This window comes from Phyllostomus discolor, chromosome 2 (genome assembly GCF_004126475.2).
Source record: "Phyllostomus discolor isolate MPI-MPIP mPhyDis1 chromosome 2, mPhyDis1.pri.v3, whole genome shotgun sequence".
NCBI classification, from domain to species: domain Eukaryota; kingdom Metazoa; phylum Chordata; class Mammalia; order Chiroptera; family Phyllostomidae; genus Phyllostomus; species Phyllostomus discolor.
In genome coordinates this window covers 45,910,738-46,199,095 of record NC_040904.2, presented here as the reverse complement: position 1 = coordinate 46,199,095, position 288,358 = coordinate 45,910,738, and the positions used below count along the sequence as shown (strand labels likewise).

General features: G+C 43.8%; 1 protein-coding gene, 1 long non-coding RNA gene and 1 pseudogene across 9 annotated transcripts; 2 read left to right on the top strand and 1 right to left on the bottom strand.

The window, feature by feature from the left end:
- The first annotated feature begins 83,660 nt into the window (after positions 1–83,660).
- On the top strand, positions 83,661–275,529 carry DGKG (diacylglycerol kinase gamma). 8 transcript variants are annotated; one of them, XR_004901301.1, is made up of 27 exons: positions 83,723–84,011; positions 118,849–119,160; positions 132,294–132,370; positions 140,118–140,283; positions 140,837–140,899; positions 143,902–144,072; positions 147,725–147,774; positions 151,289–151,363; positions 152,038–152,160; positions 155,129–155,246; positions 156,684–156,772; positions 159,843–159,959; positions 161,015–161,107; positions 162,637–162,696; positions 165,330–165,409; positions 166,587–166,661; positions 169,117–169,202; positions 173,668–173,757; positions 176,003–176,163; positions 183,374–183,438; positions 211,787–211,877; positions 228,734–228,911; positions 250,625–250,745; positions 252,986–253,046; positions 262,316–264,643; positions 274,308–274,449; positions 274,549–275,529. XR_004901301.1 is itself a non-coding variant. In XM_036017811.1 (25 exons), the coding sequence occupies exons 2-25, from the start codon at positions 119,094–119,096 to the stop codon at positions 262,412–262,414; spliced, it is 2,376 nt and encodes a 791-aa protein (XP_035873704.1). In that variant the 5' UTR covers positions 83,723–84,011; positions 118,849–119,093; the 3' UTR covers positions 262,415–265,283. The 8 variants fall into 8 exon arrangements, 2 of the variants coding, with proteins under 2 accessions (XP_028360688.1, XP_035873704.1); XR_004901302.1 differs by having other exon boundaries at positions 83,708–84,011; positions 152,098–152,160; positions 274,308–275,529; XR_004901300.1 differs by having other exon boundaries at positions 274,308–275,529.
- On the top strand, positions 94,488–94,563 carry LOC114491289 (annotated as a pseudogene).
- LOC118498829 lies at positions 256,982–262,304 on the bottom strand. The gene is made up of 3 exons (XR_004901306.1): positions 261,795–262,304; positions 261,622–261,677; positions 256,982–258,170 (listed from the first exon to the last, which is right to left on the bottom strand). It is a non-coding gene; the product is annotated as an uncharacterized LOC118498829 (long non-coding RNA).
- Positions 275,530–288,358: the final 12,829 nt, after the last annotated feature.

Sequence of the window (288,358 nt, the reverse complement as noted above, 5' to 3'; positions counted from 1 at the left end):
AACAAATCCTCCTAGAGGAAGGGATGGGGTGAGTGCCTGTGTGTTTGTTGGGGCAGGGGGTAGAGTGTGGGGGTGGGGGAGGGAAAGTACTGGGTCCTTAGTCTTGAGGGGTTTTACCTGGAAATCTCAAGGGAGGATCTCAAGAGAATATTCATCAGCTTTTTAAGTTTGTCCCCTTGGTCTCCACTGACTGGTCAGCACCAGGGCAGAGATCATTAGCCAGCACAGCTGGTCCGGATGTCAGCCAAGGCACCAGTTGTCTGGTTTTGCTGCTTTTCTAGGCCTGGAGCTGCAACACAACTGAGGCCTAGATGTATATGAAGCAGGTCAGAACCTCATTGCCCTGGGAGCTTAATGCTTAAGGGCTGTTCTATGGCCCCATTGTTCGTCTTTCTTCTAAGGGGGTCTAACGCACATGACCAGCAACGTGCTAGGGAAGAAAAGCTCAGGGGAGGATCTGAACTGCATGACCAGCAATATGAAAGGTCAGAGTGTTACCATCAGTAATTAACTAATTATTAATAAAAAAGGGAGTAGTAATGGGACTTAGACATTGAGCTTAATAAAATGGGGAGCATGAACCTGCTTGATTAACCAGGAAAGTACAACTTCACATTCCAGGGGACCATAGCTTTGCTACACCAGGGGGATTAATAATCCTCCCTTCTCCACTCTGGTACTGGATTGTAGCAGGGCACAGAGGGAGGTGCTGGACTATAGAGGCCTGTCAGTCTAAGGGGTTAGACCCATCCAAAGCCCATGAGAACCTGGGAAATTGATTGGTCAATTTTAAAAATCGTCTCATCTTCTCCAAACCCAAGCTAATATAATCCCAGGGGAACAAAGAAGCCCCCTCTCTCTCTCCCCAGCCTGGTAACACACTTGCCCTCTGTGCTCTCTCTCCATAGCTGTGTGGCCTTAGCAGCCAAATGGCTGGAGCCACGTGGACTCTGACACCGGAGCAGCTGGGAACAAGCTGAGCTTACTTGTATGGGGACTGAGATCACTTAGCAGCCACCTGTGGGTTCCAACAGGACTACCCTTTCTCTCTCTCTCTCTTGCCTGGGACCCCACACTCACCCCATGCACTTGTGCATCCTCTCTCCATAACCATGTGACCTCAGGAGCCACGTGGCCCATAGCCATGCAGACTCCACATGCAGGTTCTAGGAGGAAGCCTGAGTACCCCAGCACAGCAATGAAGTGCATCTGGAAACACATGCTGAGCTAGCAGGATGCTGGACTGCAGAGAAACTCTGGCTTTTGTCTTGGCCTTGCTGAGGACACAGTTGGACCTTTTCTGTAGTGAGATGGACAAAGATGGGAGATTGGGAAATCAAGAGGGGAACCTTCTTGATTTTATATCATCAATAAAGCTTAGCATGGAACTCCATCCTCCCGTGCAGGCCTCAGGAAATTCTTTTGCTCACGACACAGCAAGAACTCGTTTCCCACTGATAAAAAGGGAGACTAAACTGCATGATCAGAGAGAAGTATGCTAGGGGAGGGAAGGTAACCCTGGGGGTGACGTCTCAGCCCAGTTTTGCCCATTTCTAGGCACCTGGGGCTTTCCACCTTGGTGACCTTCCATGCCCAGACTATTGTCCTTGCTCTGCTCATGCCTGTTTAACTGTCTGCTACAGGTCCTTTGCTTCTGGTGCTCCCCACCCCGCTCCTGTTCCCCTTAACCTAAATACACATGCTTCCTCTCCAAAGTGTTGTCTTTGATCATCTTCCCCCTATTAGACATTCCACTAAGGATGCTTGTACTCAGAAATAGCTCTGGGTAAAATGATAAAGTGTGCCAAGCTCTCTGTCTTTTTGCTTCCCTTGTTTTAAACCTTCAAACTCAGGGCAGGCAGAAGAGGCTGCTGTGTCTGCTGCTCCTCATTGTTGGAAGTGGCTTGGGCCTTCTCTATAGTGGGGTACCACTTACAAAATCTGCAGCAAAAGGAAAGAAAAAAGGCAAGTCAAATGCTGGGGTCCTTGGGATTTAATTTCCCTCCTGGGAGAACTTTCTTCAATCCGATAATGTGCAGAAGACAAGGCTTTGGAAAGATCATCTTATCTCCCTTATTGGATCCCTAACAAGTTGGCTATGTACCTCATTCAGGTAACAAGAGTTGCAGAAAGATAAGAGTGTGGGACTATAGATAGACAGGGAAGCAACAGAGAGTAAGATTTAATTTCCTGTTCTTTTGGATATTATGCCACCACCCCTTCCAAATATAAACCATCATATGAGAGTCCTTGTCTGTAGCCTGACCTCTGGTTCTACCATCCAGATGAGAGATTTCATACTTCTGAGGTGGGGTTCGCCTATTCCACATCTAAAGGGCCTGGGGTTCCTTGGCCAGAGCGGATGACCCCTTCAGTTTCCACATTACCTGTAACTCCAGTTTCTGATTCTATGCCTGATGGAAGCCTCAGAACCCATGAACCTCCACTTCCTTACAGACCTCAGCACCACAGCTTTGCTTTATTCTTAGCTTTCCATGGACCCCCTGGTTCTTACCTGCCTGTCTGATTCCTGGATCATGACCCTGTCTAGATTTAAGCCTCATCTCCATTGCAGCACAGGCTGGCCTCAGTTGTCCTGGTCCATCTCTCTCATCTTCCATCACCTTTGATGCTGGTGTGACAATACAGCTCTTGTTTCTTCCTCATTGTTTTACTTACAAGCTGGTTATAGTTGTAAACTGCCAGGACAATCGCTGGAAAATAGCCTCTTCTAAGAATTTCAGGAAAGGTCCTCCCCTGAGTCAATCAGACATTCCCCCTCCATTCTTATATGATCTTCTTCCATTTTTTTGTGAACAAACCAAAGCACTTGGTTTTTACAACCATTGTGTATTGTGAACAGACGGGCTTTTGTAAACCAGACCCTATTATAGATGATCCAGATCTCTTTATCAAAAAGAATCCTGAGAATAATCTTACAAATTTAAAAAAGAACAAACTTGCCTTCATGACTTTAACTGTTTCCCAAAGCTGAATTTTCATTTATGGACTGTCCTTTGAGTGGTACATGGGTTCTCTGCCACCTGACTGCTCCATTCTCTGCTCTGTAAGACTCTTTTTGCAGTATGCTCACTGTAATGGACCTCATCCAAGCCGCATGCCTTATCTACCTCATTTACATACTTAGGGAAAACCAGTGTTTTGGATGCTACATTTAAAGGGTTGGCACCCCTAGAAATCCCTCCTAGTTCCCTGAGGCCATGGGAATTTGCCACAGCTGGGGAAAGTTATCCCTCCTACCCTGGCATACAGCAGAGCCCGAGTCCTGGCTCTATATGTGTCGTAAACTGACTTAAATTTTTCTCTCTCACTCTTTTTAGTCTTCTGCTTTTCTTAAATTCCTGGTGGGAATAGAATTGTGGTAGGTTTTAGGTAACAACTTCACAGATTTAATTTTATTTATCTGACAAGTTTGACTCTGGGAATACCAGCTATAAGTTTATGCAAAATAGCCTAGAAATTATTAACTTTTCAATCAAGAGTTCTGCTAGCCTCATACCAGGACCGCAGGGCTGATTATAACAATGCTGTCCTCAAGTTCTTCGGAAGCAACAAACAAACAAACCTCGTGCGAGCCTTGCACAAGTGACCGCAAGCAAAACTATGAACTTTAGACAAAATTTCCCAGAGAAGTTTTCTCCACTGGCTTTGTAGCCCTATCCATGCTCCCTAAAGCTGTCAGCAAGCCAGCTCAGGAGCAAACACACAATAGTGTAGCTCTGCTGTTCATTAGACTTTCTACTCTCTCCTCTGGGAATGGCAAACATGGATCAGATCAGGAGAAGCAACTGGAGACTAATAAAGAAAGTAAAATTAAAAATAAAGATAAGAAGAAAAGAATAAAAATAGAAAGATTAGTGAGCCTATTATGAATAGCATAATTAACATCACAGGATGTTAAAGGAGGTTGGGCTTGAGATTCTCTGATACAGATTGGGCAAGGAGGGAAGGTGAACCAAGTGCCATGGGAAGGTGGGAGGGCATCAAGAGAGAGAAGCCAGGCTGGTGGGACCAGGGATTCAGAGAATGTGAGGCTTGGTAAGGGAGGTGGGGTGCAACAAATTTGAAACATCAGGAGGACCTGATAAAAAGTGGTAGGTGTCCCAACAGGTAAAAGAAAGGGTAGAGTCCCACGTTAGGTATTCTCAGAGGAGTCAGGGCACAGGAAAAGGAAGAGACAAAAACAAGACAAATTCAAAGCTAGAGACACCAGGCAGGTTCCCACAATAACTCAGCTTTCCAGAATGAGGTCCTTGGCCTAGAGCCTGGGGCCCAGGCTGAGCTTGCAGGAGGAGGAGGCAGGCAGGCTATGGAACTGGTTTGGAATGTAGGGCCTTCAGGCCTGTCACCTGGCATAATCTGAAGACTTTGGGTGCAAATCTGCTACTGCTTAGCACAGCGGTTGTCAGCCATCGTCAAACTTTATAATCACCTGGGAAGTTCTTCAATATACTAACACCTAGGCAATCCCTTTCTCACACCCCAGCCTACTCCATACCCATTAAATGAGAACATATGATTATCTGGTGATTCCCATGCCAAGGCTGAAAACCACCAATGCACAGACAAGAGTCACACTATCAGTGACTACAGATGTGCTGTGCAACATAGCAGCTGTGATCAGCATGTATAAGGAACACATGAGACGAGGCTGGTTTGAATGGAGATGTGCTGGATTTTGAAGTCTAAAAAAGTAAAATATTTCACTAATAGGGAAATATTGTTGAAGTAATATTTTGGTTAAACAAGATATATTATTAAAATTAATTTCATTTTTTGTTTTCACTTGCCTTAATGTGGCTACTAGAAAATTTATACTTGCATATGTGGTTTGCATCATATTTCTTTTGAGATGTGCTGCTCAAAAGTTCCAATTCACCAACCACACAATTGAAATTGCTTTTCCAATATTGCTGCTCCAGATGGTAATGGACTTTGGAAAAAAGGGCACTTATCCCAGTTTGTAATTATTTGTGTGTATACTTGTTTAGTGTGTGATATCCTCAGTGGACCGTTGGTTTACCTATTTCAGCATCTAGTGAGTATCTGGGACATAGTAGCAGTTCAACAAATATTGGTTAAGTGACTGGATGGAGGAATAAATGAAAGAACGAACAAACATATGAATAAAATAGATCTCTTTCCTATTTCCACATTCCCTTGACATAGGGGTTCATCAGCAAGTCTCCTGCTTAAGCTTTCACTGTAAAAGAAAAAAAAAGACTGTTTTGCATAGAAGGGAAGGGCCAAAGCAGAGGGGAAGTGCAAGGGCTCTGAAGGACCTGGGCTCAAATCCAGACTCAGCAACTCTGTTAGCCTCCTGGGCTCTGGTTTCTTCTACCTGTGAAATTGAGATAAGATTATCTCAAAGGATTATTGTGTTATGAAAGATTCAGCAGTGCCTAGCACATTGTAAGGAAGAGTTGGTTTCCAAAGAAAAGAGAACAGGATTAGACTTTGAGATGCAATCTCTTCTCCACAGGAGGTTGTGGCAGTTCTTTGACTCCTGAGGGGCAAACCTGCTGTCCCGACCTGAGTTGGGTACTCTCAATTCTTCAAAGTCTGACACTCGCTGTGCCTTTGGGCAGTTTATGACATTGGAGGGATTAAACTTCTAGTGTCTTTGTGCTACACAAGAAGAATTTTGTTTAGCTGATGGCACAGCCATGGCCATTACTCTCAGACTGCATCTTTGTTACCTTCATCAGCAGAGCACTTTTGGATGAGCTCCCAAATTCAGGTCAGAACCTCTAGAGATAAGCTTTGGTGTGGGGGGCATCTTTTGTGCCCATATTTTGACACAAAAGGAGTTGCCTCCTTACCTTGCTCACCATAGCCCATGACACAACCCATGGGAACAAAGAAGAAATGTTGGGAAACATGAGGCTTGACCAGTATGCTCCCAAATGTTCTAGTCTGGCCAAACAGAGCTCCCTTGTTTATCAGGTCCACGGCTGAAGAGGGAGTAAGGATGGCTGTCAGGAAAAAGGAAGTAAGTGTATTCTCTCCTTTGGGAGCGATTTGAAATTAATTTTCAAGCTAAATTTATCCAGATAAAGAAAATGTTATCTTAGGGACACGTTTAGTAATTTATGTGTCTCTTCAAGATGGGTGAAAGCATATCCACATGCCAAGGCTGATAGAGAGGTGATCAGCAAGATTTCTACAAAACCCTCATTCCCAGATTTGGAATACTCGACAGCTACAGGGACATACATGCGACAGGTCAGGGCTTGAAGTTGTAAAGACTACAGAATCACTAGTGCTGTCAATGCCCACAGTGTCTGCAGTCAGCAGAGGGGACAGAATATCAAAATGGGATTAAAACAATAAACTGGCCAAGATTTGTGCAGAAGCTGGGTGGAAGAAGCCAGATGCACTGCCTGTGGCTCTTAAGTTGATTAGGTCTACAACATACAAATTGCCAAGACTTGACTCATGAAATATTAATGAGTGAGACCCTGGTTTCTAACTTAGCAGCTAAGATGAACAGAACATTGCCGAGCGAGATAACATTGTATTATATTGCAGGGCATTAACAAGGGTGTCAAGGAACTATTCACAGGCTCAGGAAATGCTATTACCCACCTGGACAGACAGGGCCATGATGTAAAGCCTGATGCCTGGTTAAGTTTCATCAGCAAAAACCATTAGATAGCCTCTTTGGAAAGGGCTTCAAGTTCTGTTGTCTATGCACTGTCTCGTGTCAAGGTCTTTGTCTTGGATCCCTGCCTCCTACTGAACGAAAACATGGAACACAAAGAATTATTAATCTTTATTTTTATCATCAACACAGGCATTGACTCACTTCCCACTTGAGTCCAGACCCGTCTGGATTACCCACAAGAAGCCCTTGGCAGTGACCTAAAACCACATGGACAGCTGGCCAACCAATTCTAACTATGACCTGATGACTAGCAATTCATCCTCAAGTTCCAGACTCGTCCAGCAACCACTGCAAGTAACTCAAAGTGAATTCCATCCTGCAAATCTCAGTCAGGTCCAGGAAAAGCTCCAATGAGACAGCACTCAACCTCTTTGACTCCATTTCTCTCTTTCTTGCTCGATTCTAATTTCTCTCCCATAAGCTCTCACCTACATTTACCTCATAAATTAAGGTTTGGCCTGGGCCACCTCTAAACTAGACCCAAATACTATAAAAATTTAAAGGCAGAAGTATCGTACTGATTCAGCATCAATCAGAATGGGTTCAATTATACTGCAGTAACAACAATCAGTACCTCTCAATGACTGAAAACAGCAAAGTTTACTTCTTGTTTACCCTATATGTCCCTGTAGGGTTGGTAGGAGGCCTGCTTCACATCCTCCGCCCTCATCCATAGTAGTTGGGGCCATTTGGTGTAGGGCAAACATTCCTATTCCTACATGTTAAAAGCATGTAGAAAATTCTGGAGTCTTGAGTCAAAATCCTGAGAAACAGACTGTAGCAGACATTTGTGTGCGGGGTGATTGATGAGCAGACAGAAGAGTTGAAACGTGACGCAGTTGCAACAGAGTGGATGCAATCCACTGTTTGCACTGGTCAAATCCACTAGCTTTGTACAGTAAATTCAATCTATCTGGGAAACAACTTTTCTGGGGTTCTGGTTGATTTCCTTTAACACTGACCAGAGAAATGATCTGTAATCTAGGTGGCTGCAGTTGGCTACAGTACCCATTTTACATTGCTTTCACTGTTGACTTTGCCAGTCAAGGTGTTTATTGTGGTAGAATAACCCAAATTATCACCCCCTGAGCTCTGAGCTCTGAGGTCAGAATTCTACTCTCCGGCCACAACTATTGCACTTGTCCATTTACTATCAGAAGATGTGGGAGTGTACTGAGAAAAGCCCCAGTATATCAACCAGTGTCGCTGTGCAACAGCAGCCCTACTTCCCCCTGACAGTCAGGGTCAATTACTCCCACTAGTATGGGGGATCCATTTCTCACTTCCTTCTTTTGGCAGAAGGAGCTTAATATGACTATGTGGTAGATGATACTTAAAGTTTATGTGGCACTTACTATGTTCCCTGGTGCAAATATTCCCTCTGGAGATCAGGACCTTCAGAGTGTCATGCTGCAGCAATGAGAAGCATTAACTGACCCTGAAAAAGAAAGTATGTGGGGCCTTTCCTACTTTTATCCCTTGGTTTCTGGACCCATGTATTCTACCAACTAGAGATATCAAATCATATAATGGTCTTTGGTTGAGGGTGTTAACTGCATCCTCTCCTCTATAGATGGCATGGCTTTGCTGCAGAACCATAGAGGTCTACATTGTGATTCTCCTCTTGGAGCATCCTAAAGGCTACACATAAGGCTACACAGTTTTTCTACTACAGATAAATCTAATGTCAATAGGGTCTGTACAAACATTTGGCCCACGTAGTATGGCTTTTGCATTGCATCTTACGCTTGCTGTGACTCAAAGCTGACAGTCTTTCATGCCACCTGGTAAATGGGTCAGAGTAATACCACTAAGTGGCCTCCAGATCCTAAAGAGGCCTACCAGACACTGAGCTTCTTTATTAGTGGTAGGAAGTGTGAATTGCAATAATTTGTCCTTTATCCAAGAGATGTTCCTGCATGCCCCAAGCCACTGGACCCCTAGAGTACACTGGTGTGACAGTGACATGTTCTTCTCGGGTTGTACCTGATGCTGTTGTGTCTCATTTCTGATGTTAACTTTGACCTTTGGTTGAGGTGGTGTCTGACAAGTGTCTCCTCTGTAAACTTAGATATTTCCCCCCAGTAATTAGTATCTGATGAGGAGATAGTTTGATACTATGCAAATATCCTATTTATCATCACAATTTACCCACTGATTTTAGTATCCATTGATGATTCTTGCCCGCCAAAATTATTACTGTGATATTTGCCAAATAGCGATTTTCTATTTTTCATCTTCCCTTCTACATGTATTAATTAGAAATCTTAAGGAAAGATCTGTCCCTTCTTCCTTTAAAAATCAATTATTTTATTTGTATCACCATGAACTCATAGATATTCACTTTTTTATAAGTTACAATCCATTATTATCATTACTTATTTTATTGTTCAAATTCTTCCATATTTGGTCACTGGGAGTTTCTTCAAGTGAAGTACTCCCTTAAAAATAACACTTTTATTGCAATTAGTTAAGACCATTGTCTCATTCCACTGCAGCCTCTTCTCTGCTATCCCCCACCCGCACCCCATGCCAGATAGTGTCGTAAGGCCCAGGGGCACTTGGGGGTTTTGGCTAAGGAGAAATTGAGTTGGTGACATATTTAATTTAGTTATTCTATTTATTGGGATGTAATTACATGGTTTGAAATCATATAATTCATAATTATATGGCTGTCTGGTGTAGGAATGGTTTCCCAGGAATGTTTCTATCATCCAAAATGTGCACAACAGGAGGTTTCATTGCAATGTGACCATGTCCTTCAGTACCCAGCACTGGAATTATGTAGATAAGGCTTGGTCTGCTATTATAAACCTGCTCATCTTGCAACAAGGATACAACAACCTTTAAAAGACTGAAATACATTTTGAAAGACTCGGATGAAAAACTCAAATACAAATAAGAAACAAATGTTTACTTAAAAATCCATAAAGCTCAATATGCCATTATAATTCATTTTGGAAAGACATTTTGCAGCATTTCAATAAAAGAAATAAGAGTATAGACTTCCAATTTTGTTATATATTATGAGTATGTTCTTTTGTCATCTTTAAATACATTTATTCAAGAACCGAGAGAAATTTCAGGGAAAAGGTTAATGAAGAAAAGAAAAGCAGTGAAATAAATAGAAATTATTCTGACAGCAAGGATAGAACTATAACCAAAAAATTTAATCATATTAAAAGCAGTATTTCAGTAAGAAGAAGAGATAACTTTCCAATGGGATAATAATGGATAGACTTTGGATTGTTTAGTGATCCAGTTAATGAAGAGGAATGAATCATGTGAACACACTGGGGAAAGATTTGCCTTTCTTGCTGATACCTGTGAGGTAACTAACACCTGTGAGGATAACCTACAACTCACGATCCGCCTCTACAATAAGGACATGGGTGACTAACTAACTGATTCATGAGCCAGTGAGTAATTCTCAAATCAAGGAGTGTTTAAGATTAGTCACTGCTGGAGAGAACTTGAAATGCTCTGAAGTCTTGCAATTATATAGGAAAGAAACTTTGTTGGAGTTTTCCCCAAATTGACAAATCAGTTCCAAACATTGTATGACATTTCCCATAATAAATTGTGAAGCAGAAAAGAACTTCTTGAAACCAGTACAAAACAATTCTGAGTAAGCTTGCTAGGGATAAGACGGACTTGTCTCCTCCAGGCAGAACTATCAGCAAACTGTTGCCATGAAGAAGTGATCCGAAGAGTACCAAGCTCCCCCAAAATAGGAAAAAATATTTTGGTCGTCTGTTAGGCAGGGGAGAAAATATTGCACCATTTTTCTGGATTTGGTGGTGTTTTTGTCAACATTTTTTAGATTTGAAATTCTCTATGATTTCTTTTCTCATTCTACTATAAATAAATACAGACTTTCAAATCTCACCTTGTATTCATAACTTGGTATTCTTTTTTTCTTTAAGAGAGCCCCTGAACTGTATGAGCTTCAGGCCTCACAAATCTAAATCTGCCTTTTTCCTGAGATCTCAAACAGGGAAGGTTTCTGAAAGCAGGCCCCACCACCATGGAGGGGGCTTTTCCTAACCTGGGAACCAGCACCCTGACTTTGCCCAGTGCATACAGACGCCTCACATGCAGGAAGTGGGGGCAGGGCCTTACCCACTGCTGCCAGGCCCACAGGAGAGGGAATCCACGTGAAAGCAGCTCTCAAGCTCCTGCCATGCAGTCTGGACACCTGCACCCCATTCATGAGGTGTGAAATGGTTGCCATGCGTGTGTATGAGTGTTTATCCAACAGGTCTGCAAGAAGTGTGAATCTTGGATTTCCGCCACTTTTATTCTCCAAATAGAAACTGGTGGTGGTGGTTGGGGGTGGGGTGGGGGTTGGTGATGACAGGAAACCAGGCGGAAGGGTTTATTAATATCAATATTTCTCACCATGATTAATGAGTGTCCTGGGGGCCCCGAGGATCTGACAGTTTCTATTTCCTGCAAATAAGACCTCAGCCTTCACAAAGCTTGGGATGGATTCGCAACAACCAAGCAAATGGCAGCCTCAAGATCATGGGTCCTTCTAAAATCACATGGTGGATATGGGATGACACTAAAAATGCCCTCAGTACATTTCCATGTGTACATTCCTTGTCCTGTCTTCAGTTAGAGCATAGCTTGATTATCCTCTGGTGCTGCCTATCTTTCTAGAAGGCCTTGCTTCCATCTCTTTCTTCCCCAATGGTAGCATCCTTCAAGAACCAGCTCAAATGCTGCCTATTGGAGAAGCCAACTCAAGTCCCGCCCACACCCTCATCTCTCTCTTTGTCTGTGTCTCATTGCTCTATCTCTTCTTCACCAAGACAGCAATTCTTAACTGTTGCCTGTATGTATATGTTTTATGTACCACGTTTATACGTCCAGGACTAAAAACTTCTTGAGAGCAAAACCTAAGTCTGAGTCACTGTTTTGTCTCCAGAAGGGCCAGCAAGGGTCTGTGCTTGATAAATAAATGTTTAATGAATCATTCCATTAACAGTGAGCATTACCTTTTCTAGTGCATGCGAAGCGCTCAAGCCAGGTCCTGACACATAGCAGACACTCCATAAATGATAGCTCTTATTATTTCTGTTTCCATACAAGCTTTTATTGTGACTCTGAAATGAGTAGGCCCAGCGGAGAAGGCAGTAGTGAGTTGACACTAGGAATATGTCATCTGAAGCCAGGCTTCCTGGATTTAAATCCTGCTCTGCCACTTACTGGCTGTGGGACCCCAGGCAAGTTGATACTTTTTTGCACCATAGTTTCTTCGTCTGTGAAATGGACCGACGAAAATGAGCTGTTGCGAGGATTAAATGATTTAACACATAGAACATAACCTGGCACACAGTAAGTGCTATGTTAGTGGTAATTATTATTATTATTATTATTAGTGTTACTGCTGTTGTCGTTATCAAGTGATTCAGACTAGTGCCACTCATTTCCAGAGGCCTCTCAGAATCCAGTCCCTCTTAGATTGATGAGTGAAAGCTTTGGGCCTAATTCCAGACTGTGCCTCATTTCCTGGGCCCCTCAAAATGTACTGCCTCCCTTCCTTATTCCTTTGGCCAGTGTGGCAGGACACAGGGATGGGCATAATCACTGACTTCGTGTATCTGTAGGGCAGTCGCATGAAAGAGGAGAGGATTCACTTTGGCTTCACTGGGCACACCTTGAACCAGGAATGGAAGTTATGGGAAAGCCAAAACCAGCTCAGTGAGAGCAGCACTTGATGACACTCAGAATGGTCAGGCCACGCACGGGGCTGCCCTGGTAGGAAGAAAGCTTTCTGTCAATGAGTGTTCGAGCCAAGTCCGGTTTACCTTTTGATATAGTTCATTCAATCACCGCTGCTATGGAAAAAAATTAGAAGCCTGGAATTAGTTATCTATGGCTATGTAACAAAATACCACACAAATTAGTAGTTTAAAAAACACGTTTTTCTTACCTTGCAATGTCTGTGGGTCAGGGACTCAGAGGCAGCTTAGCCAGGTGGCTCTGGCTTGGGATCTTTCATGAGGCTGTGCCTAAATGTTGGCTGGGGCTACTGTGGTCATCTGTTGGCTTGACTGGGACTGGAGCACCTGCTTCCAGGATGACTCACTCACACACTGTGGGGAAGAGGATGCAGTGCCTTGTTTCCTCTCAAGGCTGCTTGAGTGCCCTCATGACATGGCAGCTGACTTCCTGCAGAGCACATGATCCTAAAGAGAGAGCCAAGCAAAAGTGCTATGTCTTTTATAGGTACCCTTGGAAGTCATGTTCCATCATTTCAGCCTATATACTTTTAATCAATAGAGAGCAATTAGGCTGCTTCAAAGGCAGGAGATTCAAAGAATTTGTGGAGTTATTTTAAAACCACCATAAGCCCCTAAGTGCTGAGTTATTGTGATTGCTTTATGCATTCCTAGACCAAATGTTTTTAATGAGCAGCGTTGCTAAGCTCCTTTGCTAAAGTTACCCACACACACAGCAGTCACTGCCTTGCTCCACCTCCAGTGGTTAGCTTAAGAATCTGTATCTGGATTGTCCAGAACAATACAGCCCCATCAGCCACTCTGTCTGCCTCTAGATCCTGGCTGGCCTAACTCCAAACAGCTTCTTTGCTTCTCCTTCTCTCATAACGTCAGGAGAGCCCACCCTCTTCTGGAGGCCAAGGCCCTGGTGAGTTGGGTGACAATGGAAGGATGGAGAAGTGAGATCCTTCGAGGTGTTCCAGAGGTCCTAGTCCCCTGGGACCAGCCTGCCCTACAGAGGGAAGGTGCTGGCAGGTAGCTGAAGCTTAATAAATGACATTCCAAGTGAAAAGATGAACTGTGCACTACTTGAGGTCTTAAGCATGGTTATAAGCCACTATGTTATGGTTATCAATATTCATAAGCAGGTTTGTAACAAGTTCTTCCTCCTTCACAGTAGTGCCACCAAACTCCCAAAACACTGGGTGGTTTCTAGGTTTGCAAAGAAGGTGACTAAATTACTGTTATGTAGAAATCAGGTTTAAAAATTGTTTAAATGTTGATTTTTGTGTGTATTTTGGGGCAAGGAAAATGGTTAACACATTCCTTAGCAAAAGTGCCAGGCTTTCCTATGTAGATTTTAGAGTAATGCTCATAACAACTATACGAAGTGGGTGTTATTGTTATTGTTATTAAAAGCTCCCAATGATTAAACTCTAAGGATGAGCTTAAAATAAACAAAGTACTTTGCAAATAATTATCAAGTCAATAAGCAGAGGCATTCTTTTCCTGTCTTACTTGTAAATTCCTCATTTGTATTGCTGAGAGGGTTGTAAGTGGACAAAAAGGTGGGAGCTTTCAAAGACCTGGAAGGTGGCAGCACAATGCAGACAAAAAGCAAGACTGTTAATCAGCCAAGAAAGCCTCAGCTTTCCTCCTAGTTTGGCACTAACGGCATGACAGAGAGCACATTGATGTCCCTCTCTGAGTCACCTGCGAAAGGAGGGTGTGTGTGCAAGGGGGTGAGGTTGCTGAGCACAGGAATGAGCACTGGGGAGCTTTATAAACATACAAATTGCCCACCTGGGGTCTGCCTCTTGAATCAGAATTTCAAAAGGAAGGCACCTGTTCAGTTAAACCAACTCTCCAGGGGTTTTACTCACAGTCCTTGGCACAAGCCAGTGTTTGGGAACCATAGACCTGATGATCTCTAAGGTCCGTCTGAGTTCCAGAATTTATTTCCATTTTAGGACAGGGAAGAAGGAAGAAGCTGTGAGAAGTTGGAACAGTTTGGGGAGCACTAATCCAGTAAAGGCAACTCTGCTCGCCCTCACCCTCTGGCAAACTGCCTAAACTTTCCACTTCATTTGCTCTTAAGACCATTTGCTCTTAAGATCTTACTTATACTATTTGGAGACATATTTGAATGGAAAAATCCACCTCTTTTAAAAATCAAATAATCTAACCAACTTTAAGGGATTCTAATCGGTCAATCTGAGCCAATGTGGACATCAGAATAAATAATGATACTAATTTATTACAACCTATTGAATATAATAGGAACTCATGAGTCTATGTTTATATAAATAAACAGATGGATGGAAGAGAAAGAAAAGAAGTTCTTCCCTATAGTAGAAATCCAACTAATAGATATAGAAGACATGACAAAGTTAGATAATCTCCCCTTGGTAGGCATCATAGTAACCATGGATTCATGCAAGGATCATCAGTGGATGCTGGAACAAATGGGTGAGAATGTGCTGAGGAACAGAATGTTTGTTCTCAAAGTATATTCCCACAGAATTCTTACTAATTACTAACAAAATGCTTATTAACTTGACTCAGAAACCTGGAAGAAATCATCTTAACCAAGGGATAGAAGTTAACAGCACTATTAATGGGGCAAGTGGACCCTGTGCAACACCTGTTAGGACGCACCGAGAGCACAATGCTGCCTCAGTGGTTTTCCCACCAAAGGTGTGTAACCTGCCCTGGCCAGTGTGACTCAGTTGTTTGGGCATTGTCCTGCAAATCGAAGGACAGGTTTGATTCCCAGTCAGGGTACATGCCTGGGTTGTGGGTTCAGTGCCCAGTTGGGGTGCATGCAAGAGGCAACCGATCAGTGCTTCTTTCTCACATTGATATTTCTCTCCCTCTCTTTCTCCCTCACTCCCTCATTTCCTCTCTCTCTAGAATCAATAAAAGAAAAAAAAATAAGAAAAAAGTATAATCTGAGTCTGATCATGAAGAAACATCAGACAAACCCAAATTAAGGAATATTCTGCAAAACAATTGGCCTATTCTCTTAAAAAATGTCAAGATTGTGGAAAGCAAGTGAAGACTGGGGAAAGGTACCAGATTGAAGGAGATTAAAGAGGCATAACAATTGAATGCAAGGCATGATCATGTATTACATCTGGAGCCAGAGGAAAGGGAGTTAAGAAAAGATGTTCTTGCTATTGTTGTCATTGTCTTTCTGTAATAAGCATTATTGGGCTAATCAACAAAGTGGAGTAGAGTGTGTAGATTAGAGCATATACGGTATAGTGTTAATGTACTAATTTCTGGTGAGCATATATTCTTCCCATACAGAAAGTTTTCCTAGATTTTCTAATGTCCTCACTCTGACATAAAAGGCCTCCTGTTGTCTAACCCCAACCAGCCTTATTTCCTCCATGAGCTCCCTGCTACATAATCCCATACCACTCTCTTCTTTAAAGTTAAACATTCATGATTTTAACTGTCTTTAGTGACATTGTATTGTCTCCACAATACAACTCTCCACAACAAGCATGTACTGTCTCCTGCCTCTGTACCAACATTTGTCTTGCTGTACCAAACAGTCCTCCCCCTGGCTTCTAATCTTAGACCACTGAAATCCTCTCATTCCTCAAGACTCATGTCAAAGGGTGCTTCCTTCATGAAGTTCCCCAGATCACCCCAATTGGACCTAATATTCTTCTCTGTCATTTTTGTACCTCCTATTATAGCACACAATTATAGTTGGCTTCATTTTATTGCTACTTCTTACAAGATGGTTTTCATCCATTAAAATATACCTTTAGTTACCCAAGGGTAAAGGAAGAGCCTAGAATATGGAAAAGCATGTGCTTTGGAAGCTGCCAAATCCTAGTTGGCCTTTGTGGTGGGTTTAATAATATGTCCACAAATTTTTTATATTCCTTCAAGAGGTACAGCTTAATTCCACTCCCCTTGATTGTGGGATGGACTTAGTAACTCGCTTCTAACAAATGAATGAGACAGTTGACAGCGTGACCTGGAGACTAGGTCATAAAAAGCACTGGGACTTCCTCCCTGTTCTCTTTCTCTTTTGGATGATTGGATGTAGGCAAATCCAGCTGCCATGTTATGAGGAGACTCACTTTTTATGGAGAGACCCAGGGTTCCAACAGCCAGGGAGGAGCTGTCACCACACACAGGACTGAACCATCTGGCAGTGGATCCTTTAGTTTCAGGTTGGAACCTGAGAACCAGGTTCAGGCCAGTTTTCCTGGGAACACTTTATAAGCATTGGCCCCCTTAAGTTCTATTAAGTGAGCATCATTCTCAATATGATGTTTCAGGTAAGGCTTTAGTTGCATAATTGCTTTTTTAATTTTATTCTGGTTTTAAAAAATCAGATTTTTAGTAACTGCCTATGCTAATAACTATATTGCCATGATAAGTAAGGAGACTTAATAAAAGTTTCTGATTTTAGGAGGAACAGTGAGAATCCAATATAATTTTTATATGTTAATTTCAGTACATAAAAGCAGAGTCTACTAAATTGTTATGGATTATAGAGAGTTTAAGGAGAAAAAGTGCTTGCTTTTATATTTGGAAAATTGAACATTTAACATCCACAGTATTCCAAACAAATAACCACAATAAAATTTTTCTCATCAGTTTATTCTGTCCTATATAATTACTTCCTGTTCAACTGAATCTTGAATAGCAGTCTCATGATACCATATATGTTCAAATGGAAAAGAGTTCTGGAAATCCTCACTCAACACACTGGTATGGCCTGAAAGCTGTCTAAGAGATGCATCAGAAGCCTGTACCCAAGAGTCTGTTCTCTGAAGTGTCAATAGTTTGTAGTACTTAGTACAGTCCTTGTCCGTGGGGCTCCGTGTTGGTCCTTTGTTTAAGACAAAGTCAGTTCTAGCTGATAACAGAGCCTTCACAAGCATCAGCAGAAATCAAAACTATCTTAGGCCACAGAGAAAATGGCTGTGGTTGACTTATTACTGATAATTTTCCAATGTAAAGGTCTAATGAGACTTCATAATAAGAATAATGTAACTGGCAAGGAAATCTGATTGCTTCAGTGACATGCATAACAAGATGATAAAACCATTCCAAAACCAGCTTTAGACAGCATGTCTCTAAGACTAATGATAAAACCTCTGTTCAGAGAAGTCAGAGAGTATCTGCTTATAAAAATGGATAAACATAATCTTATAGAAGAGAAACATTGAAATATAGCACAATAATCATAAGACAATATATAAAATAAACCAAGATTATACCAAGCATATAATTTAAAGAGATTCAGTAAATCTGGCATAGGTCCTACACATTTGTATTTTTATAAATCTCCATAGGTCAGTCTGATGTACATCCCTGGTTGAAAACAAGTGACAAGAAGATACTAGATTCAAATGGAAGAGAAGTGTGACAAAGTTAACATTCTAAATTATAATTGAAATTATGATTAACACTATATTATTGTCTAATACAAGGCCAGGCCCTACTAGGATTATGACAAATATTAAAAACTCAACAGAGTTTTGGTCAATGTTTCCTCTGAAGTTAAAATATACTATGAGAAGTGAGGACACTGACAAATATCCAGGGACTTCCCATGAATCATATAATTTCTGAAATCTTTACATAAGTAATATTTTACCCATCCAGATTTAACCTAGGGAAGTCTGAGTGTCTCTTTTGATTTGACTTTTCCCATGAAACTTTACAATGGTAGCATTTTTTTAAAAACCTAATTATTTCTGACATCTGTCTTTTTAAAAGGTAAAAGAACAAATCTTTGTGATTTTTCCAAGGACGCTCTGGGAAATCTCAAAATAGATTTCAGTATAAAAGATATCCTGAAACATTCCTTTTTCTTTATTTCTATATTTGGATCTGATTTGGGAAAGATAAAAATACAAAAGTTGTTTGAGGAGAATTGGACATTTGATTAAGATGGGAATCATAGGTGCCTGAAAACAACACTTAATTATCTACTTAGTCAAAATAACAATAAAATATTTTTTGACATAGAAAGTGACATGATTGTAAAGAACATGTAGGTTTTTTCATAACTGAGATTTTCCCCTAAATTATCAGGAATATGAGGTCTGTCTGGAAAAAGTCCAGCCATTGTTAATATGACAAGAACACTTTGAGTGACATTGATGTAACCTGGCAGCCAAAGAGAGTGGACTGGAATGCACATGTGTGAACACTGATGACTTCACTGTAGTCAGTGGGGGCAGTAGACGCCATTGAGTGAGCATTGGTACTGTGTGACATCACATTCAAAATGACTGAGCAAGTAGAGCAATGAATCTGCATCAAATTTTGCAGTAATGCTTGGACATTCCTCCATGGAAACTATTTGGATGATTCAGAAGGCTGCAGTGATGGTCAACTGGTGATTGGCAGTTTCATCATGACAATGTGCCTGCTCATCCATCATGTCTCATGCAGAGATTTTTGGCAAAACATCAAATCACCCAGGTGCCTCAGCCCCTCTACAGCTCAGATTTGACACCCTGCAACTTCTGGCTTTTCCCAGAACTAAAATGGGCTTTGACAGGGAAGAGATTTCAGACCACCAATGAGGTTCAGAAAAATATGACAGGGAAGCCTGTGCAAAGTGGGGAACTGTGTAAGATCCCAAGATGCCTACTTTGAACAGGACTGAGGCATCATTGTCCTATGTACATTGTTTCTGGTATATTGTGTGTATCTTCTATGTTCTTCAATAAATGTCTCTATTTTTCATATTACATGGTTGGATACCTGCTGGACAGACCTCATATAACAAACTTAACATAAAGGATTTTTGCTATGTAGGTAGATTACACAGAAATGAAGAATGACCCTTTATATTGTTGGCAAAGCCATTAATCAGTAAATCAAGGAGGAAAGCCCATTAAAGTGGACAAACTTTACTACAATTTTAACATATTTCATAAGTTTCTTAATTCAAGTATTATAAACAAAGACAAGTAAAACTCACTTACCAAGTCTTGTTTTTTATCATGTTCCTTCACTTTAGGATGGGCCTCAGGTTTCCATAAGATAAAAGTAATTCTTTTATTTTTTATTTCTTTTTTAAAGATTTTTATTGTTATTCTATTACTAAAAGTAATTTTATAATAATTACTCTAAGATGTTCTTTCTCTTAATGTGGAATGGATTCTTCCCTGCTATTTTCAAATGAAAAGAAGTATTTCAAAATATTCTGAGTTTTAAATTTTAATATAATATTGATAATTATCACCCACATAAAAAAAGCTCTTTGGGGTTCTCAATAATTTTTAGAGAGTAAAAGAGTCCTGAGACTAAAACTTTGAGAGCTGCTGCTCTAACTCAGCTGCTGTGATGTGGCGCTGTGTCCTCAGGAAGTAGAATACGAGGGACAGAATTAGGGCTTGCCACACCCACTGTCACTCTTAGTGACCCATTTGTGGAATCTGTTTCTCATCCTCGTAACTGAGCTCTGTGGGTTCAGAGGTTCTGTTTTTCAGAGAGCAAATGTTTCCAGCAGGGGTCCCAGCAAGATTCCCATTAAACTTTTAACTAGGGCTTTCAGGGGGCCACTTTTGACTTGTGCTAGGAGAACAGTAGACACGGAAAGGAAAGGAGACACCATCCTGGCAGAGGTCACTGGCTCCACTATAAGGAGGAGGTAGGGCTGCTATAACCCTACAAAGGCAGGTAGAAAATGCTCAGCATCCAATGTTGATAATAAATGGATGTGCAGCTGTGACAGCCATGAGGCTCAGACCCTCAGGGATATAAATCTGGTCACCACACCAGGTAAGCCACCTAGACCTAGACAGACAGAGTGGCCAGCTGTGGTTGAGGGGAATCTGGAAAGCTAGTCAAAGATGATGAGTATCAGTTGCAACCTTTATAGGCGCTGCATCATGAGGCTACTATCATTCTTGCAAGTTTCCCCATGTAAAATGACCAACAAGGAATCTAGAGGAGCTGTTCCCAGGACTCACTGGACAAAACGCCAGGCTCCAAGCGGCACGGAGTAAGCTGTGATGGATGCTCCTGTGCTCCCTCCAGTTGCTATGGCCTCTCTAGGAACTGGCGACTGCAGCTTCATCCTTCTCCAAGAATTCTTCTCAATGGAAGAGTGATGCCTAACCCAGGATCATGCCCGCTATTATGCAGACAGTCTAGTAATGAAGGGTATGAGCCTCTTGCCTTGAGGTGAGACAACTTTGAGGGGCCATCCCAGCTTCAAACAGCCCCTGTGACAGTGTGAGGCCTTTGTTATGACTACAACACAGTTCAAATTCTCCCTCTGACTAGTGCTAGGCCGTAAGTCCCCACCTGTGTTCATCCCGAGTACACAACCCAGTAAACTTCCACACACTAGTCCTTATCTCAGAATGTGCTTCCTGAGGGCCTGATTTAAGGCAAGGGCATATACATGACCCTGTTCCATTTCAGTCCTACACATTTCTCAAAATCATACATCTGACCTAAAATTTACATATGTCAATTTACCTTAAATTAGAAGCTGGGGAGCATGAGGCAAAATCAAAAATGTTTCTGTGTTCAGGTAAATTTGGGAAATAGTTAAATAAAATAACATATTTCTTTACAATGAAACTTCTCAGGGCTTCAAATATGCTGATTTGGAGAAAACCTCTCCAAGAGGAGGCCCCTGTAGTAAACAAATTCTTCCCAACATTTTCTGAGCATGGATTTAAATATTTACATTTCTTTTATTCATTTTTAGACTTAATTTTTGCTGCATATCTATTAACATTTCTTGCAGCAGTTTCATGCAGGGTACAGTTTGGGAAACACTGGTCCATATTTATAGACACTTAATTAATCATTCCGCTTGGCGTCTTTAAAAGTTAACATGGCTCTGGGGGTGCTATTTATAAGTCACTTGCAAAAACTGTCAAGGAAGTTAGAGCTAATTTGTTCTCAATCAATTGCTCAGTAACAGAGATATTGAAAAATCAATTCACTGAACATATAAGCTGCCTCAAAGTTGGAGTCATTATTTTGAAGTTAGCCTCACCAGGATTTTAGCTATAAGTGTTTACAAAAATGTCCCCTGAAAATAACCATTCTGAACTGGTTGAGGGGACTCATTCATAATTCACTAAGTCTCTGTGCATGTCTGGCCAACAGGTACCCTGTGGCAAAAGGGATGTGAAGAGGCTCCTTCTTGTATCATTTGCTATGGTGCTTGCCAAGTGAACTGAGTAGCACAGTCCTGATGACTTCACCCCAAATGACGGGCCCATTGATTGACTGAATATAAAAAAGGCTAAACGCTATGGGAGTGTTGGCATAAATTAACTCCCGAGAGAGGCACTCCATTTGGATGGTGGCCACCTGATTCAGTCAAACTCTCTATTTTAGGAAGTATAAATGCTGGGCAGATCTCTAAAACTAAGGTCATTACCCAGACAACCCTGAGCTTTTTTTGTTCTGGTTCCTCATTAAGTTTGTTGCACTTTTCACTCTTAGCAGCATGTGGATCCAGAGGGCCTAGGCAGCTAGAGAGATGGCTTCCCTTGTTACTTCACTAATCCTGTGATCTTTGTATACATTCCCCATACCAAAGGGAATCTTTGCAATCGCATAGAAACCTAACTGATACAGAAATTAGTACAAAGAGTAGAGTTGCAAGAGGCCCTCAGTGGAGACATGAATCAGATTGAAATGCCACTGAGTGGAGAACAGTGGGAATAACCCCATCTTGGGTGGAAAGCTGGTGGGTCCGTGGTTCCCCGCAGTGAAACAGTTGATTATGCTCTCATATTTTGGTCTCAGGATCCAAGTGAGGTACTCACCAAAGATGAGGTTTGGGGCAATCACGGATGCCATTACACAGGCTATGAAGTTTCCGGTTAAGAATAGATAAACCACTTCTAATAGCTCAGAGTAATTTCATCTGGGAAAGGAACTGACTCTGTCTCCAGATTGGACTGCTCCAGGCAGACAAAGAAACTGACCCTATTCAGGAAGTACTGTTTCTTTGTGCTTTGCCTTCTCGTAGAGAGCTGCAGAATGAGATCAGAAACTGATTCGATTCAGAACTTAAGCGGAAGCTCAGTTCCTAGACAACAGTGTCTATGGTAAATGTTATATTGTCCTAACTGGCAAAAACAGGAATTGTGAAAAATGGAGTGATACCTGGAAAGTATTGAGTAACCCAATGATTAGAAGATTTCCAACCCAGCTGGAATTACTTCAGATAACACCTCACCATCCCTGCCATTTCCCTTGGGTGAAACAATTCATTCCCATAGCAGCAGTAACTTGTGACTATCAAGTCACATAGATTCATCATAGATGCATCTATGTAAATCCCAGACCATGGAAGAGAAAAAGCAATTCAGAATTCACTGTAGGCCAAATTCTAGGGAGGATATGGGGACCTGGGCATTAAGGTCATTTGCTCAAGATAGAGTGACTGTGTAGCAGGGTTAGCTGATTTTAAAGCTGTGACGCTGGCAGCAAATGCTGACTAAATGCTTGCTTGACTGGCCAGAGTTTTTGTTCATGGGCATTATATCTATTGACATTTCACATAGTTTTAACCTGGTGGACCCCAGTAACAGGTCTCAGGGACCCCAAGGGATCTATACAACATGCTCTGAGAACCACCTACCTAAGGACACCATGGGGTTTCCTGAGATAACCTCGAGGATTTATAAGTTTCATGTATTCACTTTTATGATGAACTAGAATATGTGTATATAAACACACACTGGGTCTTTGGGGGGGTCACCTCACAGCTGGAACAGAGCCATGCACCTCAGGGCCCACACTTACATTGTATCCAGCTATGTTGGCAGCACATTTTGAAGGAGTTCAAAGAGGTACGTGAGACAGGAGAGGGCAGGAAAGTACAGGGGGCTGCATGGACAAGAGGGGGCCCCCGGCCATCAGGACCATCTTCGTGACAAAGAGGGGATTTACCGTGTGGACCTCAGTTTATTAGCAGTAAAGACATTTAAAAATAGTCAATGGAAAAATTTCCATCTCCAAGTTCAGAAGTCTAATGGAATTAGATGCCCATTTTCAGTACCAATAATACTGCAATGGGCCCCTTCCTACACAGAGCCAGAGAGCTAATGAAGTCAGCACTCAAGGGCAAAGTTTGGCTAAATATAAGTCCTGATTCTCTTCAAATAAGAAATAAAGGTTATTTTTAATATGATTTTGCATATTAAAAGTAATTCAGGGCATTCTCTGAATTATTAAATTTAAAATACAGAAACAAAATAGATTTAAAAACTGACACTAAAATATAACTTTTATGCTAAATTCAACAAGAGTTTCCATTAAACATTATCACATTAAACTAATTTTGCAGTTTTGTTTAGATTCAATCTAGAAAGTTTATTTGAGCTTCATAGTTGAATAAGTACCATAGGCATAAGGAGTTTATTTTTTTACTTGTACATATTTATGCGAGATCATAATAAAAATAATTAACTCAATGCTGTGAGTCCATGAGAATTATTCACCCTGTAGGAATGGGTGCACACAGACTCAGGCAATGTAGAAAAGAGAGTTGAAAGGTTTCTAGAGGAAGGTATGGTGGCTTGCAACTATTTTGTGGGTCAGGATGCTCCTTGAAAATGATCCAAGAGTTTTTACTTTGACTGACAGACAGTACTAGGTAGATGGAAAGGGCACCTGCAGGATTGGAAGTGCAGCTCATAGTCAACAATAGATTTTAGAGGAGCTGGAGATAAGCGGGCACAGCTGGTGGCTGTTAGTAGGAGAAGTCAGTGGGGTGGTACTCCAGGAGCCTGACAGTAGTGACCAGTGGGTGGTTTTGCTACTTTTACGGGGGTACAACTAGGGTCTGGGAAGACCCAGACCTAAAATTTGAAAAAGCTAGGGCAAGCATTAAATCAAAGGCCTATATATCTATTATATGCCTACATTTAAAAGTGATAAATCACAGTTGAACAACACACTTTCTATCCTCCCTTAACAAATATATCTTTATAATGGTAAACAGAAAAAAATATGTAAAGTTGAAGGTTTCCAATTAACAAAATACCAAAGGTAACTGAACATAATTATTACCAAAGATACTAGAAGTTCTGTTGATGGGACTGTGACATCCAAGTAATAAGTAAGACATTCAGAATTCATAAATTATTTTCAATAACATTTTTTTTTGCTTTTATGCTAGCAGGGTCACTGATTAGGTAATCGTACTCAAGATTTTCATTCAGTTTGTGTTCTAGGGAAAGAATGACCAAAAGCTTCATTGTCCAATATGATAAAAACTAGCTAAATGTGGTTATGAAATTTAAATTATTTAAAATTATATAAAAGTAAAAATTAAGTTTCTCAGTTGCACCAGCCATATTTCAGGCGCTCAGCAGTGCTTACCCTGCTGTGTAGCACAAACACAGAACATTCCCGTCGCTGTGAAGTTCTATCAGACTGCACTGATCTAAGGAGTTAAATCTTAAGATGTAATTGTATTAAAATGATCCAAAATTGATTATATTTGATAAAATATAATTAAAATGTGAGTTGGGGAGTGGGTGGAGGGATCAAGCAAAAAAAGGAAAGAAGAGAAAGAACTCATGGACACGGACAACAGCGTGGTGATTACAGAGGGGCGAGGAGGGAGGCAGGTGGAGGTGGAAGGAGGAATGCGGCATAAATGATGATGGGAAAAATGACTTTTTTAAAAAAGAAAGTGTCAAAAATAAAAAATTAAATTATTCAAAATTACTTAAAATACAAAATACAGATTATAATAAATAGAATATATTTTAACATGTAATCAAATATATTTTAAATACTTATTAAAATATTTACATAAAGCTTAAGCTTAACTTTTATTTTATTTTTAAATTTTAATTAAATATTATTAACTTTTTATACAAATAAAACTATTTGCAATTCCAGGGTTCAATGTACATTTAGTTGCCAATGTAAAGAATCATTATCAAGCTTTATACATATAATGTGCAGACACATACACATACACACAGACATTTAACAATGATATGGAATAAAGAAATAAAGATATCCAGATTGGGAAAGGAAAACTGACACTGTTTTTATTTGCAAATAAAATGATCATCCATGTAGAAATGATGGGATCTACATAAAAGCTAATCTAACTAATAAGGGAGTTTAGCAATGTTACAGGATTCCAGATTAATACACAAAAAATCAATTTTATTGCTATATTCTAGCAATGAACATCAGAAATTGAAAATTTTAAATATCATTTACAATAGCATCACAGTCTATGAAACACTTAGAAAAGACATGCAAGACCTTTACGCTGAAAACCACAAAACAATACATCATCAGAAATACAGTCAGTAATATTGCAATAACTATGTATGGTGCCAGGTGGGTACTAGATTTTTGGGATGATCACTTCATAAGTTATATAAATGTCTAATCACTGGGTTGTATACCTAAAACTAATATAGTGTTATATTTCAACTGTAAATGAAACACAAAAAAATTATTTAAAAATAAAACAAACCATGAAACATTGCTGGGAGAAACCAAAGACCTTCATAAGTGAGAGCACCTCCCCAGGGAAGTGCAGCCTGACTCTGCTGGGAGGAGCGAGTGCGTCCTGGCCTCCAAGAGCATGCGTAAATGGCCAGATCTAAAGTCAGTCTGTCATAAACCAGGGGAAGTGGGCAGACCAAGTCTTGGGAAATGAGCTGAGGCTGATGTTTCTCCCCTTTGTATTGCAGATTATATAAAATGATAGATAATACCAAGAGTGTGGGTTTTGCGGTCAGGCACACTTAAATCTCAATTGCTGTGACTTTAGCTGCTTGACCTTTGAGTGTTATTAACCTCTGAGCCTCACATTCTTATTGGTAAAGGGGTGATGACACCATGTTAGCAGAAACTGGCTGGATACTCACTAATCTCTTCCTGGCATCAAAGAAGACTACATTTCTCAGTCTTCTTTGCAGTTAGGTTGGGGTCACATGACTACTTCTGGTCAATATAAATGGGTGGATGTGTTGAATATCAATTTCAGGCCTGGCCACGCAGCCCCAGTGTAAAGTCATGTTGTTTCTCCCCCGATCCCATGGCTAGAACTGAAGGCTGCTGAGATCATAGAGCCTGGATCTCTGAGTCAGCAGAGCATCTTGTCTCGCAGTGGACTGTGGCATGAGCAAAAATTAAACCTTAATTGCATTGAAGTTCCTGAGGCTTCAGGTTTATTTGCTACAGCAGTGAACATAATGATTACCTTACCTTGGAAGGGATAGCATTAGGATTGTTTGTGGTATATCTATCTTGTGGGTCATTTTCCTCTGCTTTTTAATGAGGTCTAGCACAGAATAGATGCTCATGTGACAATGAATATTATTTCTACCAGTTTCCATGAGAGTTCCCTTCTTTTCCCCAACCTGCTGCTGCCTCCCTAAGATACTGCTAAATACCAGCATTACAGGTAAATTGACTACTTAAACCTGTTTGACACCACTTAGGGAGATAAAGTTGAAAACGACAGTGTAGAGAGGTAAGAGCCAATATAGAGATGACTTTTGCATGCCCTCTAATGAACAGATAAATGGACAACCATAAAAGCTGGAACTGCCACTTGGAAATTTCTCCTAATAGCCTATGACCTCTTTCTCCCCACTACAGCAGGTTCTGCTATAAGTAGCTCAAGATATTTTCTCCGGGAGGCACTCAGCCTTGCCATGAAAGCAAATCATTGCCCTAGGCTGTTTTAACAAAGACATCTGATTTTTAAATAGGGTGACCATAAATACCAGTGTTCCTGGGACAGTTCCAATTTGTGCCTGTAGTCCCCAGGTCCTATCTAGTTAGTACCCCCTTCTCCCTCTCCTAAGTGTTCTGGTTTGGATGATAACTTATATGGCTACCCTATTTCTAAATAAAGTAATACATTATTTAATGTAATGTATTACTGTAAATAATGTAATACATTATTTTCCTCAAATCACTTACTTTAATTGATTATTCTTGACTTACCCTGTGATCCACTTATCTTACCTTACAGTACATTTTCCCTTTGACCAGAGATAGAGTCCTCAGAGGAACAGAATTATTAAAGGAGTGGAGAATTGAGGATAAATAGGCTCTGCTGAAAGTGAAGATAAGGAGTTGATGAGTAGACCCTAACTTCTTACCACCTCCCTCCCCCATATCTCTAGAAATTGCCATCTCTGTATTTTTTGGCAGCTCGTCAAACCCGTGGTGTAAGTAAACAGCATGAGGATTCTGTCTTTGCATGGTTGGCACATAAAAAATAAGCTCTTGTGTTTTGAACTGTCAAAAGTGATATGTGAGGCAAGCCCAAAATCCCTTTTCTGTCTCCAAGGAGATAACTGCCAAGACCTCTCCTGAGAAGCTGGGCTAAGCTAACCTCCTTCGGTTAGAGATAGGGCTAGAAATAAGGTTTCACGAGAGGAGGGCCAGTGGTGGCTACTGAGGAAGGAGAGAGGTTCATGTAGGAACACAGGAAACCCCCCAAAACAGGCATCGATTGACTTTGCCTGACAAACCTTTCATTTAGATAGCTAGAAACAATATAATAACTGCAATGGACAAACATTTATTGAGGACCTCCGTGTGTTCTTACTTAGCTAAGCTTTATAGAGGATACAAAGGTGATCTCTAACCCTAAAGAGCTTTTATTTTATCAGAAGTTCCAAACTGAGATGCTTACAAGGGCCACATGGGTAGCATGAATGAATGAAGAAGACCGGATGTAAGAAAAAATGATGTGGAAACTACCATTCAGCCTCAGAGTCCTGGAGACTGTGGGAAATGATGAGGACTGTAGGCACCGGAAGAGACAACTTCTACTTCAAAAGGGGCAGCCACCCCCCGGCGTGCAGCCAGCTACTGTGAGAGCCCAGGGCTGCCAGGTTTTATCGTTTTCCAGGAGAATCCAAAAATACAGATGTTTATTCAGAATGTGCCTATTTTTAAGTATTGATGTGACTTTTTTTTCTTTTTGAGTTCTGTGCCCTTATGACACTGTGGGCCCAAACAAACCATCCCTGTGGACTGGAGGAAGTCCTTGGGCCTCCAGTGTGCTCCTGGCCCCTAGACTTGTGTGTGCGGTAATTCATACCGTGTCAAAGATCCGAGGGCAAATGGGGTTTGGGCACATTGTAAACACTGCAGAAACAATAGTATACCTCCAAACAACTCTTGTCAAACCCTAGAGCTGGAAGGAGGCTTAGAGTTCATCAAGGTTAACTCCTCATTTTACGGAAGAAGGAGCTGAAGTCCTGGCACAGAGCGGAGGCACTAAGGCCCCGCCCAAGGTGAGATTTGTCAGCCCAGTCAGAGTCACCAGACATAATTGGAAACCATACGAGGCAACAAAGCATTCAAATGGCAGTCTTCCTCCATGCCCCACCTCAATGAGGCCGTGCCCCAGTGCCCTGCAGGTGGTGTCTGTACCAGGGCTGCATCTAGGTGGGTGCCTGGCTGTGGGGCTCTGCTCATCCCTGAGCCCACTAGGAATATCTTTCAGGCCATTGTGGAGGGGTTTGGGTTCAATGTGAGAAAGAACCTTTTGATTGACGACAATGCCAGACCTTGGAGAGGGTTCTGAATAGCTTCCTTCGAAAAGATTTGGGGCAAGTTAGCATGCAGTAACGATTTTAAGTTAGGAGCTGGGATGGTCATCTAGTCCATCCTTCTGCCTCCAAGGAGCCTTGCCTTCACTTTACAATCTCTGGGAGTTCCTAAGGCGAGAGAAAGCCGCTTCTGCTGCCACGCTACTATTCTGCCTTCATGGGGATGTGTCTAAGGGTTAAATGTCTGAGGGAGGAACACACAACCTTCACCTTGGTAACATGCATTCTTTAAAAATCATATTAGAATTTTTCATGTATCCCTTGGAGAAAATATGGAACATAAAGAACAGCAAGAAGCAAACTGAACATAAGAGACTTCTCACTCTAGATGAAGCCGAGGCAGGTTTCACTATCAATAGTTTTCCTGCAAAAGGCTACTTATCTTCATTCTCTCCCTGCACCCCCTTCCCTGGCTGAAGAAGCTATTTTTAAATCACCCTGGCAACCAGAGGACACAAGCTGGTCGTCCTGTGATGTTGCAGTCACCAGAGACTGGAAGGAGGGTGGTGGAAGAATCTGTCTTTCCCCTCCTGCCAGAAGTGATGCCCTTGTGGTACATAAGGATCCAAGATCCCTGCCCTACCTCCGCCTCCTTTCTTAACTTGGCCATCATCAATTTATTCTGAGAAAACTTCTCAGACTTCAGGTTTCATAGACAACTGTGACAGGTGTTCAGGAACTCAGGCACAGCTGCACCCTGTGGTGCCGCGGTGAGCTGGGCAGGGGGTGGTAGTGCTAGCTGTGGGAGCGGCCCCACCCATGCCATAAATAAAGGCACACATTGTCTGCAGAGAGCAAAAAATTAGTGATGAACCAACTTAAAGCTGATCTGCATTTTACTGTTATTATGGGCCAGCAATTCTCTTGTGAATGATAAATACTCCTCGATGTTCCCCCCTCTCTCTCAAACTGTTGCTTTGCTGGCCCCACTCCCACTGGTGCGCCCCCTTGCTTCATGCTCCACAATGACCCAGCTCATGGTGTTAATGCCCAGGAAACTGAGACATTCCTCAGTTCTAATTCTATCAAGTCCTGCTATGGACTGAGTGTTTGTATCCCCCTCAAACTCTGTATGTTGAAGGTCTGACGTCCAGTGTGGTGATATTTAGGGAAGAGGAGGCCTCTGGGAGGTGATCAGGTTTAGGTGCAGTCACAAGAGTGGGAGAGTGCCCTGGTCAGATGAGCCTGGAGTTCTTGCTCTCTGTCTTTCCACCACGTGAGGACACAAGAAGTCACCATCTCAACCAGCAAGAAGGCCCTCACCAAGAACCCAGCTCAGACTTCCAGCCAACAGAGCTGTGTGAAGTAAATGTTTGTCATTTAAACCATCCGTTTATGGTATGTTTGTTAGAGCAGCCTGAACTGATTAAGGCAAATCTGTCATGCTGGTGCTTGGCGATGAGAAACAGAGACGTCTTGGCTGCACGAACAGCCGTGCCCCTGAAATGTAAAGTACCCGCTGGTTCAGGGACCTTTCCTGCCAAGACCAGGGAACATGAATTACAGTGAGCCAAACACCCAAAGAGCCCCCTCTCACCCATCATAATACTGCTCAAAAGCCTACTGGTAGGGATTCACTCTTCTGAGCCTGAATGGAATGTGAAGGTCAAAATTCCTCTGTAATAGGGATTGCCATTTAAACAAAAAACACTTGTCCCTCAGAAGGACTTAGACTGACCACAGGGGAGTGAAGAGTGCAGGAAATGGGCCCTGGACAGGTGGTTCAGTTGGTTGGAGCATCGTGTCGTACACCAAAAGGTTGCAGGTTTGATTCCCTTGTTGGAGCACATACAGGAGGCAACCAATTGATCCCTCTCTCTCCCTCTCTCTCCCTCTCTCTCCCTGTCTCTCCCTCTCTCTCTCTCTCTCTCTCTCTCTCTCTCTCTCTCTCTCTCAAAGCAATGAGAAAAACATCCTCGGATGAGGATAAAAACAAGAGAGTGGAGGAAATGGGTATGGATGGAATAAGCAATGATAATAAATAAAGCATTTGCTTGAAAGTTTTGCAAGAAGCCTACTCATGCAGCTTTCTGTTCTAATTGAGACAAATTAGTAAACACAATAAACATATTCTGAATGAACAAAATCTTATTGTGTGGCCAAACTTTATACCACACGCCAAGGGCCATGTGTGAGTGCGGTGAGTCCTGACAGCACAAGTGCGCATGCTGACTGGGGCTCTGGCAGCATTTACTCTCTGGAGGAATTGCACGTTCTTTGGGCACTTTGACACTACGCCGTCCAGAACTGTTCCCCTAACCTTCTTTCTGTGTCCCTCAGTTGGGCTAAATTCCCTCTTATTTTGGTAAGAATGCCATTCACATTGAAGTGCGTCAGAAGCAGGTCTTCAGGACCTTGGCAGGCTGAAAATACACTGGTGGTTTGGATTCATTTTCTCTTCCTATTTTTAATCCTCTTGCATATTTACATAGGACCATCCTCCTCTGGGGCTCCTATTGCTTCTCGGCTGTGATGTGTTCTTCCCAACATCGCCTAGAGGCAGCAGCAGCGGCACTGCTCTACCACTCAGGACCAAGGAGAACCCTTCCCACAGTCCGCCCAAGGCCCCTCGGGTCTAGGAGCCCCTCACTCACCATCACCAAGCAACCTGGAGGTAGTCTCTTCACCCATCTCTACCCATCTCCCTTGTCATCTTGCACTAGGTCACTTTTTAATAACTGCCCAGTTGGGTCACCAGTGTCAATTACAACTAATGTCTGGGAACAGACAGGGTAACTGAAATATTTAACAGTGGGTAGAAAGTGAACACTGCAGTACTAGAGCACAGGTCCTTCAGAGCTAAGCATTCACCCTTCGGTTGCTGGGGTGGGCAGAGGTCTGTGGGTCCCAGTGGAGCAGCCAGGACAAATAAGGTAGCTGGCTGCGCTCAACATGGTTCAGGCAGCAGTTCGCTTCCAAAGAGCACAAAAATATTTTTAATGTGTTTAACAACTGGGGCAGCTTTGCTTGTGTGTTGGCTGGATATCAGCCCTGCTAAAGAATCAACCCTGGAATTCTTAGTGGATACCCCTCAAGTGAGAACAAAGGTAATTTACTCCGTTGGTTTGCTGGGTTTAAGCAAGTCATGAGCAAATTGAAAGGAATCTTACATAAGTTTCCCCTTCAAAGACCCTCACAGCGGCTCTTTGAACCCTCTGTGCAGCTGGCCCCAAAAGTCATGTCAACCCTCCTTGTATCTCCTCCAGCTGAGCTCAGGTGGTATTTGCACAACACTCCCCGACCCGCCACCATACCACTGCCTGTCTTTTCTTTTTTCTGGAAACACGAGTAGCGTACTCGGGCTTAGAATTAGAATTGGAATACTATGGTAAGGTCAGGCCTGATGTGTTACTCTTTATGTACTCCATGCCCTTAGCAAAGGTCAAGATGAAGACACACTGGAGAAACACATGCTGTTTCAGAAATCTCATCGAGATTTTAGAGAAAGCAATCACATCGAGACGGCTCTCAGGACAGCTGTGTGTTCAGTTGTGCCATGACAGAAAACCACCTCCTTTGCAGCCGCGTCCACCACTGGCCGTACTGCCTATCCACCAGTTCCTTCAGCCCTTCTGGGGCCATCAGGGTTCTTTCTTTAAAGGATTCCAAAGAAGGATGATTTTGAACACATAACTCATTTAGTGAATCAAATTACGTGACTCACAATTACCTTGCAATAGCCTAAATATGTATTGGATTATCTTTGTTGTAAGTTTTAAGTGATTATACCACCAAACTGTTTGCATCTGGTGTCACCTGTTCAAGTAGGCTTGAAATTAATGCACTGTACTTTTCAAAGTGAAATTTCAAATTTTACTTTTACTGTATCATATTATTTTAGAATCTGAGTGAGACTGTAAAAATTCCCTTGGTTGCTCATTATAACTATCTAAATATTTCAGTGGGGTCAAGAGAATGATTAACGCAGGAATGGACAGCTAATGAATAGGCCACTTAAGACTTCCTTTCCCTGGTTAGACAGCCACAGCCAACCCTGCGAGGGGAGGGCCTCACGTTGGAAGCTGCTGGTTTGGCCTGGGAAAGTAAACCTGCAGAAGCCATTCCCTTCAAATGTAAATTTGTAGCCTTGACAAACTATAGCTGCTGACAGCATGAGATTCCTCTGAGTGCAAAGTAAAAGTTAGTACTTTTTATGATCTCATAGGAAGTGAAGGAAATTTTGTTTGGTTATTGGCTTCCTGGTATCAAGATGGCAAGCAGCCTTTCCATGATATCATCCTGAAAGTATTAGATTCCTTGGAATCAATGAACAATTGAATCTGAAAGGTTATTAGCTAATTCTTGTGTGAAATTGTTGAAATGATCATTTTTGGGTTTCTCTTGCGGTAACGAGATTCATAGCTTCAGGGTCTATTATGTATGCACTTTAAGCTTCGCTGAGCCTTCCTCTTCATTCTGGTATTTTGCAACAAATATTAGTGTATTCTCTCCAGAATGTTAATACTCTTATAGCAGATCATATTCTATGTCAGGTCTTAATATTTCTAAATTGAGCCTCTTTTTCTTTCTTTTTTTTTTCCATCTGGCCTCATGTGGCAGCATTTCCATTCACTATATAATCCTTCAGCTCAGTTTCGTCTTCCTTAACATTCAACAACCAGGATTTGATTCACTCAAGGTTTCCTAGTCTGGAGACACCCCACTGCATTACGATGACAGGATGTTTCTAACCTGCATTCAGTTGGGAGGTGATCTGCATTCCATCACAGGTAATGCTTCCAGCCTCTTTCACTAATTTTGACATTGCAGACCCTTAGAGTGTAGAAATTACCATCTTTGGGAATGATCAAAGTCACTGTCCTTTTCTTAACTAGTCCCTTGGCTGTCCATGATATTATAAATAGAATTTGGCTTACCTAAAACTTCCAGATTTATAAGATTACACAGGAGTTTGTTCCCATTGGATTGACATTCACAAATCAGAGATGTTTAATATCAGTTTCACTCTTTTCCATGTGAAGCATAAAATATTAACTGAGGCCAATATCTTACTCGGATTGCTCCTCTTTCTAGTTCACCACCCAGAAAAGTGTTGGTTTTTACTGTGTCTCATACTTCCTGTCTCTTAAACATACCCCTAGACATAATGGAGGGACTGAGGTATCATAATATGGGAAAAACACTCTAATAAACTTTGCACAAAATCTTGTTACAGGCTATTGAAAATATCAGTAATGTCCACTAATTTATTTTCTCAGGAATTCTCTTTACCTCTCTATAAATATGGTGTATAAATCTGTCTTAATTTTAGCATGAGAAATATTTTTTTATCCTCTTACCACCCATATATTATATTTGCCTGTGGGTTTGATGATTAGGTCCTTTATTCTATCACCTATCCCCTCACCTGGTATGGTAGTAACCTTCAGTGTGTCAGTACTATAGCACCACACCGGACAGTTTTTGCATTTATTTTCCTGAAAGAGGTACATAGAATATCTAGTCCAAGTCCCTCACTTTAAAGATGTGGAAACTGAGGCCCTGAATGCTGAAGTGATTTGATTAAAGCTGCAAAATGAGTTATCTCAAGATCAAGATTCTAACTAGTTCTCCAGCATTTTAATATAGTATTCCCATTTAGATATTCAGGTCCCTGTCATTTATAAGGAAGCATTCAAACATTCCGACTTGGCATTTCTGCCATGTCCTTCATGGGCCAGTTGTCCAAAGAGATGGGTCAGTTACTCAGTCATCTCCATTCTTAGCCTGTCATAGCTTCTTCCTGAATAACTGAGTAGGCTTTTGACATGAATTATGATATTGTTACGGAACAAAGAGGCCAAGGGGGATGAAGACAATATATTATTACTGAAAGGACCCCCCCACCCCCACCCCCGGTTCATTATGTCTGCCACCTTATAGGAAAGACATCTTTTCAATGCCAGAGATTTGTGAAAAGGAAAGGAAATGTTTATTTAAAGCTATACAGACTTAAAGTAGTGACCTAGTGTCTTCATTAAAATATCAAAGTCCTTTAGGATACCCACAGACACCCACAGTGCTTCCTTCTCCCCCTGCCCTAATTCAGGATACTGTAACCCAGGAAAAGAAGCAAAAGTCCAGGAACCAGGCTCCTGGTACCATCAGCTGTGTCACTGTCCAGGTAGGATTTCCAATTCATTCAAAGCCATGTGACACCTTCTCATGGCCTACTGGCAAGAGTTCTTTCACCCTTCTTCCAGGCAAAGTCTCTCCTGCTTCCCAGGCCATGCGGCCAAAAGGAGCACCCCAAAACCATGTGGTCCTCTTCTACCAAAGCTGCAGGGGTCCCCACTCTGGCAAAGCCACGTGGCTCCTCTCTCCACTAAAGCTGTAGGGGTCTTCACTCTGGCAAAACCTCATGGATCTCCCCAAAGCTGTGGGGAGGAGGGGTTGCCACTCTGCCAAAGCCAAGTGTTGATTCTCTGCTAAAGCTGCATGGTGGTTCCCCTTACTAAAGCTGGGGGAGTCCCCACTCTGGCGGAAGCGTGTGGCTCTCTCCTCAATGGCTGCCAAGTCTAGGTTTTAATCTCCTCACCAGTCTTCCTCTGTGCCTCCATTTCTGACTCCTCCTACAATTAGTTACACCTGCCAGCATTCCTGTATTATCCCAGGTTTACTGGGCTGCCATCAGGAGTCTGGGCAGGTGTGGCCCCATGTCATGGAGCCAATCTTCTCCAAGTTCACATGCAGGCTCTGTAGCTCGGGGGACATGCCCCGCAGTTACATCTTGGGGGGAAGTTCCTTCCATCCCCTTGGCTCAGAGCATGGCCACAGCTATTGAACATATCTAAGCAACCAGCCAAAGGCTATAAATATGTTAAATGTGGCTGCACAAAACAGCTCTGCATGTTCCTGCTCCATGTGTCACTTCCCCCAGCTTACACCTGTGGGGGAAGAGGTGAGGACATCCTAATATTTCCTGGACACCTTGAGTTCTGGACCCCATTCCAAATCCCTTCTTGGGGGCCCCCTTTTGGCTATACCCTCTATCAATATGATTCAAATGTCATGTTTGGGCAGATGATATGTAGCTGCTTTCTCTATGCATCATTTTACAGTCCTTAGGACACGTTTCTCTTACACTGGATAGTAAACACCTTGAGGGCAGTGGTTAATATCATGGATTATAGCAGTTACTGGAGAAATGCTTGACTAACTGGATAATTACAGGACTAACTGAGGACACATAGGCAAACACAATTACAATAGGTAATTAACCATATGTATACTTAACTGTCTGGTAAACCCACGTTACAGGTCACTCAAAGGTGATTTTGGCAATTAGGCAGGCAAATGTAAAAAAGAGAACCTTGATCCATGCCAGGTATCATACATTAAAAAAAAAACAACCTAAATATGGATCATAGACCTAAATATAAAACCAAAACCATAACACTTCCAGAAAAATAAAACATAGGAGAAAGCCTTTGTGGCCTTAGGTTAGATGAAGATTTCTCAGATACAACACAAAAAGTAAGATTCACAAAAGAAAGCAATGATTAAATAGGACCTTATAAAAATTAAAATACCTGCTCTTCAAAAGACGCTAGAGCCCTGGCTGATGTAGCTCAGTAGATTGAGTGCGGGCCTGTGAAGCAAAGGGTCACTAGGTTGCAGGCCAGGTCCCCAGTAGGGTACACATGAGAGACAACCACACATTGATGTTCCACTCCCTCTCTTTCTCCCTCCCTTCCCCTCTCTAAAAAATAAATAAAATATTTAAGAAAAAAAAAGATACTAGAGAGAAAAAAAGACAAGCCAAGAATGAGAGAAAATATTGGCAAAATACGTATCTGACAAAGCCTTTGGTTCTGAAATATAGAAAGAACTCTCCAAGTGATAACAAGAAAGCAAACAACCCAATGTTGTAAATTGGCAGAAGATTTTAGCATACTTTTCAGCAAAGATATATGGATAGGAGATAAGAACCTAAAAACATTTTCAACAACATTAGGTACCAGGGATATACAAATGAAATGTGTCTGAATCACCATGAGCCTGGTGTATAAGCCTATTAGAATGGCAAAAAAAAAAAAAAAAGAACAAATACTTGCAAAGACATTGAGCAACTGTATCTCTCATACATTCCGCCATGGGAATTTTTGACAACTATTTTAGAGCGTCCTTTTGTTAAGTAAAGTTAAACATATACTAACCACATGATTTAGCAATCTCATTCCTGAGTATGAAACAAAGAAAATATTCACACAATAACCTGTACTGAAATGTTTGCAATAGCTTTATTTATAATTCCCCCAAACCGGAAACAATGTTCTTTAAATGTTCTTCAACCAGTGAACAGACAGACAAACTGTGGGACCTCTACACAATGCATACTAACCACCAGTACAAAGTATTGACACACACAGCAAAATGGGTGAAGCTCAAGTGGATTCTGGAAAGTAAAAGCATTCAAACGCAAGAGGCTACACCGTAAATTACACGTGACAGTAAGGAGAGGTGAAACTTCAGAGAGAACACTCATCAGCAGTTGACAAGGGCAGGGAGGAGCAGGAGGGGTTGCCTACAAAGAGGCTCAAAGGTATTTTTGAAACTATTTGACAGTTTTTAAAAAAAATAAAGTTAAACATCCAGTTTTTGTGCTCCTATTTTAATAACACCTCAATGAGCTTTCAGAGTTTTACAGTTTTAGGTTTTATACTTTATGATTCATTTTGAGATTTTTGTTTTTTCATGTGTGAAAATGGTCTATCTTCACCATTTGACAATTGTGTGCATTTGTTAAAACTTACAGAACTGCATACTAAACAGGTCAATTTTACTATATATAAATTATTTCTCAATATACTCGATGTTAAAAACAGATTTTTGGTTTTTCCTTTGTGTCAAGTTCCTCAATTTTGAAAAGTTCACTGAGGCATTATTAAAATAGGAGCCCCAGAACTGGGTGGATGCCCCTCCCCCACCAGCTGACTACCTGTCTTTTGGACTTTGGCAAGATTCTTCACCAGGTTCATGGCTATTCAAATATCTGTTAAATAATTAGTACAAAAACTGCTTATGGTTTGGATCAAGCCAGGTAGCCTAGCCTTTACCAGGAATATAAATTATTTTTTTAAATGTGTGTTTTGGTGGCACAAGAGCCTAAAACAGTTCACACCACACAGCAAGTCGGTTAACAAAGATGAACCTGTTAAACCTACTGCCTGGCACTGGTTGTGAACAAAAAATGTAGCAAAGATACAGATGTCCCCTATTTGCCTAAATTTTTTAAATAGAGTATGAATTATGTTACTATAGGTGTAAAAAATAATATAAGCAACATTAAAAATGTGAACATTTATGTCAAAGTGGTGGAATTATCTATGCTTTTTAAATTTATAAAAACTTGAGACATACATAAAAGAATAGAAAATTGTATAAGGAACTGCTGAAACCACAATGGTTTTTGTTTGTTTTGGCGCCTCTTATTACTTTCCATTTTTAAAAGCATATGTGTTTTTATCTATTTCCAAAAACCATACACACTGGCCACCAAAAATATCTGAAAGTACTGAAAAGCCATATATGTGGGCAATCATATGTACTAGTAAATAAATATCACCACTTGAAACATTTGTTGCCTGGGTTCCACTCTTTTTTTTAAAATTCGTAGTATGCAAATAGTTTTCACATGCATTCACAAACATGGACTCCCTCTACTTTATAACAAGCTCTTTTCACTTAATGGTATTTCATTATCCCAGATCCCTCCTGGTCTGCCCCCACTGCAATGGCCTAGCAGCGAGAGACTAATGTCTACTGCTGAGCCTGATTCGATAAGCAGCCTGCTCTCTAGGCAGACTGTCTTCTTCCAGTTTTCCAAGCTAATGCAGGAAAAATGTGTAATTGAGATAAATGCGTGCCCAGTGTTTTCCCAGAATGTCACTATACTTCCCTGAGGCTCCTTTGTGCCTGTGTTCAAGGGCAGGAAGAGGCTCTTTGCAGCACCTGACTTCACTGCCCCTGCTTTGTTGGTTGTGAAACCCCAGGAGCTGAGGCTTCAAGGCATTGGGGAACTACCTGGGGAAGCTCCCTCCCTTAAGTGGTCTGAGGTGAGTTCCCATCTAGAGCCATAACTCACCACTGGGGCCCTGGAGTGATGACCAAGAGGAGTTATGCTAAAGCTGCCACCCTGCAAGGGTAACCCAGGCCACGGGGCTTCCTGTTCTTCAGAGCTAGCTCTGTCCCAGCTGTAAGCACCAGCGAGCTACTGTGCAGAACAACTGCTTGGGTAGGGGCTGGCTTGAGCAGCTACAAGGTCTGAACTATGCTGTAACAAAGCAGCTGTGTGCAAGACACAATGGAGCCAAGAGGACTTGGAGGAAGGGCACCCTTTGCAGCCACAGGAACAGTCCTATTATAAGTTTACCACAGTGGAGGCTTGAGGAGGGAAAGGAAGGGGCCAGTGGGAGAGATTTCCTTTCCTTTATGGTTTTTGTATTATTAAAAATATAATGCATGTTCATTCACTGGAGAAAACATATAAAAGCAAAAATGGAAAAGAAAAATTACTCATAACTTCATTACTCGGACATAATAACCTTGTTAGTAGGTATGGGGTCTTCCCATGTGGGAAAGTGGATCATGCTGTACACACTGGGTACAGTACATCAGGTTATAACCTGCCTTTGCTTACTCAATCACGGGGAGAACCTCCTTCTCTGTCATTAAATGTTCTACGTTGCTGAGGATGAGCAAAATGAACAAGTGAGGACTGCAGCTCTTCCATATCTCTCTACTCTGTCTGGGTCTTCCTCTCCAGGGTTCCACACTCAGGGTCAACTCATCTCTGATAAAGTATTACTCTGCCCAGGACTATTTGACTTTTACAAGAAACTCTAAAAAGCAGAATAATCTCTACACACCTCAAATTAGTCACTAATGACAGAATATCTGGGCAGGGAGATGTGTTGGGTTCTTCAAACGGTCTCCAGTGTCCGTTCTCTGGTTGAGAAGGAATATGGAGAATGGGAGCAGCTCGTGCTTTTGGCGGGATGGGTGTAGAGATGTCTAAATTTCTCCTAGAGCCTGACGGGATGGTATAAACTAACACACTGATGCATTAAGATTTGATGATTATGGAAGAACAGCACGGGGGAAGGACTCACCCACAGCCTGGGGTAACAGTAACAGCATGGGGTTTGAAGTCACACCGTTATGGGTTAAAACTCTGGCTCTGTAAATTTCTAGCTGTGTCGCCCAGGGCAAGTTATTAGCAACTCCATGTCCATCTCCTCACCTATAAAGGGAGGTGGCAGTGTCTCTACAGAGTTGTTATAAGTAAAATGGGATAATATATGTAAAGTACCTAGCTGATGCTGAGCCCTCAATGGTAGAAATTAATTATAACAAAAATAGCAACATACAATTTCTAAGGAATTTTGGCCAGCACAGAAGTATATAGAAAATCAAGAAAAATTGATACACAAACATCTGAACTTGCATAACAAAGTAAAGCCTGATTATTTATATCATAAAGAATGATTTGCTTTGCAAAGATTTAATCAATTAGTCACCAAATATTTAACGGGTGGGTATACTATGTTCCAAGCACAGTAGTAGGTCTTGGGTACATAGAGATAAATAAGTCAGTCTCTGCCCTCGAGCTCCTTACATTTTGATGAGGAAGATAGATAATTAAGTCATATTTTCATATTTTCAACCATAGATACACATAGACATAAACATAGATGCGGGCATAGACATCCATATAAACAGACACAGGCACAGACATAGGGACAGGCACAGTCCTGGACAGATACATAGATGATATAGATACAGAGGCATATGCGTTGACACAGACATGGGTACAAACATGCACAAACACACAGTCATAGTCACAGATACAGGTGTCTATCAGGCATAGGCATGGACATACACGTTGACATGGACATAGACATTTTCCCCTTTGTGAGAGGTACTATGAAGAAAAGAAAATAGGCGAATATAATAAAGACTAATGGGCTGTTGACGATGCTTTGGCTAGAATAATAACCTCCGAGGAGGTGATATATGAGCCAAGATTTAAATGATGAGGAATTAGCCATGTGAAGATCTGGGGAGAGAGCAAACCTAGCAAAAACCTCAAGTGCAAAGATGCTACTATGGGAGGGCCAAGCATGGGCAAGGGAGAAAAAGCTGGCCGGGGTGTCTAGCACGTTGTGAAAGGCAGGGAATAAAGGGAGAGGCGGTGGGAGAGGTAGGCAGGAGCCAGGTCATTTAGAGCAGGGGGAAGACAAACATTTTTTATAAAGTGCCACACAATTTCTGTTGGGACTCCTTGACTCTGCCCTTGTGATGGCAAAGCAGCCATAGGTGATTTGTATATAAACAGGTGTGGGTGTGTCCAATTAAATTCTCTTTACAAAAACAGGTGGGAGGTGGAGGGGTTGTTTATTTGACCCAAGAGCATTGGTATGTCAGCTCTTGATTTAGATTCCTGAAGGCCTTGGTGAGGAGCCTGGACTTTATTCCAAGTGTGGGTTTTAAGCAGGGGAGTGGTAGAATTTGAGTTACACTTTCAAAGGCTTGCTCTGCCCTGTGGAGGATGGACCGGGAGGCAAGAGTGCAAGCAGGGACCTCGGAAGGAGGCTGTGTGGACAGCCCAGGGAGAGGCGATGGCTGTGCAAAACCAGAGCTGCAGAGGTGTTGAGAGGGGGCCAGATTCTGATTACATATTGGATTAGAACCAATAAGATTATGGAGTCCTGGATGATTCTGGGTTTTGGCCTCAGCAACTCGGTTGATGATGCTCCATACACTAAGATGGGGCATCTAGGGGAAACACGTATTTTGAAGTGAAAAGAATAATAGTTTTGTTTTGCCCGCCACCCCCTGCCCCTGGCCCGTTAAGTTTGAGATGCCTTCAGATATGTGAATGAGTTACTAGCTGGCAGTGGTGTTTGTCCATCTGGAACTCACAGGAGATCCAGCGAGTTCTGCTCATGGGGAGCAGAATACGCCTCCCCAAATGTGCCCCTTTGACATGTGGATTATTTTGAGCTGAAGGCAATCAAGACCCAGCAGATTTCAGGAAAACCTTCACCTCTTCCTTAATTGCCTAAAAGGATTTAGTCAGGGGACGTGGCCCAAACAGAGAAGTCTTACCTGTTTGACAGGCAAACATCTCATTACCGAAGACCTGCTCTTCTGTCTTCCTGTGAATCACTCTCCTCCCCTTTGAAGCCCCAGGCCCCGTCCCATTCCCTAGCTCAGGATGGCATGTCAGTCTCAACTGTCTGACTGCCATTGGGTCTCACATTTTTATGAGGCTCCCATGTACACAAAATTAAATTTGTTTGTCTCCTGTTAGCGTGATGTATGTCAATTTAATTACTAGACCAGCCAAAGAACCTAGAAGAGTAGAAGAAAACATTTTCCACCTTGACACCAGCTATAGATAAAAACTGGGGATTCAGCAGAATGCAGGGGATGGGCACCCTTCAGATTATCTAGGAAGAGGGAAGTGAAGACAGGGGGACCAAAGGTAGAACCCTGGGTCCCTCTAGTACTTCGAGGTCTGGCAGAGGCAGGAGACAGCGGAGGACACTGAGAAGCACAGCCAGTGACCTGGGAGGACAGTCAGGTGAGTGTGGGGGCCAGAGAGTCACAACTGTCTCACGAAGACCACAGACAACTGCATCCAAGGCTGCCAAGGGGCTAGATTCGGAGTTTTCTCTAGAGGATTCACTAGCGAGTCTATGGCTGTTCAGCTCTCCAGGGTGTTTAAAATATGATTCAGTCTACAAAAATACAAAACCTCAATTTATCCACAACTTCTTGGTTACAAATCAACATGCATCGAGTTATTACCATGACTTACTTATTTGCTAAGAAATCATGAGAACAAAGGTAATTTCACAAAGTGTCTTAAATTAAGCAGCCTATGCTTAGAGGGAGGGAAAGCCAGACAATCATTTTCCCTTACTTCCAGAATAGGAGAGGGAAAAAAAAAAAAGCTATGTATGGATTATGTGTGCTAGTCAGAAACAGAGCAGGGATAACAAAACCCATCAGTAATTCACAAAATCCGTAGGTGATCTCTTTTTAGGAGGTGGTTTTCACCTCTCCCACCATTTAGATTTTAAACTAGAGATGATGAGGAGAGAGCTGCCTTAGTTTGAATTGCTTCCTTTCTTTTTCCCTTACCACTTTTGGGAAGGGATGATAATTAAGAAACAAAAAGACCTCAGGGCTCCGGGAAAGGAAGGAAAAGCAGGGGGCTTCTAGATCGTCATCACTTGGTTCTCAAGGCTGGCAGGAGGTAAGGTCTCTCCCATGGGCCCTGCAGGGCTGGGAAGGCGCCCACCACCCACCGGGCAAGCACCTGGCCCTGTGAAGGCAGTTAGTCACACATCCTGGTTTGCATTCAAAAGTCTGCTCTTTCTGACCCAATTTGGCCATTGGCACGGGCTTCCCTGCCTCTTGCCATGGCTCAGTTCTCATGTTTGTGCGCTCCCTTCCCTGACTCTGATTGTGTCCTTCCTGCTCTGTGAGAAGTTCAGTCCGAGAGACCGGTAAGTACCTGGTGAAGGCAGTACTGTACCTGCTCGGATGCAAAGAATTACAGAGCTTTCCCCAGCTTTCACCTCAAACCAGTGAGCCCTGCAGGCCCCCCCTAGGGATCAATGAGCTAAAAATAGCCGAGGCTTGTAAATGAGCTGGAATCCTTTCTGCCTGCCTTCTTAGTCCTTCACAGTCGGGGGCACAGGGGAGGCGTACGACTCCAGCGCTGTTTATTTTTCCTGCCGTTCCTGGTGGAGGCCAGGGCTGCCACCCCCCTGCGGCTTGTGGATTAATGATGGCATTTCCACCCTCCAGCTTCCCAGTCTCCCGTGAAGGTACAACTTGTCCTGCTCTGGGACGCCGCTTGGCACTGCTCCCGGAGGAAGTGGATTTTGAGTTGCATTTGAAAAGAAATGTAATGCCACACGGATGTGCTCTAAATCAGCCGGCTCCTGTTCTGTCAGATTACGTCCCATCCCCCACCGCTCCTGCTCTTCTCCCTGAAAATTCTCCTTGCCTGGCATGGTGCACCAGCAAACAGGGTGTCCATCCATCTTATCCTTTAATATTTTCGAATGCCTGCTAGGTACTATATACTATGTCAGATACCGCTGGATACTATGCCAGATGCTCTGAACTCACAGATGAATAAATGTGGGTCATTTGTAATTTCTCACTTGCCCTGGGAGATAAAAAGCAAGGGAAGGGTGTTTCCGGGGTCTCTTGGTTTTGTTCCTACAGCCCAGGAGCCGGTAAGATGAAGAGCGCAATGAGGAGGAGGCAGCCATGAGCACCTCCAGGGGCTAGGAATGGGAAGGGTATTTTCTTTGGGTTTCAAAGCTCTTGTGATGGCCTTGGTGGCTTCAGTGTCTGCTGCATTTTTGCAACCAGTCAGCACTCAACAAATGGTAAGAGAGTGACTAAGAGTGTGGGTTTTTCAGTTCAGACAGAGGGGTTCACACCCAGACTTAGGCCACTTCCAGGTGACACCTCTGAGGCCTACGTTTCCTCATCTGTAAAACAGGGTCAGTGGTAGAATTTTCCGGGTGCCACATCCATTCCCACCCCCTGAGTGCTCTGGGGGCTGCCAATGGTCTTCGAATTCTAGGATGTATAAAAATTACCTGGGGACTTAGTTCTAAAACAGATTCCTGGGACACTCTATCCTTAAACTCTAATTTATCAAGTCGAATTTAGGGTTTAGAAATGTACATTTTTAATAAGACCTCCCCAGGACCTTGAGGCAACGGCTCACATGCAGACCAGTCTCCCAGGGAAACTGTCACTCAAATGCCACCTCTGCGCCCTGGTTCTCAGTCTCCTGCCAACAGGCCTGGGGTGGCCCTCAGGATCTACAGGCCAGACTCACCAGGCCAGTTAAAATTGTGGGCAACAGCTTTGTGGGTGATGGCATTCTGCATACTGGTCTGGTGTTTAATTACCTTATATTTAAGAGTTTCTATGGGAAAATGAGCTCCTGTTTCATTACAAGGTAACTTGGAAAACAAAACCCGCTCTTAAGGAGAAACTGTCCCAGGGGTGTCCAGGCTGGGACCTTCAGGATACGTGTAGTCTCGCATGGCTGCGAATGCGGCCCAACACAAAATCGTAAATTTACTTAAAACATTATGAATTATTTTGTGATTACATGTCACGATGTGTTTAATGTGTGGCCCAAAACAACTCTTCTTCTCCCAGTGTGGCCCAGAAATGCCAAAAGGTTGGACGCCCCTGGCTACTGCTGGGCAAGGTGTAATTGTTGGACCCCAGTGTGAGGCTTTCCTCCCGAACCTGAAATAAGAGGGCCTCTGAGTGGTCACTCCAAAAGCAGCCCATGACCGACGATCTTATGAGTCATAGGCAACCCACCTTTAAGAGACAGTCCAGCACTTGGGTCTGGAAGGTTTAACGGATCCCCAACTGGGTATATTCATTCACTGTCTCCCACTATCCTGTCTCATCTTCTCAAGTCTTGAAATATTTGCTACTCTCTGTACCATTTCTATGTAATATTTCCTTTTAACCTGATCCCCCCATACTTTTCTAAAATTTAAAATACTGAAGGGATCTCTTGTTTAAGGGGGAAATATGTGTATGAAAATTAGGGCAGATCTTGGCCCCAGAAAGAAGGTGCCCCCCAGAGTGAGAGGGCAGGGGTCATAAGGGCCAAGAGTAGGGAGGGCCTGCAGTTGGTGGAGGAAGGCAGGTGGCGGATGGGGCAGTGCAGGGGGTAGAGGGTGGTCAGTAAGGCCTGGAGAGAATGAGAATTCCATCAGGGGAGGGAACACCACTCCCTGGGAGGTCAGGGAGAAAGAAGGTGTGGGGACAAGATCTGATAGAGGAAGGGTTCTGTCAGCAAGGCTGCACCTGGGAGAGGATCCCTCGGGACAGGGAGAAGTGTGGGGCTCAGGGAGGGGGAGCAGGGGCGGAGCTGAGATTCCAGGAGGCTTGGGGTTTGCGGGAGAGGATAAAATGGAGTACATGGTAGGGAGGATATTAAGAAAAAGGAGACTGAGGTGGGGGTGGGGGCGATGCAGAGATGAGGAGCTGAGGAGGGGCCACAGCAGGGTGATGTGGGCAGGTGAAATGTTAGGAACAGGGGAGGGTATGTGTCCCCGCAACACCAGGCTGTAGGGTTATGTTCCTGAGTTTGGGCTGCAGCAAGGCAGTGCAGCCAGCAGCTGGGGAAGAGATGCCATGTTAGTGACTGCATTTTACCCAGAGGGAAATCCTACTTTAACATCCCCCAAAGAAACACCTGTGTCTCCAGAAAGAGGGCTGCTGGCATCAGCAAGAGTGAGGGGTAAGCATCAGTCCTGTCCACTCCCAGCACCCTTGGTTGGAGGCAGGGAGAGAGCTTGCCCTGTTTAGCCCTAGAAAGTAAGGTCTGGGAGGGGAGGAGTCAGCCTGTCTTATTTCCTGCCATAACCCTGTGCCAGAGCAGCACCAGCACATAGGGGTTCAGAAAGCATTTGGGAATGAATGAATGTGTGAGCACATAGGTGAATGGCAGCAGCTCTCTACACTGTGAAGATGGCTGAGTCAGACTTGGCCCAATGTCATTAACCTGGGGGTTGTGACAAGGAGCGCATGATCGGCTGCCAAGCCCACAAGATCCTTTGGACCTACCTGCCTTGGTGGATCAAAGCCCCCTTGGACAGAACACAGACTCCAATCTGTAGCCAGGGTCACACTTAACCTTGGAAAGTGCACAACCATCTTCTGACTCAAAATATCAATCTTGGAGACAAGATTTTTTCTTGGTATTTTGGCAAAACCAGACTTCTGAGTCTGCCAACATGACATTAGGCTCTGGACCATGAACATTATGAAAATAATAGTAATAAAGTAACTAAAATTATTGAGCATTTATTTTATACCAGGCTTAACACATACTATCTGATTTAGTCCTGACCACATGTGAGGTGCACCCAGTGATTACTCCATCGGAGGGGCTGAATTCTTGCCCAAGGCCACACACTGCTAAGGGGCAACACTCCAATGCTAGCAGTAGGACACAGACTCGCACATGCCAGTGTCGCCTCCTGTCTGTCACCATCTATACTGAATCCCACCAGCCACATCCCATCTGCAATCTGGCCCCTCTCCCCTCCACGACACCCCCCCAACCCCACCCCACAAAGAAACTTCTGCAAGGTAGGGAAGGAGCATAGATGGGGAGACAGGATCTGCACTTGACCTTTCTAAAATTCACTGACTGTATATATAGCTTTGGGCAGGTCACACATCTTCTTCAAGCCTCGGTTCATTCAACTGTAAAATAGTTGAAGCAATTTTTGCTCAATGAATGAATGAACCTTCCTCCTAACCCCCTCTGCAGCTGTGAAAGAAATCAAATAGATAGTGTAGACGGCAGCACTTTACAAAATATAAAGCACAGTCTGAACTCACACCATTATAATCACACAGCTTTACATTGTCCTTGGGTTGGTCTGGTTCTAAGGGAGTAGCACTGCCTCCGTCTGTGATGCCGAGGCCTGACCTAGGGCTTGTCTTCCACAGGAGTGCCCAGGGTGGAGGCCCCCTCTCAGGGAGGACTCCACCACGAGGGGTCTGAGTCAGGCTGCCCCACAGAGCTCAGGGCTTCGGGAGGCCAGGGTCAGGGAAGCAAACAGGGACACAGCCATCTTCCGCCTGTGGCAAGGGCAGAGAAATCCAGAACAGAGGAGTGAATTCCCTAAGTATTTTTAAGCAGTTGACCTACTGTGCAGAGCCTCTCCCTCACCTGACCTTAGCTCCAGATAAACCCACTTCCCTGGGTTAGGGCTGTTTGTGCAAGTGACAATGGGCCATCCTGACTCTGACCTGCTTGCTGGTTGAATAAGAGATCTGGGCTGCTGCTTCCCAAACACTTCAAAATTGTCACTAGGTTTCCTGAAATGCTGGGCCCAGGGCTGGATCTCAGAGACCTTCCCCCAAGCTGGAAGCCTGTCCACCCTCCAGTGCTGGGCTTCCCGTCCAGTCTCTGGTTAGCTTCTTTACACACCCACAGGGCCAAGGGTGTCTGTGCTGCCCCCTGAAAACCCCCAGGCCCTGGCTCGTCTCTTCTGGGAAGTGGCTGCACATGGGAGTGGATGTGGCCATTGCCCCAGATTGACACCTCATGTGTCTGGGCAGAAACTTCAGGCTTCTTAGAAGCTTAACTTCAGCCCTTGACCTCCCTGTTTTCCTTTTTCCACTTAAAAGGCAAAAAAAAAAAAAAGAAAAGAAGAAAAAAATCTGTCACCAGGCTATTTTAGGTGAACTCACTGAAAAAAAAAAAAAGAAAAAGAAAAAGAAAAACAGAAAGAAAACCAACGTTGGGACGTCACAGCTATTTTTAGCTGGATCTCTCTCCCTCCAGGACTCAGGCTCTATTTGGGAGCCCAGGGCCTTGGTGGGCAGCCAACCTTGTGCTTTTTCACAGAGTAATCCCCTGGCATATGGCAAAGCCTGCTGGTCCTCCTCACTGTTTTTATGAAGAGGAGTTTATTGGTGACAGCCTAACCTTTGTTCTGGTTCATTGCTCACAGGCCCGGCCTCCAGAAGCTCAGCATCTTTTATACTTTGCAAAGCACTTTGCAGTCAGGACCACTGTTCTGCTTCCCCAGGCTTCAGATACATCAGAACAGAGCGACTTTTAGCAAATTAATGAGTTTGTTTCCAGGTCACATGTTGTTATTGAAAATTGTTCATCCCTGTTAGCATAAGACTCTTCATTAACCTATGAACTGAATGTCTGATCTGGGACCCTTGTTCCCAAATACAAACTCAGAAAGTCACATGTATTTTTTAATTCAATTTATTGGGGTGAGGTTAATAAAATTATATAGGTTTCACATGTACAGTTCTATAACATATCATTTGTATATTGTATTGTGTTTATCATTCCAAGTCAAGTCTCCCTCCATCACCATTTATCCCCTTTACCCACTTCTACCTCCCCTTCCCCTCTTTCCCTCTGGGAATCACCATACTGTTGTCTGTGTCTATGAGGTTTGGGTTTTTTTTTTCATATCCAGTCACCTTTTTCATCCAGCCCCGCAACTCCCCACCCCTCTGACAGCTATCTATCTGTTCTCTGTATCTATGAGTCTTTCTCTATTTTGTATGTTAGCTGATTTTGTTATTCAAATTCCACATATAAGTGAAATCATATGGTACTTGTCTTCCTCTGACTGGCTTATTTCACTTAGCATAATACTCCCCAGGTCCATCCGTGCTGTTGCAAAAGCTAAGATTTCCTTCTTTTTTCATCCACCGATGGACACTTGGGCTGCTTCCAAACCTTTGCTATTGTAAATAACATTGCAATGAACACAGAGGTGCATATATTCTTTTGAATTAGTGTTTTGGGTTTCTTTGGATAGATTCCCAGAAGTGGTATTGCTGGGTCATAAGGCAGTTCCATTTTTAATTTTTTGAGGAAATTCCCTACTGTTTTCCACAGTGGCTGCACCAGTCTGCATTCTCACCAACAGTGCATTAGGGTTCCCTTTTCTCCACAACCTCTCCAACACTTGTTTTTTTGTTGATTTATTGATGATAGCCATTCTGACAAGTGTAAGGTGGTATCTCATTGTGGTTTTAATTTGCATTTCTGTGATGATTAGTAGCATTGCACATCTTTTCAAATGTCCACTGACCATCTGTATGTCCTCTTTGGAGAAATGTCTATTCAGGTCCTTTGCCCATTTTTCAATTGGATTGTTTGTTTTTCTGGTGTTGAGTTTTGTAACTTCTTTATAAATTTTGGATATCAACTCCTTATCAGATGTATCATTGGCAAATATGTTTTCCCATTCAATGGGTTGTCTTTTTACTTTGCTGATGATTTCCTTTGCTGTGTAAAAATTTTCTTCACACATCTTCATTGGTTGGAATTCGCTCTAAAAAAGTTTATCTGCTACTGTTTTTGCTCTCTGGGAGATAAAATAGAAAGCAAATTATGAATGTGTCAGATGCCATGGTTTCTCAAACTGCAGGTCACATCTTTTCAGGTATCATAAAATCAGTTTTTTGGGTTGTGACCAGCATTTTAAAAGATGAAATAGGATAGAATAGAAATCTTAGAGTGGATACACATAATGAGTATTGTTTCTCGATATTTTTGTTCCTATTATATTACATACAGAGATTGAACTATATGAAATTATCATTAATTAGGTTAAAACAGTCAAATATACACTTTAATACAGCTCACCCTAACAGAATATGTGTGTATTTGACCATAATGTAAAAATTTCTTTCTGTGAATCATAATTTTTAAAAAGTTTGAAAAAGACTATTGAATTTGGAGTCAGACAATGTGCATTTGGATTCCGGCAGAGCTCTTGACTAGCTGTGCACTCTTGCAGCCTCATTCCTTTCTCTGTACAGTGGGAACGATCAGCAAGTTGATGGGGCTGATGTCGAGAACTGTGGGAGAGAATACATGTGCTGGAACAAAGTAGGTACCTGCTTAGCATCAGTTAAATCTGGGGAGAACAGTAGATACCAAGTGCACGTTGTTCAGAACTCATTAGCTGCAAATCTTCTCAACACAGAGCAGCAAAAGCAAAAAATAAAAGTCTAGGAGTAAGGTGGCCACAGGTATAACTGGATGCGGGGACTCAAATGACGTCACCAGATCTCTCTGTCTCTGTACCCCTTGACTCTACCTGCCTTTAAGGACAGGGTTCCCTTAGCAGGAGGGAAGGAGAGAATTGTTACCTACAGTCCTGTTCTACATCACCCCACTAATGACCTCATAGGTGCGCCCAGGTGAAGACTGACCCAAACTGGCACATGTGCTTTCCTCATGAGCATACCTCCGGAGATGGCATAAAACTGCCTGAGGGACTCACCCTTCCCTGCAGCCAGAGGGGTAAATGTTGCCAATTGTTGGTTCCAACAGAGAAATGAGAAGATGGTGAAGCTGGGGATGAGGGCAGTTCCCAAAGGAAGAAAAGGTTGTTATCTCCAGAAGCAAAAAAGAAAAGGAACACGGTCCCTCAAAGCAACAGATGTCCACCAAACAAGAGGAGTAAGGGACTCCGAGGTGCCTGCATGGGGCACCCAAAATAATATTTCTCATTACAGATATCCAAAACATTCATTCACAAAATATAGTGCAGGGATGGTGAACAAAATGAAGCAAGTTATCCAAAGGGCAGCCCACATGCTCTGGTATGTCTCTCTGTGTCAGACTGTTATGGGTCTCAAGGCTGACAACTGAAGGATAGAAGCCATTCATAGAAGACATACCCATTACCAAAAGGCCAGAGCACAGAGAAGAGTCAAAAAGATTTAGGGCTTCCAGAAAATGCACAATGCTCCCAAGAGTAGCACCAGACAAAGGAGCAAGTGAGAAAACCCAAGAGAGGAACAGATGTAGTAGAACGTGGCCTGAGAGAGGAAACAGAGGATGCGTTTCTGATACAGATCATAAAACTGCCCCGGGGAGAATACAGTAAGCTACTCACACTATTCAGATCTGTGAAAACATCGCTTGGTGAAAAGCAGAGCATCTGACACATTCATTGCTTTTTTGTTTTATCTCTGAGGGAGTAAAGAAAGTAGCAGATAAACTTCTCTAGAGCAAATTCCAACCAATGAGGAAGCTGTGGTGGAAATGTGGAGGGTGGGGGGCAGGTTGTGAAGACCTTTGAGGAAAAAATTGTTCAAGTAGTCTCACAGTTAGTTCACGATAATGGGGGTGGGGCAGACAGCTGGACGTAGCCAAAGATCCACCCTGGAAACGGGACAGGCAGCTATCAGAGACTTTGCAAAAATAGGTCGATACCTATTTTTCATGGCCAGGTTCATGGCCAGAGGGCAGCTGGAGAGGATAGACAAGCTCTCAAAAACACAGTTCCGATGGTGTATGAACAAAAGATCCTAATCAGGAGAAAAGATGGTGTTATCTTAGGAAAACAGAAATAGGAGAAAATTCACATAAAACAAATTAATTTTCCATTTACAGTGGAACCAGGTGTTTTTTGTAGGTATATTTTTTTATTACCATTTATCCCCCTTATCCCCTCTTCTACCTCCATCCACCCCCTACTCCCACAATCACCACACTGTTGTCCATGTCTACGAATCCATTTTCCTTTTTATTTGAGTCCTCCACCCCCTACACCCCTGGAGCTCTGAGCCTGCTCTCTCTCTATGAGTCTATCTTTATTTTGCTTGTTAGTTCAGTTTGTTCATTAGATCGCACATTTGAGTGAAATCATATGGTCCTTGTCTTTCTCTGACTGGCTTATTTTACTTAGCATAATGTTCTCCAGGTCCATACATGCTGTCTCAAAGGGTAAAATTTTCTTCTTTTTCGTGGCTGAATAGTATTCCATTGTGTAAATGTACCATAGTTGTTTTTATCCACTCATCTGTTGATGGACATTTGGGCTGCTTCCATATCTTGGCAATTATAAGTAACATTGCATAGAGGTGTGTATATTCTTTCAAATTAGTGTTTTGGGTTTTTTCAGATAAATTCCCAGAAGTAGAATCACTGGGTCATAAGGCAGTTCCATTTTTAGTTTTTTAAGGTAACTCCATACAGCTTTCTACAGTGGCTGCACCAATCTGTATTCCCACCAACAAAGCAAAATGTTTCCCTGTTTTTCACATTCTTACCAACACAAGAACAAAGTTGGAGGAATCATGCTACCTAATATCAAACTATACTATAAGACTGTAGTAATCAAAACAGCATGGCACTGGCATAAAACAGATACATAGATCAGTGGAACAGAATAGACAGCCTAGAAATAAACCCATGCCTTTATAGTCAACTAATATTTGACAGAGGAAGCAAGCACATACTATTGGATAAAGATGTTTTACTTAATAAATGGTGTTGGAAAAATGAAACTAGACCACCTTCTTATGCCACACACAAGAATAAAATCAAAATGGATTAAAGGCTTAAATTTTAGACCCAAAACCATAAAAATCCTAGGAGAAAACATAGGCAGTAAAATCTTGGACATGGCTCATAGTAACATTTTTTTCTGATATATTTCCTCAGGAAAGGGAAACAAAAGAAGAAATAAACAAATAGGACTACATCAAACTGAAAAGTTTTTGCACAGCAAAAGAAACCATCAACAAAATAAAAAGACAACCCACTGAATGGGAGAACATATTTGCAATGATATATCTGTTAAGGAGTAAATTCTAAAATTCATAAAGAAATTATAAAATTTAAAAAAAAAAAAAAACAATCCAATCAAAAAATGGGCAAAGGACCTGAATAGACACTTCTCCAAAGAGGACATACAGATGGTCAGTGAACATTTGAAAAGATGCTCAATGCCACTAATCATCAGAGAAATGCAAATTAAAACCATGATGAGATACCATCTCACACTTGTCAGAATGGCTATCATCAATAAACCGACAAACAAATGCTGGAACCAAGTTTCTTAAATAACATTTTCATCTTCTTGTGAATTCCCCAAGTATCTGTCTTCAACCAGTGACAGTGCTGACGATTTAATCTCTCTCTCTCCCTCCCTCTTTCTGTTTCATTCCCCAGCATCTGGAGTTCCCTATTCTTTAACTTTCTATTTTTCTACTATTGACAGGAAACTTGGGCAGTCATTAGTTTTGTTGTCATCTTAGGGTGGCCATGCAAAATTTTTTAACATATTTACACTAAAAAAATTGTTTATCTGTAATTCACATTTAACAGGTGGTTGTGAGGTGGTTTCTTTGGGGAGGGTGAAGGGGGGCTGTGCTAAATCTGCAACCCTACCCCACCCTTACCTCCAGCCCCTCCTTCTAGGAAGCTGCTGTAATGGAGAAGATAGTTAGTGGGTGGGGCAAGGGGCTGAGAACTACCACCAGCTGTGCAGGTCCCCAGACTCCCAGAAGGGGGCACCACAGCTTTCACCCTCTGTTGCATTCCGCCTGGCAGTCTTTCCCCTCACTCTAGGCACAGTCACGCACTGCAGAGGGGGTGTCCCTCCATGCTTCTCTTTAGCTGCACCTCTCCCAGTAGAATGGTTTATTTTCCTGTTCACAAACGAACACTGTGAGGAGGCAGTGATTTTGTTCTGCTCACAGAGCAGGGGGGAGCTGCTACATCTCCCACCTGGAGCTTTCTTCTCTGGGACCTCTGCCACTCCCATGACATACAGCCTCTCAGGATTCTCCAAGTCAGGCCATCTTTGCCTGGTTAAAGTGAGTGTTGCCCCTACCCCTCCTACCATACTTCCTCCAGGTGCTTAACATGGAGCCCTTCTTTTAACTGTCCCTTTCTTTTAGGCTTTCTTTGTAGCCCTTCCAATGGTTGTTGTAGCTCCCCTTTGAACACACTCCAATGTGCTATGGTTTTTTTCAGAAGTGAGCTGTGCTCTACTGGACCCAGTGTTCTAAGCAGGACCCTGGGGTAGGGGCGAGGGTGGGGGGAATAAGGGAAATTGGGGGACGGTGGGGCGTGGCCTCCAGGCCTACCCAGTCAAGCCTACTGTTGAGAGTGTTGGGGACCTTCCCAAAAGACAAAATACCTCCCTGGCCCTTGGTTTTGGCTTCCTCATCCCTCCAAATCCCCCTTTCACTGAATATATCTACAGACTATTAATTATTTTGTTTAAATTACCTCTCTTCCCTTCTTCTCCCAATTAAATATCCCTTTGTTCAAGGTGATGGATATGACCATATTTCCTGGGTATCTATGGAATTCACACACACAAGTGCCATATTTGCATACATAGTTTTAAAGTTTCTTCTTAAAACAGGTTTCTCTTATTCAGAACTAAATAAGAAAGAATTTATCCCATGAAAAACAAAGCAAGGAGATTTTATTATAGACCAGTTTAACAAAATTGAGAAGGTCATGTACTCTCAGGTAAAGCACTTCATGTGTCTGGAAGAAATGCTTCGGTGATGATAACCAAGGTCAGTGGGAATGGGAAGGTAGTTTTTTGTAAGGTCTATTCAAGTATCAAATGACTGTCACAATTCCTTTCTAGAGAAGGTGATCCAAGTGTTCAGAGACTGTTTTTTCTGAATCTCAGGATGAATGTAAGTCTGTGAAGCTAGAAACTCTTATAGTAATTACAAAAATATGGCCAGGGTGGGGGAGGGATACCTAGGAAGAAGGAAAGAAGAACCAGGAAAAACAAAAAAAAAGTCCTGCTGGTGCTGCAGCCACATAGGGGCTTAACATAAATCAGAAGTGGTTAAGGGCTGTGTTTATTAAAGTTGTTTGCTTTAGGATATGCAATATAGAGTCTTCTCTCTTTCCTATGAAATTGTCAGTAAAAGTCAACATTACTCATTGCTCATTGTTACTTTGGAATGAACTAATTTTTCTTAGAGAGCTGAAACATGCTGAGTTCTTCTGCAAATGAATGTACAGGGAACAAAGAAAATAAGGTGAAGTTGGAACACTGAGGGAAAGCCAACTCTGGGTCACACCTATTAATCAGTATTAATATTAGATTGAAGAATATTATGCAGCCACTAAAAATAATATTAACAGAGGTTTTTTGATATGAGAAATGGTTTATACTAAATATTACATTTAGCAAGCATGGTTTAAATTTTATATACTTTATCATTTCAATTACCTAAAAATTATAGGAAAATGACTAAAAGGAAATTTACCAGAATGTTAACAGTGATTAGCCTTGGATGGTGGAATTATGATGACTTTTTCTGATACTTTATGTTTTTATGTACTCTCCAAGCTCTATACAGTGAGCATGTATTACTGTTAACAACCAGTGCAAAAGAAAGAAAGTCAGGTTTCTCAAAAGTTCTACTTAATCTATAGGAATTTTTGGTCCTCCTTTCTCTCCCAGATATGTCTCCAACGAAGTAGTCTAGGGAACCACACTGGGAGTCTAGCAGCCAGGGTGAAAGAATAAGACCCAGCGAAATGGAAGTCAGAAGACCCTAACTTTGCTGCTGCTGGCCTGAGGCACAGATGGACATAAAACAGAATATAGGACAGAGGATGCATCTTTGGAAACCAGAGCTCTCTGCTGCTGCTCTCACTGGGCCCAGCATAGTGGCTTGAAACCCACATGGACTGTGACTACAGATAACCAGTTAATTTAGGGGAGGATCATACACAGTGCTTGCTGGTATTGGAATTGACTGTCTGGTGGGAACTTGCAAGCATTTGTCCTAGCCAAGTGCTGACCACAGACCCAGGGAGACAGTGTGAGGCAGGGAGCTGAGGCTGAAACCCAGTTGTAATGCTAGGGATTATATTGGAAGATAGGAGAAGGTTGTAACTTGGAGGTTTTGTAGATGTTTCTCTTCTTTTTTTTCTTCTTTCTTTCTCTCATATATCCATCCATTCCTTTATTCATCCAGTAAAAATTTATTGCGTCTTCTTGCTAGGCATTGGAGACACTAAGCAAATAAGGCATTATCCACCACTTATCAGGCTCATGCCAGGTCCTTTCACCTCGGTGGTGCTAAGGTCATGAACACACCTAGGATTTTTATGGTCTTTTCCAATCTGTGAATAAAGCAGAACAGTGACTCCAGGTTAGTGGGGCTGGGAAAAGGTTTGCATCCATACATCCTCCCTAGGATCAATTACACCTTGTCCCACTGCTTCCTGTCACACAGAGTCAGAGAAAACAAAGCACTGGGAAATATCAAGGGCCATAGAAGATTCTCCCAATCTGACTCTTATTTGTACGTCACTAGGGAGCAGCCCAGGATTGTGCCCAGAGAGCAGGATTTAGTGAAAAACAGTAAGTGTACACAGAGCTTTAAAGGTGATAAACTGACTTTAAGTCTATTATGTTTTGTTGTCCTAACATGATGGCAGTAAGCTAGTCAGAGGTTACCATTCCCATTTCACAGATGAGAAGGCAGGTTTGCAGAGGTTAAGTCCTGTGTTTTCAAGTAGGCAATAAACTGGATATCCAGTTCAGGTCCTCTCCGTACTTCCTAGTTCATGGCTTTTTTATCACAACCCATCCAGAGAGTGTAGATGGCCCCATCACTCTAAGAAAAACAGCAGGCTCTTGGCACACTCAGAATGCAGGGCGTGTGTGCAGAATGTGTCAGGGGCAGGATAAGGCCGGCTGTATTCATTCTCTATGGTTGCTGTAACAAATTACCACAAATTCAGTGCCTTAAAAAAAAAGAAATTTATTCTCTCACAGTTTTGGAGGCCAGAAGTCTAAAACCGGTATAACTGGACAGAAATCAATGTGTCATAGGGCTGCATTTCCTCTGTAGGCTCTGGGAGAGAATCTATTTCCCTCTTCCAGCTCTGGTGGCTACTGGCATTCCTTAGCTGTGGTTGTATCAAGTCACTCCAATTGTCAAAGCCAGCATCTTCAAATGGCCTTCTCCTCTGTCTGTCAAATCTCCCCCAGCCTCTCACTTATAAAGATATGTGGTACTGCATTTAGGGCACACCTGGATCATCCAGGGTAATCGCTTTATCTCAAAATCTTTAACTTAGTCACACCTGCAAAGCTCCTTTTTCCAAATAAGGTAACGTGTATAGTTCCAGGGGTTTGGACCTGGTATCTTTAAAAGACATTATTCAGCCTTTTACCCTGGGCTAGGGGTTGCACATTGGTGATGTATTCTGCCCACGGGTAACGGCTCAGTAAAAACTGAGTCTACTTGGGGAAAGGGAACTATGATGACTGACAAAGGAATTTTGTGAAAACTATGTGGATGAGAGGGTAGAGCTAAGAAGATTCCTTAAGTAGCAGTTTGTTTATTGATTCTCTTAAATCTGCTGCCTCTTCCCATGGTCCTGCAGAGCTGGCTGAAGTCCCCAGGCTCTTAGCTTCCTCTCTCTTCCACTGAACCCAGCAAAGATGGACAGGCTCTGAAATCCTGGAAAGTCAGAGCTGGAAAGGTCACTTGGGCTGATTCCCACTCCCCTCCTTTACTGAGGGGAGAGCCTGAGGTCTAAGTGAAACCAGGCCTGCCGAGTCCCTTCCTCAAAAATCAGTAGTTCCAGTACCAGAGGCTATATTTTTAAGTATTCAGCACAGTATCCCCTGAAGAGGCTTCAGGTCTGGGACGCAAGGGTCTAGGCAATAGTAACCAAGATTGACTGAATATATGGAAATCACCTTTTTATGCCCCTTTTGAGCCCGGCTATATTATACTTCCTGCTCATTCTCCCTAGGTGGCTCAGGTATCTCCTTTTCACTCTCCATATCTGCTTCTCCCCACGAGATTAATCTCTGCCTCCACACTCACCCTGTCTTCTCATCCCTTAGCCCTAGGCCCCCATAGCTCTGCAGGACTGCCCCCTGTTCCCCTTTGCCCCCTACTCCCCACTGCTGTCCCTCCCTTCTCAGTCTACCTGATTCTAGCATCCTTAGCAGTAGGCTCTTTGTCCATTTCAAGGCCAACATGATGAAATAGTGGCATAATGACTTCTGGAGGCAACAATCTTTTTTTAGTCAAGTTTAAAGCTTCTGAGGGAGATAACTAGGAGAGATAATGAGGAAGGAAGTGGAAATGAGGGAGGGGGTTTACCTTAGCTTCTCAGTTTGCAGGCTTTACTTGCATGAATTTTTCCTGTCATCAGAATGATGAGTTGATGTCTGGGTATCTACTTACATAATTACTTGTTTGAAGTTTGTGTGCATGAGCAAAATAGATCCCCTAAGTTAGGATGTCTGTTACTTGGATGGTCAAATTGATGCTTCTAATTGTGCCAATGTTCTAGTATCACTAATGAGCCACGTGACCTTTGAACTTATGTTTCCTCATCTTTTGAAGAGCACAGAGATAATAATAACAACTTCACAGGGTTTTTGTGAATCCTCTAGCACCGAAATTAGTGCCAGCTCACAGTAAGTATTTGTGAAACTCATATCTTGGTCACTTCCACTGGGAAGGTTTTTCTGACCTCCAACTCCCAGGGGAACTGACCCCACTTTCCTTAGTGTGCTGTCTTTATCCCATTTAGAACCCTGTCTTGAAACCTATAATACTTTATTACTCTACTTGGCCCCCAGCAGCCACACCCCCTCATCTCTCCTCTCTGGCTCTAAGCCTCTCCAGGACAAAGACAGAGTTTACTCATCTTTGTAATCCCAGTGCCTAGGACAGTGGCAGGCTCATGGGAGATGCCCTGTAAATATTGGCTGACTTGATTTGAAATGGTGAGGGTTTCTGAACATAAGCCTTTCAGGACAGGATTGTTTTGGATTTATTATGCCAGTTGCTGCCTCCTTGTATTTATTAAGATTGATGGCAAAACCCGTTGAAAGGCATCTGGCTCCAGTAGCCCCAGGAGATTCTGTGGGCTCTGGTCCACCCTAGGCAGACGGGCCTTGTTTAGAGAGATCAAACTGTTTACTATGCTGGCAGTGCCCAACTTGCTTCCCTCCCAAGCTGGCACAGTTCGCCATTCAATGCCGTCATCTCATTGAAATGGTAAACGCTCAAGTGAAAGCCATGTACCTCTCCAGTATTTTTAAGGGTGCTGCCTTACAGGGTCATTTTCCCTGGACAGAACAGTCTTGTCTGGCTGCAACCAGAGTCTTTAAAAGCCTTCAGGGTTGGGATGGATGGGAGGATAGCCCGAGTAGCCACATCTAGACAGAAAGAGTCCTTGGGCCTGGAGGTGCCCACGGTCATTCTCCAAAAATGTCTGTGGGATATTGTCAGGATAGTGTACCACCCGTACTGTGACTTGGGAAAGAATACACTGTGTGCCAGATCTGAGGATAATGGGAGGCCCCACAGAAGAAGGAGCTGCAAGACACAGTGGGGAGTTTCTGAAATAGGTCACAGAAGGAAGCAGGAGATGGGCTGAATGGTTACTGATAATTAAAACTAATTACCATGTATTTGGAAGCTGCTAATGTGACAGACAGTTTTTCTTTTGAACCCTCATGACAACCTATGTAGTAGGGTTATGCAAAAAAGAAACTGAGACTCTAAGGACTGAGTGATTTGCTGAAGTTCACGCAACAAGCAAGTGACAGAAATAGAGTGAAACCCAGGCTATGGGCCCCAGTCTTCTGCTCCTGCCACGCTTCACTACTATGGGAATGGAAGGAATGTATTGTGATGTCCCTCCCAGTATTCTGCCTGGGCTGTACAGGCATGAGCCCAGCTGATTTTGGGGGTCATGCTAGGTGGAAAGGCATGACCCCTTGCATTTCTTGTAAAAAAAAATAATCCTCTTGTCCCCCTTAGAGCCCATTTCTTGTTATTGTATCAGTGTGCATGTCATTGTACTGTGTTGAGATGGGGTTTCCTGAGTCAATCACTGCAATAAGAGGCACGACCTGACACAGAAAACTAAGTAGGAGGGAATGAAGATTCCTGTTCCTGTTGAGGTCTCCCTCACTGCCAGACTAGAGGTCAGAAAGCATGGATTTCTAAGGCATGACTCTTAGGTGCTAGACGGCACCCAGCATATAAAGACTGAATGAAACCCAAAGCCACAATCTGAAGACGACCAAGCCATATCTTGAAAACCAGGCTACTTAGTTGCAAATTACTCCCTACACTTATTTTCCTGCTAGTATCCCTGAACATTTGGGTGCAGAATTATTTAAATAACTCAGCCTGACCTCTGTTCTACAAGGAACTCTCTTTTTAAAGTATATTTTATTGATTATGCTGTTATAGTTGTCACAATTTTTTTCTCCCCATTATCCCCCTCCACCCCCACCCTCCAGCATTCCCTACCCACCTTAGTTCATGTCCATGGGTTGTACATATGAGTTCTTTGTCTTCTCTATTTCCTATACTATTCTTAACCTCCCCCTGTCAATTTTTACCTACCGATTATGCTTCTTATTTCCTGCACCTTTTCCCCCATTCTCCCCCTTCCCCTCCCCACTGATAACCACCATGTGATCTCCATTTCTGTGATTCTGTTCCTGTTCTAGTTGTTTTCTTAGTTTTTGTTTGTGTTTTTTAGTTTCAGTTGTTGATAGTTGTAAGTTTGTTGTCATTTTACTGTTCATAGTTTTTGATCTCCTATTTCTTAGATAAGTCCCTCTAACATTTCATATAATAAGGGCTTGGTGACGATGAACTCCTTTAACTTGACCTTATCTGGGAAGCACTTTATCTGCCCTTCCATTCTAAATGATAGCTTTGCTGGATAGAGTAATCTTGGATGTAGTTCCTTGCTTTTCATCATTTTGAATACTTCTTTCTAGCCCCTTCTTGCCTATAAGTTTTCTTTTTAGCCAGTAGCCTTATGGGAACTTCTTTGTAGGTAGCTGTCTCCTTTCCTTTTATTGCTTTTAAGATTCTCTCCTATCTTTAATCTTGGGTAACTTAATTATGATGTGCCTTGGTGTGTTTCTTCTTGGATCCAATTTCTTTGGGCCTCTCTGACCCTCCTGGATTTTCTGGAAGTCTATTTTCTTTGCCAGATTGGGGAAATTTTCCTTCATTATTTGTTCAAATAAGTTTTCAATTTCTTGCTCTTCCCCTTCTCCTTCTTGCAGCCTATGATTTGGATATTGGAGCATTAAAGTTGTCCCAGAGGTTCCTCAGCCTCTCCTCATTATTTTGAATTCTTGTTTCTTTTTTTTTTTTTAATTTATTCACTTTTAGAGAGAGAGAGAGAGAGGGAGGGAGGGAGGGAGAGAGAGAAACAGAGAAACATCAATGTGCAGTTGCTGGGGGTTATGGCGTGCAACCCAAGCATGTACCCTGGCTGGGAATCCAACCTGCGACACTGGTTCGAAGCCCGCGCTCAATCCACTGAGCTACGCCAGCCAGGGCTGAATTCTTGTTTTTTCATTCTGTTCTGGCTGGATGTTTATTTCTTCCTTTTGGTCCAAATCCTTCATTTGAGTCCCGGTTTCCTTCCCATCACTCTTGGTTCCCTGTACATTTTCCTTCATTTCACTTTACATAGCCTTCACTTCTTCCTTCATTTTGTGAATGAACTCAGTCATTTGTGTGAGCATCCTGATTACCAGTGTTTTGAACTCTGCCTCTGATAGGTTGTCTATCTCCTTGTTACTTAGTACTCTCTCTCTCTGAAGTTTTGATCCATTCTTTCATTTGGGCTATATTTCTTTGTCTCAGCATACCTGTTAGGTTGTAAGGGAGAGGAACCTTAGTTATTTGCCAGAGCAGGGCACCCCTCTTTGCTGCATTGCAGCTCTGTCTGTTGGGGAGGGCCAGAGGGGAAACAATGACCCTTACTTGGCTCTTGCCCCACTTTCCATCACTTCTACAGGGTAACTTTTAAGGAAAGATTGAGGTTAGGACATTTAAGAGGAGTAGCAAACTCTGAGATCATCATGGAAGGTGAATCTTTGGAAATAAGAGTTGGGCTGTGTTGTTTTTCTGAGTCTATGCACATGGAAAGTCTTTCTTCTGGGCCAACCTGCACAGCACATATCCCTTAAGATCCTTTGGGCTACAAGAAATGGAACATGTTGCATCTAACTGATATAATAAGTAAATTTGACGTAACAGGAGCCCAAGGTTAGGGCGGGCAGGCCCTGGGCACCATACAATCTGTGCATCAATGATGGGATCAAATACACAAGTCCTTTCTGCCATTCCACTCAGTGGTCCTCAGTGTCAGCTTCCACCCAGAGCTGGTTTCCCTTGTGGCTTTAAGAGGGCTGCTAATGACTATCAGGGCTACATGGGACCTGGGCATTGAGGAAGTATGATGCTTCCTCAAGCACAGACTATAATTCCTTAGTCTGAATGAAACACTTTCCATGCTCTCACACCAGGACCAGTGAAAGATGCCAGTGAAATGCTATAGTTGACAATTGGTGGGTGCCTGAGTAAAATCAGGATTCACTGGAGAAGTTCAGTTGGCAGCCAACAGAATCTGATACAGAGAGGCTGGGTATAATTTTATCAAGGAAAGAGACAATTTCCTTAAATCCGGCCTTTGCTTCTGCAGTTGGCTAGAATTTGGGGGCCCCTTCTTGCCTGTAGGCTGAGAGCCAAGTAGGATGGCAGAGATACACAGTGCCAGGTACACACCGTGCCTAAGATTTGTTGACTTCTTCTTTATAGTCAATGTCTGAGTCACTGTCCAGAGTTGCAAGGGGTTGTAGCTGCCAAGGTCTGACCCTGTGCTCATTGAGGCAACCGGAGATGGAAGAAATCCTTAAAGTTGGGTCTCTGGAGAACTGCCAGGTACCAACATGTGCCATTGTCCTGTGCAAGCCTTTCTAGGTAGAGATTTGCCTGGTGACCATGTTCATAGCCCATGGGTCAAGGAGGTTGCCTTTGTGGGCTGGCAGCACTGAGTCAGACCCTCTGCTTCCTGGAGGCTCTGTTGAAACTTCGAGTTGACCCTTTCCATGCATTGCAGTTAACGTGGCCTTGAAAAAACTGTGAAAACATCTGTGTCCCTTCACTGAACATTAATTTTCTAAGCACCTCCCAAGAAGCAGGCACCAAGAAGTGATACTAACATGCTCTTCTACCTTCTTGCTTCAGAGATTATTACCCCCCTCACCTGAGAAAGTAAAGGATCATCTTAAAGGCAGACACTTGAGTGAATCAGTGATTGTGTGGTACTGCTGGGGGGATCGGGGGATGACAGATGGAGGAGTGTATGCAGAATGAATTGTACATGCTTCTGTGGGGAAGAGATACTGTGGAGCATAATAAACAGCAGAAGTCATTATAGGGTCAAGTCTATACTAAACCAACCTTGGAAATAGCTAATTACCAAGGGAAGGCAGTAAGTCACGCTAGCTAATATAGATAATACAGAATGGTAGTTCCCTCATCAGGTGTATCATATGTCACTCCTGACAGATGAGAGAGCTGCTAAAGCTAAACAGAAGGCCTCTTTTCCCTGATATATCTCTTCAGACAAGTGAAATAAAAGAAGAAAAAATGGGACTACATCAAACTGAAAGGCTTTTGCACAGCAAAAACAAACAAACAAAAAACCATCAACCAAATGGAAAGACAGCCTACTGAATGTGAGAAGATATTTGCCCATGATATATCTAATAAGGGTTAATAGCCAAAATCTGTAAAGAACTCAGACCACTGAACACCAAAGTGACAAACAATTCAATCCAATTAAAAAGTAGGCAGAAGACCTGACTAGACGCTTCTCCATAGAGAACATACAGATGGCCATACATATGAAAAGATGCTCAACATCACTAATCATCAGAGAAATGCAAATTAAAACCACAATGAGGTATCACTTCACACCTGTCAGAATGGCTATCATCAATAAATCACCAAACAAGTGTTGGCAAGGATGTGAAGAAAGGGAGCCCTCAATCACTGTTGGGAATGTGTGAGGACTGGTGCAGCCACTGTGGAAAAGAGTATGGAAGTTTCTCAAAAAATTAAGAATGGAACTATCTATCATGACCCAGGGATTCCACTTCTGGGTATATAATCAAAGAAATTTAAAACATAATTTAAAAGGATATATGCACCCCTATGTTTTTTGCAGCATTATTTACAATAGCCAAGATTTGGAAGCAACCCAAGTGCCCCCCAATAGACAACTGGATAAAGAAAAAGTGGTACATATGTACAATGGAATATTACTTGGCCATAAAAAAGAATGAAATCTTACCATTTGCAACTGTAGGGACCTAGAGGGTAATATGCTAAGTGAAATAAATCAGAAAGAGAAAGGGCAAATATGTAATTTCACTTATATATGGAATCTAAAGAACAAAATAAATGAACAAACAAAATTGAAACAGGCTCATAGATACAAAGAATAGACTGTTGGTTGCCAGAGGGGAGAAGAGTTGCAGGAGGGGGTGAAAAGGTGAAGGGATTAAGAAGTACAAATTTGCAGTTACAGAATAGTCACAAGGATGCCAAGTACAGCATGGGGAGTATGGTCAATAACATCGTAATAACTAGGTGTTGTGCCAGGTGGGCACCTGAAATATCAGAGAGATCATTATGTAGAGTATATGACTGGCCACTGTGCTGCACATCTGCAACTAATACAAAATAATGTTAAATGTAAACTGTGATTGAAAAATAAAATAAAATAAAAACTAAACAGAAGGTAAGCCTGGTATCAACAGGAGGACTGTCCATAGCTGCTGTCAAGGCCACTCTTTGACTCCTCATCTGGCATGCTCTCATTTCAGACAGGCAAACAGCATACTGATTTTCTTCACTAGTGGCGTCTCAGCGACTGAGTCAGTGGCAGAGCTGCCAGCACTATGTACCCCGCCTGGATCAGGGTGGTGGAGGCGGGCCAGTGGCACATCAAGCACACACTCCAGTCTATGCATAATGGATTTTAAAGGCAAATAGCATGAGCTTCTGCAGAAGCCATGTGTGACTGTGCACAGGTGTTAGAGTGTATCAGGTGTGTATGAGTGCACCCACTATCAGAGGAAATGCTTTTGAATATGTGGATTTATGTTTCCACCATAAGTGTTCCCACAGAAGCTTTGAAAATTCTGCCAGGCCACAAGGACCTGTCTTCATGCCACCTGGGAATGGAAGACACTGGCTGTGTCCAGCAGGATTCCAACCTGGGTGGCCACTAGGGCCAACTAGCACCCTGAGCTGGACAGGCCAGGAGAACTATAATCATCTCATTTTCCTCACGGCAATGAGGTACCTTGGAGCAATATGGGCAGTTGTTCAGTGTTCTGGGAAAGACCTTACCTGCCGCCATTACTGGGCCTGCACCTTTCTGTGTGTACACTGGCTCCTCAGATTTTGGTGAGTTTAGCTCACCCTAAATCTTAGAGGGTAAAACACCATTCCCTCCAAGACCACTGCCACCACTTTCATCTTTTTCTCCACCTCCTCCTCTAGTATCACCTCCCCCTTCCTCTCTAGTCACCAACACTACCACAGCCAACACATTATCACCTCCACCTCCCCAAACACCACCACCTTCATACCATCACCACCACTTTTACCATCATTGGCCATCATCACCTCCTCTGCCAGACATCACTCTGACTCCCAGTCTTACTGCTGCCACCTCCATGGCCACCATCACCACCACCTCCACTTCCTCTGCCACCACCAACATCATTATCCCCACATCCGTGTCTACCATCATACCACCACCTCCTTCACTACTGTTGTCATCCTTATCATCTTCATCGTGACTTCTACCACCACACAGTCTGGGTATTTACAGTATAAGCCTGTGCATTGTTGGGGTCACACCTCATTTGTTGCTATTTCTTACAACAATTCCTCCCCTTGTAAAAATTCTTACAGTCTATCCAGGTACAAACTGGAAGACTATTTAGTTTAGCTGCTGGAACTATCATTCATAAATAAGGGACTTAGATTAAATGGCCTACAAATTCTATTCCAGCTCCAAGAGTCTTTGACAGGTGTGTGTGTGTCTGTCTGTCTGTCTGATTTTGTGTGTACACATCCATGCCTATGTGCATGCAGGTGGCCGGTTCAATCTGGTATTCATCTTCTTTCCATGAGAATTTCTGACAGAACCTAAATTCAGAGTGAGTACAAGGGACAAGAAACAATGATCCACTGTGCATGTGTAAGCTCCTCCATGCTCACACCATTCAGCTTATCCTTATGAGCTAGTGATGTGCCCCAGGATCTCTGGCTTGTGACAAAAGTTTGGGCTGCATAACATAAGGAAGAATCACCACAGTGTATTAGAAAGAACTGGTGTTAAATTTTTTTTAGGCCTCTTACTCACTGAATGGCCTTAAGTGATTCACTTTTATCTCTCTTAGCTTAATTTCCTCACCCATTAAGTGGGGACATTTTTGCCCACTTCCTAGTATTACTGAGGGGATCAAAAGAAAAGATAATGTGTGACAATATCTGATTCCAGGCCTAGAATACAAAGGGTGTTGGTTCTTTCCCTCCTCTCCCCGACTACGCTGAGATCCTGCAGCCTTTAGTTGGTTGGGGAGCCCCATTCTTGATCCCATCCTCTGAGACAGTGGGCTTCCTGTTCTCAGCTCTATCTCAAATGGCTCTGAAGAAAGAACACAGTGATCCTGTAAAATGTCACTGAATCAGAAGCTCTGCAGCTTTGCCAAGAATCTGGGGGAGAGGACTCCAGAGCAACTACAGGGAAAGTGACAGGACACAGTTGTGGTCTTGAGCTCACCTATGGGGATGGATTCTAGGGCTTCCATTTTTTCTGCCTCTATAATAGGAAACACCACACACACACACACACACACACACACACTGGCTGATCCTATTATTGATGCAGAGGACAAGGAGAAGCAGAGAATGGGATCAGAGCCCTCCCCCCCCGCCCCAGAAACCCAGAACTGCCGCCCATGAGGTTTGATTGATTCAGTGCCCACATCCAAGTGACTCTGCCAAGATAGTGCCTTCTGCAGCAGCCCTCACCCCTGGCGCATACAGATGAATGAGCTGGTGGCCACCCTCCTAGCTCCACTCAGCAGGTTTCCTTGTTCTGCTTCTCTCCTTTCTGACTGGGTGAGTCTCTCACCTGCCTTTCACCCAGGTCTCTCTCTCCATCTCCTTGGCTTCACCAAGGCTGGTAAAGCATCCAGAATGGGACTGGTTGGCCAGGGGGCTATAGAAACACAGGTTGAGGCTGGAGAATCATTGAGAGACAATGGCTTAGTGACAACGACCTCACCTCTGTCCCAGCAGCTAGCACTGTCAAAAACCCAAGGTCAACTTTGGGAATCAGAGCCAGGGAGCCAATTGGGTCTGTCTATTCAGTAGTCATGTGCTTCCTCAAAGGTGTCTCCATATTTCCTTTCTAGCTCACAAAACTACTTATGGAAATAAATTCCCACCAAACCTCAGGATTCATGTGTTGGCATCCACTGGAGGTGGAGACTACACTGATACCCTGAGCCCTGGATTTGATCCCAGTTCTACTACATACTGGCTAGATGACTTTGGGCAAGTGACTTATCTTCTTTCTTTATGCCTTGCTATCTGAATCTTTAAAAATAGGAATAAATAATGACATCTGTTTAAGAGACTTGTGAATTTAAATGAGATTATTTCAGTGAGAGTCATCTTCTGCTCTTGAAGAATTTCTGATGTTCTGCAAATGTTAGTTAATGCTGCTCTTACTACAACTACTCGCACCACTACAACCATTATTGTCATTATCAGCAAAGCTTATTAGAAGAGTTAACCTCAAACCTCAAAGTTAGAATCAACTTTACTTATCACCTAATGAGCACTTACTATATGAACACTCTGAAGGGTATTTTTGTCAGCATTAACTGGTCTAGCCTGCATAATTAGCCTGTACAGTAAGTCATATAATTTCCTACCCATTTATAGACCTCAACAGTAACAGGGGGGTTTCCCACGTCCCAAGAAAAAAGGAGGTAAGGAAGGGAACTTAGCATGTTTTTGACCTAGGCATTTATCTAGTTATGTATGCCTTGCTTCATTCAAAAAAAAAAAGAGTTGAGGGCATCTACAAGTCATCCATGTGCCAGGCAGTGGAGTGCCCTCAAAAGTACAAAAGCAACAAAATTGATAAGGTGGAATCCCAGCTCCATCACTTACTCACCAAGTTACTCTGTGAGTTTCAGTTTCTACCTCCCATGGATCAGCTATGCAAACTGAGAGACAGTCATTAGATCCCCACTTTTATGATGAGCATGTGAAGATTCAGAGATGTTGACACTTTACAAAGTTTACAAAACTATTAGGTAAGTAATTAACAGGTTGATCAGATTTTAAATTCTAAAGCTCTTCTCATTATTCTAAGCTATCTAAATGGCACCCTGGGAAGGGCAAAACCAGGATTCAAACATAGCACAGCACTTCCTATTACATCATGATGCTCTCTTTTTTTCTGGGGGCATTGTACTTAGTAGGGGAAAACCCAGATATTCTGATTCCCTTATTTACACTCGTCCCCTTCCAAATGACTAAGTATCTACAGGCCTTCTGTCAAGGATAATTAAAAATAATACTGCCTTCAAAGTGAGGAGAGGATGGGCTCGTGGGAAGTGGGGCAGCCCAGATTGCAACTGGAGTTTCTGATGCTTTTTCTTCATCCCTTATTGCGTGGAGCACTACAGTCTGGCATGTGTCTCTACACACCGTGTGAAAACCCTCTCCTACGGTTATCAAAGATCTGGTGCTCAGTCACATGGGTCTTTAAAAAATTGCCATCATCTAGTACCAACTATATACTAATTATATGTTACACAAAGATACTGTGGTTGGTGATTCAACATTCATGGGGGGTGTCAGGCCTCAAACAGATTATAGTCTCTAGAGGGGAGTGACAAAAAGAGATATACCCAGAATGCAAGGCAGAGGTATAGAGGCACGGGGAGCTTGAGTGTTATCCTCTGCTGTCACCTCTTCCATCTCTTTCTCTTCCTCATCCTACCATTCTTTCTGTGCAATCTTCCCACAACCATGAATGAAGCTACATCCCCAGCCACCAATCCCCATTCAGTATCTCCAGTCCAGGTGGCTCTCCCTAATCAAGCTGTAATCACTAGTTGCCACTATGATGGCCGTCAAAACCAATGAGTTCAAAGCTATATTCACTATCTTTCTGCCACCAGCAACACCTCCCTAGGGAAAGGTATCATTGTTTAATCTCAAACCTTTTTTTTCCTCATCCCCTAAATTTAATCAGCCTCTTGAAACCTTTCAAATCTTCCCCCTGGATAGTCCTTGAACATATCTGCTTTTCTCATCTCTATAGTCACCCAGTTTAATACTATTATCTCTCGCCTAGATTGTTCAGCTGATCTCCTTGACTCTTTCTGCTGTTCTCTCACCTGCTATTTGCACCATATCAGAGTGATCTTTTTAAAAGCTAAATCTGATCTTGTACTTTGACATTTAAAATCTCCTTTTCCTTCAGCATAAAATCAAAATTCTTTACCCTGAACCACAAGGCTCAGCAAGGGCTGACCCCAGTCTTCTCTCTTCTCCCTTCCTTTCTCTCATTCCACATACCATTAGGGTGATTGAATAATTTTCATCCAAATAGAAATTTAGGAGAGTTAAAGGAGACTCCCATAATTTTACTGGGATAAACTAGGACTCTTCAGAACAAACTGAAACCTATGATCATTCAATCCATAATAGCCATTCCAGACCCTAAATCTATAAAAGTTTTTCTCTTCTTTCCCAAAGCTGTTAACTTCTCTCTGCGTCTCTCAGCTCCCACTTTCAGAGATAGAGAATTCATTTGTCACAGCTGATCAGTTCAACACAAGCCCAAGTTATAGCTCCTGGCCAGCCTCCAGATTGGTCAACTGCCTTTATATCAGGTGACCAGGATGGACCAATGTGTGGTGTCCATGTGGACTGTCTCATGGCACGGTACATGGACACTCACATGTTCATGACCAGTCACTAAAAGGTAGGGAGAGAGAGAGAAGAGGAAAGGGAGGAGAACGGGAGAGGGTGAGAGGAGGAGAAAGAGGAGGAGGAGGAGAGGAGAGAAGAGAGGCTTAGACCTAGGGGCATTCAGTCCCTGGTCCCAGTTGCTTATGAGGGCCATCCATTTCTCTGCTCTCTCTGCAGTTTAGTGATTCAGAGGTTTGGTTTTTTTGTGTGCTTTTTGTTTTTTGGTGTTTTTATAGTTTTTTGCTATTTCTTAATAAAGTCTTGACTAAAATGGGACCACAGTGAATGGTCAGGACCCCCATCAAATGATTGAAGACAGCTCTTGGGGTCCACAACTCCTGGTCCTGCTCTGTCATCTGTTTAGGTTCAAAGGAGCCTCATTAGGGGCCATGTAGAGCCAAATATCACAAATTCTTTGTATTAATATTAAGCTTATCTATAAGGCTAAGTTTGAACAAAGGATTTTGTGGTTAAAATGTATTTGAAAACAATTGCCCTTGATTTTTTGAGTCAGAGCCAATATTGGGTTTATTGCTATCTCTTTGGTGTTTAGAATAGGCCATGGCACACAGCGGTATCAACCAATGTTAGATGAATGGGTGCATGATTGGATTTACTTTTCTTTACCACCCTGGCTGCTTTCCTCTGAAGGCACAGGCTTCTAAATCACCTGGAACTTTCTTCTACACTTTAAAAACTTCCTTCCTTTCTTGGGGATATTTACCGAGAGGTTATAGACCTCCCCTGGACACTCTGCTCCACCTCTCCCAGCACAGCCAACCCATCAGCTGGCTAACTTGAAGGATGTTTTTTTTTCTTCCCAGCTGAATTTTCTTCCCTCTCCCTTTCAAATCCTGCTGTGCTGTTACTCAGTAATGGAAAGAGCAGAAATCACTTTAGAAAGGAAGCCAGCTGGTTCATTAGTCTGATTAAACTCAAGCAATGGAATCTGAGCACAGTTCACATGATGAATGGTGTGCCTTCTCCTTGGCCACAGTGAAATTTGCAGTGATTATTAATCTTGGGGCTCAGTCACCCCTCACATCTGCGATATCATGTGGCTCAGAGAGAAAGGACAGAGCGACAGCAAGATAATGACAGGACTTTCTGAATAGAGGTTGTTCATTCCCCAACGTCTCCCCCATTGCAGACCTGTTAAATTTCACAAAGTATGCCAGGCTCTCCTAGTCTGTTGGAAAGAACCTGTTCTTCAGAAAAAGTAAGATTTGTCTTTAAAATCAGATTTTGCCATTTATCAGCTGTGTAATTTGAGGTTCAGAATTTTTACCTGAAAAAAGGGTATAAAATATGTTGTATAGGGGAGTCTCAAAGACTAATAACTGGTGCTGGCTGGTGTGACTCAGTAGATTGAGTGAGTGCCAGCTTGTGAACCAAAGGATCACTGGTTCAATTCCCAGTCAGGGCACATGCCTGTGTTGTGGGCCATGTCTCCAGTAGGGGGCACTCAAGAGGCAACCATATTGATGTTTCTCTCCCTCTCTTTCTCCTTCCCTTCCCTCTCTCTAAAATAAATAAAATCTTTAAAAATACATACATACATACATACTACTTAAAGCCCCAAATCCAGTGGTTCAGAATGTCTGAAGTATAAACAAGGGTGGGTAGAGGTGAGAAATGATTCAGAGCAAGGTTAGCAGGGGCCAAGTCACAAATGGTTTTATAGGTTGGACATAGGAGTTAATGATTTTGTACTGAGAATATTGTGCAAATTGTAACAGTCAAAATCATAGGGGCACAATATGATCAGATTTGCATTTTGGGAAGCTTGCTCTGGCTATAGGGCATAGGGTCCATAGGGTCTGGATTGTATTAGTACTAGGCTGCTTGTAGGAATGATGACTAGGACAGTCATCTTGAAAGAGGTGATGGGAGTCTAAATGAAGACAGGGAGTAGAATAATGAAGAACCTGCCTCTCTTCTACCAGATTTATAAACCAACAAGGAAGCAAAATAAATTGCCATTGTGAAGGGACTAAAGATGGAAAGGGTGCTAGAAAGGGGATGTCCCGCTGGTCCTGAGGCTTTCAGCTTGCGTTGCTTTGCAGTTTGGGGGGAGCCAATGTCTATGGAAAGGAACATAAGTGGAGGAGCAAATTCGTTGAAGGTTAGGAAACAAGTTGAGACTAGGACATGTTGAATTGGAGGTAATATTTCAAATGTTCCACTTATTGGTACAGAATCCAGTCTGGTGGAGGCAAACAATTAGATCCTATCTGAAGGTGTCACCTCCCCAAGCCTTATTTCTAGGATGATGAACAGCCCAACTAGTCAAGACCAATTTGATTATTTCTCCAGTATGACAGTTTTCCTGGAAAGTCCTTCTGGAAGCTGTAGTAGCTATGGCCGGGTCTAGAAATGCTTCTAAATTTTCTACCCAGCAATCTCACTCACTTTGCAGAACACCAAAATTTATCATTTCTTATTGTCCTAACCATCCAGGTATGCTCATTGTGACTATACTTTTTCTCCGCTGATTCCAGTTGTGGGAGAGGGAGGGCAGCAGCTTTGATAAGAAGGAACAACAACAACAGGTTAGGGTCCTGAAGAAAGAGGTCAGAGATGACCCCAGATGCTGTTAAAGAGAGGAAAAAAGACACAATATGGGGGAGAATGTCAGGGATAAACTTAAAGATAATTAAAAGCAAAGACAATAAAAAACAACAAAAGATGACAAACAACTCATACACATAAGAATCTTAAACCTGGTCTACAATGGGATAGTAAGAAGAAAATGGACCTTAAATTTGCTTTTAGAAGGTGGCTTCATGGAATAAAAAGAGTGCAGGTTTTAGAGCTCCATATTCTTGGGTTCCAGCCCCAGGTATAAGCCTGGATGTGCAGCATTGGCCAAGTCATGGGAGCTCTCTGGGGTTCAGTTTCTTTATCTATAAAATGTTCAGGATAATACCTCCCTTGCAGGACCAGGGTGAGAATTGGCCCAGCAAGGCATTGAGTGGGGAGGAAGTAATGAGTTAATTTCAGTAGTTGTTACTGCTGTGACTACCTTACAGCTGTTCCTGGCCTGGTTCTCTGTGTTGCACAACCATAGCAGCAATCCTGCACCCCTGAAGGAACCCAGACCTGAGAGGAACACAATCTGGCCAATTGTCCATATCCTAGAAGGACACTGACTGCAGAACATTCCCTGGACACATCTTCACCTGAGGAGTTATGGAGGCCCCTCTTGGTTTGTGAAAAAGTAAGATTTGGCATCAGCTTCCCTTGAGTTTGAAGACATCTGGAGGTCATGAGGAGAAGCAGTGAGGTGGAAAGAGGCTGGGTCTTGGTGTCTGACAGAATTGGTGGCTTTCTGCTACCACCACCCCAACTATGTGATCTTGGGCAACTCGCCTAACTCCCTCCCCTGAGCTTCAGGACCCTGTGTCTTCTTTGAAAGGCTACTATGACACAACCCACAAGAAAGTGCACATAGCAGGCACATGATGTGTGTTCTCCTTCTTACCCTTCCTTCCTTCTCAATAGCATTAAGATTCCAGAGAAGATTAGAAATTAAGTATAAAACTGCATAGGGCTAAATGGCATAAATCAATCTTATAAATGACTGTTAAATGTACTTGTCATTAGAAGAGTACAGAAAAACAAGCATCCATAATTCAACAAAATAAGCTGATGCTGAATTTGTGGACTGATGGCAAACTGGCCAAGTTCCTATTCTTCCTATTTACTTATTTATTTATTTATTTATCGATGTTGCAGAGATGAGGTAACACCAATACCCAAGCTGAGGAAGGAAATGTCCAAGTACATACAGATTTTCAGTTTAATCCTTTCAAATACAAGAAGCAGACAGTCATCTAGAACAAAGTAACCCAATGATGCAACTCAGCTTCTGGAGCTCAGTTTGGAGACTCTTCTCCATCACTGTTGACCACCCAAAAGCAAGAGTGTAAACAACATGTTTCTGCTGTTTATTTCTATATTAAGCTAACATGATAAGATCATGAAGGTGAAGTCCAAATGCATATAAATTTTAATCAAACACAGAGCAATACAGAAATTGAAAGCTTGCAGTAATGTGCTTAAGCTTTGCCTCAAGACCTGAGGAGGAAGTCACAATTTTATGCATCAGTGATAGTGATATTTCCAGGGAGAACATTAGAGAAGAGCTGTGTGGGCAGCAGTATCTACCTTCTTACTGTCATCACCCTTAGGAGAACCACCATCAGAAATCTGACCATTGGTTCTCAACATAGTGGCACACCCCATCAGTCCCAGACACTCAGTTGGGCTTCTGTTGAGAGACCCAATGAGGGCCCCCAGGGAGAGTTTACCCAGGAGCCCGGAGAGGTAAGGGTAGGAAGGTAGGTAGGTGACTTATATGTTAGGACCAGAAACTAAGTTCCACCTCTTCCCTGTCTGTGTGTTAGTTTCTAGCACACATGAGGTATGGGATGGGATGGTAGGGCCAATGATGTGCTAGCACATGTATGACAACCAGTTCCGGCGGAGTAGGGCAGGGGTGCCTGATTTATAGCATTTGTGGATTTCAGTGGTGTAAATACTCCTTCTGCAGCTGATTTCACACCACCAACATGATATCACTGAATGCAGAATTAGGAAGAGATGTACACCATCATGTCCAGCATACCAGTGAGTAGGGGCCTGGGACCACCACTATCCATAGTTGTCAATAGGTCCCAAGTGTCACAGAAGGGCAGATGGAAGGCCTTGACAAGCATTGAAGACACAGATTAGGTATCGTCACCTGCCTTTGAGAAGTCTCCTTTTAACCCCCTTCCACCCACCTACCTCAGCTGGATCCCCTGTGCCTCTCTCTCCCATATCACTTGCGAGGCCATGGTGTCATCATTTGTCCACACGCCAGTCCTCCCATTAAACACAAGGCACATTCTTCATTTCTATACCCCAAGCACCTATGAGAGTGCCTGGGAAAAGTAGGCTGATAAAGATTGTTTGGTAAATAAATGCTTATTGGATGGACACCAGAATTAATGATGAGTGAATGTTTGAAGGAGGAGGGAATGAGGAACACAAAAGCTGCCATCAAGCATCTGCAGAGATGTCATACACAAAAAGGATGCATTTTATACTCGTAAATAAAATGGGCAAAACTAAGACCAACAAAAGGAAGTGGCAAGAAACAGGTTTAGCGTCTCCTTGAGCTCCTAGCCCTTATAAAACATTAGAATGCAGGGTCCTCCTTGCCTTCCGCTTCTCAGTTGCACCTCCTGCCCCTCACCCACTTGAAAAATGTCCCTAGTCCATCTCCCCCTGCCTCCAGCCCTACCCTGTACCCCAGCAGAAGGAAATGATTTTTTGCTATTGTCACAAATATCAAGGGAACATCTGCCATTGTATATGCCTAGCCCAGCAGAGGTTGGGGTCACTGAGTTACCAAGGTCACAGTCCCGAGTACCTACTCCCAGTATATAAATGAATAATAATAACTCCTGGTGGGCACTCAAGGTTCCTTTCATCCTTCCACTAACTGCTTGACTCTCTCCCCTTTAGACCTTAAGCCCACAGCATCTTTCTAACCACTAACTCCTTCCCTGTGTGATCTGTCATTTTGCTCCACCTACTAGACTGTGAGCCTCTTGGGGACAGAGAGGGAGGTTCCTCTCTGAACCCCCAATGCTTAGCACAGCACCTGGTACATCAGAGGTATCCATGATGCATTTGTTAAGTGAACAAATTCACAAGTGAGAAAAAAAGGAGCCCACCTCCTGCATTTCAAATGTGTACGGCAAACTGGCAAAACTCCCAGGAACACCTAGAAACAAGTTGCAGATCAAGTCAGCTTCGAAACCGGCCATGATTCTGTGAGAAGGCCATTTGGGGAAACTCATCCCCCAAGCCACTTTCTCAGAGACAAAGAACTACCACACTTTAAAATATAGACAATTTCCTCCTTAGAAACATGTTGCATGCTGAATGTGTATTTATGAAATCGTTGTTTGAAATTCAGAATACAGTTTCTCATAGAACCATGTTAAGAAGAGTAACTGACAAGGAAGCTCTAACGTGAGACATTTGCAAAGGAAAATAATAGGAAGCCATAAAGATATACTGTGAAAGTGATTTTTTATTTTAAATACCATAAAAGAGACATATGGAATGTGTCAAACTACAGTAGACTTTGGACAAGGAGCACTACCAGGAAGCAATAAAATGAAATTTTAAATGGCTTCTTTTTATTTATTGTGGCTGCCAATAGATGAGAAAAAGCCGGTTGCATCTGGAGCAGTTGCAGTTACAAAGGGTCCCTGACAGGAGCTGAGCACAGGAGGTGGTGCTCAGACCTCAGGGGCCCCATGAGTCACCTGCAGGGCCTGTTTAAAATGCAGAGTTCTGGCCTCTCGTCCCAGGGAGACAGATTAGGTGGGTCTGGGGGAGAGCTCAGGAATATACATTTTAAGAAGCACTCAGGGAAGTCTGGCCCAGGCCATACCTAGTGCTGCTTGTCTGGAGGAGCTAAAGTCTCATCTCCTGAGACTCTCTTTGTAATAGTGACATGCCCCTCTTTTCTCCTCCCATGCCTTCTCAGTGGTGGGAGAAAGTGGCAGTGACTACCTGCAAAAGATATGTGTGGATCAGGAATTAGAGTAAGAGTGCCGGCCAAGGAGATAAAAGAAACTCCATCATTCATTCAACAAACATTGAGAGCTGAGATTCAGCTGATATGCTGGTGATGAAAACAGCAAAAAACTCTGTACCTCTTGGAAAATAGCCTGTGTGCTGAGCATCCCAACACCTAGTACTCCTCTGCCAGTAGCTGCTCCCAATTAAACTCTTGTAGAATGGGATCAATAACACCTTTCTTTTTGTAGAATTAATGTGTATGTTGCTAAAGACATAAGTGCTTAGTAGATGGTTATTTTTATTATTATGTTGCTCTACAACTACTTAGAGAATCAAGACAAAGATGCCAAAAATGCAGCCAGGCAGCAATAAACCAGTTTTATATTGTACAGTCTAATGTGTTCACAAATGCTGTAGAATGAAAATTCAGGCAAGCTCAGTATGGAAGAAACTCTCTTAGAGGAAGTGGAGACGGTGCACTAGGGGGCTTCTGGTTTCTAATACCAACTGGGAGACCTTGAGCAATAACGTCTGTGGAAAGCGAAGCTGACAGTGCCCTACCCACGCGGCTTGGGGGAGAGTTAACATATAGTTCTGCGCAGTGCCTGGCACATGGCAGCGCTCAGTGAGTGGCAGCTCTTGAACAGGTTTGAAAGTGGGAATAAACCTTCCCTCAATGGTAGAACTGAGGCCAAATAGGGATATCCAGTGGCCTTCTTTAAATTCAATCCAATTATTATTCATCCCTACTCCGTGGGTGATAGGAAGACGATTAAGTTGTAGTCTATGGAAGACCAATTGTTGTCCAGGGATGGCAGAGCAGTGGATGTGTAGCAGCGTTTTGTAAGTACGGGAATAAATTGTAAACAGATTTCAGTGGGAGTATAGGAAAGAGGATAATTAACTTCAAAGGGGTGGGTTTAAGAGGTGGCACTATAAAAAGAGCAAGAGAGAGAGAAAAGGCAGTTCTCCTGGCCTTGGGAGCAGCTTGAGGAGGGTGCAGAGGGGGCAGGCACAAGGTGTATTTGGATGATGGAGCCAGTCAACATACGTTCTGAGTCCTTGAAGGGCTTACCGGAAGAAAAAGTGGATGAGTAAGCGGCAACCACTCCCTGGAGGATCTTGAATGCCATTTTAGAGAATATTAACCCTATCCTAAAGCAGTCATAACAATAATCCCATTTACTGAGAAGTTGCTGTGTGCCTGACACTGGGCTAAAGTTTTTTATAAATATTCTTCTAACCCCTGCAAAAACCTGTGCCTGATAAGTGTTACCATGCCCATTTTATGGATAAAAATTTGAGACTTTTATGCAAAGGGAGGGCTCTGGAGTTGATATTTGCAGAAAGTAGTTTTGGCAGCAGCACATGGGAAGAATGGGCGAGAGAAGTGACAGCAGTTAGGGGCTCTCTTAATATTGTGACATTTTGTCTCCCACGTTGGATAAAAAGAGATAAAGAAGTGGCTGATGTTTTTAAAAATGGGCTGATCCTCTCAAAAGTTTTGTGAGCTGGGCAGGTTTCATGGAATGAGAACCTTTTCCTCCTCCCAGTGGTTCTTCCCAGGGGCCCGCATGAAATCTTCCCCTGCAGGAACAACCGTGAAGAATTCCACAGCGTGTCTCCTGACCAGGCAGAGCAGCAAACAGATCCAGAGTAATGTGAGGGCACCAAAATTAGCCTTTTTACAAGCCCATTAAAGCATTAAGTTTAGCTTCCGTTGCCCAAAATATTACAGGAAGGCTTTTCTCTTTCTCTTTCTCCCTATTTACTCATACTTCCCTTGCCTTCTTTCCACCACCCCTTTCCTGACAGGCAGTCATCAAAGCAGAAATTTGGGTGGATATCTGTCTCTTTTGTTTTCAGATAAACCCAGTCAAAGTTCCTGAGCAATCTACTGTGAGCAACTTGAATGGCATTGCAGAATTCTAGGCATGGGGTGGATTTGCAGCCTGTTAGTCAGTACTGAAGTCCACCAGCTCCTGTGGTAAGTTTTCACGTTCAAATATTACTACCCTTAGGAGTGTGGAGACAGTTGCTGACTTGAGTTGTTGCTTCCTAGGAAGCAGGCAAGTGAGTAATACAGTTGGGTTTGTTTGTCTGTTTTTTAACAGACTGACTTGGGGGAACAGACTATCTTTAATAACCTTTGTTTGCATAGTGCTTCCAAATACACAAGCATTTTCATATGCACTCCTTCATTTAATCATCACCCACCCAGTGGTGCAGGTATGACCATCCCCCATTTTGCAGAAGAGGAAACTAAGGCTTCTAGACACAGACCCAGGTCTTCCAACTTTATCTAACTGGTCTGTTTGTAACTCTATTTTTGTCACTTTAGTTTTTTTTATTGAATTCATTGGGATGACGCTGGTTCATTAAAGCACACAGGTTTCAAGTGCACAGCTCAACAAAACATCGTCCGCTCACAGCACGGTGCATCCATCGCCCAAAGTGAAGCTTCTTTCCGTCCCCATTTATCCCCCCTTTGACTGCCTCTCCCTCCACCTCCCTCCACTCCCTTTACCCCTTTCCTTCTGGCTATCACCACACTGTTGTCTGTGCCTTTGTGAGATTTATATCCTTTTTTGTTTAATCCCCTCACCTACTTTCATCCAGCTCCCCAGCCCCCCCCCCCACCCTCTCCTCTGACTAAACCTCAGGGCATCTCTTTTTTCCCAAGTTTATCAGTTTTATTGTGGGGATTTTCCCAGCTTGCCTTGTGGCAGACACCCACTACAGTTGTGGGGCAGTACTTAAAAATTGCTCAGTTGACAGTATTTAGAGTATCAGAGCCAGAAAGGGCTGTTGAGACCGTTTCCAAAAGCCTTATTTACCAATAAGAAAACTGAGGCCCACTGAGGGGCTGACCTGACTACCTTCCCAGGACTGGATGTACGGCTCCTGATCATGGCAAAACTGTGACAAAGAGCAGGTCCTACCTTCACAATCAAAGTAAAGAGGAGAATTAAAGTCATGACTTGGCTAGTATCAGTTGACCATCCTGTATTTGTGTAGTAAAATAGAAGGATCCCATATGAAATAATGAAATATGCGGTAGAAGGCAGCTTGGAGACAATCTGATATAATCCTTTAGTTTTGTACGTGAGAAAAGTGAGGCCCAGAAAGGCAAACTGAGCTCCTGAGCAGGGGCTTGAACCCAGCTCTCCTGGTCCCCCTCCGCTGACCCCAACTCTGTGATCTCAGCCATATACAGTGCCATATGCTCTTCACCCAGCTTGTCAGAGACAGTCCGACATAAAAATTTCCAGACACAGGTGCCTGACTCAGCCCTGGGTTTGCCTTGGCAATGGTGATCAGGCATCTTCTGCCAGCTTGGATGATGTGTTCCCAGAGCGACATGGAGGGTGTCCGCTGCCAACTGCAAAGTCTCAGGGAATGTAAAGGGCCGAGCCAGTTAAACATCCAAAAATGCCCTGTCTCTCAGAAACAACGGTGACTCATCAGAGTGCTTGAGCTATGACTGGGAATGGCATTCGAGTAGCCACGGGTTCTAAAAACCCGGCTCAGAAGCCTCCAGCTCCCCTGCCTCTGGCTCTTTGCTCATGGTTCTCTTCAATCCAGAGCCAACAGGCGCTTCACTCAGAAGCCCAGACCTCCTCCTCCCTGAAGCTTTCCTTGACTGTTCAAGCCCAGAGGAGGTCTTTCCTCTCACATCTTGAGAATCTGCGCTATACAGTTTAGCACTTGATTTATACTGCCTTTTACTGCTCCTTCTAAACTGGTCGGAGTGTTTTATAACCGACACAGGTTGCAAATGCTCTGAGGGGCGTAAGGCAGCTTCTTCCTCTGCACCCTGAGTGCATCTTGGAGTGTCACTGAAGAGCAAGGAGTGCTCAGGCTCACAATTACTCCTGACTTCAAGACTCTTTCCCCTTTACCTTGTATTTGCTCAATAAATGCTTAGTAAATCCTCACTTGTTTCACCGTAGCTGCAGCCTTTTCAAAGACAAAGTCAGCAGCCAGGGCTTCTGTTAGCCTACGTCCAGCCTCTGCAAATTAGAGAAAAGGCACCCCTTCCCCCAGGCAGACATGGCCCTGCCAGGCTGCAAGGCTGGGCTAATGGAGCGTGGGCTGGGCTTCAGCTCCATGCTGTGAAATACTCCCACCACCTGGGCACTGGCTCCTCGTGAGGGCAGCAGAGAGCTCTTCCCCTCAAGCGCCCCCAGCCCCATTCTGACCAGGAAGACGGTCAGGGAGCATCAGAGGCTTCCAAGTTTGTTTTCCAGCCCCTTCCCTGTCAAAACCAAACAAAAACAACACAAATGCACATCTTAAATATTTCCTCAGTACTCAGAGCCTGAAGTCCACCCTGCTGGCAAGGCACTTGGGAGCCCTCTATAATAGTGTCCCAACCTTCCTTCCTTCCACTGAAGGCCCTGAACTCACCATGAGCTACCCTCCTTCTGCACTTGTCTTTCCCTCAGCCTGGAGTGCCCTTGTCCTGCTGATCTTTGCGTCAGGTCCCTACTCCCCTTTCAAACCACACCACAAATGTACCTCCTCCATGATGTCTCAGTTAACATAACTAGTCTGCCTGATGCTTCTTCCCAGCCCCAGCTCTCCCTGCCTTCCACGTTGCTTCCACCTCTGCTACCGTTTCCCCACATGACACTAGCATGTCACTCAGGGGCCCACTGTCTTTAAGCCATCTGTCCATACAGGTTTCTTTGTACTCACCCTGCATCAGCCCACATACTGAACTCAGTCAGCACCATCCTGAGTAGCCCAAAGGAATCTATTCACAAACAAATTGAGGGAAAATAATGCCTTTACAAATGATTTATTTCTGAGGGTTTGGAGAACAGGGACTTCATAGCCCCCACCCCTGTCCCACCAGCAAAATATTTGCCAGTCTTTGTGAGCACTCCCATTCTCTAAATCTTTGCTGGGCAGCCCTGTTCTCAGAGTTTCTCTCTCATTAATCTTCAGTATGCTCCCAACCAAGTCAAGTCTCCGCACCCTGTGTCTGCATGTCTTTTCTATTCCTTGCACCCAACTTCTTTCCTGTTCTAATGGAACAACTCAGTGTTGTCCCAGCCCCTACCTGCAAGCATTCATTTCCAAATCTATCATGATGCTCAGCTAACTATAGGCTCTCTCTCCCTTTCCCCTTCTTTAGAAGGAGTCAAGAATAGACAGAGCAAGAATGTTTTTCTTGTGACATGTACATGAGTGTTTTCCTCCACAGAGAATGCAAGTTTAGAAATTAAGGATTGTGTCTTCTGCATCCACCCCACCTAGTACAGTGAAAATACATCAATTAAGGCTGTGACCAGCCTTCTCCTCTACCGGGGACAGAGACTGTTCTAAGCTCTTTCTCTCTCCCAGTTCTTCTTCTTCCCAAGTAAGGCCCAGGACTAGTCAGGAAAAGTACCTGAAGACAAAGTAGAAGTTTAATAGGTAGCTGTGAAATGAAGAAGTCAGCGAGTGAAAGGGAAATGAGTAAAGATAGAGAACTTGAGAGCCTCCTCACCAGGATTGTTTCAGTCTAGCTACAGGGAGCTTTGAGAACCAGCCCAGGGTGGCAGAACGAGAAGTGAAGAGTGGATGGTAGGATGCAGTGTGGACACGGGGGTCTGGTATCGGCCCTGCCTTCATTGCCATGTGGAGCCTTGGGGAAATCTCTGAGCCTCAGTTCCTTGTCCGTCCCATCAGCCTGCCTGTAGATGACCCAATATGGATACTGCCCAGCAGGGTCCTCAGGGACATTTGACATTCATGTTTGAGGCTTCTTCCCTCAAATGCCCAGACATTCAGGGCCCCTTGGCGCCTCTGCATCTGCAGAAAGCTTTTCTTGGCTGAAGTCCTGACCGGGGACCTTCACTGCCTGCTGGTGGAAAAGAATTCTCAGCTGGGGAAACTGGTAAACTCCACATATTTTACAGATGAGAGTCCAAATTCCTGATGACTCTAAATGTGGTGTGCAATGGACAGAAGTCATCCTGCTGGTGTGACATGCCTGAGGTAGTGTCACCATCACCACTACTGCCCCATGCGGACATGCACGTCATGGAAAGAAAAGAAGCAACAAGTCACTGGTGCCTTGGCCAATGCTGGCCCTCTCATCCCTTACCCCTCACCCCAGAGCCTTTTCTGTACTTGTCTGCATTTTTAAAAGAAGATGTGGCATGTTTGCTGTGCAGGAGAACAGTCCATAATCACCTAAAAGCAATGGAGAAGGAAATTAACAACCCTCAGTCTCTGAGACCTGACGTGGCATTCAGAGCCTAGCTCTGATGGGCCTGTGAAGTTCTCCACCACATCTGAAGAGGGGCAAATCTTTTCAGATCAAACAGCCATCAGGCCCTTGCCACCAAGGTCAGAGATGTCGGAAATGTGCCCCTGAGCAGAGAAGGATTTGGAGGCTACAGACACGCAGTTCCTGGGAGTCTGAGAGAACTTCTTGATGTTTTCTTTCTTATTGGGTCGAGATGTTAAGGCAGCCTGGACTTGTTTGATTTGTGGAAATGCCCAGTAGGTATTTTATTTGTCAAACAGTTGTCCTCCGTCCCCGAGTCAGAAGGCTCTGGTGCCCTGCGGAGCCCCACTGCTGCAACCTCTAGGAACTCCTAAGCTAACTCCTCCTCCCAAACCCAAGCCCTACGAGTGAAAAGTGCCCAAACCATGCCCGCACCCAAGTTGCACCAAAGGTGCGCGGGTTCCCACTGAGCAGATCCACATTCGTGTGTGTGTGTGTGTGCGCGCGCGCGTGGGTGCGCGCGCGCGTTTGTGAGTGGCGTGTGTGTGTGTGTGTGTATGTGTGTGTGTGCGCGCGCTCTCGCGGGTGTGTGGTGGGGGCGGGCTCTACGCCCGGGGGCAGGGCTCGGCGTTGAGAGTGGCAGCGGGACTTACCAAACCGCTAGGGGCAGGGCGCCGCAGTGCTGTAGTAGCCGGCAGCGGAGGAGGACTGCTTCGGAGCCGCGGATAACCGAGCAGGCAGAAGACCCCAGCGCTGCCTTAACCCAGCAGGGCCGCCCGAACTCCGTGGCGCCCTCCGTGGCTGCCATCCCCTCCCGGAGCGGGCTGCGCGGGCTGGAACACGCTCAGACGCCGGCTCCGGTCCCCTTTCTGTCTCTTGGTTCCTCTTTCCTCCCAAGTAAGGGAATAAGCTCCGAGGAAGGAGCGCTCCGGGGAACCGCGCAACCAAGTGTTGCCTGGTGAGAGGTAAGAGTGGCCGGCGCAGCGGAGGGAGGCTTGGGCTTGGGTACGTGGGCTGCAGCAACTTGGAAAAGGAGGGCAAAGAGGGAGCTGGTCCCGTGGCCAGGGGAAGGAGCTGCAACCAAGGCCACAGCGCCCACCCTGACGGTGCCACCTGCTCCAAAGTCTCTTCGGGAGGACATCTCCCGCTGTTAGGATGAAGGCACGGGAGGGGCTCAGGGTGGGGCACAGGCTCCCTCTTGGATTGGGAGAACCTTCCAAACCTCAAAGGTGTGCAGGCGGGAAGCGGCCTTGCTCCAGGCAGTTTGCTGGAGGCTGGACAGGTTTCTCACCTTGGCTGCTTGGTATCCAGTTCGCCCTCCAGGGTGCACGAGGGCGGCAATGAGCGGGGGACACTTTTCCTAACGTTTGACCGTCTCGCAGGGTTTCAGGACTTCGGGCACTCCGCAAAGCTCCTGGGCTAGGAGAGCTTAATGGGAAGCTGAAGAGAACACGGATACGTTCACAAATGCAAGCTAGAGAAGGAGAGAAGGGACAGGGAGAGAATATAAAGCTGACCTGTTTAGTCTCCGAGTCACAAGACGTGTGCCCGTTTGTGCGTGCGTGCGTGCGTGTGTATGTGTCTTGAGGGGCGCACATCTAGCATCACCTGTGGGCTTAAAAACTCCACCAATCTACCTCACCCTGCATATTCTGAGATTTCCTTGCTCTGGAAGCGTGTACTAGAATTTGGGAAGGGAGCTGTGGAGTTCGAAAAGCCCTACAGGTGATTCTGATGCGCCGCCCCCATCCCCGCCATCATTGCAGTGGAAAGCAGGGGGCCGGAACCACGAGGCATCACCCAGATGTGCGCGATCCAGCTGCAGAACTCAAAGTGGCGGGCAAGACCCTTCCCCCCACTTCCCACCCCCGGAGGCAGATGGGTCTGCTGCAGCGCGAGGTTTTGTGGCTGCGCCGCAGTGGCGCGCGGGAGAACTACGAACCACGAACCCGCGGGCGAGCTCGCAGGCAGGCTCCGCGCATTAGTCTCCTCTGACTTCATTAGCATAGGATGACCTCGCCGTCCGGAAGAGGGCCCGGGAGGGCTGTTTGTCATTCTTTCATTTTGGGTGCTCGGGGGAACGCACCTTTTGTCTGGAGGTGTGGACCAGGGGGTGTCACTGATGAAGGGCATCCGTCAAGACACAGGGCCAAGGACTGCTCTCTGGTTCCAGTCCCCGGAACGACTTCGTTATTTCGGTGCCTGAGATTCTATGTCTAAAACACAGCAGACAGAGACTTGCTGGAGCACAGGCTACCCTCTTTGTCAATGAAAGACTTTAGATCTTAGGGAGCGAATGTCCTCACTGTTTGGTCACCCTCTCATTCCAGAGATGTGCCCTAAAGTGGGGAGGGGCCCTGCCGTTTGTGGTGTTAGTAATGGCTGTATTTGCCACAGACTCCCAATATTAACTATACTCATTGAATAAAGCAGCTTCAACTAGACTAACTTTCCTGCTATTCCCTGCTGTGCCCCCGATCTAAGCCTTTTCTTTGCAAATCTCACTTAAAGTTTATGTACAGTGCTGTAGGTGTAGGTGTTATTACAGGTATTTTTATGGGAGGGGTCTGGAGGTAGGGAACAAATAGATGAGTCTTTCCCACCTCACAATTTTATGTTAGTATTTGGTTCAGATTAACTAAGACACGGGGAGGAAGTGATAACATCAGAGCATCTTGGAATCTAGACTCCCAGAGATAGCAGAATGTGCTAAGGACATCTGTTCCCTGTCCCCCACCCCAACTTGAAGAGCACCTTTGACAAGTGGCCCTGGATTCAGCCAGCCCCCACTCCCGAGGTCTGGCCTGTGCCTGTGCCTGTGTGCGCAGCTCTGCCAGGGGAGGAAGCCATAAAGCAGCTCTATTCTCCCCTGCTGATCTCTGGGGCAGAAGGCTGCCTCCAGCTCTTCCCCTGGAAGGGAAGGAGAAAGAGAGAAGTACTGTTTTGTTGTGGTCAAACTCTTTTTTTAATATCTTATTGTGTTGCATAGTTATGATATACTCTTTTAGTATAAAAGTAATTCATATTGAATGTAGGAAATTTGGGAAGTTGAAAAGTGTGCAAAGAATCAAACAAAGCACCCACAATTCAACCAGATGCCATATTGTCAATATATCAGCATATTTCCTTGCCACCTATTTTTATGCCATGAAATCTTACAGTCCACAGACATCCAACATTTATTGGGTACCTAAAACATGTACTTTGCAGGTATTAGGTATTTTTATATTCACTGTGTCATTAATCCTCAGAAGTCCTCCTAAGACAAGTATTATGTATTATCAACCCTACATGGTTCAGGTGGCCTGCACAAGTCACACAGCTGGTAGTAAGTGGCAAAGCCAAGAGTCAAACCCAGTCTGTCTGACTTCTGGGTGGTTGCTTGGCTTCTGTAACTGTTTCTCTGCCTTCTTGTAGAAAAAGTCCCTCATGAACATTATCTTCATAACTGCACATTATCACACTGTTAGTCATTTAAGTTGTTTCCTGTCTTTAGCAACTACAGGTAACTGTGCAGTATCCGGGGCAAAGTCTTTGTTGTACACATTTGCAAATACTTCCTTTGGATAGATTCCCAGAAGTAGAATGACTGAGCCAAAGGACATAAATGTTTTAAGGCCCGTGGTATATATGAAAAGCTGCTTCTCAAAAAGGCTACATCAGTTTACGCCTCCATCCAGCAGAGGCAACTCTGCTGCAGTCAAAGCAGGTACCCTCCGGCATCTCACATAGATCAGGGCCTCACGCAACCAAGCCAGGCTACATGAGCATCTCCCTGGTCTCGTGGGAGGAGGAATCACACAGATAATGTCGCTTCATATGCACAAGTATGATTATGAAAACCATACAATATAAATTAAAGCTGTGCCTATCTTTATGTGAACCTACGTCAGCTGCAGAATTCTTTGGTTTGATGTCCCATATTAATTTTGAACTCTTGTGACTCTTGTGTAAAATATCCCCCTAAGATCCCCCTTCTTCACCCAAGCAATTAGAACAGCCCTTGCTCCTGAGAATGGGCATCACTATCACAGCTGTATTCAGCCAGCCCAACTGATCCGTAGCAGTTCCTTCACAGATTGGCCGTGTTCACAGAGCTGTTTGTTTATAGTAAGTATCTGAATTCCACAGCCAAACCACAGTGGGAGTTGATGTCACTTCATGTGTAACAGAGTTCACTGCCTTCCCCCTCCCCAAATCACTCATAGTTAGTGACTGCTAATAAAAGAATAAAAAATAAGGTTATGTACAGCATCAAAAAATGTCCTCAGGTGACGAAACTGTGGCCATAGAAGAGAAATGGAATCAGATGGTACCAAAAGACAGGGGAAGTTTTCGAAGAAAACAAATTGGCCCCAGCTATGAGTTTTCCCCGGTTTCCCTCATAGCCACCTGTGCTACCAGCTGTGGGCTTAGTGGCCCTGGAATATAATCTGTTGTTGTAAGTGGAATAAGTATCCATTAAACCCCCACTATGAGATCTACTTATTCAAGACTGCTCAGGTCTTAAGAGGTCCTTCGATTGCTCATCTAGGTTACAGACCTTGTCTGGGTTACAGAAATCTCCCTGCTGCACCTGTAGCACCTGTGCATACACTTACCTCTTTATGGTAAAAGGATTTATCTGCATATCCCCCACTCAACAATGAGCTCCTGGAAGGTACAGCCAGCATTGTACCCACAGCACCTGCGGTAGGACTTATGCACAGTAGATAATTAAATGTGATGAATGAACACATAAGAAAATCTTCCCGGCACTATGCAAGTGCTTTATGTGCATTTCTCTTTTGATGCATCTTTATTAGCCAGTCTCAGAAATGTACCTGAAAGGTGTCTAGAGCTGTGCTATTTCCACATGGTACTATTTCCATTTTCATTTAATTCATTAAAATTAAATGAAATTTAAAATTCAGTTCTTCAGTCACATCAGTCACATTTCTAGTGCTTAAATGCCACATGTGGCTGTTGGCTATTACACTGGAGAATACACATGTGGAGTATTTCCATTATTGCAGAAAGTTCAGCTGGATAGTGCTGGTCAGACTATAAGCTTGTGCAGACAGGGAGCACAAATTTTCTTTCTACTGTACTCTCTGAGACAAGCACAGTGCCTGGCCAGCAGAGAAGGAGGACGAGAAATTAAAAAGAGGGATGGTGGTAGTCAGTGTAGTAGTAATATTAGCTACACCGTTTATTGGGCAACTACAATGTGCCCCACATCGTGCTATACTTTGTATATGCATTGTCTCACTCAATATTCACATCATACAGAACCTGGTATCAACTCTATTTCACAAAAAAGGAAAGTGAGTCTCAGAAAATTCAAGTGGTCACAGAGCTAGAAGGACAGGCTGAGTTTTATCTCAGGCGTCTATGATTTCCCAAGGGAAAGAATTGTATAATTTGCAAATGTTAATGGCCTTTCAAGAGTGTAAAATCTTGCTGGGAGACTTAAGAGGCCCTATCTTTTGATGGGTGAGGTAGGAAGAAAGGAACCCACTAATAGTGTGGCCTAACCAGACAGCCAAAACCTCCTCAGCAGAACAGACCAGCCAACTACCACCATCCCTGTTTCTACCCAGGGAGGCCTGTCATCAGCTCCAGAAATACTTGCTTGGTCAGGATCTCACAGCCAATAGCCTGGCTCCCACTCACTGGTCAGTGCCCTTTCCACTGCTCCACCCTGCCGCATAGGCCATTGGTTTCAACATCATTACTGTCATTATCACTCTGGCCCCAGTTTTCTCTAATGTCTTCATTCTTAATGAATCAAATACAAAATCTCAAGGGAGGCCTAATCAACACTAAGTAGAGTAAGAATATTACTTTCCTTTTTCTACATTTTATGTTTCTGTTGAAATCCTGTAAGGTTGAATTAGGAATCTATACTAGTAATACATGTTAAGTTTAATATTAACAACAACAACAACAAAAACCCAGTTCTCTTTTAAACTTGCTCTTGAACTGTGTATCATCTACCCCCTCCCCCACTCCATGCTTGTACAAATGCTGCCTGGGACCCAAATACAGAATCCTTGCATTTACTCCTAATTTTAGCTTGTTCATTTCAGTCTATCTGGCCAGCTTGCCCAGATATTTCTGGCTTTAATTCTGTTAGTTAGTGTCCCTTCTGGTCGGTTCCCTGTCATCCTCAAATCTGATAAGTATGACCTCTTCAACTAAGTCATCAATAAAAATGATGAACTACACCATGCTGAGGCATCCCACTATATGCTCCTGAAATGCAGTCATTAACTCAATAACCAAACAACACTCTTTGAAAATTTATTTCACTATCACTTGGCCCATATTTATTCCTTTCTTTCAAAAGATAATCAGAAGAATCTTATCAAAGGTCTTAATATAGTTCATATACTCTTTATCACTGGTATTTCCCTGACCTGACTACCCAATAACGTTGTCAAAGAAGCCATTTTGTTAGTCTGACAAAAACTATTTTGATGACTTTAGTCCTAACATCTCACTACACATCTTATCCCAGAATGTTTCCTGGGATTAATATCAACCCCACAAGTTAAGAAATTTTTGTGTTATGTTTTCCACTTTAAAAAATAGAACTGTGTATTGCCATGAAAGTGATGGTGGTAGGGGTGGTAGTGATGATGGTAATGACAATGGTGGTAGTGATGGTGATGGTGCTGTTGGTGGTAATGAGGTTATGGTTATTAGTGGTGATGATGGTGGTTGGTGGTGATTGTGGTGATGGTGATAGCATAGTGTGATGGTGGTAGTCATGATGATGGTGGTAGTGGTGATAGTGGTGATGGTGATTGTGTGCTGGTGGTGGCCATAGATCTAGTGAGGGTGGTGGTGGTGGTTGGTGGCAATAATGGTGGTGGTTATTGGTGGTGATGGTGGTGGTGGTGGCTTCCTTACTCTATGATTCTGAACAGACTACAGAGAGCAGTCTAGTCATCTCAGTTGCCTGTTGTCTTAGCACCCTGGGATATTATTCAATTATTCCAAAAGACTTGCATTAATTTGCAGTGGACCTAAGAGTCTCTAGGATCGTTAAAAATGGTGGGAAGGAGTCAAGAGAGCATCTGATTCCTGTTCAAAATGAGGAATCCTCCATCCAGAGGGGAGGTGCCCTGCTTGGGGTCACACAGCCCGGACAGAAGCCCAGGTCTCCCACTTTTCCCCAGGACATAACTCCTTTTCGTCTTTGTTTCTGAAGAAGCCAGAGGATTAGTTTTCTTGTTTTCTGTGACATGTCTATTTTTGTTTCTCTTGGAATAAACCTCTGAAATCCCTGATACCTCAGTACCAATTAAAGATTCTGCCCTGATCATGATTTAAACAGAGAAAGGAAGAAAGCGTTTATTTTCCAAGTGGGAAATGGAGCCCTGTCCATTTCAGGGCAGGAGCACAGAAAGAAACATTTCAAGTAGGAAAGACTGTTGAAATAATTAAAATCATAATGATAATAACTGTCCTTTACAGGTGTACCACACTTAGAAAACAATGTATTCATATCCATCACCCCTCCTGATTCCAGTCATAGGTGTGAGGCAAGCAGCAAGGATGTCACCAGCCTCGTTTCACTGGTGTGATTTTACCAAAGCAATGGCTATGATCTAGAAAAGTCAACTATGGCAAGAAAAGGGATAAAAGGTAAAACTCGGTGGTCACACAGCAGCTGGCAAACCCCGGCCTTGCCTGCCCAGCTAGTCATTTGGGCCCATCACTCCTTTCTGTGTGGTCTGCCCACGTAAGTTTTCTCCTCACTTAAGGCATAAACAGTATCTTCTACATAGGAACTAAGCTTTCATTTTCCCAATGGCTGATCTGGTGTGAAAGTTCCAAGAGGCCAGAGGTCAGCAAGGCCACTTTGACCCTAAAATGTTAAAATGCTTGAAATGTTTGGCCCAAATGTTTTCATTCCTGGCTGCATTTCTCCACCTCTCTGCTCTGGGACAGCAGCCTGTGGCACCTCACCAACTGCCTCAGGCCTCTGCTTGTCAGTTAGAGAAAAAGAACTAGAAAATGTTCTCTCGATCTCCCAGAAGGCCAGAGTGTTCTTTTCAGTATCTTTGAGAGTCACACAAAATGGGTGCTCTCATCCAGTCCCCCACAGTCCCCACGTTAAGGTTTCATCAACAACATGTCCATGATCCCCAGAACCTAGCCAAGAACACTCATCAGTGGAAGTCGGTCTCCTTCTTTTTCTCATGCCAGGATGTCCCGCAGGCTTTGGCTGACCACAAAGTGATCTTTCCCAACAATTAAGAAGCCAGGAGCCATATTTTCCTACAGCTGTGGAAGCCCCCACTGTTCCTAATCCTTAAATCACACAAGTAATGGCAAAGGTACCCCTGAGAAGATTCACTCAATCATTTCACCAACACTAAGTCAGCAAATATACAGGGTAGGGCAAAAGTAGGCTTACAGTTTTGAGTACGCAAAACACAGAAATTTTTGTATTATTATTATTATTAGTTAATTGTATTAATTTCCATATGAACAACTGTAAACCTACTTTTGCCCCACCCTGTGTTTTGAGTACCCACTCTGCACCAGGCATAGGACTAGTTTCTGGGATTTGGACTAACTGGGTTTCCAGGAGCTGGGTGGAACTGTACAGAACAGAGTCAGAATCAGATATCATGTAGCATTATCTCTAGATGAGAGTCAGAGGAGGAAGGTATTGGACCAAAGAGGTCAGGTAATACTCTCTGGATTAGATGAGCTTAAGCTGAAATTTAAAGGATGTATAGAAGTTAAATGAAGAAGTGAGTGTGAGTAATGCATTTCAGGTAGAGGGAACAGCATACACAAAGGCTCAGAGGCAGTCCTTGTCTATAGTTTAGTGTTATGTTGAGAAATGTTGGGAGATGAGTCTGGAAATGCGAGTCAAGGTAAAGAGTGTAGTTATTTTCGCACAGACAGTGGCGGGGATACTGAGAAATTAGGTGGGAACTGACATGGTCAGATTTTAACTTAGAGCAACTCTTCTACTGCAGTGTTGGGAGGGGAGAAGACACGAAGCGGGGAGCAAACTGAGAGGCTGTTTTGGGAATTTAAGTAACATGAAGGCTAAGGTAGTTCAGATGGAGGGAAGTGTAGAATCAGGAAAGAACTGGTAATGAAGTAGGTGCAAGGATAGTGAGGGAGGCAGAGGAACTAAGGATAATTCCCAGTTCTACCTTGTGTGCCTGGGACAGCAGTTGCCCCATTGACCACAAGAAACAGAAGCAAGAATGGGGTTAGATAATGATTCAGTTCAAGGCATGTTACATTTGAGTCGTCAGTGAGAGCTCCAGATGGAGATGTGGTTGATAGATGAGCCATGTAGCTAGAGACCCAGATTATGAAGTGATCAACATAAGTAGTAGGTGAAACCACCAGAGCAGATGAGATCATGGGAGAGTCAATTTTCATTTATCTCGATCCATGTATTGCCAGTATCTGAAAGGTCCGTGTCAAGGAGTTTCATGCTTCTTTAATAAGGGGAGGAAACTACTCACAGCATTTAGAGTCTGGGCTTGGTGGGTGAGCTGTGGCAGTAACCATTTGCTGACTCAGCTGCACCAATATCCACTTCTGCCAGGTGAAAAGTCAGGCATGGCATTTGCTACAGAAATGCTTATATTCCTCTTCCACATGTGAGCTGTACAAATTTGAAAATATGATCTCTTTTTTTCTAGAACAGTGGTCCTCAACTCTGGTTAAACATTAAAATAACCCAGAGAGCTTTGCAAAAATAGCAGTTGTGGTTCTCACGTGGGAAGATGCTGATTTAATTGGTCTGGAGTTGGGGTTTGGGATTGAGTAGTTTTTTAAGGGTCCCCAAGTGATACAGTGTTCAGCAGAGTTAAGAAACATTACTAAACAAGAAACTTCCTCACTACTTTCTCAAATTACAGGGTTTTAATTCCATAGCTCCTCTGGCAAATCTCCTATGAGTGCATTACAATTTCTCTAAAAAACACCCTAAAGTATCAGAACCTATGTTGGGCACTGCACACCAGCCCTGGTCTTGCCTGCACATTATCACCATCTTTGCATCGTACAATATTTCTCCCTCATGCCTGCCAAGAGAACCTTGGGGAAAAGAATCATGGGAAACCTTGTCAAATATTCTGGATACAACTATTATCTACCACATTTCTGAGTTACATAACTTATATACCTGTCAAAAAGATGTTAAGAATCACCTGCTATGACTTCCGTGTGAACCTTGGTTAGTTCCAAGGGTTCACTGCTGTCTCTTCTAAGTGCTCACAAAACAGCACTCAACTCAGCAGTTCTTGAATTTTCACTTATATTAGAATTGGTTGGAGACTCTCCCTCAGAGATTATGATTCAGAGGTGTAGTGTGGGGCCCCAGAATCAACATTTTAAGCAGGAGTCAGGAGGATTTGGGTTCAGGTCTACCACTTTTGAGAAATATGACCTTAAAATGGGAAATGAAGAATACACATTTAGCTTATACCCACTCCCTTAATTTTTTTGAAATAACCAAAATATTGATGCATATGATATTTTAGGACATTTATCACAGTACTGACAACCAGAAGGTTTACCATATAACCCACATGTTAGAAATTTTGACAACATTCCATGATAAAGATAGTACACAAGGGTGAATTGAGAGAAAACCCAACCAACCTATAAGTCACCAGAGTGGAAGGAAAAGTTGGCCTGAAGATAAAAAGGAAGAGACTCCTAGAAAAATTTCACTAGCATCTCTAAATTAAGGTGGCAGGGGCTGCAAAGAATGAGAGAAAACATTTGCAAATCACACATCTGAAAGAGGATTAATATTCAGAACATATAGAGAACTCCTAAAACTCAACAACAATCTGATTCAAAAATGGACAAGAGATTTGAAAGATATTTCTCCAAAGACACACAAATAGCCAATGATCACATGAAAAAATGCTCAATATCACAATTTATTAGAAAAATATAAATCAAAGCCACAATGGTATACTGCTTCATAGCCATAATATAGTTATGATTTTAAAAAAAATAATTGATGAGGATGTGGAGAAATTGAGCACTGTTGATGGGATTGTACATGGTGTAACTACTATAGAAAACAGTATGGAGTTCCTCAAAAAAATTAAAACTAGAACTACTGTATGATCCAGCAATTCCATTTCTGGATATATACCCATAAGAAATGAAAATAGAGATACAAAGAGATATTTCCACATCCATGTTTATAGCGGCATTACTCACAGTAGCCAAAAAGTGGAAGAAACCTAAGTGTCCATTGATGAATAAATGAATTAAAAAAATGTGTTATAGGTACATAACAGAATATTATTTGGCCTTAAAAAGGAATAAAAATCTGACACATGCTACTACGTGGATGAACCTGGAAGATGTTATGCTAAGCGGAACAAACTAATCACAAAAAGACAAATACTATATGATTCCATTTATGTGGGGTATTTAGAATAGTCAAATTTAAGACTATACTTTCAGGGATCATTTCTATAGTTAGTTACTGGAATAGTCAAATTTATAGACAGTAAATAGAATGGTAGTTGCCAAGGGCTGGTGGGAGGGGAGAATGAGGTGTTATCATTAGTCATATAGAGTTTTAGTTTGCAAGATAAAAAAAGTTCTGTAGGTGGATGGGGTGGTGCACAACAACATGAGTGTACTTAATGCCACTGAAGTACGCTTAAAAATGGTTAAAATGGCAAATTTTATGTTATGTATTTTTACCATCATTTTTAAAAAGTAAATATGTATGTACACATATGTGTGTTTATGTATATGTATATATACACATACATACATATATATACACACACATACATATAGGTGATAGGAAACACTTCTCAATCACATTAGTGCCTTCTCAAACATGCCTTGTCCACACACACAGCACAGGACTCACTCTCAGTAAACACTTGGTGAAGTTCATTAAAATAGTCTCTAGCAATTCTAAAGAAGGGAGACATCTAAGAATACAAAAATAATGTCTCCCTATAAAATAGACACTATAATAAGAGAAAAACTTTTTTAAAATCTTCAAGTTATACTTACAGAGATTAAGAAGACATGGCAAAAACTGTCAAAAGGGAGAAGTCTGAGATTAGGAAACTTTCCTCCTTTAAAATGAAAAATATCATGTTGAATTAAAATCACGTAATGGAAGCATGAATATTAGAATAATGCAGAAAACTAAAGATGAGTGTAAATTCTTACAATACTGATATACACATAAATAAATGAAATAATAAGAGAAAAATGGAAGCTACAATTCAACACATTAAGTATAAAAACCAGAATTTTTCAGGGGAAGAGGAAATGGAACATGAGTTATAATAAAAAAACATTAATTTTTTTCTGATTTCAGTTCAAAATAGTTCATGTGTCCCAGGGAATATTAAAAGTATTTTCTAGTGAAAGTTATTAATTTAAACAAATAAAAAATCTATTAGTATACAATCATAAAAATAATGTCTTTTGAAAAGCATGTGTCAGACTTTGTAACACTGAGTGTTAAAGGAAATTGATTTATGGTTATAGAATTTTGAGGTAATAATCTTATGACTCAGAATCCTGTGTTCAGTAATATGTGAGAAAAAAGGAAAGATATTCTCAGAAAAGAAAGATACTCAGAATGTTGACCACTAAAATCCTTTACTGAAAAAAGTATTTACTCAATATATGCTGGTCAAAGGGAAATTAATGAACATTAAAATTTGGGAATGGAGAAGATGTGATTGATATAAAAGACATGAGGTGAACAATGAAACCAGTCAAATATAGACCTAATGTTTAAATGTTGTCAATATGGTTACAAAACAACGCAACTGTCAAGAAAACATTCTTAATGAAAAAGGTACATGAAAAATTTAAAATATTTTGGGGCTAAAAACTCAGATTACTCCAGAAGAAAATTCAAGTGCTAAATTTCTCATCTTGTACTGTGGGAAACATTGATTATTGTTCCATTGTTCATATAGATAAATATAAGTTTAAATATATTTTAAATGAGAAAGAGAACAAATGCACATAAAACTAGAAATTATATGTTTAACTTCAAAATTAAGAGGAATATTTGGAATGTTATAGCCAATATTAAAAAGTAATAAATAGCAAGGGAACATAAAAAAAGAAAGTACAAAATAAGATGCTAGAAGTAAGGTCAAACATATTATCACATTAAGGGTGAATGATTTAATTGTTTCTATTAAAAGACAAAGAGGCGTGTTAGGTTAAAAACTAACTTTAAATATATGTCATTTCAAACAAAATGGGACAGAAAGAAAAAATGGGAAAAAAAAGAAAGTATAGATACAAGGTCTGTCCAGAAAGTATGCACCCATGTAATATGAAGATATTATATAAATATATAATATTTGTGCCTTCATATTACATGAAGATATTTATATAATATCTTCATATTATATCTCTGTAATAGAGATATTTATTGAAGAAGATACAAGAAACAGTGTACATAGGACAATGATGCCTCAGTCCCCTTCAAAGTAAACACCTTGGGACCTCACACTGGCCATCAGCTGCCCTGTCATGTTTTCCTGAATCTCAGCAGTGGTCTGAAATCTCTTCCTTTCAAATGTGATTTTAGTTTTGGGAAAAGCTAGAATCTGCAGGACACCAAATCTGGGCTGTATGGGGGCCGAGTCAGCTGCGTGATTTGATGTTTTGCCAAAAACCTCTGCATGAGGCATGATGAATGAGAAGAGGCTTTGTTGTGATGAAGCTGCCAATCACCAGTTACCCTTAGCTGCAGCCTTCTGAATCATCCAAATATTTTCTGTGGAGGAATGTTCAAGCTTAACACAAAATGTGAAGCAAATTCATTGCTCTAGTGGCTCAGTTATATTGAATGCGATGGCCACACAGTACACATGCTCACTCAGTGATGTCTACCACCCCCACTGACTAGTACAGTGAAGTCATCATTGTTCACACCTGTGCATTCCAGTCTGCTCTCCTTGGCTGCCAGGTTAATTGATGTCGCACAAACCATTCTCATTATATTAACAATAGCTGGACTTTTTCTGGATAGACTTTCTGTGTGAGTGTGTGTGTGTGTGTTTATAATTGTATTCATTATATTACACAATTTTTGTATTTCTATTATTTCTTGTTTGATCACTTGATAAATAAAAGCCTGAGAGTGGCATTTGAAATCTTTCACCATCATTGAGTGTTGTATGCAACATGACCATCTATCAGCACTTGTTGAAGCATATATTCCCATGGCAGTGTGTCTTCACTGTGAACTGGGTTCTTCAGTCACAGCGAACAACCCACATTGTCCTATTTGATCATATTTTTCTTGAATTGCATTTTGTCTTATATTAATATCATGACTTCTGTTTCAGAGTTTGTTGCATCTGGCTTCTATACCTTTTCTCATCACTTTTTCTTTTAATCTTTGCACATCATTTCATTTTAGAAATGATTATGTAAAAAATATATGGTTGGATTTTAGTTTGACCTAATTTGAAGACCTTACTTAAAATAGGTTATTTAGTTCATTTCTCTTAATTTTTATAACTGAAGTTTTTTATTTCATTATTTTCATACTGCTAATTTTTAAAAATATTTCTTTGCTATCTCTTTATTTTGCCATATAGGGTATGTTTTCTTAGACTTCAGTGTATCCAATCTATAGCCCACAGCCTGCATGCAGCTCAGGATGGCTATGAATGCAGACCAACACAAAATCATAAATTTACTTAAAACCTTTTCTTTGTTCATCAGCTTTTGTTAGTGTCTGTGTATTTAATATGTGGCCCAAGACAACTCTTCCTATTCCGGTGTGGCCCAGAGATGCCAAAAGGTTGGGCACCCCTGGTAAGAGATAGATAAATGAAAACAGGAATTATGTAACTATTATTTTCTAAATTTAAATGTCAAAAATTAAATGACTCTCTCATAGTTGAAACAAGCAACTCAGAACAATTGTCATTGTCCCATCCTTTCCTACAGACTCCAGACACCAGTTTATTCAGGCTTTTAAAAATGTAATCTGGGGTTTCATGTTCAGGTTTGTTGTTTCACAACTTTTTGTAACAATGCATATCTTCTCCTTGAATTTTGCTTTTGCATACTGTTTTGAAACTGGGCTTACAGTACTTACCTAGACATAATTTTAAATTGGCTTTAGTACTAATTACCTGTCCTGTATGACATTGCTTCCTCCACATACGTTATTTGATTTTCTATAGAATAAACTCTGCTCATTAGTGCCACCTAATAGATCTTTTTTTTTATATTATTTATTTATTTTTAGAGAGGGAAGGGAGAGAGAGAGAGAGAGAGAGAGAGAGAGAGAGAGAGAGAGAGAGAGAGAGAGAGAGAGAGAGAGAGAGAGAAACATGAATGTGCGGTTGCTGGGGGTTATGGCCTGCAACCCAGGCATGTACCCTGGCTGGGAATCGAACCTGGGACACTTTGGTTCCCAGCCCGCGCTCCATCCACTGAGCTATGCCAGCCAGGGCTGCCACCTAATAGATCTTAATTCTGTTCCTGTGTTCTAGTTTTCTGGCTGCCCTTCCATATCTCATTCATATCTTTGCTGACCATCTTTCATTTTCATCTCAGCTGATTCCGGCTCTCTTCTGGTTTGTAGAGGCCGTGGCTTCTTGCCCTCTTCAGAGAATTCCAGTCTCCTAAAATGTCCTTTGAGGTCCAACTGGAGGAGCTCATTTATTTTCATTCTGTATGCTACTTTTTACTCCCTTATCTTGATTTTCCTTGGCTACTGTTTTGCTCTTTACTCGTTCTTAAAGAAGGAAGTATTCTGTAGACTTGATGCTTGTCAAGTGACGGGTCTTCAGTCATGTTCTCCCTGCAGGCTGAATTGATAGTGGCAGGGGGATGTACACAGACCACATCAAGTTTCTAGAATAAATTATCCCAGAGTAACTCTACTTCAGTTTTATTTTTCTCTTACTGTCAGGACAATTTCTACTTTTTGGAATGTATCAAAGTTTTATTTAAATGTGATGAAAATGATTCAATATTTCATAGGCATTTTAGTAGATATACTTGCATACATGCTGCATAATTGTATTCTAGGTATTATGCAATGTGTGTGTGTGTTTCATACTACCTAAAACACAGAAGATGAAATTTCTTTTCCAGGGCTTACAAAACATTTACAAAAATTAATTCTGTATTAGGTTACAAATAAAACCTCAGCAAGTTCTTCAAAACAGAAATAGTAAAGATCATAGACTTAACCATTATAAATGGCTAATAAAAAATAACTAAAAGGGGAACAAATAATAAATTATTATGGTCCATTTACACAATAAAATATTACACAGCCATGGAAAACAATATTTCATAGAAGAATGTTTAATAACACCAAATAATGGTCACCATGTACTGTTAAGAGAAAAAAAATTTAAAATAAGTTTAACAAAATTGAAATGCATGCATCTATACATGGGAAAATTCTAGAAAGAATTTACAGCAAAATGTTAATTGTGGTTATGGTTGGTGGTAAGATTATATGTGATTTTTGTTTCAGAGCCATTTTATAGTATGGCATGGATTTTTGACTAAGATTAGTCTTCCATTTTTTGAAAATGGAAAATAAGATTATATTTGCTGCTGCTAGCCCTTTGGCTTTTGTTGTTGTTCTACAAAAGTCTTCAAAGATTAATAAAAGTGTTCAGTAACCTCCACTAGAAGTTCTCCTGGTTCTCCTTGTTCCCAAACAGTAGTCCAAACTGTTCTTTGCTCTTCTTGCTCTGAAATTAACCAGTCCACTTCCCAAACTTCCCCTAATCTTTTTTTTTGGCCAATAGTTTTTGTTTGTTTATTCCTCTTACTATTTGCAGACCATTTCGAGCTATTTTTCCAGATATAATTCATATATATTTGTGCTGCCTCCCTATATATTCCTGGATTGTATGTTTCCTCTCTGTATTTCTAAATGTCCTTTTCAGATATAAAACTATGGGTTAGTCCTGCAGGCATTGTGTGTGTGTGTGTGTGTGTGTGTGTGTGTGTGTGTGTGTGTTTTGTTTGAAAGGATCATTTCTTTTCCCTCTTGTCTTAGCCTTAATCTAGAGTTTCTAGCTATTTTTTACAGCCAGGCTTCTCGTTCTTGGCAATCATGACCTTGGAGGTGAAATGGCTTTTTTCTCCTAAAACATCTCTTTTGCTTGCTTCAGCAAACAGGGTCTTTCTGTTGGTCAGAATGAAACGCAGAGGAGTTCATCCAGTAAAGCTTCATGACTCCATGTCAAGAAGGGAAATAACAACATTTGTATGATGCTCTGTTTTTAGTCAAATGAGGCTTTCTGTAAACGTTCAGCCAGTTCAAGTTCTCTTTCACTGCTTCAACTTCCTCTGTGCCGAATGGTAGTGGCTAAGAATGCACCCTGTCTTTCCTCCTTGTAGCCAAGTGGCCTATAGAAAATGCTCACGGCAATATCACATATGTTCCTTGCCCTTTTTTGCTCATGCAACAGATGTTCTAGGTGCTCTAGGTGCTTTAGGATCATAAATTCCCATTATAAACCAATTTTGGGTCCAAAGCCATGTTGCCATGTAGACATATTAGCCCATACATACAGTTTCTAGTACTCTTTATAATCCCATAGACATGTGTGTGCTTGTATGTGTCACCAGTCACCTCCCCTCTTGTGTTTTTCTCTTTTTTTACAAGAAAATCTGCACTTTCTGATAGATTCATGAAATTATTCCACTTCTTTGACCCACCCATACTTACGAGATACAGACCTTTCATTACTAGACATGAGCTCTCCCTTTCAGCATATGATGAATTATGACCCGGGAAGCTGGGTCTAGTATTAACATTGTTTGCTTTCTTTTTAGCCCAGCATCCCAACTGTCAGCAGAAAGAATCCATGACAATTATTATCCCTAGTCCTAAGTTTTTCACTGTCTTGTCCAAAACTAGTGGGAGATTACGTCAGTCTAGATGATAAGGGCCTTGAATTCTTGGAAAAGAAATTAGACACAAATTGATAGTCAATAAGAAGAAATTGTTGGTCCTTGAGAAAAAGAATAATTGAAACTAGTAGCTTTTGTAAAGTGCTCATATGCAGAGCAGACTGAAATGGGGCAAGGAAGTTATAAAGACCGGAGGCAGCTGCTGAGGCTGGGGAGGAAGCTGTTACCTCAAAACTGGAGGTCTGTCACAAGGACAGAGCTGACAGATAATATAAAACAAAACTTGGTAGGTTGGTTTCTGATTTGATATGCAGATTTTAGAGGTGGAAGGAGGTCGGAGGTAAATAATACCAATTATCAAACATACTGAATCTGGAGAATGACATTTCCATTGAAAAATGAGGAAAATATATGTTATTTCATTTTGAAGGTGGATGGAGGTGGGAGGAAGATTAAGTTTGAGAGTAGATCTATTTATATAGTTAAAAGTCACACCTAGTGAACGATTGGAGAACTGTGTAAATGCATGTGATTCCATCAGCAACAGAATGTCTTGCTCACCTAGGAAAACTCGGCATGTGATTTCATGCTCTGATCAAAACAATGTCAATCAAATCAAATGATTTTTTTCTTCTTTAGTGAGGGCTGATTTCTGTTTTCTGTTTTTGTCTAGTTCAAAGTGATTCACTCAGGGAGGTCAATCTCTCCAGTTGGACTATCATTTATTAAACACATTCAGCCACATGACTAACTCTGTGCTCATTTGCCAATCTCTCCAGTATCCTAATCTAGCTCATGCATGCAGCTACTCTTAACACCTGCAAGCAGAAGTCACCACAGGGCTCCAATGGCATAGTTTTCTGCCTTGTTCATTAATTGCTTCTTAGGAGTGAAAGTGAAAATTTACATCATTTCATCTTTTATAACTGGTTCTGAAAAGCCTTTTTTCCCTTCCATCTTCTTCCTTACACTGAGGTCTAAGGTTTTTCATCCCTAAATTCATGCCTTCTTTAATCTTAAACCCCTTTCTCTATCATACGAGGCACTAATGGTACATCTACCTGTGTTTGATAAAGAAGAAAGAAACACAGTTAACGTCTTTGAAACCCTCTATGCCAGGCACTGCTAGGAAATCTGTATTCATTATGTCTCATTCTTCTCTGTAAGATGATATCACTATTCCGATTTTCCAGCTGAGGAAACTTGGACTCAGACAGATTAAGTAAGAATGAGTAATGTGGTTAAGACCACAAATCTAGGAAATGTCATGGATGAGATGCAAACCCAGGTGTATTGGACTCCAGGGTTATACTCTTTCCTGATTTCTGACAGATCTAGATTTCCAAGTGTAGGATCGTGCTGGTGCTTTGTTCTCCTCATCAGACACCAGTAGTACAAAGGAGCAGGGCCTTTTCACTCAGAGGCCCTGGTGTGTAGATCTCTTGACATCTCACCCCATCCTCACCCGCTCCCCACCCATTACACACCCCTGAGTAAATAGGGCTCATGAGTTTGGAAGATTTGGGGGAAGTAAAATGGCACACCCCTAATTAGTACTGAGGAATTCATTAGCTATAATTTTACTGAAATTGAAAATATACGAAATAATCGCACAATAAGAAGAAACTCCTTTAAATTAGACCCAACTGAGGAGTCTTGAAGTCTTGATTTCAGTAGTTGCTCCCTTCAACACAAGCATGTCAGGTACACTTAGTAAACAAGAGTCTTTTCTCACATAGAAAGAGTATTTTACACATACCAAGAGGTGGGTAAATGTACAAGCAAAATTACCTTTTGAACAATATTATTTTAACCAAACTGTACAGGAAAAGATAGCATAAATAGAAGACAGAAAAAGTCCATTATGGTATACAAAATTCTGGTGTAGAAGAACTTCAGGAGTAGGTAATTCCTTTATTTAACCATGATGTATATTTATGCATAGTTCCAAATGCTGAAATTCACATATATGCATATAATACTCACAAGGAACAAAGAGACATATGATGTCCATTGCTCATAATGTAAGCCCACACAGACGACACATTTACATGCAGCACTCATAAGTGTGTGCTCTGCATGATAACTGCTCAGCTATCTATCTTCAATCAACGTGCTACAAGGCTCAATCTCTAACCGATGTAGGTGAACTTTGAGAAGATTGACTTGGTTGTTCCAGTGAAAAAACAGAAACAAACAGACTAAGATGGTGAAAATATGGAATTTTAAAAATATTTTAAGATTCTACAAATAGTAAGTTATCTTTTAAAAAATAATTAAAGCACTACAGACAATGGAACGGCAATTTCTAATTTCTTTGTGTTCCGTGGAGGTGACTACTATGTCTGTGCACCCTTTCATCTCTCTTTGTTTGCAGTTACATGCATACATTTGCACCATTGAAATATTACCTATAATTCTAAGTTTTTAAAAATACCAGTTCCTTCTAAAAGTTCTAATAATTATACTAATTGCATAAGGGAGATTCTGTTATTCTCATTTTACAAATGAGGAAACTAGGTCTCAGCCTAATTAAGACTTTTAAATTATTCTGAGATCACAGAGCTAGTGAGTACCAGAACTAAACTAAGCCTTCCTTTCCGTGGTTAAGATATTTATCCATTGAGTTGGGTTTTCCTTTAGGTCTTTCAGTAAATTTTTATAGATTTCTCCACAAAGGTGTTACACATTTCCTGTTAGATTTATTCCAGGGTACATTTCACTTTTCATTAAAATTTTGAACGAGAGACTTTTCTATTATGCTTTATTCTCTATTTGAATATGGCTTGTATAAAGAAAAGCATTTCATTTTTAATATTGATTTTACATACAGTCACTTTGCTAAAATATAATAGTTTTTGTTATTTTATTCTCTTGGTTTTTCTAGGTATACTGTCAAATCACTTAAAAATTGTGACACTTTCATCTTCTCTGTTCTAATGTGTGCACTTCTTAGTTTTCAGTCTCAGTTGTCTAGGGCCTCTAGTAGATTGCCGAATAGTAGACATCTTAATGTGCATTCTTATTTTGTCCTCAATTTTAATGGTGATGCTTCTAATACTTGCCATTTATTCTCTAAATAAGTGTACATTTATATATTCTTGCCCAGAGTATCTTGTTGCTTTATTTTTTCCAGTTTTATTTAGATATGACATACATGCCACTGTATAAGTTTAAGGTTTACAGCATAATGGTTTCACTTATAGACACTGTGCAATGATTACTGCAATAAGTTTAGCTGACATCTGTCATTTCGTGTAGGTACAAGAACAAGAAAAGAAAAAGGAAAAATATTTTTCCTTATGATGAGAACTCAGAGGATCTACTCTTAACTTATCGCAGTGTAAGCCCTAGTCATCACGTTGTACGTTACATTCCTAGTAATGTTTTGCCACTTAAGTATGAAGTTGCTGTGGAGTTTTGGCAATAGCTGTTATGAAGTAAAGGGTGTTCCATTTGCTTTCTAATGTGTTTTGAGGTGTATATGCTTTTCCGTAACATTTTGATGTGAAATTTTAGAGATTTTTTTTTTACTATATCGAGATGGTCATATGAATTTCTCTTTTATTCTGTTAAAAAGTATATTATATTTATAGGTTTTGTAATCTTGATCCATCCTTGCTTTCCTGGAATAAAGTCTGCGTATTGTTCTTTTAATTCTTTACTGGATTTAGCTATTTTATGGAGTGGGTTGCTTAATTTAGTAAGGCGGTTGGTCTGTAATTTGTTTTTATTTGTGCACTCCCTATTCATTTTCTGTAACCAGGTTATACTGACCTTGTAAAATAAACTGTAACTTAACATCCTTTTCTGTGCTCTGGAACAACTTATGTAAGAGAATTATCTGTTCCTTGACGATTCGTATAACTTTCTCATAATACTGTCTGAATGAGGGAGGTCAGGAAAGGAGACTTTTGAATATTGATTCAATTTCATCAGTTATTATCAGACTAGTCAGGCTTTTCTACTTCCTGAATCACTTTTTAAGAATTAAAGTGTAGTTGACAGATTTTTATATTAGTTGCAGGTGTACAACAGTGATTCACCATTTATATACCTTTCAATGTGATCACAATAAGGTAGTAACCATGTCACCACACAAAGTTATTGCAATATTATTGACTAAATTCCCTTGCTGCATATTAAATATGTGTGACTTATTTATTTTATAAATGGAAGTTTGCATCTCTTATTCCCCTTCACCTTTTTCACCCATCCCCATCCCCTCCCTTTCCACAATTATTACTTTGTTCTCTATATCTGTGAGTCTGTTTCTGTTTTATTTTGTTTGATTTCTTGTTTGCTTTAGATTCCACTTATAAGTTAAATTATAGTATTTGTCTTTCTCTGTCTGATTTGTTTCACTTAGGATAATACCCTCTAAGTTCAATCATGTTAGTGCAAATGGCAAGATTACATTATTTTTTCTTGCTAAGTAATATTTCATTATATATAATGAGAGAAAGAGGATGGGGGAGAGAGAGAGAATTGATATTCCACTTATTTATGCATTCTTTGGTTGTTTCTTGTATGTACCCTGACCAGGGATTGAACAAGCAACCTTGGTGTATAGGAATTAACACTCTAACCAACTGAACTAGCCAGCCAGGGTTCACATTTTCTTTATCCATTTGTCTATTGATAGACACCTCATAGCTTCCATATCTTGGCTATTGCTAGTAATGCTGCAATGGATATAGGGATGCATTTATCCTTTCAAATTAGTCATTTCATTTTCTTTAGATAAATATCCAGAAGTGAATAACTGGGTTGCTGAATTGCTTTTGATAATTTATATTTGCTTAAAAAATTTCATTGCATCTAGACTTTCAAATGTAGTGCTGTAAACTTAAATATTTTATTCTCTCATAATTTGATAAAATTCTTCTTGCATTTATAGTTGTGTCCCCCTTTTTTCCTAATATTTGTGGTTCTCCTCCTCCTGTTCTTCTGCTCCTTTTTCTCCTCTTCTTTCTCTCTCTCCCCCAACAAGGAATTGTCTGTTTTGTTATTTTTTCAACAACAATGAGAAGAAGAGCTATTGGTTTTATTTACTAACTGTTTAGTTGTTTTGTTTTGTGTGCTAGCTCATTACTTTCTGGCTTTGTATTTAGCACTGGCCTCCCCAACTTTATTCAGATTTTTTCTTTTTCTTGGCTTCTGGAGTTGGAGGCTTGGCTCATTTTTTTTTATCTTTCTTGTTTTCTAAGAAATTCATTTAAGGCTAAAAGTATCCTTTAGGCATTGCTATAAGCAAACTGCACATTTACTAGAATTATATGCAATCCTTTCATGTTTTTTCTTTTTTTAAAACAAGGAGTTACTTAAGAATATGTAGGGCTTTTAAATGTTCATACTGTTACAGATCAGATTTTCTGGGAAGCAGATTCTGAGATGGAAATTGCAGTGCAGGACTGCCATTAATTTTAAAGTGCTCTTGGGATCAGCACTTGTGGAAGCGAAGGGACAGAACAGGGTTTGGCAAAGGAAGTTGGACTCGGATGGTCCTGCTGAGTTGTTCCCAGTTGGGGTGAGGGGACCAGACCTCTATACCCCTCCTTTCTGTATCATTCAGCAACTGGATGTAGGTTGCCCAGGAAGGGGACATGACCTTGAGCAAGGCAGCTCTTTGCAGCTAAGGCAACTCCTGAAAAGAGTCAACCACAGAGAGCTGTATGCCAGCAGCACTCCCAAGGAGCTGAGGGAATAAATCATTCTTTCCAGAAGGGTCTGGTTAGCACAGTTCAACTACTACAAAAACATATAGTTTAACATTTTTTAGAATAATATGGGTTTTTTAAAAGATTTTATTTATTTATTTTTAGAGAGAGAATGGAGGGAGAAAGAGAGAGAGAAACATCAATGTGCAGTTGCTGGGGACCATGGCCTGCAACCCAGGCATGTGCCCTGACTGGGAATTGAACCTGCAATGCTTTGGTTCACAGCCTGCGCTCAATCCACTGAGCTATGCCACCAGGTAGTTTAACATTTTAACTAACTTGTGGTTGTTGATGTTTCATCTGTATAAGACATTTTCCCCATGAATTCAAATAATTTTTTTACTGAGTTTCATTGACTTCAGAGTATTTAATTAGATGTACATTCCAAAATGTACTTAACAGTCCTGTATTGTGAGACATTTAAATTGTTTGGGGGTTTTTTGCTATTATATACAGTGCTGCTACAAATATCCTTAGAGTTCAAATCTTGTAGAAGTAGTAGTAGTAGTCACAGAGGTAGTGCTGTTGTTATTGTCCATAGTTACTTTCTTAAGATGAACTTTTAAAATTACATGGAAATGTACATTTTGAAGCTATTGATATAGAGTGCTATTTTGGCTAACTTACTTCCACACCAGCAGTGTTGGAAAGTTTCTGTTTTTGTGCTTTCTAATTGATAAAGATCCTACCTCTATTTTTAACAGTTTGACAAGGTGGTAATAATACCTCACCATTGTTTTTATCCAATGATGTATGATTCAGATGAGTAGAAAAACAAATGACATTTCCCAGCCTAAAATTGTGGCACCAGTTCCTATGTGGCAAGAACAAAGAGTTGATGTCTAACAATTCTGGAAAGAAATCGTATTACTGGTAGAAGGAACCTTAAATACCACTTAGTCCACTTTCTGCAATTACCAAATGAGAAAGGGTGAAAGTGACTTTTTCAAAGTCACCTACCTACTAAATATTAACATTTACCAGAATTAGACCCATGGGCTCTACTCCACACCACTCCACCTTCTCCAATTTACTCGGGAAAGGAATGTGTCTTTCTCACTAGTTTACCAAAACCTCATCAAACTGTGGCATCTCTGAAACAGGAATTGATGAGCCCCTATGAAATAGTTCAGATTTTGTGCCTTATTCAAATCATATTATTTTAAAATCATGATAAATTTCTTGATTATGATAAATTTTCTTGATGACTGACTGTCTTATTCCAGGTTCTGCCATGTGATTACAGTGCCCGTTATCTTTGTGTCACGTGGCATTATGGCGAAGGACACCTCCAAAGGCAGATCATCTGGATCTGAATCCTGAATGCATCAGTTAGTAGTGACATACCCTAGGACAAGTTACTCTGTGCTTCAGTTTACTCATCTTTAAAATGGGCATGATATTTGTATCTACCTCACAGGGCTATTATGAGTAGTCAACCAGATAATTCGTGTAAATTGCTTAGGACAGTATAACATGTTGTGAAGGTTAGCTATTATTAATGAGTGTTTTACAAGCTGGGCCCTAGACACCTCTGGGGCCATCCAGGGGCAGATTGTCTAGGGTCAGAATGGTGTGTAAGTGCCTCTGGGTGCTGTTGTCCATGGTGCTGAATTACTGCATGATTGCCCATTAGGACATCGTTGATTCCGTGGAGTTGGTAGAAGAGGCACATGACTGCCCAGAGCCTTCCACAAACTCAATCCTGGGCTCCCAGCATGAACCATAAAATGAATCCTCGGGCAGTTTACAATCCTCCCAGGTATGAAAACGAGCAGAGACACCAGAGGGAGCATGGGCTTTGCATTCAGGCAGACATGGGTTTGAATGACGGCTCAGCTGCCTGCACAGGGTCTGATCCTAGGTATGTTGGCATAATAATACCTACCTTGAAAGATTACTCTAAGGATTATATTAATGAAGAACAGGTAGCAGGTTCTCAATAAATAGTGGTTATTTTTGTGTTGTTATGGGCAGCAGCAAGTGGAGAAGGGAAAAGAAAAGAAAACTAGAGAATGGGAGATCAGAGGATGTCAGAGAAGGAAGGGCAGGAGAATGAAGCAGAGAATGCTCAAGGGCCAGCTTGTCACAAGGTCTCCTGGCCCACAGGAACTTACCAACCTGAATGTGGTTTCACCCACTGTTCCAAACTTGAACGTTGTCTGTTTGGTGTGGTTTTGTCATGGTTACTGTTAAAACACATACACACAAGAGCACGTGCCACACCACTGTCACCACAGTACCTGGTACATTTCCAGTGCTGTCTTTTCTAGACCTGCCTGAGCCCCACACCATGCCTTGCAGTGTCTCTTCCTGGAAAGTTCTGTTTTGGACATAGAGATGAGCTGTGGTGAGAATAGAGCTGTCATTTTCTCACCACCTCAGATTTTTCTGTTTGTTTGTTTTTGTCCCTTCGCTTTCTGGTAGGAAACTCCTATTATCTGTTCTGTGCCCACATGAGATTATATTCATGGCACAAAATGTCCCAGGAGGAGTGTGAAAACATAGATTGAGATTGTAAAGAAAGGAAAATTCTGCAGGAAATATGCCATAACATGAGAATTTTAGGAGCTAGGCAGGATGACAGGGAATCAGAGGCCCCAGGCTTTTCAATAATGTTTTATTGCCTCAGCAAAGTGGAAATGATTTGGGAGATCCAGAATCCGTCTTCCTTAAGGAGGAGGAATCCCTTCAGGCATTCTAAGCTTCTCTTCTTAGCCCTGTCCTTTACATCAATATAAAGCAACTCTTGCAAAACACTGGCCAGCATCAGAATCTCCACAGCTCCTTAAAACAGATTGCTGGACGCCCCCGAATCTCTGTAGGTCTGGGATGGGTTCCAAGAATTTGCTTTTGTTACATTCCCAGTGATGCCAACACTGCTGGTGTGAGGACCACACTTTAAGAACCACTGATAAGAAATTTTACTTGCTATGACTCTCGTAAACATTATACAAGTAATTCTCATAACAGCCCTGTGAACCATGTATTACTGTTATTATTATCCCCATTTAGAGATGAAGAACAACTTGTTTAACGTCTTGTTACTGTAAGTGGTAGAATCAAAATTTGAATTCTGGTGTCTCATTCCAACACCCGACTTGTGCGTGATGCTGTGGGCAGAAGGCTCGCTCCCTGATGCTGGAGATGAGTCACCTTCCCCTGGTAGTAATTTTGTGAAGGAAATCTCCTCTCACAATCCTCTCCTGACACCAGTTCCTTAGCTGTGGAGTCCAGAATCAGGTCGCAGTGTTGCAATTTACAACTCCACTCCTTTAGCACCTCCACTGTAGCACCCCTAGTGACAAAGCCAAGTGAACATTCTCCCACGTTTTGAGAACAGTGAGAGGTGGCCCCAGGGCAAGAGCAGGTTTTTTTTGAAGTCTCGGGTTTTATCTTACACATCCTGCATATTTTTCAGTCTATTCCATTGTGTTTATGTTTTATATACTGTATGTTTTTCCCTTCAAATACTATTGGCTTTCCAAGAGCATGCCATGGTTTTTCCTCTGGCCTCCAATTTACCTTCAGGTTATAGAATGGGGCTTTCCACAGTTGTCTTATTGATGGTATCAGCACCCAGCACAGGGCCTGGCCCTTATGTACTCAATGCTTATTCATCTGGAGATGGTATGGTGAAAGGAAGGACAGTGGGATTTGGAACTAAACAAACTCGGGTCCAAACATCAGTTCTGTCCCTTATTCATTTTATAGCTATAAAGTGGGCATGAAAAATACATTCCTCACAGGTTTGGTGATTATTGTAGATGCAGTGTGCAAAGCACCAGATGCGCTATAGTCTATAAATGGAAACTGCTGCTCTTATTACCATATAATGATTCATTGCACGGATGAATAAATGAATGAATGACCCACACACAAGCTGCAATGGTCCTGGGCTGTAGACACTCCTCAGCCTGACACTGCCTGCCTGCCCACACCTAAGGCAGCCCCCTCAGGTAGCACATCTCTGCTTCTCCCAGGAACCTGCATGCCTCTCCTGGGTACCACCGCCCCCTCTCCCCGCCCTCCTCAACACACACACGGGCAGCTCTGTTCAGCCTAACATTTTCACAGCTCTCTGAGGGCAAGGATTCTTATGTTCAGGCTGAGACCACTAATGGGATGCAAAGTGCTCAAATATAAATTGTCTCTGAATTCCTATGGGTAGCACATAACCCCAAGACTTTTATTTTTATGTTTGTATAAGGACTATATGCTGGTAAGTTACTAAATGAGGTATTATGGAGTACTCATATTTGCTATTCATAAACTCAAATGAGCTCATTACTAAGTGTCCTGGGGCTCTAATTCAGTTATCTGTGAAGTCAGACTGCCTCTAAATGCTCAGCAACTACTGCCTCCTCATTCGGCCAGGTGGTTAGAATCCTGTGACTGGGGGAAAGTCACATTGTTATCATTGCAATGTCAGACTTGTTTTGAGTTGGTTGTGGTGTTCAGATACTGCTCTTCTTGCTTTCTAATTAGAAATTACAGTTCATTTAACTTCATCATTATCATATTAGTTTGTGGAGGATATTTGGTTAACCCAACAGCATGAAATGATACATAATTGCATCAAAGGTATTTAGGCCTCTAATTTTCCAATTACTAGGTTTTAATACAAGTTCAAGCATGAGTCAAGCATATCCTCTTGCTAAGCAGATACATATGTAATCTGCCCTCAAAAGTGCTTATGTAGTTGCTTTGGTGATTTATGACTGCATACCTAACTACCCTAAAACTTAGTGGCTCCATAGTTATTTTATTATTCTGCATGACTCTGTGCATCAGGACTCAAGTGTGGCTCAGCAGGGACAGGTCGTCTCTCCTCCCCGTCATGTCTACTAAGGCTGTAATATCCAAATGAGCTCCTTGTCTTCCATGCCCAGCACCACAGCTGGGATGGCTTAAGTGACTGAGAGCTGGCTGGAATGGTTTGACTGGGATCTCACATGGGGGAGCTTCAGGTCTCATCATCAGCTGGGTTGTCCTGTTCTCCTCCATGTAAAGTTAAGCCTCTCTCTGTTCACGTGGCCTCTCTGTCATCTCTGCAGCAAAATGGCTGAGGCTCTGCATGACAGTTCAATGTTCAGCTCCCAAGGACGTAAACGTAGAAGTTGTCAGGCCTTCTCAAAGCTTAGGCCTGACACTGTCCCAGTGTCACTTCTACTTCATTCTGCTGGTTAAAGCAAGTCACAGGCACAATGCAGACTCAAGGGGAAGGGACTAAAAAGGGCACAACTATCAGGAGGCATGGTTTCTGGGGCACCAGTAACCCTACTACAGTAGTGACAATTCACTGATGAGGTCAAGCAACTTATGTAACTCCCAACATGTTATAAGGTTAAGCATAATAAAGTGAATGTTATAAGCTCATAGATTATAGTTTATAGTTAATTAATATAGTTATTATCTTAGTAAAATGTGTGCACTGATTCATGTTTTTTATTATAAAATAAGTGACTCATAAATAACATTATCAATAATTTTATGTCAACTTGTGTCTTTTGTTCCTCTCCAATTCTTTCCTATCACCCAGTTCTTTTTCTGCTCGGACATGCAAACAGGTGTGGTAGAATCTTCTGCCGCATACAAATGGTCAGTCCGAAAGGTTCAGAACCACCTTTCTAGTGGTCAAGAAGTGAAGCTTTAGAGATATTGTAGCAGCTAGAGCTACAAAGTGGGCAGGATGCTATTTTCACCCTGAAGAAACTCAGAGTCTCCTAGGGCCATTGCAGTCAGTACCATCATGGAGAAAAGCCCAAGGAGCTATTGGAGAGCAGAGAAGATATGCCCACATACTGTGGACAATTAAAGGGAGCTTCTTAGAGTAGGTGATGCTTGAACTGAACTCCAAAGCCTGCATAAGAGTGACAGAGTTGAAGAAGGATCAGTAGGAGCAAAGGCCCAGAGATGGGGCAGTTATCAAGATGTGACTCCTCACAAGTCTGGCAAGAGTGGGGTTTTTATCTCTCTAGCTTTTAGTCATTCTTATCTTTTAAAAATATGCTCATTATGGTTTTGTTATAAATCATCAGATGCACACAAATAAACTCCCCCAATCTGATGCCATATTCATGAATTAATGTTTTTATGAGAGCAAAGAGGAGATGAAGAGGTGTTTGTTCCTGGATAATTGGCTATGGCTGATTCATTCAAATGAATAGAGACCTGGGGTGCAATTCAATACCCATTGAATTTGCCGTCTTCCTCCTGACTTAAGATTTCCATGCTGACATCTGTTCAGAACAAATAGAGTTTGATCCAGTATATGAAATTGCAGAGCTAAAAAATAAGCCAGAAGCCATTATTCCCACCCCCTCATTTTATAGTCAAGGAAACTGAGGCCCGGGGAGCTGCAAGTATTGTGCAGAGTGGAATAGCTGCAGGGACAGAAAACACTCTTCTTCCATCCAAGCCTGACAATATCTAATCTGAGTGTTATTTAGAAAACGCTATTACATTTTTTTTCTGTCAGAAAAGATGTTCAGGGTGGTAATAAAATGACTGTTCATTCTGTCAAGAGGATCTAAGACAGGAGTGTTAGGGCAGGCTGATGAAAGGGAAATGCAGGTGATGTCAGCAGGAGCAAGCCCTCTTGTATGGTAGCTGTCTTCTCTATCAAAGGCCAGAGAACTGGAGGGGGCCTTCGTGGGAGAGCCTGGTCAGCAGGTACCGTTTACAGAGTCAGGCGGCACTGCAAGCCTCTCACCTTCCCTGACAGAAATAAAGAATGGTGCAGCTCCATTCACCAGGAAGTTGAACACTGAGCTACAGTGGAGCACAAGTGATGATAACATGAACATTTGTTGAGTTAATGCAACATACATCTTTTTATCTTGTTACCCCTCCTCAGTTCCTTCAGGAATCTTTTCCCGCTCCCCTGTGCCTGGTCCAGACACATTAGATGGCCCATTATTCCCAGTGCATAGCTGCGCCACTACTGTTACTGCTTGGGTGCTAATTATTGGGTTGGCCAAAAAGTCTATTTAGTTTTCTCTGTAAAATAAAAGACACATTTTTCATTTTCACCAATAACTTTATTGATTTGGATATTTTTAGTGTGTCGGCTATCTCCCATGTGGTTTAATGTTTATGGTTCTCAATTAACATCTTGATTTGATTGCTATCAACTTCAACTAGTCTATTCAACCATGGAGCATAATCCAGTGAGAAATCTCCAGCATGGGACTTCGCAAACCACTTTTGACACGTTCAGTCACAGCACCTTCTCCATACACTGCACAAATTTTTTTCGTGTGTGTGTTTCAACCTTTCTTGAAATAATAAAACATTATATGCCAAAAGTGCTGCTTATTTTCTTCCATTTTCAATATTAAAATGGCTGCATAAATATTCACCAATTTAGATAGGTTTTTTTAATGCACACTGGTATAACAACTGTCACCATACAATCTAACAAAATTGTTCTGAATGAAGTTAAAGACAACTAAGTGCTACTAAAACACTTTATGGAAAACAACAAATGAAATTTTTGGCCAACCCAATATTTTTGGGGTGTCTGTTTCTAACACAAGACCATCAGCTACCATAATAAATACAGAGGATCTAAGGGAACACAGCTGAGAGAACAACTTAGTTTTCTCAAAGAGTTCAAAAAGCTATAGAAAAAAGTGGAACCAGATATATGAGTAGTGGTTTGTCATGGGAAGGCAGGAGGGTAAGCATCCCAGATAGATTAAAGGCATGATGTGTTTGTTAGTCCATTAACTAATGTTTATGAGATCCTACCATGTGCCATGCACATTGCCACATGCTAAGAGTAGACAGTAGGTTGATTTGGCTGGGATGTGGAGCATGTGGGGCAGGAAGTAATTGGGGTGAGGATGGGGAAATGAGCTTTTCCAGAGATAAAGAATCTTCTCTAACTGGCAAAAGAACCTGCTCTTTATCCTGGAGGCCAAGAGAGTCCTCTGAAGGACTTAAGCAGTTAAGTGTTGGAGTCAAATTTGGCTCTAAATGAAGAAGATATTTATGATTAGTTATGGAGTGTTTCACAGGATACATTGTTAAATGAACAAAACAATGTGTGAAAGACAATCCATACATAATGTGCTATTTTTTGTGTAAGAAAGAAGGAGAAATAAGAAAATACCAATGAATCTGCTCGCTGATGCAAAAATAAACACAGAAAAGCTAAACTGGAAACCAGAAGGAGTGAGGAGGGATAAGGTGGAAAAGGGAATGGAAACAGAGTGAAAGAATGGAGAAAATAAATGCTTCTCTGAGAATAACTTCTTATAAAGTTCTGACTTTTGGAAACATACTGAAAAAGAATTGATGGGAATAAAGAAAAAAACCCTAAAGTGAAATGCCAACAGAAATTAATGGGAGTGGGAAAGAACTAACCCAAATAACTTTAAAAACAGTATTTTGAGAATGTGCTGTTGGCTAAAGACAAAAGAACCATAAAGAAATCTTCTGCTCCATTTTCTTTTCCACAGGGATGTGGCGGCTGCAGTTCTGAAACAACTTCCTGTGTATCTCAGGACTGAGCAAATAAGTACATTGTACATTATGGAAACGATGTTGTTGTTTTTTTTTTTTGAGAAGGCAGTTTAAAAACATGGAACAAGAGGAAGGCTACAATTGACATAGTAGGGTTGGGCTGTACTTGGAAATATGAGTATGAACTTGGGGTTTTTTAACATAGATGGATAGACAGGTAGGTAGGTAGATAGATAGATAGATAGATAATAGATAGCCAGAGATGAGATGTGTGTGTGTGTGTATACACATACTTTCATGTATTTCCTAAATCTGTCCCTGACAGGACTTAGAAGCGATGACCACAACTAGTGCCCACACATTGGTTTCAAATACCATTCTCCACTAAAAGGAATCAGGGCTTGGGAAATGACTGATATTAGGACTAAGACTGAGGAAGGACAAGATAAGCCTGAAACATTTTGTAGTCCCGGAAAATAAAAATATGCTCAAAGAATGATGGAACTATGTCTGGAGAAGAAAGAACCACTTCAAATGAACTTTCACTGATCAAATCTGGGACAACTCAAGAATCAAAACACATAATGATAGTAATGAACTATAACCCATTGAATAACATCAGAAGTCATTAATATAAATAAATGTATACTATCTAAATACAATGTACATTTATACATATTTATAGAAATATTATTTGTATATTTATAAATTACATTTGTATTTTACATATTTATTTATACTGTATATAGTATTTATAGTATAAATTAAAATATTTTTTAAATTGATATAAAAATAAAGAAGAAAAACTCTTCCTAACAGTAGAATCCCAACTAATAAATCTAGAAGGAACAATGGAATTAGGAATTCACTATCATTGTAATAATTAATCCTGGCAAGCACCATCAGTGGATGCTAAACTAGTGGATAAGAGTTTGATGAGCAATCACTAAATTACCACAACCTGGAGCAGGATAAGATCAAGTTCAGAAATCTTTGGCACAACAGAGACTTTGTGTTTACCCAACTGCTTGTCAGCTGGTTGTTTAAGTCATAATGCTGTACTGTGTTTGCAAAAGGATAATAACAATCATTATTTATTGAGTGCCCACAGTGTGATAGGCATTGCGCTAGGTGGGGTTTGGGGATAGGGTTTTTTGCATATATTAACTCAGTTAACTCTAACACTAACTCAGCAAAATTTATTAGTATTTTCACTTTTGAGATAAAGAAGCCAAGGTTTAAGAAACCAAAAAAAGGTCTAAAGTTAAATAGCTACAAGAGTCATAGCCAAGATTCAGGTCTCCTGCCTTCTGGTTTTGAGTTCCATGGTGTTCCATCATGTCGTCTGTCTCTGGGCCCTCTTAGAGCTCTGAGCTTCTGAAAGTATGCAGAACAATATATCAGAGAGGCGTTCTTATACAAAAGCACTGGGGGGCTCCTTCTTTCTCCTCACCGTATCCACTAAGTGCTTTGCCTCATCTTTGTCATCTAAAAATAGGGAAGACAGTGCTACTTTACATGGTTGTTGAGGATTACATGAGATAACATATGTAAAGCATGCAACACAGTGTAAAATAAGTGTTCAGCAGCAGTGGTAATACCAGTTGTGATGTTAAGTTCCCTGGGATGATGGAAAATGTTTTTAAAGGTCACTCCTCAATTTTGGACTGAAACAACAATCAGATCATAAACAGCTCTGTGTACCATGAAAAGATGATTACATTTTATTGTATAGGCAAAGGAAACCACTGAAGAGTTTTATTACCCAAAGAGATATGATCTGGTTGGCAATTTAGAGCCGGGCAAAGGGAGGAGAGCAAAACTCAAGGCAGGGAGACCAAGAGGAGGCTGTTGTCAGAGACCAGGAGAAAAAAGGTGGGGGTCTGAGTTAATGAACCGGCCAGTGTGACGGAGAGGAGGGAACACACAGTGGACAGTCACACTCTGGGGCTGGTGCCAGGGGTTTGGCAGGAAAGAAAGGGGGAGGTGCTCCAGCTGAGTACTGGCTCCTCTCAGGGCACAGCCAGAATGCAGATGAGAAGCAGGTTGTGGGCCTGGGAAAGTGCCGATTTGGAGTGCTTTGGGACATAGGAGTCACCGTGACAGTTGTAAATTCAGATCGGAGTGGAGAAAGAGTGCAGGACCCTAGCAGTATGACAGGAAGTCATTGAATCTGTGGAGGAGGATGAGAGCTTTCAAGGAGGTGATGTAGAGGGAGGAGAAGGCTCAGGATGGTATTCTGGAAACACCTAATATTTAATGGTAGAAAAGAAGAGGCAGAAAGAGATGGAGGAGGAACACTCAGAAAGATGAAAGAGGCTCATGAGGGTTGTTTTCTGCCATGACAATGTTTGCAGAGAGAGCAAATGAAGCAAGGAAGGCCTGCAAGGTGCTATTGGATTTGGCAATTAGGGAGCTGGGGACTTTGGTAAGAGCAAGTGCCAAGAAGCAGAATCCAGCTGGTCAGTGGATTCCGGAGAGAACTGGACTTTTTAAGGACAGAAACTAGAACTTAGATGCTCCGGGGTACACAGGCATCTCACTCCCTTGTCATGCATTCCCACCTACTCTTGGAGAGCTCTGATCGGTGAAAGGTCTTCTTTGCATAGCCCAAATCTCCCTCCAACATCTTCCCTCAGCTGTAGTTTAGCCTTGCAGGTTCACTCCTCCAGAAAACTGCACAAATTGGCCTACAGCCCCTCCACCGTTCCTCATATGCTCCAGGCTCCCCAGACTTGCCTTGAAGTCTGAATCTCCATAATGGGTCCTCTCTTACTGAAACTGGGCTTGTGCTTTGGTAATAACAGTCTTTAATGTGTCCTCCTATTAGGCTGGTGTCTTTTTGACATTTTTTTAACCTCAACTCAGAATAAGAAATACATTTTACATTATGATTATTATACACATGTTTATATAACTGAAAGGAGGTAGACTCTTATTTTCAACTCCATTCCACTTCATTCCATTCTTTCCTCATCTATTTCATGTTATTAAGTGCTGGCCTGGCCCACCACATTAATCTCCCAGCCCACTAAACTGATTCAGTGACTGGCGATAAGAGCCGCAGAGCTAGGAGGGGCTCAAAGAAAAAGATGTTAAGTGTTTGTCTGAATCCCTCCCCCTCTCCTCCCTCAGGATCTTCTGCACTGGTGCCCACAGGCCTGTCCTCTGATTGCTATTTTTTTTTTTTTTTGTAGTACTGAGAGGAAAGAGAACTGCTTCAGTCACTAGGAAGTTAGCCAGCCTTGGGGGGTATTTGAATTTCCAGAGTGACTCATCAGAGGAAGTTCAATGGTGGAATTTAGAAGTCAGTGGAAGAGAGAGTGGCTCACCTTTCAAATCACCCACGTAGGCCACTGTACTTGCACTTTCACATGGGGCACACAGTAGCCTGAGGCATTTTCATGCCTTGAGGATGTCCTTAGTTGTCTCTACTACCACCTTCTGTGGGAGACATTTAAGATTTCCCAGAGCTTAAAAGTATGGCCACCTACTTCCACAGGCCACCCATCCCCACCCTCATCAGCCACTCGTCTGGAGTCCTGCTGGTCTGGTCTGTGTCCACTTCAGACCTCCCTGAGGAAGCACCCTTCCCTTGAGAACCATTACCTCCTAAAACCTTTCAGCAAAGAAAATTTGGAAATTTTTTAAATAAGAAAAGATGGCTATGTGTTCAAACACTCACATTCACCATGTCTTTTCTATTTCTTCCCAGGAAAAGCAAGGATTTCTGAATTCGCCTTGACTGCAGATAGGATGTTCCCTGAGGAATAGCAGAGGCCTTCACTCACCTGCTGGGAGGTGCCCACCGCTGCCGCAGACACTTGGGTCCTCGACGCCTCTCCCGAAGGGCTTGTCCATCACATACCTGCAATGAGCCGGGTCCTGGGCTGGGCCACGGTTTCACCCTGGTGAACAAAACTCCATCCTCAGCCTCAAGTGTTCGTATCCAGCTTCAAGATGAGTGAAGAACGCTGGGTCTCCCTCGCTCCTGAAGAATTTGACCAACTCCAGAAATATTTAGAATGTGAGTAAATTAATTGACCCATCTGGGGTGGGATTTCTTCTTGGTTGGGGAGAACATTTCTGGAGAGCAGAGCAGAAGGCCACAGAGAATAAAGTCACACCTGACAGCTTATATTTTCTTTTCTTCTTATTTTTTATCCTCTCCTGAGGATATATTTATTGATTTTTTTAGAGAGTGGAAGGTAGGGGGAGAAAGGGAGAGAGAGAGGGAGAGAGAGAAACATTGATGTGAGAGAGAAACACCAATCAGTTGCCTCCTGTAGGCATCCCAACCAGGGGTCGAACCCTCAACCTAGGTATGTGCCCTGACCGAGAATTGAACCCACAACCTTTCAGTGTATGGGGGATGCTCCAACCAACTGAGCCACCCATCCATGGCAGCTTATATTTTCTTAAAAACACAGAATTAATGTCTTAAGCATAAAAACAATGATCTTTACAGTTTATGAATGATGCATTCTTAGGTATTTGGAATATACAGGAAAAAAAAAAAAAGAATAAGTTGGAAAAAATCACAGCTAAACTCTGGGCACATTTTAGACACACCCCTTCTGTGTTCATTGCTCCCTGTGGCTGAGTTCCTGAATCTACCTTTTCTTGTAAGCCTGCATTTTCCACCCGACATACTTTGTAAATATTTCCTCAGGTCATTAGAACCTCTTCAGAGCATAATTCTGAAGGACTGCAGGCTGCATGGTCACAATGTTAACCGTGTGCTCTAACATACACTCTGTTTGGACTCATCTTTTTTCAGAGTAAGATACAGAATTCTGATGCATATCTGTTTCTTGACTTTGTTCTGGAAAAGTCTGGGCTTTTGAGTGGGGCTCTTGGTTTCATTCGTTACACCCAGAAATAATTTCAGTGCATCAAGACACAGGGGCGACTACACCCACATTCACAAGCTGGCACCCAGCTGTCTGCCCTCATTGCCCCCCTGCCCCCCAGGCATCTCCTGGCTGGCAACAGGAATTTCCCCTGGCTGTGGCAGAATGCCAACTGACTTCTGCACTCTGCACACACAGAGTGACCATCATGATTGTGCATTGGCATCACTTTTTAACCCTCTGTCTTCAGAGCTCTCACCTGCACTGCTGGTCCTACCCCTTTGTTCTAAATCACCTCTCCCTTCACAATAATTGTGCTTTTGTAAATCACTAGGTCTGCAGCATGCTGACCTGCCCTACAGAGCTTGCCCAGGTCACCTTATGAAGCCCGTTGGGCAACCTGCCCCCCTCCCACAAGGCAGACACCCCAGTCCACATCACTGGTCTGGGAGTCAGAAGATCAGGCTCAGTGTCAGCTCCAGCTCTTGCTTTTTGTGATTTGATAGCTTTAAAAGCTTTAAACCATCTGGGGCCTCAGCATCCTCTTCTGCAAAATGACAGAGTTGGACTAGATGATCTCTCCCTATGGTTCCTGGCCCAAATACTCCCCAGGGTCAATAGGAGTTCTGCAACTTACTGGCCAGTCTCTCTCCTGGTACACTGGAGCCCATGGCCTCTTGTCCAACCTCAATGGATTTAGAGAAACTCAATAATGTACTGACAAGGAGCAAGGTGTTGCCCTCCAGGGTAAACTCCATTTAATTCAGTCTGTTCTGTAGATCAGCAAAGTACCGGGCCCTCTCGAGGATGAAAAAGAAGCACAAAGGAAAGGCTTATCCTTGAGGAATCAGAAGCTTGTCACAGAGTCAGAAGTGTGCTCCCGACACCAGCAGAGAACAGATTTAAGGCAGAGGGCAAGGACTGTAGCTGAGGTGGCTAAACTGAGGGCATGTACGAGGAGGGAATTGAAGCCAGCAAAGATTGGTATGGGAAGGTGTATTCGTTTTCTGGGCTACTGTGACAAAGTACCACAATCTGGGTGGCTTAGAACAACAGAAAGTGTCTCACAGTTCTAGAGGCTAGAAGTCCAAAGTCAAGGTGTGGGCACGATTGGTTCCTTCTGAAGGCTGTGAGGGAGGATCTGCTTTAGGCTCATCTCCTTGGCTGTCTTCTCCTTTTGTCTCTTCACAGGCATTTTCCCTGTATATGTGTCTTAGTATTCAACACCCTGGCTGGTGTGGCTCAATGGATTGAGTGCCAGCCTGCAAACCAAGAGGTCGCCGGTTCAACTCCCAGTCTAGGACACTTGCTTGGGTTGCAGGCCAGGTCCCCAGTAGGGGGAGCACAAGAGGCAACCACACATTGATGTTTTTCTTTCTCACTTCCTCTGTCTAAAAAGAAATAGTCTTCAAAAAAGGAAAATACAAATTTCCCTTTTTATATGAACATAGTCATATTGGAATGGACCCACCCTACCAAAGTGTGACCTCATTTTAACTTTTACATTTGCAATGACACAACTTCCAAATAAAGTCACATTCTAAGGTACTAGGTGTTAGGACTTTGACATATAAATTGTGATGGTGTGGATACAACTTAACCCATAACAGAGGGTTTCGCTGGGTGAATTCTCTGAAGGAAAGACATTTTAAATTTGACTTGTAGATGGTGGGAGGACAGGAAGTAGAAACGATGGAGGCAAAGGTAGAGGGACACAAAGGGAGGCATATGTGGGGGTAGTAAGGAGAACTTCTGGGCTAGATGTAGAAGGGAAGTAGGGGGTGGGGAGGAGGACATAAGAGAGATGGGGAAAGCAGACAGCTTTGGCCCTGCATGGCAAAGCGTGGCCTGTTGACCAAGGTGGCAAAATTGAGAGCCATGAATTTGGTGGCTGTATGCAGAGTGGCCTGGTCGAGGAAGCTGCCAGTTCAGGGAGGTCTGGCAGCAGCCTTTGGATGAAATCTAGTCTAGCTAAGGAACAGAACTAAGATGATGAATGTGGCAATGAACAAATGCTAATTTGTGGAAAATTGCAGTGGAAGTCTCATCAAAACTTATGGAACAAAAGGAAGCCAACAAAGATACCTCAAAGCCTGTGAATCTGTGGGAAATGGCAACATTAGGATGCAGGGGTTGGTGGGGATGGTTTGGTAATGTTGATTTTGAGATGATGATGACAGACGTCCACTTATGCATTCATATCTGTCAGGCTCCAGGGAGCCAGCAATGAATGAGAAAATCCTGCTGTGGAGAGCTCACAGCCCAGTAGGGGGCGACAGACAAGACTCAAACAATGATCAGTGTGATAGGTGCTGAGGAGTGGGGAGCACAAAGGAGGAGATCTAGCCCAGCCAAGGGGGCTGCTTCCAGACTCCAGAATCACTAATAGGAGGGAGGATGGGGAGGACGTTCCAGGCAGAGGACGTGACTTGGGTAAGGTAGCAAGGTGAGAAAGTCATCAAGGTAGCTTTCAAGAACTGCAAGCAGTTCCAAGGCTGGGGACCTATAGAGTCCATGTTGGTGGGTAGCATGGGGGGAGTCAGGGAAAGAAGTGGAAAAGTAAGTAGGACCCTATCCTGAGAGATGCTACTTTCTGAGTGGGAAATCCTGTGGGCCTCAAAAAGGTAGGTGGTAGGGTTGGGTGGGCATGAAGGGTTAGACTACAGCTCTGACTCAGGAATCCTTGTGTGGAGACAGCAAGGAAAGAAAAAAAAGTAAGAATAAAGACACTTCAGAGAACAAGAAAGTGAGGAAAGAACTGAGAGGATGGAGATCTTGATTTAGAATATGCCTACTATTGGGCGTCAGAAAAGGGAAAAGAGTTAGTAGGAGACACAAAGAGAAAACCCAGCAAGACAACTAGTGAACAAGAGTACAGGGTTGAGGGAGCTAGGGGACCGAGGGGTCCAAAGGTGGCAAAGCCGTTGAAGAGGAAGGGGGTAAAAAGAAACCAGAGTATCTGGTAGGAAGTAGCCCCTTTGTGGTTTGGTCTTTGCACCACCAGCTTTGTCCTTCTCTGACCCTTCCTCATTTTGTCCATGTCCTAGGACTAGATGAGGTGTTTTGACACCATTGTTCTAACAGTTCCTGGAAAATGATTAATCTCAGAGGAAACCCTGAAAAAGGCACTTATACCAATTTTAGACACATTCTGGTGTTCAGTCAGATTGCATTGCCATAGCAACTGCTCTTCCATAACCACATGAACAGGAATAACCAAAGTGGACAGCCTGAGAATTGATAACTTTCCCCACAGGGTTTACTAGGTAGGACAGCCCAAAGATTTGAAAACAGGTGTCTCTTGCTGTGTTCTGTTTATATAGCAGAAACACTGTACCTTCTTTGGTGGCCTTTTATTGCAGGAGAAGCCATGTTAAACTGCCCTTGGAGACATACATATTTATTTTATATGTATACATACATACGCACATGTATGTGTATACCTATGTATATAATTGGTGATAAGCTTAATGTGAATCAGTAGTCAAAAAAAATGTGATACTAAGAAATTTTTTGTTACAAAATAAAAACAAGTGTAAAAATTTTGAAAAACCAGAAGATGAAACTTAAAGCTACCTATAATCCTATCTCCAGTGATAACCACTAATATTATATAAAAAGTATATATTTTAGGCTATTTGTATGTTGTTTTCTTCACCCTAACAACATGCTTCAGGCATCTATTCCTGCATCAAAACAACATCAAAACTAAGTGAGTTAAAGCAACCACTGTGTTTTTTCCCGTGCATCTAAACAGGGCACAGGAGGGATGACTAGCCCCTGCTCCACAGTGTTTGGGGCCGGGTGGAGATGCCTCACGTGGTCCAGCAGGGCTCTTCACTCACATCTGGCTCCCCAGTGGTCCCCCAGGGGGGCTTCCCCTGCCGGGGCTTTCTCCTTTCCCAGGACCTCTCCATGTTGGCCTCTCTTCCCACCAGGGTAGCCTGGACTTCTTACATGTGGCTCTGGGCTCCATGGGCGTAAAAGTGGCAGCTGCCAGGCCTTTTTAACACCTCGGCTCAGAGGTTCTCAGTGGAACTCTCTCCACATTACATAGGCCACAGCAGTGCCGGGCCTGGCCCAGATTCAATGTGGTAAAGGAAAGGACTCCGCGTCTTGGGAGAATGACTCACACGGGGAGGGGGAAGGCTGATGACAGCCAGCCTCGGAGACTAGCTAACACACAATATACTGTGTCATGTGTTCCCATACCACGCCGTACTTTTCAGAAATATGGTTTTTAGTGTTTGCAGAGATTTCTTTTGAGTGCATATACATTTTATTTAACCAAACACCTGATTGTGATCTTAGAATGTATTAATATTAATAGATTCGCTGTGCCTAGTAAGGTAAACTGATATCCACATTCTCTCCTGCCCTGATCAGACCTGTCTAGAGAACTGAATTTATTTCTGAGACCACACTTTACCACGGATAGGAACAAACTGTAACTATTGATAGCAGTGCCACCTGAATGGTGAGGAGCCTCACAGCCTGGAATGGCTGAAAATACTATGCATATGTGCTGGAGAAGAGCAGACTCAGGGAAAGGTGAAAGCAGGTTAATTTTATTAAAATAGCTACAGTGCTATTGTGGGGAGGAGGTGTTAAGCTAATTTTAAATCGCTTCAAGAAGCAGCCCTAGGACTAACAAGAGGAAATCATTTAAAGAAAGACTTTAGTTTAAATTAAGAAATACACTGGTTCCTAATGGCCACACCTTCCCAAGATGAAGCAGAATTGACTTCAAAGCAACTGAATTTTTTCCCCTTAGAACTGTGTGGGCAGTGTTGGCGGAGACACTACGGAGGAGATTAGAGCATCAGATGTCTGTTGATTAAATGACCTTCATTAGCCTTTCCAGTATTTAGTTTCTTTTTGCAATCCTTTTTATTCTTTCAATTAGAGTTGACATATAATATTATATGAGTTTCAGGTATACATCCCAGTGATTAGACATCTTATAACTTACTAAGTGATCATCCTGATAAGTCTTATACTCATCTGACACCATACAGTTATTAGAATATTATTGACTGTATTCCCTATGCTGTACTGTACATCCCTGTGACTGTTCTGCATTTTAAGAGGTTGTTTTTCAACCTCAGGGGACATGAGCACATGGGGATTCCTCCTACTGACCCTGCCCCTAACAGCTTCAAACATATAATTGGCTTGTTGTCCTTCTAATCCTGATATTTGGGTGGAGGGGATATATTCCCAGTTTTTTTTAATAATTTATCAAAAACAGGAACTACCAGCTTATTCAGAAAAAGAAAAATGGTAAATCATCAATTTGGATTTTAATTCTCTAAGAAATTAAACCAAAGATGTGCTGCACCTGCTAGTGGTTGCTTAATTTTGTAGATATTTTAAACCTGGGAAACACCTTAGACACTATTAAATCCAACTCCTATCCATTTTACACATGAGAACACTAAGTCCAGAAGACCTCAGTGACTTGCCCAAGGTCACCCAGAATAAGAGTTAGAACCAAAGTTCTCAATTCCAGGTCAGATTCAATTTGCTTTAATTTAGTTTCAACAAATTAAACAAAACAGTACCCATGGGAGCTCAATCTTCAACCATATATGGGTTAAAATATATATATATACACACACACACATCAATTAAATTATAATAAAGCAACATTCTATCATACATTTAAAGAGAATGAATCTGTAAATTGTGCTATTCAGAAATATATTTCATTCAAATCATATCAAGGCAAGGCAAAGTTTCTGACTTTAAAATGTATGTAATTTACAGCTCAAAATTCAGACCTGTCAATGTTAATATGGGCGTCAGCGAAAATGTTTAGGACTGATTTATAGAACAATGGAAGGCTGTAAGTAAGCTTCCTTGAAACCTTGCTACTGAATTTGCAGGAGGGTATGAGTTAGTCAAATGTTCATGGGGTCCTGGGCCCACAAAGGGCTCTGCCCACATCTCTTTCAACGCAACTGGCCTTCTTTCCAGTAGTGATGACTGGACTCTGCCCACAGACTCTGTGCACAGGGAGAGACTTCTACGGAGCAATGGCTGTCACATATGAACATGCCCATGAATCTCCCAGAGACCTTGTTAAAGTACAGTTTCTGAATCAGCAGGTCTGGGGTAGTTCTGAGACTCTACATCTTGAACAAGCTCCCAAGTGATGCTGATGCTGCTGGTCCAAGGACCACACTTTTAGTTGCAAGAAAGTACCAGTTGTCTGATCCATTCCTCCACCTTCATTTGGAATATGATTCATGAGGCCAAATTATTTGGAGAAAGGTGGGAAATTTTACAAACTGACAATACAAATTTTACTCATACAAATAAGCCATACCAGCCATTCAGATCATTTATGGTAAATCAGAAAATCTTAGTATCCCAAAGAGGGTTTTTGGCCCAAATTCCCTCTGCTTCAGTGTGAAGTCTTTTTCTCTTATTCTCCATACAATACTGTGGCAGAGCCAGCACTTCCACAGGTTTCCTGCCAGTCATTAACTCAGTGAGTCTCGGTGGTCCTCAACCTTAAACAGCACATTGGAGATACCTGGGAGGCTTTAAACACTTCTGATGCCCACACCCATACAGCCCTGCACCCTTGCACCATTTTGTCATAACCCATAGGCATCAGACTCTGACATTAGTAGTGTTGAAAGCTCCTCAGGTATTCCAACATGCAGCCAAGGTAGACAACTGCTGGCCTACCTTTTCTCTCTATGCCCCTGGACAAATAGGACAAGCATGGCGAGCCCCATCCCTTTTCTAGCCCTCATTCATTCCATAAATCTTTGTGGAACATCAATTTTATGCCAGGAAGTGGGCTACAGGCTGGGGAGAAACAGTGAACTGGAAAAGAAGTGTAACTGGAAGAATGTACTGATGCCTAGGAAACTGGATCTTCACACACATGCTCCTGATATTCTGCTCTGGGGCCCGATTCAACCTGGCTGAAAAGGTGGGCCTGCTGATGCAGCGCTCCTGGGCCTGGCATCTCCGTTTTTCCAGGGCCCCTGAAAATCCTCCTTCTTGCTTTTGTGCCTCTCACTGTGTTCTTGGCTCCCTGGAATACTTAGAAAACCTATATATCTGAACCTTCATCAGAAAAAGGAAAGTCTAGTCAGTCATTTGTTTCTCCTCATGTGCCAACTTTCCTTCCCCCTCTCTCTGTGTCTTTCCCTCCAGGGGCTGAGAGTCGTTTATGGTCTTCTCAACCTGTAAAATATCTAGCCTCATCATCATGTTTGTTTATTTTTGTATTTTTGTTGGGTTTTTTTCCCATGTTGTCACAGGCCAGCCTTACTAGTCAGCCTCAGATATACAGGAAGGTTACCTAAAGTCTGCTCATCAAAAGTGAGGTCCGTGCACCTATTGGACATAATTGATGTTACCTAGATTCTTATTTGAAGTGCAGAATCTCAGGCCCTGACCCAGACCTACTGAATCAGAATCTGCTTTAAACCTGATCCCAAGGCAATTCAGGTGCATGTTACAGTTGGAGAGACTCTCAGGGAACTTTGAGGAATGGAGAGTTATCCGAGTACCTTAGAATTCCACTCTCATCTGTGGGTTTTCAGATTCACTTTTTGAAAATGTTGATTTATAGTTATTTCAAAGTTTGGTGGTCTGACTAGGGCTCAGATATTCAGTGTTCTTAACTGGAAGATGGTCCATAAACTTTGGTTCTAGTTTAGGCAGCACATAAACTATAGACACTGAAGCTCCTGATTTGTCTGCGTATTCAGACGGAGAGCATCCCTGTCCCACACAAACGAGGCAGCAAAGGTGCTTGTGAGTACGGCCAAATTTTCTCCTTAAAAGGGCTTTGAATTTGCTCGAACACTAAGAACAAGTGCTTGGTTAAGGTCCCAGAATTCTTGGCACATAAAGCATAAAGAGACAATTTTGGATTGAAACTTCCTTGGGTATTTGTTACCACCAGTGACCCTGATCACAGAGAAAAGCCTTTTACACCCCTGAGTTGGGCTAAAACTGCATGCCGATGGTCCTGCCAGTCTGAGCTAATGGAAAACATATCCCCACCTTGCCAAGCATCTGAGTCGGTTGACCTGTTGGGTGGAGTTCTTTGTGTTATCCACCTAAACAACAGGGAATGTCTGCCACTCGTGGTGGTTTTAGATTTAGCAGAGTGAAAAACATTTTTTTCCTTTTACAGAATTATCCACTATGTTCAGCCGCTTAAGGCATTCTTCGTGTCTCCTAATAAAAACCCATCCATCGAACAGCACTTCTGAACCTTGACTGTACATCGGTACCCGCAGGGTGCTTCCAAGTATACTGATTCCTGGGTTCCCCAAAGAGGCTGACTTCATTGGTCTCGGCGAGACCTGGTTTCAGTGTGTTATAACATGCAGCCAGGTTTGAGAGCCACTGTCATAAAGGAAGGGCCTTATTTTTCTCGTTTCCCAGTGTTCGTGTGTCCAGTGAATCCAGGACCCCGCACCTGAATCCAGACAGTGAATCCAGTCACATTGTTAGATACGTTAAAAATCAGTCACCCACTCACTAGCTGTGTGCCCTTCAAAAAAGAGTCATTTAAATTCTACAAACCTCAGTTTCTTCTTCTCTAAATAGGGATATTTATTACATTAGAGAGTCATTGTGGTCATTAAATAAAATATATAAGGTGACTAGGATAATGTCTAACCACTCAACAAAATAGAAATTGTTGCCAAGGATGATGGACATTTAGAAACAGAACTTGATCTCCTCTGAGTGTGGTGGTGGTGTTGTAATACAGGCTTTGACTGGGAGTTCTCTGCTGATCTTGTGCTACTGGGCCCACAGATGGTGCCTGAGGTAAGATCAGGGAATGCTCTGAAGAAGCCCCTCATTAAGACAAAATGAAATGGAGTAGTGCCCACTTACTCCCCAGGAGAGAGAATCCCAACCCAGGAATCTGTTGAGAAGAAAACTCTGAGGCCCTGGCTGGTGGCTCAGTTGATTAGAATGTCATCCTGATACATCGAGGTGGTAGGTTTGATCCCCCATCAGGACACAACCAATCAAGGAGTGCATGGATGGGTGGAACAACAAACCGATGGTTTTCTCTCTCATTCTCTCTCTCTCCCTCTCCCTCTCTCCCCCACCATTCCTCTCTCTCTAAAGATCATTTAAAAAAAATAAAGGCATTTTCTTTTTTAATATTTTATTTATTTATTTTTAGAGGGGGAAAGGGAGGGAGAAAGAGAGTGAGAGAATATCAATGTGTGGTTGCCTCTTGAGCACCACCTATTGGATGATACCTGGCCCGCACCCAGGCATGTCCCCTGACTGGGAATCAAACCAGCGACCTTTGATTCACAGACCGGCACTCAATCCACTCCACACCAGCCACTGCAATAAAGTATCAAAGAACATCTGAGGAGAAAGTAATGGGTGTCATATTTGAGAATTAGATTGTCTCTCTTTTTCAAAAGGAAAAGGCCTTGGTTCTGTGAGCTCATAAAAGCCCATAGAACAAGTAAATGCGGAATGAGGAAGACCCCTCAGGGAAATCTAGGAGCTAGCAATTTCTTGCATTGTGTGCTATTTAATTTTAAGATACAAATCAGAAATTTTAAAATAAGTACTTAGTTTTTCTTTTTAAAACCTATTCACTTGAATGTAAACATATGATGAATATGTGTGTATAATGTGTGTATATATACATATATGCATGTATGTGTTGGGATGTGTATAATCTGTACATATCAATGTATATCTACGTATAGATATATATCTTATGCATTTAAATATAAAGCAAGATTAGATCTATAGTATTGAGAACCAAAGGATTTTTGCTAGGATGAACTGTGGAATCTCAAAAATGTGACAATAATCAAAAGAGTATAAATTCAAATGAAATTACTCTCTTGGTTCTCAATCAGAATGCTGCTCTATACTATTCTTGCAGAAGCCACACCAGGAGGGCTCCTGTTCCAAAATGCACTTTTATTTTTTTCAGTTTGGCCACTCCGGCTGAGCTGAAAATCTCCCACTAAAATAGATTCTAAAAATAAGGGCTTTTAAAAAATAACTAAGCTGCTCATAGAATAATTTGAATATAATTTGTGTATGGCATTAACTGAGCTCTGGCCTAGTTCTAAACTCTTCCATGTGGTTGCCAGAGTGACCTTTAGAAAACAGAGACCCAGTTATGTTATTCCACTACCCAAAATTTTTTAACAATTTCAAATCAATGATCTTAACTTGGCATTCAGATCTGGCCCCCACAAATCTGGCTGCAAACTACTCTCTGGTTTTCACTTTTCTCAAATGTTCTGTGGTACTCATCTCCACATTTGTCCACCCTGTTCCTTCTGAAAATACCCTCTTCACTTTATGCCTGCCTTTCAAAACCTTATGCATTCTTTACAGCCCAGTGATAACTCAGATGATAACGTCTTTATGGAGCAACCCAAGTCTCCACTCCAACACCACTCCCATCCTAATTTGACTTCCTCCCCACTTATTTTACTTCTTCCAGCCCATGCTTCCTAGAGCTTTATATTATCGCTATAGCATTAATTACACTTTTCCTTGTGTTAGCAAGTGTTTGAGAAGTAATAATGAACAGTGCTTAAGGGAAAGTAATATTGGCTTTTTAAAGATTTTTTCATTGTTATTCTATTACAGTTGCCCCAATCTTTCCCCCTTGTCTTCCTCCACCCATCCCACCCCCCACTCCCACAGACAATGCCTTGAAAAGTCACTTATTTTTTTTTAATTTCAGATTTTTCATAAGTAAATTGAAGAAAATATTACCAAATTTTAATGGAATGGTAGGGTATATTATATGAGAATATGTAGTAAAGGTCTCCAATAAAGGGAAGCCATTGTTAATTACCACAGTGGTTCAGGTCATCTCCTCAGCTAATCCATGAACAGTACTCACAGCATCCTATTCTCTATAGTGTTCTGTGAATTGAATGGAAACAGCTCAAACTGATGGCATCTGCTGCCTGGATTTCACTCACAGAACTATTAGTTTTTCAACATCTGTTTTGAATTTCAGAAAGAAATGTCCATTTTTAGGCATCAGCAGCATTTTCCTGTGGCATTTCAATATATCTCAATCTCGAAATGATTATAACTTGTGCTTGATTGAATCCAAGTCAGCAATGCCATGGAGAACAGCCCAGCCCACGAGCATGTGCACCTCACGTGGGCCTAAGAGACCACAGTCCCCTCTACAAAGAACCTAAACACCAAGGAACACTGTGTCAGCTTTTAATGGCATTGCCTTTGCCCACATGTCTAAATGGTGGCATTAATGAAACTTAAAAAGCTCTCAATCATCCAGAATACTATGAAATGGAGAACTCAGAAAGCCTGGTTTTCTTCAATGTCTAGAGTGTTGGTATCAACACCGATGTACTCAGGGTGTCTTTCTAATAAAAATTAGAGATCCTCTTTTCCTGACTCTTAATTGTTTTATAAGCCTGCCCCCCACCAAAGAATCCACTATTTTCTCCAGTAGTTTCTAATTTATTTTCTATGAAAAGCAGAATTTCCTAAACCAATATTTTTCAAGAATCTTCTTAGTCTCTGTTTCAGCACCAAGGACAGAGTCTCACACTGCTTAATGCCCACCCATCCTATTTAACAAAAATTTGAATGTTTTAAGTTTTTTGTTCAGATGTTTCTGGTATCTTAGACAAAGACACTCTAGCTTATTGCAGCTATCAATGTAGAACTAAGCGAGGAGATGGGCAAGGTAGACAAGGTAATAATAGCACTATATGACAAATGTTGTTATGGTTATATACAAGTCACATGAGAACCAAGGAAGGGAATGACTGATTGACTGGTAAAGGAAGACTTTACAGAGAAGGTGGATATTTAAGCTGGGCACTGAGAATTGAGTGAAGTTTGCAAAACAGAAAAAACACCATGAAGAGTACACGATTTATTCAGGGATTTCTGGAAATGTGGTTTGATGTGGCTGAAAAGTGAGGTGATTGGAAGGCTGAGGTCAGAGTTAAGAAATAGACTAGATCAGATTACCAAGTACCTGTATATCAAGATAAGGGGGTTACACTTTATCCTAGAAAAACTGAGAGCCATTGAAGCATTTTGAGCAGGGACATGACCTGAGTAGATTTGTGTTTTAGTAAGATAGTTCATCCAGCAAGAGAGAGAATATACTGAAAAAAGGAAAGGAGAGGGAAGAATAGAAGGGTGACACATATCCATATGATCCTAGGAATGAGGGGCTGTTCCACCACAGCAAAGGTTAGGCGGGGAGAATTTACTTGGCCCATCTCCCATTAGCTCTGCACCAGTGTTTCACATGTGGACTATGTCTCTACAGATTCTCCCAAGAAGATAAAGGACGTCTTGTCTGAATTTAATGAGAGTGGAAGCCTCAAACAATATGAATTACATGAGGTAAGAAAATTTCCATTTCAAGCCTTTAAAAACTCCATGTTCTAGCCTTTCCATAATTTGTTTTTCTCTTGGAAGTTTCCTCACTTGGAAGATCTTGTTTCTCAATGTATTTTCTCCTTTTTCAAATGAACCATTGGTTACCTGACATTATACATTTCCCACGTCCATTCACCCTCTCACTCTCCTAGAAGACTACATCATGCTTTCTCTCCTTTCAAATCTCTCACTCTCCCTCCCCTCCTCATGTTCAGCTGATCACTGTGTTTTTTACTTCACTGGAAACCTGGAAACAGAAGAGATCTGTGAAAACCTGTGAAAACACAAGATTTTCACCCACTCACATACATTTTCTCCTGTAACTAAGAATGAAATCTTCATGCTCTTAATTCTAGTCCCTTCACTTGTGCACTGAATTCCATCTTCTTTTGGTCTCTTGGCAGGTATCGCTTCAGCAACACTTCTATCTATCTATCTATTTCTATTTCAATCACATCAGTTTTCTTCTATATATTTGATTTTTCTAGTCAACATATAGACATTTCTCCAACAATAAAAATTTTCTCCTGTTTCCACTTCCACATCCAGCTACCATCTCATTTCTCTCCTGCCCTTTATAGCAAAGCTGTGTTAAAGATTTGTCTATACTCACTGCCTCCAATTTCTCTTCTCCCCACATTTTTGAAAGCTCTGCAGTCAGCATGTAGCCCCTACCACTCCACTGAAACCATTAGTCTATATAGCCAAGGATCTCCATGTGGCTAAATTCAATAGCCACTTTACTCAACAACATTGGACATGGATGGTCAAATCCTCCTCCACTTTCTTCACTTGGTTTTCAGGCTACCACACTCTCCTGGTTTCCCTCCTGGTTTAAAAATCAAATAAGCATCTCAAACTTAATATGCACTAGGCCGAGCTCCTTGATCTTTCTCGACAAAACCTGGTTTTACTAGCAGTCTTCCCATTTCAGTAAGTGACAACTCCATTTTTCAAGTTATTCAACCTAATACTATGGCATCGTCATTGACTTTTCTCTTTTTCTCACATCCCACATCCAATTGATCAGCAAACCCTGTCATTTCTACCTTTAAAATATATCCAAAATCTAGCTGCATCTCACCACTTGCAGTACTACCACTCTGACCTGAGTCATCACTATATTTTGCCCAGATTATTGCTCTAGTCTCCTAACTGGGCTACCTGTTTCTGCTCTCAATTTTTAAAGTCTAGTCTTCACACTCATCCTGAGCAATTCGTTAAAACTTAAGTCAGATCATTTTACTGCTCTGCTCAACAACCTCTCATGGTTTCCCCCACCACCTGCTCAGAATAAAAGTCAAGGTCATTACAATCTGCACATCCTCCCTATGCTCAGACCCCATCTCTTGCTACTCTCCTTCTCTCATTCCCTTCCAGCCATATTAGCCCCTTGATGTTATCAAACAAGCCAAGGTCCTCAGCACCTTTACACTTGCTTTTGCCTCTTCCTAGAATGTTCCTCCCCCAGACTTCCATATTATTCATTTTCTCAGTTCCTTCAAGTGTTGGCTCAAATTATTTTCTAAGTGAATATCACCTTCTCTATCCCTCAGCTCTGCCTTATTTTCTTCCTAGTACTTCTCACCATCTGTCACACTATATAACTTACTCATTTGTCTATGTCTCCCACTAGAATATTTTTGTTCACTGCTATATCATAAGGGCCCAGGAAAGTATGAGACACATAACAAGCACTCAATAAATAAGTGTTGGATAAATAAATGAATGCAAGACCTCCCCCACCTTCATATTCAAGTCATCTTAAACATCCAGGCACTATGCTGGGCACTACAGAAGATATAAAGATGAGAAAACACAGTTTCTACCCTTTAAAACTTAACTTCCTACTGACAGGGTCAAATTTAAGAGCCATGATCCTGTATTTACATGGTTTTAGGTTAGATTTCTACCTCTGCTGCCAGCCAGTGATGTGGCCCCGAATAGTATTTCACTTGTCTGAGCCTCAATTTTTTTATCTGTGACCTAAAGTTAAGAACAACAACACAAAAGATCTTGAAATTTGCAGATAGTAGATTAAATGATATGATTTTTTACAAAGTGTGTAACAATTAGATAGGACACCTAAAAAATGGTACCAGGCCCTGACTGATGTGGCTCAGTTGGTTGAGCATCAGCCTGTAAGGAGAGGGGTCTCCTATTCAATTCCCCATCAGGGCACATGTCTGGGTTGCAGGTTTGGTCCCCAGTTACAAGGTGAGTAGTCACTGGTTCAATTCTCGTTTGGGACACATGCAATAGGCAACCGATGTATGTTTTTCTCTGATATCAATATTTCTCTCCCTTTCTTTCTCCCTCCCTTCTCCTCTCCCTAAAGAATAACTAAATACTTTTTTTAAAATGTACCCATTATTTACTAGAGAATAGTAAATAATCTCTTTGTGTCCCAGCTCCCCAGAATGTTTTCAACTTCAACCCCCTCTTCCCTGGTCCTGGGTCCTTTTATGAGGGCAAGTTGCAGAAAAGTGACTGATCAACAGGATAAACTTGAGAAAAGGCTGACCGCTTGTTTATTCATATTGCTATCCTTCAAACAAACCCATCATTCAACTTCTCTTTGGGGCACTGGGAAGGAATCAACAGAGCTCATGCCTTCCAGGTACATCTGGGAGGGACTTTGGATAAAAATGCACCAATCGCCAAGAGAAGAGAGCCAGAGGAAGGTTTCTGGAACCTAAGCTAGACTAAGAATATAACCATTTCAAAAACATTCCTAAGGAAGAGCCATGTGGGGAAGATGGCAGAGCCAGCAAAAGAACTCCCTGTCTCCCACTCTCTCCCCCATCCCAGCTCCAAATAGGAACAAAGCCTGGCAGGGGCTGCTAATCAGCCTGTCCGCCCTGAGGCTGATAAGTGGGAGGAGAACAATTTGGTCAGGGCCACCCAGGGTGTGAAGGCCACGGGAGCTTTCAGAAGCAGGGAGCAGCTTGGTTGTTATGAGCACGCTGCCGCCCCCACCTCCATCATGCTGGCCCCCCACTCTTTGTGCTCCTGACACGGCGGTGTCCCAGGGAAGCTTTGCCACTCTGATTTCATTCTCTCTCACAGTGTGGCTGACTTCTAGTAGGTGTAATGTCCCAGCATGGGGTTAGGGAAACAACAGTGTTTAATTTCTCTTGAGCCTGATGGCTTACTGCTGCTAAAATGTCTCATTGAGAAACCAGTTAGCTGTGGGAAGGGGCAGGTTGCTAGGAAAGCGAGGTGGGATTGCGGAGTGGCAGGGCTGCCCACACCAAGCGTGCCCCGGCCCACCAGCACTGTGTGATTTTTTAGAGAGCAGAGTGTAGCTGAAGACAGTCAGGAAGTGAACGAGGGCAGTGGAACAAGGGGGCCACGGTGGTTTGGTGGCACCTGAAACTCAGACACACCTGGGCACAAATCAGCTCTGACACTGCTTTATGACTTTGAACAAGTTATTTATCCTCTCAGAATCTTTTTCATCCACAAATGGCAGTAACAGTCCCACCTCCCACTGTTGTTTTGAGACTTAAGAGAGATGGTGTATGTAAAGTGTCCAACACAAGGTAAACTATCCATCTAGCTCCACCCTCTTTCTTGACCTGTGTAAGAATTAACACATTCTTTTTACACAGCTTGCAGCAACAATTGCCTAACTGGTTCTTGCACAAAAGTTGCAGTTTCTGGAGAAAAAAAAACCAGGCCTGAAGAATGGCACTGGCTATGACATTACTCCAGGGCTCAGAGAATTGCCAATGTGCCTCATAGCAGTTAGTTACCTGGTTTGCACATAGTACCCAGCCACTCCCTACCCATCACAAATTTACCAGCCAGCTACTCTGAGCCTGACCTGTCCTCATAAAGAACTTACTCACTCTTAATTTAGATATCATTGTAACAATGGCACACAGTCATATCTCTTGGCCTACTGAAACTGGGCTGTTTAGAAGATGTGGCGGGGAACATGATGTCAGCACTGGGACCTGTGACAGACACAGTAGCAGGAGCACTGGACTTGGAGTCAGAAGATCCAGCTTCTGGTTTTACTCTGCCACTAGCTGGCAGGGACAAATCACTGAACTTCTAGAGCCTCAGTGACCTGGGGAGATCTAGTCCCCTCTGAGTTCTTCTGATTGAATGCTTTGCGTTTCTGGGCTTATTCTATGCCATTCTGTGCCGCAGGAGGGGGACATAAACAATTGAACATGTGTTCAGTCATTATTGTTTTTTAGGTTCTCAAAACAATGTGTCAGTTTTTTCCTATGGTACTCACCACTATGGAGCTTGTTTTAGAATTATTTCAATACCTTTACCATATATATCTGAGACTCTTGAAGGTATGGACCCATGCTTAATGCTTAATTCATTGGTGTGTTCCCCAGTGGTGTCCCATGCTGTCTTATACTTAGGAGACTCAGTTTATATGTGTTGACTGAATGGACCCCACAATAATTGACAATCAACTGTACCAATTCAAAATCCAACATTCATTAAAGTACCTATCAGGAAACACTGTGATAGGTAGTGTGGGTGATACAGAGATGAAATAAGGCATTTCACTATTTTCCAGGAGTTCTAGATCTAGTCAAGGAACACAGTCAATATCCTGGAAAATTATATATTCATAGAAGGCAGCAGATATGAGGGTCCCAAAATAGGAACCAAGGTGGAAAAGTATAGTAATTCAGGCAGAGGAGATCATCCAAGGCTTTCTGGAAAAGGCGTCATCAGACATTAAAGGATAGCTAGAACTGTAATGAGCAGAGACGGAAGCAGTTCGCGTAAAGTGCATGGAGGGGTGGCCAGGAAAGAACACAGAAATCAGTGTAGACAGAGTGTGAGGGTGTACATAGGCACTAATAGGAGAAAAGACCAGAATGGTCTCAGAGCTTGAAGTAGCTACAAATCTTGGTTGGAGTGGGATTATGGGAAGACTATGAATCCCAGAGGATTTAGGGAATGCACAGGATAACCCACTGGACTCTGGAAACATTACACATTAGACCTTCTATTTATATTGATTTTTATTTAATCTAATTTCTACTTTCTAATTTCCCTTTTGTATATATTTTTAATTATAGTAGAGGACCACAGTAGTACATGTGTATAATTTATAAGTAAAGATAAATGAGAAAGCGTACTTAAAATCTTGTGGAGGGACACATGATTTTAGAAATTTGGAGACAACTGATCTCAAATCTCCTATAAGCAAATTAGAAGCCACGGACATTTTTGAGTAGGGAAGCACTTTGCTTCAGGAAGGTCAACCTGGCAAAGAAGGATAGATGGGAGGATGAGTAGATGGAGGTGAAGACAAGGAAGCATTTGAGACATAGCCATGTGCAGGTAGGATGCATGCAAGAGAAGTCTGAAACCAGGGTCAGTGGCCCCCTTGTCAGAGTGCCGGTAGATGGACAATGGCCACAAATAGAGTTGGATGTGACAGATGTTGCAAAAGCAAAGTAGACATAAGGGAGAGACAAGAACTAGTCTCAGACTACTGGGAGTTCAAAGCTGAGCATGCAATATTGGGAAAATAGTGGTATCATTGACATTAACAGGAACTGCAGGGTCAGAAAGAGGAGCTGATTTAGGGAGGAAGCTAATAGAAGTTTAGAATTTGAGTTCTCCTAGTCCAGCACTCATAATTTGCTGCAAAAGAAACTGAGCTTCAAGAAGGGGGGAACCAGTCATGAGATCTCCTGAGTCTCACAGTGATCTCGTTTGAAGATCTTTCAGCTTTGTTTTTATAAAAGCATTACATTAGACTTTATTTAACTGAAATTTCTGTTCATAAATCACTTAGTACAATCTATTTTCTGGAAATATTTTATGCTAGCAGTTTTCAATTTGAAGCTGACCAAAAAAAAATTAGCAAGACATTTTGGAACTCAAAACTACATTTTAAAACAGTATTTAATTAAAATAGAGCAAAGGAAAAAGCAATGCAAAAAGAGCCTTTAAAATAAATTAATAACAGTGCCATCAGCATTTACTTAGTCAAATCTAAGAAGAAACAACTGAATCTGTGACCTTCAAGAGGGCAGGTTCAGAGGGGATGGATCAGAATCCAAAGTGAATGAAATTAAGAAGGTGAGGAGCCTAATGTGGTCCATTTGGAGAAAAATGAAGGAGGAGGTAAGGACAGGATAGTAGCTCTACCAGCCAGCAATTTCTTTGGAATAGTGACCTTGAACATGCTTGCAGGTAGAAATTCTAGAAGATGCCCTCAGAGGTAGGGAGAGTGGGGTCAAGCGTCATAGTGGGTGGAGAGTAGGAGAAAAAGATTTTGCTCTTGCATACTTGGAAAAAGGAGGAGGATATGTGAGGAAGACACAGTCTGTGCCGATGAGGTTATAGGGATAGAGATGGACAAAAAGAGGATTAAATAGAGACATAGAGACTTAGGTACAGAAAAGAGAGAGACAGAGACAGAGATTGGTAGCTGTCACAGGAAACATGAGTCCACCCTTCGCTTAAAGACCTTTTTATCTAGTAAGAGCCTGCATTAACCTCTCTTGAACCAAAAGAAGCTTCCTCCAATCTGCAAAGGAGATGAACAGCCCAGCCTGGGGCTAAGTAGAAACTGCCTTGGGACTTCCCTATGGGGTCAAGACTTTGTAGCCCAAGCCTGATGGTATACGTGCAAGCCAGCTTCTGGTTCTGGGAAAGTTCCCAGAGCTTCCAGAAGAGACAAGGAGTTAAATGCTATCAACATTTTAGAGGGAGAGCCAAGTAGGCTCCCAACAAGGGATTTTATCTTCGTGGCTGTTATTATTCACAAAAGACTGCACAGCAGATCTTGGAGTAGTGCTTCCTCAAGAGATTTCCAGGAGCATCTGCTGATTTGATGAAGAATGTGATGCCATCAAAGCATGAGCCAGTGATGACTCACCGCAAACTGTTGGGTGTTTGCTGAGTGCCACAGCCCCTTCTGGCTGGTCGCTCCCAGCCTGGGCCCAGAAGCCAGGCAGTACTGGGGGAGATACAGCAGGGAGGCATTCTAGTTTTTGGCATATTTCTTGGTTCTACCTTCTGTCCTTGGCTTCCTGCTCTTCTCCCAGTGCCTAAAACCTTCACAAGGACATGTTTTGAGAGCAGCAGAGCCAGACACCCTCCCCCATTATCTTGAGGTTTGTTCAGGAAGGTGAATTATGAAAGTCATAAAGGATGGAGCCTGTCCTTTTCTCTTCCAGGTTTTTCCTATTTTTCAGGACCTAAATACTCAGGAATTACATTACTCAAAGCACAAGGAGAAAATTGACATATCACAGAAGAGCCATTTCTTTCCATTGTGTTTTCAACTACATGCTTCTTCATCTTAACCAGGATTCCAGGGCACTGAGCTAGTCCTGCTCATTAGAGACAAGTCTCTCACATGGGTCTGGGGCCTCCACTCTCAACGCTCATTCTTCATCACTCCCTTTTCTACCTAAATTTAGGCATGTCTGGTTACGAAAGCCTCCTGTGGTTCCGTGCCCCACTAAGCCCTGACATGCAACCACTGCTGTTTTCTCTTCCTTACATCCTCCTCCCTGTGCCTGCCGTTCTCTGTCACCTCCTGGCCTCTTCCTTCCTGCCCCCACCACTCCACTTCCACTCCACTTCCACTTCCTTCCGCTTCCCTTTCCATTTCCCTTGCCTGCCAGCTCCTGGATTCCTTTTCCTTCTCTCCCTGTTCTCTGTCCTTTGAGTCTCTCCACTGATTTTCCCTCTCTTTGTCTCTTCTCAGACAATTAGCTATGATGTCTTCAAGCTGTTCATGAAGGCATACCTGGAGGTGGACCTTCCCCAGCCACTGAGCACGCACCTCTTCCTGGCCTTCAGCCAGAAGCCCAGACAGGAGATTCCTGAGCACCCAAAGGAAGGGACCAGTAACAGCGAGGCTGGTGCCCCAGGTATATGGACCAACATTCTCCAGCACGGAGGATGATTTTTGCAGCCCTAACCCACTTCCCACAGGCATAGTAACTTACCTGTGGGTTGTGACTGGGGACCAGAGGACCAGGGGACCAGGACTCCTTTCCTCATAATACCTCACAGGAAGCCTTGTCTGATGGATCTCTTAGTAAGAGGAATAAGAAAGGGCATAATTTCTGCCACTCAGAATCATAGGGGAGGCTCGGGGGAGGAGAAGGCACAGACTCCAGTACATCAGGGAGAAGAGAGCCTTTCACAAAGACTGCCAGTCTGTGGGTGGAACACAGTCAGCTTGTGCACCCAGGCATGGGACTGCCAGAGGGAGGGTAAGGTGCAGTGACTGTTTCTGGGAACTTGAGATATAATGGGGGAGAAATAGTCAACCCCAATAAGTAAGCATGAGCCCAGCTGACACCTGATGGGGCTACAGATACAACCCAAGCAATCCAGACCTCGGGGAAGGCCCCCTACATGCCCATCTAAGAAGCTGGAGACATGGGCTGGCCTTTAAATCTTCTCTTTGTTCTTCAGATTCTGATATACAGAATGCAGATAATGCTGCCAAAGCAGATGAGGCCTGTGCCCCTGATACAGGTAAGTCTTTGGAATACAAGATTCAGGGAGGAATGAGGAAGACCTCACTCTTGGGACAGAGAAGGAAAACCTAAGCAGCAGCTTTGTCTCCATGTAATTGTTTGCCCCTGGGCAGATCCCATCTGCCTCCATCTCTGGGGACCCTGCCACACAAATGTGCTGGGATTCTGAGGCTGGGTGACAGTTCTGGGCTAAGGGACAGATGACTCTACCAGTGGATGGCTGGAGGGGGTAGGGCAAGAAGACAAGAGCGTGCCCTGGTTGACGTCCAACAACATTCATGTGCACTGGTTTGAATAAGTTGGGAGGAGGAGCAAGGGAAGCCGGCTAACATTGTTTTGAAGGTCTATTTGCCAGGCACCTCCTTTATTGCATATTTTATTTAGCCTTCACAATCACACCACTTTACACAGTAAGGAACGGAGGCTTTAAAAGTTTGTAAGTCACTATATGACCTGCAGAGCTGGGGATTCAATCCAGAATTGTCCAATCTCAAAGCTCCTGCTCTTTCCTACAAGCCTCTGTGCCACGGTTTCTCCATCTGTATCATGAGATAATAATGTGTTGGCATGGAGGTTAAGTGAGTTATGTGTACAAAATGCTTAGCACAGTGCCTGAAACATAATAAATGTTCAATAAATATTAAAAAATTATTTTTCAGCCCTGGCTGGCGTAGCTCAGTGGATTGAGCGCGGGCTGGGAACCAAAGTGTCCCAGGTTCGATTCCCAGCCAGGGTACATTCCTGGGTTGCAGGCCATAACCCCCAGCAACCGCACATTGATGTCTCTCTCTCTCTCTCTCTCCCCTTCCCTCCCTCCCTCCCTCCCCTCTCTAAAAATAAATAAATAAAATCTTTAAAAAAAAAGTACTTTCAGTATAAAAAAAAAATTATTTTTCGGGCCACTCTCTAGAAATGCATTTTTTTAAATTTTCAGTTGTCTTTCTAATTACAGTTAACATACAATATTATATTAGTTTCAGGTAGGTAAGTACTTTATTCTAAACTCTTCATGGTCTTCCAAGATCTCCTTCAATCTGCACTTTCAGTTTCCAAGTGCATCAGTTGGGCATCCTAGTCCCATGGAAGGGCTCTCGCGGACTCTCTCCCCCCCAGGTTCTCTTGGAAGTTTAAATACAAACAGTCAGAGAGTCAGACCTAATTGCCTACTCATTTTTGTCTATAAAGATTGAATCACATTGGTGAATTCCAAGTCTTGGGATGTGGCTGGGGAATAGAGAATACAGTTTTATTGTGTCTTCAAACATACATAAAGCAGGATAGATGTGAGATAATACAAATAAATCAGAGCTCATTGTAACAGGGAGCTAGGGTGAGAGAATTTCTCCCAGTGGACACTAGATGTAGTTCAAATCTTTTTTTTCTCATCATAACAAAAATGGATCATCAGGCTTTCAATGTTTAACTGAAAGACTGGTGAGATCAGAAACTCAGTATGGATGGAAAGCAGAACATGGCTGGGAATGGAGAGTTGCCTTGGACCATACTGCTTAGACTCTCTTAGTCCAAGCATCATGAACTTCAAAAGGAACCTGAGAGAAGTTACATTTCATTCTCGAGTGAGCACATTGTCTGGCCATAATTTGTTTTATGGCCAAAGTTTCTGACATACCAATAAAAGACTTATTGGGGATGCTGTCATTACACGATATTTGAGAAAAGATAATTGATGACGATAATGGAAGTTGGCTAACTTACTTGACCACCATGCTTCTTGGCAATATCTATATCATTCCGGGTCTGAGAGCAACTTCCTGCTCTTAGAGAAATGATTTTTGTTTGTGTGTGGGGAGTATCAGTGTCCTGAGCTGAATCATGAAAGGCCATTTATCTGGCTGTTGCCCAGGGAGGTACAGAGCCCTTTTTTTCATCTTTTGTGATTCAAGATTTAAAGTAGAAAATCCTTTTCCTGTGAGGCCGTCTTTCATGGATGGATGTCTTAATTAGATGTCTCCATTCATTAGAAGAAAGATCGTAGGGCCAGGCAGACACCACGGAGAGGGACCTATCCCAGCAAGGAAGAGCCACGCTCTGGAATCACCTAAGACAGACCATTGGTTGAACATTCCAACCTTCTTCCTGTTGCCCAAGCAGAAGGAATTCTCATTCACTGTGGCCTTTTTAGTGTTTTCTGTGAGTTGTACCCTCACTGGACACTCAGAGATAGTTTTTAGAGTGCATAGATATAGAGAGACTGGGAGAAGAGAGAGAACACTCAGAGTGCCTCAGAAAAGTATAATTCACACAGTGAAATATAGACGCCTAGTTTTCCAGTCAGTAATAACCTTTTGTTTCTGGCCCAGAAGACAAAGAATGTGAAAGAGACAGAGAGTTTTCCCACCTATGAAAAGGAAAACTTCAGAGGGAAAACTCACTTTATTTCTGTGGTACAGTAAGCCATTTTGTGCATTTTTTAAATTTTTTATTGTATTTTTTTTCCATTACCATTCAGTCCCCTTATACCCTCAACCCCTGCATTTTCTTAATTCAACTAATTCAGCTTGCAGTTAGTTGAAATTCTTTCTAGTTTCTGGAAATTAATTACATGTCAATCCCAGTTTTCTCTTTTGACTAATCATCTTTTTATTTATCATTAAATGTATTTGAGAAGAAAATTGTGAAAAGATATATTGGTAAATGACCAATTGTCTGAATTTTGGAATCCAAGCCAAAATTACCTTTACAAATTGGGGGACTTTGATCTGTTGGCTATTGACATTATGAAAAATTACTGTCATTTTTTCTGAAAACTCACAGAGTATAGGTGAATTTCTTCCAAAGATATAGACATTTAAAATAGTCAGCATGAAGTCCATTCAGGGCATAAACCCCACGAACTGGATTTCTGGTTGCCACTGATCTGATCATATTTATGTAACCAATGTTTTCGAAGACACATATGAACTTCTTGCCTCCACCGTGAAAAAGATTTAATATTCACTATACAGAAGTCCTTGAATGCTTTCCTCTTGCCTATCACAGAATCAAAGATCACCGAGAAGCAGGTGCCAGCTAAGGACCAAGTGGCTGCCACCGCCCTGGGAAACGCTGCTGCCCGGCCCTCAGACTCAGACGGCCCCACCGTGCCCCTGAAGGATGTGGTGTGCTACCTGTCCCTGCTGGAGACGGGCAGGCCTCAGGATAAGCTCGAGTGTAAGTAGTCGGCCTGTCAAGGGCTGCAACTTTTTCCGGGAAGAAGATCTAGTGTTCTGCCCATCACTGGGAACATGCCGGAGATTGTTCTAGGGCCATGGGTAGGGGTCCTGCCTCCTTCGGGGAGATCTTTCTGCCTTGTCTTCAGCAATGTTAGGAACATTTCCTAGAATCCACCCTGGGGCACAACAGCAGAGGCAGAGAGAGTGGGAAGTACATCTGAGACCTTGGCGTGGAGAACCAGGATTTAGAAAGGAACAGATCTCCACAGCACTTCAAGACCCCCCTCCTTTGCCGGCAGGAATTCCTGAGGGCCTAGAACCAGGAAGCTGCTGCCTCCTCTTAGATGTTTCAAGGGAAGATATTCAGCATCTGTTTTCCTTCCCATATTCTGTGCCCAAGAAACTCCATTACTATGAGGAATTTTTTCTTGAGATCTAATCAGCCTCCACCTTGTTAAACCATATTGTCATTTTTTTCGCCCACAATTTGTTGGCCTCTAGAGAAAGAGGGCTAGTGCATTAAGGGAGTTGAGCTTGGTTTCACACTGCTACTAAAGTAGGTTTCAAAAGCGCATGTTCGGGAGGAAAATAATAGCTGGCGACAGAAAGAAAAGCCCACAGTGGCTGAAACAGTCTTGCAGATGATTCACTCCAGGGACGGTCTCACCGGCCTCTGTGAGCTTAAAGGAAAACTTTTTAAAACAGGTGGTGATAGGACCTTGCTAAAAATATGTGTATATTGTTCTGGCTCCTCTTACAACCTTAGCAGACATTAAGGGGAAAACATACACATTATAGCAAAAGTCAAAATTCCAGCAATTAGTAAGACATCAACAAAATTCAAACATCAGCAAGGAAAAGCCTGGCAAAGGTTAACACTTGCCAAGAACAGATGAAATTTTGCTCATTGACTGACCTTAAAATCATTCCTGTAGGTGTGAGGTGTTAACAGTTGCAAGTCTTAAAAACTAATTTGGAAGCAAATGTAGCAGATTTCTGTTCCTTCTGGCTAATGTTAAAAGTGAAATGTCAAATTATTTCCACTATTCAGCTGGATTTTGAGTTGCAGACTCTATATTTGTTCATAACTCCCAGTGAGGGTGTGGCACTCACATTAGTGGCTCTCAGACTCATCTTGTAATGCCAAGGCAAGGACATCATCTGTGGCAAAACTTTATATTATAGAAAATTGCAAATATAGATAAAAGTAGAGAGTCCAATGGACTTAAATGTTCCTATTAGCTATCTTCAACAATTACCAGTTTCCTGTCAGTCATGGCTTATTTCTACCTCCCATGCATTCCCTCTGCCCCAGATTACTTTGAAGCAAAATCTAGACCTCATATAATTTATGATCTGTAAATATTTCAGTATGTACCTCTGAAATATGACTTGTTCTTCAATATAACCACAATACCATTATCACATCTAAAGAAAAGGATTCCTTACTATCATTAAATATTTGGGCCAATATCACATTTTCCCAATTATCTTATATATTTTTAACTTTTTGAGTCAGTAGCCAATATTGTCCGGGCATTGCCATCAATCATTATGTCTCTTCAGTTTCTTTTCATCTTTTGCTTATTTTTTTTCCTTGCAATTTTTTGTTGCAGAAACTTGGTCATTTGTCCTATAAAGTTTTCATCTCTTTTTCTTTTTTATAATTAAACCAAACAAATTTAAATTTTCCCTTGACTTTAATAATTAAAAACAAGTTAAGCTATTCTTTTTAATGACCAAACATGTATCTTTTGGAAATAATTGCCTGAAATCCCACTGGTCACCAATGCAGTAAAACAACAATAACTCTCATCATTGAACACCTTATATGTGCTGAGCACTTTCAGTGGATCATCTCATGTCAACGGCATAATAGCCCTAGAAGGTGGATATAATTATTCTCATTGAAAATGTAAGAAAGCACAGGATGACTTGTCCCAGGCCAGGATGCTAAAAGATAGGATGTTTATTCACACTTTCTGCTTCTACCCTTCACACACAGTAGGACTAAGAGAGCTCTGTGTTAGAGTCTCCCCTACCCAGGGTCCGGGAGCAACATAGTGGGAAATCTGTCCTTCTTTATTTTTTAAACATTGTTGGCACTGTTACAGATGTCCCCCATTTCTCCCCACCTTTGCCCACCTCCACCCAGCCCCTCGGCCCCTCCTCTGGCTATCACCACACCATTGTCTGTGTCCGTGGGCTATGCCTATATGTTGTTTGGCTAATCTCTTCACCTTCTTTTATTCAGTCCCCCTGAAACCCATCCCTCTGAGATATATCAGTCTGTTCCATGTATCCATGCTTCTGGTTCTGTTTTGTCCATCAGTTTATTTTGTTCATTAGATTCCACATATACATGAGATCAATCATATGGCATTTGTCCTTCTGTACATCATTCAACCATCGGTCTGGCAAGTCAGACTTATATGCTGTGTGCCTCTGACCAGGACATTCTGAGGACTCACAAAGAGTCAGAAGCCCATGACCCTACTCTAAACAATTTAACCTCAAACCTGGGACGCCCCACTGAACAAACAAGAACTGCAGAGACATTACAACAGGTAGAAGGATGTGACAGCGCGAGGGCAACTTCACAGGAGTGCTGTGACCCTGCGGGTGCATGCTGAGAGATACAGAGTGGCTGTAGGGGAAGGGTGGGTCAGGGGAGGCTCTCAGAGAAAGCCGCATGAGCAATGGTGCTACAGAAGGGGAGGAAAATGAAGACATACTCGGCTCTGCCCCCACCCTGCTTCCTTCCGAGACCGCAGGCAGGCTCTCCACCTTTCAGGTGAACAGAGTGCAAGTTTCCAGGTCCCATAAATGAACATTTAGTCTTTTGCTCAAATGTCTCTCCCAGATCTTCTTTATCCTATATCACCTCTCTACTATTAGAACATGATAGAGGATGTTTGTGGATACCACATCGACATGCTATTCTTTTAGAAAAAAGAAATACAATAATTTCTATAATAGAAACTACTTCATAGCATTATGAAGGATTAAATAACTGATAATGATAAAGTGACTTGTACCTATTAAATGCCATTTATAAATGTTTATTAATGAAATAAAATAAAAATAAATAACATCTGCTGTGTGCTTTCTACATTCCAAGCACTGTAGATTAGGCATGTAATTTACATTTTATTCCTCACTTTTAAAAATCTAAGGCAAAGAACCCATTATAAGCTCCATCTTACAGATGACAAAACTGAGCCTAAATGACTTAGTTGGCTCCCTAGAGGTGGTAGAGCAGAGTCAAGATTTGAATCAGCCTCACTCCACACCCTTTTGTGTGCAACAGAAGCAATGCTCCATCTATACTTCTGGTGCCCCTGCCCCACCACCAGCTGGCATGCTTTGAGTTGCGTTCCACTGATGCTGAGAGGTCTGGATGCTCTATAGGGAATCACTCTCATGACATGGATCTCGTCAGTCCCAGAAGCCAGGTGGCTTGGTTCTCCTCCCTCTCCCCACTTCTCTTGAAGGAAGTCAGACTGTGCCTTTGGAGGGTGGGAGAGCTGGCTGCAATAGCCTTTGCCCCAGTGATGGTCAGAACTGATCTAAAACTGGCAGCAGCAAAGCTTCAGCCAGTCCCTGGTGCCTGAAGGACGCCTCAAGCCTCACCTCTGTGTTTCTTGCAGTCATGTTCCGTCTCTATGATTCAGATGAGAACGGTCTTCTGGATCAAGCGGTAAGCTCTTCAAATATCCCTTCTGTATCCACGAAAGGCTGGGGAAGAAAGTAACAGATGGAGGAAGAGTCTGAAAATTCTTTGTAAGAGTCCTATCTTTATAAGAATAGCAATGTCTCAACACAGGCTGCAGAAATGAGTAGAGCCCCCACCTTCTATTTCCGAAGAGCCAGCCTGGAGGAGCGTGAACTCCAACTTGCCTTTTGATTCCAAAAGCTCAGGATTATAAAAACCTCAGAATGGGGAGATGCTTTAGTATCTTATCTAGTTTAATTTCCTAATGGGTTCAGAACTTCTTCCTGCAATTTCCTGCTCCAGTCCAGGAGCCGAGGGGAGGAGCTGGGAGAGGCAGCAAGACCAGGGCAGGAGGGCAGGAGGAGGGCAGGTAACTGCAGGTGCGCCCTGGTGTCGCCCTTGCCATCCTTTCACACTCCAGGGCACTATAGGAGTTTGGTTCTGTTTGCTCTGAACACCTGATCTTATCTCATTGCACCTGAAAAAGCCTGAGACTCACCCCTCTTTCCCTCCGGCAGGAATAGGCAGGGATAGGTCAGAGATCGTGGAGTGACAGGAAGGATAGAAAAGGAATAAGGCAGAGAGGGGAGAAGGTGAAAGAGTCATGCAGGCCTTGTCTTCATGGCTGGCACTGTTAAAGAAGGGACTCACTGACAGAAAGGCTCTGAGGTTGGGGTGCATAAGGCCGAGTCAGAACAGAGGTGAGAAGAAAAGGAACAAGTCCACTAGACCAACTAAATCATCCATCCCAGTGCCCTCCAAACCCCCGAGTGTCTTTATGGGAGCCCTACAGCCACAGTGTGATGCTGTGCTTTATGTCATGCAAGGGAACAACCAAAGAATCACAGACTTTCAAGCCTTTGGTCGACATATGCTTATTAACTATCTACTATGTGCTAAACACTGGGGATATAGCAGTGAGCCAACTGACAAAGAGAAAAAGCAGCCCTCATGAAGCGTTCATTCTAGTGCAAACACACACACTGAAAAACATACTAAAATGTGTGCTAGAAGGAAAATAAAGGAGGGAAAGGAAGTGTTGGAGGTCGCTGCACTTTTAGCTAGAGGAGCTAAGGGAGGTCTCCCTGACGGGGGGGCATCTGACAGAGACTTGAAGGAGGTGAGGGACTATAAGTCAGGAGGAGACACTAGGTCTACAGGAAGTGCCTTCCAGGAGAGGCAACAGAGAGTGCAAAGGTCCTAGAATGTTAGCATATTAACTAGGATTCCAGAGTGACTGTAGCAGAGAGTTCAAGGTGAGGTCAGAGTGAGTCAGTAATTGGAGATGAGATCAGAGCAGAAGTAGGATGAAAGGTAGAGAAAGTTTGCAAAGTATTATCAAGCCTTTGAGGTGATTGAAAGGGTTTGCTTTTTACTCTGGATAAGTGGAGAACTATTGGAGATTTTGAGCAAGGGAGTGACATGGTTGACCTGGTTATATAACAGGCTCACTCTAGCCTCTGTGCTGTCTAGACTGCAGGGGTGCAAGCAGGGGTACTAGGTAGGAGGTTATTGAAATCAGCAAGACCAGAAATGATGATAAGTTGCACTAGGGTAGAAGCATTGCGGGTAGTAAGATGAAGTTAAATTTCAGATGTGTTTGGAAGGTAATATTGGTGGATGGAAGCAGTCTCAAAAGAGTTGCCTGATTCAACTTCCCACCGAGAATCCCTGGCAGCTGGATGCCCAGCCTCTTTGTGAACACTCCCAGTACTGGAGAGTTCACCCGCTGCCTCTGAACAGCCACCCAGCTGCTGAGGGCAACTTAGAAAGGCTTCCTTCCTGCACAAAAGGCACCTCTAGACTGCCAGGGAAATTTCAGCATCAAACCTACTTCTTCCCCTTTCCCACCACAGTTGTGAGGCCACAATAAGCCAGCCTTCAACAAATCCCTCCCTACACCCCTTCTGCTCTCTGTGGCTGACCAGGACAGCTGACCAGTGGAAAACCGATTCTACACAATCAGCCTCCAAGTATTTGGAGGTACTACTACGTCTCCTCTGAAATGTCCCCCAAGCTCAAATTTCCCAATTACTACACTGTTTCCCATAAGGCAGGCTTAAACACACACTCTGGTCAAGCTCTGGTTTGTCAACGCCGTTCTTAAAATGTGGCGCAGAACTGAACCCACCGCTCCATGACTCATCAGTCATCCTCACGCGGCCTGACCCGGGTAGACATCAGGCGACCGAGGTCTGCCTGAAACCTGCCCCCTCTGCTTCCTGAAATGCCCATCAGCACTCACAGCTCAAGGCTCTGTCTAATCTTCAGTTCCTGAATCATGTTGTTTTCTCATTGACTCTCACTCCCAACTGGACTCACAAACTCTTTCCATTGTAACTTCTGCAGAACGCTGTCTCCACCTTTCTGCCTACTTCCTTGCCCACATCTACCACCTCATGCGCAGTTTTGCAATGAATGACTTTTTAGTTGAAGTAAAACACAACTTTTTAGAGATTTTGTTTATTTATTTTGAGAGAAAGGAGAAGGGAAGGGAAAAAGAGAGGGAGAGAATCATCGATGTGGGGTTGCCTCTTGCACACCCCCAGCTGGGGACCTGGCCCACAACCCAGGCATGTGCCCTGACTGGGAATCAAAATGGAGGCCCTTTGATTCACAGGCCAGAGCTCAATCCACTGAGCCACACCAGCCAGGGCAAAATATAATTTTTTAAATTCCTTCTCTGACTCAGCATTCTACCTGGTAGAAGTGACACTTTCGAACCTTGCTTCAGTTCACCAGCATGTCTCCCCACATTGACCTTACTATTGCCTTACTGTTACTTAGCTCACACCCAAGGATGCAAATGCCTCCTTGGTCTTGTGCGTCTCAGTGGGACTTGGGGTGCACCCATTCCTTAGTCTCCAACAATGCTGTGTGATTTTAGATAGAGCCTGGCCAGTGAACCTCTCTCGAATTTCCTGTTCACAGAGTCCTGGGTTCAGTGTTGGACATGATACAGTGGAAACGGAGGAGATGCCAAAAGGAATCTAAATCACAGTGCCTGAACTAGAACAACGCAGTGTTCTAGTTCATCCAGCTGACACTGGCCTCTGAAAGGTGTATAGATGGATGCCAAGTTGCTAAAGCTGTGGGAATCCACTAAAGAGGGAGGGAAGAACCAGTTTGGTGTGTAAGCATTTGAGAGAGCGAAGATCACAAAGAAGAAAACAGGAGTGTTTCCTATGCTGAGTCAAATCCCAGACTAGGGGGAGGAAGGTGGGTCCAGGAGGAGGTCAGTGTTCAGAGGACTTTGTGCATACCTCTGGCCTTCTTGTGAGCATCTACTGTGCTTCTTGTGAGCATCTGCTGTCCATGGAGCTTTGTGGTCAAGGCACAAATAAGAGCAGAAACAAGGGGTGAGCTCCCTGTGAAATGCCAGCATATTGCACCAGCTGCTTCTCATGTTCTGCCCTGCCCATCTTCCCACAGGTTTCGATGTTGAGCCTTGGTCTTAAAAATGCATCGTCAGTTGGTTTCTCTTCTTGATGTTTTCTAGGAGATGGATCGTATTGTCAGCCAAATGCTGCACATTGCCCAGTATCTTGAATGGGATCCCACGGAGCTACGGCCTGTGAGTTTCTGGAAGCATGGGGTGACTTCTGAGTGAGTTTCCAAGAGAAAAGTGGGACATACTCAGGAGAGAGTGGGCAGGCTCTTCCAGACTCATCTTCTTATAGGCAGCTTCTCTGGGGTCCTACACCTTGATCTCCCACTTCTCTGATGGGAAAAACCATAGGCAACAGGGGAAAGTGCAGACATAATTCAAATAATAATTCCCCAGACCTTTTTATCAGAGCTAAATTTTTATAACAGGAGCTCACACATCAAAGAACTTAGAGCTAGAAAGAATTTTAAAGATTTTCTTCCATCATCAGGTAATAATAGTCATTTTATTTTTTGTATAAAGTTACATCTTATAGACCTTTTCTCTAATCCTCACTACAGTGCTGCATACATAGCAACATTGTTTCCATTTTACAGACGAGTGAAGCAGAACCCAGAGAGTCAGGGTGGCTGGCTTGCCCAAGGGCACTCGGTCAGGTCAGGCGGAGCCAAGCCTGGACCTCTGGTCTCCTCACCCCCATTTTTCCCCTCACTGCTCTGCTCACTGTGACTCAGAGGGGAAGGGGGTGAAACACAAGCCAGACAATGCACAGCAAAAGAGAAATTTTAAAAAGAGGGCAGGAGGTGGGGTGAAGGCGTCAGAGGTGGAAGCGGACAACTGCTGCTCTGTGGATTCCGCAGATACTGAAGGAGATGTTGCAGGGGATGGACTACGACCGGGACGGCTTTGTGTCTCTGCAGGAATGGGTCCACGGGGGGATGACCACCATCCCGTTGCTGGTCCTCCTGGGCATGGACGACTCCGTAAGTCAGCAGGCCTCAGTTCAAAGGTCTCTCACCTTTCAGGACCATCAAGCTCTATGTGGAATTTCCTATCAACATATCACCTTGGTTCTGCTCCAGTGGGCAAACCTATGCTCTAGGCCAGCCCAAAAGTCCTCTCTTTTTACCTGTTAGCGGCTAAACTGTATTCATTCATTTGACAAGCGTGTACTAAATTATTGCAAACAAAGATACTGTTCTGAGCTCTGTGAGGTGACACAGATACAATATTCACCCACCAGAAGGTTATATTCAAGGAAGAATTTCATCTTTTTGACAAATTAAGCTTAAAAATGCTAAGAGTTAGTGAAGGAGGGAAGGGGAGGAAAGAAGGAAAAAGTACTAATCTGTTAAGAGGCAGAAAGCGATCAAAACAACCAGATAAGGTAGGTATTTTCCCCCCAATTTATGCATACAGAAAGCTGAGATTCTTAGCCTAAAGAGCAAAAAGAGGAGTCAGAATTTATTTGTACTGGACTCCAAAGATACTTCACCTTCTAATGGCCCACACTTAGGCGAGAGACCAGTGGGAGAAAATATCAGAGGATGTTTGCCCTGGTCCTGACAGGTGCATGGGATTGATCTGTTGTTGAGCGAAAGGTCAAGTGGAAGGACCTATAAAAAACAAATGTGAATTTAGTTCTTAATAACCAAGAGTGTCATGTATTTATTTTTAAATATGTTCTAAATTGTAAGTTTCTACATGTAAGATGGGGGTTCCGAGAAAGCATTCCTAAATGTCTTAAAAGTCACATTGCTCGTCTGGCTTTTTCAAAACCCACATGTGACCACTGAAAAGTCTGGGGAGCCATCGGTTTCCCAGTGAAACTGCAGTGGCAGCAGAAAGCCTGCCGTGCACGGGGAAGGTCGCTCCCACATCCTGCAGCTGCCCGTGTGCAGGGATGGAAGAGCCACATGATGGTGCTATAACCCAAGTGCACATGGTACTTCATCCCAAGTCAAGGTCGTTTCGCTTCTTACCTCAAGTCTATTGAAAATAATATCCAAGAAAGGGAGAGTCAGCTACCTGATTTAGCTAATACAGGTATTTTCAGGTAAAACGGCAGTCCTTTGGGTTGCGTCTGTGGAACAGTGCTGTATTCCCTTTCCTAAAGAAAACCCCTGGTGTGTGGAGGAAGGGGGAAAGATGGAGGGAGCATAGACTCTGAGGCCAGCAAGAGCCTCGATTTGACTACCGATTCAGTCATTATTTGTGTGGTCTTGGGATATTTATATAACTTCTCTGAGTCTCCTTATACATAAGAAAGCACTCTAGTTTTGTGTGCCCTACTGTCTAGCACAGAGTAGGACCTTAATAAAAGTTTCAATTATGAGGCACTGGATTAGAAGCTTTGCTTATAGAAACCATTATATTAAAATGCTGTAATTCAGTAAACTCAGAGCTTGGAAGAAGTGGGGTTTTGAGGTGGTGAGGAGAAAAGAGCTTAACCTGGCACCAGGGGGGACCCTTTTTTGGACAAGCATATGGGCTCCTCTGGGGACTGTTGCTGGGACCAGTGCAAGCCAGGGGGGCCCAAACATGAGAACTGGGTTTGAGTCCAGCACCGCTGGATTCTGTGTATCCAACCGTCAGTTCTCACCAGCTTACAAGCATAGTTTTTACAACCCTAAGGACCAGCCCAAGAGTGGTGCTGCTTTAATGGAGTCTATAAGAAAGGTTTGGGGGCAGCAGGTGTGGAGGGGTGTCTCTGAAGACACAGCCTTCAGTAAGGCTGTGCTCTCAGGAGCTAGACGGCAGGGGGGCCTCTGGGGTCCAGGGGAGGTGTGTGATTGTGTGATGCCCGGCTTACCTAGTGAATAAGGACGAATTTGCTTCTGAGCCGAGTCAGAAAGACATGTCTTAACCCACTCTCTGACTGTCTCTTTACTATTTTATCTGTGTACAGAGAGTTGATGAGAGGGTACTTGCTGACCGTAAAAAAAATTGAAAATACAAAAAACAAAAATTAGAGAATAAAATACATTCATAGTGCTTCTGGTCATAGCTAACCTCTGTCAACAGTTGGGTGACATTTCTTGGCATCAAAGATCTTATTATGTAAACCTGAGATTATAATAGATCATCAGATGTGCATTCTGCTTTTTTTGCTCAGCATTGAATTGTGAGCGCATTCCCAGGCCATTACATTTCCTTGGAAATATCTTTCTGATGCCCAGTTCACACTAAGTCATACAGCTGTACCACAAGTAATCTTTTGGTAACTTTGAGACCTTTAGGATATTTCCAGTTTTGCATGATTCAAAATAAATAATGTTAACTTAAACAACTGACAGAGCACAAAAATGTTCATCTTCATTTCAAAAATTATTTTTTAGGATAGAATCCAAGAAAGGAAATTTGTGTGTCAAATGTTATAAACATTTAAAGGCTCAAACATGCATACATACATACATACATAGAAAGTTTGTTCTGATTCATGCTTCCACCAGCCATGTAGGAGAAGGCTTATTTTATCTCCACACACAATTCCCACTGACATATTCTTAATGTTTAATACTGGCTAATTTTAGAAAACACACACACACACACAAAGAACTCTGTTCAATTTCAATCTTTTAAATTTTTATTGAATTTATTGGATTTACATTGGTTAATAAAATTATACAGGTGGCAGGTGTACAATTCTATAATACACCATCTGTACATTATCACCCTGTGCCTTCACCATGTCAGGTTACGTCTCCCTCCACCACCATGTATCCCCCGTTTACCCTCTCCTGCCTGCTTCCACCCCCAGTTCCCTCTGGTAATTTCCATTTTTCAAGAGTCCTTACATCAATAAAATAAATGCCTATCTTGTCTTCCAGATATGAAAAGAAAGTCTGTACAGAAAAAAAGAAAACATAACATAACAGGAGGCAGCCCCAGGCTTCTGCTAGCTGGGGCTGCCTGCTCCACACCCCACTCACTCCCTTGCTGTCCCTCCAGGGCTCCAAGGGGGACGGCAGGCACTCCTGGACAATGAAGCATTTCAAGAAACCAACCTACTGCAACTTCTGCCACGTCATGCTGATGGGCGTTCGGAAGCAAGGCCTGTGCTGCACGTGTGAGTAACGTCCTTCAGACTGCTTTCCCCCAGAACTACCTTGCTCTTGCACATGAGGGAGCCATTCCAGAAACAGTCTGGGTATTTCTGCTTCCCCCCTTGAGGGCCCACATGGTTCCCGGCCACAGACCCTCTGCCCTGGAAAAAAAGTAACTGAGGCTCACACATAATGAAAAAGTATCTCACACTAATTTCAGTTGGGTTTTGCTAGTGAATATTTTGGGTGGTCAGAGGAACCTAGGTGGCTTTTTTATTAATACTAACATAAAATATGTATGTGTAAATGCAGTGGAAATTGAAACTATCCATTTGTTTCCATTTATAATCCATTTAGTAAAGTGAGAGAAGAGAAAAAACCAAGGGAGGGGAGAGTAGGCAAGAGACTGAAAAGGAGACGGAAGAAAGTGATGGAGAAGGAAGACAGCAGGGGTGATGTGGGAAAGAGGGTGGATTCGAGGAGGTGGGGGAGGGGACTGCAGAGAGAAAGTTTTTGGGTGCAGAGTCCTGCCAGTCACCCCGCCACAGACAGGCCTGAGCCCACCAGAGACTGGGGAGCTGCTGCTGTGGGGAGGACGGTTGGGTGCGGTCCACGTTACCACAGCTTTTCATCTAAATACACACATGTGAGCTCGGCAGCAGGTGACCTCGGCCACAAAAGTCCTCTTAGCCGAGTTGGGCCCAGTGTCCACCGAGGGCATCAGCAGGCTAAGGAAGGGGGCCGTTGGTGCTTCCCTGCACCGTGCAAATCCAGTTTGCAGCATTTCTTACAGACCCGGTCTCTCTCCTAACTCGAGGGTTCCAGGTCTGGGGGACCCTGCTGATTGCATAGCCATCAGTGCTAGTAACAGCAACAATAACAATAATAATTTGGGGAACAAATTATTCTGACCCAGGCACGTAGTGTTTTATATAAATTATCTCTGCAAAACATCTGCAAAGAGAAAGAGAGTCAATTTTATTCTCATTTTGTAGAAAACCCTGAATTTCATAGATATAGAACAATTTACCTAAGATTAAGAGGGTGGTTACAAATGGCATAACCAGAGCTCAGGCCCAGCCCCACCCCCAGCACCCCTGACACACACTATTGAGGCCCTGGCCCAGCGAGGAGGATGACTCCTCACGCTGCCCTTAAGTGGAAAGACCTTTCGGTGGATGGTTTCCTGCCGAGTTCACTGCCCGCAGTGGAAGGCAGTGTGGCAGGGTGCAGAGTGAAGGAGTACGTCTAGCAGGTAACCGTGAACTCTCCTCTCAACAAACAACTAGAGACTGTTTTGAACTTCCGTTCTGCAAGGCCAGCTCCCTATGTCCCTGGCCCCTGACTGGTCACTCTGGTCAGGCACAGGCCTCAGCTGGAGTGGGTGGGACAGGGGGAGGGCTGGCTGGACCTTTCCTATGTGGTCACTCACAAGCTCTTTCCTTACTTTTGTTTTCCAGACTGTAAATATACCGTCCACGAACGCTGTGTGTCCAAAAACATTCCTGGGTGTGTCAAAACGTACTCGAAAGCCAAAAGGGGCAGTGAGGTTGGTGACAACTGTTGCCTTGTTCTTCTGCATACTGTGTCCCTGGCACCATGTCCATCACCAGATTCCTGGGCAGGAAGGGGCTTGGGAGCTTTATCCAGCCCCTTCTCTGCCTTGAGGACCACCCTTAAGCCATCTAGTTCATCCATCAATCCATTTGGCATCTGCCTTGTGCCCACCATGTTCCAGGCACCATGCTAGGGGGCATGCAGGTTATCAGATGGTCTTCAGCCTTTGGGAGAACAGTACAATCTAGTGGGAGAGAAGCAGGCACAGAAACAAAGCACAAAGTAGTAAGATGGACAATAGCAATTGTGTGGGACATACGGAGGACGTACCAAGGAGGAGCTCAGGGAAGGTTTCACCAAGGAGGTGGCGTTTCAGTTGTATCTTGAACCCAAATCAGGAGGAACTCACAAGGGATCAAAGCAGGCAAGGCACCCAGGCAGAAGCCCCAGATGCAAAGGCATGGAGGAGACGTGGCTCATTCTGGGGTCTGTACTTAGTTTGCTGTGACTGGGGCAGAGAACACTGAAAGGGAAGTGGCAGGAGCTACTTGAAGATGCTCTGAAGATGAGATTTATCCTGGGAAGGCCATGTGAGGTCAGCTGAGGAGTTGGGAAGGAGTTTCCTAGGCATCTAAGGAGACATTGAAGAGCTTTGAGCACACGAGATCCTGGGTTTGCGTATCAGGTTAATTGCTTTGACCGTGGTTCAGGAGAGGGATCCGAGGGGAAAAAAACTCCCAACAATTCGAGCAGGAGGCATGCTGCCCTGAGGGCCGGGCCAGGGTGGGGTCCGCACCCACTGCTATGCTGACACATTCACAGTAGCACGGTAGTGGCTGTGTCTGTGTCAAGTGTCTCCCAGCTGTGCCAGTTGTTGAGTATTTTGACTGTCACACTGGTTAAGGTGGAGAAGATGCAGGGAGAGCTGGAGAGATCTTTTGGAGGTACTAGGACTTGGTGATGGAGATGTAGACAATGAGAGAAGGGAAGAGGTCGGGAATGGCTCCTAGGTTTCTAACTTGGCCATTAGGTGATGCCATTCCCCGAGTCTAGAAATAGTCTCTTCTCAAAATTAGCAGGGAAAGGACACTCCTTCCTGCGTGGAAGATTCCAATGATGGATCTGAGTCAGGAGATGCTTAGCAGGTAGGAGGATATCTCTAGCCCTCCCCAGAAGGACTCCATGAGAGAAACACGTGTGCCTGCGAGGGTGCCTGCGAGGAAACACGTGCATGCCCCATGAGACACCGCATGGCCTCTTGTCTACTTCTGCACCACCCTCATGCACACAGCTTTCCATGTCCATGCCTGCACCACAACACATGGTACACCTCCTGGACTCAGGCTCCCAGCCTGCTCGCTGGCCACTTGCCACACACAGAACAGGGGGATGCCACTGAGGGGTCAGCAGGGCATGATCGCCTGAGTCTCCAGGGGCAACCCAAGTCCTTCACCACCTCTTCCAATCCCAGAAGAGGATGGGGAAGGCAACATGGTGTTGGGAGACAGCCATGGACTTGGAGTCAGAAGGTCTGGCTATGAAGCTCTGCTTGACCATTTATCAGCCTTGGAACTTAGGACTGGTCACTTAACCTCTCTGAAGCCTCATTTTATTCTCCATGCAATAGAAACAATAATAGCCTTGGAATACATTCAATGTGACCATGTAGAGGACACGCTGATTAGCAAACTGGATTCTTTAAACCCTCAAGGGTGAATGGCAGAAGGTGAAAAGCTACAAAATAAAAGTGACACATCTTCTAGGACAAGCATTTTACCAAAAACCTTTTAGGAGAAGGACTAGTAACTTAATTGATAAGTGACTTGAAACTTTTATTTAATAAAAACATGGATGGTACAATGCAAATATTCCATGTGGTTTTAATATTGTGCTTGCAGTTGGCCCTTCAGACTTGGCCCCGTTCCCCACCTCCCCCAGAGTCCATACTCTATTCCTTCTGCGATCCAGGGTGCCCTGCTGGAACCTGCTGGAAAGTTTTGAGAAGTTCCATAGAATTCTGAGGGGAAACAAGCAAGGGCTCAGGTCCCAGAATTGGGTGTTGTGGGTCACTTTGCACTAACACACACGTACACATGCATCCCCGTGGCTTCCAGGTCCCCGAGCTGCCCTAGTGGCATTTCCTGGCCAGGGAGGAAGTACAGCCAGCTTTCCAGGAAACAGATGTAAAAGACACTGGCCAGTGACCCACACTAATATCTTTGGACTTTTCCTCTGACTTCCTTCTGGAGAGCTTCTCAACCTTGGCTGTCCATTCTAATCACCCAGCATGCTTTAAAACATACTAATGGCAGTTCCCATCCCCCAGAGACTCTAATTTATTTGGTCAGGAGTGAGCGCTGGGCTTTGGAACATCTAGGAGCTCCCCAGGTGGTTCTGATGGGCTGCTGAGACTGACTAACAGCCAGTGGCCCATAGGAGAAGGGAAGGGGAAGTTACCCATCAGTGGGCACCTCCAAAGGGCAGAACTGTGCCAGGAAGGCCCTTCCAGGGGCACTATTTCATTTAATCCCCCCGCAAACACAGAGGTGGGGCTGACTGTGCCATTTCTACAGACAAGGGAACTGAGACTCAGGGAGGCCCAGGAACTGGCCAAAGCTCACCCTGCTGCCAAAGGGAAGATCAGTGACTCCAACCAGTTTTGTCAGCTGCCCAAGCCCTCCTGTTTCCCCACATCACGCTGCCTTCCAGAAGAGGGAGCACATGAGCACATCACCCTGCAAGGAGTTCTGCAAGACAGCTGGACTGCCAGGCCAGATACTGCTCACAGGCTTGACTACCAGGGGGAATGAGCTATTCAAAGCACAGGAAAAGTGGCTTTTCATCTACCTCAATGAACAAAATGGTGGTTAGGCAGGGAGAGACCACAGCAGTGCAGTGCGGCAAAGCGGCTCCGCATCCTACAAGTGCAAAAACTGAACAGGAAACCACCCCTCTGCCCCCCTCCCCCACCCTGCACTTGTCCCAGACTCTTCTCCTCCGCCCCGGGGCCTGGGGGCTTGGGTCTGCAGCCTTCCCTGGTATCCTTCCCTTCCCTCCTGCAGGTGATGCAGCACGCGTGGGTGGAAGGGAACTCTTCCGTCAAGTGTGACCGGTGCCACAAAAGTATCAAGTGCTACCAGAGTGTCACCGCGTGGCACTGCGTGTGGTGCCGGAAGACGGTGGGTTGGCGCCCAGAGCAGCCCTGCTTCTGTTCAGTGTGGTTTCTTGCTCAAGCTGCAGCCAGGGAGCAGTGGACATCCTGCCAAAGGCATGAGCAGAGCCAGGGGAAGCCAGGGGGTGCCCAGAACCCCATTCAGTGCCCTAAGCCTGATAGTGCCTCTGGTGAATCACCAAGCTGCCCAGAGACAGGACACCCCCAGAACCAGGGCAGCAAGGGCTGCTTCAGAAGAAGCTGGCCAATCCACTGTCTGTGTGGCCGGTCAGCTGTGAAGAGGCTGGACCATAGACTTTGGCCCTGGGTGTCATCTGGGGCCAGCGGCCCTACCAGAGTTGGAGAGGAATTAGACACTAGAATCGTGTTCCTCAAGGCTCCAGAGGATGAGGCACAATCTTTATGGCGGCCACACTGCCTGGGCCAGAGGCCTGTGCCTGCTGCCACCAGCAATATCAAATGTCCACTTCCTCTCTAGACATCTGGAACCTGCCCGGCTCCCCGCCACAGCAAACTCGGTGCCATGTCTTGTTCCCTAGACCAAGGCCCTTGCTCAGCCTCAAAAAGGACATGGCTCCAAATTAAACTGTAGAACTCTTAAGATGTAGAGGTTAAGTCAAGGGATCTACTTCCAGTCTCTTATGAGTTTGTTCAACAAGATGTCCTTCCTTCCAGGGTCTCAGAGCTGAGGGAGCAAACACCCAGGGGAGCTCTGGAATCCACAGGGGGTGCCACACCGAAGCGCCACGGACCGGCCTGCTTGTGGCCGTTTTGCTGCAGCAGCCATGGGTAGCACTCGGTCCCCTTCGTCCACCCACAGCAGACGTGGCAGCCCCAACCACACACAACAGCCACACAGGCACCCACGCCACACACCACACACAAAACATACACACCACACACGTACACTGCATACACACACTCAGCTATACTGCCAAAGCCAGCAGCGCATCAGGATTTGGGGAGCACTAGGCAGCTTGCCTCCTCAGTAACCTTTGAACCCTCCTATTGGACGTTTCCTTGGTCACTTGCACTCACACGCATCTTCATTGTTTCCTCCAGTTTCACCGCAAATGTGAATTATCCACAGTGTGTGATGGTGGGGAGCTCAAAGACCACATCCTGCTGCCCACCTCGATATGCCCCATTACCTGGGTAAGTGCTGCCGCCCCGCCGGGGCTGTGGTTCCCCCCACTGCCACCGCCCTGCACGTTTCAGACGCAGGCAGCAGCCCAAGGCTCACATCCTCCAGACGGCTTCCTCCACAGCTCTTAGGGTCTGTGTCTTCGGCACAAGTTCAAGTGAGGTCAGTGCTGCACCCACCAGATTGTGAGAGAAAACTCCCCTGATTGCGATGGTTCCCACTGCTGGTCACCCAGGATGCTCTGAAACAGCCCATCAAGGAAAGCACATCGGTCTCAGCCCCTTGCAGGCAGAGCATAGCTCAAGGAACCGCAGTCCCCACCTGCACAGGCTAGGCCTCCCAGGCCTCCCTGTCCTTGTCAACCTCTCTCCTTTGTCCAAACACCCGCCCTGACGATTTCTACCTGAGAGTCTCAGCCCTCATCTCCTTTTATCCCCATCGGAAATTGTCTCTGTCTTCTGCATTCACACTTCCTCTTTCAAACCAAGCACCAAACACCTTAACTGTTCCCTTCCCTGTTGCCAGGTCCCATGACTCCTCACATCTCATCTCATCCCCGACGTGACCAGCTGCTCTGTTCTCTTTAAAAACTGAAGAAGAACCATTTGGGGAAACCACTGGGCTGTACCTACTGAGTTGGAAATGCAAAACTCTACAACCCAGCAAGTCCCTCCTATGTGAGAAATAGGAGCATTTATTCCACCAAAATACGTGCATAAGAATGTTCACAGCAACTTTATCTGTAACAGTGAAAAACTGGAAATGAGCTTAATGACCACTGGCAGGACAATAGATAATAAGTTGAGGCCTGTTCGTACCATGGAATACTACGCGGGGGAAAAAAAACTGCTTGGATGGAAAAAAGGGAAAATCACAAAGATATAATCCTGAAAAAAAAGAAACTACACTAAAAAAAAAGACATGTTCTATGATTCCATTTATATGAAATTCCAAAGGCAGGCAAAACCAGTAGGGCATCAGCAGTAACAACAGAATGACACTCGGCAGTAGTCACGAAGGCATACAAGTAAGCAGAAATGGATCAAACTGCAGATTGAGATTTCAGCATTTTACTATATGTAAAATAAGTCTCCACAAAATAAATAATAGGCATATCTGAAAACAAAGAAAAGAGGACAAACAAAACTAAGACAAATAAGTTTCTCAGCCTCACTCCATTTAGCTAGTACTGAGCAAAGAAGCCGGATTTAAGACCTTACTTCTCAGAGCTCAAGCTTCTAAATCGACAATGTAGATTTCTGTTAGTTTTAGTGTTTCCTCTCCCCACGTCCACTCCAGTGTCTCAACGCTAACGTCAGCACAAACAATGGCAGAGGCCTGGGGAGTCCTGGAGAAACCAATAGGCCGACACTTCTTTTCTTAGGTCCAAAGCCCCACTTTGAAAAACTCCTTCCCATTCTGTATTGCTTTTCTAATTCTTTCTTTTTATTAATCATTTGTTTTTCTTCTGATCCCCTTTTTAATATATTCAGCTTCCCCCCCCCAAAAAAAGATGCTTATCTCTCCTCTCTCCTCACAGGACAGGCCAGGAGGGAAGTCTGACGACAGCGTGTCAGCTCAGGGTGAACTTGCAATGCAGGTAACTCAGCAAGCTCGAGTCTGGGCATTCACTCGGAGTCAGTCCGAGCTGTGGAGAGGAAGACAGTGTTTGAGAAACACTGTCTCAACCTTTGCTTTCTCGTCTGATCAGTGATATCACACGAGACACTTTATTGCCAGCCTCTGGAATTACCTTGGACCACATACTGTAGGCAAGTGGTAGGAAGGGAGGTTGGTAGATCCCATGGCTGGTCAAATTGACCTTTATCGCCTTTTCAGGAATGAGTTGCTTTTAAAATGTCAATAGGCTCACTGCCTAAAAAATAAAAAGAGTGTGGCCTAAAAATACTCAATGGATTTTCCAAGACAGCCATGCTATCTCCGGAATGCAATTGGCCAAAACAAAGCTAACTAGCCAAAAGTTCTTCTTTATCCTTACATGTATAGTTAACAATTCATTTTTACTAGGGTTCACCAATCAATATCGTCTCTTTGTGCCTTCCACAAAGTCCCAGGGACTGCAGGAAAGACAACCTGGTGAGGTACAAAGAGCACCAGAAAATAAAATAGAAAATGAAGGCCCCTCCCATGCCTCTGAGCCTTAAATTTCCTTGTCTGAAAAGGGACATAGCAATCCCTGCACTGCCCATCCTCCCCTCCCTGTTTTGAACATTAAAATGTAAGTAACAATGATGGGGAACCTCAATAATGTGAGGAAGCTCTAGATACCTGGAAGGCCAGAGAGTCAGGTAACTCGGACCCACGCACACTGGCACACAGTGCAGGCACACCAGCTGTTCACAGCTGGCATCTAATTGGTTGTCCTGCATCTGTACTGACTGGGCAGTGCCCATGCTGTACAGGTTGTTAAATAGTTTTGAATACCACCCCCAAAAGTAAAAATTACTCTTCAGGTTCCAACACGCCTCTGGGTGTCACACAGACAGTCACCCTGGAGCAGATAAGAACTTTCCTAAAAGTCGTAAAGAATGGTGCTGTCCATTTCAAGCAGCATGGCTCTGTGTTTGCTGTGTGTTTAGCGTGGGGTCTGGATAAGGGAACATGAGATCGTGAACATGGAGCAGAGTTGTGTCTCTGTATCAGTCTGTCCTTCAGCTAAACCCACAATGTTTATTGAGTCCCCACTCCTGGATCTGGTGTCATGGGGCCCTTGGTAGAAGAGTTATACACACACACACACACCTGGCTTTTGAGGCATTTAAGATCCAATGGACATTTTGAGGCATTTATCTAAGAAAATAAAACACAGCCCTGGCTGGTTTGGCTCAGTGGACTGAGTGCCAGCCTGTGAAACAAAGGGTTGCTGGTTCAATTCCCGATCAAGGCTCATGCCAGGATTGCGGGCCAGGTCCCCAGTAGGGGGCACTCAAAAGGCGATCACACATTAATGTTTCTCTCCCTCCCTTTCTCCCTCCCTTCCCCTCTCTCTAAAAATAAGTGAATAACATCTTTTAGAAAGGAAAACAAAAAACAAATAACCGCAAAAGAAATCCAGAAGATGTTATGTGTTTCAAGTGCAGTAGTTCCAGTTGCAGTAATTGAGGAAAACTTCATAGGAAGTAGCTCTTGATCTGGGCCCTGAGGCTGAGAGATTTTTTTTAAAGGTTGTAAAGAAGGAAGGGGGCATTTCCGGGCACTGAGCAGGAGAAGGAATCTGTGTGAGCTGACTCACTGGGTGGGAATTCAGGAGACACACTCACTAGAGGCTAAGAGCCGGGCTTAGCTGGAACCACAGTGAGAGTTAGAGTAATTAAGAGGTAACAGTCGAACGGGGCTATATTGAAATGCTTGGATGACAGGTTAGGAGATTTGGATTTTATCCTCTGAGCAGTGAGGTGTTATTAAAGGTTCCTGAGCAAGAGTGGCATGACTAATGTGATGTCGTGGTAAGGAACTACCTGGGGACAGCCTACAGGGCTTACCTGAGCTGGGAAATGCCCGAGCAGTGTGGTTACTGTGGCATACTGTAACAGTATGGCAGAAAGAAAGACAGCTGCCAGAGAGAAAGGGACATTCCAGGGAAAGAATTCCCGGGGTGACTGGGTGAATGAGAGTACTACACTTAAACTGAAACAGGGAGCCAGGAGAGACGACCAGTTTCATGATGAAAGAAGACAGGTCAGGTCTGGGACATGTTGAGGTTTGGAGCAACCTGATGGTGAGACATCTGGTTGAAGGGACCCATGGACAATGAGAAATGTGGAACTTTCCTATAAGGAAAATCGGTGCTGGGTGGAAGTCATGGTTAACTTCATGAGTGGTATTTTATTTAGATGTTTGACCAGATGGCCATACCGTCAAAGGTCATATTCAATTGTATTTCTCACAAAGCCTAATCTCCTGCTGTGGGCACAATGCCTCACCATTGTTGAATATTTTGAAGCTATGATGCCATTGTCCCAACTCTGATTTTGACCTCAAACCCTGTCACCATTCACACTACTTATTGGCCACTCAAGCTGAAGACACCTAGCTGCTCACCCCCTCAAAGGCTCAGCCAGTGGACAAAGATCTACCTCCCACCCTCCTCTCCTCCATGCTTGTAACTGCTTCCTATCCACCTCTCCCAGATGCTATCTTAGTGTAAACTCTCATCTTGTCCCCCCTGTTGGCTGAAACAGAGCTAATTTCCTTTTCTCTTACCTTTTTAAGTATAAGATCATCCCCACCCCGGGTACCCACCCCCTGTTGGTCTTGGTGAACCCCAAGAGTGGAGGGAGACAAGGAGAAAGGTATGTTGTCTTCTTTTTCAAAATGGAGAGGCTAGAACAGCCTCACTTGGGTCCTTTCTTCCCTTCAACCATAACAGAGTGGGCTGTGGAGACATGCAGACCTGGGTTCAAATCCCAGCCCTACTACTTATATCTTAATGGTCTGGTTCAAGTGCCTTGGTTTCCTCCTCTGTAAATAAATAATAATTTCTCCTCTTCTAGGGTTGTTGTGAGGATTAAAATAGACATAGTGCTTAGCCTAGGGCCTGTCACAGGAGCCATTATTATTATGGCTCCCAGAGTCAGACCAAGTTCCAACATGCCTGTTTCCTTCCTAATCTCTCAAGCATTTTCTTGAGTAAGAGATATGGCAGGACTTACCATTTGGGACTTCCTGACCTATCCAGCCCCTGAGAAAGCAGGGTACTCACCTCATCAGTGAAGGAAATGCCCAGTCTGTTGGCAGCACCAAGAGAGTAGGAAGAGAGAGGGAGAAAGGGCGAAGCAGCTCTGCCTCCCAGTCCTGGTCAGCTCTGGGGTAACGTACAGATGGCATGTGATCTGGAATCCAGGTTAAAAATAATAGTATGTAGGGCTGAAGCAACAACTATGAGAACCCCTACCCCACTCCGAAGGGTGGAGCGCCCCTTCTGAACTGACCTGACTAGCTCAAGCTGGAGCCTTGAAACCAAGCCTAGATGGGGGCATTGCCCCGGGCCTCCCCTGCCCCAGCCCCACCCCCTGTGTTTCCTCCTGATTCAAAGATTTGGGTGACCTTTTCATCGAGGATCCCTTGATGCCTCTGTATAGTCCACAAAGAGCAGAATTGTGCTACTTAGAACATACAGAACATTTGGGAGAAGGTCTCCATGAAGGGAAAAGCTCTGGGAGAATGGAAGTTCTGTTCTCTGAGTTTCTCTGCCCTGTCTTTTCTGCAAGGGGGATACTTCTGGGGTAGGAGCTGGAGTCTAAGAGAGCGGGGAGGCCTTGAACCAGGGAATTAGGGCATGAGTGATGCACCTGAAGCTGGGACTTCAGGGCCTGCAGGGCCTGCCTTCAGCCTTCTCCCCAGTGGGGTTTAAATGGACCCTCATTCCCACCATCAATGGGCTCCACAGTTATTTGCCCTACTGTGACTTCTCATAATGATGTTCTCCCTCTCTGCCTCTCCTCTCTCTCTTTCTTTTTTTCCCCATAGAATTCTTCGGAAATTCCACTATCTGCTCAACCCCAAACAAGTTTTCAACCTGGACAATGGGGGGCCTACTCCAGGGTATGGAGAACAATCTTTACTCCTTATTTCTCCCCCTCCCCTTTGGTGTCTGAAGAATCCCTTTTTTTGTCACCTTTCTTTGTCTTTTTTCATTTGTGGACTTGCCCTTCTTGGCATTTTACTCATTTTCTCTTATTTTCCTTATATCTGCTCTTACTTTCTCCTGGAGATACTCGGAAACTCTCATTATATTTGACTCTAGGAAGTAGCCTCCTGCATATGCCATTCATTTGACTGACAGGAAAGGCAGGCTGGTAAATTATTTTAACTTATTTGTAAGGCCGTGTTAGCTGGTATCTTCATACTGAATCATCAGAGAGGAGGAAAGAGTTTCCTATCACTGTCAGTCTGTGTCAGAACACTGCTGCGTGTTCTGCTGTGGGTCATTGTAGGATCAAAACAATTACTTATCCAATGAAATCACTTTCTCTCTGAATTGTCCATTTTAGAGATTGTTAAGCTCCCTGTGACCCTGCTCTGGTCACATGCCTATTGGCTCTTTCACTGCTCATTAGAGAGGGAGTGCAAGGAGAGATGAGGCAGCCCCTTTGCAACTGGACTGAAAGTCTGGCGGGAGGAACAGATCTTTGTGTTAGCACTAATGTGATGAGCTGTGGGTCCCTGTTATCAGTCTCCTCCAACATCGGACTTGGAAGGCACCCAAAGACTGTTCTGACCAGAAAGAGATGCTGCATTAGAACCATGTGCTGGCCAGAGGCTGTGTAGGGGCCAGGTCTTCAGATCTATGCACGTGGGCTGGGCTTTTCAGCACATAGCCACTTTGCCCAACCTCCTAACCTGCTCTTCCACACTGGGTTCTGCAAGCCCCGCAGAAGGGCTGGAGTAAGGACTCCAAACAGGGAATCTGTCTCTGTCTTCAGTTTTTTGACACAAAGCTGTCATGTATGGAAGTGGCAGTGCAAGACCCAGTTAAAAGAAGAAAGAAACCCGAGTGCAGAGTCAGCACCTCTGCCATGATTTAACGCTAATTTGAAAGCAGAGCCCACCACACTGCCGCGGGTGCAACCGCAGCCACCGTGACTGCCAGCTACTGCTCCCTTATGACTTGCAGCTGAGCGGCAGCCCACAGATGCCTTTCCCAGCCTACTCTCTTTGGGGGCATTTTAAGACTTGAATGCAATGCTGTTGCTTAACCTCATCGTTTCTAAATTGTTTTTGCCCGGGATGACAAGCCTGGTGACAACGTCTAGGGCTGCGACGCTGAGTATCTCTAAGGTCAGTCTGTAATCAGACAGGCTGTCTAGGTGATAGGAGCCTCCATTCAGGATTCACTTCCTGTAGGACAGCAGGGAATGAAGGGGAAGAGAAGGAATGTGAATCTGCCTGCGTGTGCATCAGTGACTCACAAAGCCCCAGGGGTCTTCTCAGACCTCCTGGGTGGGCAAAGAGGAGATATGGAGCTTCAGTTTCCCAAATCCCACCCCAGGGTGTCCATGAGCCACGTTTGTACTGAAGCAGAAGTTCTCATCCTTTCCGCGCCAGGAAGCTGGTAGGCAGTCTGATGACGCCTGAGGACCCCTTCTCAGACCAGTATTTCTGAAAACATAAAATGAAATACATAGGATTACCAGGGAAACTAATTATATTCAAAAACAGTTATCAGAATGTTAAGAAAAGAAATTTGCAGTATGGAAATATATGTGATTTCCCAACATATTATATGTGGCAAATTCCCCAGGCAAGTCTAATAACTACTGTAAATTAAAAGTAGTGATGAGCATAAATAATAGCATGAAATAGCTTCCATACCTGCAGTAAAACATTAAGATACCTGTGATTTCAACACCTCACAAAGTCACAGGTGTTGTTAATATGTCTGCATTTGTCGCCTACATTTCACAATTGAAGGAAATGCTAAATGTCAGTTAGAGCTTAGGGAAGGAAAGAATGTAATAGTATCTCCTCCAAGTTCACGGTTCTGAATTCTATCCACAGACAGTGTCCTGCGAGGGTTAAGGCCCCCTGGGGTGGTGGTACTCACTCCTCTGAGGTCTGGGCCCACAGGACAGCGGGACACAGACCCAGCTATTTCCGTGCGTCAGGTTTAAATGGGAGGTTGTGGAGACAGAGAGGGCAGGACAACCAGAGGAGAGTCAAAATGTTGTGGGTTAGTTGTAACGTTGCCAAAATAAGCAAACTATGGATTCCTCTGCACAAATCATACAGAATTTCTAGAAAAAAAAAAAAAAGTTCTGTGTTGAATGTTGAGTCAAATTCTCCTTATACAAGGATGGCCCCTGAGATTCAGATTCAATGGCATTGCTTAGTAAGTTCTGGTTTCAGAACATTAAGTGACCCTTTCAACCCCAAAAGGAATCAAGGTCATAACATACTCCCAGGAAAGGAGGTGGGGGAGGACTCTCACTCAAGCAGTGTCAAAGGTCAGCCACAATCTAGTCAACAAGACCATTTGGGCCTTTCTTTTACTTCCCAGACTGAACTTTTTCCGTGACACTCCAGACTTCCGCGTCCTGGCCTGCGGAGGAGATGGGACCGTCGGCTGGATTTTGGATTGCATTGGTAAGAATGGGCTGGGGGTGCTTTGCGGTTTCCTAGCAGCAAGTACAGTTCAAGTCCCAGGACAGCAATACGAAAGAGAAATGTAGCCATGTCTTGGTCAACTTTGTTTCCACTCTTGGAGCAGTGTGCTTGACTAAATACCTACTTGGGGTGGAAAAACAAAGAAACAGGACCGTGGAAAGACTCCCACAGGTACAGATGTAACAGTTTGTCTCCAGCTTTGCTGAAAAAGTATCTGTGGTGGCTGCGGTTTCGTCAATGGCAGGACAGGCGGGATTGGGTGGTCGGGGGCGGGCCAGAGCTGAGACCCCAGGTAGATCCAGGGTGGTGGACGAAGGCCAGAGCACTAAACACAGATGCGTCTCCCAGAGCACATCGCTTTGATGTGAGCACCAGGAGCCCATGCCCAGGAGGCACATCTAGAAAGCACAGATCAGTGCAAGCAAAGAAAGGCCACACTGGGCTATGCCCAATACCCCTCGCTCAAAGGGGCAGTGGGGAGAGCCCAAGCTGGGAAACAGGGGCATGGGTTCTAGTCCAGCTCCTTGGGTACCTGACCCCCAGTAAATAATAGAAACTGACTCTGAAATCCTGGGATAAGAGTATATTCAAGATCTAACCCTGGAGAACCCAGGTAAACACTGGGATGTGGAACATAAGGATGAGAAAGGGAAGAGCTGGGGAGAGCCATCATCAAAGTCGGAGACTGGGCCCAGAGCAACAAGCCCTGGGCTGCTTCTGTCTTCCTGTCATTCATTCCACAAAACTTGCCTGTGCACCTCCTGCACCTCTCCTCAAGGCAATGGAGATGCAGCAATAAGCAAATGGACAAAAATCCTGTCTTCATGAAGCTTTCCCTTTACAGAGGAGACATAGGCAATAAACAAAGAAATAAGTGAAACATATAATGTGTCAGAAGGTAATAAAAGTATAGCAGGGAAGGGGCGAAGGGAACACAGCTGTGGGGGCCAGGGGTGCAATCTGAATCCTAGTGATCAGGGAAGACCTCACAGAGCAGATGATGTGTGCACAGGGACCTGGAGGGGGGTCAGCCGCGAAAATACCTGACAGAAGAGCAATTCAGGCAGAAGGAACAGCAACTACAAAGGATGTGGGGTAGGAGCAGGCCAGGCTGCAGAGTGCATCGGAGCCGAGCAGGTGAAGGTGGAGTGGCAGGGCACGCAGCAGAAATAGTACATAGCCAGGTCACCAGCAAGCGTAGGACATTATACAGAATATGGCTTTCGTACTGGGGAAGTCCCAAGGTGCCGGATGATTTTTGAGCAAAGGAGAGAAACAACAGAGTTAGAGGAAGGGCAAAGCAGGGAGACAAGCTTGGAGGCTCCTGCAATCATCCAAGTGAGAGATGACCCTGGGTTGGACACAACAGAAACAGAGGAGGTGGTGAGAGGTGGTCAGATTTTGGGTATCTTTTGAAGGTAGAACCAAGAGGATTTGCTGACAGACTGGATGTGGGAGATGAGGGCAAGAGCAGAGTCAGGGATGGGCAGTGATAGATCCTGAACAGGGCAGGGGAGGCTGAGCCTCCAGGGGGGTCATAAGAAGACCACCCGGAGGGGTGGGACCCACACCTGCACACCAGCCACCTTCGTGTCCCCTACACACTTTGGTTTCCATGGACACAGCCCTGCCAAGCAGCCACCCACACTCTCCTGTCACCTGGGCTTGAGCTGCTTGTGGGAGGCGTCCCCTGGGAACTGAGGAAGGAAAAGCTGATCAACAGAGGGCGGATGGCTGCAGCACTGACAGCTGCTTGCATGGTTCCCTCTCCATCATGAAGCAGAGAGTAGGCTTTGGTGAAAAGTTTTAGAAGGTTCACCTGCAGAGGACACAGTTGATAGAGGCTGCTCAAAACAGAAAGAAGGACATGTGAGATGACCTGCTTTCACAATTTGGTGGCTCAAAGAGGAAAAACAGTGGTAAGAGGCCTAACTGCACGGTGTTCATTCACTCATCATTCAAGAAATACTGTAGCAATTACACAGTGCTCTCTACAACCCCATTTGGGTCCCTTCCCTGATCCTTGATCTGCACTCCCTCTCTATAGCCAGGGTGATCTTTCCTGCATGTCAGTGGGTTGATGGTGTGTGTGGAGCACATCCGTGGCTTCCCATTATTCTTAAGGCAAAGACGAAAACTCTTCAAATGATCAACAGGGCCCTGGGTGGTCTAGCAGCTGCCCACCTTCCAGCCTTATACCTCTGTTCTTCTCCCTCTAAACTCAAGCCACACAGTCCCTCTTTCAGACCCTTGAATGGACCATTCCTTCCACCACAGGACTTTTGCACAAGCTGTTCCTCCTGTCTGGGATGCTCCCCTGGTCTGTGCTCGGTCAGCTTCTTCTTCAGATCTCAGCCAATGTGTGGCTTCCTGGGGAAAGCCTTTCCTGACATATCTGCAGCCTCCGTCCCGTTATTGTAGGACCACATTCCTTTCTTTTCCAGTATGAATTTGAAATGATGCCTCATTTATGGGAAGACCTCATTCCTATTTGTCTCTCCCCTTCAGCTACATGTACCATGAGAGCCTAAGTCATAGCCTTTTCACTTGCTGTTAGGGCCTCAGCAACTAACACAGCATCTGGCACATAATAGGCCTTCAGCAAGTATGTGTGGAGATACTGTGGTGAATGAGATACAGTTCCCCAGGGTGGTCACAGTACATTCAGGGAACAAATGAGTAGTCAGTTACAAGGCAGTGTGATGAGATCCTCCCTCGTGCAAAAGAAACATCCTGGAGAGGCACCTGGTGCCGATGAGGGTAATCGGGGAGGGAGCCCTCCCAGAGGCAACATCTGAGCTGAGCAATGCAGAGCCTATGATTTAAGGCTCTGAAAACACTAAGATGTGGTTGACATGCTGGCTGGGAGGGAGGATGTGTAAAGGATGAGGCTAGAGAGGAAGGCAGAGCCTGGAAGGGCCTGGTGTACCATGCGAAGGGGTGAGGGGGGCCCGACGGTGTGAAAGCAGTGGACTGATGTGATCGGGCGTGTGGTTCAAGGATTGCCCACCCTGGTGGGAGTTTGGAGAACACATGAGGGGGTGGAACTAAAGGCTAAGAGGAGGCACTGGCAACCATAGCTGAGGGGAAAGCACACAGAAACCGATGAGTACATGGATGTCAGGTGAGGGAGAAGGAAACCTAGGATGGCATCCAGCTTTGTAGCCTCCACACTGGGAGGATGGTTGACCTGCTGAGAAGGAGGTTCTGGAAGAAAGAGCAGACCTAAGGAAGCAAGGGCCTTCCTGGCAAAGGGAACAGGGTGTGCAAAGGCAAGGAGGCATAAACACAGACTGTAGGCGCTGGGAAGGATGAGAGAGTCTATTGCATTGCTCCATCCTCCATCTCAACCGTCCCAGCAGTAATCTCAGCCCAAGGTCTCGACTGAGCTCAGCCGCTTCTGGCATAAGTCAGACAAGCTGGGGGACCTATGAATTCCTGTTTTGCTGGGGCAGCCCTAGTATGAGCCTCATGTAGGTTGCTGATTCCTGCATTGCCCTGGCCCCCCACCACCGCTCCCCCATCCTGTCACTCAGTCCCCTAGCACAAGGTGAACTGAGGTTTATGTAAATAGCGCCCCCCTGGAGCTCTTGGGTGCCTGTGCCTCCGACTTTCCCAGTCAGCCAAACTACTGCTGTAGATCTTCAGCCAGATTAAAACATCCATGGTCTGCTGTGCATTCTCTAATGCAGTCTGAGGCTGCTTCACACCAGCATGGGAAATAAGATTAGGAATCTGTGTATTTGCAAGTCTGGGGGGGTGAGGGGGAGGGGGTGGAAGTGGCAAACTGCTTCCTGGGTACCAAATGGACACCTGGAGGTTTTCTGTCAGATGCAATGTTATGTTTAAACTTTCGAACATGAGTGACTTTAAGTGTAACATTTTCAGTTTTTCAAATGCCCCACTGTTCCCTGGTGTCTCAAACCCCACCTGTGTCGCTGTCTGTGCACCTGCCGAGCCCTTGAAGAAAGGATGGGAATGGCCCTGGAGCTGTGGAGCTCTGCGTTTGGATCCTGGCTCTGGCATTACTTTCCTTCTCTGTTCCTCAGTTTCTTCATTTATGAGGAAAATGATAATACCCAGTAGGGTGGGTCTGAAGGATAAATGTAATAATTGCTGGTTATCATTAAGGATAAAGCTCTGCAAACTAAAGTTTTTGAGGTGTGCTATCATCCCAAAGGGACACATTAGGATGAAATTAGGATGAAGAGGTACAAGTTACAGGAAGACAGGTTTTGCTAAATATGGGGGGAAACCCATTGTAAGGGTCAACACACTGCAGGTGGAAGAAAAGACTTTAGGAAGGGATGTGCTCCCCGTTATGGGAGATATTCAAACAAGGAATGCCACGGAGGGGTTCAGGCTCAGGCCAGGGATAACTGGGTAATGTAAACATTCTGTAACCCATGGCATATGGTTCTCTCTTCCTCTGCATGGGTTACAGATAAGGCCAACTTTGCAAAGCATCCACCAGTGGCTGTCCTGCCTCTCGGAACAGGAAATGACCTGGCCAGATGTCTCCGCTGGGGAGGAGGTGAGTCTGCCTGTGAGTGGTACTCCCCTGGGGATGAGCTTTCCAGTCGACAGGGATGCTCCACAAGTTAGGCTGAGTTTCCTTTTTAGGGATCGCATTCCACAGAATCATGCTCCACTCTGGGGCCAGATTGACTTCATGAGCATTTTCCTGCCCTGCACTCCATGCCGAGGCCTATGCTTACCCCTTACATTGTTACTGTCCTCTTGGAACTGTCTGCTTACTGCCCACTTTCCCCAGTAGAACAAGTCCACTTTAAGGTAGAGTCCTCTTTGTCTTCCCCCCAGTGCCTATCCCAGGAGGGGGTCACTTAGGTGTGTTCTGCATAAAACCCCCCCTTCCCAAATTACCGATCTTCTAAATTAAGACTCAGAACGCAGACTGAAAAGCCACATCACCGACTGTTAGGCGCATCCAGATCATCTTAGCCCCCCATAGCCATGGGTCCTCATTTTGAAAATTCCCTGAGGGGGAACTTAGAGTAGTAACCTTACAGGGCAATGGGCAGGAGCTAAGATGAGACCTTTGCAAACTGCAACAGCCCCCGTGGAGCTGGGCACACTCCAGAGAGTGGAGAAGTTCAAATCAGCACAAGTGGCACACAAATCAGTCTGGCAGGCAGAACGAGAGTGGGACTTAAGGTGGCTGATCAATTCAGAGAGTGATTCAAGACCAGGTCCAGCAGCGGTCAGTGAGCAGTCAGAGACTGGTGTGTGCTTGGGCCACAGTAAGTGAGAGCCAGCCCTAGGAGGAAGTTGGCAGGCACTGGAAGAGCTTTCAGGGTCCTCAGACACTCACTGAGACTAGAAAAGAGCCCTCTGTTCAGAGGGACAGGCAGAGTGTGGCCCCAGGCCCTGAGCATCTAGGCAGCTTAGCTCGGCACAGATTTCATGCAGGAAACCCAGCCTGTGCTCCCTCACAGTCTCAAGGCCCTCCGCCATATAGGTGCTACCAGTGCTATCCTGTGGGGGCATCCCCCGAAGAGCTGATCAAAGCCGTGGCCACCTGAAAATACTCTTCAAGTTTGCCCCAAATGTAAGCAGGAGCACAGAAGTGTGGCTCTAGTGGTTGGAGTGTCCTCCCATAACTGAAAGTTTGGGGGTTCCATTCCTGGTCAGGGCACATACCTAGGCTGCACATACAATCCCTGGTCTGGGCATGCACAGGAGGCAACCAATCAATGCTTCTCTCTCTCTCCCTCTCTCTCTAAAAAAAGGCAATGAAAAAGTGCCTTACAGCAAGGATTAAAAACAATAGAAGTGTTATTTGAAAGAAAAGCCTGTCTCTCTCCCACTAACCTATTATCACTTACGGTTTACATTCTGTGTTAGTTTTCTATTGCTACGTAACAAATTATCATAATGTAGAGGCTTAAAGTGCTCTACAGAAGTGCTGGAGCAGAAGTGTTCTACAGAAGTGCTGGAGCAGGGTGACGGGGTTCTCTGCCTAGGCCCTCACAGGCTGAAATCAGGGCATTAGACAGGCTCTGCTCCTCACTGAAGGCTCTGAGGGAAGAATTTGCCTCTAAGCTCATTTAGGTTGTTAGCTGAATTCAGTTCTTCATGGTTGTAGGACCGGGGATCTGTTTCCTTGCTGGTTGTCTGCTGGGACCACTCTCACATGCTAGAGGCCTCCCTCATTACTTGCCAAATGGTCCTTCCATCTTCAAAGCTGGCAACAGAGAATCTCCCTCATGTCAAATCCCTCTCGAGCTTGGAATCTATTTCTTAAGGAAAAGCCCAGTCCATTCTGAGGACTCCCCTGATTAGGTCAGCTCCACACAGGACAATTAGTCTCCTTTTGCTAAAAAGTCAGCTGTTTCATACAACATACCTAATTGGGACAGTGACTCTCCCATCTTATATTCACAGGTCCTGCGGGGGTTGAATGGTGTATACACTGGCCAGAGGGTGGGGGAGGGGAGCAGGGGCAGGAATCATGGGGGTCATCTTAAACTTTTGCCTACCACCCTGTTCCTCTGCAACATGACATGGTATGGAAATGGATCCTCTGTTCTTCCACGTGCAGCTTCACGGCCACCCAGCCCACCAATTCTCTGGGGCTTGCTTCAGCTGTACCTCTTCTTTTCTGTGGCTCAGGGAACTTAAGTGTTTCTGGCCCACAGACACACTGAGGGGACTCCAGGTCACAGATGCCCACAGAATTCCCTACCCTGAGAGTGGCCTATACACCAGCAACAAATTAGCTGTCTGCTTTGAGGCAAATGCAATGTTATGCTCTTCAGGTTACGAAGGGGGAAGCCTGACGAAAATCCTGAAGGAGATCGAGCAGAGCCCCCTGGTGATGCTGGACCGCTGGCACCTGGAAGTCATCCCCAGAGAAGAGGTGGAGAATGGGGACCAGGTCCCGTATGACATCGTGAATAACTACTTCTCCATTGGCGTGGTAAGTTGGCCAGGGATTGCCTTTCTGCATAGAAGAGAAATGCCCAGATGGGCAGGAAAGGTTCTCGTCCACCATTGTTCCCTTCTGGGTCCCTACTGTTTACCTCCAGCCTTGACTTGTGTCCAGGCATCCTTGCCTCTGGACATCTTTATCGCACCAAGCCCCCACCCTTGATGACAGCAGAAATTCCTTCCCCTGTAATTTTAACTAACACAAGAAAAGACACGTCATTTTCAAAAGACAGATTTACCCTTTGGATAATTCGAAGCAGTTAAAGGAAAGCTACACCAAGAAATAACCAAGGGGCGAGGTCAGCAGGAGACTCTCACATAAGCTTCCAGAGTTGGATCTCTGTTCTCCAAGGAGGACTACATGGTCCCACGCTGGTTTGGCTGCTTTGGCTCTCAGAATTCCTTCTCTCCCATTTTCTCTCCTCTTTGCAGCCCCATTCCCCACACACCAGGGGCACCTCCCCTGGCTGACTGCTCTGGCTGAGCTCTGTGCTCCATCTTGGTCCTCCCACAGCCCTCTGTACTCACCCCATCCGTGCACAATCTACATTAGATTGAAGGGATTGGTTTAATTGTGCCTGTCTCTTCCTCCCTCTGCCACACACACACACACACTCACACTCACACACACACACAGATGGTCCCACGTCTCTCTTCTTCCCCTAGCCCCCAGTGCTCAGTTACTTTATTTCAATGAACTCAGCTCTTGATCCAAAGAAGGCAGAGTAGACACTGCTTCCCAAACTGTTGGGGCAGGATGGCAGAGAAAAGGGATCCATCACTGCCATTAGTAGAGCTGGGGTTTGGATGGAGGTGCAACAAAGACGGTATCGTGTATTGAGCTCCTACTGTGTGTTCTCCTTTACGTATTCTAGTCCTCACAGCAATCCAGCAGGTATCTTGTCCCCACCATCCCCGTTTTACAGGTGAGGCCTCAGGACACAAGACGAGGAAGGGACAGAGCTGGCACACTCGTGCTGCACCTCATTCTACAGCCACTCTTTGCTCTGTGTCCCTGTCTGGGGAATGATGCTGTCTGGTTTCATGTGCACTTGAGTCCCTCTGGACCCACACTGTGTGATACCTGCCTCCTCACCCATCCTCACCTGTGCCTCTTTTGACAATTCTGGTTATTAAAAAAAAGAGAGCATGAAAGAAGAAGAAGTGATAATATATTGAGGCAAGGGCAGGTTTAAGGAAAAGGTTTTGTTTTTTTAATAAGACTAGAAGAACCATGGAAAAGGAAAGGATTAATCATGGTAATACCTTACATTTGTAAGATTTAAATTTTGCCATATTTGCCAATATTTTCATGATTCTAACGACTACACTGAAGGATAGTATTATCGCCACTTCATAGGTGAGGAAACAGAGACAGATTAAGGGATTTGCCTTCATTTTCTGACTCCTAATACAGTGCTCTTTTTCTGTTACTAAAACAGAAGAGAGAGGCATTGCTAGGCCCACAATCGGGTTCTGAGAGGATGGCGGTGTTGGACCAGGCGTGAATTCAGGGGTCTCTGTGCCCTGATCTTATTTATCTCCCCAGCTCCCTTGGTCTCAGCTGGCGGAGGCATCTTTCCCTAGGTTTCTTCCAGCTCCCCTTGACAGTGAGTGACCTAGGCAGACTCCTCCCTCCTCTTCTTGGCTCAAAGGCCCATCTTGTTGTTGTTGTTGTTGTTGTTGTTGTTGTTGTTATTTTGGATCACCTGCTGAGCTCCACTTCCGCCAATGGGAACATGCAGTCTTCCCCTCCTACAAATCACAGGTGTCTGACATACTCACGGGGCTTCTGGAGCTTGGGCTTTCCATCGTGACACTTTCACAAAAATTTGAGTCTTTTGCCTGTAATGACTAGGATATAACTTGCTAATATTTATTGGGTACCTACTGCATACCAGGCATAGTTTTTCTGTTGGTAGGTATTGTCGTAGGTATTTTCACATTTCGTAAGAAGGAACTTTAGCTTAGAAAGGTACAGAGACACGTCTGCCCTGGTGAGTGGTGGAGCCGGGAGCCCCTGCTGTCGAGATCCGGAGCCCACTGAGCTGTGGGCCACGAGCCCCGCAGCTTCTGTACACCCCCTCCACCTTCACACCAGCAGACACAGCTGCATTTGGTGGGGGCAGTTGGGGGGAGTGCTGGGAATGACTCAAAATTTAGTGTGTGATAGCTTACCTGTGCCTCTTGTCAGAATGCAAATTCCATCCCCTGATGGAATTCCATCCTAATTTGTACTCTGATTCAGTTGGTCTGGGTAACGTCTGGGGATTTGTATTTTTAACAAGCCCCTGAGATAATTCTGATGTAGATGGTTCCTACAAAGTCTTCAGTAAGTGAAGATAGCCTATGCGAGCAGAGAATTGTCAAAGGAAGTGGTTCTTCACAGAAGCAGAAACCAGAACTGAGATAGAGCAAGGAGAAGAAAGAGAGAGGTGGGGAAAACCAGCACCTATGAGCAACCAGCTGAAAGTGAAAGCTGAGCAGCTGGACAGGGTGGCCTGCCATGAACCTCTGGGGGCAGGTGACAGTCACAGCTGCCTTCAGGGGCTGCACCCCCAAATCCTCTCTCTGAACACACCTACACTCTGGCTGCCACAAACAACATGATTCCTGACACCCCCTGTCTGTGTCTACACAGAAAAACAAAATAGCACTTAGTATTAGCTTACCAAACAAATGAACACAGTACAAGAAAATAGACAACCTCCCCTCTACTAGATAACCAAGCTTAATCCCAAGAGCCAACGCTGATCGTGGTTTTAATTCATTCTTGCAAATAACTGGGAAGGGAGGGAAGAAGACCAACTAATCGTTCCCCTGGGAAATGCATACAAACAGATCCTCCATCCTACTCAGTGGTCAAGATATTTATTTTCCCTAGGCTGACTTATAATAATGCAATCTATTCATCTTTCAAATTATCAAGAACTTCACAGTATCTTTCCTTATAATTTCCCCCCACAGACCTTTAGCTCGTACATATTTAATATTTTCATTGCAAAGAGGTGAGGAACTAGGATGTTTTTTATCTCCTTGGTGTGCCCTTAGACTCCTCTCAATGTTTGCAGGGTTTGTGTGCTCGCTCTTTAAAAATTGGAAAGGGAAATTCTTGAGAAAACAAGTAGCCAACAGACAACCCTAACAAAATCTGGGGCTGACATTTGCAGAAGCTCTTGCTCCCTATTTGATTTCCCAAACTTTGTAAGAGGAGAAGTAGGTATGTAAACCAACCCACGGTTTTACTTCCTTACAATGATTAGAGTCGCACTTCTTTGGCAAAGAGAGACTTGCGAAGTCTTTGCAGCTTTTGAAGGCTCTGGAATATCTATTAATATCAAATGTCTGCTACCTTGCCTTACAGAGGTGATGACAATGACCACCCTGTGGTGCCTGTAGTTGGTAAGGAATTTGCCTTGATAGTTCACTGGTCCCCTTGTTACCAACAGAGCCCATTCAATAGATAGAGAGATAAACAGTGCGGACTCTGGCCTAACCAAGGAGTGACTGTGGCCTCATTGTCACCACATTCCCATTACACGCATACATGCCAGCTCCCCTCAGTGAAGAGTTGAAATAGTTGGCCTTCTCAGTCCCTCTGACTCCATCCATTGGCAAGAGATTTTAAACAGTCATTCAGGACACCACTTCCTCTGACTTCTCTGGCCTCCTCATCTCTGCTCTTTATTTTTGGATTTGCAGAAATGTCAGAATGGCCAGGTATCAGTGACAGGAAGTTGAGGACTGCAAAATAATTCCTCGGGTATGTGTAACTCTGAATGCCTCAAAGGCTCTGCTTCCACTGAGCCTTGACAGGACGAGTGAACAGCTAATCCCTTGATTCAATGAAATCTATTTTGATGCTTGGGGACCCCAGGGGCCAAGGAGAGGCCACAGCCACCACACTGCCCCGCGCACCATTCTCCACCTTACAGACTATACTTATCAGACTTCACCAGCCCAGTTTCCACAGTGATAGACCTCCTGCCCATTAGGGAATTTAACCTCTGGACTCCCTCAGCCTCAGGTTTTTCTCCATCACCTGTGAGAGCCATGAAGGTACCAAAACAATGGGACTCACTGAAGGGGGTCTTCACCAAAAGGTCTATCTATACTCTTTTCAATTCCCCAATCTGCCATAATTTTTCAGGACAATCCAAATTTCTAATAATCTGTTTTACTGTCTTCTCTCTGTCTTTTTATCTTCATAAATTGCCAAAGGGACTTAGAAATGCATCTTCCAATATAGTAGCCATTAGCTACATGTGACTGTTGTGTCCTTGAAATGGGGCTAGTCTAAACTGAGAGACGCTCTAAGTGTAAAATACACACTAAATTTCAAACGTGTGATATGAAGGAAAGAATTTAAAACATTGCTATAATTTTCATATTAATTACATATTACAAGGATAGGATTTCTTAACTAAAATATATTTTTAAAGGTAATGTCCTCTCCTTTCACTTTTTTAATGTGGCTACTAGAAAACTGTACATTTATTTCTACCACACATCACTAGCCTAGACATCCCAACTGCCCAGAGTCTGGACACTGCTGCCTAGGTTTGGAAGGAGTTCTGAAATATTTTGTCCCACTGTGCAACTGGACTTTTAGTTTGCAGAGGAGTAGCCGTGTGTCCTCACTGCTGTCATCTCTTCACCCAAGACTTCACAGAGGGGACCCGAGAAAATGATGTCTTCAAAAATGCCATCATCGCATCCACAAGGCTTACAGTTCCCATCAACACCCCACTCTTTTCAGAACAGAAGTCCCATTTTGCTGTAATGATTACCAAAAAAGGCTTTGACCCATTGTAGCTCTGGTTTCCAAAATTTAAATGAGATCACTACTAAATGTAAGGACAGCCCACTCAGTGCCTGACAGAGAGAAGCCCAACGGAGGGTAAAAGTGAATCTGGACTCTCTTTTTAACCCCCAGGGAGGGAAACATGGTCAGATCTGGACCAGCATTGCCTTTTCAAGAGTGAACAGCAGGGGAACTGCTCAACTATCCTTCACCACTTTGCGCATTTACTGAGGAATTACATTGTCAAATTAGGACCCACTTGCTTCACTAATAATATTATAAAGGCTGCTCTTTGTGAAAGCAGTTTTGCAAAACCTAGGTAGGAAAAGCCAAGGATAAAGGAACTACGCAGGGGGAGGGGGCCTGTGCACACATCCCAGAGAATAAAACAGCCAGGAGTCGAAGCAGCACTGGGGGCGGGAGAGTCATGAAGTACAAATCATGCCAGGCAACGTATGATTGCTTTTTTCTTCTCTTTTCTTTTCTTTCTTTTTTTTTCTGACAGAAGAAAATTGGTTCTTCAAAGGAACACAAGCAGATGGAATGTTTTCTTGAATTCTAGAGAAGCATTTGACAGATGTCACATGAATTTTGTTCAGGGTGTTCACTGAAACTTGCTCAGGGAGAAGGAGGTGGGCGCAGCCTGGCAGCACGGAGCACAGCTGCCAGGAGCACTGCCCAGGCAGCTCTGGGGACAGACGACAGAGGCCCCCGGGGTGTGTGCCTCTCACGTCGTGCGTCCACAGGGGTGCCTACCTAACCAAGCCCTTCAACGCCTCATGTGGCTTAAACTAAAATCTAAATCAATAACTAGAGTTTAAATTTGAAATTTCTAAGACATGATTTCAGCAAAGAGTACTTGCCAACCACAAAATAAGCCCATATCCTTGCCTTGCCCTGTCTACTCTTCAGTAGGAGGCTGGCTGCTGGCCGGCTTTCCTCCTCTGCCAAGTGTACATACTACAGAAGCTCCTCTTTGCCCCCTAACTTGCCTCTGGACTTTCTGTCCCCACCATTAGCTTGTGTTTTGCTCATCACACACAGCATATGCTCAAAAAATGTTTCTTCACCGCACTATACCTCCTTATGTCAAAAAAAAAATTCCAAGAAAAAATATTTTGTAGAGTTTCCACATTAAGAAACAGAATTAACATGCACTAGCTGAGAATTCACTGTATGGAATTTCAGTTCTCTTTTATCCGCATATTCCGGTAAATGGGTTTCTGGGTTTTCCCCCCGCCCCAGAACAAATCTGAATCAGCCCTCTTGTGTTTGTCACTCACCCACGCCAGCCCAACTGGCCTGTGTGTTTCTAAAGTTCATCACCTGCACCTAAAGCGCTGGCATGGGACCATGGGGCTTGAGGAATAAGGGGGCATTACACATTCTTCTGCTGGAAAATCAGACCATTAACTAGCGCAGAAGACCAAGTTTGAGGAAGAGAGATGAGTTCATTTTTAGGTTTGAAGTGCAGGGTTGGTACTAGAAATAGACATTGTGGAGACAGTATGCTGGTAACAATGATGAGAACTCGAGATGGCCCCAACACAGAGTGTGGGCTACACACCCGACTCAGGGCAAAGAGGGTCTGGTCCCAGGATAGAGAACCCAGAAGCCTGGAGCCAGGAGCCATCCGCACTGTGAGTTCTGAGAAGACGGTGGCCAGGAAAGCAGCAAAGGGGTGTGCTAATGGGAGGACAGCAGAGTGCCCATAGAATGTGCTAATGAGCCTCTCCTGGACCTTGGAGCAAGCTGTTTCCAGGAACAATCAAGAAGAAGCCAGAAGTTTAAACAGACTTTCTATTCTCTACTAGGCATGTTATCCAATGCTACCAATTATTCCTACTATTATGGGTGATTAAGAGTTAATATATCATATGCTTTGAAAACGTCAGTTTTCTGGTTTTGACAATGTGTTGTAGTTATGTAAGGAGTTATCACTGGGGGAGCTGGGTGAAAGAGATGCAGGAACTCACTGTACTCTTTTTGCAACTCCTTGTTTTAAAATACTCCAAAATAAAAAGCATTTTTCTAAAAGTGAATATGACAAGGCATTTCCAAAGGCTCGCCCTCAGTAACCCTCCTCCCCCCACAGACATACAAGGGCTTTGGCGTTCTCACTGCTCCCAAATCCAGATCCCCTCTCTCCTCAAACAAAGGGCCGCGGCCGTCCCCTTCCCTCCCCCTGGGCTCTGGCCTGGTAGAGGACGAATACTGCAAGGAGTCTACAAGCGTGGATGCCACTAGCCCTAACCTTGGACCTGTCCTCCCTTGTGAGGAGGGCTCTCAGAGGTTGAGGGGCTCCAGTGAGAACCTTTGCTTCCCTTCCTTCCACATTGCACGGTCATGACCACTAACTAACCAGGGATCTGCTTTCTGTCTCTTCTCCTTCCAGGATGCTTCTATTGCACACCGGTTCCACGTGATGAGAGAGAAACACCCTGAGAAATTCAACAGCAGGTAAGAGGGCCTTTGGGGGGCAGCCGCTACGCGCTGCCGGCGCCCAGCGAAGCGCCGCGGTCCAGTCCGAGGCCTCCACCTGCTAGCCCCGGAGTGTTCTTGGCCCGACTGCCCAGGGACTTCGCTTTCCTGCCACGTTGCCGGAAGGAGGGCTTCCATTTCCAAGACGAAACAATGTCAGAAAACTGCCGCCGCCTAGCCTCCCGTCCCCTCCCAGAGAGCGTTGTGCAGAGGGAGGGAGCAGGGGGTGGGAGGAATGGAGCGATGCGCCCGCCAAGGGGAGTGGAGTCAGTTCTTCGCTAAGTGGAACCCTTCCTGGGGCCCGCCGCTTTCCCAAAATGCGCCAAATGCGCCGTTCCCCCACCCCCAGCCCCAGCCCCTGCGATTCCTGCGGAGAGAGCAAGCAGGATAGCAGGGCCTCAGCTTCTCTCGGTCGCGAAGGGGAGGGGGCGGCAGCCGGGGAGGGGGGCCGGAGGACACGGAGGGCGTCGCCTCCTCCTCCCCCGACAGCAGAGGGCAGCAGAGGCAGCGAGACCCCAGCCCGCCAGGTCGCAGCCTCTGCCGTCTGCCTCCTGCCTCGGGTGAGGCTTGTTAGGTCCAAACAGGAGAAGAGAGAGAAAAACGACAGATCGTTTGCAAATAAAACCAAACCCTCCCTGCTGGCTGGAGGGAATTTGCAGGAAGTGAGTAGTTAGCTGTCCCTGGGATTAAGTTACCTTTTTCTCTTTCCTTTCTCATGACGTTAGTTAATTTTCATCCTTTCCTTTTCCTCTTTGTTGTGTCATTTCAAGATGACCCCTGGGTCCCACTCTACCCTCGGTCAGATGGGGAAGGATTCACACTGAGCTTGACGGGCCTGAGTTTAGACGGCAGGATCTTGTTAATGCGGAGGACCTCGAGTCTGAAGCATTCACTAGAAGTTCAGCTCCCGAAAAGCTCCGTCATTTCCATTCCTGCTCTTTTCCCCTGACCCCACAGCCTGAGAGGTTAGCCAGGAAGAAGAAAGTTATTAGATTTTTAGAGATCAGAAACCGAACATAATGAAGCTCTTTCGGCCCCAGGAAAAGTGATCCGCAGGATCCGATGGTCGCTGAACTGGTGTCAGGATGTGCATTCTGTTGCTCTCACACCCACACACAGGTCACGCACACTCACAGAACACTCCTACTGTAGTTACAAACTTACAAGTCAATCGATTATCTTCTCACAATCTTTTTCACTCTCATGTTTATTTACAAAACCACTTTTAAAAAACACCCCATCCGCTGCAGACTTTTGTGGTCCTCTTTTCATACAGGTATCCGTATACACGCTCATGAACATGTGCTTGTTAAGATCCTGTGTGCTTGTGAAATCCATATGGGTTCTATTTATTCATTCAAAATGAATGTCTTTTGAACACATACCACTTACCTGTACCAGGTGCTGTTCCAGAGATGTTTTGAATAGACGTGAGGGGCGGGGGTCGGTCAGCAGCTCTCAGTCCAATGGTGGAGACAGACTGGAAGGTGGAAATGCCTGGGATTTGTGTTAAGTGATGGGAATCCAGGTGACCAATGGGCATGGAACTTGGTGTGAAGAGCTTTCCAATGACAAAGATGCCCAAACCAATACACAGAAAGCCACATATTTTCTGAGTTGACAAAAAGAGAGGGGCAACCCAAGGAGAAGGAACCAAATGTACACAAAGACACCAAGAAATGCAAGCACGCAGTGTGCTCGGGAAAGAGCAAGCTGTGCAGTGTGATCAGTTGTGTGTGCTCTTGGCTCAGAAAGAGGCAAAACCTCTGCAGCTGGTAGAAAGCAAGGGAGCAGAGGGAGGGAGAAATTGCTCTGTATTCCAAAAATTCATAGGTCAACATATGACATAAATAGAGCAATCATCCACATGGTTGAGTACAATTAGAAAAACACCTCTGTAGCCCTGGCTGGCGTAGCTCAGTGGATTGAGCGCAGGCTGCGAACCAAAGTGTCGCAGGTTCGATTCCCAGTCAGGGTACATGCCTGGGTTGCAGGCCATGACCCCCAGCAACTGCACATTGATGTCTCTCTCTCTCTCTTTCTCCCTCCCTTCCTTCTCTAAAAATAAATAAATAAAATCCTTTAAAAAAGAAAAAAGAAAAACACCTCTGCTAGAAAAAAATGTTGTAATTATGCATTTCAGTGCAAAGTATGGCCAAATTCATCGTACTCTGGATGACTCTTTTTCCTTCCTACTTCCCAGTTCCCATTAACAAGACCACTCTTTGCAGTCAGGTTCGTGCCTCACCTCCACCTGGTGTTGAGGTCAAGGTAGTGTGGTCCCCTAGAACAACAGTCATGGGGATTTGTATATAAATCCACGTGCTTGCTAATAAGTGAAGAAACTGTTGCGTATAGGTAGGCCCTATTTTACAAGGTCCCAGAACACTTTATATTAAGAACTTTGAGTTCATGCTGCTTCTTTGAGTACCCCCTGCTTGCTCATGTTGAAAATACCCAGGAGTGCCCCATTTGTCCACTGAGAGGCAGGCGAGCAGCCATTTTCTCAAAGCTTCCTTATTTAGCTTTGGATACAGTTTTAAATAGGCAGGTGGCTGTTGCCATGGTTACCCCATTACACCAGCAGCTAAACTTAGGAAGGGCCACAGGGATAGGAAGAAAGCTTGATACCAGGGATTTGGAAATGTAAACGATATTATCAAACAAGGCTTCCTTTTACTCTGCTGAATTTAGGTTTTCCAAAAAGTAGGCACTGGTTGGCTGGAAGCCCTTACCATTAATGCTGAGGGGCTGGGCCCTCAGGGATAACCCTGAGGTTACATCTAGGGAGTGGTAACTGTTTTTGCTGTGTTTTGAATATGGAAATGTGACTAGTGGAGGCTGAATTTATCAGGAAACTTCAGTCTTTCACACAGTTCATCGAGTTTTCAAGGCTGTTCTAACAAGAATTAGAATTAACCTGAGGCACCAGAGCTGTGGGAGCTCTGAGGACACATTGACATTGTATGCAAGATACTGAATCTCCTTTCCTAGAGAGGATGTCCGTAACTATCCAGAGGTTCTTGGAGGGATCCATAAACCTCAAAAGGTTAAAAGTCACAGTTCTGTGGCATGTTTGAATTCAAACAGGCATCAAACTATTGAGGTTTCAGCAAAGTCTTTCCCCCAGTGGCCTCTCTACACGGGTTGTTGCCAGAGAAGGTAGTTGGTTGCACAAAACTAAGTTACGTTCCCTGATGGAATTGCTTTGTAAATGGAGCAAGAACTAGACCCAGGGATGCAAGAAAATGAGCTGAGTGTGAAAGTCAAGGAGAAAAAAAGGCCTTTGATGGCAGAGAATGTATTTTTAATACGTTCTACTTCCCAGTCATTGACAAGCTAAATATTAATTGCTAATTTAGGATAATTATGAAAATTATCATCTTATTGTTGGCATAAACAGCAGAAGAAAGATTTAATACAACAGATTTAGCACATTAGAAAGTGTTCTAGGATACAAGAGGAAATAAGACATGGTCCCTTTCTTTGAGGAATTCATAGTCTAGCAAAGAAAGAAAAATAATCCTCAATAATTTTCCACAAAATTATTTTCATATACAAAGAGGTTACATTTAGTAGGTAATATAGTATACAGGAAGTTGTATCATATAAGTGCAGAAATAGAGTTATAAGGGAACCAATCTAAGAACTGTTACTTTTTGAGCTCCTACTAGATAGCAGGTGATAAACTCAGTTTTTAAAATACATTAGCCATTGAAATCCCAAAACAACCCTAAAAGGTGAATGTTAGCATTTCCATTTTATAGGTAAAGGAACTAAGGCTGGGAGAAGCCAAGTCACCTAACCGAGGGTATACAACTTTTTAAGCAGTAGGGCTGATGTGATTCTTTTTTTAGCTAAGATATAATTGACATATAACATCATGTTAGTTTCTGATGTACAACATAGTGGTTCGGTATTTGTATATATTGTTGAATGATTACCACAGTGAGTCTGATATGATTCTAACCCAGCTCCTAACTCCAGCATTTAAACTATTTACTATACCTTCTGTCTTCCATGGATTTTACCTAGCAAATACCTATTATATATTGCACATTCTGATAGGAATGTATTATGCATGATCTCATTCAGGGTTCACAGTAACAAGCAAGAGTAAGTGCTACTGTCTCCATTTCAGAGATGAAAGAATTGAAGCTAAAGAGGGTGTACCTCTTACCTCCCCATCCACCATGGGGAAGTACCTGCTGAGTTGTAAACAGGGACCGCCACTCTTAACTTGTGTGGAATGACTCCTCCCTGCCAACCACATGATTTCATGGCTCAGTGCAAAATGTAGGGCCCCTTGTTCAAAAATTTCTAATAATTTCAAGTTGGTGACGACAGAGCATCAAACCAAGCCCAAGGCCCTTGTAAGTGTTGGGCCAGTGAGACCACACAGATCTCACACCCATGAGCTGGCCCTGGCAGGAAGAGAAAAGCTAATAAAAAGACACACTTGCCAGGGCTCAGAGTGGGGAGTTTGCAATGCAGGTAAAAGAATGGTAGAAACAGGGTTTCAAGGAGGGGAATGGGGTTATCAGCCCCTCACACAGGCAGCTCTGAGTATTCACAGATGAGCCAAGGATGCCACGAGTCTTCCAGATACCCAAGAACCAGCCTCCCATGACGTTTCTCCATGAACTCTCCATGAAGAGTTTTGCTTGTATGTAATATATACACAGAAGTTACCTAATTCCACTATCACTGTTAGAGAAGTGTCCAAAAAGAGAGGTCTAACTATAGAATTTTTTTGTTGTTGGTCAGAAACTAGGAGCACTTGAGGAATGTGTTATTCCAAACCTGTTGAGTGCCATCCACTTGAATATGTCCCTCAGCAGTTTAGGCTGAAGCAAGATATCTCCGGTTGGTCCCTTCAAAGGGACTGAAACACTACTCATTCCAACCAGAAGCTGACCACCTTTCCCAAAAGCCCTTGGGTAATTAACAGGCTCTAGAGTGTTAGCTTTCTTGGAGCCAAGGCCACGGAGAATGAGGAGGGGTAATGCAGCCTGATTTCTTAAGAGGTGGGAAACATGTCTTGAAAATAACTAAGCACTGAAGAGATATTTATAGAATGAGGCAGCAGGGTATGGTCTAAGTTGGCATCAAAACTTGGCTCTGCCACTTACTAGTAGTGTGACCTTGGGCAAGTTACTTAATCTCTTTAATCCTTTGCTTCCTCCCCTGAAAATCTTACAAAGTTGCTATAAGTATTGAATGAGATAATGTGCAAGTTCATGACACTTAGTAGGTTCTCAGTAAACATCTGTCGTTGAATATTGTTGAATGGCAAGCATGAGGAAAGCATTGCCTTAGATACCAAGGAAGCATCGACAATAAAAGATCTTCTGATGGCGTGGGATTCAGTTATCATAGGGCCATTGCCTCACTGCATGGCCCTTGAACTGAAGGTTTGGAGGACAACTAAAAGCTGGAGGAGACCAACTATGTTACATTGAATCCCCAGACCCCTCTCTAGGGGTGGCACCAATTAGCCTGCCAGGGTTAGATTCTCTAGAACTGAAGCTGTAGAGAACTTTCCCTCCACAGACTCCATGGGTGTCCAACAGGCAGAATTTTGGGGTCTGAACACTAGAGATTTTAAGTCCAAATGCCAACTGTAAGCTAGACAGAGGTGGGGGGGGGGGGCACAGACCCTAGGCAACACGGTAACAGGAGGAACAGGGTAGGAGTAAGTAAGGGGTGGTGCAGTGCATTGCAGGTGCCGTGTGCACCATGGGTACTTAGGGCCTACCAGCGGGGGCCATGGAGTGCCCAGTTGGTGGGTAGGTGAGTGATCCTGGGCAGTCAGATACCTGCCCTTTGACTGCCCTTTTCTTATTGTCTTCTCCCACTTTAGATGAACACAGAGATGTTCTGTAAATCATACAATTCTAGCAAAAAAAGGGCCTCCTCTCTTGAATACCTACAGTATGTTCTGCAGTTACAGCATAAAATGTATCACCTATTACATAAGATTTTTTTTAACCAAAAAAGGAAACCATTCTAAGTTATTCTTTCCAGGAGCCCTGTGAGGTAGCCCTATGTTACAGCCCAGGTGTTTGACTTCCCCAAGCATAAAAGCACGACAGCAGCAGGCACAGCAGGGTCAAAATCCTCACCATTGTAGTCTGCACTCTGTGGCCTGAACTGGGCTTTCCTTCTCCTCGTTTTGTACTTGGCACCCACAAGAGACTGGCCCTAGGCACCAAGAGGTCCAAACTGTCTGCACCTGTTTCCCTCAATGTTGCAAACTATTTTTTAAGTATTTTGGATTCAGAAAAGCCCCAGATGAAATTGTGGCATTTTGTATTTCTATTCTTACACCTGTAGATATTTATGCAAACCTTATGCATGTCAAATACCTTTGACTCCTCAGTCAGTTCTGACAGAGCAGCTCAGTTGAGCGTTTATATACCAGCCCACAAAAATGTTTTATCCCCCATCCTTCCCACACCTCCTTGAGAGAGACAGAGAGCAAAATGAATGAAATATGGGTTCATGTTTTTTCACCAGACACTCATCATTATGCAACTGCAGAAGACCAGGGTTTTGTTTCTGTTTGTTTGTTTTCATTTTGTTTTGCTTTTTGGCTATCTTATTTGTTTATAGTCAGCCCTTGGTTTTTTGCAGAAATGAGGGAACAGCAACATGGACCATTTAAAACTGTGGATGGTCAAAGATTTTAGGAGGCAGTTATTAATATTTAATACGTGCAGTTCTCTCTGTCCTAAAGATTCAAAATGTTTTAAATATGACAAAATCACATCGATTCTTAACATTTCCTTCATTTTCCGCCTGGTTCCCCCACCCATGTCAGAACGTACGCACGGGCCACTGTGATGTGACAAGTCTCCCTACAAAGCTGCACGTTCACCAAAACAGTTCCTTACTGAAGCCTAACAGGCCTTTCCTTCCAGCCCCTGCAGGCTAGAACAAGAAAGGTGTGATTTGCGTCAACAAAAAGTGGAATCAGTTTGTGATAATATCAGAAGAAACTTGAAAATAAACTATGTTTTCAAGTCTTTTAGGCCAGATAATTCAAAAGTTATCAGTATTTATTTATTGATTGAGCTCTAGAAATATTTCCATCAAAGAACTCAAGATATAGTATAGAATCCAGTTCGGAAGGGTTAAGGTCAGCATGATAACCTCATGGAGGAAAATCAAAATACACAAATTCAAAGTAAGGTAGGAACTGGCTAGGTCCTCCAATGGGTGTTGGCAGTCTGGATGCTTTCCAGAAGGGAGAGGTCAGTCAAGTCCTGGAACTTTGGACCATGTGTTACAAGGAAGGGTTGAATTTGGGATTGTTTCACCCAAAGAAGAGAAGACTTGGGGAGAAGTGATTATTGGACTCAGATATCTTTAAAGTGTTTCATAGGAAGGAGGAATTAGGTTATTTTTGTATGATTAGTCAAATGGAAAAAATGACTGGGTAGACCAATTTGAGCCCCCAATAAATAAGGTCAGTTTATGAATTAGCACTGTCTTCAAGCACAGGGAGCTACTGGGGAGGGGTTCCACACTTTGTGCTAAGGAAGATGCTGGACAATCATTTGGGGGCACCCGTGGGGTCAGATGCCCATGAGCTCAGGTTCTGTCATCAGACAACCTGGATTCACATGCTGGAGTTGTCCCTAACCACGCATGCGTAGCCTTGACCAAATTACTCTTTTAACCCTTCAGTCTGCTCACCGGTAAAATTGGAATATAATACTATTTTAGTGTCCTAAGGCTGCTGTAACAAATTACCACAAACTTAGTGACTTAAGTACACATTTATTACATTAGTTTTATAGGTCAGAGGTCTGACATAGATCCCATTGGACTAGAATCAAGGTGTCATCAAGGGCTGCATTTCTTTCTGGAGGCTCTAGGGGAGAGAGAATCCATCCCTTGCCTTTTCCTGCATCTAGAGGCTGCCCACATTCCTTGGCTTGCGGCTCCCTCCCATCTTCAAAGCCAGCAATGACCACTCAGGACTTTCTCACATTGTATCCCTCTTACATTCTCTCTCTGTCCCCCTCCTCTACCAAAAAGGACCCTGGTGTTACACTGGACTCACTCAGATAATCCAGGATAATCTCTCCATCTCAAATTCAGCTGACTGCCCATTGAAATTCCATTTGCAACCTTAATTGCCCCTTGTCATGTAACCTAACATATTCATATTTACAGGTTCCAGGGATTAGAACTGGGACATCCTTAGGACATTAGTCTGCCTACCACAAGTACCTGACCTCATAGAATTTTTAAAAGATCCAATGAAACAATGCATCTGAAGTGCATATTACAGGGAACTGGCACATTAGTGCAAGCTATTATTATTAATATTATTAAAAAGGCCAATCCTACATCAAATAATTGTTATGTTAGATGACAAAAGAGCCCTTAAAACTCTGGGATTTGGTGATTTTCTAAGAGGGACAAATATATCTGTAGGTCACACATTATGAGTCATCAATGTAGCAATATATGGCATTTTTTCTTCATTTATCTTGATAAAATGTCTTTTCAATAAAGTATCAATACATTTATCATTATATAATTTAGTAATATATCCTATAGTGTGATTTAAACAGTATATTGTAATATCATTTTAAATCACATGTAAAGTTCAAAAAAGTTAGAGTGAGAAAAACCCAATAACTCGTAGTCCCATCACTCAGAAACACAATATTGCCGTTTTGGTGCACTTCAGCAGCTTACTTGATATACATATTTTTTAAATATTGGTGATAATATGTTTGTATAAGGTTGTTTTACTATTTGTTAAATAGCTTTTCTTTATACCATTAAGGCTTGTTGTAGAAAAGTAAATCATATGCTCCCCTAAGAAATAAACACTCTTAGCATGATAACATATTTCTGTTCAGCACTTTCACTGCACAATTTTATTTACTTGAGATTACACGGTATACATTGGCTTAAAATATGATTAACACAGTAGCACTTACAACTTATTAAAGGAAAATTATATAAAGGGGCTGATTAGAGTGAGTTGATCTTCAGTGGGAGTTTTATTAGTCTTTTTCAATTAAAAAAATCCCAGTGATTTTGGTTTGTTGATATGAGAGTTTTAAAGACATCATTACTCAAGTCCCTTTGCAAGCAAAATAACTATTTGATGTTATGTAGTTCTCCTTTTGTGGAGAGCAAACAAAAAGATTCAGTTCTCTTAGCAGGGTTCTCAGTTCTGTACATAGTTTTGCTATATCTGAAAAAGACCAGTTTGTGTTTTATGTGACCATCAGAGGCAGCAACAGATGCCATCTGAACTTGCAGCTGTACAGTTTTTTAAGCACACGTGACTGTCAGGGCATTTATCAAAGGGCTTAGAAAGGTGGTATTCCCAATGTAATCAGCGTCACCCCAACTCAGACTAACAATGGGAGCCATCATTTATTGAATGCTTGCGAGAAATTCATGTACATTATTTTTAATTGGCATAACTCTCTAGGTATGAGATAAAGATTATTGATCCATTTTACAGATTAGAAAATTGAGGCTCAGGAGATTGTGCAACTTGCTCAAAAACATATAACTAGTTAACAGGGGAGCTGCTATTCAAACTTAGGTCTGCCTGACTGCATACATCTTGCTACACTTCCCTGCCTCTCTGATTACCCAGTTTGAAACCCCACAACCAAAGAAGCAACCAAGAAGGAAACTAAGCAAGAACCACAAGACAATTAACAGGACCCATGAAAAAACTTTAAATAAACAAGAAGCATTTTTGGTGGACAGCAGCAGAAAATGTACTGGGAATGGGCCTTAAGTGTGTGAAGGATTCACAACAGAACATGGTGACCACACCTCCTTACTCGTCTTCTTGGCTCAGGAATGTTTAAGGGGAGGGAAATATACTTCTCAAGTGAGGAATGTGCTTCTCTTGGGGGATGGTAGAAAGAATCTCTTGGCTCACTGAAGGCATGTTCAAGGCCAAAGTGAGTTTTGGAGAGAAGTTGTGGAATGTCTTTCAAAGGCTTCTAAAAACAGAAGGCAGCTTCACTCAGCTGGGATGACAAACACATTGTCTTCTCTGAGCCCACGAGTGAGCTCATTGCCCCCAACAAATGAGAGCCCTCTGCCCCCCACCTGCCGTTGACTGGGATGTCCACTAAGAAAACTCTCAGCTCCTTTGTTCCTCAGTTCCCAAATGGTCCCCAAGATGTCCCCTCCTCAGGATTTCCCCAGCAGCTCCTGGCCCACTGGATGCTCTTCCCACTCAGGCCCACGTTACCTGGAGCTGCCCGTGTTTTTGTCCTCCTGCTGCCACACAGGAAGCTGCTGCCCCAGCCCACACCCCACTGTATAAAATTTAAACTCACCTGCTTTGCTTGCATTCAGGGCCCTTTAGAAAATTTTTCTCCTTGCCCTGGCCAAGTGACTCAGTTGGTTGGAGCACCGTCTCGTATACCAAAAGGTTGTGGGTTCAATTCCCGGTCAGCACCAGTCTAGGTTGCAGGTTTCATTCCCAGTGGGGGAGTGTGTGAGAGGCAACCAATTGATTGGTGTTTCTCTTTCACATATTTCTCTCTCCCCTCCCCCTTTTCTACTCTCTCCAAAATCAATAAACATATCCCAGGATTTAAAAACAAAAACAAAAACAAACAAGTTTTCTCCTCAAACATCAGTCCTGTCTTATCATTTGCTTGCCTTCCCCACACATTCCCTTAGCTCCTCAGACATCTCCTCCTGGGACCTAACCATCACCTATGACTCGAACTCGCTTCAAAATGCAGTCCAAAGTATTCTGAACACTCCCTTCCTGACCAGCCCAGCCCTGGCTCCACTTTCTCTTTGAACCCACCTACAAGATTTTTAATACATTTTCTCCCACTTTGATTCTTTTCCTCTTTGTCTTCTATAAATCATTGTTCTGAAGCTAAACTTTATCTCTCCACCTCGTTCATAAACTTGCTCACTCAGAAAGGTCTGAATCCTTTTTGGAGGGATCCACTGACTAAAACCAGAAGGGAGGTGCTGAGCATGTTCCCTCCTTCAGCTCAGACGTGTTGAGCATCTGGTTTGTGTTAACATCATGTCAAGGCCGAGAGGAAATACGGATTACCACAGTCCCTATTTCCAGGAGCCCGTGTGCGTAGCTGGGAAGATGAGCTTATACAGAAGCTACTATCAACTGCATTAGGCTCCTAAGGCTGCCATACCAAATTACCACAAACTGGGTGGCTTAAAACAACAGAAATTTATTCTTTCACAGTTCTGGAGGCTACAGTTCTGAAACCAGGGTGTCAGCAGAGTTGGGTCCTTCCCAGACTCTAAGGAAGAATCTATTCCATGCTTCTCTTCTTGCTTCTGGTGGCTGCCAGCAATTCTTGGCACTGCTTGACTTGTAGCTGCGTCACTCCAATCTCTGCCTCTGTCTTCACATGGCCTTCTCTTTCTGTGCCCCTGTGTCTCTCTGTCTAGATCTCCCTCCTCTTCTAAGGTTATCAGTCATTGGATTTGGCTCATCCTACCCTAATCCAGTATGATCTCATCTTAACTTGATTATATCCACAAAGACTCTATTTGCAAATACAATCACATTCATAGGTACTAGGGTTAGGACTTCAACATGACATTTTGAAGGGCACAATTCAACCCACAGCACCAGCATTCCTGCAAACCCTCACAAAAGAAGGAAATACAACATTATATGGTGAGTTTTGTTTTAACAAGAGGACATGCATAACAACTGTGTTGTGGGAGCACCTGAGAAAGTGGGTAATATTAGACTTCAGAAAGAGGGTCACATATGATTGTGAGCTTGAGAGAGAAATGGGAATTCACTGAGGACAGAAGAAACCAGATGTGTGCTAGGAGGGATGCAGCCTGGGCACAGGGCAGAAGAAGGGCTGAGTGGATACTGGACATGAGAGGAAAGGAGAGCCCTTCCAAAGTGAGGTAGAAATGCATGTAGGAGTCGGCTACGGCAAGATCTTGGATCTACCATTCACCCTATAGGTGAGTGAGTGAGCAGTGAGGTAGCCAGCCAGTCAACAAATGCTTTTTGAACAGATCAATGAAGGAATGAATTCTCCTTCACAGTATTTCCACAGCCAAAATGTCAAGGCTCCTAGAAACATGGGGACCATTACATACTGAACCTTGCTGAAGTGTTAGAATAGTGAAGGGTGTTAGGTCGGACAGAGACCCTGAACTCTTCAGCATGTTATTTGGTTGTGGAGGTAGATATCCATATTGGAAAAAAATTCACATGTCATTTTCCTCAGTGCCATGATTTCAGATTCTTTCATGCAGAAGTTGACTTAGGTGGCTTTTAAACTTAGCTTGACATTTTGTTTGTTTGTTTGTTTGTTTGTTTGTTTTAGCTCCAGAGAAAAGAATATCAGAGTTTATTAACCTTAACCCTCTGTTATACTTTACTAATTATAACTTTGAAGAATTACTGTCCTTTGCTTCATGGCATTTTGTGATACAACAAAGTCCATCTTTACAGTTAGAGCTGATGATATTAGCATATTCATTTCACTGTATTCTCCTGAAACAGTTCATATATACACATTTTGTTTAAAAAGAAGTTGAAAAACAAGAGTAAGTATATTCTTAAGAAACATTCAAATGATTAATCTTAATTCCTTATTTAAATCAATATTTACTAAAGAAAACCTTAATGCAATTATTATTTGGCCAAAGGAAATTTTGAAAGCTGCTTGTTCTGGACTTATCAGGATACTCACTAACCCTCTTTAGTGAAATAAGTGAACTGTCTTTCAAGAAACACTGGGCAAATGCTTACCACTCACGTGACAGGTCGTGTCATCCTATGTGAAGTGCAGAAACTAACACCCAGGTTTCATTGCATTCAAAATCAGAAGAACTGAGTTTCAGCTCCCACCCTGCCTCTTACTTAGCTGGTACCTTTGGGAAAGTTACCCACTTCTCTGATTCTTCATTTTCTGGTGTGTAAGAACGGAAACTACAACTATCTCACAAGCTGCTTATGAGGACTAGAGTAGATAAATAAATGGATTTGCTATTCATTACTATTGTAATATTACAATACTATAATATTTGTAGTAATTACAATTATTATTGCTATTGTTACTGCAGGAATTTGTAAGAACATGCCACAGTATATATGTGACTACCTTGCAGAATCTCCCATTTAAATGCATAGTGATTCTTAACTATAATAATAACTCATAGTGCCGGAGCTCTGGAGGGAACTTTAGGTTTTAGCTCCCTTTCCAGTATAAGTATTTCTTCTATAAACACCGCTCTGGGTCAGGCAGTGGTCATCAAATCTCTATTTTGAAAATTGTAGGAGTGATTAATTTTTTCTTTAGCCTTACCACTCCACATTTTACTAAAAGAACATTTTCCTGATCTCCTAATGCTCTTCAATGAAAGAGGGGCTCTCCTCATTCCAAGAATGTACTTATACCCTCAAATTGCCAAGGCATCAGGGACTTACATAAATATTGAATATTCATGCTTATTGAACCTACACTTAGACTGAAATTCCTCATTGTCCAGTAACAAGATCTTTTCTATTCTGTTGAATGAAGAGTTTCTTTAATCTTGAAAGTGGGCCATTTTGGAGAGCACTGCAAAGTGCCAATCAAGCCAAGTACCCTGCCTTGCCTTTGAACTCAATGAACTAAAAGTGTGTCTGTAATCTCCAACTTTGGGTAACCATAGGGCAAGAGGTGTTAGGAATGTCATGATAAAACAAACCCCAAATCGGTTAGTTTAGTAAAACTTTTATTGGCACTGCCCGCACAGAGCATTCTAATTAATTAGGTCCTCCCTTTCCTTTTCTGTATTACCTTGTGTCTGAACCTGGGCAGGGAGAGAAGTAGAGACTGCTCACAGTCAGGGCATCTGCAGACGTGTGCATGGTTGGGGTGAAGACAATGTATCAGGCTGCCCTCTGATTTGAGCTGATGGCCTCGTTCGTGATTTTGTGCTTATAATTGCGTTCCCCACCCCACTCAACTGGTGATGAGTGCACCAAAGAATAATGAAATGGCAACAGTTAAGTCAATGGGTTAAAAAGGCAGAGATTTGAGGACAAGATAATTTGTCCTTTAATAATCAAGACTTGATAGTATAATGTTAATATTCACAATAACCATCCAATTTTGCAAAGTGGAAATATCAAAGGAAAGGTAAATGTAAGCTTAAGCTACTTCTCCAGTAGTTAAAGGACAAGTTCATTACTCAGTGTTCCATGGCTGGTAAATGGCTAACAAAACCAGGTTGCACCTGACTTATGAACAGTGAACAACTGAAAATATTTTTCTCCAGAAAATGTGGACTTGGGATGATATTTTATTTCTGTGCATGTAATCTTTGCAAATGTCAATGGCTTCAGCTTTTACCCTGCTGTAGCTGGCCAGACCTTGAAATCAAATACATATTAGGACTCATAACCAAAGGTGCCAACATCTCACATGGAAAGGGTCAGACTGGGAAGGAGGTGCGGGAGACATTTTTGAGGGAACTTCTAGGACAATTCCTGGAGGAAACTACAAAAGACTGTGTGAGAAGTCACACGTCCAAATGCCAGCCGAGGCCAGGGAGTTAATGTTAGTACAAGAAGTGAGTGGGTATGAGGCTTTAAGGAGTGGTGGGGACTCTAGCAAAGTGGAGAACATACGCCCTGTGTAGTGGAAGCAGCCAGTACTTAGCTCCAGCCAATTGTTTCCAAGTTAGAAAGCAACCAAGTATTAACAGATTTGATTTCTCAAGAGAAACTGGGCTCCATGTGTATATAAAATCTTCCCATTTTAAAAATTAATATGCAAGTCAAATAAACACATTTCTAAGCCCCAAAAGATCCATGGGGCTCCATGCTGTCACACTGATGCCCAGGAAATATATACCCTTAGAGATGTGATAGAGACCAATTACTATTTTCCTTGCTTGACCTTGGTCACAAATTATTGGTGCTGCACATGGAAACTGGTCTCCTACCAAAGGAGAGAATGAACGGGCTTGAGGAAAACTTAAGAGGTCCATGTATTTGCATTGTTGAAGGGTTCCTAGATGTTGTAAAAGAAATGATGCAGAAAGAAAAGGGACTCAGAAAGTCAAAGAGAAACATAAAGCAAAGTCTGAGTCTGACTACTAAACAAATGTAACATGGAAATAAATAGGAAATGCCCCATCCTTGTTTGGAGAATAAAAATAGAAGCATGAGACTGTACCCAAGGAGGATAAATTTGGACCTCCTGCAGAAGGGAAAGCAGACAGCTAACAAGATCCTCGTGAGGTTTGATAAGAACCTACGTAGGTAGCTATCCAGGTGGTCTCCTTTGGATACCTATTAAAGTAGCATTGGTTAAAGTAAATTCCGCAAGAAGTTAAAAGGAAATTCACAGAAAGATGGAGGGTAGAGGATCAATCATCAAATACACTGGGAAATTCCAAATTTAATATATTCCTTTTCTATACTATATTGTAGAGCCTTTAATATAGATTCTCACCTATGGAGACTATGCAAAAGCAGGATAAAGCACCCACATGTACTTGACTGCAGAATCCACCTACCCCAGAGCATCTAGTGAGACCTCTATTTTGCTGAATTCATGCTGGTGAAACCCCTGCGTCAGAGATGAAAAGGCATGCACGTAAACGTGTAACCATACACCATCTCCCTCCTGCCTGTGGGTGTGAGAATAAGTAACATGACCAGAGAACCCTGGCTCATATCTGTGACTCTGGTGTCTTAGGAAACTGAGGGGCGTGGGATGGAGGCGATGCTTTAGCCTCTTCCTCAGCCACGAGTGGTACTTTTAGAAGAAATAGGCATGCCATGGGGGGACAGAGAGCTGCCCTGTAGCTGATCTGAGAAGGACTATTCTTCTGGCCCATGAATTTCAATGCTGGAATGACAGGCCCCTGGCAAGCTTGTCACAAAAACCAAGAGGAATATTTGTGGTCAGAGGCCTGAGGACCAAATGGAAGAGCTTTAGAATGAGATTTAAGGGGGATAAAGTAGAATGTTCAGATGAAACTCTAAAATCACAGTCCACAGAGGGACAGCAGGTGTGAGCTAGAAATAAGAGACCCAGCAGAAGAGGTGCCAAGCCATTCTCCTGAGGAACTGTAGAGAGGAGCAGGGGGTCATGGCCACAGCAGGGACACGTTTGCCCACTGCACAGAGAGGGAGCAAAGGGAAAGGGTTGCGTTCATCAGGGGAGACACGCATGATAGCAGAGAGAGGGTGGGGTTGAGCGCACAGCAGAATGTCACACCAGGGTGGGGGGAGGGGCAGGGACAGTGACAAGTGCACATGATCGTAGTCACTGAAATGGGTGTTAGGAGTGTATACACAAGTATAAGAAGTCACAAATGTCAGAGCAGAAGCAAAGCCCAGAGCATATGGATGAGATTTTTCAAAAGGGTGAAACATGAAAGGATTTTGCTGGCAGTGTATACACTACAGTCTTCCCAGGCAGAGAGCCTCCGGCTGAGCTTTCCCATTTAAGAATTTTTAAACTGGCATAGGAAGGAGATGAAATAGGGGTGGCAAGAGGGTATTTACACAGGCACTTGCCCATCTAATGAATTGTTGACTTGCCTTGCTAATGATTTCATGACTGAAAAGGTAGAGGAAGCAAGGAGGGAACTACTTACTCTATTTAATTCTGACCAGGAGGCATTCACCTGGTTGATGGTGTGGGAGGCACAGGAAACTCAGGAGAAAGTAACCAGATCATCTTGTAGTTCTGCCATAGCAGAAGGAGAAATCTGATGCGCTCTTACATTATGTTCTTTACTCCCCTTCCTACCTCTGCTCCTTCTCACTTTCCTCTGACACATCCTGGCCCATCCTAAGAAGAACTCCAGCCCAGAATTCAGGGTGGCCACCAGGGATTTTAAGGCGGAAGAGTTGCCCAGTTTCCCGCCCCCCCCACACCAGGGAACTGAGGAAAGCAAAGATTCTCCAATCCAAATTCAGCAGGAAAGACATGCCACTTGTATTTCAAGCTGGAACTCAGAAGCCATAAGGACACAAAGCCAGTTTTACACACAGCAGTGGAGTTCTATTGCACCATTATCTGAGTGTACACCATGTGACCATGTCATTCTCAGTTAATATTCCTAACAACCCCTGCAAGTCAGGTAATGCTATCCCAATTCAAAGAAGAAACTGAAGAATAGAGACTAAATGACTTGCTGAAAGCCACAGAATAAGTGCGTGACTGACTTGTGGCTTGAACCCAAGCCTTTATGGCTTCTAACTAGAGCTTCTTCAGCTCTACCAAGCTGTCTCCAAAACCAGACACTGGATATGAGATGGGTTAATTGGCTTTTGTAGGTTAGCCTAGGAACCCAATGTCAACATAACGTTGTTTCTATGGGGAAATGTGCTCAGAGTGACAAACAAGTGGCTTAACCAAGGAATTTTTGTAACCCAACCTGTCGTATCTCGGACTCTGCCTCACACTCAGAAAGGCCGGTTGTGGGAGGAAGCGAGGTGAGGGAGGCTCAGTCAGCCTGTATCTCCTCCTCAGACACCATGACACCATTCCAATCTAGCTTTGCATTTGCCAAGAGGCAACAATGTCAAACCCATCTACAAAATGACCACCGTAGTACCTACCACAGAAGGAAGACATGAGGAGCCCATGGCGGGAGCCTTGGGTTAGTAAAGCAGCTAGTGCAGTTTCAACACACACAGAACGCTGGATAAGTGATTCAAAGCAGTGGGGGCAGGCTGGGGCAGAAGGGAGCAGAGAGAAAGGGCAAAGCTTAGCTGTTTCTTTCGGGGCCCACCTGGGAATTATGGTAAAGTGAGGGTATAGACCTGCTTCTGGTGTTTGCCCCTGCTTGTCCCAGGCAGTTCCTAGTTTCTGGTCTTATTTGACCAGGACCCAGGAAGTGGCCTTCATCAGCAGGAGCTCAGTTCCAGCCAGGTGGCCTGCGCTCGTCCAGGGCTTACATTCTAAGCAGCTGCCCTCACCCACCTGGGCTGTAACTGTGCCCGCCTTCTTGGGCTGGGGGGTGTGTGAAAGCTGGAGAGGCACGGTTCAGAGTCACAGAGCTACAGAACAGCTGAGCAGTCACTAGAGAACCTGAGACACACATCTGCCTCTCCCCCTTTCCCTCGGGAGCAGGGTTTCAGTCTGTCCCTATGTTTGACTTTGTTCTCTGAGAACTGAGAGCAAGCTCATTCAGAGGCCTCAAGCCTCAGCCAAATCGGCCTGAAGGGGATTTTCGTTCCATGAATAAAACTTCAAAGGAAGAAAGGATTGCTAAAAGCCACCAAACGCTGAGATTTTTTTTTCTTTTTTTCGGTGGGGGAAGGGAGCTATTTTCTCCTGGCAAGGACAGATACTAACTGGAAAAACACTCTAGAGACTCAGGCCCTCAGGAGAGGAAAACCCTAGCTGCCTCACCAGCTGTCTCTCCTGAGGGTCACCCCCAAAGTGGCAGGACCATGTGGCAGCACTCACATCACTGCGGCCGTTCTCCAGTGGGGTTCCAGAGAGACCACGGTCTCAGAGAGGCAAGGTCTGTGAGCGTGTGTGGTGACAGTGGAGGGACAGTCTCAGAGAAGCCCCGTTTGGCCGGCGTGTGTGCTCACACACACACACACATGTGTGTCCCTGTGTTATCGGAGGATCTGACTGCAGACTGTGGCAGGCTTTGTGTTGCAGTCCTGCCCTTAGGAGGAGATATTGTCAGGTGCCAGGCAGAATTCGGGAGTGCCTACCAATGGCGAATATGTCTGTAGTCCACGGAAACAAACACAAACTGTCTTGTGCGGAAGAAAAGGGCCACTGTTCAGAGAAAATAGATTCCCTGGGACCCAGACTTATCTTTGAAGGTGTAGAGAGGCTGCTCTGGCCAGTGGGTTTGGCCCTTTGTTACTTTGGGGCAAGAGTGGAGACCAGAGACCAGAAGGGAGGCCCAGAAGTACTCTTTGGCAAAGAGTGCCAAGGGGTCCTGAGCAGCCAGAGCCACACATCCTAGAGCTGGGATCTGGGGGGGCATGGCTATGTCTGGAGTAGTAGTTGTGAGCCAAGCCAGCCCACAGGCAAGAATGAGAATTGCCCAGCTTTGCAGTCACTAGCTTTTGTGGCTCTGGCTGACTTTTCCATTTCTCTCAGATGCCTCTGGGGCTTAGCAACAGGAGCTGGGGTTTGAATTCCAGCCAGTGCATCATCAAGGACTGGCCTCAGTTTGCTAATCTGTACCATGAGAAGGCTGTTATGCCTTAGAAGAGATCCCCCATCCAGAGCTGGTGTGGAGTAGCCGTTCTGCAAGCATCCTTGTTCTATCAAAGAGTGCACTGTTTTTATTCATTCCTTATACCCTCCACCTTGGGAACCATACTGATTAAGATTTCTGTCAGCCATAAAGCTGTTCTAGGTAATAATTCATTTTCCCATTTTTATTATTCAATAACATCCACTTACCATTCAATCAGTGCCTCTGGTTACTAAGAGGTAATTGATTTAATTCCATTCCACATCAAAATAATAATAATAATAATAACCCACTAGCTAGCCTATGCAGTCTTTATTATGAGTAAATGCACAAACACTACAAAATGTTGACAGAAACTCCTGGACTCCTTTCACACTTTGGAAGAGTCCTTGGGACCTGTGATCTCTTGCCTGGGAATCCCTAGACCCCACAAGTCCTTTAAGGGCAAATGATCTGTCGTCTGGATTTCACAGGTAATTTTTCACACATGAAAATGACTTAAATATCTTCATAGATTAGTAAGAGGATCCCATATTTATACTATAAAATATTGCACATGCTTGGCAGCTTTCTCCCTCTTTTCTGTTTCTTCTTGTTTTCTTTAGCCCCTTCTTGAGCTCTCCTGTCTTTTTTGTTCCCATGTTTCTGCTCACCCACTTCTGATCTCCACCCCTCCATTCACCACCCTGGATTTTCCTGAGTGCCATGAACACCAGACTTGTCCCCAGCATGAAAAAAGAGCCAGGGAATACCTTGCTCCGTGAAGCTGAAATACACTGAGCCAAGACAAATCTACTGGCAGGAACAGCGGGCACAAGAGTCATGCTCAGAGAACAAAAACAGCTATTTATAAAGCCTCCTTCCTGACTGACGGAGGCTCACTTTCCCTTGTACCAAAGGGCCACTGCCCCTCTTAGAAAAGATTCTTCCATCCACAGCTCTGTGCCTGAGGGTCACCGAGTGCCCATTCCAATGAGCAGTGAGAACAGGGGGACGGCATGCAGGGTGGATTAGATGTGGTGACAGGCTTTCTGATGGGCCAGGGCAGCTGGCTGTGCAGGAGACACAGATGGCCTCTGCAGCACCTGTGAGGTGACGGCTATGGGCCCCTTTCAGGACTTGACATCCTGGCCTTAGAACCAAGCCCACCTGCTTTCCCCCACCCCCATCTTTTTTAAACCTTTGATCTAAACTTTGGTTAACACCATCATTAAACTACCAAAGGCACCTGAGATTCAAAAAATGTAAAATGTTCACAGATAAAGCATTCTTGATATTATCACTAACAGTCATCATTCGGTTGTGATTCAACTTGGGCTGTGTTTGCCCTTTGTGTTGCTCTCATAGCTGCTTGGCTTTGCTAGATGATTATTCACCTTAATGACCTGACAGTAGTCCATTATCTTCACTAGTGGTAGCAATAACACAACCAATAGCCCAGAAAAGAAAACCCTCTAGAGCAATAAGTGAGATCGTTTGTTTTGTTTTTTAATTAAGATGAACCTTATGAAAATTTATAATTAATGTATGCTAGGCATAGTTTTCCCCAGATGGGTAGTTTGGGGCCAAACCGTATTCTTTTGAAAAGTTGAATGACTTGCCAACTCTAATAATCAGGAGATTTTACATAAAAACACATATTTCTTTCTCTTTTAAAAATGGCAGCTGTGGAGATAGTTAGACATCACATACCCCTTCATGGGGACCGTTGGGGAACATGTGGGCCCTCCCCCCATCCTGTATTGCGTTATCTCAAGTTATTCGGGGAGCTTGGAGAAACCCTAGAAATCAGTTGTTCAGAGCCGGCCTGACACAGGAGGCCTAACTGAATCACAACCCACTCAAGGAACCTGCTTATCAAAGTCCAAACCTCAAAGAAGCACACCTCCACTTCAAGGGCTCCTATTTCTAGAAATAGCTGTAGTGTCCTCTTTGTACCCTTCTAAGCCCAAAGAAATGTTTTCATGTTTTGATGACTTCAAAAGTCTGTTGCCCTTAAAACTCCTTAGATTATCAGAAAAGGGCCATCAGAAGCTCATTGCCTTTGCTGGTAAAAATGCCCAGCAGCCAGCTTGGTTTCACTCCTGGCCGTCCTTGAAAACGGGACTGCTATTCACAGGCTGTCAGCAGGGTGGCTGAAGCCAGCCCCAAATTGCTAACAAATATAAAAGAATGTTTTTAATTAATCCCTCGCCTGTCAAATGAACAGATCGACTAACTAGTGTGCAATCGATGTGATTTTCTTATAAAGCAAGGGGAAATTAAAGAAACCCCGAAACAGAGTCAACCCACAGTGTCGCCGCTGCTGTTTCCCACTGCTCCATGTGACTAAGAGTCCCTCGGAGCACAGATGAGGGTCTTCTGCCTCAAGGATGGGTTGACCTGGAGAGTTTAGAGCCTGACAGTGAACCTGGGAGTTTTGGAAACCTGGAAACCAGCCTCAGGACAACTGGTTAAGGATTAGTCATCTCCAGCTCAAAGGTGATTATGAGAAGGGAAGAAGTGCTGGGCCAAAAAAAGCTCACGAAGAGAGATGCAGAAAAAGCATTCCAGAAGTCTTTAAAACACTGTTAGTTTATTTTCTTCAAAAAATATTGGCTGCCTGGGATAGACCCCCACACTCCTCCTGCCTCCAGCACACTCCTCCTGCCTCCACCCCAGCAGCCGCTGGGGAATGTCTCCAGTAACTGTGTCTCCTAGCAACAAGAGAGGACAGTTAGTGAGCACTCACCACGCATTAAACACCTGCTCGGTGCTTTGCATTGGCCACATGAGCTTCACAACTTTGGGGGGCAGAGAATAATGTTCCCATTTTATAGAAGAAGAAATGAAGGTTCAAAGCACTTAAAGAGCTTGACTAGTCAGAAAGTGGCAGAGCTAGTCATGACCCCTAGCCTCTCAGGTTCTCAATGCCATGTTTCTTGGACAACTGAAGATGAACCGGGCAAAAGCCAATGCTACATGCAGCAGCAGCAGACCTCCAATGTGGGCTAAGAGGAGAGTGGCTGGGAGACATCTTCAAAAGAGAAGAAGGGACGCCGGCACCCAGGCCCCTGTTAGCAGGGAGGTGGGGCGGAGGAGGAAGGGGGAGGCTGTGTTCCTCAGCCCCCTCAAATTGTGAGATATCACATGTCTATACTGTTTTACCAAAGGCTTTGGAAAGGTGCTGGTGCTGGAGCTGGTAAAGAAAAAAAGAAGAAAGGGAAGATGAGGCAAAGGGGAATTCACTTCAATCTGTGAATTTCCTTATTTTCAGCAACAGTACTCATAAGGTTTTTCTGAGAATGGAAAGAGATAGTATATGTAAGATGTTTAGCAGAGTGAGAAACCAAAAAGCCAGAGTCTCCCTGACAAGAGGCTTTCGGTACTTGCAGATCAACAAAGAACCTGTCAGCACTCCCCGCTGTACAGATCTGCTCTGACAGTGTAGACAGAGCAGTGCAGAAGAATCCACATTACTGCTCCCTGGTGTCCTGGTATGCAATGACAGCAGGCTGAGAGTGTGGTTTCCTTCCTCCTAATCTCCCAGCAGCTGGGAGAGGGCAGCCCGTAACCCACAGGGAACCTACCTCAGATAAGCCTGCCAGTGAACTCCTTGGCAACAACACCCCAACATACACAAAGAAAGGCTGTGTCTTATCTTCTCTTATATCACTTGGCCTACAGCCGACCTCCACTCCAGGCCCCACCATGAGTGGCTGTCCTCAGTCATGCCGGGCTCTGGGAACCACTGTACCCGATCAGCCTTCATCTCCACGGGAGTCTCTTTTCTTCTCTGTCCTTACCCGCATGACCCCTGCCTTTGTATTTTCAACGATTCTAGTGGCTATAACAGAGGCAACCAAATAATTCCCCTTTATATCATTTTAGATAAAGACTAGTAGCTATTTTTCTCAGTAACCAGGTAAACGACCTTCATTAGGAAGACAGTACTTTGATTATTGACAAGGCATCAGTAACATTCAATCGATGAATTTTTAATGTGTATAGGGGACGTGGACCTTCTATAGACAAAGACCTGTTATAAATGATTTTACATGTCTCACTTAATATTTTTAACACTGTGTTATGTATTAGCCCATTTTATGGCTAAAGAGGCTCGGAAAAGTGAAAAATTTGCTCAAAGTTACACAACCTATAAAAGGCAGAGTCAGAATGTGAAGCCAGGGAACCTTGATTCCATTCTGGGTTCTTCACTTTAAGCCACACTGCCCTCTGTTATAATGACCGGCTGAACATGGCCCATGTTGAACCTGCAGTGGGAGGTGCCTGAAGAGCCGATTAGGATTGTCACCTGGGTTTCTCTGTTCCACTCTGTGCTTGAGCTAGATCAAGGGCACACTGCCTCTGCCCCATTTCTGAGAGAAGAAAGGTACAGGGTGTCCTAGGAGCATATGTTTTTGCCTGGGGTCAATTCTGGTCTCCCTGACTCCCTCAGTATAAATTCAAGACCAAGAGGATTATCCTATTCAAGACATAGGATTTGTTCCTGTGACAAATGTGATCCAAACTCCTCCAGAACTCTGCTGGCCCCTGGGAACTGGGAGGGCCTGACGCTCTTCATTCATTAGACAGCATTTCCCAGGATGTGATGCCACCGCTAACACCCCAGTCCCCGAATGCATCCATTTAACAACCTGGTGAAGGAGAACCACAGCAGTCTCGTAAGTGTAATAGGAGCACACACCACCACCTACACAACATGCAAACACATGCTAAGACAGGGCTGCAGGGTAGTAAAGCACAGCTCTCAGGTCAGAGAGTCTGGGTTGGGTGACCCCTCTGCACATACTTGCTTTGCTATTTTAGGCAAGATCTCAGTTTCCTTATTTGTAGCAGTAGTACCTGCTACATAGCATTCCTCTGAGAAGTGAAAGAGATAGTATATGTAAAATGTCTAGCAGAGTGCAAAAATACAAGAGGCCATGAGAATAGAATGAATTCACTTCTAATTTAAACTTGCCCGAGTTAAAATAGGAGAAATAAAAACTCTGAGATTTTGAACACCTAGTCTCCTGTAGGTGAAGCTATTAAAAGTATATAAGCTGTGAGGACAGAGGCCTTACCTCTCTTACTGATCACTTATCTCCAGGCCCTACACAGTGCCTGTCTCATACTAGGGCTGAATAGGTGTTTTATGGATAGATAGATGGGTGAATGAATGGATGAATGAATGGGCCAAAAACCGCAAGTGCTTCCTTTTGATTACAGAAAGGGCTGCCACTGGGGCATTTACCTCTCGTGCCCCTCTCTTGCTAAGTGGCACCTCCCATCCATCATGCTATGCAGACAAAAACTTGGGCGTGCCACTTGGACTGCTCTTTCCGACTCACTCCTTACACCCAACCAGTGCTGTGAATTCCACCTCCTACATTTTAGCTTGTGAATATATTTTCTTCTCCCAAACTCTATTGTCACTGCCTTTCTTCAGGCCCTTCCCAATTCTCTCCTGGATTCCTATACCACCTCCAGACGATTCTCCAGGCCTCCAGTCTGTACTCACCCCTTCCAGTACACCCTCCACACTTGGGGCAGAGGGATCTTTAATAAGCACAGATCTGATCAAGTCACTACTGTCACTATTCCCGCCACCACCCCCACTTAAGGATGATCCATGACACACTACAGACTTTAACATAAAGCCCAAACACTGAAGCATAGCATCCCCAACTTTTATCATCTTTCTCCCGTCTGCCTCTCCAGCCCTCCCTGACCAGTCCTCCTGCATCCCACCTTGAGCTCCAGGTCCCCTCCAGCAGGTTTATGCTCGCTCTTGCCCTGTGCCATTGCCTCAGCTTCTTCCTCTGCTTAGATGCTCTTTCATCACCTTCTCTGCGCCCTTCCACATCCTTCATAACTCAACCCTGGCATTGCCTGCCTAGGATCCTTTCCCTAACTGTCCCTGACTGCACCAAGAATTGAATGTCACCTCCTCCAAGCTACCCATAGTGCTTAGTGCTTAGCTCACAGCACTGCAGTCTGTCTCCTTGTCTGTCCTCCTCCGGTGCCTGGCACGTGGAATGCCATGTTTTATTCTTCACTGTACCTAGCACACCCCCATCTAGTTCTGGCACAATGAATGTTTCTTGAATTAATACTTTTTTCTCACACCAAACAAGTGCTTTCTCAGAAACATAGTCTCCATCAACACCTTTGGACAATCACATGACCAGTCAAGATCATTAGCCAGGGAATTGGGTGTGATCTATGACTGGAAAAATCTATCATATTAGACATGTGGTGAACATATGTTTTCAATGAAAAGTCAAGACATGTGATCTGACAAATATGATCACATATTTTTCTGTTCCCGAAAAAATTTAGTGTACCATGTATGCACTGTCATTTTTGCCTGACTGTGTTATCCAAATATGCCAACTCAAGACATTAAAATAATAGCTAATAAGCAGTGAACATTCTTGTTGAGCTTACTATGCAGCAAGCATCATGTGAAGTGCTTTCTAATCATCTCATCTACTCTCAACTACACTGTGAAGCAGATCTTTTTACTATCTCCATTACAGATGAGGAAACTGAGGCCTCAAAATCTGTCAAAGGTTACGCAGCCACAGTGGACACCTAAGCAGCAATGGACAAGTAGTCTGTCTGATCCTTTTAGTCATTCTTCAATACTGACCTGACCATGACCTCTTAACCTCATTTAGATCATCAGAAGAGTCACTTTTGGACAAAATAGCTTGTGGCTTCCGAAAAATTTTATTAAAACTCTAAATCTCCTGGCAATAACTTTCAAAAGTCATGATTCAGACCTGGAGTGATATTTGAAAATGGCATCACAAAAAAAAAAAAAGAAAGAAAATGGCATCACAAAGCAGGTCTCCTGGCTACAGAGATGCTCTTGCTGCTGGAGAGGAATGCTCAACCTTGACATTTATGACAATCTGTGTTTTTCCTGTTATTGGGTCTTTTGCCATCACTGTCTATTGAAAGGCACTGACCCTCATTCTAGCCTCCCTGAGAAATTCTCTCTTTCAGCTTTAATCGGTCTGTCCTCTTCCTTAGTTGTCAGTTCATTGGGATCTACCGCAATGTTTCTCAAAGTCCTGACAACTGACCACCTGCACAATGATCACCTGGGCACTCATAAAAATGCATATTCCTGGGCCCCCTCCTACAAGTATCACGTAGAAACTCTGCAGATGAGAGCCCAGGAAACAGCATTTTATTCACATCCCTCAGCTAAGTCTTATGAACACTAATGTTTCTGAACCACAAATGTAGTCTCTAGATGCCCCCAAGTCTCTAGATGATCCAAGACGTGTGGTTCCTGGATCAGCGTCAGCAGCTTGTTAGAAAACAAGGTCTCCTTGGGCCCCAATCCTGAACTGCTGAATCACAACTTGCCTTGTATTTACATTACTGTGCATGCAGAGAGACTGTGACCTAGAATAATGTTTTCCAACATTTTTTCACATCACAGCATGCACAGAAAGCAAAAGCACTGGGGGGTGGTGAGGGGTGCATACAGATGAGAATGCCTGATGGGAAACAGCCTGCTCCAGGCCCTTGCCTGGACACCCTGAAGGTGCGTACCTGGGATGCAGCACGATAGGCATAACTGCCCAAATCTCGCCTATTCTTATTTCCTTCATGATTCATCATTTCTTTTCGTGCAAGCTAAGAGTCAGAAAGGCTACTTCCCAATCAACTAGGACTTAGAAATCTTCAAGCAATGGAAAAACATAGCCTTATCTTCAAGTTCTGGATGGACCTTTCGAGAAATGCAGACAGAAAAGTTGTGTCTGCTATTCTGGCAAGTCATCTGCTATGGCCTAAGGCAAACTAGGAAGAAATAAGAGCCTTCTTCCTTCTGGAGAATGCCGCTATCCTCTGAGTTCACAGATCTGAGCACAGAGGATCAGCAACACACAAGGTAGCTTCCTCTCTACTGAAGAATGTGCCAAGAAGAATGTGATTTTGTTTAATCCTTCCTTAGCAAAATCTGCCAGCTCATAAACCGGACAGGTGTCCCTTCTCATAGCCAGCCCCTGATAGTGGGACAACAGTTGGGATGGAAGGAATGGAATACCTTCAGAAACACTTCCTGGTGAGACCATCTGATCAAAACAACCAAGTATCAGTACACACCATCTGACTTTGCAAAGCCCCCAGCTACATGGGAGCCCCATTGTTTTTCCCCACTAAGGAAAATGTTGAAAAACTGAGAGCTCAAAAAATGATGAGTTCTAACTTTGAAGCAAATATGACAAGGTCTACCTAAATGAAACATGGTTATAGCCAAATACAATTGAGAAAGAAGTGAGGGAAACAACTGCTACAAAACAACTTATTTTTTTGCCCTGGCTGGCATAGCTCAGTGGATTGAGCTCGGGCTGCAAACCAAAGCATTGCAGGTTCGATTCCCAGTCAGGGCACATGCCTGGGTTGCAGGCCATGTGAGAGGCAACCACACATTAATGTTTCTCTCTCTCTTTCTCCCTCCCTTCCCCTCTCTAGAAATAAATAAATAAACCTTTAAAAAAAAAACTTATTTTTCTTTTTCTTCTCTTTCCACCTTGCCTGCAATTCTGTCGCCTAATTCTCTCCACTCTGCTTCTCCCAGTGAGACCATACACAAAGTAGCACCATTTGGCTGGTTTATTGTGGGGCTGTCTCTCCACTGCCCCAAGACTGTACATCCCTCCAGTCTCAAAAGGCTGTGTGAGCTTCCCTTTGTACCCCAACTATTCCCAAGAGAAGGGTCTGCCTGAAGTCCTTCTGCATTCATGGTAGAAAGGACAGTGACCAGAGCATGCTGCCACTTGCCACCACTGGTAGATTTCCATGGAACTCTTCCCTTGATTCAGATACAGAGGCAAACAGGCCTGTCTCCTGCTCAGAACTTCCCCCAGGAAGTTCAGAGACCAGCTGGCAGTTCACCCAGAGTAGCCATGATGTCTAAGAAATGAATGAGTTTTTTCCTTTAAGCTCAGAGCAAGAACAGTTGGTAAAAAATTTCCACCCTTGCTCATCTGATTAACAAGTGCTGAAAACAGAAGTTTGGGGAACGTGGAGGACCGAGGCCTCCCAGCCCCGATAACATAGCTGTTTTACATGACCATTTCAAGTACAGAATATTGAGCCATGTCTCTGCTTCATGGTCCAGGATGAAGAACAAGCTCTGGTACTTTGAATTTGGCACCTCAGAGACCTTTGCAGCCACCTGCAAGAAACTCCACGACCACATAGAGTTGGAGGTAAGTTCCCAAGTGGGGAGAAAGGTTCCTGGACCTTGGTTCTGCTCCTGGACTGTCACATACACCCTCAGGACATGTCCCCTTGGGTCCTTAGTTGGTGATTCCAGAGTGAAGTCCGTATGTTTACCTTCATCCTCCGCAGCCTCACTCAGAGGAGGCTCCGGTCACTGCACTGGCCTTTCTTGGCTGTCCAGGGAGTCCTTGGGGCTCTGGGGCCTAGTAGCCCAGAGGACTTAAGGCCACAGTCCATTCCCGCCCTCAGCCGTCTTCCCATCATGCCTTGCAATTCCCCCTTTGCAGGGCAGCAAAGACTTAGCTGCCGCCAGCCCACAGAGAGGAGCTGCTGCTGAAGTAGAGGCAGCGTCCCAAGCCTGGGAAAAATCTGGGACCTGGTGGTCACAGGGCAGCAGGGGTGAGAGAGAGTTAAGGCCAGAGATGACCAGACATCCCCCAACGCACCCACGTGGGCTTTCATGGCTACTTCGAGGGGCCAGCTTATGAGGACCCAATGTTGGCTTTGCAGGTGTGCAACCTCTGTGGTCGCTCAGACGGGCCCTCCATTTCATGCTCTTCTGTCACCATCTTGAAATTCCTGATAATTTTTTAACAAAGGGGCCTGCGTTTTCATTTTGAACTGGGCCCTTCAAACTATGTAGCTGATCCTGTTGGTGCATTTGTGTCTTACTGATTCTTCCGGCGCTTGTAGCAGCCTGCCTGCCTCAGACAGTTTGCCTGCCGGCTCCCCTTCCGGGGTTGATAAGCTGCCCGCTCCCACCCCACTTCTGCTGGATTGCTCTGGGAAAGTGCTCTCACTGCTCTGAGAAGGTCTCCTTGGTCTCCCGCCACCTAAAAGCCCAAGCTTCTATGCACAACCGCTCAGTCTCCTTTCTGCAGGATCTCATGCCCATTGGTTCCCTTGCCTGTCGTTCTCAGCTGCTAACCCCACCTTCCCATGGGATTCTAGCCTATTGTCTAGCCCAAACCAGAAAGGATAGGCTCCTCATGGCCCACAGGCTTTGTCCCTAAGCCTCCATTAGCAGTCAAGTGGGGCCTGGGCATCCCTATAAGAAGCAACATTTGGCCTGAAGCAGTGTGGGAAAGCCCCACCACTCCCTGCCGGAAGGGAGCCTGCACTCACAAGGGAGTGTTCACAAACAAAACACAAAGCCAGAGATTCCATGCTTGCATTTGACTCATCTGTCTGCCTCTCCCTGTTGGTTGCTGAGTTACCAACCCCAGGGTGGGAGGAGCCAATCCAGATAATCCCCTGAATTTTTAGCCAGCTCAGTTATATGGCCGAGAGGCCTAGGGTCCCTGACTGTGTGCCCCTACATCTGGGAAAGGCCAAGGAGCCAGCCACCCTGTTGATCCATAAATCCATTGCATGGAAGCTGCAAGAAGGAGAGTGCTGGGCTAGAGAGAGCGTGGCTACCAGAGAGTGCATTTTTCCTGTTGGCATGACCCTCTAGTGGGGTCTCTTTAAATATACCCTAAGTGAGGGTCAGCCCTAGCCTAGCCACTGCCAGCTGCAGGCGCACAGCGACTGCTTGTTCTCCCTGCAGCTGGCCTTGAAACTGTGCCCAGAATAGAGCAGCTCAGTCCCGCTGCCTCTGTGGCCTGCCCTCCCAAATCCCGAATCCTACTCCCACCCCTATGCCAGCCTTGCCCACAGTCTCCTCTGGGTCCAAGACACCAGGGCTCTTCCTCAAATGCAGAGCAGACAGGTCCTATGGTTGCTGGAGATGCTGGTGGCCTCTGGTGGGGGGAGGGTGGCTTTTAGGGGAACTTCCTGTTTTCCTTATCTCCTCATAATGAGTCTTTTTAGTGTTTATTCATGAGGTTAAGGGGTGGGGTGTCATGTGACAGGCGGCTCCTGACAGTTGGCAAGATTAGGGCAGACACTAATTTTTACATTTAGAGAGCTGTGAACTGGACAGTCCTGTGCCTTGTGATCCAGAGCAGAGGGACAGAAGAGGGTGAGGCATGTGAGTGGCAGGTGTGAGGAGGCTACAGAGCACCCCAGGTAGACGTGAGAGCATCAGGGGCCTCCGGAAGACTAGTGAAAGAAGCTATGTTAAGTGACCTTCTAAATGTGGCCACTGCACACAACAGCTCAGGCCTGGGAGGACCAGCACACCCGTCAGTTCAAGGCCATCTATCCTGAGAATAACTCCAGGCAGCTATTTATACTGCACATCACCATCTCAAAGCCCTACCGCAGCCTATATTCCATAGTCACACAACAACCCTAGGTCAGGTATTATTATCCCCATTTCGTGGAAAAACAAGCAGAGGCACAGAGGTTTCGAAGGGCAAACAGAAGAGAGAAAAATAAAAACTTCACATGCCCTGACTGCTTACCATTATGTGTCCTCATTTGACACTGTAACCCAATGAGGAAAGTACTATCACATTTTTTAAATGAAGAAACTGAGCCTCAGATACATTAAGTAACTTGACTTGAGATTTTCATTGCTTAAAAATTGGTAAGAGAGAAGGTCTCCTGGAATGAGTTTAGCTTAGAAGCCAAGAGACAGAGTTTTACCTAACAAGTGCTAGAAACTCAGCGAATTCTTCAGCACTGATGCACTCTTCTTCCTCCTTGACTGAATGTGGGACCGTTTGGTTCCATCTCCGCTGAGGCAGCTGGGGAGGTCTGCTGACAAAGGCTTCCAGAACAGAAGACACAATCCTCCTGCTCATTTGAGGAAGGAGTGGGTTCAGGCTGGACTGTGGGTGAGAGTCAGAGAGGAAAGCTGCCTCCACGTTTACACAAGGTTTTCCTACGTAGCATCTCATTGTGACCCACATCACAGAGTATGCAGGGCAGATATTGATGTCATAACTTTACGAGTGAGGGAACTGAGGCTGAGAGTTTCAGCAACTTGAGAAAGGGCAAAAGGCAAAGGGTTCAGGGGACAGACAAGAAAATCTGTTTGCATTGTGTGTGTGTGTGTGTGTGTTGCTGGTAAAAAGAAAAGAGCTGGGTGGTGAAACTTGGAGCTAAGATGAGGTTATGCAGGGAAAGTCTCCATTAAAAGCCTCTCACATGGAATTCAACCTGTTTCTCTGAGGCTAGTGGCTCATTGAGAAAGACTAGGGGACTTGGTCTCCCCTGAAGTTAAGCTCACAGCCCAGCTGACAGAACACATAAGAGGTAATAGAGTACTCACCTAACGAGTGCTAAGGAATGAGATCCAGGGATCAGGGATCCCAGGGTGCCACCTTAACCAGATCACTCTGGACAGGGGACAAGATTCACACGCAGACACTAGGCCAAGGCTGGCCCCGTGAAAGGGGCCTTGCCTAGATGCCCAAGACCTTGGGCCTTAGCCCTGTTCTGCAATTAGGTGAAGTAACTTGCTAAACTGTGTGTCTGGGCCTCAGTATTCTCATCTATAAGATGGGGTAAGGGGGGGTTAGCCTACTTCCCAAGGTTATAATTCCAATTAAAGTTTTCAGAGTTTTGGGTGTGGTTTTTTTTTTTTAAGTAACTGACAAAGGTGCTAAGTTACTTAGAATCTGCAAAGCAGCCCTGATGTCCAAATCACCTTTTCAGAGAAGGGGATAGAAGCTGAGAGAAGGCAAGATGCTCACCTGAAGCCCACAGCCTATGAGTGGTCAGGCGTCAAATACAGATTTGACCGAACCGGGGAGTTCCAGAACTGTACTAGCACTTTAGTCCCAGCAGAGATTCTCCCCCCAGGTATGGGGCGCATCTGATCCACTTTTATTCATGCACTTTTATTTATGTTAACACAGATAACACTAAAAAGCAAGCATGAGATTTTTACATTTATCAAAAAGAAAGCATAAAAAAAACATTGCAAATGCTCACCCTAAATGCTCCCTTCACGGGAACACAGAGGAAGGCCTGTGAAAACCAGTGCTATTCCTGGGAAAGGGGTGCCCGGTGAATTGTCCGCGACTCGACATCCACGTGACTCTCATCAGCCCCGGCCTAAGGCTGTCTCTCAGGGTCTCTCAGCCTCTGAGAGACTTCCCTTCCAAAGCCGCCCTTGACGTTCATTTTAATCTGATTTCACCTGAATAAACAGGAGGGGGGTGGGGTGAGGGAGGGACACAGTGAGTCACCTCCGCACCCCAGGCCCAGAATAGCCTTGCAAAAGTTTTTAGATGTGATCATAGTTAGGTGGAGCGAACGAGGCAGGCTGCGACTCGAGCACTTATTTTACATGCTGTGGAAATTTTTCATTCTACCAGCTAAAAATAAGAACTTCCAAAATTCCTTGATATTTCATCTCCTTTAAAACAACGTTCACAAGGGAAGGCGCGCCAGCTCCAGTAATGTGAACCTCTGCATGGGGAAAAGTGAGTCCAAATTTGGAAGTTGCTCAAAAATAATCTGTTATACCCAGTGCTTTTTGGAAATCTCTGCACATCAGTTCCCCCTTTTTCAATTGAGTTATTTAAAAAAAAAATACTACTTTAAAAAGTCTTGAGAACAGTATGTCAAATTCTCCCTTTTCTCTCTCACTTAGAATGGATATTTATCAATATTTTGTTTTATTCTCTTCAAGTATTTTTTAACCAAAAAAATATTACAGACAGAACAGAGTTCCCCCACCATCCCTTTGCACTCTGCAACTTGCTCTTTTCACTCACCATTACGTTCTTGAGATCCCTCCGCGCTGCTGTTGATGGAGCTGGCTTGTTCGGCTGCTCTGCAGTGAGTACCCCACCAGAACCGTGAGGGGCAGAAATGGGGCCTCGCAAGCACTACCATTGGGAACATAAGTGATAAACCTCTCTGTCTGGCAGTGGCAGTAAGTGCTGAACTGAGAATGATTTTATGGACCGTATAACCTAGCAGGTTCTTCAAACCTTGACCTACAGAATTTGCTACACCTGAGCTCACAAGAGGACAAGCACAGAGGTACAGTGTAGCATTTTTTTTTATCACAACAAAATGGAACCAACCCAAATAATTGTGTCATTCTAACACTTTAAAAAGACAGTGTGAGTGAAAGCCCTAAATGCCACTGAATTATAACTTTAAAGGGGTTAATGTTGTGTTATGCAAATTTCACCTCAATTTTTACAAGTTTAATTTTACAAAAGGGAGTACACTGGGTGCGGTGCTAAGGATTGTTAACCTATATAATGATGTGGGCCCTGTCTATGAGAATCATAAATTCTGAAACCAACATTTAGCACAGCCATGTGCACGTAAAGAAGCTTAATAAATAATGAATCTGATTACTTTCAGGTTGCGCAGGTAGTTTTAGTTACTCCAATCCAACCAAGTGTCATTGTTTCTCAAAAGAGAGAGGTCAAGGACTTTACAGGTGAAGTAGCTTGACCAAGTTCACCCAGCCAGTAAGTGGCAGAAGAGAGCCCGTGGCTCTCCAGCTCCAAATGGGGGCATTCTCTCATTCTGCCTTGGTGTCCATGTGCAATATTGGACACTTTTCAGTTCTTGGAGAAGAAATCTTCAAGCATCTTGGCCTCTTCTGGCATCATTGAAACCTTCTCAGCTTAGGCAAGTTGGGCCTTTCAGAGCGTGGAATAATGAAGGTGGGAACTGGCCAGGTGCTCAGCCCATCAGCCCAGCCACAGCGATCCCCAGGGAGATGACATGAAAGCATGTTCATGGGGAAAAGAAAGCTGAGAAGAGATTAGAAGCGATTTTGAGTTTATGGAAAATCAAAGGTGGCAACCTGATTGTACATCAAACCTTAGAATCAAAAGGAAGGCAGGAAGGGGCCTCGGAGAGAGATCCTGCTTCTGGTCTATTCCCTTCCTCAGTCAAGGCCACTGACTCCATCATTCCCGCCTCCTTGTTGCTGTGAGACCGCCCGAGGCAGCTCTTGCCACTTCAGATTTCTTCTTCTTGCTCATCCTACAGTTCTCTCCGTTCGTGATGCCCTCACCCCAGTTTCTTCCTGTTCTGTTCGACTATGTTCACTGCCGTCTTTTCCTGGTTATAAAAGTAATCAAATTCGTGGTAGAACATTTTAAACTATAGAGGGGCAAACGAGAAGGAACCCACAATCTCACCACCGTTACAGTGTTGGCCTTGTTTCCCTCCGTAGTAATATTAGCCCTTGTTTCTCTAAAAGCAGGTCTCTGGGGGACCTCTAGGATTCTTCCATTCCTTAAATCCTTATCCATTTTTAAACACAGCTTCATCCACCCTATCTCTCCACCTCTTTAGCCACGAACTGAGTACAAGTTTCCTTCACTGATCCTTAAAGTCTTTCAGCCTACTAAGAAGCGATTGTTTCTGCCAGTCTTCTTTTAAAAAATTCTACTGTCAGCTTGCAGTTTCTGACACATAACTTTTCCTTTTTCTTAAACAACGCTCCTTTTTATTTCCTTCAAATGTTTACCCCGTATTTCACTTCAAGCCTCCATTCATACATATGTTCTTATTTTCCTGTTCTTTTTCATTTCCTTTGTTCTTCATGAATTGCTTTGATTTCCTTTGTCTTCAGACTCCTGGCTATCCATATTTTGTGTCTTCCAAGGACTTTGGAAGAACTTTTAAGGATGAATTCTCATGCCCACATTTCACAAAGCAGTAGGGAGATAGGCAGCCCAGTGGTTAGACAAGGCCCAAGGAGGTCTCATAAGACCAAGGTCGGGGTCACATGACTTAGCATGCTGGATTAGGCATTCCCTTAAAAGGTTCCTGGAAGATCTCCAGGCTCACCCCCGGCCCGGCAAGTTTAACATGTCTACTTCCAGGGTCCCTTAGTGGAAGAAAACTTTCCCCAGGCGAATGCATCTTCTAAGTAATAATGAACTGTGAGGCCCTGTCAGTGGCAAATATATTCTTTCTCTTAGACTTTTTAGAATAGTGAAAATAATTCATGATCTTTCTTTCCACACTCAGGAGATTCAGGGATCTCAGGGAAGAAAACTATTTCAACCCGTCTCCACTTCTACAACTGAGTTCTGAAACAGACAGAGAATATTATATATAATATGTCTTATTGGCTATAGTAGATAGGTCTTTGTTTCTCTGCATTGGTCAGTGAAGTAATAAACTTGCTGATCCTAGTCTTTTACAGAGGAGGTATTAAGAAGGTAGAAGAATTGGCTGTTCTAGGAAGGGCACAAAACCTAACAAGGTAGCAGATGGATGCCACTGTGTGCACATACGTGCTGTATCTCAGGTCCGTAGGGTCATCACATTGATAACAGCAGCAGCCCCAACAGAGCACTTACCTGGTGACTGGTTCTGTCCTGGCATTTGCATACATCACCTTATTTAATCTTTGTAACCATGCTGCATGCTGTCTATCATTCCCATTATTTACACAAGGAAACTGAGTTTCCGGAAGATAAGTACTACAAGTTCAGATGAGTCTCGAGCCCAGGGCCCCCATGGAGCCCCAGCACTCCCGGTGGGAAGTGGTCTCTGCGCCGCACTGCCGCCGTCTACCTGATTAGTGCACGTGTCTGTTGAGTGATAGTAGGGTTCCCTTGGGGACTTGGCATATCTATTAGGCAGTCTGCCGTCTGCAGCGAGGACTCCATCTTATTCGTTCAGTATCCCCAGGCCTCGCACAATGCCTGAAGTGAAGTAATTGCTCTGTATTGATTGTAAAATTGAATCAAAGTGTGAAGAATCTCATAATTAGTGTGAACAGGAATAGAAATTGCCACTTGACAAGCCTCAAGTGAGACCTTTTTATTGGGAGCCACCAAAATAAAAGAGACCCACCCTGCTCCATTTGTTTTTAAAGATTTTTGTTTACTTATTTTAGAGGGGAAGGGAGGCAGAAAGAAAGGGAGAGAAGCATCGCTGTGTGACAGAAGCATCGATTGGCTGCCTCTCGCACACCCCCAACCAGGGACCTGGCCCGCAATCCAGGCATGTGTCCTGCCCTGGCATGGAACCAGCAAGCTTTCAGTTTGCAGGACAATGCCCAACCCGTCAAGCCACACCAGTCAGGGCCCACCTTGCTACATTTGTAACACAAAGGGGGAGAGGGCTGAGCCTGCAGCCTGGCACTCAGACCTTCTCCTAACAGTGTGGTGAGTGGGAAGACCTCCCACGCCTATCTCTGAGCTGTTACTGGGACCTTTGAAAGTCGCAGAGGGTGTGGGACAACTGTGCACCCAGGACAGGAAATGCCAGAGTTCTCCCACCTCTTTCCCACCAAAGAAAGTTAAGACAGTGAGTGGGTAGAGCCCATATGGCACCAAGGGTGCCAGGCAGCTAAGGGGTCAGAGAAAGTGACCCTGAAATGCAGAAGGGGGTCTCCATTCTGAGCCCTCTCTCATGGCCCAAAAGCCTACCTGCCTCTGAGCCCTGCCAGTCCCTACGGCCATCAGCCCTGGTCTCTGTCTGCAGGAAATTCTGACCCCACAGAAAGCCCCGTCCACCCCAAGTTAGCCAGAGCTCCTCAGACAGACCGAAAATCTTATTAATCTGCATCCAGAGCAAGAATGCCCCAACACACCAGGTTTCTTTAACTTGGGGAGGGTGGAGCAGCAAATAGGAAATGGCTTTGCCCTCTGTCCAACTCTGAGGCAACCCACCACCCCGCGCTCTCAGAAACAGCAGTTTTGTTTTTGGAAACTGGCACCCAGTTCCAGGCTCGCTCCTGGAAATGAATTTGGTTCCCCCCAGCTGCAGTGCTCTACTTCCAGCCTCCCTGCCAACACCCCCTTGCAGCTGCCCCTCTCAAAGGCACCATTGTGCCCGCCTGGCACAGCAACAGAGGAGGGCTGAAGAGGAAGAAAACATTTTCTGCCCATGGGATGTTCTTAAGCAGGTTGTGTGTACATGGCTTCGATGCTGCATTCCTTGAACCCACACAAACCCGCCAAAACTCCATCATCCCTGTCACAGATGGCAGCCACTTCCCAGTCTCGCTGGCCCACCACGGCTCACTGTCAGAAAAGGCAGAGCACACAGCTGGGCGGGCAAGGCTGGTGGGAAGGGGGGGTCAGATGACACGTTTTTCAGAACAGCGCTCTGGCCTGCCAAAGCAAGGCTGAACGAACGTAGACTCCGAATCCCTGATCTAGAAGGGAATTGAGTCCCACTTACCACTCAATACACTCATCCTGGCGCAGGCTGCCAAGTGCACATCCAGCCTCCTCTTGACTACTCCAAGGGCAGGGAGCTCACTACTTTTCCAGATGCCTGCTCCACTGCTGGACAGCTCTGACTTTTAGAAAGTTCCTCTCCCTTGTCCAACAAGGACGTGTGTCCTGTTCCTCACCGTATCCTTCCCTTGCCTGTACTTAGCACAATGATTGAAACAAAATAGGTGCACAGTAAGTGTTTGTGGGATATATCGCTGAATGCCCTACCCACTGGGCCTGTGTCTACCCTCTGGCAGCACACGGAACATGCCTTCTTGCTCCTCCACATGACTGCCCTTCACAGGGCTGAAGATCTATTCTCCATGCCGTTGCTTATTGATCTTCACTGAACTCAACATCCCCAGCTCCTTATAAGACTTGAGGCACAGACCCATGACTATGCTGACCACTCCCGTCTTGCCAGACTCCATATTTTTCCAGTGTCCTCTTTAAAATGAGGAAGCAAATCCCTTATATGTAGAATACTCCAAAAGTGACCTCATAGGCTATATCACAGGAGATGAACAGGAGTCAGGTACATACTGTATAGGTGAGTTGGGTTGTCTCCTTGATCTCATCATTTGCACCTCATGCCGGAAACCTGAAGGTTCATGAAGCCTACCATGAATTGGGAAAAGAAGGACCTTCCTTAGTTTCACTGAGTCGATGTTTCTTCATCTGTAAAAACAAGCCTAAAAATACCAACACTGTAGGGTTGTTAGGATTAGACATAAGATATACAAGCTGCCTGGTTTACAAGTTACTCAATAAATGATGTATATTAATGTTAACCATATAACGTGTGCATCAGTATCAGTATGTAACTGCCCACAACAGACATTAGCTCCTAAAATGATATAAAACAGCCCCTCTGAATGCAAGGAAGCCACTGTCCTGTAAGATTTACCGTGCCAGGCCAATTTTTTTTTAAATTGTACTGGACTATCTTTCCAATAATGCTATCACCACTCATCAACACCCCTCAATTTATCACCTTTTCTTCCCTCAGGAGACACATCATTTTATCGACACTAAAAACATTCTCTCGACTTCTTCTCTAGGGAAAACAGGCATCACTGTTTGCCCTGGCTGCTTTCCTTTCTTTCCCAGTAAATTTCTCTGTTCTGGCCACAGGCCCTGCAGATATGCAGATGTCTACTTTCTTCCCGGTGGGGGCTGGGGCCAGCTGGCTTGATGGCTTGATGGCACACGTCTTTCCAACACTGTTCTCAGTGATGTCCGTTGGTAATTTGAAACTGGCCATAGTGAGAGTATTTACACCAGGGAACAAACACCACGATCAGAGCTTCTCCTTCTCTTTACTCAACCATCCACCCCCGCCCCCTCCGGAGACCCTGCTGTGAAGCCTTTAGCAGCACAGTGCTGCCTCTAGCATCAACCTGACCTTGAGGACAGGAATTGTGTCCCATTTCTGTTCCACCCCCAGGATTTAGCAGAGTAAATAGATTCTCATCCTGCTCAGTGGACAAACAGATGCCTTTGTCTTCTATCTCAATGTCTCTCATATAAACTGTGCCCCTGTGCCCTATTCTTGTTACCAGCTGTTCAGATACAGATTTCTCTTAGCTGTGATCTGAGGGCCTCTTCTTGCAGACTTGACTTAACCTTCCATATCTCTCCCTAACCCGGACATTCAGTCCACGTTATTCTGTCAATATTATTCATCCTGGGAAGTTGTGGGGAACCATCTGGAAGGAGCAAAACTTTCTCAGGTTTTTTAAGGAATACCTTGGTTTCCATTTTGGGATTTCTCCACATGTTCTTTCTTTCAATTAACAAATAGTCATACAGGTCATGTGACATGGGTAAGACATGGCGGGCATTATGGAGAACCCAGAGCAGTGTAATGCACATATGGGCCCTGCCCTCTGAGAGCTTCCAGTCTCCCGGAAACAGGCAAATATGCAAAATACATGTCAGAATATACGTTCCACATGAAACAAAAACAAAACAATGAAAATTCAGAGAGGGAGAATATAAATTTCTAGCTAGAACACTGGGGAAGGCTTCACAGAACAGAGAGCTTTTAAGCTGGAAAGGTAGGATTTTAATAGACAGAGGAGAGCTGATGAGTAGTTTAGGCAGTGAGTACAGCAGAAACAAAAGCAAGTAGGCCCAGCTTTGTGGCCTATTTTGCAGATCAGTTTCAGCTACCATGCCTGGCCTTTGCTAGAGCCCAGCGAACCCTGTTCCTCAGCTACTTTCCTTTTTCCAAATCAAAGAGGCCTTTGGACCAGTGCCCAGGCTCCCCCATAGTCTAACATACATTCCAATCTGACACACCAGTTCACAGAGAGAACATCCTCCCCACCTACCAAAGCAGAAATGTTCCCACTGTAAACGAACACTACCACCTCACCCGTACCAGGACCCTACTGGAACCTGGGGCTATACAGAGTGGTATACTGGTGCTTTCTCTTCACCTAATAGCTATCAGCATCCTGATCCCTCAAGAAAAGGTGGGGCGATTTTGGCCAGGTCTTTATGTTAACCACCTCTCTGCCCTTGAGTGTGTATCTGACATGGAGGCTCTGTCATGGAGGCCAAGCACCGAGGGAGGACACTCTCTTCTGCCCACTGCCATCCCAACCTCAACCCATCGGAACTTCTATTCAAGTGTGTCCAGAGGTCATCTGCTCTTCCTCAGCTTTTTCCTTCCTTCCACGCTGTAACTGAAATACTGTTTTCCCAAGATGTTGCCTAACTCCTTTTCCTCCTCAAAAGATGCCTCCATCCCACCCTGACTGGTGTGGCTCAGTTGGTTGGGCATCATCCCGCAAAGCTGAGGTATGCTAGTTCAACTCCTGGTTAGGGCACATGCCTGGGGTGCGTGTCCCCAGGTGGGGTGCATGCAGGAGGCAGCCGAACAATGTTTCTCTCTCTCTTTCTACCTCCCTTCCCCCACTTCTCTCTCAATAACACACACACACACACACACGCAGAAACACACCCCCTCCCATTTTTCACTCACTTGTAAAGGAAAAGGCTCCAGTGTCATCTCCAGGCCAATACTCATCCCACCACCATGTTTAGCATCTTCTCTTGCACACAATTTACTTTCCATCCTAGGCATTCCCAACTTCCTCTCCCTCTATCCATTCATCCAACAGGAATTCACTGAGTATCTTCTCTACCTCAAACATTTGTGAACAACCATTTCTTCAGTTGCATTACTCTTTTAGATCCAGTGTTCTCCCTCCTGCCCCATTTGTCCCCCAACCACATGGTGCTTCTGACTGCTCCCTCACTACCACCCCCAAAGTCCCCAGTTAAACTCTAGCTCTGACAAGATATAGCTGTGTAACCTAGAAAGGTCACTTACCCTAGATCTCATTGTTCTCATTTCAGTGATTAGAGATTACCAAATCTAGTGTTTCATCTGGCTTTCTATGCTTTGGCCCTCATTCAGTTGCCAAAAAAATTCCTCTATACAAAGTCACTCATGACCTCTTGGTTGTCAATCCAAATGACCAAAGGTCTAATTCCAGAGATGCCGACCCTGATTACCTGTGTGATTTGAGCCATTTCTTTCATCTCTTTAAACCTCTGTTGTTCTCATCTATAAAATGTGGTGATTGCATTGAATGACCTTTCAAGACTTTTTAGGTCTTTTATTCCATGAGAATGTAGACACAGAGAAGAAAGAGAGAGATCCTTTTTGGAGAGTGGGCAAGTAAGAATTCATGGAGAAAATGGCATCTGTAGAAATTTGGAAGTAAAGCTGAGAAAGGAACTGTGATAAGAATCATCTTCTAAGCCCTAGCTTGTGTAGCTCAATGGATTGAGTGTGGGCCTGTGAACCAAAGAGTTGCTGGTTCAATTCCCAGTCAGAGCACATGCTTGGGTTGCAGGACAGGTCCCCAGTAGTGGGTATGAGAAGGGCCACCACGCACAGATATTTCTCCCACCTTTCTCCTTCCTTTCCCCTCTCTATAAAAATCTTAAAGAAGAAAGAAAGAATCATCCTCCACTGATCTGTATAATGGATTCAGGTTGAGACAAGCCAACTGACTGATGAGATACAATAGGAAATATACAACCCTACTGATCTGATCAGGCCTCTTGATGTGAAAGTATCAACTTACTGAAAATAGAGGAGACAGGCTGAGAATGTTTAAAAGACACCTCAGGAGATGCATCAGAAATATCCAGAATCTGGGGAAAGCTACAGCTATACTTCTCAAAGTGTGGTCCATCACACACGCAGCATCAGTATTACCAGGAAGCATGTAGACATGCAGAGTCTCAGGCCCCACCTGAGACCTCCTGAATCTGCATTTTAATAATCCTGCAGTGATTCATGCACAATTCAAATCTAAGAAGCACTGCTGTACAGGCCCAATGACCCATTTCCTTCAATAAATATTGAAAAACAAGGTAATAAAGTATGAGGAGCTTATAGATAAAAGAAACTAAAAGACAATCAACCAAATTTGATCTATATATTTTTCAGACAAACTTACTATTTTTTAAATGAGACTATGGAGGAAATTTGAGCAATCACTGAATATTTATTGATATTAGTGAACTATTGTTATGTTTTTAAGAGTAATAATAGTGTTGGGTAATTCTTTATTTAAAGAGTCCTATTTAAAGACACATACAGAAGTATTTATAGATTAAATGCTAGAGTATCAGGGTTTTGCTAAAAAATAGTTCAGTATGGAGGTGGGGAAACGAACTGGGGAGGAGTTAAAACAAGATTAGCTGTAAACTGCCAATTGCTGAGCCTGGGATTTTGGGTACATGGGATTTATCATTCTCTCTACTTCCCTCTATATTTGGAAATACCCATAATAAAAAGATGAAGAGAAAGACCACGAAAAAGTCATCAAAGATGGGAGGGACAAATCAATATAATACAGTGGCAGGAAACCTAAGAAAGAAAATGTCAAGCTGAAAGGTGGCAAGGGCCCCCAGAGCCATTGAAGCCTGCCTGGGTGGCCCCTAATATCTGGCCGGGGAGGTGTGGGGGCAGAGGGGCGGTCATTCCGGTAGACGCAGCCCAAGGGCAGGAGTGTGTAAAAAAAAAAAAACCAGTCTGCGCTCTGAACCAGAGAAAATCCCCGTAATTGTGGCACCGTGAATCAGGTTAGAAGAAGGGAGAATTTCCTAGTTGCTAAAAACTGAAACAGGTCATCAAATAAATTATGGGATCTCCTTCTCTGAGGACCTTCAGAAATAGGATCCTTAGGACTGAAATGGAGGCGGCCGTGCTCTGGGGAGAGCAGGTTCACATCCGCAGCCTTTTCAGGTCACCGTGGCGGGCGGGCACAGGGTGGGGCAAGGGGAGCGGGAGAGAAGGGAGGCGGGTGGAAAGGCCCACAGCCGGGGCAGGGAAGCATCGATGCCCTCCCTCCCTCCCTCACCTCCTCTGCTCTCAGGCCTACTCAGGGTGCACAGAGAACTTGGTGGATCCTAGTTCTGCCCACAATTAGGAGGATTTGGGGGATTCGAGGTGGGGGCAGGGGAGATGAATTGGGAGGGACGTACATTTCATTTGCACATAACTGCGCCTTGACTTCATAACCCAGTCTCTGGTTACCTATACACTGGCCCTCCACCAAACAAACAAGCCATCCGGGGTTCAGAAAGAAACCAGAACTCTGGGTATCTTCTGCTCCAGGATAACCAACAGTGAACGTGGCTGACAGCTGCGGCCGGCGAGCTGGGGCTGGGAGGAGGCAGGCGCAGGTCGCTCCCGGCCCGGGCTCGGGCAGATTCCTGAACCGCTCCCAAGTGGGTAGGAGCAGGCTGGCCTTGATGCACTCCACCCCTCTTTGCCTGCAGCGCCGCCTCGGACTCCCTCCGACGCCCGCGGTCCAGCACCTCTCCGCCCACGTACACTGGGAGCACGGTTGCGGGCTTGTCTGTCTCACTACCCAGGACAAGAGCTTTCTGTTTCAGCCCAAAGCTGGTCTATAAATACCTGAGTTCCACTGCAGCGCAGCCTCGAGGGGAGCCGGCTAGCTCAGTCTCAAATTAGGGATAGCTAATCGAGCGCATAGGGACCACCGCCCTCCTAGAGCTTTCCCCAGGAACCCCCCCCCCCCCCCCCCCCCCCCCCGCCTTCCCCCGAGTCCCAGCAGCCTCAGGGGGCCAGGTTACGTCATGGAACTGTTGGAGGATTTAGCTCAGAAACCCGCCCGGGAGCAGCCCAGGGCCTGTGTTCCATTTAAGCCGACAGTTTACCACTGTTGGCTCCACTTTCCCAAATCTGGCTTTTCCACCTTTCCTGAGACCTAAGAGGGCCTGGGGTTCTGGGAAATCATTGTATGACAGCTAGTTCAAGAACCCTGAAGAATAGACTTGCAGGTATGGGTTGGCAAGGCTCTGACTAGCATGGGTCTGGCCAAGGGGTGCTAGAATGCTTCCAGCAAGGTCTCAGGTAGTAGGAGAATGATTTGAGTCATAGTAACTAGCTTGCAAGATTATTATGAAGGTAATGAATGGGATGTATATAAAAGCTCACCCGGCAGATGACTATGCTTAACACACATGCACAATGACGATGATGTTTCATCTTGTATCTGCTGAGCTGTCCCATGGAGGAGGAACAAGGTCATTCTGTCTGGCTTGAGAAAGGAGACTAGGACTAATGGGTTAAGGCAGGAAGAAAGAGCATCTGGTTCAACATAAAGAAACCTTTCAAAAATCAGAATTCCCCCATGAAGAAGTGAATTCTTCTGGTTACCAGAGAAGCACACTCTATTCCATTTTGTAATTGGTAAAACAAGTCATGACGATAAGATACCATAAATTAAGAGCATCAAAGAAATCAGAAAGTAAGCTAATGTGAATGACAAGCCCTACCTTCCTATTCCTCCTCTGCTGAGAAATCTCTAGAAGCTTGGATTTGTAGATAACCTTGAAGACTATGGATTTTGGCTGCATGCTTTCGATTTTTCCTGACTCACAGTAAGCAAGATGAAGAGCTTGGGTTTTACAGTGAAATTCCAAACTTAGAACCCCTGCTGTTATTTTTCAGCTGTGCAATTTTAGCTCACCTCTCTGGGTCCAGTTTTTTGTTCTGTAAATGAAGTGAACTATCTACAATCCTGACGAACAGGATCAGTGCTAATGTATTTCTTGCTGCATTGATAAACATTATGGCAGAGAGGTCTGAATTTATTGATAAATGAGACTGGCAAATTCAAGCTTTCTGGCCTTTTGTACTTGGCGGGGGATGCGGGTGGTAGAGATTGGGTAAACAGACTGTGCTACATCAGCAAGCACATATGCCAAAATTGCACTTAGGATGCAGATGCAGAGACAGGGACATTCTGAAAGCCTTCCAACTCTTCAAGTCTTCTGCTTTCACAGGAGGGATAAGAGGCAGTAAATGAAACTTCCCTGTCGCTGTTGAGAAACTACTCTGTTAGGTTGTGGACTCAGTGTCCTACCCAAATCTTCACAATGGTTAGGAAGGGTCAGAATTGATGCTAAAGAGGCTGGACTGCAGAACAGGTTTGCAGTAGTCTTGTGAACCATCCCCAAAGCCCTTTTAGACCTAAAGACCTGGTCTCTGGAGCCTTGTGCCGTCTTCCCCAGACATGACCAAGACAGGACTCCCCCATCCCACTGCAGTGGTCATAGCATGAGGCCTGAGCAACTTTGCCCAAGACTCAGCTTCTGACAGAGTCAGGCTGGTGGCTGAGGGCCCATCACATCTTTCATGAGAGCCTCCACCACCCACCACACACACACAGAACCTTGTATTAGGATGTACTGACGATACTAATGGATGATCTTTTCTCTCTGCCCCTCAGTGTGACGGGGTTGGAGTGGACCTGAGCAACATCTTCCTTGAAGGCATCGCCATTCTCAACATTCCCAGCATGTATGGTGGCACCAATCTCTGGGGAGAAACCAAAAAGAACCGGGCTATGATCCGAGAAAGCAGAAAAGTTGTCACTGACCCTAAGGAACTGAAATTCTGCGTCCAAGGTAAGTCAGGCATGAGGAAAATGGCTCTAGGTCAGTGCCCTGGTAAAAGGGTCTTCAGGTGGGTGGTATTCGTGCTCTGCGGACACACTGACTCATCATCCCTGATGTTGCAAAGTTTCCAACCTAACTGAGAAGAGAAAATGAATAATAAGGGAGCTCTTAATGGCAGTCAGTAGTCAAGCTGTGGGACTCCATGAGGTCAGCAGTCAAACACTGCTCCCGTCAAGGTTACCACTGCCCTCCAATAACTCTTTCTAGTAGTCAGTTCTCAACCTTCACCTCACTTCACCTGTCAGTGGCATGTGACCCAGCTGATCACTCCCTCTTCCTGAAAATACTTCACTTCTGGGACGCCACACGTTCCTGGTTTTCCTCCTCCCCCACTGGTTACTCTTTCTCAGTCTCTTGCTGATTCCTCATCTTCTCTCTAACCTTTTGATGCTGGCAGGTCCCCAGGCAGGGTCACCAGCCCTCTTCTCTTTTCTGTCTGTACTCACTCCCTCCTTGATGACCTCATCCAGTGGTAAGACTTTATTTAAACACCACGTGAGTGCCAATGACTCAGCAAGTCCAAAACAGAACTCCTGATGTCCCTCCCCCAAACTGTCTCCACCCACAGCCTTCCCCATCTCAGTTGATGATAGCTCCAACCTGCCCGTTGCTGGAGCCAAAATACTTGGCATCATCCTTGATTCCTCTTTTTATCTCACATCTCCTATCCAATTTATCAAAAATCTGTTAACTTTAGTTTTAAAAGTAAAGGGTGTACCCACTTCTCACCACTGCATTCCTACCACCTTTGTCAAGCCACCATCCTCTGTCCCTTGGATTGCTGCAAATCCTCCTACCTGCATTTCCTGCACGCACCCCTGCCCTGTACAGCCTGTCCCACCACTGCATCAGGGTACCCCTGCCAGAAGGTGTCAGGTGATGTCATGTTCCTGCTCCAAATCCTGCAGTGGCTCGGAGTAAAAGCCAAAGGCCTTCATGTGACCTGGAGGGTCCAGATGGTCTGGCCTCCCATTACTTCTGAGACTTCATCTTCTACTGCTCTCTGCCTTACTCCCTCTGGCTTCTCTAGCACCGCAGGCTGCTGCATCCATGAACTGACTATTCTTTCTGCCTGGAACAAGCTGTTAGTGTGCCTTGGTAGCCATCAGCTGTTCCTTCCCCTCTAAGAGTACCCTTAAACCTACCTTTACCTCTACCCCTTACCAGCCATGTCCACCAATGAACCAAGTGGGGACTCAATCAGACTTCTGGCAACTCTGACTGCTCTGTGGATTGGAGGAAAGGGTCCCACTGGTCCTCAGGGGTGCTCAGTAGGCCGGTGAGCTGGGGAAGAGAAGCCATGTGTGAAGGCATTTGCAAAGACATCACAAGAGGAGACAGGAGACTTGATTAGAGTCCAAGTGCTGCCACTAACCTACTTTTTGACACCTCAGTTTCTTTTGCTATAAACCAAACATCATATGTAAAATTTTGATAGGTGAATGGATGGGGTTGAACCAGATCATTGGTTCTTAAACCAGACCTCCTTGTTGTAAATGAAGATTCCTAGGCCCTAACCCAGATCTACCCAATTAATTTCTGGGCTGGTTCCTGATAATGAGCTCCGCAGATGACTCTAATGAATTGTGAGGTTTGAGAACCACAGACATAGACAAGTGTCCACGAATCTAGGTCTCTCCCAGCCTATCAGTGCTAAGATTGGATGTGATCCCACCAGTAAAAGGAGACAAAACTTGGCTGACCACTGATATAGGGAAGGGTTACTTGCTTGTTTGAACCCATCTCTAAGACAACCAGATTGTCATATTCTAGGTGAAGTCATTGAGAGGTGTCATCTTGACATCTCCACCCTTTAAGAGAGGACTCGGGAATTTTTATTTCTGTTGACCTCTTAAGTCCCCTTTATTTCACAGTAAACTTTTCAATTTGTATAAATTATTAAACTGAATAATGTGTTCCTTCTTCCACCCTTGGCAAGGGAAGTTGCGGGTGCTAGCAGAGGGTGGGGGAAGCACTGGAAATTGTAGAAAGTTCCTGAAAATGTTTCCCACCCTGATGCTCCTACCTCAACTCCCACTCTGACATCTGTCCCATCAGAACAGAATCAGGGGAGACTCTTCCCCTCCCCCAGCCCAGGGGCTTAGGAAAGCTCTTGCTGGGGATGTGTTCTGCTTAGGACGCAAGGACAACCTACATCTTCCCCTTCCATATCTGACCATATTTCTTCTCCTCCAAGCAAGAGTAATGTGTCTGCTGATCACTCTTGACCATCATATACAGGAACTCCCTATACAAGAACTCTCTTCCCCAAATCCCCCTCTCTCAGCCCCAGAATGTGCTTTCAGAGCTAAAAATGAAGCTACTTCCTGTTCTTTGGAGGAGGACATGAGCTGATCAGAGCAGAGGCTGAGAAAGGCGCCCTGGCTTCTGGGCTTTGCAGAGACACTAGCATTGAGTTTCTTTTGGAAAAAGCCATGATCTCATATAAGTTGAGATATTGGAGAAAAGCTAAAGAGACAACTTTAGTGGGAAAGCATCATCTTGGGAGTCCAGAGACTTGGATTGCAGTTCATACTGCCTTGCACTGGTGTGTGACATTGGGCAAGTCCTTTCACCTTCTTGGGTTTTAATTTTCATTATCTACAAAATAGGTGAGGCTAACAATCATATTAGTTGCTATAGATCATAGGTTCTTTGTGGCCCCACAAAACTAAGGCATGGACAGGTTTGGTGTAGGTGGACTCCTTGAACAAAATTGTATAGCCAGTTCCTTCCTTCTTTCAGTGTGTTTTGTCCCACAGTTTATAGGCCAGCAGCTGAGAAGGCAAGTGTCTCTCTTTGTAGGCTCTTCATTTGTTGGGATTCTTCACTCCTTGGCAATTTCATTGGGACTGGAGGTGAGAGAGGAGTCAGGAGAGAGTAGTAGGAGGGAAGGAATGTATCATAGGAAGTATAAGAGGAAAATGACAATAGAAGGGGGTTAGTATCAAATCTTCCTCATAAATCCATCTTTGCCCTTAGAAAAGCAATCCAAGAAAGATCATCGGTCAAGATTAGCATGGAATGAATTCCATAAGAAATTAGCTGATTATGCCCTGGCTGGTGTGGCTCAGTGGATTGAGCACTGGCCTGCAAACCAACAGGTCACCAGTTCGATTCCTAGTCAGGACACTGGCCTGGGTTGTGGGCCAGGTCCCCCATAGAAGTTGCGAGAGACGCAAAACCACACATTGGTGTTTCTCTACCTCTCTTCCTCCCTCCCTCCCCTTCTGCCTAAAAATAAAATCTTTAAAAAAAGAAAGAATAAAGCTGATTAGAAAGCAATAAAGGGAACTGGGAAAAGCACCAAGCAGTTAAATGACTAGGGTTTACATTTACACTTTAGTTTTCTAAACCTTGGGAAGTGACCTCACCTCCCTGAGTCTCAGCTTCCTCATCTCTGAAAAGGGCATAATACCACCTAGCTTTTTGTGAGGATCATAGATATGAAAGTGCCTGGAACATAATTTAAGCTCGAACCTTTAAAAAAAATCCCCTTACCTTTAATCCCGTTACATGCTGGAGCATACCAGTTGGATTCCTGATTTTGAAGTTTTTATCTTCGGTATTTCCATCTACTTGTACTATCACTAAGAAAGAGCAGAACTCATGCCAAACTGCAGACCAGCCTTTGTCCTAGCACATTAAACTCATACCATCAATTGTACTGTACCCAGGGTCTCCTTTCCCAGGCCTTTCAGATTCCAAGGATGCAATTGGACATTATTTATCTTCGTATTCCCAGTGCCTGACCCAGTGTAGTTAGTCAAAAAAAGGTTGTTGGATAAATGAGACATACATAGATATTGGTTCTTTTCAGTTTTTATAACACCAATAAGAATAGTGACAGATAGTCTCTTACATTTCATTTTGGCTTGTAAATAGTTTTGCATATATTAACATCAAGTAATTGTAAGCGGACACCCACGAGCAAGGGTATGCCCACTCCCATCCATATTCTTATTTCATATTGGAGAAAAACACAGGTCCACAGGAGGGGTATGGCTTATATAATTTATGTCTAGTGGTGGCATCAGATCCAACTTCATGATTTCTAGCCTAGCCCTAAGTGGCTAGTATCCAACTAGAAAATGTATTTGAGGTCTTACTGTGTGTATTTCAAAAGCCAGGTACTTAGAAAATGGGAAGAATTTATGACCCCATCCGGGAAAGCCTCCACATACACATGTTGAAATTCTACTCCTCCTGCAGGGCCTACCCCAAGGGCCTCTTGTTCCTGGGGCCGATAGAAGTGAGTCCAGCTCTGAACTCCTAGAGCATTTAGCTTTGCCTTCTGCCTTGACAGTGCACTGATGACGGGTTGCCCTGTTCCATAGGCATGTGCATGCTCGTCGTATCTTCTGCCAGTAGCTGGAAAATGGGGAGCATGTGTTCATGTTCGTGTCTCCTTCAAAGCCTAACATTCTACTTGGCTCACGCTGTCCTACAGCAACGTTTGTTGGAGGGAAGTGAGGAGGGAGATCAAAGCTTGCCTTTGTCTGCCCGCACAGTGGGCGGTGAATTCGGGAGCGGGATGGGAACAGGCCCTTAGTGAAAGATCTTGGGCAGGGGGACAGTCTCATAAAGAGTTATATGTGAGTGTTAGTGAGGCTGCGAATTCCACTTCATGGAACCATTACAAACTCGTTTGATAAGTAAAAGATGTGCTGGCTATTTTCAAATAAGTAATTCAGCTATAATTTAGAGGACTTGTCCTTGAGAGTCATTGTAGAGTAAGGGATTGAACTCTGAACTAAAAGCTAGAAGACCCAGGCCTTCCCACGACCAGCCATGTGACAGTTAGTTGACTCACTGAACCCCTGTTACAAAATGGAAACGTCAATAGTCTCTCTGCCTCCGCTTGTTTGAGGGTTAAATGAGATCACCCCTGTGGGGCACTTAGCAGAGTACCTGGAACACGGTGAGCTCTTGATCAATAGTACTCAGAGTTATCATTACATGATAAGTGGAAGGTGATAAGTACTTAATGTATGATTTTTTAAAAAGGACCAAATTTAGAATTTCACTGTCTTGACCTTCAGGAATTTGGTCTAGATTCCCTTTAAATCTAGTTGTCACTGTGCCTAAGTGTGTTTGGCTGTTGCTGCCAGGGGAGTGGTTACCAGAGCCGGCTGCCCAGTGAAGCAAGGTTAGGATAAGCGTGCTAAGTCTTGAGTCCCGCTGAAGCACCAAGGGCATGGCACAGAACTGGGTCGGTCCCGGTGAGCTTGGGGAGCACAGCCCTGGGCAGCTGTGCCATTGTTTCTCTCTGGCCCCACCCTAGATATGAATGTGAGACTTCCAATACCTTTTCTCAGACTCTTCACTGAGGCTCACATCTGCCCCAATCCAGCCTTCAGGCTTGAGCCAGCAGCAACCTTAAGGCTGTGTCACCCATACTTGGCCCTTCTGGCTATTTGATATCAAAGCAACATTACTTTCAGTGACTTCATAGTCAATGCCATTTGTGTGACAAATAGGGTATCCTAGACAAGATTCCGAAAAGGGAGGGCAAAATGTCCCTAGAGCTTCACCAGTTTATACTCATTACAGTTCCTGGTGGACAAAGACAGGGAGGCAGACAGTAGAATGTACATTTTGAGTCCATTTCCCAGCAGTGGGGACATGCTTTCTGTCATTCATTCAACACACTCATGAAGCACCTACCAAGTGCCAGGCACTGGGTAACAATGAGCAAAAACAGACACAGTCCCCATACATAGCCAGTATAGAGCATGGGAGCCAGGAGTCAATAAAATAATCCCACACATAGGCACATAATTAGGTGGTAAGTGCTAAGAAGCAGAGTCATATGGCTACCCAGCACCACAGCAAAGCCAGCAGGCCAGGGTGTAGCTCAGGGGTGTACCTTGCTAGCCTGGTATTCAAACCAATGGAGCAGACACTCACAGAGGCTCCCTCCTGACAAATGCATACAGTCATCAGATCTCGCCCAGATGCCGAGGTCTCATCTGGAGAAGGGAAAACCCTCCTGCTTCACAGTCAGTTGACTTCACTACTATGCAGACACACATGGTTCAATCTGCTGCATCCTCTGCCTTCATGGATTTTCACTCATCATAGGGACTATCCTCTGAATTCCAAATCAAGGGAATAGGATGCCATGCAGCCATCTGAGAGTCACACTCCCAGGTGAGGAGCTAGAGCTCAGAGTAGACAATGTAGTAATTGCAAGCATATGAGTTTCTTGTTTCTTGGGACTTGCTTTTCACTTATGTGAAACCATAATAGAAAGTGACCTGTTAGCTTCAAAAGCTGTCCAAGATTGTAGGTTCCCAATTTTCCCATTCAGTACAGATCTGACCAGAAAGACAATCATAGTGAGCCCTAGTTGGCCACTCACTGCTCATTTGGGTTGAGAAAAAAATAGAAATGTTTCTAGAAAGTGTGCATTTCACAGAAGTCTCTCTGGCTAAGTCTCTCCTGGGGGCTGAGATAGAGTAAGTGAGTGACCCCTAAAGAGCCCGGGGGAGTTTTGAGGGGGACTGTGTGCACTGGGATTCCCCTTAGTGCTGGGAAGTAACCATGGCAACACATATGTCATTCCTCTCAAACACTTGCAGGCCTACGGAGATTTAGTTCTGCTTTTTACAGGAAGTCACAGCATTGTCATTTAGTCCTTCAGGTGCCCCTGTTGCAATCGACATGCCCCAAAGTAGGCATTATCTTTCCCCTCTTTACATACCCTACTTTCTCTTCTACAACCCACTGCTCCCCCTACATTCCCTGCCTTATTAATGGCCTCACTGTTGCCCAGTCTAGCGACCCAGAGTCATGCATTTGCCCCCACAGCTGGCCCTGGAGGTCCGCCTCCCACCTGCCTCCTGTCCACAGTCTCCTAAGCCCCTATCCATTCCCAGTTGACTCAACATCAGGCAGTTGCTTTTGTGGCATCTGGCAGGGGCTGCCTGCTGGACTCTCTGCAGGTGAGACCAGGTATATTTTTGCAGCTTCCCCATAAAGGCTGCACAACCTGTTTCTCAGATGCCTGTTTCTATAGAAATTGTGATGTTTTCTATGTAGTATTGAAATCCTGGAGTCACAGGTCTCTCCGAAATTTAGAGATCATTTTATCCTCTAGGTAAAGAAAGTGAGAACTAGCAAGGTGAAGTCGCTTGCCCTTCGCCAAACCCAGACTGAAATGCTAGTCTTTTAGGTCACACAGGCCAGCCCTAGGTCCACTAGAACAGGGATTGGCCAACTTTTTCTATAAAGGGCCTCATAGTAACTATTAAAATAGGCTCTGTGGGCCTTAGAGTCTCTGATGCAACCACTCATCTCTGTCCATTAACCTAAAAGCAGCCATGGAGAATACATAAACAAGAGAGCATGGCTATGTCCCAGCTCATTTACTTACACAAACAAGCAGCAGACTGGATTTGGCCCTCAAGCTGCGGTTTGCCAAACCCTGTACTGAACCTCATGTGGTTCACACCCAGCAGCACCGGCATCACCTGAGAGTGTCAAAAATGCAGACCCTCAAGTCCCAGGCCAGGCATCCTGCAGCCAAATCTGTGTTTTAACAAGATTCCCCCAGGATACTAAAGTCTGAGAAGCACTACACTGGTGGGCGGGCCACTCCCCCAAAGCATGCCAGGAAGAAACTTAATATTTTAGAAAGGTCACATGAAAAGGTGGTTCTGAAACTACTGTTTAAACACAGTTCTTTTCTACACACCCTGGCCCAATTAGAATTCGCTGGAAATTCAAAACTAAGCAAGCATTCATTCTTCTCCAGCTGACTTCTAAATCAAGAGGCCTCAAACTCACACTACCCCCCCCCCCCCCCCCCCCCCCCCCGCCCAAAGACCTGGGAGGGGCTGCTGAGGTAGAGGCTGCTCAGCCTCTGCAGAGGAAACTTGCTCACACAGGTTCGAGCTGGAGTTAAACTCCAACTTAAATCCTGCCTTAGGAGGTTTGCTTCTCAAAACAGAACCACAGAGCCAAGGAACCTTTCATTTTTCACATGCAGAAGAAACTTCCAGGCTGTCTCTTTGGCAGGCCTAGACATCTTACATTTTCCCACTTATCCTTGCCTCATCTCGGTCCACGCACAGCCCCATTCCCCTGTATCCACTGCTCAGGCATTTTGTATCAGCTGCCTCCCGGGACCCAACCCACAGTGAAATTCCATGCTGGCCACATGCTCTGCACAGCGTGAATGCTAGTGTTCTTCTTGGTCTGTTTCTAATGCATGCAAGAAGTGTTTCATCTTCTTAATTAACCAATAAATATGTATTGGGCTGTTATTTGCTGAGCACTTACTTATGGGCCAACCCTATTGCATATTTAAAAAATTTAATCTATCTTGCTGCTGAGGACACTGAGGCTAATAACACACAGACAATACACAATAGAGCCTGGCCTTCAAGAACCTAGTGCTCCAGGTGCTGTAGAGGATGCAAGCAAGAGGACCACATGGTCTAGCCCTTCAGTGATTCACAGTATACATATAGGAAATATATGTATATTTCATGTTAACAATCATGTTAACACTGGCATGAGAGGCAACAGCATGGAGCAGCAGAAACAAAGTGTGGAAATCATAAGAGTGTGGAAAATAAGGAAAAAAGGGTCCCTCCTTAGAAACTCTATCCCCAACTGTCCAGCACTGTGCCATGCACCTAGAAGGTGATCCATAAATATTTGATGAATGAATGAATGGAATGAATGAACAAGATAGAATGTGCTGTGTGCACTAATACCTGAAGCTCAAAAGGATATGAAAAGATAATGAATGAGAGAAGGGGAAGATGGGCCAGGAAACTAGCACACAGAAGTAGCAAAAACAAGGCCATGGAATTTATGATCTTTTGAATAACAGGAAGAGATGAAGGGTTTTAAGCCAGGAGCACCAGGAGGTGAGAGTAGGATTAGTAGGAGAGTTTGGATTAGAGGAAAAGGAGAGGAACTGGTAGCAAGGAGACCAGTGGGGAGGCCAGTACCGAAGACAGACAAACAGCTCTCTAAGACCTTGAACTGGGAGTCAATGCCCAAAAAGGAAGAGGGACAAAGTCAACAGGAAGTGGGAGACAGACAAAAGGGATATTGCCACGTGGGAGATGCACCACCCCCCAAACCAGCCAACAGGATCCCATGTCTACCGGCAAGCTCAGCCTTCTCCTGTCTGCCTCCACAGCCAACCCCCTCCCCGATGCCAGCAGCTCCTGTTCACAGAATGAGTGCCCTTAAACAGGGGCCTGCGTCTCTCCCAGCTTCAGCATGCTGCTAGGGCCCCTCTCTTCCCATTTTCAGGCCAATTTATTAAAAATTTGTTAGGCACCTACTTGAATTTAGCACTAGATGCTAGAAACATTTTACATTCATCATCTTATTTTAATTCCCTACAGAGACACTTTATAATTAGAAAAATGAGGCCCAGGGAGGTTAATTGACCTGTCCAAGGCCACACTAATTGGTGGATCTGGAACTAGAGCCAAGTCCTAGAATTCCAGACACGGCACTCTTTCTGAACACACCACCGTACCCTCTGCCACCTCCCCATTTCTGGCTGATCCTGAGCTGACAACCAGAAAACACCCCTCCCAGTTGCAGCTCCCTTCTAGCTTTGCCTTTCTGGGGCAGGAGGGTGGTGTGAGCATCTCTCTGAGCCGTGATGCATTTGGTCGGTGTGCATCTGTACCGTGTGCCTTATGTGTGTCATGCCTGAGAATCAGGTTTAAGTTGAACTAGAAAATCTCACCATTGGTTCATTTTATTACATACACTATGCCTGAAATCGAAGTTTCCTGAGCTCAGTGAGCAAAGTGATGCCAGATAATACACCATCTGGTCTTTTGCCATCAGGTCAAGAAACTCAGCTTTCCACTCAATAGGACTGTGTTGCCAAGAATCCTGAGAGAAGGCAAGATGAGGCTTACCCCATCCATACCAAGCCCACTTCCCTGGCTTCAGACACCCTGTCACTTTAAGAGTTTGTCTCTGCCTTGAGTCCTTTGTACCAAGCTTATTTTTGGAGTCAGACAGGTTTGAATTCCAGCTTTACCACATGCCAACTTTGTGATATTAGGCAAGTTCCTCCATCTCTCCAAGCCTCAAGGATAGTCTTGCTGCTGGTTTGTTTGTTTTCTTAAATTGAGATAATAGTTTCTACAGAACAGAATTGCCACAATGGTTAAAAGCAATAACCTTTGTAAAGCTCTAGGACTGGCCTAGAGTTGTGCCCAGAAATGGTCAATCTCTCCGTGTCCTCACTGGGACCACCAGGTCAAGATTTTCTGTAGCTCCACTGTTTCCCAAGCCTTACGAGACATGCTCACCTTTGGTTTTTCTGAGGCATGATGATTCCAGACCCTTACTTCAGAGCCATTTCCAGGAGATCCTGTCTTCCTGAGAAATTTCCCACCACACAACCCTGCCAGCATACTCCTCCCCTTCCGAAACACCTGATTCTCAGCATAGGGAGATTTAGAAGCCCCTTCCCCCATGTACAGAACCTTCATCAGAAGCCTGCCCAACCCCAGAAGAGAAAGCCACCCGGAATGGAGGATTCCAGCCTCACCCCTCCAATAGGCTCTCAGGAAGCAACAACACTGGTCACTGTGAGCCAGCACTTGCCCGCCCATAGGCCTGTGCTGAACATTCCGTCTTCTGCACCGTGTGAGGAACGGCAAGAACTGCCGCCAATCTGCTCTTGACCCAGTCAGAAAATCCAGCCTCCACTGCCATCATTGGAAGAATTCAGACAGACCTCAAGGATAGAGCACCCCAACCCCCAATATGGGAAAATGGAGGCCCTGAGGACGGAAGTGACTTGCCCAAGATCACACAAGATAGCCAGAGAAGAGACCAAAATCCCAACCCCTTCCTGTTGGGCCAACACATTCCCTCTCTCTCTGATCCTGCAGCCTCTCTCCTCGTCAGAAAGCAGAGGCTCTTGCTGGTTCTCTTTTCTGCCTGCTTCCATCTGGATTACCCAGAGTCCAAGACCACTTCTATGCCCTGTGGGGTTTTACAGACCCCTGGGAGCAGAAGAAACCTGCAGCCAGTGTGATGAGGCCAGGGCACAAAGGCAACTCCCTTCAGAGGGGGTGCCCAGCTGGAGTAGGGGTGTCAAATCGATGCCTGAAAGATCTTGAGACCCTGCTCTGCTGCCCCCTTGCTCAGCCCAGGAAAAAGGGCAGGCCTGATCATCGTGGGGTTGCACTGCGCACTCGCACACACAAGGAAAGGAAAGGAACTAATGACCTCATTTCCGAATAAATAGATGAGTATCCTCCTTGTTTTTGAATAAAAGAAGAAGAAATATGGATACTTTACTCACTAGTAGGGGCAGTTACCCTAAAATCTCAAGGTCACAGTATCTCTGATCTTCATAGAATTTCTACACTCCTCTTCCTCAGCACCCTATTTTTCCCTTCCTCTGCTCCTTCTTCTCCTTCCCATGCCTGCCCCCCTAGCCCTCTTCCTGACCTCCCCCTTGCTCCTCCTGCACTACTTTCTCTGGGCTACATTAATTAACCATTTGCAGAAGGGAAAGCACTTACCATGTAGCAAAATCAAAATTTCCTGAGGAAGTCCCTTTCTAAGAAAACAAAACACCACAATAACAGCAACTGTTTCTTGAGGGCCTGTGTGTGCTCTCTGTGCAGGGAACTTGTTGGCTTCACTTCTGAGCCCCACAACAACCCTGCCAGTGAGCTGCTATATCCACGTTTTCCAGATAAAAGACTCAAGAGAGGTTAAGTGACTTCTCCCAAGATAATAAGACTAGTGAGTGACAAGTAAGAGGATTCAGTCTCAAGTCTGTCTGCAGCCCACAGTCTAAGCTGCACCACCTGTCTCAGGAGAACATTCTTTCTAAGATTGCCTTAGAATCAGCCCTCCTACCTGGGTGGTTGGCTGGCCAGGGGCCATCTGCCTCTATCTTGTGTCTGAGTTAAGATCTCTAAAGAAAGTATTGGTCATATATCATTCTTCAAGTCAGTTATGATTGGGATACTTGAGATACCAGGTAGGAACACTGCGAGTTGGGGGGCTCCTGTGTGGCCAGTTACGGTCTTCCTTTCTTACTCACTTTTTGTGCCCAAGGATGTCCCAAAGACCCCTCCCCTTCAGAAGACCAGGAAACAATCTTTTGGGGTCTCCTCCATCTCCCCACTCCCAGGCTATTTTCAGGTTGCCCTGTTTCTAAGCGGCTTTGAAGCTCTTTAGCCAGGAACAGTCTTTCATCTGTACAAACCAGACCCAGTGGGAAACTTAAGCAGGCAGATCAGTGCGTGGCTTTGCTGGGCTTTGGGTGCCTGAGCCACCAGGGGCACGTGGCCCATCTCCATGGAAATTTGGAGGCAGGAGAGGAGCCCAAGATGACACCAGCCACAGTGTCAGCAGGCCAAGCCTGAGAGAGGCCGGCTAACTACACTCACCTGTCTAGACTGTGAGGACTAAACCTGGCCCCACCACAAGGCAGTATGGGGCTTATACCTTTCCATTCTGAGGAGAGTAAGAAGGTCCCACACAACGCCAGTGCACACCAGCTTCTCAGTAGCACAGCAATAAGGACATTATTAATTGCTATGTACAGAACACCTTCACATTCTTCAACTCTCTTACCCTCCAAATAACCCATGAAGTAGGTTTTATTATTGTTCCTATCTCTAGAGAGAATTTTTGCCCACCTCCCCCCAAAATTAACATATTGAAGCCCTAATCCCCAGCACCTCAAAATGTAACACTATTTGGAAATAAGGCCTTTAAAGAGGTGATTAAATGAAAATGAGGCAGTTAGGGTGCGCCCTGATCTAATCTGATTGGTGTTCATTTAAGAAGAGGAAATTTGAAAGAACAAGAAACAAAGCCCAAAGTGAGTAGAGAAAAAAATAACAATAAAGATTAGAGCAGAAATAAATGAAAAGGTGTCAAAAAAAAAAAAACTATAGGAGAGAGCAGTGAAACCAAGAGCTGGTTCTTTGAAAAGATAAACAAGATTGACAAACCTTCAACCAGACTCATCAAGAAAAAGAAAAAGAGGATCCAAATAAAATCAGAAATGAAGGAGGAGAAGTAACAACTGACACCAAGATGTACAAGGAATTGTAAGAAAATATTAAAAACAATTATAAGCTAACAAATCGGAAAATGTGGACGAAGTGGATAAATTCCTAGAAACAGCCATGGCTGGTGTGGCTCAGTGGACTGAGTGCTGGCCGGTGAACCAAGGGGTCACCAGTTCGATTCCCAGTCAGGGCCCATGCCTGGGTTGTGGGCCAGGTCCCCATTTGGGTGCACTCAAGAGGCAAACACACACTGATGTTTCTTTCCTTCTCTTCCTCTTTCCCTTCCCCCTCTCTAAAAATAAATAAATAACATCTTTTAAAATAAATAAATAAATAAATTCCTAGAAACATATAATCTTCCCAAACTGAATCATGAAGAATCATAAAATATGAATAGGCCAATCACAACTAATGAAAATGAAGCAGTAACCAAAAAACTCCCAACAAATAAAAGTCCCAGACCACATGGCTTCACAGATTAATTTTACCAAACATTCAAAGAACTAACTTAACACCTATCCTTCTCAAACTATTTCAAAGAAATTCAAGAGGAAGAAGGACTTTCAAGTTCACTTTACAAGGCCAGGATCATCCTAATTCCAAAACCAGATAAGGACACTACAAAGAAAGAAAATTATAGGCCAATGTCCCCAGTGAACATAGATGCTAAAATCCTCAACAAAATATTAGCAAACTGGATCCAGCAATACATTAAAAAGATCATACACCATGGTCAAGTGGGATTTATTTTGGGGATGCAAAATTGGTACAATATTCACAAATCAATAAATATATTACACCACATAAACAAAAGGAAGAATAAAATTACATGATCATATCAATAGATGCAGAAAAAGCATTGGATAAAATCTAGCACCCATTTACACTAAAAATGCTCAGCAAAGTGGGAATAGAGGGAGCATACCTCAGCATAATGAAGGTCATATACAAAAACCTACTTCCAACATCATACTCAATGGGCAGAAACTAAAAGTGTTTCCTTTGTTTCCCTTAAGATTAGGAACAAGACAAGGATGTCTGCTTCCACCACTCTTATTCAAATTAGTACTGGAAGTCCTAGCCACAGCAGTCAGACCAGAAGAAGAAATAAAGGTATCCTAACTGGAAAAGAAGTAAAACTATCATTACTTGCAGATGATATGATATTATATAGAGAGAACCCTAAAGATTTTACAAAAAATCTATTAGCATCAGTAAATGAACTCATTAAATGAGCTAGATACAAAATAAATATCCAGAAATTAGTTGCATTTTCATACACCAATAATGTCAGAAAAAAGAAACTAAGAAAACAATCCCATTTACAATTGCATTAAAAAATAATAAAATACCTTAGAATAAACAATCAAGGATGTAAAAGACCTGTATTCAGAAAATTATAAGACATTAAAGAAAGAAACTGAAGAAGATACAAGTTAGTGGAAACACATAGTGTTCATGGATAGGAAGAATTAACATCATTAAAATGTCCATACTACCCAAAACAATCTGTAGATTCAACACAATTCCTATCAAGATATCAATGGCGAATTTCATAGAGTCTGGCACACACCCCTGCCAGGAAGAGCTTCAGATCAACGTTGGCTAGCTAGTGTTACCCCCCAAACTGAGGGGGGTAACACTTCGATTTACCTATACTGCTGTAACCCAGGTAAAGGGACCGTACCCGCAGGTTATTTATTGCACCACACAGCTGCCCAAGGATAGAGCGCATGCTCCCCCAACACTGTGATGGGATGGTTCCGAAACTCTGGTGCTACCACATACATGGTCAGGGTCTCAGTACCCACACTAACAGTTGCTAGATTTCCTAGGCTGGTCCATTGCAGTCCTCTGCCCTAAATCCTGGAGGGTTGATAGAGAGGGAAATGGGATGGAAGTTGGACTGAGGGTAGCGGGGCATCCTGTGTGGCTAAGGATCTCCCACACTTCCCTAGGTTACCGTAAGTGAAGAGCCCAGATCATCACATCTATATATACCGTGTTTCCCTTGCATCATAAATGACAGTTTTCATTAATGTGAACCAGCAGCCAAGATTAGAGTGAACAGAAACATTATGCATTCAGGGAAAGAGGCAAAACCAGACTGGGTCGCCATTATGTGTTATATGCAAATTAAATAAATTAATTCATGGAAGAAAGTCCCATGAATTACTCAGTTCAGTCAAGGCAAGTAGTTATCATTATCATTATTATTATTAATTAGTAATCATTATCTTTCCCTCTTTTAGGCCAAACCTGTCAAGGTTTTTGACACTAAAGCATGTATCTTCTTTAGTTTGTTCAACAAACATTTATTGGGACTGAGCTAGTTGTTAGGGATACAAAGAAATAAAAGAGGAACACAGCCCTGCCTACAACTTTCAGTGGATCTGGGAGAGTGAGATGACTAGAAACAAATGTTGTGGGTGAGACCCACCACCTCAGCACAGGAGAAGGAGGAAGCATGGTGCCTGGGGTATCCTGGGAGGGTAAACGGGACTTCTCCAGCCAGAGGAATCGCTGTGCAGGGAACATGGCTAGACAGCAAATGATCTTGCACGCTTGGCTAAGGAATGAAAACATTGTCCTTTGGACTTCCAGAGTCACCGAAGGGTCTTAAGAAGGGAGGAGACAGGTTGGATGTACCTTCTAACTGTAAGAGCTCTGCCAGCCCTTACCTGTCAGTTTTGAGCTCCAGCCCCTCCTCCTGACGGAAAGGAGGACTAAAAAAATAAAAGCAAAACGGGGCTGTTGGGATCAAAGAAGTAGACAAAGGAACAGAATCTGGGAAGAGATTAGAGGAGGAAAAAACAGACTGAGCAGGATGTCCACCTAATCTAAAGCTCATCTGGATTTGCAGCCTCTGAATGTATGAAAACTATGAGGAACATGAAAGATTTTTTTTAATGTTTTTGCCCAAATATTTTGGTTTGGGGCCTCTTGTTGACAGCTCTTATAAGGTGGATAGACAATTAGAGATTGTTGGTAGTAATCAGGATGGATGTGGCAGAAAAGGAAAGTGAAACTAATATATTTTTACTGCCCACTCTTTCCTGTACAGCTCTGCTATTTAATCACATAACGTACTTTGAGGTCAGTATCTTACTTCTAATTCCCAATTTTCAATTGAGGAAGCTCTAGATCAAAGCAATTAGGAAGTAACTTGTTGACATTCCTTTCCCCGCCAACTCCTGCACATGTCTGGGGCAACTTGAGCATGCCTGAGAATCTTCCAGAGGGCTTGTTAGGACAGAGACCATTGGGCACAGCCCCAGAGTTCCTGATTCAGTGAGTCTGGGGAGGGGCCTGAGCATTTGCATTTCTAACAAGTTCCCAGGTGTTGCCAATGCTGCTGCTCCAAGACCACACTGCGGAAAACACTGGCCTGTGGGAATGATCCATCCAAAAACCTAGCCCAGCAGTTCCCAAACTGTGCTTTGTTTTGGAATCTTTAAAAGCAAATAGTGATGCCTAGCTCCCAGGCCCACACATTCTGATTTAACTGGTACAGGTGCAACCTAGGCATTATTATTTGTAAAAACTCCCCAGGTACAACAAGTCCTCACTTAATATCATAGATAGGGTCTGTGACTTTAAGCAAAATGACATACAATGAAACCAAAGAGTTAAGTTCCTGTGATATTTCCTCAATGTTACAATGAAACAACACTGAAGAAAATGACATGATTTGAGGACCTGCTGTAACTCTAACATGCAGCAAAGTTTAGGAACTCCTGGACTTGCCTCATTTCTCCTTGCCTCATCCTTGTCACCACCCTGTTTTTTGACTGCCCACCACTGGGGCCACAGGTGGAACTTGTCACATACTACCACTGCTCGCAGCATCTCTTTCCAACCTTGTGTCTCCCACCGTCCCAGAACACCTGCTCCTAGAACTCGTCAGGTCTCCTACCTGCCTTCTCCCTTTTCATCCAGTCCTTCAGCTCTTCCCCTCTCAAACCAGCCCTTTGGTACTGCCACATCAACACATCCAGCCCCTTGCCCTTGCTTTGACCACATCTGCCGGGGGAGTTGGAAGAGGAGTATCTAAATCAGACTGCAGGCCTGGCAGCCCAGGGAGGTTTCTTGAAGTTGATGACACTTGAGCTGAGTTTTGTTGGACAGTAAAAAGTGGAAGAGGGCATTTCAAGCAGGAGTACAGCACATGTAGTGGCACAAAGGAGGGAAACAGCAGGGTTTGCCTGGGCACTACATGTGGATGCTGGTACCTAGTCCTACATCGCTGGAAAAGAAAACCGTGCAGGAAGGCTCTTGCCAGATGGCGATGGGCCTTGGGCATTGAGTCAGGGAGTCTACCCCATCTCTACAAGCATGAAGAACAGTTGATATTGATAGGTTCTCTTTTAAGGCTTTTAAATTATAACACTAGTACATACTTATAGAAAATATGAAACACCTAGAAAAGCATAATAACTATTGCCTTTAAACTAATACCGCAGGACTCACCACTGTTAAGATTTTAGGGTGATTTGTCCTTTTCTGTGTGTGTTCTTACATAGTTGAGAACAGGCTGCACGAGTAAGTTTGTGTGCCCTCTTTGCACTTAACATTATAACATGTGCATCCGATTTAAGGTTTTTGAAAAGTTTTAAATATTTTAATGGCAGCATAAAATTCTATCCTATGGATACCATATAATTTATGTAACTATTTTCATACAGATGGAAGTGGGGGAGGAGATTTCACTACAGGCATACCTCCAAGATGTGGTAGGTTAAGTTCCAACCACAATAAAGCAGGTGGCAACCTTTTTGTTGGTAGGTCTTGCCTTCAATTTGTAAAAAAAAAAAAAAAAAGGCAATAAGGCAAAGCAAAATAAAACAGGGTATGCCTGTATTATGAATAGTGATATGATGTTTGTATTTGTATAAACTTAGATTCTGTCGATGATTGTTTGTGATCAGTATCAAAAAAAAATTAATGAATCAGCAATATGGAAGTTTCTTTCCAAAAAGTTTTCTGCCAGGGTCCACCCTCATCAGAGGTGTGAGAGACTGCACATTTTGTCTTCTCTTCCCCACTACCGGTGCTGTGCCCAAAAGATTTTTGGTTTGGGCGTGACATGAGCAGACTTGCATTTATAAAATTGTGTACTGGAGACTAGTGGGCCGAATCGGAAATGCTATTGTCCTTGCTTCTCCTCTGCTATTGTTCCTCCTCTGCTTCCACATTCCCCCTGTCCCATTTCCCTGTTCCTCTTTCTTCTTCCTTGGGCAGTGCGTATTGGTAGGGCTCCCTGCACACAAGGTGCTCCACAGGGTTTCCTCACCCAGAACAGTGCTGAGAGGCCCGGCTCTGTGGCTGCAAGCTTGTGCGCAGCCCAGAGACCCTCTTTTTATAATTCTGTAAAAAAAAAAAAATCTCTAGACACTAATTGTCCTTAGGGAGAAATATTTTTTATACTCTTCAGCAAAATTCTCAAGTGAGTATATTGTTAAGTGAATTTCTCTCTGCATCCTGTGACTATCCAGTAATACACATGGGCATCCTTGGCCCTGGAATGTCCTTTCTCTTTCTCCTTCTTAACCCAGCAGATTATCTTGGCATCATCCTTCAAGACCTTCCTTCAATGTCAGTGACACCTCCCTTCCACACCTTGGCCAGTCAGAATCCATTACCCAGGCTTCCTTACTCCTGTTGTTCAGTTACAGCATTTTCTCCACTTAACACTTTTCTCCCTCTTGGCTAAAAATCCTTCAAAACTGAAATGTTTTGTATTTGTAGTTCTTAACACAGTGCTTAGTAGTTGGTTGCTACTCAGTAACTACTGAATGAATAAATGAGTGAATAAATTAATTCGTGCTTTACTAAGGTGCATGCACATTTCATCTTAAAAATGAATAAGGTGAAGAGTGTGAAGACAATACTGGGGTATGGATTGCCGAAACCACGCTCTGAATCATTGGTACCTAAAGTGAAAACCTGGTATACCAGTTGTCCTGATCCTGGATTCTAAGTCTGGAACATTTAGTTGTTCTGTGTGCCTGGTCATTGACTTGCATTCTGTTCTGTTTCATTTTCATATCAGATTTAATTTGTGCTTAGTATCTCTGTGCTAGAGACAGTAAAGGGAATTCAGTGATGCCAGAATATCCTAAAACGTATCCCAAAGAAAATGACCATGAACTGTTTATAGGTATCACACAAAAGAAGAATCTCATGGTCCAGTAAGTTTTAGGAAACAGAGATAAATCCCGTAGGTTTCTTTACCTCCAAACTTCCTGTTAGGCACTGTATTTAGAAAGTTGAAAGAAAAATCAGTTGAGCGATGGTGGAGAAACAGAAGAGCAGCCGAGCCTGCCTTCAGCAGTAGACAGGCGTCACCCTAGCTCCTTCATGCCAGAAGATTCAGAGCACACACAGGCAGAACAGCAAAAAGTGTACAAAGATCCTAGCTCCTACATTTATCTCTTCAGTCCCACATTTGTGCAAGCCCCTGCCCCCCACACACCCACCACCACCATGCTGATGAGATCAGCCTTCATTACTTCTCTTCTAGAGCCAGGAAGCAAGGTAATGTGTGGGAAGTGATAACTGCAAGGTAATGTGTGGGAAGTGATAACAACTTTAGAGTTAAAGCCATTCAACAGGAAATTTTGTTAAAAGACCAAGGCATTGTAAAAGCTGGAAAAACTTGAGTCCATTAAGTCCTCTGCTTCTTAGAACATTTTGTTACCAGGGAATGTTTCAAAGAAGGAAAGCATTGAACTATCACAGCTCTGCCAGATACCAAAGTCGCTACAAAGAGCAACACTTTATAAGACATCTCTCTGTCTCTGCCACTAGAGAAACTTTCAAGTCCTGCTTCTCTTTTCTCCTCCTTTCTTCTACCTCAACATAACTAACTCTTCCACCCTCCTCACCCCTAGACACACTCTATGTATTTCTCTCTTTTCTCCTTGTCCTCCTCCTCTTTCTCCTTCCCTCCTCCTTCTCTGCCTCCACTTCCTCCTCCCTTCTCTCTCTCCCTCTCTCTCCCATGTTGATTTCACAGACACTGTTGAAATGACACAGTAAGCTAGGAGTATCCAATGCTTATTTAATGCCCTTTTGTAAGAAGGGAACTAATTAAGTGACTAGAGGTTCAGACATGTGTTGTTTATTGGAAGTCAACTCCTTAAGAGAGCCTGGAGCGTTCTCCTAAACAAACATTGCCCTTTAATGACTTCTTGTTCAAAGTCCAAACGAGATGGAGACTTTAAGAAGACAGCATCTTTTCATAGATGTGAAAAAAAAGAAAAGAGTACCGCAGAAGGAGAATGGGAGTGTCAGTGGATGAAGGGGGAAAGCCATGTACCTGCCACAGAAAGACTGTGGTAGTTTCTGGATCTGCTGGCGGTTGATGTTCGTCAGCGAGCACAGTAGGTTAGACATGAGTGACGTTGACCCATTCGTGGTCAGCACAGTGGTTTGTTTAACTGCCTTCACTAGAAAACATCCATCAAGAGAATGTTTTTTTTAAACAAACAACAACAAAAAAAGTAAAAACAAACCGAATAGTCTTTTAAACAAAAAGAAGTAAAAACAAACCCAAATATCTGCTTGCCAATGCTAACAAATGCTACTACAATATATCAGGAGGTTCCTTACAAGACAGAAACTGTTTTAAAAAAAAGCATTAACACAGACACAATTTTCTAGTTGTGAATATTAATAGGATGTTAGTGATTAGCTACAACATATGAGATAAGTACCTACCTTTGTCCTAGTAGGCAAAGGAATTGAAGCTTTTAAAGAATCTGCCTTTTATTTTGCTTCTGTTTTAAATAAATAGAAATTGTGCTATAAAAATGAGTCTTGGGCCCAACATCAAATCTTAATCCTACTATTGCTTTCACAAGCAATCGGGCAGGCACAATCTAAGCCTCAGGAACTTAGAGGAGAAGGACACCTTCCAGGGGCCATATCAGAGGGAACTGCAGCTGTGGGAGGCCACCGATACTATGTGACTCTGGGCTGGAGGCTAGCATTTTCTATTCCTCTTTGCCTACTGCGGACACAGAATAATCTGGTGAAGGTGAGGTATTCTTTTCCTTGGCTTGCGTGGAGCACCTGGTGTCCTGAAAGAGGTCATTGATTTCCCCAAGGATGTCCAAGGAGGCTGGCTCACCACTGGCTCGCCACAGGCCAGAACTGAGGTTAATTAGCCATCAGTCATCATCAGGAGGGCCAAGTTGTTACTCAGACATTCAGAGAAGAGAAACTTGGTCCAGCTACGGATAACGACCACTTCATCAACATTCCTTCCTGTATTCATCCCAAGCCAATGTCTTTTTTACTTGAAAATAATTTCGGAAAGAGCGCGTTCGTCATTTATGTTACTCCACATTCTTGATATGCCCACCTACCCATTAGGTGCATATTCATGTTCTGAATCATAACCTTTTTGCACTAGAACTAGCTTTCTGTTCATGAAAAGATATATGTAATGGCCTTTGATGAAATTCCCTATTCAGCATGAGTATGAAAATGCTGCATGGTGGGAGATGAAGAGACACAGACAGGTCTGGGTCGGCTGCTAACGACCAGATCTTCTGGCCAAACCCTGCCTGAGGAACACAGAGGTGCGTGTGTGCTGCTTTTGCTTGTCTCACTCTGCAGACCTCAGCGACCAGCTGCTTGAAGTGGTGGGGCTGGAGGGAGCCATGGAAATGGGGCAGATCTACACCGGCCTGAAGAGTGCGGGCCGGAGGCTGGCCCAGTGCTCCTCTGTCACCATCAGGTATGCACCTCACTACCCAGCAGCCTCCAAGTCTCCCAACCTGGATTTGAATGCGGGAAGCACGGTTGGGGTTGGGGTTAGGGGTGGGGGTGGGGGTGGGGGAGGTAGAAGCTTGGTGACGCTTATAAAGAAGGTCTTTCTTTGGAGACCATTTCCCAAACTGCATATAATGCCATCATCCAGAACATGAACTAGTGGGACCGCTACCACCAAATTGCTGTTATCTTAGAATGAACTGGTGAAATTCTCTAAACAGGACTCCGGAGACTCCTTGCCTTTTTAATCTTTACAAATTAAAATGCTAGATGTATGCCAGAGGGCACACTCTGACAAAAACCAGGTTTTCTGCTCTGCTCTTTTTTGGATAATGACCTTAGCAACACTATTTCCTATGTCTTTGTAGCGCTAAACCATCAACATCAGGAAACCCATCCTAACTGGATAAGAGGATGATGACTCTCAGGGTGTGGACCACACAGGTCCACTGCAGGACCCTAGAAGAGAAGGAGCCTAAAGGAGAGGGTCCTCTGGTTTCAGTTGCTTCTGTTTCATCAGTGCAACTAGTCAGATTCTTCTCCACCTGATTATTTCAGAAGCCTTTATTCCTTTCCCTTTCCCATTCAATTTCTACAGATCAAATCTATTAGCATGCCTTGGGGATCTCCTAGAGGGGACCACAGCATGCAGGTTTTCCAAAGTTACTTGACCACAGACCCTTTTTCTCCCAAAACCTCTTGGGCAAGTGACCTCAGAGCAAATTTAGGGAAACTGTTCTTCACACGCCCCTGCATCCCTCAGAATGATCCCCTGAGCTTGTTCCCTGATGTCTCTTCGCTGAAGGTCTATCCCACTAACCCCTTTTCTTCATTCTTTCTCTGTAGCTTCTCTGTCTTTTTTATTACTCCCCCCAAAGCTTTGCTCCTCTTTCTCTCTGGGCTGCTGCTGGGCTGGGGCCCCCGTTTTCCAGATTAATCTCTGCACTCCATTCCCCGTCCAGTTTCCATGACCCTAACACTGAGTAGGCCTAGTCAGCTATACATCTAAGCTATAACTTAAATAGATCACAGAGAATGTAACACCTTGATCCTGGGAGAGTCAAAAAACAGCCCTCTAAAAGAGGGAGGGATTTATCTTCCTATTCAGTAGACCTGTTGCCAGATAGAAACAGAGAGGGTGAGCCGGGAGCCTCATCCTCCTGGGCATTTTCCAGATTTTCTCCCCAGCCCCTAAAACAAAAATCCACTCTCTCCTCTTATTACTTTTTCTGTTATTAGGTTTATTGTTTTTTTATCATTAAATATCCCCAGGGTCAGTCAGAGAATCTGCATTAAAACACAACTTGCCTCCTTCGTTATGTAATTTCAAAAACAAGGCAGTTGCCAGGTGAGGGCTTTCTGGCCAGTGGGTAGGATCTGTTCCCTGCTCACCTAGACCAGAGGCTTCTGAAAGGACCAGCCTTTTCTCCTAAAGCTAATGTAGTACCAATTCACAATTCTTCAGCCGAAGAGAGTAAGAAGACCTGTGTCTCCTTTTAACAGTCCGTATGCCGAAGAAGCTTTGTCCCAAGCAAGAAAGGAACACTTTCTCTTCTCTCCTCCTGCCAATGGGACAATATTCCCAAAGACCTTATTTCCCAGCTAAGCCAAGTCTACGGTTCATGCAACCACAGAGTGTAGTGTTGTTCAAGAGATAAAAGAGGGAATGGTTAGGATCTGGGGCAAGACACACTCACACCTGAGCTGTCTCTTACACAGGTTAGAGACATTACGTCATTGATATGGTGCAAACTCTCACGCAACATGGAAACCAGGACTTTTCCCACTTCATAACCTTTCCCATTTCAAAGTGAAGTTTCTGGTACCATCTGCATGCCTTCTGGCTGATTGCTGGACTGAAGGTCTGCTCGGCAGTAGTGCTGCCATACCTGTTGGCCACTCTGTCCCAGGCTTCTGTGGACTTCTCTGCTCACACAGGGTAGTGTTCCTCAGAGTAGGGTCTGAGAACCAAAGCAACAGAATCACCCATAGCACTTAATCAAAATGCAGACTCCTGGACCTGGTGAGTCCGTATCTTTGAGGTGGGTTCAGGAATCTGTTTTTAACAACCCCCCAGGAGAGTCCTGGAGAACCACTCCTAGCTGGGCAGATAAGGTCTTCCCACTTCTGTTTCCCTGGAAGGGACAACTCTGATTCTCTGACTCCAAGAAGTTCACTGTGTTATCTCGGTTCTTGGGGTTCCAGGACAAACAAGCTGCTGCCAATGCAAGTGGATGGAGAGCCCTGGATGCAGCCACCTTGCACAGTAAGTTTGCCGATCTTTGAGCTGAGGGAGGGTAGCTGTATTTGGGGTCCTTTTGGAGCACTGACTTAATATGAAATTGCTGAATCCCAGAGTAGCACAAGCTTTGAGGAATCATCTATTGTAGCCCCTCTTCCACTTCATTCATCCATCCATTATTTCACCTGCCAAGCTTTCATTGAATATGTGCTATGTGCCAAGCACTGTAAGGCACCAGTTCCAAAACTGAATGAGACGTGGACCCCTCTTCAAAGAGCTCTCAATTCTTCTGAGCCTTCATCTACAATATCCTTGAGAACCTCAGCTTGAATCATTGCCGTGGCAGGAAACCTACCATTCCAAAAGGAAGACTTCTTCTGCTAATGAACAAGTCTAATTGTTAGGAAGCGCTTCTTTATATATAATTGGGATCTGCACGCTTAACCTACAACTTCCAACCAGTCACCCGTGGGAGTTCCTGGGGGAGAATTCCCACAGTGCATGGACACAGTCACCCTGGGTGCACCCTGGGTGCACCACAGCTCTGAGAACCTATCTGAAAAACTACACTGAAAGAGGAACCACATGAGTTACCTATTTTGTTTATAGTGTTCACCCAGCACCTACCGTGCCTGCTTTTCTGATAGTTGTGCAGTAATACTTGTTGAACAGTGAACAAAGGACTGAACAAATGAGCAAATGTAAACAAAAGGGACATCCTAACTCCCTGACTCATCATACCTATGATACCTATGTCTATCATACCTATGTTAGCTCTCTACTTAGCACTACTACAGGAGACACGTATCCTGTCTTCTCACTTGCTTCTCTGTTAGACACCCAGCTAGAAACTCTGTGGTGAAGATAGACCATTGTCCTGGTGTTCAGGGCACAGGGTGCTCATGAGGATATTACATTAGCAATATTCTCTATACTATCTTCAGTGTACAGATCTCAAAAGACAAAAGTAATGTTTCTAAGCTTTCTCGCCCTGGTGGAGTATTCGGATACCTCAAAAACCTGCTATTCTGAGCCCTTCAGAGAACATCAAGTGGTCTTCTACATGAAAAGGGCCTCCATGAGATTTTAGTGGGCCTAAACTGCAGGTGTATTTCTATGAACTCTTTGTTCCATGTAACTTCTACAGAGCATAGAACTGGCCCCTAGGGACAGAGAGTGTAGTGATGGCATCTTCCATAAAAAGCAGAAATTTTTCTGAAAAATATTACCTCAATCTCATGTTTCTACAAAGACTAAGAAGAAGAAAACACACTATACCAAAAACTAATGGCAGCTTACCACCTTGTTAGAATTAGAACAGATGGGGGAAATGTCTACTACTTATATTTTTGATGGAGCCAAATTGAGAAAAATCTATCCAAGCTCCTCCTGTCTCAAAAAAAAAAAAATTAAAGCCTGGAAGACATCAAACCCTGTCCCACCTGGTTCAGTGAAAACTGGGTTACCGCTCCCCTAAACCCAAGCACTGGTTTTTGAAATAGTCAAATACTTCTCCGAGCCCTACCTCCACCCTCTTTCCATGCCACTCTTCAGAGACTACAGTGCACTATGAAAAACATCGTGACCCAATGAGTTTATGGTATGTGGTCCATGGAAACCCATACGTAAAGGTATATTAGTCTGCTCAGGCTGCCATAACAAAGTACCAGAGACGGGGTGGCTTACACAACAGAAATTTATTTTTTCACAGTTCTGGAGGCTGGAAGTTCAATTCCAAGGGGCCGGCAGGGTTGCTTTCTGGGGAGGCCTTTCTTCCTTACGTGCAGACAGCCACCTTCTCACTGTTTCCCCTCATGGTCCCTTCTCTGTAAACATGCGCTTCTGGTGCCCTCCTCTTCTTGTAAGGACACCAGTGCTATTCGATTAGAGTCTTACCTTTATGACTCGTTTAACTTTAATTACCTCTTTAAAGGTCCTAGCTCCAAACACAGTCACATGGGCAGTTAGGGCCTCTACATAGAAATGGGAGGGGGACAGACACCATTCAGTCCGTAACAGAAGGTAAGAGAAAGCCATTCTTAAAACTTACAAGAATTAAAACAGAAGTACACTTACTGAAACATTTTCCCGAAGGTGCACAGAAGTAGTTCGGAATAAAAAGATTAATGGTGGGATGTCATAGCACAAGAGAACTTTTGGCAGCAACTGAAATTAGCTAAACTAACATGAAGTTTTAAAAAACTGTTAAATACACTTATACAAATGAATGCAAATGGCAAAAATCATTCTTTGCAAAAGAAGATACATTGTGTAAACATTAGTAGCCTGGATCCCAAATTTAAGGTTCTATTAACTAAGGCGGAAAGCATTTAGGAGACATTGTTGGAGGACTAGTAAAAATATGCTAAATTTTTCATGTATCTTTTTATTTTAATAATTAAAAGTGTTACTCAGAAAAAAATTAATAACTAAATAGTTACTTAGTGAAACTAAAAACAAGGCATACACTTTTCAAATCTGGGAGAATTTAAAATGTTGAACCTTATCAGTGTAGCAAAAACAGAAAGCAAATGACTAGTAAACATATAACAATTTTTAAAGATTTTATTTATTTATTTTTAGAGAGAAGGGAAGGGAGGAAGAAAGAGAGGGAGAGAAACATCAATGTGTGGTTGCTTCTCGTGCATCCCCCTACTGGGGACCTGGCCTGCAACCTAGGCATGTGCCCTGACTGGGAATCGAACCCGTGAACCCTTTGGTTTGCAGGCCTGCACTCAATCCACTGAGCCACACCAGCCAGGGTACATCTAAAATGTTTTGAAGTTTGATGAAAAGGTTAAAACTAAAGAGATCAATAATGACAAAAATTTAGTCCCTTAATAAAGGTTTGAGTCCCTTAATAAAGAACAGTAATCTCATATTGGGTTAAAATCTAATGACATTCTTCTTATAAGAAATATACCTAAAACAAAAGAACATTTATATCTATTTATTGTATCCTTTATCAAAGATAGATAATTTGAAAGAAATAAATGATATTGTTAATTATATTAATTTTAGAAAAGTTAACCTTCCAACATGCCAAAAGCATACAGTGGAATAAAAAGTTCATTTTTATTTGATAAAAAGTACACTCAAATATGAGATGTAATGGTCATAAAATTTTAGATATTTAATAACAATCAAAATATATAGTGTGAAAAACAGTATCAATATATATTCTGAAGAAAAAATTGATATATCAGAAAAAGCTGATAGCAATACAGGAGTGAGAGGCTTTAAAATATTTGTTTCTGCCTTTGAAGTCAAGTAGCAAAAAAATAAATGGCATAAAACTTGGATGAAATAATTCAATAACTTATAAACAAATTAATAGATCATAAACTAGTTTACAAAAAATCTATATAAAATCCAGAAGCAGAAATTACAAAGGTTATTTTATTTCACCATGAAGCAATAAAACTAGAAATAATAGATTAAGTGAATAAACAAACAAAATTTAATTACTCAGAGACTTTAAAATTTTCTAAAGAACAATAGGTTCAAGAGATCAAAACCACCATTACTGACTATTTAAAAAATAATAAAAATTAGAAGCCTCCATTCAAAACAGAGAATATAGCTTAAATTGTATTTGGAGGTATATTCAGAGTCTCATATGCATCATTTTTCATTTTAAAAGGATAAAAAACATAATAATAAAATCTAAAATTAGAACAAGACTAAAACAAACTTAGAAGAAGCAAAATGAAGAAAATAACGTAGAAGTAGAAATTAAATAATTAAAAAACAAGAAAATATAGATCTAGTTTTTTAAACATGTCAAATGTTTGAAAATCTAATTTCAAAAAGAGAAAATCAATGATCATAGATAGTAAAGTATAAAAAATATACAATAAATGTAATAAAGATACACATATAAACATAGTAATTGTTTTATTTAATTTTAATACATTACATAATAAGAGAGAGATAAAAATAAAGGAAGACTTAAAGACTTAACAAATATAAAAAAAAGATTTGAATTTAGAAACATGTTTCTAAGTAAGGATCCCAAACAAAATCCAATTGTTTTTTAACTTAAAAAAAAACAGTGCAATAGCTAAGGCATTTAATGAAAGAACTATGAGGAAGGGCTTCCCACAAGATATTAAAACAGCTATAAAGCCACAACAGTTGGCACAATATTGTATAGATAAATCAACAGTACAGAAGAGGGCCCTAGGAGACCCTAGCACATAAAAACTAATGAAGGGAAAAAGGATGATCATAAACTAATTTGAAAGGAATGGACTGTTTTAACATATGCTATCCAAGAAATTGCCTGTTTGAGAAAATGTCATTATATACCAACTTCTTACCTCAAACTATACTCCAGAAACAAAACAGAAAAACTCCAATTCTATTAAAGAATTAAATGTGACTTTCCAGGAGGAAAATATAGGTGACTATAATCACACTGTGAGCAAGGACTTTCTAAAAAGGAAAATGTGACATAGTTGACTATTAACAACTTGAAGTCTCTACAAGTCAAGAATCAATATACATCTTTCAAAGGCTAAGGACCAGATGTTTCCAATAGCGATCTCAACAAGCAGGTTAATTGCCATAATGTACACTGAGCTCTTAGAAACCAGCAGGAGAAATACTAGGAATGCAGCTGTGAATAGACAAGTCACAGAAGAAATGCCATGGGCTAGTAAACCTATGAAATAATATTTAATGTAAAAAATTAAGGAAAAGGGGGAGAAAGAATTTCAAATTAAAGTAGTGAGAGATCCCTGCCATGTTTCACTTACCAAATTAGCACAATTTGTTTCTGTTTTAAAGATACTGTAATATTCACTGTTGTCAGGGGTGTGGGGAGGCAGGCCCATCAACCAGTGAGACCAGAGGGTGAACTGGTGCAGCTCTTCTGGGAAGCATTTGGAGCCATGTATCAAGAAAATCCTTGCAAACATTAATATACATCGATCCAGTTCATTTATCTTGAAGTTGTTCAAATATTTCTTCGTATTTATTCTAAATAAAACACAGGTTACAAGAAATACAGGAACCAATGTATAACAATGTCAATTTCTATATTATTCATAATAGCAAAAAAATTGGGAATTACCTAAAAGCCCAACATTTATGGAAAGAGTTAGATCAGCTGTGAGATTCCTCAAATAGAATAACTTCCAGCCCCTGAAAATTATATTTAATGTATTTTAATAATATTAGAAATGTTTGCAAAATAATGTTAAATGAAAATATTTGATTTCAATGTTATTAAAAACATAGAAGCACAGAAACAAACTAGAAAAAACATACCAAAAAGTTAATAGCAATTCCCTTAAGATGATTTTTAAATTTTTCCCATAATTTCTTTTTTTCTGGACAAAAAAAAATTTATTGTTGTTCAAGTACAATTGTCTCCATTTTCACCCCCTCACACCCTACCCATCCCCCACCCTTGAACCTACCTGCTTTGGCTTTGTCCATGTGTCCTTTATACATGCTCCTTGATGGCCCTCCCCCTATTATCCCTCTCCCCCTCCTCTCTGGTAACTGTGAGTTCGTTCTTTTATCCATAATTTCTAAATTCTCAAAGATGAGCATATATTTGTTTATCAGGATACATGTATAAAAATATACATAATTTAAACAATTGTCTTGTGCTTACAGCACTGTAAGATGATGTCTCATGCTTTAACATCACAGTGAGGCGGCATCATCTGAACCTTGAAATTAAGAATATTCTTCCAGACTTAAAGGTACTACAATCCCAAAGTTGGAAAGATTCTACTTGTCTAGCTCACTGATTCCCAAAGTTGAGTATGCATTTGAATAACCTGGAGAGCTTCTAAAACACAGCTTGCTGGTTTTCCTGAGTAGTAGGCCTGGATGCCTGAGAATCTGCGTTTCTGACAAGTTCCCAGGAAATGCTGATTCTGCTGATCTGGGGACCACACTGAGAACAGATCATTTTGTTGAACTTCCTGATTTATCGATAAACGCCAGACTTCTGCTCCACCCCTAGCAAAGCCCAGTTGTCCAGCTACATTTGAGAGCTTCTGATGGCAGGAAACACTCTTATGAAGCAGGGCACCCTAAGGTCTTGGAGCACCCAGGAATAGCTAAGCCCTGAGAGACTGAGCAAACCTCTCTCTCCTCCCCAAGGCTCCCTTTAGGCAGGAATAGTTCCTTGACTTTTTAAAATGTCACAAAGACAAGTTGAGACCTTTCAGGGTGGCCTTTCTATTTATCTCTAACTGAAGCTAGGGCAGGCTTGGGTGCTTCCCTGATGATCAGCGAAGGGCCCGCACTTGCAGTTATTGGCCATATTGCTGGGCGTGATGCGAATTATTTGCCCTGAGAGGACGACGTTCAGGAATAAGTCACTCAGTTTATTGCTTTTCTCGAGGTAATAAAAATGTGGTGATTTCCAGAAGATGGCCCCCCCAAACAAAGTCAACTCCCAGCACTAGTTAAATTTTAAAATTTACTCCATTTTAAAGGGCGCATTATATGCTGCAGTCGTTTTGTGAATTTTGATCTATCATACAAGAGTCTACTGCATCACTTTTCTGTATAACAGAGCAGAGAACTAAGAACATGGGGCTACTGTCCCTAGTGCTTGTCAGATGTTGTAAATATTATGACAGGTGTTTAAGAAAATCACAGAGACTTTAGTTAATTGCCTGACCTGCCCAATTACCAGAGAAATTTGAGTTCTAACTACAGAAACATGAATGCTCTCTTTCCATCAGGGGTTTAAAAGTCAGGTTTAGCCACGTCCAGCTGTCTTCTGAAATGGTATCTTCGCTATTTAACTACACTAGCTCCTCCCAATTTGGGGATGAGGGGATAAGGGACTGACATCTCTTTAACTCCAAAAAAGTATATGATCTCATTTCTTGCCTTCAGTGTGTATATGTATAGTCAACTCTCAGTTATCTGTATTACTAGACTCATAAGCCATATCAAAATCTCATGTTATCCAGGATCTCCAAACTCCTACCCTATCAAGGCCTTCGTCAAAATTGCTGAAAAAACAAATGAGAGGGAGTTGAGTTTCACTTCCTCCTCTTTGCCCTGGAGGTGCTAACAAGCGAATAAACAGCTGGGCTAGAGGGAGAAAAAGGAGAAGCCAGGGTCTCCTATCATCTAAAAAAAAAATGGGCTCCATCAGCGGGAAATGTAGGCAGTGCACCAGCTGCCACTTTACCCCGAGCATAGCCATTTCCCAATGCCAGGACGTTCTCTCTCTCTTCCTGGTGTGCTAACCAGTTAGTATGTGCACAGCGTGTGGTCTGAATAAGTACTGCACTGGCTGAGGGAATACCAAGGTGAAGAAGACGAAGTGCTGCCCCTCAGGGGACTCCTGTGCTGAGGGAGTAAGAGAAGGCTTACCACAAGGAAGTGTGCCACAAATTGCTGGCATCAGAGAGTGCTAAACTACATGCCACAGAGAAGTGCTGTCAGACTTCCCTGTCTGTGCCTCCCTTCCATAAATTCTGGAATAAATATAATGTCCATAATAAGGCACATGACACAAAATGGTGCTTGATATGTTCTTGGTTTCTTCCCTGGTGACTACCACAAAACAGAAGGATGGACTCCCCTTCTAGATCTCCAGGCTGGTGGGAACCAACATCAAAGTCATTTTCAGTCATTCAGGAATTCTCCACATCTTTTGGTCCCACCTTTTCCTTTCCATATCCCGGGCCCTTGTAAGCCTGGCTTGCAGGAGCACCCCTCTTGGCCAGAATCTCCCCATTTCCAGTTCACCCTGGCAACACCTGTTGAATAATTTCCCTCAAACTCTTTTATCATGTTATTCTCCAGCTTAAAAAGTTGTCATGGTTCCCCATGACATCATATTAAATCCCTGACAGCTCTATGCCAACTGCCCCCCTTGTATCCCCAACCTCATTTCCCATCCCTGCTCCCCACTCAACCAGTTCGTATGCAGGCCCTCTACCCAGTGCCTTCTCTTTCTCTTGTCAGCAACACATTTCCTTCCCTTTCAGATCTTAAAATTCTTCCTCAAATACTCCATTCAGACTCTTCTCATTCCTTACCTAACTTCTTTTTGACACCACTTGGTTTATGCTGCATTAATGTAAACATGTAGATGGGTCTCCCCGATAGTTCTTGTGTTGCTTTCTGTGGGCACACTGTCACTTTCAGGTATGTATAAAAACCACAAGAATGGGCTCATAGACTCTCCTCCAATATAAGACAACAATTATTTAACTGTTACTTTACATTTTACATTTTACAATGGGCTTTCATTGACAGTCTATCATTAGATCTTCACAACAAATTTGTGAGAAAAACAGGACAAATATCCTCATATTACAGTTGACGAGATCTGGTTTTGAAGGTTAAAGGATTTTTCCAAAGGCCCACGGCAAAGCTATTGGGAGATCTGGGACCCAAACCCAGGTCTTTGAACCCTAAGTGCCTCTTGTTTCCACGTCATCTTTCTACACTCTGAACACATGTCATACTTGATAAATGTTGTCGATAGACTAATAATGCAGGTTATTGATGTGGCAATGTCACCAGGCCACGTGCAAACAGGGATTAAGCATTTTGAAGCCATGCCCCGGGGATAAGGTTGGGAAGAAAGGCAAAAATGAGAACTCACCAGTGTCTTTCACTTCAAATTGACTTAAAGTTTACAGGAGAAAATACTCATAAAATCTGAAAGTTAAAAAAGAAAAATAGAAAGGAAAGCAGAAAAGAAATACACACGCTTTTAAAAGAAAGTCAGGTCTTTCCTGGAAGGCACAGAAAAGAGGAAAGACCTAAGAGACTCACTTGGAAACTCTCCAGATGATGATGCTAGAGTCGGAGGTCAGACAGGAAGTCAACTTTGAGCTACTGGTTGACATCTTGGCACTGCCTAAGCAGGAATGGCTAGGAGCAGTGGAAGCTGGGAATCTGAAGAACTGGGCTCTGGCTGTTCTGCCCCATTTGGTGTGACCTTAGGCCTCTATCCTGCAGAGGGATTGAATGAGATGGTCCCTGAGGTCTTCTCCGGCTGTGACATTCTGAAAGTCTATGAATAGCAAGGATACAAGACAGGTGCGAGCTGATTACCACATGGGAAGCTCACACCTGTCTGTCCCCAGTGTTTCCGCCCCTCACTTCCAGCAGTGCCAAACGCCAGGCCTAATCAGGATCCAGTTGCCAATTCTGAAGTTGTTCAAGGACAGTCGTCCTTCTGCACAGGGCTCCTTCCAACCCGAAGCTGGCCTTCCTTCCTCTCTGAGACTCATTCTCCCACAGGCCACTGGGCTTTGTGCGCCACTAATTCATTTCTGCCTCTTTGCTTTTAGATTAAAATTACTCACAAGAACCAAGCACCCATGATGATGGGACCTCCCCAGAAGAGCAGCTTCTTTTCGCTGAGGAGGAAGAGCCGTTCAAAAGACTAAACAGTGTGCCGATTGCCACTTAAACCAAGAGAGAAAACAAGAAACTGTAACACACACACAAACATACAAATACACACACTCTCCTCTCTAACCAGTGGAAATGAAGCCACCCTTTCGGAGGAAACCTTCACCCTGCCATGCATTCTCTCTATTTCAACGACGGACATACCCCAACAGAGCCAGTGACAGCAGAACATTTTGAATGGACGTAGGGCCCACCAGGGTATGGTTGGCTCATGCAGCAACCCCACCACTACTCCCAGAAGGCCTTGAGTGAGACTTTCTGAGATTGAAGGAGAAACCCCCCTTTCTTCCCACCAGCCCTGTAAGTTTCCCCATGGACACTCGCAAGGAGCGGGCTGCAGGTTTCCTGCCCGTGGTGAGATCGGATGTGGCCACGGGAATGAGCTCCCGTTCCAGACAACTTACACAAAGGTCCCTCTGTAATGAGACAAACGGCCTCCGACACTCAGAACATAACCCTTGGCAGAGCCCAGCCAGTGCACGTTGGTTTCTTGGTTGTCCTTCGAGCGACAGCTTCTCCCTGAACCTGCTGAGGAGGCAGAAAGGCTGTGGAAAGCTGTGTTTCCATTCTTGGTTCTCTGTGCTGTCAGTGGGCACTTGTTATTTCCCGAAGCCTTCTCCTTCTCCTGGTGGCTGTGTTTGTTTAGAGACGGCTCCAAGAGCCCCCAGAGCTGCCTGCACAGGACACCTTAAATGTGGTATTTATTTTCTTAGTTCTGTGAACACCTGGGAGGGAAAGCAGAGAAACTGGGATTTATTTTTCAAATTGGTGTCATAATATTGTGTAAAAAAAAGGGAAGAAAAAAAAACACCCAGCTTCTTTCTTTTTCAAGCCAAAGCGTGTTTCCTGTTTGAGTTCCAAGCCCTGGTGGCAGTGTATTCCTGAAGGCAGAGAGTCAGGAGGGAAGGGCTGTTTGCTGAGGAGACCAGTAGACAAACCATCGGGAGGTTCCTCCCCGCCCCCACCTCTTTGCACCTAGCACTCCCAGAGTATGACCTGAAGCCCCTTCTGATGGTCTTATGTGTGTGTACATATATGTAGCATATATATTTATAAATATATTTATTTACAAATGAACTTTTCCCGATTGAAAAAAAAATACGTAGTATAAGAACAGAAAATGGGAAAGATAAAGTTTTTACTCCCTCATTCCACCATTTCCATGTCAAGACACATTGCCCCATGGTGGCTGTGAGATTTAAGGAAAATGAAAGTAGCTTTGTATCCCAGAGAGACTGAGAGTTTCTGTTCCGGATCCTCAAAACAACCATGAAATAGATGCTGAGCAGGATTTGTTCTCCCATTTGTCGGATAAGGAAACTGAGTCTCAGGAAAGTTAAGAGACTTGTCCATCGTATCTTGGCTAATGCGGTTTGGGATAGGTGCCACCTAAGATATTCAGTAGAGAACATAACCCACACTCCTTGGAATAGAGTCATTTCTGGTCGCTGAGAAATGACTCCACTTGGATCCAGGTTGCCAGGGGAGAATGAATGTGCAACACATGTGTGGATGGGACAAGCCCACGTGAGAAAATGAGGCCTCGTGATGCTTCCCAGAGATTCTCTCTGGCCTGAACTGGTAAGAAGTTGGTCTGGGGTTGAAGGCACTGGACAGATCATCACATTCTCCACTTATCACCTCATTGTGGTCATCAGAGACTCTCAGCATGGAAACAACCCTGGCTGCTGGGATAACCTCAGTGGAGAGTCACAAAAGGACTGAGGTACCTTCTGCAAGGTACTTCCAGCCAGTACCCAGAGGGGTCTCAGCAGAGTTCAGTGGGCTTCAGTCAGCAGGTGCCAGCATTTCCTTCCTTTCCTGAGGGCCAGTGCCTATGGAGCTTCTTTGGTAGGAGAAACATTTGCCTCAACACTTTTGCTCCCCCAGGCCTCCACACTCTCTGAGATTTCTCAAGGGGAAACCTGGGTCCACTGGACATTGCTCCACTGAGCTTCCTCTAATCTCTTTGCACTGAGTCAGGAGCTTTGCACAAGGAAGGGGAAATTAAGATTGTGTGTACAAATTGATTCTAACTGTGAAGGAAGCAGTCTTCTAGGACCATGTAGGACAGACATTGAGGACCATCCTGCTGAACCTAACAGTGCAGAACACTCGGCAAGGAGAAGACCGGGCCACCCGAAGAATCTCCTGAGTGATGGCATCCATGATGATGGGACCAACAAGCTCCAGAATGACAACAGGTACTATCTTGGAAGCCACCTGATTCTGGCACAGAGGTTCGGGTTTGGGGTCACTTACTCTAAGGCACTTACAGAAGTTTTGCATGTGTTTCTGCCCTGATTCCCCAACACTGAGGCTGTTAACACTCGGCACTATGAACAGATGAAACTGATTCTCAAAGATTCACAAGCCAGAGACTGGCCCTCTGCCCCCTCTACTGTAGTGCATGGGACTTACAATGTTGCTTAAGGGACACGTCCCAAGTCTTCCTTAGAGCCAGAGTATAACAAACTTGGGTGGAATTGAACTTCCAACTTGGTAATTTCAGTAAGCCTAATGTTGTTTATTCTCACCTTGCAATTCATCCATTGCCTACTGTGACTGTGGTTTCTTACTAGAGAGTAACTCATCAGAGTGGACCTCACAGCAACCTCTGAGTTTGGCAGAGAAGGTATTATTATCATCCCAATCCTGACAATGAGGAAAGCAAGGCTTACGGAGGTTTAGTAACTTCTCAAAGTCACACAGGCAGTCAGGGGAGGATCCAGTCCTTATTCCTCATCTTATTCTGATGCTGGCCATGCCACAGACATGTTCTCGCCTGCCCCCGCGTTTCTACCCCACTGGCAATAAAAAGAATAAAACAGGAAATCTTTGACACATTGTGTTGTCCCTGGACTAATGGGCTAGGAGTTGTACCTCATTACAGCTTGGTCTTTGTGGGTTTCCTTCATTGAGTTGAGAATTAAGATAGACTTAGTAGGATGATTATATTTCAGGTCAGAGACCAGATCCTCTCAAAAGAGTTCTTTCCACAGATGGAAAAGATATGTTAAAATTGCCAAATAAATTAGGAAATACTTGGCAGAACCTGGAAGAGCCTCCAGACTGGCGTTACATAACATACATATACATTATACATATGCACATTATATAAGGTAACATAGTACTTAATGTGCTGTATATATTATGTAAATTGCATATTTGTGAGTAATCATGATAAATATAGAGACACACTAATCACTTTTTTACACATACTCAGTGACAGATTAGGAAGTTTCTTTGCCAGAGAGTCTTAAAACTTACTCTCTCCTGCTGCTTTAGTTCCAGCTCCTGCCAAAAATAATTGCATCAACTTTTCCCATCTCTATCCCCCTTTCCTGCTGGCCAAAGCTCTCAGTTACCTCCTGTCCCAGCTAGTACCTTCTGTGGAACACTACCACAAATTGGGATCCATAAAAATAGAATCATGGGATGGGAGGATCTAGACTCCCAGATTCCCTGTCGCAGGCCTACTCCTCGGCACTTGCAGGCAGGTGGGTGCCTCGTGCTAATGTTAAAGGAAGAGAGGAAGGGGGGAAGGGGAGGGAGGGAGGAAGAGTCTACCAACCCTCCAAGCAAGGAAACTTCGGAGTGTTTCTTTGCCACCAGTTCCAGGACCCAGCGATAATCTATCAGGAAGTTATTTCAAACAGCATATCTGAAACCATGTTTATTTAAAAGGTGTTTCACAAAATACTAGTAACCATGAAATGTTCCATGAAAAAAGAGGCCTGTGGTCCAGTACTAGATCTCCTAGGAGTTGCATAGAGAGGCTTAACTCGAAGAACCCGCAGTAAAGAACCAGAGAGGCCTTTATTTGCTTGCCAACATCGACAGACTAGAAACACTGGCTTAAGCCCACCACTTCTTCCTTTTGTTTTCAGGAAAGAAGGGAGCGTGCAAGTAGCCGTCCTCTGCAATAACATTCCAAAAGCACTTTTCTAGGATGGAAAGTCTTCATTCTTAAGACACTCTTTCTTATTTCTTCTATGTGATTAACTACTTTTAAAAAAGATTTTAGTTATTTCTTTTTAAAGAGAGGGGGAGGGAGGGAGAAAAAGAAAAACATCAATGTCTGAGAGATGTCAATAGGTTGCCTCTCGTGTGCCCTGACCAGGAATCAAACCTGTGACCTTTTGATTCACAGGCTGGCACTCAGTCCACTGAGCCACACAAGCCAGGGATGATTATTTAACTACTTTTATTGTTCCCATGTTCCCATTGTTCTACATGTCTTCAAGCAAGAACCAAAGACTCTGTCCCCTGAGTGGGGAGGGGATTAGGAGAAAATTCAGGAGAAAACATGAGAGCTGCCAGGGGTCAGACTTCTGTGTGGTTCCACAGAACAGCACTAGGTTTAAAGAGCACAGTTGTAAAGAGGTCTATTTTTATTCAGTTTAATGACTGCTCTTAGCCCTGACCTAAAAGGAAAGTGCTGCCTTGTGGGGGAATGAACAGCCACCAGCTCTTGTAGGGAGAGCCTTGACCCAGCTGGGTGGGAAACAAGCAGTGGTTGATCTACCTTGTCCAAAAAGCTGTTGAAGTATTTTTGTAGGTATTAATGTTAAATCAATAGGTTTATTATTTCCTCTTGGACAACATACCTCCGTGTCTCTTGTCTGAAAGAGTGAAAAATGACTCCCAGAGAGCTTTCTGGGTCAGTGGGCACTGACCAGTTAGACCACACTCACTCACTCACACACACACACACACACACACACACACACGGAAGGACTGGTCGGACTTGTTGGTACCCTCGAGGGGAGCCAGTGGCAGTGATCTCTCCGAGGTAGCTGTAAGAATTAAAGGCATGAGTTCATGTATTAAGAACAAAAGAAATTTTGCCTTTTATTGGGGTCCACATTAGTAGTTTGGACTTCTTCTCCTAGTCATAAATACCAGACCTGTATCTGACTTGCAACAACAATAAGAAATAAACTATCCACATCTCAAATATCCATCAAGTTTCAGATTAAAGAAAGAGAAACAGGACTGTACAGAATTTCACGTGGAGCCGTCGTTGTTAGCTCACCGGACAGTCCACCACGTTGGAGTGCATCGTTCAACTTTCCACTACAAAGAGAAAACAGGAAGGGGAGATGGCAAAGGGAATTCCCACTTATTATTTATCGGGTGCAAGACATCTTGTCTAGGTCTTTTCGTGTGCTATCCCATTTAATCCTTAGAGTAGCCTATGATGTAGCCATTGTACTTGTTTCACAGCTAAGAAATTAGTATACAGAAAGGTGAAGTACTTTGTCCAAGGTCAGACAGATAGCAAGTGATAGAGCTGGGACTTGACATGGATCTATCTGACATCAAAATGTATGCTTTTCTACTATATGTTGGTGCCTTTAACATTCTTAAATAATGATCCCCCCACTACTATCATCCTGGGTAAGATTAGATAGCATTTACCAATTGATCTCCTACCTGGTCAACCCCTGTCTAGCCATCTAATCATGTTCCTACTTAAGCATTTCCAGTGCTTTTCCACATTTGAACTCAACAACCTCCATGGACAGCTGGGTCCCAGTACCTCATTCTTGCAATCAAATTGGCAGCCATCCCTTAATCAATGTTTCAGATGCTAGCTGAATGGGACTCATTTCCCGAGGCCTACATAATAGATTTTCTATTTAACTCCGTGAGTGGGAGAGCAGCAAGCACCCTTCTCAGACTTAAATGCCATGGTCAGCAGTGACTGGCCTGCTTGGGGAAGGAGGGCTAGGGTTGGGGAAGGGAGCCTCCAGCAAGAAGGGTTTGCATGTGATCCTCATTAGTGATAGGCGTGGGCTGGGCCATCTGTGTTCCACAGGAGAACAGAATGGCAGGCGGCCTTTCAGATGCCAAGAGATGCTATCTAATGGGAAGATCCAGAAAGCTCAAAAAACAGAGAGGAATTTTCCTCATGGGTATCTCTGTGGGAAACCGAAGACACAAAACCAAAGGTTTGTGGAAATTAGCTGCTTAACTTGTGGGGTATTCCACTGTTGCTACCACTTCATTCTTCACATCCATGGTGTAGGCTGGCAAGCAGAACCCTGCAGTCTCACCTGCTAACTAAACTGCCTTAGGCAGAGCCCACGGTAAACCTATGTTACCTTAAAATTTGTGGATGCAGTGGCAGGTGCACTACAGCATGGCTTCAGAATTTGCAATTAAACCTTTAAGTCTCCCAGGGGTCAGGAAACACTGCAAATAGAAGACACCATTTAATTGGATGCTCAATGCAGATTCTAGAGAAGTAATCAGAAAACGTGGAGGACTGCTCTAAAGAGGTCAAATCAGGAAAATGCAATTTGGAAGTAAAGAGGATAACATCAAACCCAGCATCTAACGTGTAGTAGATAATGAGTAAATATTTGTTCAATGAAGTAATACTTATAGTGAATATAGTGAGTATCTGTCCTTCTACCCTGGAATAGATAAGGGAAGGGGGGGTGGGGGAGTGGAGATGAAAGCTTTCTAACTAACAACTCAGGAACTTGAAACCACAGGATGTAGAGGGAGCTCATGGGGGCCTCTAACTACCCAGACATCTGTTGAGTGATGGATACAGCTAAATATGGATCATCAAAGGGCTTTCTAGGTCACATGGAGGGCAGTTTCATGATTCAGAAAATATGAAGTTCAACTTGGACAGAAAGACAGAAATATTTGCATTCTACTTCTTAGAGATCAAGTCAGAATTGACAAAGAATAAAAAAAAAACAGCACAGAGGTGGAGTTACAACACAGTAAGAGATCCACATAATAAGATACAGGTTCATGAGATGAAAGAGATAGAGAACTGGGGGTTTTTTTAGCAGGTTTATTTGGGCAAGGGAGATGAGGATGGGCACTATGGTCCAAAAATGGAAGAAAGGACTGAGAAAACGTTTGTTTGTTTGTTTTTTAAGCTTAAAGTTGAGTTAATGGGAAAATGAAAATGTCCAAGCATTGATGAAATTATTATTAAATAACAACTATCATTTATTGTCCAGTCCAAAGACTATTACTTTTACAAGCACTTCTAAACTTCACAAGGACCTGACGAAGTTGGTGCTATGTAGTTCCCCTTTTGACAAACGAGGAAACTGAGAAACAGAGCGAACCTCAGGCAGCCGATCCAAGATTTAGATCTGCCACTGTCTGCCTTCAAACTCCACGCTCACGCGTGTAGTGCCATCACTGATTGCTCTGAGCTGCAAGCACAGTGACAGGGATTTACCAAAGCCAGTCCCCTGTGCATGACTTACTTCCCTCTCAACCTGAAAATCCAGGCCTCTCTCCTTCCACAGAGCAGAAGTGGCAAATACCATTCATTTGCACGCAGAGGCACGCTGAGGAGGAGCAGATCTGGGCAGCAGAAGGCCCACGCACAGCTTACCCACCGCCCTTTTGTTAGGTCTTCTCTCCAAGGCACCAGCTTGGCCATATCCTAAGACATTACTCAGAGAATAGACAGCCAGCAATAAACACCTGCCAACAAACTCTACCAGGCTAGAGTATTCACATAATATAAAAGGTCATATGAAAAGATACACAGACTATATTAAAGATCAGGAGCAGTGAAATGAGGTCAGGCAGTCACACATCCAATTTAGTAACTGATATCTAAAGGTGGAATGGAGATTCGGAGTGCCCTTTTAAAAATCCGTGAGATGGATCACAATTTGCTGCTTTTAGCATGATGCAAAAAAAATGAACTTTTTCCTTTCCAAAAAAATTCTTTGTAAAATGAAATCTTACTAAGAATTACAAGATGAGGGATAATAAAATGGTCATTTCTTTTTACTTTAGTACAAAAGGAAAGGAATTTATAAACCTCACAATATAAGTGTCAATCCAGAAGAAAAGTCCAGAAAGGTAGTATTTTCTGCTGAAGGGAGAGACAACAGTATTTTCAAAGTTATTAATGAATTTATTTTTGTCCCCTTTTTTTTTAAGAAAACTGGTACCAATTGGTTACCAGAAAATGGCATGATCTTCAAGAAAAGAAAATATTTCCTGGTGAATATTTCCTCTCTCCCCAACATTCTTGAGGTAAAAGGATTAAGGACTAGATTGTTTAGCTTAGCGAACCCAACTGCAGGGAGGGTTTTAATAATAGAGGGTGTCACTGAATTGTTATTTAGGGTTTGCTATCATCATAGTCTGCTATTATCAGGCATTAAGGTAATAATAATAAACCTAAGAGGATTAAGCAATTTCCACCTCCCATTCCCTCCCGGTCAGCCTTCTAAAGCTTCCCATCCCCCACTCCCCAGTTAAATATACTTCCTGGAATTAGAACATCTGGGAATAATTTCTTTTATTATGAAATGTTTAAACATACGGAAAAGTAGAGCCATGAGTATAATGTGTTATCATTTTGCCGTATTTGTTTTATCTTTTCTTTCACCAAAATATTTTGACGTGAATTACAGATGTCATGACATACATCTCACACCAAAATATCACACGCACATCATTATGGGGGATCCTTTCTTAAGTGTCAAAGTTTGTGTGTGCCCTCCGCATTTCTGGAACAAGATTTCAGGGTGTTGTGTCTATATGAGCTCAGTCATTTCTCAACTGACTGAATCATTTATAAAAGAAAGAGGAACCTGAGGAAGGGTTTGGCCGTATTCAAAATATTCAAAATCTTCCTGATTGATCTGGAAAGAGGAAGGTAAACAGCACATTAACTAAATTCTCAAAAGACACTAAGTTGGGAAGTGCTACAAGCACTAATGATGCCAGAGAGAAAATGCAAAGCACTTGAAGGAGTTAGAAATTTACCTGAACAATGCGTGTTATTTTTGAAATAAAATTTGTTTAAAATATTAGCAGTTACAGAAAGACTGGAAACAGTATGATTTGGGGCAAGTCAAACAGGGAAGCCTCATGTCTGCGTGTTCATTTAATCATATAAAAGATCATTATCACTGTTGCCCCCAAATGTGAAGAATATGAAGCTAGACTGGGGGAGGGGGGAGCTGCTGAGACGTACAGACAGAGCCTCCCCCCGACTAGGGCATAACAGAACTGCAAGTGTGTCAACCCCCGAGAGAACGTCTGGCTCACTTACGCAGGGTGAGATTTTATTTTCAATAGGCAAAGTATTCGGGAGGCAGGCAGCATTCTACTTGCTCTGTGCTTAGCTGCTGTGGCCAAGGCAAGCTGACTGCAGATGTTCCTGACAAGATAGAGGGCAAGGTGTTGGTTGGTTTGCTTGCAAATTCTGCTGACTCGGTGATTCTGCCAAACAAAAGGGAAGCAGGTAAAATGAGTGACCGCAGTTTCCAGAATATTCAACCTGTCTTCTGTTCAAGAACAACCTAGCTGGTGGCAACAAATGGAAATCAAGACCTGACACTCAACCATGGCCTGATTCCCAGCCTGTGGCTGGCAGATCTAACTGAGCACCCATCTGGCTTCCCACATATAAAGAGGAAAAGCTTTCTTAACCATGTTTCCTAGTGCACATCTGCATACCCTGACTCATTAAATACCCCACCCCAGCCTCCCTTCCCCCACAGCATGGCATTCATAAGACCACGCATCACCCTCTCCTTTCTTGACATTGCTGCCATGAGGATGAATGTCTTTGTTAATTAATATGGAAATGAAAATTGTTTTCACCATCCTGAGAGTAGGAATTTGTTTTCTTCCCAAAGCGCCCCCTCTTTGGAAGAGCACAGTCTCTTCTGAGCTCCCTCCTCCAGCCTAACCCTTGGCCCTGAAGCCCAGGATCTGCTGATGGGCGTGAAAACACATGAGCTCACTGGAGCTTATGTAAGAGCTGCTGGCAGCCCTTCCAGGGAGATGGATGGCGGCCGGGGCTCACCACACTCTCATTGCCTTGTCTAGGCAATAAGATTTCTCTTTTCTCTACCTCCTCAGAAGAGGGAGGCTTACTTGTACTGCAATGCCTTAGTCATTTGTAGCAGGGAGTCAAGGAAGCACAATGTTCCCTCCTATATCCCACTGATTAAACCTAGCACAGCTTCCTGATGGGAGAAAATAAGTTTTCAAAAGACCAATTTACTTGCACGTGTTGAACCCCCTTTATGGTGGCACTGCCCCTTGTCTCAGCTCTTTGGATCACCCCAGAGGGGCAATGAGAGAAATAAAATGGGACCCGAGGACAGAAGCCTCCTTGATGTCTCGGAGGCCTCCAGCTCAAATGTGCCTCCTGAGACATTTGTGAACAGGGTCTAGGGCAGAGAGAGATGAAATGAGTGGGAATTCCCATCTCCCTTCCAGAGGAAGAATGAAGGCAAGTCATCTGCAGGAAGTCGATCCTGCCTTTCCCAGACTCCACTTTCTTGAAGGCAGAAAGAAACCTTTGGGCTCTGTACTCAGGAAGCTCAAAAGAAGTGAAGAGACAGAGAAAACGAGGGAAGGTCATGCTCTCAAGAGGAGAGGGAAGGTTAAAGGTCGGGATTTGGTTTTCCTCTATCTACTGGGGAGATGGGAGGCCCCACGAGGCCCTTTGCAGTAAGGCTCTTCTCTGCTGCCTCAGTTACTCCAGGCCTGGGCAGCTGGAGCCAGCGCCAGAGAAGATTGGGGTCTGAGTCTGTGCCCGTTCTCGCTGTCCTTCCTGAGCTTCACAGACCACGGCCCAAGGGCACTTCCTGCCCACACAGCATCGGGTCGGAAAGTGCACTCCTCACCCTCTGCTCAGCCCTGCACGGCTTCTCCCGTGGGGCCAGCTCTGCTTCCCATCCTAACACCAATTAGCAACAGACACCCGGGCAAGTCACACTATATCTCAGTTTTCCAACATGTAAGCAATTATTTACTTACCCAGTAGTAAGTATTTTGTTGTTAAACAATGTCTGTGTACCAGGCACTGTCCCTTAACTGCACATGGTTCAATGCAGTCCTCTTACTTCTCCATCTTTTCCCATCGCATCCTGCTCTTCTTAGCCTCCACCCACTTGCAGTGCCTGCTTCTTTCACTTTTTCTCCTTTTATTCTCACACTGTTTCTCTCCCCCCTCCCATGATTCTATTTTTAGAGTGTTCACACATAAAATCAGAGCACTAGAGGGATTTTAAGGGGACATCTGCCCACTCTGTTATCTCTAGGCAAGTCTGTGCTTAAAAGGTCCTAGAAAGATCAGAGGACCTTGTTCACGGCCCAATTTCAGGATTCATTCAAGTGTCTCACAACTTCTCCCTTCAACAAATTATCCTTAATGTCTAACTCAGACTCCTCTGTTCAATACCACTCTTCTTTTTTCTTTACCTCTGAGTCTCATCTCGGGCATAAAGTGCCTTCATTGGGAAGTTTAACCCAAATGACATAGTTGAACATCCAGATCATAAGGATGTTAGTTTCCATGTAGAAACAGCAGAATCAGAAACCAAGGAGAGACCGAGGCCATAGAAGTTAAGAAGATTTAGTTTCTGTAAAACCAGCTGAAACAGAACAAGTAAGCATAACCCAGCCAGACTCACAATTCTGATAGAACTATTTCAATTAACAGGAAAAGCCCATCAAGCAGGGAGTTCTGGAATCACAGGCCAGTCTTGTTGGAAAGGCCCTTCTTTAGATGTTGGGTCCAATCTTGCACACAGAGCTGGGATCCAGCGTAGCCTAATGTCTGCGCTCTGACGATGGTGGTTAAATAATGAATGGTGGCCAGTCAGCATTGGTTCCTATGTCAGCATGTGCAGAGTTCCTTCCCAAAGCCATTCTCCCAGACCCCTGGGCCAGGTCTACACTGGGACAGTGCCTGGCACTCCAGATGTTGCCCTTTTTGATCTGTGGGAACTGGCCAAGGCAGCTTACAATCTTGATAGAGGCCTTGTGTCTAGGGACTAAGCCACATGGCAAGGAGGCAGATTTCACAACCTGTGGTGTTTTATTTATTTATTCCTTCCCTAGATAGCAAGAGGCAGGAGACTGAATGGAAAAGAAGAGGATCCTACAGCAAGTTGCTGACCCAGCTGACAGCACAGCTGCCCTCTTTCACAGAATGAGAAGAAGAAACTTTTGTGCCTGTCTGTTCCATTGTCCTCAATGCTCGGTAGATATCTCAGAGAAGTTGTTGTTGCTAGCAAGTAATCAGAATTCCAAGAAGCCACCAGCGAAGGGGGTTCTTATGAATGCTTTTCTCTCTCTACAGAAAACAAGTAAGACCCCACTATCTTGGAAAAGTCTGACAAATGTTCCCTAGAGGCTGCTGAGGAAGGGAGCCATTCCACATTCCATTATGGTATGAGGAATGAAGAAACTTTCCTAGGAAACAAGAGCAACACGGGGAGTAGGCTACAGCCTGACTCAGCCACATGACTTTGGACATGTCCTTTAGCCTTGTGAGATCTTCCTTGATCTACCAAACAAGGAGGCTCTAAAGACCCTCCCACTTCAGTGATCTTGCCTTCACCTGGGGCTAATGCTGTGGCCATTGGAGAGACGGCAGGGTCCTCGTTCTCATGCGTCTTCCCCACCCTGCTGACCCAGGAGGGCCACTGCCAGCCCTTCTTCTGAGAATCGATCTTCCCTCTTGAGGACTGATCATGCTCAGAAAGCAACTGCTTTGGGGCGGCCAACATGGGAAAAAAAACACTGCAAGGAATCTCTTTGATAAGCCCTCCTCCTATACACACACTTGCACATACATATACAGACACACACACACACACACACTCAACTCCTGAAGTGTGAGCATTTTCCCTTTTGTGTATCAAATCTATTTTACCCTTTGTAACTGGCAGTGTGTTCGGAGGGAATTCAATCCCACTAATGGAAAAGCACTGCTCCCTTTTAGGGAACTTAGCTAAACCTCAGTGTTTGGGGTGACCCTGGACAGAAGCTGAAGCTTCAGGTTGTACGTAACACACCTCAACGGCAGCCCATAAATGTAAGCTCTACCAGCTGAGACTGAGGCAGTAACTACTTAGCGCAGTGCCAGGGGGTCCTTCCCTCCTTGCTCGTCCACCTCCACTGCCTCCCCCACCCATAGACATGTGTTCTGTAATGGTTGCCTGCTCCAGCCTGCCCGTCTGCCTGCATAGAGTGCCGTGGACTTGTTCTGTAATGCACTGTGTATATGTCTGTCCTGACTGTAGTTTTACTGCAAATAAAAATGACAGCAGCTGGCTGACCTCTGACCTCCTGGTGGTTTCTTTTCATGCCATTGCTTGAGAAATCCAGATTGTCTGATCCACCACAGAGCACTGAAGACATGAAGGCTCCTTAGACTATTCTGTAACCTTTCCACGGTTGCCCACTGCCAGGGAGGTTCCACTGATAATCCAGAACTGGGAAGAATTGAAACTCTGTTGCCACTTTCCTGGTATTAAACCAAGGAGAAAGGAGGCCAAAAAATCCTATTAAATAAGCCCTTGCTAAACACTGTATGCATATACACACACATATATGTCCATATATTCTCACTGACATCTGAAAACTCTCCGATGAAGTGGTTAGCATCTTATAGGTGAGAAAACAAAGGCTCAGACATGATAATTAACTTGCTCAACAAGTAATACAGTAACTCAGTTCTGTCTCATACCCCAACATGCATGCTCTCTCCCCTAAACTAGTGTTTCTCCAAGCATGACCCATGGACTGCTTACATTAGAAACATCTGAAGTCCAGCCCTGACCAGTATGGTTCAGTGGGTTGGGCGTCACGTCATCCTGCAAACTCAAGTGTTGCCAGTTCAATTCCTAGTCAGAGCACATGCCTGGGTTACTGGCCATGTCCCCGGGGTAGGGGCATGCAAGAAGCAACCCACGGATTTTTTCTCTCACATCTCTCCCTCTCGTTCTTTTTCCCTTCCCCTCTCTCTAAAAATAAATAAATAAAATATTTGGGATGTGGGATTTGAGAGAAACTCCAGTGCAGATGCCTAGGTCCCACTCAGAACTCCTAAATCAGGATCTCTGAGAGGGCGACCCTGCCATCTGGTATTTTATGCTCACAAAAGTTTGAGAACCACTACACACACCACACTGGAGGGCAGGGACTCTGGAGGGCAGAGTCAAGCTGGGACTTTAGAAACTTTAGAACAACTCAGAAACTGGAGCCTGTAGAAGAGCAACCTGAGACAGAAGAGACCTGGAGAGGATGCTGGTCTGGGATGAAAAAGCAAACAGAAAATGAAGCCCTAGCTGGCCCCTTTCCCCAGAATTTAGATCCCAGCCACAAGTCTATTATCTGGCCTCAGGCTGATGCTTTCTCGAGCCTAGCATTCAAGGTCACTCCTGGGTGGGGCTAGGCAAGGAGGTGTGGACTCAACACAGCTGCCTCAGGAACTGGGGCCTGCAAGGGAGCAGCAGCCCTGGGAGGATGGGGCCGTGGATATTCTGCAGCTGCTTGTGGACTCCTGCCGCCTTTTCAGCTCCCGCCTTGCTGCCCTGACTGGCCACGCCCTGGGGGAAGAGCCACTTTTGTTGTCTCTCCAGCAATTCCCGCCTCAGTTGACCGTCTAGCTTCCAAAAGCCCTGGAACCCAGGCACTGCACCCTCAGCCTTTGCCACACCCCTAGTCTTATCCTCTGGGCTGGGCAAGGACTCTGCCTCAGAGATCCTAACCAAACTGTTACTCACTCCTACCCATTCCCTCCCCCTCCAACCTGGGCCTGCTGAGTTCTATTTTGTGCCTCGGTCTAGGTGGAGGTTTCTGAAATGGAGGTTGTGACGTTTGAGGTGGGGCACTGTGAGACAGAAACATAATTGCCACTCAGGGGCAGGACAAAATACTGGAAATAGCTCAGGTGCCCACTCCACTGAGGAGCTTCAGCGACCCTCCCAGCTGCAACACTAACTATGCGTGAAAAATGTTTTCCTCAAGAAAATGGCTTTTCTGCAGTCAATAAAATTTTTTTAAATCTCCTACACCAAATTTAATATAGCCAAATTTGCAAAAACACTTAAATTATAAACCCAGAAAGTAGTTTATAATATAGAATTCTTACAGTAACAATGTTTTTGAAAGTCTGTAGCTAACAAAAGCATTGCTTAAACAAGGAGGATCCTGGTCTATTCAAGAACAAAGGCCTTTAGCAGTTGTGTTTGCATTTTAAACACTAGCAAAGAGTAAGCCATTTGCTGTAGCATTTACAAGACTTTCTGACACACAGGACCCCAGTTGCTGCTCCTTCCCCAACCTAACAGGTTACTGTGTGTCCTTAAAAGTAACAAAACTGCCTTTGTTTTTAAATGTTCTTCCCTCCTACTTTCCATTAAACCAGACTATCAATCATTACAGAAATATTTCCAAATCTAAAACCCTAAAGCTATTCACAGGGAACAGAAAGTCAAAGGCTGCAAAAATGAGGAGGAAGTAGATCAGAGAGAAAGATCAGAGAGATCGGAGGAGATAACCGAGGTCTCTGAATTGGAGGGATCCCAGAGAAAAGTTGGCCTAACCTCTCAGCCAGACTGCCTAGGGCTGCACCTGTGTGTGCGTAGACACCTCTGCTCGAAGCCCTGCTGATGGGCAGAACACCACCTTCCCAAGGAACCCGTCTGGGGGATCAGTTCTCTGAGCCTTAGATCAGCTCCTATTGCACTCAGATCTGCCTGTCATTAACTCCCATCGTTGAGCCCTGACTTGGCCACTAGCAACACAAAATAAAATCTTACCTCTCTTCTGAGAGACAGCTTTTAGATATTTAGAAACGGCTACCTTGTTCTAAGTATTATTTTTATTCCCTCCAGACTAAACATTCTCTAAATCCTTCAATCGTTCCTGATACGTCATGCCTCTCAGACCCTGACCTATTCTTGCAACTTTCTCTGGAAAAACGAGTTTGCTAAGGTCCCTCTTAAAGTGCGATTCCCAGAACCAAACACAGCATGGTGGCCCAGAAATGGGGGCAGGGTGGGGCGGGGGAGGGGGACACGACACAAGTGCAGAGCAGCATCCTTTCCTCTGGATGTCACATTAGCTTTCTTTGGCAACCGTGTCACCCTGCTAATTCATCCTGCTTTCACAGCCAAACATCTAGCTCCTGATGAATGCTAATAACTACCATGGGTACGGTGCTTCACAGATCCCGGAGTCCTTTCAGAAACATGGTCTCATTTGCTCCTCACCACAATCCACTGAGGTTAATTAAAGATGAGGAAACTAAGGTTTTTTCTAATGCCACATGCCCAGGCCTGAAGCCCTGAGCCTGTGAGTTCAAATCCATTCTCCTCCAAACACACACGTGTTGTCATTTCACTTGCAGCTCTGTTAACGGCCAAGGAAGCCTCCCTGGCTCCATTCGTTGGTGGTTATTCAAAATCTTTTCATTTTAATGTTCGTTTTATCTTGTTAATTTCTGCCTATCCTTTAACCTGTCTAGATCTTCTTGACTGCCATGTCTGCCATTAAGTATATTAAAGGGAAGACACTGGGTCAGAGAGACAAGGCAGAAGAGGATGGAGTACCAAACTGGGGGTGGAGGAGGTAGCCTTGGGAGGGAGGACCTGGGAAGGAAGCATCTCAGAAAAAAATGGGCCCCAAGTGTGGTGTGGCAGATGTGTGCTGAAGAGGGGGTCAGGAGCCCAGGTGCCAGGCCCCTCCACCTTGGCTGGTCTGCCCCCTAGGCAAGAGCTGCAGTCTCTCAGCGCTTCACTTTCTGAGGTCGGGGCATCTGAGCGGGGCCAGTCAATTTCTAAGACCTTCCCCCGTTTCACGAATCTGATTAGAAAAGACCTTACTGTTAATTCAACGGTTCGTTTTCTCTTTCAATCCAATGAAGTTATTGTACATCAGACTTCACTCAAAATATTTCACTTGACTTTTTTTCTACAAAATGAAAAAAGAGCAAAGATGGCTACGGGGCCACGGCAATAACCAACATTTATTTTATCTGAATACCAGCTCCTTTGTTATTGTTGCTGTTATTGCTGCTGTTGTTGTTGTTGTTGTTGTTCTGAGGTGGGAAGTGAGGGAAAGGATCACAAAACTCCCTCTCAAGAAGCAGGATTACAACCACTATCTCACAAAAACTAAGGAATCCTCAAGGGGGGCTGAACAAGAGGCTCAATGTATCATTTCCCATGTAATCAATATAAAATTACTGTATTAATAAGATACCTAACAGTTTTTTATAATAAGTCTTCAAGATCCAGAAAACATTTGCCAAGCGAGCAAGGGAGGGAGGCATACAAATTCACTTACCTAGCCAGTAAAGGGAAGAGCGTGGCTTTGAACCTCTGTCTATCTGAGGATAAAATGCATCATTTCATATATCATGCTGCCTCCTAAACTTCAAGAAGCATTATGAAAAGAGCATGGTCTTTTGTGCCAAACAGACTTGGGTTTGAATTTCACCTAGGTGACCAGCGAGCGATGGGGAGCTCACTACATATGTCATTAGAGTGATTTTGGACTAGTTACCTTACCTCTCCTGGCCCTGATTTCCTCGTCTGCAAACTGGGGATGATAATATTTACCTCTCGGGGCCTATGATGATGACATGTATCTTGTGAACATTAGATTCTATAAATGGTAGTTTCCTTTCCTTGTCTAATGAGAAAAAAAAAAACACATGCTTATCTGGCCACAGTTTAATCATGCAGCAGCTTTGACCCTATTTAGGGAGGTGAAAGTAATGAAAAGCAAAACAAAATTGAGAAAGGGAGCCAGCTTCTACCATCTGCCTCTTTGTATATTCTTTAAAAAGCTCCACAAAATGCAGATCCAGCCAGGGCAGCCCATGAAATGTTATGGAACTAGTGATCAGGCAGGTAGATGCATACATACTGCACTATCTTCCAACCTTTGCCTCGGGGATTCTAGCATTTAAGCCTCTTCTGTCCCAAACCCAGTAGAATCCACCTTGGCTACTCAGAGAGCTTGGGAGGCTAGACTCCAAGAACCATTCCTGGTGCAGCAGCCCAGGTGGAGAAGGGGCCCAGTAAACACACAGGGCTTCGGCTGGTGTCTGAACCTTGGTGAAGAAAACAGCTCCTTTCATGCAAGATCCTCACATGAGCTTAGGAAGAAGGACAGATGGGGGATGCAGAACTGCCATTGTCTTAATCAGAAAGTATTTATCAAATTAAACCCTCCGTCCCAGCTTATTTCCCACCCCTCACCCTCCCCACGCACATTCCCTCTAGACTTGTGCATCTCCATGCCTTCACTGGTCCAGTTCCTCTGCCCGCTGGGTCCTCCTCCTGGCCTGTCTCCACCAGTCCTACTCCTCCCCATCTTCACTTGCCAAGAGGCCTGCCCTCTCTCAGCCCTGCCACCACCATGACCGACAAAGTCACACCACACACACGCACACACTCCACCACCATACGTACATACCTTACCAATCTTCCTCTGCCTACCTCATTTCTGCCACCACCATGATCCATACAGATACAGTCACAACACACATACACACACCACCACCCTCACTTACTACATACACGCACCCCCCCGACATACCACACCCCCTACACCATATATAGTAGCCCCCCTCCCACAGAGGCACATACATACCACAGCCTGCTGCACCACACACCTCCCACTCGTCCCCCACCCATGCACACACCCAACACACAAACAGAATAATTACCCGCCTCAGAACATTTGACCTCCTGGACTCCGAAGACGTATCTTTTTTCACCTGGATTAGAGTCATTCATACACAAACATCTCTTATCTCCCCTAACGTGACTGTGAGCCCCTTGAGGACAGAATCTGTTTCTCTTTTTATTTCTGTAACCTGTACAATGCTTGGGAGGTGGTTGGGGCTCAGTACTTATTTCCAAGTGAATAAATGACTCAATCAATCCACATGGGTCCTGAACGAAAGGATCGGGGAGACCAATCACATCCGCCCTCAGCTGGCCTGGCCCTGGGGGCAGGGGGCTGGAGGCTGCCGTCTTTGGTGGCTGGTCCTGCCTGATCCTGCTCCACTGCCTCGGTTTCATTCCAAGGGAAATATTTGTTCTGTGAGCAAATAAAGTGAGAATATGTACTAATCTGCTGCAAAGATACAGAGAGCTGCCTTCAGCCTGATGCTTAGCTCTCTGAGGGCACTTCAAAGAACAGTGAGAATAAAATGTCCACATGGAGGCAGGAAAAGTGTAACTCTTTCCTTCCCGGAGAAGAGGGGAAATGAAGACCGGATGACAAGTTCCCCCTTGAACATTTCCAAATAAAACCTCCTGAGAGCCTGTCAGGATCCCAGATGTGATAGGTGATGACAAGATTCTCTTTCGTACCTTTCTACAGATTCAGAAGTGCCCCACCTGTGCTTTGAAAACACACGGACACACACTCGCACCAGCAACCTTTACTTGATGTCCATGGTTAACTAACTACTGGAGAAGTCTATGGCCCAGAAATGTGTGTGAACTGAACCAAGTTTCTTATCTCCAAGCCCACAGAAGGTAGGGGTTGTCCAACCCCTTCTGCCCATTACAGGCCAGGGATCTGTGTGCTTACATTTTAACAAACATGCTGAATGGTTGGAGAAATCAGTAGGACAAAAATTCCTAGTGGCAGAAAATTAGGAAGAGATCTTTGTATTTTGTTTGCTTCCTACTGAGGAATTCTTAGAAGTTCAGAACCTTCCATAATGAGCTGACATCCGATACAGTTGTTTCTGAATACAGCCTCAAGTTTGATTGCAGGGTTTCGAAGCGTCTGACCGAGGAATGCAATGTTTCAGTGTTCCCTCAGCCCAGCCCTGTCCCTACTTACAGTCCAGAACAGAAAAACAACACGGCATGGAACTAGCAGACATGGAAACCCAGGGTGTGCGAATTAAATCATTTATTAAATGCCTAAAGAGAGGTCACTTCAGACCCCCACCATGCTTTCTGAAAACGTAAGTCGGAACCACCCCTTCGTTTCCACGTTCTCTTAAGCGTGCGTCTTCTGGGTTGAGCCGTCCTGAACAGGCACACCTGTTCAGAATTCTTGGTCAAGAACAAGCCTTTGCTACTCCATACAGCAGTCCTAGCTGCCATTGATTCACTCTTACTTGGTGTTCGAATCCTCTCAAAAAAAGGGCAGTTAAAAAATACTGGTGTTGTTATTTTAAAGGTGGAAATTCTGAGGCTCAGAGAGGCCAAGTAAGTTACCCAAGAAAGCCCAGCTAGAATCAGAATTCTGACTCGCTGACTGTAAAGCTCCTTTCCGGGGGGACTACTTCACAAGGGGAGCCAGCCTACGCAGAAGCCATCTCTGCTATTCCTACTAGTTTGTTATTCAAAGTAACTGCTATTCTCTACCTTATTAGATCCTCTATCCCCCCCTCCCCCCGCACATGCATTGTAATTTAAAAGACACACAATATTAACCCAATCAATTCAAAAGACTTTTTGAAACCTGTTTCCTTTGAAAATGAATTGTCTTTTAGATTCCCCCATTACAAAGCAGAATTACAAGACCTCTCTGATGTGTTTACAACACCCCTGTGCTCTGAGTGTTATTGCCTCTCCCAGGAGCCAGATGGATGCTGGCACGGTCCTTCCTTTGCCTGGCAGCTGTCACTCACAACGGGAAGGGGGCAGTTGACAGGACCCTCATCTGAAATAGGCAGCCAAGTCTGGCCAGATCGCCAACAGCCACGCCTATATGAACAAACACACACTGAGGTGCACACGCACGTGCACAAGAAGATGTTGATAGTAGTGCTGCTTTTAACCGCAGAAAAACAGTAACAAGGCTAATACCCAACAGAAGGAAAACAATAAAACGATTAAGTAAATGATGTTATAGGCATAAGAAGGCATATCAGTCAAACCGTAGTTTATAAAGAGTGTTTAATTCACTGGGGACATGGTGATAATATAATGCTATATATAATGCAAAGTTACGTATTTAAAAATATACTGTATTTTTTGGACTATAAGATGCACTCCCCCCCAAATATGGGAGGAAAATGGGGGTGCATCTTATAGTCCAAATGTAGCTTACCTGGCTTGCTGGGGGGGGGGGGGTGGCAGCCTGTTATTAACGTTAGTAAATATTTTACCACATTTTTTGCTTCAAAATTTTTTCTTCTATTTTCCTCCTCTAAAACTTAGATGCATCTTATGGTCCAGTGTGTCTTATAGTGCAAAAATTTGGTCCCTCCAGTGCGTAAAACAGCAAAGAAAAAAGAGAGGAAATATGTTTAAATGTTAACAGTAATCATTTCTAGAATTATAGGTGCTTGTTAGTTTGTTTTTAATTTCTTTTTGTATTTTCCTAATTGTACACAATGGGTATATAATGATTTTATGATCTGAAATATTTTTAAAACTTTGCAAAGATGAAATTCCCAGTTTGAGTGAATTAAGAATAATAAAAAATTAACAAAAACAATTTTGGAAAAGTTGTAGAAAAAAACAAGTGATACTGTTAAATATCTGAAAACTTTCTGATTATAATTAGGCCATACATTTAAAAATTTTTTTTTGAAGTATCATGATAGATACACACATCTGCCAGTGGAAAGAACAATTTGTACTTCAGATTCTACTCTCTTACAAGTAATAATGTACCAAGTCTTGTACAATAAATGTAACAGTCTGCAGGATTCTGTTACTTGTCAACCCTGGACGGGGGCTCAAAATGTCTTGAACTGACCTCTACCATTCACGGTCAAGTTTGAGGAAGAGTTTTTGGAAGAAATCCCAGGTAGGGGTGAAAAGGAGGCAGGGGGAGGAGCTAACACGAGCTTCCTCCCCTGCCAGGTGTGAGTTTAGTCACTTACTCCCTGAAGGCGTTTAGAACTCGGTTCTCCCTGCTCTATACAAGCTCTCAGGGGGGACTTGCAGGACTTGCTGGGTTGATTCCAATCATTTTGAGGTGCTCAGAGTGCCAGTAGCCCCTAGACAGCCGTCCCCATTCTTTCCATGGGCCCCATCATGTTTATTTGCACTTCCGAGTGTTCAAGGCCAGAACAAGGAGGAGGCTAACACATGCTTCTTTTGATACCCCCATCTCTTCATCCAGAATCTACACTGCTTTTCTCTCATCTCTGTACTCTGATGATGTACTGCAAGCCACCCTCCACACCCATGAAATTTGTCTTCCCCAAATTACCCCTTTCCACCTTTCACTCCCCTCTACTCCAGGACTTACCTTGCTTCCTCTTGCTCAACGAATTAGATCCCAGATTCCTCAAATTTCCATACACAGTTTACTCTTCCAAACTCACCTTCCTCTGCCCTACACCAGCCCCCACACCCCATCCTCCCCACCCTCCACCCCAGCACCAGCCCCGCCCTCCCCATCCTGCAAGCTGCACTTCAGTGACACTCCTCAGTCCCATCAGTTGGAAGGAACTGAACCTGCGCTGAAAGGGAATACTGGTGTCTTGTCCAAATTATGCTCGAAGATGCAATTTTCTCAAGGTTAACTTTTCTCCCACGAACTTTCGTTAAACTTTGGCATCAGCAGCTTTGCCTGTCTCTGGTGAGAGCCCATGGATGGCAAAGGATAAAAACGAGTCCCTGGTGAAAAATCGTGGAAAAGCCTCAGCAGCAGCCTGTCACATACGTGCCTTCAACAGCTTGTTTATTTCACAGACATGTGCTCATGGTTGCAGTTTTATATGCACACATAAAACAAATTATCATTTCCTACTAATAAATTGTTCTTGGTTTACGTGATAGAATTACGTACCACATGCTTTTGATAGTCTTTTTAAAAACTTCTTGGTGGTCTACTAAGAAAATTATGGTTGCTGCTCTGGCCGGTGTGGCTCAGTTGGCTGGGTGTTATCCTGTAAAGCAAAAGGTCACCGGTTCGATTCCTGGTCAGTCCCCGGTTAGAGAGCATATGAGAGGCAACTGATTGATCAGTGTTTTTCTCTCGTATCAATGTTTCTCTCCCTTTCTCTAAAAGTACATAAATAAATAAAATCTTTTTTAAAAAAGAAAATGATGGCTTCTGTGAGCCAGGACACCGGGGTGACTTTGCATACCATTCTTCAGACACAGTACACCCCTCTTCCCCCAACATACACACTCGCACACATTTTTTGTGCCTTTATCTGCGTATGGTCTCCGCATCCTGTTCTCCAACAAAGAATACCTGGCACTCTCCCCCTCAAACAGTACATACGGCTTTCTGCCCTCTGTCCCGAGATCCAACAGGACTCCTTTAGTTCCTTCAGAAACCAATGAAGAAGAGAGAAATACTAGACTTTAGAGAAAATTAGTTAAGAGAAAAAAACACTAAGTGAAATCTACAAGAGGGAAATATCACATTGAGAAGCAAGATGTTGGGAACTCTTTCATTTATCCCAGGGGATATTGGAAAGGTCATTAGTGGTCATGAAATGTTAGCAGCAAGTGCCTCAATTCTCACAGAGAAAAGGGGAGGGAGCAAAGTGTATTATGTTTCTACTTTCTTCCAGACACTCTGCTAGATGATTTTTAAACATTCTACTATTTCTCCTCTGAAACCTTAACATCCCTATTTTACAAATGATGAAACAGGCTCAAAGAGATCAAATTTGCTCAAATTCACCCACTTAACAAGTGGCAGAGCCAAGATGGAAACCCAGTTCCACTGCCCACGCCCACTAGGAACTCACATACACAGTTGTTTGAATTGTCAAACAACTCTGTGAGGCAGGAGTTGTTGCACCCACTTTTCGGAGAGGAGACTGGTGAGCAGAGAAGTGAATGACCAGGACCAGCCATCACAGGGGAGTGATGTAGCTGAGACATGAAATGGGGTTTTCACTCCATGTTCACACGAGGGAGCACAGGTATAACTCAGTAACTGTGAGATAAGGCAGTGAATCTGGAAAGGAAGGGGGTGTCATCTAACCCACTAAAGATCTTTGAATAAATAAAGAGCTTCTTCCAGACATACGTCTGTATAGCTATTACCATATCACCATATGGATTATGTCATTACCGTTTACATTTGCAAGGGGTGCACATAGGTGTAAATGAATGCTACCTACATTCCAGCCAGGAATGTGTGGGTTGGAAAGGGTAAAACACAGATCCTGTAATGAAAAATTACACCATGTCATTGAAATCAGTTTTAATACATAAGGAGGAGGAAGAAAAAGAAGGCCTTATTTAGCTTTTACATTCCGCCGTGGCTGAGATGGCACTGCCCGAACAGGCCCTGAGGTCAGTTTCCAGGTTCAAGATGAACATTACTAAGTGGGAAGGTCCAGATGAAACCCAGATAAATATACAAAGCAATTAAGTTTTGGAGAAAGCAGCAAAAAAAGTGATGAAAGATTTCAAAGGTGGTTCAAGTCAAACAGCATGTGAAATTCTCCTAACCAGGATGCTATCTGGTGAAGAAAATTTCTCAGGTCATCGAGCTAAAATGTTGATCTTTCTTGGCTGCCTAAAGGAAACCCTCCAGAGGCACTGAGGTCTGTCCAAGCGAGCTGACCACATTTAGGAGCTCCAGGCAGGCAAGAGGAGAAATGCAAAGTGGTTTTTTCAACCTGTTCAAGATCACCATCCCAGAGGATAAGGGGGACACCGATAGGGGAGGGTATAGGTAGAATGAGTCGGTGAGGAGGCTGAGCCCCACCTGCTGCACAGACCTGCATTTCAGAAAGGAAATGGGAGATTTGGGCATTTTGGTGCAGTACGAACACCTTTGAGGTGCAGGGAGCTGAGATGAGGCTGTAGGGTCCCACCAGGCTCCACGCCATTCCAAATCTGGCTGAAATGAAGCTCAGTATCCCAGGGCCCAGGTATTGCTGCTGAGGAAGTGAACCTTTCCCTTGGTGTGAACACCGACCAACTGCAGAGGCTGGGTAACTAGCTCCTGATTCCTCTCCCACCACGTGGGCAGGCAGAGGCTGGGCATATATAAACACAAATCCACAAAGACAAGGTAACCCAGCTCCCCTCTTTCTCAAGTAGCATGTTTTGCTCTGCAGTAGAAATCACTTGCTCCTTTACATATTCATTCATCCTTTGGTGACCACCAGCTAAGTGCCAGCTGCTGTGTTTGGGGATGGGTAATTGAGACAAGCATTCAAGAGGGCGCCTATTAGAGGAATCCGTCCTGTGGGCAAACACAGACATATGAACAATGTGATGTATGCTGTAATCAAGGGCGTCACAGGCATATTATGTTGGAAGCCTTTCTGTGTCCTTTGGTTGGTAGTTTTTAAACACCTATGAGATGTATCTCATGACTCCAAAATGTGAACGATCACCCCTCTAATGACTGAATAAGACCCCAGGCCTGTCATCCACATCCCTCTTAGTCTTGTCTCCTCCTGGCCCTAATATTCCAGAGTTGAGCCACACGGGAGCAATTGCCAGTCCCTGGGCATGCCAGTTGCTGCCACGCCTCCGTGTGTTCATGAATGCTGTTCCCTCTGCCTAGGAGGCCCTTCCCTGCTTGCTGTGCCCATCGAAGTCCTAGTAAGTAATCATTCCAGGGCTGGCCCCCTTTCAAGTGCCTTCCTTGACCCTACCAGGAAGCACTCACTGCTCCTTCATTTGTACTCCCAGAACCCATTTACAGGCCTTTATTACGGCACCTGTAAACACTATAATTGCTATTTGTTCCCACCTCCCTTTCACCCACCTCCCACCAGACTGGGAGCTCTCCTGGGACAAGCCTTACACTGAGTACACCAGCCAGTCAACACATGCTTATGGAAGTGGAAATGGAATGTACTGCTGTGTAAACTCCTATGTGTCTTACCTTGATAATGGCCTATTAAAAGTGATAGCCCTCCCTGGCCAGGTAGCTCAGTTGGTTAGAGCATTGTCCCGATATACCAAGGTTGCAGGTTCAATTTCTGGTCAGGGCACATACGAGAATCAACCAATGAATGAATAAATGAGTAGAACAACAAATCAATATTTCTTTCTCTGTCTCTCTCTCTCTCTACCCCCTTTCTCCTCTCTCTCTCTAAAATAAATTTTTAAAAATTTTTAAATAAAACAAAATAAACAAATAAAAGTGATAGCCCTGCCTCATCTAACAGGAGGAAAGAGACATTCCCATTCCACAGCCAAACTCTCTCATCTGCCTAGTGTTGAGGGTGGGGGCAA

Excerpts from the sequence above, each read along its gene's own strand:
- DGKG (XM_036017811.1), top strand. The coding sequence starts at position 119,094 with ATGAGTGAAGAACGCTGGGTCTCCCTCGCTCCTGAAGAATTTGACCAA. Across the intron at positions 155,247-156,683 it reads GCAAGGCCTGTGCTGCACGT|ACTGTAAATATACCGTCCAC; the intron begins GTGAGTAACGTC and ends TTTGTTTTCCAG. Across the intron at positions 183,439-211,786 it reads CCTGAGAAATTCAACAGCAG|GATGAAGAACAAGCTCTGGT; the intron begins GTAAGAGGGCCT and ends TTCATGGTCCAG.